Source organism: Tenrec ecaudatus, chromosome 5, assembly GCF_050624435.1.
Source record: "Tenrec ecaudatus isolate mTenEca1 chromosome 5, mTenEca1.hap1, whole genome shotgun sequence".
Lineage (NCBI taxonomy): Eukaryota > Metazoa > Chordata > Mammalia > Afrosoricida > Tenrecidae > Tenrec > Tenrec ecaudatus.
This window is the reverse complement of record NC_134534.1, coordinates 173,817,968-174,106,325: the sequence shown is the minus strand read 5'-3', so window position 1 is coordinate 174,106,325 and position 288,358 is coordinate 173,817,968. Positions and strand designations below refer to the sequence as shown.

Here is a 288,358-nt window from a genome sequence, read left to right as displayed (position 1 = left end):
TGCCCGATTCATAATGGTAGCAAAATGACAGTGATAAAGTAGCAACGAAAATAATGTTATGGTTGGGGGAGGGGGGTCACCAAAACATGAGGAACTGTAAAAAGGGTAGTAGCAGTGGGAAGGTTGATAGTCACTGCTTTAAGGCTTATAAACTCTGTATATAAGACATTTTTCTTTCTCTTTTTTTAAGACATTTTTCTTTCACTCTCTTTCCCTTTTTTTGGTAGAAATTTTGTCTGAAAATGAGGGCATTCTATTATGAAGTGAGGTCGTGCTGTGGCCCATAATGCCTGGATTCCACTAGCTATTGGCCAATTAAAGGTACTTAGCCACTTGTTGTTAGGAACTGTCAAGCTGGCCACCTTATGTACAACAGATCGAATCACTGCCTGGTCCTACCCCACACTCACAATTGTTCTTAGGTTTCGTTCCATTGTGGCAGCCACTGGATCAATCCATCTTAGGGAGAACCATCCTCAGATGCTCGCATTTTGGTGGCAGAAGAGAAATAACACACACACAGGAAAGTGATATGGATGATTGAATGATATCAAACATTGGGGAGTGAAAGCAAGCAGGGAGGAGGATGTGGAACGTGTGTGATGATGAAGGGGCAGGCTGCAATTGCAAAGAGATCCTCATGGAATTCCTCACTAACAGGACAACATTTGAACCAAGACTGGAACCAATCGCCAAACCCAACCGGTTTCCATCACGTCGGCTCTGAGTCGGATGACCCATGTCTGAGCAGAGCGGTACCCCATAAGCCTTTTCTTTAAAACAAAAACAAAAAACTTTTTACTGTGCATAAAGGGTGTACAGAGCAGATCAGTTTTTCATTCAACAACTCATACACATTTTGTTGCATGTCATTGCTTGTAATCCCCACACTATCACAACACTCCCCTGCTTCCTCTCACTGATTCCTACAACTGACTGTTCCTTCTTTACTAATCCTTCTGCACTTTGTCCTTGCTTTTTAAATCTGAAATGGTTGGTTATTCTGGGTATGTGTACCTTCTTAATATTCTTGTTTCCTTTATAGGGCTGACTATTGTTCCTCTTATAGACCTGTTTTCTGCTAATGGCTAATGGTAATGAGGAACACCATGATGAACATAACGATGTCCATGAATTGGACACACGAAGAATGCTGAAAAGGCGAATGTTTTGTCACCTATCCATTTACCCTACAGGCTTTGTTACTTATATATTTGCCATATATATTCACCGTACATCCATATGTATTTAGTCCTGGTCGCACAGTGGGTTATGTTTTGGGCTGCTAACCACAAAGTCAGCTGTTTGAAGCCACCAATCACTCGTTAAGAGAAAAATCAAGTTTTCTATTCCTGAAAAGATTTGTAGGCTTGGAAACCCAAAGGGCAGTTCTGCTCTGTCCTATAGGATTACTGTCAGTCAGAATCCACTTGATGGCAGCAAGTTGACTTGAGTTATGTTTACTAACATTAAAACAAAGAAATCCAAGGACTAAGAATGTACTGTCATATGTAGCCCCATAAAGACCTTGACGTACTGGAGACTTTGACATACACAATGTCCATGGGGTAAAAGCCTGGCTGGAGAAGGCACTAGACTAGATGTGGTAGTTACAAAATCTGTTGTCAATTTGAGATTTAAGAGTCGCAGAGTGGAGTCTGGCCTGTCAATCAGGTCAGAGCTTGATGACCTTATTTGGGGGTGCTAAGGAGATAAATAGCTCGCTGGAAGTGGGGCACAGGCTCACTCCCTGTGAGACATTACTGACAAAGAGCCTGATGGAGTTGTGCTGATGCAGCCAGAGCCTGGAGCTGGAGAAGCCACGTGGAGACCCACGCCAGCACTGAGATGCTTCTACTGCCACTGGACCCACAAGACTTTCCACTCACTCGCCTGTGATCTTCCTGCATTCAGCGTCATTGCATGTGTTTCATGAGTCTGAAAAGGACTAGACTGGTATCAGACATATGGGCTAATATTGGACTTAAATTCTTGATCTGGACTGGGCTGTTTTCTCAATATGTAATTGCTCATGTCTAGAAAGCTCTTTCTCACACACCTGTGAGCGTGTCTATGGATTTGCTTCTCTAGTCGCACACTAGGGAAAACAGTAGGAAGCACCTTAGAGGTAGAATCCAAGCAACTCGCTCGCAGAGTTTTGCTGCAAAGTGAAGAAGGGTGATTGGCAAGCTCACTGAATGGACTGAGTGTCAAAGGAGGGATTGCTTTTACGGGGGAAAGCATATCATGTTTGTCTATTGAGAATGAACGAAAGATGTGAAGATGGAAACGTGCCATTAATGAATTCTTCTTTCATTAGCTGGTGATCTCTGTTCTGCTGTGATCCATAGCACTCTTGTGGGCTGATTTTCTATTGGAGATCATCAGGCCTTTCCTCCTAGTCTGTCTCTGTCTGGAAACTGCGCTGCAGCTATGCACCACGGGGACCATGGTGGTATATGAAATACCAGTGGTATATCATCTAGCATCACATAAGCCACCACAGGACACTGCCTGTTGGTGACCTTGTAGGACAGGGTAGAGCTGCCCTGTGGGCTTCTGAGACTATAACTCGATGGGAGTCGAAAACTCCATCTTTCTCCCAAAGGGGTGGTTTCAAACTGCAGACTTTGTGGTTAACAGCCCCCTTGAATAACCACTACGCAACCAGCACGCCTCACAAGACGGACAAATGGACTCAAACATATCAGTGACCATAATGGTGCACAGGATCAGGCAATGTTTCATTGTGTTATGCTTGAGGTCGCCGTGAGTCGACGGGTGCTAACTACCCAAGCTGGTTACTTCCTGGATGCTCCCTTCTCCGTTTAAAGCCAGAAGCTGCTAACACCTTTCATCTTCAGCACCCAGGCTGGTCCAGAAACTTCAGTTCTCCCTTCCCTGCTTAACTTCTGCTGCACAAGAGTTTACCTCCACGGAGCACTACCTGCCAGACACACCTCTGAGCTCTCTGCACCTCCTACTAATTTAATCCTCCTAACAGCCCTCTGTGATAGGTAACATTGTTATCCTTAAATTACAGGTGCAGAACAGGAGACTAGAGAATCTAGGTCATTGGCTACAGGTGCACAAGTGGAGCTGCGTTTCAGCCCAAACGAGCGTTCCTGAAGCTCGCGATCTTAACCTTCACAGTCTCTGCAGAAGAAACAGCCTTTCCTTTTGGGGACCTTTCCCCAAATCACTCTTGGCTTCTCACCCGTCTCTTCCAGTCCCTCCACAATGTCATGGAATCGGGGTGTCTATCTCGCTGTCCCCCACAGTCTCCCAACACCGTGGCATGTGCCTTTATGACAGACCGATTCCCATTCCCCAGGAGCCTTGTTGGGGATTTTTTTTTTTTTTTGAGAAAGAGGCCAGAAGCTTGTTCCATTTTACTCTCTTCACTGGATTGTCAGTCAATGAATAAAAATGAATCCAAGCTTTCCCTGCTAATAACAATGCTATCTTGCTTCTGATACAAAACTTGCAGTGAATGCCAAGAATGAGGTTGGGGTGGGGGGCTCTGGAGGGTGGGGAAGGTGGTTGAGTCTTTCTTTGGGGGCAAGCACTTCAGGCACCCACTTAAAGAGAGGTTTCCATGCCACCGACTACAGAGGAGCTGAGCGCCAGACCCCAGCCCTAACCCGAAGGCAGGCCCTGTGCTTGTCCCCCAGGACGCCCTTCCCTTTGCCACCCGGAACCCTTGCTCCCGAGCCATCACCAAAGGCTGCAATTGCAGATGCCATCAGTCATCACAGAGGAAAACGGGATTTGGGGAGAAGACGGGGCTCGAGTGGAAATGCAACCCATCATTTTCGTGTCTTTGCCTTGATGCCTTTCCCTTGGCTGTGACTCCCGCCCTTTGTTCTCTGTGGTTTGCAACGCTGTTCTCATCCTCTCGGGACTCCCAGCTGACAGCGTCATGGACAGCCTTTTGGCGTGCATTCAGACATCGTTCAGCCCTCGCCAGAGAGCGAGGGTTCCTCGAGAGCCCCTGCTTCCCTGGCCTGTCTCCTGCCAGAACCCGGACTGTAGCGGCATGGAGGAGGGTGGGACGCACCAGCTCTCCAGAGTGATGTGATGTGAAGACGACCTAGCTCAGAAAAGTCCAGAGAGTCCCGATGCCAACCCTGGGGCTCAAGGATCAGAACAGAAAGAGAGAAGGGCTGGAATTTAAATTCTAGCAAGCCCCCTCGCTGATTCGGATGGATACACGCAGATGATTGAGGACCAGGCATCCAAAGTGTGCCCCGGGAGAGGTAAGAGACAGTCTGCCTCATCCAGGACTTGCCTCTCTTCAGGAACAGCAGAAAGAAACATGAGGGCAGTTTAGAAGGTAAGAAGGACAATGGACAGGAGGACTCTGTTCCGTCAGAGTCACACACCCACCTTCCCACTCCTGAGGTTGGCAGATTCCAAGGGGGTCAGAAGCAGAAGTGTGCACATGTTTACATGTCTGTCGAGTATGTCTAAGAACACATCACCTTAGAGCAGTGGTTCCCAACCTTCCCAATGCTGCAACCCTTTAATACCAATCCTCATGTTGTGGTGACCCCCAACCATAAAATTATTTTCGTTGCTACTTCATAATGGCAAATTTGCTACTATTATAAATCAGGCAACCCCTGTGAAAGGTCATGACCCACAGGTTGAGAACTGCTGTCTTAGAGCCTAGAAGGGGGGTAGATGTCATCTGACCCATCTAACCATCTCAAATATTTCCTGGAATGAAGTTCGGTAGTGGTAGACTGCTCACCTTCCACGTAGCAGACACGAGTTCAATTCCAGGCCAATCCACCTCATGGGTAACTTCCACCAAGCTTCCAGATTAACATGAAGCAGGCAGAAAAACCTGGCGATGCACATCTAGAAATCAGTTAGTGGTGATGATTATACAATTCTCCTTGAGATGACTGAACTATTGATTTGTATGATATGTAAATTATGTGCCAATAAAACGGTTGCAAAAATAGATAAGTAGAAGTAAAACTCCGTGGTCTGATCAACAGCCCGTCAAGGGGAAGGTGTTGGATTGGACTGCTTCCTTTCCTGGTGCGCGGGGTAGCCGTGAGCGGGGAGGTAGGGCCACGGCTATGAACAGCAGTATCTCAGTAAACAGGAAAGTCTACTCTGGCCCCATTCTCCAGATCACTGAACAGAGGAGGGCTCGAGGACCAAGGACATGGAATTAACCGGCTCGATGGAACCACGCCAGCTGGTGGAAGGTCCAGAGCTCCACCCAGGGCCCTCGCCTTTACAGCTCCGTCTGCTGCCCTCGCCTCCCTGAAATAAGCATCACAGGAAGCTGGTGAACGGATTCCTGAGGGGCTCGGGGGTTGGTATGCATGGCTGGTTCACAGCTGAGACAGGGTAGCGTGCACTCCCAGTTCACCAAGAGGGGACGCCTGAGCCATATGTGAAGAGCACCATTTTGGGGGGTATCTGCCATGCTACATTAGGAGCCTTGGTGGCATTGGGCTATGATCCATAAGGTCACTAGTTCAAAACCACCAGCTTCTCTGATGGAGAAAGACGGAGCTTTCTACTCTTGTGAAGCGTTACCGTCTGTAAGTCTACACGGAAGAAGCACACCAGCCTGCGTGATCCAAAGGTCACAATAATATCGTCCAAATATGACTCCGGGGAAAGTATCAGAGCTTAAATTGTGAACACCCAATTTGAAGATGGCTGTGGGAGACAGTGGGAGCCCCAAACCCATCTGCAGAGGATCCAGTCAGATGAGGCCTCTGGCAGATCCCCTCGAGCCACAGTCCAGGGACTCAAACAGCGTCACTCTCAGACAGAGATGACTGTAAACTTGATTGTGGCGGATCAAACATGGCATAATTGGACACTTGGTCAGCGGACTGTCATCTTGACCCAATCTGTGATCTAGGCTCAGGTATTTCTTGCTTGTTCTGCAACAAAAATTTCTTCGCCGACTTTTTAAATATTGATGGTGGTCTTTTCTTTCTTACTCTTTATTTTTATATTATTATTGTAATTTTATTCTTGCCATTTTATCTTGTTTTTAGTGTCATTGCTATTTTTTCCTGTTTGTGAAACACAAAAGGAGTAGATGCATAGAGATCATAACTGATGCAATCATTTATCTGGGATGTGGTGGGGAGGGGAATAGGAAGGGTGAGGGGATTTGGGGATCAAACAAGGAATTCGGGAGGGAGGAGCGATCACTGGGGCATATTGTGATTATGTACATACAACTCATTTTAAAAGTGATTTAACCATGGAGGTGTGTGATTTGTGAATACCATATCAAGAAAACACTCAAAAAGTTGATATAATATGAAAAATGTAGCCAAGATTATTGAACAATGTGTACAGAAATTGTTTGATAGGATCCTAATTTGCTATGTAAATTCTCACCAAAACACAATAAAATATTTTTAAAAGAATTACAGTCTAGGAAACCCACAGAGGCAGTGCTAACCTGGTCTGCAGGGACACTGAGGTTCAGTCCACATTGGCTGCCTGGCAGTGGGGTTGGAGTTTTTTACCATGTTACATCATCTCCACTGATTTCCCTCCATTATTTCTGTTTAAACCCCAGGCTGCAAAGTTTTATTTCCGTTTTACCCATGAAAGAGTGGAAATCAATAATAATAATAATTTATAAATTATCAAGGGGGGGTTGGGGAGGGAGGGTGGAAAATGAGGAGCTGATACCAAGGGCTCAAGTAGAAAGAAAATGTTTTGAGAATGATGATGGCAACAAATGTACAAATGTGCTAAGAGTTGTACGAATCCCCAATAAAAAAAAATTTTTTTAAAGAAAGGCCCACATCAAAGAAGCATACCAGCCTGTGTGATCACGAGGTGTCAAAGGGATCAGATATAAGGCATCATCAAAAAAAAATCTTACCATAATGAATGAAGGGGGAAGTGCAGAATAGAAACCCAAAGCCCATTTATCGGCCACAGGAGATCCCCTTGCAGAGGGGTCTAGGGGAGGAGATGAGTCAGTCAGGGTGCGATATAGCACCGATAAAGAATACAGCTTTCCTCCAGTTCCTAAATGCTTCCTCCGCCTCCCCCCACCCCACCCCCACTATCATGATCAGAATTCTACCTTGCAAGTCTGGATAGAGCAGAGGATGTACACTGGGGCAGATAGGAGCTGGAGGCACAGGGAATCCACGGTGGATGATACCTTCAGGACCAGGGGTATGAGTGGCGATACTGGGAGGATACAGGGAGAGTGAGTTGGAAAGAGGGAACCGATTACAAGGATCTACAAGTGACCTCCTCCCTGGGGGACAGATAAGTGAAAAGGGGGTGAAGGGAGACGTCAGACAGGGCAAGATATGACAAAATAATAATTTATAAATTATCAAGGGCTCATGAAGGAGGAGGGAGCGGGTAGGGAGGGGGAAAAAAAGAGGACCTGATGCAAAGGGCTTAAGTGGCGAGCAAATGCTTGAAAATGATAAGGGCAAAGGATGTAGAGATGTGCTTCACACAATTGATGTATGTATGGATTGTGATAAGAGTTGTATGAGCCCCTAATAAAATGTAAAAAAAGAAAATGATTAGGGCAAAGAATATACAGATGTGCTTTATACAATTGATGTATGTATATGTATGGACTGTGATAAGAGTTGTATGAGCCCCTAATAAGTTGTTTTTAAAAAAAACCATCTCAAATAAAAAAGAAAGGAAGGAAGAATGCAAACTCAGAAATTAAGTATTCAAGGCAAAATGACACACCAGTGAGTAAGGAAACTAGGGCGGGAAGCTGAGTTTCCCTGAGTCCATGCGCGTGTGTGGTTCTCTACCCAATAAACCAGCTGCCTCACGTGGATGCCACGTGTGTCAGAGCAGAACCGCTCCATAGGGCTGATTTTCCAGAAGATGACCAGGTCTTTCTTTTGAGGGGCCTTCTGTAGATTCGAACGCTCAACCTCTCAGCTAGCAGCTGAGCACATTAACCATTTCCACCACGCAGGGACTCCCTAGACCCTATACTGATTCACTCAGTCCCTCAACTCAGTCATGGAGACTGAGTACAGGTGTTGTTGTTGTTGTTGTTGTTAGGTGGCATCAAGTCAGTGCCAACCCATAGCGACTCTACACAAAACAGAAGGAAACACTGCCTGGTCCTGCACCGTCCCCACAATTGTCTCTGGCCTTGAGCCCCTCCTTGCAGCCACTGCATCAACCCGTCTTGCTGAGGGCCCTCCTCTTTTCCCTGGCCCTCTACTTTCCCAAACATGATGTCCTTCCCCTGCGACTGGTCTCTGCTGAAAACATGTCCGAGACAAGGCTCGCCATCCTTGCCTCTCAGGGGCACTCTGGCTGTACGTCTTCCCAGACGGACTTGTTCTCTCCATCTTCCTCTCCAGCGCCACGATCCCAATGCATTGGGAAGGACGCCGCTTCCCACTTCAGGGCAGGAGCCAGCAGCTGGAAACTGTACACGGGCACTGCCAACTGCTAATTTATTCCTTTTCCAAGGGAGACACGCCTAACGAGGTGACTTGTTGTGACCAATCCCCCGGTGAGAAAAGTTACTTGGGAACTCGATCTAAGATAAGAAAGCTACTTGGTGACACTAGAGACAGAACAAAGGAAATCCAATACTCCTGAGGACATTTCTATCAGGGAGCTAGCCAGGGGAACCGGCGGTCTGCAGGGTGGGCAGGCTGTTCCCCTTGCTGGCAGGCTGAGGAGAGGCCTCGGACCCAGCTCAGGGGGTTCACACGACAGTCTGTTCCGGGCTGACTGCTCCTACAACAACCCACGGTCATGGTCCGGCTTCGACCTCCCTCCCCATTACTCGTCAACATGTCATAACGCACATCTGACGTGGCCTGCTTCCTCGTTGGATTTAGGGAGTGTTCTTGCTATTCATCAGAATCAACTGCGATGGATGTGAGTTTGTCTTGTATTTTGAAATTTTGTCCTGATGGGAAACTCCGACCTAGAGACCCCCGTGGGTGTGGTAGTGGGGAGAGGCTAGGGAAGGTAGACTGGGGTAAGCGGGGAAGGTTGTCTTTTTTACATTTCACTTACAGAAAATGCCTTCAAAGTCCATTTTGGACCTTTATTGGCTCACTTAGGGAGCCCTGGAGGCAGACTGGGTACGTGTTCGGCCGCAGTCCACAAGGTCAGCAGTTGACAGCACCAGCCACTCTGCAGGAGAAAGGAGCTTTCCGCTCCCCTAGGGACTTACCATGTCACAAACCCTCAGGGGCAGTTCTGCCGTCCTCCAGCTCTCTCTGAGTCAGCTGGGGCTCGATGACAGTGAGTTTTGGGGGGAGGGGTGTTTGTTGGTTGGTTGGCCTCTGGAAATCCTATTTCCTTCTGTGGTGACAACCAACGTTTATGATTTACCTGTAACTTTTGGTAGTGTTAGATGTGAACTAGTTAAAACAATCATATTAAAAGCACAGGAGGGTATGTGTAGATACTTGTAAAGATATTACTAATAAAAACCACAGTCCTTGAGTCAATGCCAACTCCCAGTGACCCTCTAAGACAGAGTAGGCCTGCTGCTGTAGGTTTCTGAGACTGGAACTCTTTACAGGAGTAGAAAGCCTTGTCTTTTTTTGAGGAGAGGTGGGTGGTTTTGAACTGTTAACATTGCTGTCAGCAGCCCAGTTGGTAGCCAAACCACTACCAGGGAGGGCTCCTTTGGACATACCAGTCACTAGGGAGCAGCAGAGCAGGGGCTGGTTTTGAACTGCTGACTTTTCAGATCTCAGCCCAATAGGTAACCACTACACCACTAGGTCTTCCAGTAATAATAAAAGACAATAATAATGAAAACTTTTTGAAAAGAGGAGTCTGGCTTAATGCGAGACCACTTACCATACGCAGTCATCAGGGGGAAAACAGGGGAAATGGATCTATTGTAAATAGAAAAATCCCATGCCCCACCCCTCCCCAATTTTCATGATCTTTACTAATCCAACAGTGTTTTGAACAGTGAATTGTACCATGAACCATCTGCCCGTGAGCATCTGAGGATGAAAGGACCATCACGTTATGGGAGGCAACACTGAACACAGAAACATGACAACGAGGGATGCGCAGAGAGGACCACCACCGCAGAGCACAGCAGCCGCAAGTGCAGTTCATCACAGCTCGAAGACTTGACCTGGGACTGGTTGTACGTATGTACCTATAAATGTACATGTGTATACATGAAGATCCACCATTGGTCTGCTAACCAAATGCCCTCCTGTTCAAACCCAGCTGCCTCTGGGAGAAAGACGAGGTTGTCTGCTCCTCAAAAGATTGACAGTTCTAGAAAACCAATACAGGCTCACCATTATCAGAATCAGCTCAATGGCAGTATGTTTGGTGTGGAGTGTGTGTGTGTGTGTGTGTGTGTGTGTGTGTGTGTGTACTTCAAGAAGCTCACGGGTTTTTGATGGCTGATTTTTCAGAAGGAGAGCACCGGCCTTTCTTTTGAGGAGGTGCTGGGTAGATTTGAACTTTCAACCTTTGTTGTGCTGGTTAGCTCCCATTGTGTAGGTTCTAACCCACAGTGACCCTGTGCACAATGTTGCCTGATGTTGCACCACACTCACAGTTGTTCCTATGCCTGAGCCACAGTGTCAACCCAGCTCATTGAGGATCCTCCTCTTCTTGCTGCCTCTTCACTTCACCAGGCACGATGACTTTCCCCGGGGACTGTTCTCGCCCGGAGATATGTCCAAAGAAGATAAGACAAAGTCTACCCATCCTTGCCTCTGTGGAGCACTCGGGCGTACTTCTTCCAAGATAAATGGGTTGGTTCTTTTAGCAGTCCATGATATTTTTAATATTCTTCTCCAGCACTACAATTCAAACCCTAGGCTCCCCCGTAATGACATTTAGTGAAAAGAAACTCTCCTTTCAACTTCTAGTAAGATCCTCAGTTCACACTTCCCCCCGGCAGCCAATCTTGTCCACCCTTTGTGCACCCTTCCATTTCATTCTTTAAGCTGAAAGCGTTACTGTTCAAAAAGTGATCATGTGTGCTTGCCTTAGCATGACCACTTAGGGAGCACTACCTCCACCTCTTCCAGCCTTCGCTTCTGCCTCTATCAGCCAGCCCTCGGCCTTGACACTGTCATCAGCACCTCTGTTGGCAGAAACTTTAGGGGAGAGGTCAAGCTAAGATCCATTTACCTTCCTGACAGAAATTTAGGTTAATTTTAAAAATCATTTTATTAGGGGCACATACAACTAATTTAGGTTAATTGAGTTAATGCACAAAATATGATTTGGATTAAGTTAAGTTCGGGTATTGGGTTCTAGAGCCAGCTCTGTTGCCTAACACAAAAGCCTCTACCACGTGTGCTATTTATATGGAAAGTCATCAAGTTAAACCAAAAATTCAACTCCTCAGATACATCAGTCTCATTTTCAAGTTCTCGTTTGCCATATGTGGCTAGTGATTACTATCTTGGGCAGAGAAATTCAGACCTTTCCACTGCTACAGAAAGTTCTAGAAGATAAAACTGTTCTCAAAGGGCTGGCTTCCTCTTCATGAGGAGCTGCCATGTGGATGGCTCAGGAGCTTCTCTGAACTCCCTCCAGGCTTCTAGTTCCCTATAACTTGCTTCTCCTCCAGATACAGAGCATACTTTTCCTCTGTCTGGAACATTCCGTCACACTCACACCCCATTCTCTCTACCTAACTACAGCATTTCCCCACAAATAACTTTCCCATAGCAAGGAGTTTGGGCTTGTTTTGTTTTTCTTTTGTAGGGTACAGCATGCTTTTAAAAAGATAGATAGGGACATTTGCACAGTAAGCAAGACAAACAAACAAACGCATAATGTGCACGTTATTTACATGAAAGTACTGTAACTCTAGTGAGACCCCAACTTAGAAGTTATTTCTTGCAAGAAGTCAGCCCTGGATTCCAAACAGCTAGATTATAGCAGCCTGTTTGGATGTCCCCATCTCATCCTTTCTCATTACTTTATTCCCCATCACAACATCCTATTAATATGTACTATAAATATCTATGTATTTGTCTCTCTCACTTATTGTTTGGATGTCCCCATCTCATCCTTTGTCATTACTTGTTTCCCCATCACAACATCCTATTAGCATATACTATAAATATCTATTTATTTGTCTTGATCTCTCACTTATCTATTCCTTCACTGAGCACTTAGTATGACTTATTGTGTCAGCAAGCAGAGCCTGGAAGAATTGCTCTCATCCTGAGACAGAGTGTCATTTTTAAAACTACAGGTTAACAAAGAAACACACACTACATAGTGCCTCACTTGGCCAGGGAACACCCTGACCCACAGCAGTACCCTTAGGAAAATCACCTAATACTGGATAATCAACTACTTCTGGGTCAATTCTGACTCATAGAGAACCCATGTTTCTGAGGCTGCAAATCTTTACAGAAAAAAAAAAACTCATTTTCTCCTGAGGAACAACTGGTGCGTTTGAACTTGTGACCTTGCAGTTAGTAGTCCAAAGTTTACCTGAATGCTACCTTGAATGCTAAAACCCATCCACCACCACCAAGTTGATTCCAACTCATAGTGACCCTGTAAGACAGAGTAGAAACCCTGTGGGTTTCTGAGTCTGGAATTCTTTATGAGAGTAGTGAGCCTTATCTTTCTCCTTCAGAGCCATCAGTGGTTTTGAACTGCTGACCTTGCAGTTAGCAGCCCAACACACAACCCACTACATTACCAGCACTCCTACGTACCGTTAATGTTATATAGAACATTGGATCTGATGACAAACAGTAGCTCCTAGTCAACCCACCCTTGCCTCGTCCTGAAGCATTAAACCAGACAACTCTTCCAGAAGCAAGACCTGGCGATCTGTTTCCAAAAGTTCATGGCCATGAAAGCACTATGGCACATAGAGCGAACTGAGAAAACATGGAGGTCACCATTCTTCTGAAAAAATTCAACAGAAAGCCGTTAGTCCGGCTCACCCTAGATGACGCAGCCTTTGACTTGATCGGGCAAGTTGGAACTGGGAAGAGGAACTTTCACCCTCCTGAGAAGTAAGGCAGCAGAAACCTGATGGTGAGCGAACAGACGGCCTGGTCTCTGGCCCTTCCAGTGTCAGGCTGAGGCCACAAATGGCTTCTCCATTGACTTTAGAGAATGTACTATTAGACATTGAATTGCAGACGGCTTCTGCATGTGACATTGGTAAGATAGTGGCTTGGGTTTAATGAAGATTCGGGTGAAATCAGGGATATCCAGACCCCTAAATCAATGAAAGAGAAGCCACAAGAAGAGTTTGTCAGGTTAAAGCTGAAGAAAATCAAAACAAGCCCATGAGAGCCAAAACACGACCTGGAGTCTATCTCATCTGAATTTCAAGAACAGAGATGATGTGTTGAGCACTAGCGACAGAAGACTTGATGAGCTGTGGTTGGACATCAAGAACATCATTCATGAAGAAAGCAAAAGGCCATTTAAAAATAAAAACACGGGAAAAAGAAAAGATTGGGTGGGTATCAGAAGAGATTCTGAAACTTGCTCTTATTCTTTTAAAAGAGAATTCACAATGCTGAACAAACTCGCACTTGAAAAAGAGCTGCTATATGGAGCCCAGCATAGCACTTACCCTCTCTCACAGTACACACACTTGTCTCTCATGTCAGCGGAGAAAGGGTTATGCTCTGTGTACTGACACCCCCAAAGCCCGCCTCTCCGTAGCTAGGGAGAAATGTTCTCCACACACCGCTGCTTCTGAAACCCCATGGCCACACCCACGCGCGTTGGAGCCCAACTCTATTTGTTCCTGGTTTTCATAGAGTTAAGTGCATGTGTCACCCACGAGAGTGCCAAGTCAGCGATGGCCTTGAGGGAAGGATTAAAGGATGAAGGATGCCATTGATGACCAGATAGCGTCTTGATGATCCCTTCAGAAAGGAGGAGGGGAAATCCTGCAAACAAACACTTTCTTGTGCTCACCTTTTATTTATCAATCCATGGTGTATATGGGTGTTCCTGTTTAGTTGTTTGGTTCTTCAGGGCACATTCCAAGTAGAGAGATTGCAGGACCTACAGTGTTTGTATTTGCATTTGTTTAAGGAAGCTCCATACTTTCCCACAGGGAATGTACAATTCTGCAACCCCACGAGCAATGCATGAGTGTTCCAGTCTCTCCACATCATCTCCAACATGTATTATTTTCTTTTTTTTTTTAATTTTTTTATTTTATTTTAAAAATTTATTGGGGCTGATACAATTCTTTTCACAGTTCATACATATACATACATCAATTGTATAAAGCACATCTGTACAGTCTTTGCCCTAATCATTTTTTTCTCTTTTCTTCTTTTACATTTTATTAGGGACTCAAACAACTCTTACCACAATCCATACATATACATACATCAATTGTATAAAGCACATCCATACATTCCCTGCCCCAATCATTCTCAAGGCGTTTGCTCTCCACTTAAGCCCCTTGCATTAGGTCCTCTTTTTCCCCCCCGCCCAACATGTATTATTTTCTGTTTGTTCATTTGCTTTCCTTGAGAGTGCTGACGTGAGGTGCTATCTCATTGTGGGTTTAATTTGTATTTCCCTTATAGCTAATGAGCATGAGCATGTCTTCATATGATTTCTGGCTACCCAGATGTCCTCTATAATAAATTGTCTATTCATGTCTTGTGCCCATTTCTGAGATTGGGTTATTTGTATTTTTCTTTTAAGGTGCTGTGATTGTCTATAGATTTTTTTAATTAACCCTTTATCTGATATATCATTGCCAAATATTTTTTCCCAATCTGTGGGTTCCCCTTTGGCTCTGTCAATGAAATCTTTTTGTATATATAAATGTCATAGTTTTAGAAGATCTTAGTCCTGTATTTTGTCATCTGTAGTAGGGGTGTTTTTAATTATGTTTGCTTGTGTATTAATGTCTTATTTTAGGGCTCTTAAGTTTGTCCCTATTTTATCATTGATGAACTTTATTATTCTAGGGTTTATATTTAAGTCTTTAATCCATTTTGAGTTCTTTTTGTACATGGTGTGAGGTATAGATCTTGTTTTGCAGGTTGAGATCCAAATTTTCCAGCACCATTTATGGAAAAGGTTCTCTCTTCTCCCATTTAATGTGTTTTAGTCTTTATCAAAAATTATGTCACTTCATGAGGGAGGGAGAGAATATTGGGGAGGGAGGGGGCAATGAGAAGCAGATACCAAGGGCTCAAGTAGAAAGAAAACATTTTCAAAATGATGATGGCAACAAATGTACAAATGTGCTTGACACAATGGATGGATGGATGGATGGATGGATTGCAATAAGAGTTGTATGAGCCCCCAATAAAATGATTTAAATAAGTAAACATAAATAAAGCATGTGTCTCTAGGTGCTTGGTTATACTTCTGGGGCCTCTGTTCTACTCCATTGGTCTGCATATCATTGTACTAATACGAAGCTGTTTTTATTACTATGACTGTATGATAGGTTGTGAAATCAGGAAGTGAAGAGTCTTCTGTTTTGTTTTTCTTTTTCAATGTTTTGTTTATCCTAAATTTTTTTCCTTTCCATATAAAGCAGGTGATTAGTTTTCCATTTCTTTGAAGAACTATGTTAGGACTTGGACAGGAATTGTGTGGAATTTATAGGATGTGTTCAGTAATGTCGGCATTTTCACTAGGTCATGTCTTCTTATCCATGAGGATGGGGCTCACATACCAGAGGGAACAGACCTCAGAGGTTCCCAAGGGAGGGAGGGTAAAAGTGGGGAGATGAAGCAATGCACCAGAAGGTTGACAGGTAGTACATTGGGTGAGAGGGAGGATGGAGGTCCATAAGAGAGGGATGAGATATCAGGGGAGGGGGATTATGGATAAAATATGGTTGATGAGGGTGGGATGGATGAATGAATTGAACCGCTGAATGCAGAATTAATGGTCTGATATGTATATGCACACACCCCCCACCTATTTCCATAATTAAAAAGTCATCAAATGCAAACAAACAAAAATAATCTCACTGTCAATAAATAAAGTAATACTCTGAGCTGCTGGATGGGAAATAGACAGAAAGAAGTCCAGGGAAGAAATAGATCCAGACAGACACAGGGAGATCCATTGGGAACCCCTTAAACAAATCTGAGTCTGGCAAATACTGGCAGCGGTAGTAGAAGTAGTGAGCAGTGGTACAATTCTGGATATAGTCCCAAACCCACTGACATCAAGTTGATTCCAATTCATAGAGACTCCGTAGGTCAGAATGAAGCTGCTCCACAGGGTTCCCGAGGCTGTAAATCTTCGTGGGAGCAAACAGCCTCATCTTCCTCTCCTGATCGAAGCCAGAGTTTCTGCCAGAAGGACCCTCCCAATGGAGTTGCATATCATGTGTGAAATAAAGAGTCTGAAAGAATTCCCAAATTTTTTACCTAAGCTGCTATCAATATAAGTTAATTCTCATGTCAAAAATAAGCCATGTGACAGGGTCCATATGTTTTCATCACAAAAGATGGCAGGCTTCTAAAGACACTATGCAGCCTGGATTTGCCTGAGTCATCAGAGAATCATCTATGCCTTAGGAGACGTAACCACATGCACGCAGCGAACTGCTAGGACTGAAAGAAAAAACTGGAACCTGAAGATCATCCCAGACTCTTGAAAGTTTAGCCAAAGAATTTGTGGTCCGTGATTTTTTTTATTACTGTGGTAATATAGATATGTAACCTATATTTTTATATAAAGCAAAGCATTTACTAGTTCTTTATTTTTGTATGCATGCACAACTCAGTGTGTGACATTCATGACAGTCATTGTGTTGAATTCTTGATGAAGTAATTTTTGAAAATGTGCCTTCCACCCACACCCGAGGATGGAAGACAAGAAAGAAGCAAACACAAAATATTCTATTAAGTGCAATTCCGCATGTTAGGGGTCACCCGTGAACAATGGTGATGGCTGCACATCTCTAAACTAATTTTTAAATGCACCTAGCTCCCCAATCAACTGCAGAAAATAAAATAGACTCGGAAGTCCAGAGTTTCTCTTTGTAATTGTGTCAGGAGGAGGGCAAAGTGGCCTAGGTTTCTAGGATGTGTAAAGTACCCTGGGGGGTGATAGCTCTTTTCATCCAGATCTAACCACACTTGGAAACAAAACTGAAATAAATCCAAACGAGGCAGCCAGCCATGGCCGATTTAAAATAAATAAAGCTTGTTTTTTTTCTGTTGTTGTGTTCTAGAATGTGTTTTTGTATCACAAAGACATGGTGCTTGTATTTTTCAGAGTAAAATGTGAATGATAAAGCCACTAACTAGTCCCTGCGTTGAAACGGCGAATTTTGATGCATTCCATGCAGTTTGCAGCTATAATTCCCCCGAATACCAATAAACCAGGCCAAATTCTAGGAGCATTTAGTGGGTTTGTATGTCGGTTATCTGCAACTGACCGGACCATCAAAATCACTGCCTGCATAATTATTGTCACCTATAGATGGGGAAAAGAGCTGTGGGTTAGGTCTGTGGTTCAAACACACCAGTGGCTCCACGGGAGAAAGATGAGGCTGTCTGGTCCCATAAAGATGTACAGCCTCAGAAACCCTACACGGGGTGGCTATAAGTTGGAATGGACCCGAGGGCAGTGAATGGGTATGCAGATTAGAAAAGTGTGTTTAGCACAACGGTGCTAAGTACATGACAATGGGGTCCTATGCACAATAATATAACATGCACTTTTATATTTCCGCATTTTTGCCTTTCTGTCAACACTCAATATGCTCTTTGAACTAGATTTCTGGAGACATAAACACCCAAAGCCTGGTAAATCATATCCTTTGCTAAATTTTCCCAGTGGGACTTATCAATTGTTTGAGCAATTCCTCTGTCTTGGCCATTTATTTGCTGCCTTAATTGCTGTTTTCATGGCAAGGGATGTGGAGGGCATTCTGTCAAAGCCATAAGTAGAACACCCTACTTTTGCCCTGAGGTGCTTACTTCTTAAGGACAAACAAGGTGGGCCCAGGTGCTGAGCAGGGTGGAGCCAGAGACAAGAGTAATCCTTACATTTTTAAATGTCAAACTCCCCACCATCTAGCCCATTCTAACCCACGGTGACCTTGTAGGGTAGAGCAGAACTGCCCCAGGGAGTTCCCAAGGCTGTCATCTTTTTTTATTTAATCATTTTATTGAAGGCTCATACAACTCTTATCACAATCCATACATCCATCCATTGTGTCCAGCACATTTGTACATTTGTTGCCATCATCATTTTAAAATAATTTGCTTTCTACTTGAGCCCTTGGTATCAGCTCCTTTTTTCCCCTCCCTTCCTACTCCCCACTCCCTCATGAACCCTTGATAATTCATAAATTATTATTTTGTCATATCTTATACTTTCTGACTCCATTCACCCACTATTCTGTTGTTTGTCCCCCAGGGAGGAGATTGTATGTAGATCCTTGCAATCGGTTTCCCCTTTTTAACCCCACTTTCCTTCCACCCTCCTGGTATCGCCACTCTCACCACTGGTCCTGAAGGATTCATCTGTCCTGGATTCCCTGTGTTTCCAGTTCCCCTCTATACCAGCGTGCATCCTCTGTTCTAGCTGGATTTGTAAGGTAGAATTGGGATCATGATAGTAGGGGGATGGGAGAAGGAAGCATTTAAGAGCGAGAGAAAAGTTGTGTGTTTCATTGTTGCTACACTACACCTTGACTGGCTCATCTCCTCTCCGCGACCCTTCGGTAAAGGATGTCCAGTTGCCTACAGATGGGCTTTGGGTCCCCACTCTGAACTCTCCCTCATTCACAATGATATGATTTTTTTGTTCTTTGATGCTTTATACCTGATCCTGTTAGGTAGCTTAGCCTAGGTAATTGGGAAGTCCATTTACGCATGCCCAGGAGAGCCAGCAAAGGACAAAGCTGGATTTTCCTGCCAGTGGGTGGAGATGGGCGTTACACCTGGAGCAGCCCACCTGGGCCAGGTTACTGCAATTCAGCCAATGGGATCGACCTGGGGTTGTTCACCACGCCTCCCCCAGGAACCCTTAAGAAGGCAGGAACCGAGAGGGAAAGGGTCTTGCTTGGGTGGTCTGGTCGTCTTCGTCTTCGTGGGAGGGGAGAGATCCTTGTGTGTCCTGGAGCAGTCTCTGCCAGGCCGCATGGTCAAAGGAATCCTATGGGTGCCGCGTAAAACCTGAAACTTCTTTTAACTCTCATTAATTTCACTTGGATCATGAGCCTGGCTTCGGCATGAAATCTTTCTCGCGCGGAGCCAAGGACCAAGGCTGAAATCTAGTTCCGGAGAGAGAGACCTTACAATCCCATCAACACCACGTGATCACACAGGCTGGTGTGCTTTTTCCATGTGGGCTTTGTTGCTTCTCAGCTAGGTGGCCCTTTGTTTATCTTCAAGTCTTTAAGATCGCAGATGCTATGCCTTTTGATAGCCAGGCACCATCAGCTTTCTTCACCACATTTGATTATGTACCGCTTTGTCTTCAGGGATCATGTTGGGAAGGTGAGCATCATGGAATGCCAATTTAATGAACAAAGTGTTCTTGCATTGAGGGAGTACTTGAGTGGAGGCTCAATGTCCATCTGCCACCTTAATACTAAACCAAAAATATATGTACATAGATCTATTTCCCCATCATATATAGATATTTATTTACATATGTACATGCCTGTATTTAGACCCCTATAAATGTCCTTTGCTTCCTAGTTCTTTCTTCTATTTCCTTTTACTTTCCTCTTGTCCCACTATCATGCTAAGCCTTCATTTGGGTTTCAGTAATTCCTCTCAGCTACATTGCCCTTGATCAAGCCCTACCAGGCCTCTCACACCCTCCTTGCCACTGATTTTGAATCACTTGTTGTCCCCCTATCCCTGAGGTTGTTAATACCACTTCCTTTCCCCCACCTCCCTCTCTCTATGTCCCCCTGGAGCCATGGATCCCACTTTGTTTTCTTCTCCAGATTGTTTATCCAGCCTACCTTATCTAGATAGACCTGCAGTGATAATAATATGCACACAAAAACAAGAGAGAACAAAATGAAGCAACAAAAAAAAAAAAGTAACAAAAAAGAAAAGCCTGTGAATAGTTCAAGGTCTGATTGTTGACCTTTAGGAGTGTTTTCCAGTCAAGTCTGATTGGGTGCCACACCACACCTTGGCCCCAAAGTCTATTTTTGGTTCTCCCTTGCTCTGCTCCCCTGCTGTTCTGTTGCACGCCCTTAGGGTTTTGTCTCAGTGTGGTGGGTCAGATCAGGCGCAATCCAAGGCTGTAATCTTATGGAAGTAGATGGCCTCCTCTTTCCCCATGAAGCAGCTGCAGTGTCTCAGTTAGCTGCTAAGTGCTTAACCCTTGAGCCACAAAGACTACTTCAGGCAAAAGAATAGCTTTGTCCCCTCAAGCAAAAACAGAACTTCCCAGCCTCTCCCAACTTTGTTGACAGTATAAATAATTTTCTCTCAGCTTTTGTCGTGTGTTTATTTTCTTTAAAATCGAATGTGCTGGCTGTTCTCTGATTTTCATGGTCTTGCTTCAAAATGCAATATCAACCTATTATAGACTCAAGCACACCCTTGTTTCTCTGCATATGATTATTTTTTATATAAATCATTTTATTAGGGCTCATACAACTCTTATCACAATCCATACATACATCAATTGAGTAAAGCACCCTTATACATTCATTGCCCTCATCATTCTCAAAATTCGGCTTCTACTTGGGTTCCTGGAATCAGCTCATTTTCCTTTTTTCCCTCCCCCTTCTTCCCCACTGCCCCCTCCCTCACAAACCTTTAATAATTTATAAATTATTATTTTATCTTTTTTAATATTTTATCTTATCTTACACTGCCCAGCATCTCCCTTCACCCACTTTCCTGTTCTCCATCCCCCAGAGAGGAGGTTATATGTAGATCCCCGAGATCGGTTCCCCCTTTCTACCCCCACTTCCCTTCCAGCATCGCCACTCTCACCACTGGTCCTGAGGGGTTCATCTGTCCTAGATTGGGCCTCTACTCAAACACTCCCTCAATGCATGAATACTTTCTTTTATTAAATTGGCACGCTATGATGCTCACTCTCCCAACACAACGGCTGGAGCCAAAGTGGGTGAACAAGTAAATGTGGTGAAGAAAGCTGATGGTGCCCGGCTATCAAAAGAGATAGTGACTGGGGTCTTAAAGGCTTGAAGATAAACAAGCAGCCATCTAGCTCAGAAGCAACAAAGTCCACATGGAAGAACACACCAGCCTGTGTGATCGAGTGGTCCCGAAGGAATCAGTTATCAGGCATCAAAGAACAAAAAAATCATATCATTGACTGCACACCTCCATGATAGAATCGCTGAAGACAAATGGGTGCATAAGCAAATGTGGTGAAGAAAGCTGATGGTGCCCGGCTATCAAAAGAGATAGTGTCTGGGGTCTTAAAGGCTTGAAGGTGAACAAGCGGCCATCTAGCTCAGAAGCAAAAAAGCCCACATGGAAGAAGCACACCGGCCAGTGCGATCATGAGGTGCCAAAGGGACCAAGTATAAAGGCATCATGCAAAAAATATATATATGTGTGTGTATATGTATATATATGTATATGTATATATATATACCATATTGAATGAAGGGGGAAGTGCAGAGTGGAGACCCAAGGCCCAAGTGTCGGCCAATGGAGATCCCCTCACAGAGGGGTTCAGGAGAGGAGATGGGTCAATGAGGGTGCGAGGTAGTACCGATGAAGAACACAGCTTTCCCCCAGATCCTGGATGCTTCCTCCCCCCAACTACCATGATCCGAATTCTACCTTGCAGGGCTGAATAGGGCAGAGGTTGTACACTGGTACATATGAGGACTGGAGGCACAGGGAATCCAGGGTGGATGATACCTTCAGGACCAAGGGTGTGAGGGGCGATGCTGGGAGAGTGGAGGGTGAGTGGGTTGGAAGGGGGGAACTGATTACAAGGATCCACATGTGACCTCCTCACTGGGAGAGGGACGGTAGAGAAGGCGGGAGAGGGAGACTCCGGATAGGGCAAGATATGACAAAATAACGATGTATAAATTACCAAGGGCACATTAGGGAAGGGGGGGCGGGGAGGGAGGGGAAAAAAAAAGAGGACCTGATGCAAAGGGCTTAAGTGGAGAGCAAATGCTTTGAGAATGATTGGGGCAGGGAATGTATGGATGTGATTTATACAATTGATGTATGTATATGTATGGATTGTGATAAGAGTTGTATGAGTCCCTAATAAAAGGTTTTAAAGAGAAAAGATTGTCAACTATTTATTTCTAATGACAAATAAATGAAATGTTGTCTTGAAACATGGTGTAGCGTGGGTAACAGTCTTCACTCCAGGTGCTTGTATGTGGGCGGACCCGCCTGGAGACAGATAGAGGAACTGTGTCTCAGTTCCTAAGACCATCGGAAATATGTTTCCAGATGGTCTTAGGCAACCCCTATGAAAGGGTCGTTTGACCCCCTCAATGGGGTTGAGACCCACAAGTTGAGAACCGCTAGACAAGGGGGAGAGGCCTGGCAATCAACTTCCAAAGAGCAGCCAGCACACACACTTCAAGTCATAGCAGTGTGACGGTGGGGCTGGCGCAGAGCTGGGCAGCATTGTGCGCCATCGTGCACGGGGTTGCTGTGAGCCAGGGCCGGCTCACAGGCAGCAGGCAGAGACCAAAAAAGCACTTTGTAGACTGCACAACACCATACAAAAGTGCTATCAGCACTTCAGGCCGCCTTGGGGGAAGCCCTGTCACTGGCAGGGTTTAGAAACCCTAATTCGCTCTCCCCATCCATAAGTGGGCCTTCTCCTTGTTACCTGGTGTCCTGGAGACTCCAGCCTCCAGAAGCTGCCGCACCTGTGAATTCAGCTCTGGGCACCTCAAAGGAAAGAGCCGACAGCAACTTCCCAAAACAAGCTGTCCTCCCCTGCAGGCCCCCAGGGCGCTGCTGTCACAAGCCTCCCACCCCCACTGAGGGCCCTTGCCTGTTGGTGCCTCTGGCTTCGCTGGGTGGCTCAGCAAGCTCTCAGGCTCCCATGCCCACACTCTGACTTAAATCCCACCCACCTGCCCCTGGGGACTTGGGGCAGAGCCCCAGCCACACACCTCGGAGGACAGACCCCACCCAGCAAAGACCAGGGAACACCGCGCTGGCAGCCACTGACAGGGAACTGCACGGGGCTTGAAACAAGAGCGGGCACTGTCCAACGGGAAGCTGGCAGGGAGGGCAAACCGGCGCGTGCGGCGGGCCAGCTCCGTCTCTAGGGACCAGGTAACTGTCCTCCGCTGCTGGTCACTTCACAAAGAGCTCGGCTCTGGGGAAAGGCCGTGTGCAGATCCCTTCTCGTCCTTCCCTCTCGTCCTTCCTCTTTGATGGTGGCCAGGTGGCCCCCTCCCAGCCACCCCCCCCCCCGCCACGTCTGAACCCTCTCTACCTCACCCAAACAATGCCACCTCTGTCCAGAACTTTGTGTCAACCCGCCTCCCAGCTGCGGCAGAAACTGCCATCTCCCAGAGGAGTCGCGACAGTGTGAGCTTGGTGCCCACGGCGGCGAGGCCCAGTTGCTTCTTCATCTCCAGTGCCACGCCGTCGCTGCCACGGGCGTGTTTGGTATTCATTTTAAATTTTAGGCACTGGCCCAGCAATCCGCACGTGCGGTTAAATCGCGAAGGGTTCCCCGAATATGAAGTGGTGTTTTGATTGCCACCCCACTCTGTGGGGATTGGACCAACCAGTTTACGCCTGGGATTTCCCAATCCCACCCCACCCCCCCCCCCCCACTGCTGAAAATGCATGCTCTCCCAGGATGCAAGATGTGTGCTTACTATAAGGTGGGGAGGGGGGCTGTGGGAAAGGAAATCATTTTACTTTGGGATTTTGCAACAATGGGTGGGGGGGTGCTATCTGAAGACACCCCGGGGTGTCAGGGTGGGGGATCACGGATTCAAACATTCGGAAAATACCACCAGCAGAGCTCAGAATCCAGCAGCACTTGAAAAGCTAGTTTGGTTTCCACCCCCCACACCCCTCATCGCAGCTGTGAAGCTTTGTCACCTTTCTGTTTTTAATTCTGGGGATCAGGACAAAGAGTGGGAAGAAGTCAATGGGTAGGGCGGGGAGGTAACAGGAGATTTGAGGTACATGATTCTCCCTTTTCGTGGTGGTCTCAGAAGAACACCCTTTTTACAGGGCTTGGTCAGCTCAGGGAGGGAGACCCCACTAGTCCTTTTTCCTTTTAGACACCTGAAAGGAAAGTACCCCAACACCCTCCCCCCCAAAAAAATCCCTCACTGCCATCAAGTTGATGCTGACTCACAGCAACGCTATCGGAGGGTGTAAAACTACTAACTATGAGTCTCCGACACAGTCACTCCTTATGGACGTAGACACCCCCACCTTTCTCTCTTGGAGCACCTAGTGGTTTTGAACTGCTACGTTCACCATTAACAGCCCGACCCATAATCATTACGTCACCCAGGCCCCCACGTACCCGAGGTGCAGTGCTGTAGTTGTTGCTGTTGTTTTTCCAGCCTCAGACTGGGCTCGCCCATTCAGTGTGTGACGTCCTTCCCCAGGCACCAGTCGTTCAGGACAACATGTCCCAAGTAGCTGACCCTTTACAAAACTCCCCAACCCGACCACCATGAGGAACCAATTCAGGGTATGTAAAGGGACCCAGGGGAAGCGAAACACATCCGGTTATAACCTGTTCTCCTCTTAGTGAGTTGATATTTCTCTTCCCTTTCTCTCTTTTGAGAACAAAACAATCGCTCTTTTAATTTCAAGTATGGATCCTCCTGACCTCAGCTCCGCACCGCACCCTGTCCTTCTTCCCAGGCTGGCCCAGTCTGCTGCCCAGCTCTGTTGCCAGGGGCAGAGCACGGGCGTCCCCAGTGTTGGCCTCCATCTCTAGAAGCCTCCTGCCCCCAGATGATGAGTGACAGTGGCCATTAACCGGGGCTGATGACTTTCCAAGCTGTCGAGCCAAATTTTCTCTGGCTGCGCACGTGCAGTGAAGCCAGGCCTGACGAAGGGAACAACCCGGGCCTATAGTTGCCGGTCTGGTGCTGGGTCCGGGGCCCAGCTAGTACCACCCGCTCCGCTCTGGGGCAAAGCAGCAGAGTAGAGGCGCAGCCCTGCGTTTCTCCCTCTCTTAAAAATGAATAAAAAATTAAATTAAGTGGCTTTCCTAATTTGCAGCCCTGCGTTTCCTTAGAGAATTGGTGTTCTCCAGAGTTCCAGCTGTTCCCAGAAGTGCATTTCAACAGATAAAACACAATGTACGATCAGTGGCAAACTGGCCAAGGATTCTATTTGTGAGTAACTGGGGCGAGCCAAGCCCAGTGTTTAGGAGAGAAGGGTAACCAGGGAGTCAAACATGAGGCTGGATAGTCCATCAAGCAAGAGGGGAAAAAATTATATATATAAATCATTTACTACATGAGATACGGCATGGTCATGGAATCGATACAATCCAATGGCCCCCGTTCATCAGTGTTCTTTATACTCTTTTTATTTTTTAATGTTGTGACTTTCAGACTTAATTTAATGTGAAGTTGCTTTGAAGAGACCTTCCTTGCCCTGCAGCTGTCATTAAAAAGCATTCCTAAGGCCCCCTCCGGGAATCCCCTCTGTGGCCCGAAGCCTGGCATCTAACGGGCATGGCAGACAGATGTGGATGCAGAGGCTCCAGGCTGCCCAGAGCCTGGCCATCTCAAGCATGTCCCTGGGTAACAAAGAGTGCCCGGCAGCCATGCCATCTCAGAGGGCTCTCTGTGCTAAAGGAAGGCCTTTTATGAAGACAGGACTTTCTTCCTGCCCCTCATCTGGTCCTGTCCGTCCCTGGCTCATTCATTCCACAGGTTTGCACAGCAAGCACAAAGCTTCCCAGCGAGGGTGGCTGTGCTTTTGTGTAACCCTAGCTACTATAAATACACCACTCTGGAGCCCTGTGGTGCAGGTTTTGGAGTTTAAATCAGGAACACCTGATTTGCAGAAAGCTATCGATGACAGATGGAGCCCTGGTGGTGTCGCAGTTAAGTGTTGTGCTGTGAACCTCATTGTTGGCAGTTCAAAGCCACCAGCTGCTCCACCAGAGAAAAACAAGGCTTTCTACTCTAGTCAAGAGTTACAGTCTCAGACGCCCACAGGGACAGTTGGACCCTGTCCTAAAAAGTTCACTATGAGTCAACCTTAGCTCGATGGCCATGAATTTGGGGGGTATTTTTCGGTTTAAGGGAGTACACATCCTCCTGCTGTCTCTTTCTTTGGTCTTCAACCTCCTCCTTCTTGTGAGCGCCTCTCCCTTGGAGGGAGTTCAGTCAGCTATCTCACCAAGCACCCAATGAAATTTCGGGCGGCTGCTTTTACTTTGTACACATCTGGATCTTAAGGGGGTTGTGATAGAAAGAAGGAAGGTCTGGAGTATGAGTTTATGATAAGACCCCGAGGTAGATGAACTTGATTGTCCACATCAGGGTGGACAATTTATCCTAAATAAAGACAGAGCTCATTGCCTGCCCTCTGTTTAACTCTGACAAGTGAGAGCGCTCCTCTCAATCCCTGAAAACAGAGGTGGGAAACATTGGACCACTGGACAGAGAGGATCAGCAAATTCATCCATACCAGCTAACATCACACGCCTCACCGAGGAAAAGCGGTGCCAGCCACCACATCAGGGCTGAGTTAATGAAATGTTTGATCATCAAGCCCTGAGAATATATGATAACTATCCAAACGGCCCTTGGCAGCTAAAATGCTTCCACACAGCTACCTTGAAATGAAGGTCTAAGCTAACCGTCAACCAACCCACATGAAAATGGCAACTCACAGCACCAAACAACACTTGCCATGGCTGGAAGTTGGGGCTATTTCAGACCCCACCCAGTAGAATCACAGTGAGTCAGAATTGATTTAGTGGCAAGAGGTTTGATTTTCCACGTCCTTTTACCTTTTGGTTAAAACATTACATTATTTTGACCAATTCTGTATGATATGAAGGATCCTTTATAAATAAATAAAACACTGCCATAGAGTTAATTCTGATTCATAGCAACCCTATAGGACAGGGTAGAGCTGCCCCCATGGATTTCCAAGAATGTAACTCATCCCCACCCCTACCCCCAATAGTTTTGTTGAGATATAATTCATGTACCATTCACTTCCATAGTTTGGTTATATTTTAAAAGTCATCTGTGTGTGTAGATAGTAGATAGATAGATAGATAGATAGATAGATAGATAGATAGATAGATAGATAGATAGATAGATGGACCACAATCAGTTCTAGTACACTCTAATTCATCTTCCCTTCCTGTATCCCCAATAAGCTAGTATATCAATTATTATGTCTATACAGTTGTCCCTTCATAAACTGGGAAACATACCCAAACAAAAGAAGGAAAACAATATACATGTGTATGCATATACATTAGAGTGTGTCTGTATATGTACATGTATGTGTGTGTATGTGTATGTATCAAACGCACTGCCATGGAGTTGTTGCTGACTCCTAGCGACCCCCACACTGTAACTGTTCCCAGAAGTAGAGATCCAAGTAGAGATGGTTTCAAACTGCTGCCCATGTGACTCACAGCCCAACTTGTAACCACCACACCACCAGGGATCCAGATATGTGTGTGTGTGTGTGTGTGTGTGTGTGCGTGCGTGCGTGCGTGTGTGAGGGGGAGAGAGAGAGAGAGAGAGAGAAAGAGAGAGAGAGAAAGAGAGAGAGAGAGCCTTTTTAAGAGAACAGCGTGTGACTGTGAAATTCTGCTTCCTGCTCTGGAAAAGTGCCGCAGAAACTGTTGCGATGTTGAACACAGCTTACAAGGACAGCGCTACCGGGAAAACCCAAGTGTTTGATTGGTTTTCTCATTTCAAAAAGGTAAGATGTTGATTGATGACAAACCTCATTCTGGACGTCCATCAACTTCCTGAAGGGGCGAAAATGTCAACGCAACGGGTAGTGCATTTGGAATTCGTTCCACCAGGTCAAACTATTTATCAAGCTTTCTAGATAGAGGTTCAAAAATTGTGTGACAGTGTGTGACAAAAAGGCCTGATCTGTGGCAGACTGGGGACTGGTTTTGCCACCACAACAATACACCTGCTCACACAGCCATTTCAATGTGCCAGTTTGGGGCAAAAAACAGCATGCCTCTCTTGCCCTAGGTAAAGGTACAGTTTCAGAAACCCACAGGAACAGTTCTTCCCCATTCTTTAAGGTTGACAGGAGTCAGAATCAACTTGATGGCAGTTAAGATCATTTTGCGGGGGGCTCTTACAGCTCTTGAAACAGTCCACATATCATTTATATCAAGCACACTTGTATAAATGTTGCCATCACTCTTTTCTAAACATGGATTTTCTATTTGATCACTTGGTAAAAGCTCCTTTTTTTAACCCTCCCTTCCCCCTCCCGCTCTCATGTTCCCTAGATAAATTATAAATTATTGCTAATTTCATATCTTACACCAACTGCTGTCTCCCTTTCCCCTGAGGTTTCTTCCCCCCTTCTCTCCCCACCTTCCCCGTACCCTCCTGGTATCACCATTCCCATTTCTGTTCCTGTTTATCTAATTTGGATTCCATCTGTACCTGTGTACATGCTCCGGCCTAGCCCGCAGCAAAAGGATTGGGGTCATGATAGTGGGGTGAAGAAGCCTCAAAGAACCAGAGGAATATTGTGTGTGTCATCAGTGCTACACTGTGTCCTGGTTGACTCATCCCTTCCTTGTGACCCTTCTGTGAGGGGATGTCTCATTGTCTACAGATGGGTTTGGGGTCTCTGCTCCAACCCCCCTCGTTCTCAACAATGTGTTTGTTTGTTTGTCTGTCTGCTTTGGGTTTTCTGATGCTGGTTACCCGATCCCAGCAGTAGTAGACGGCCTCATCTTTCTCGTAGGGACCCACTGGTGGGGTCAAACAACTAACCTTAGGGCTCAAAACTCAGTACTTAGCCCACTACATCATCAGGGTTCCTGAAGGGTCCCTGAGGCGCAGGCGCAAATGGTTAAGTGCTCAAGTACCAGCCATAATGCTGTTGGTTTGAGCCCAGCTAAGCAGAAGCCCAAAGCCCATCCACTTCCTCGATGTCTTGCCATATAAATATAGGTACATAGGCCAATACCTCTATTTTTTTAATTAATATATTTACATAAGTGCACACATGTTTATACCTCTATCCATAATTTTACTTCCTAGATCTTTCCTCTGTTTCCTTTTACCTTCCTCCTTTCCCACCATCATGCTGACCCTTCTTCGGCCTCTTAGTAATTCCTCTCACATTGCTGTTGCACCAACACACCCAGGATCTCTGTCCTCCCATTGTTGATTTTAATTCCCTAGTTGTTCCCCTGTCTATGGCATTGTTGGCTCACCCCGCCCTTCCCCCATCTCCTCCTCCCCCTAAGTCCCTCCAGAACTGTCGGTCCCATTGCTTTCTCCTTGGGCTTGCTTCCCAGGCCTACTTTAAAAAGGTAGGCAAACCAACAAGAGTGTACAAAGTATAAGAAGAAAACAAAAGATTGAATAAAAAGAGGGGAAAAAGAAAAAAATATATATAATAATAACTAGCAAAAGAAAAAGCGTAGGGAATTCCAGGTCTGTCTGCTGATCTTTATATCGTCCCACTAGTCCTGTGGGGTTCCGGGAACTGCCCCTCCTAGCCTGAAGTCTATTTTGGAAGCTCCTCTGGGGCTTTGTGGCTTGGCTTTGCTCCTGTTGCTGATCTGTTATGTCCCTTTGGTTCACCCCACTGTGGGGGGTTCAGACTGAACTTGCTCAATGGCAGTGAGTTTGAAAAGGTCTACCAGCCTGCGTCCAAAAGGTCACGGGAAGACAACTTTGATGTCATAACATACCACCACCTTCCTAATGAAATGCAGACACAGTAGTTGGATTCTGCCCATCAATCATCTTTGTTTCTGACTTGGAATCAAGCAATTGGAGAAAGAGGCAAGGTGCAGGGCCTCCACTTTGCTGGTGTGAGTGGTGGCCAGCAATGTTGAGTCTATGGCTGACAGCTCTGGCCGTGGGCATCTTGGAGTGGTGTCTTCCTGATCATAGTACGAGGGTTGCTTCCTTGGTGGGCCGTGTCTGCTGTGGACTTCTGGAAGCCACTTGTGGAAGTTCACCTAGAGTCTCTCGTCAGACCTCCCCCTGATTTTATATATACATATATATAAATATATATTCATATTAAGCTCCTTTCTTCTTTAGGAAAAAAATAGCTTGAATTCCATCGTCTCAACTAGAAACTCAGCCTAAAAAAAGACTTTAAGGTTATAATGAATAACAGCAGTTCCCTGCCTCACCCTAAACCCCACCCACCAGCAACACCACTTTTAGCTATTTCAGTCAGTAATCCTGGTATATTTTATTGATATTTTTAAAATATACTGGTATATAACTCACATGTCATAGAACTCAATAGTTCAATCACATACATCAATTTTAGATGCAATACTTTGACTTCTTGACAGGATTTTGTTAATTGAGCACAACTCCCTTTCCTGCCTCATTTCACCCTGTCAATATATCTATGCATTAATGGTCCCTTTATTCAATTGTATTGTGGTGGTATATATAGCAGTATCTATATATGCATGTATGCATACATGTAGGTATATGCATAAAACAAAATGTTCAACCAACATTTCAAATGCACAGTCGAGTAACATCATTACATTTACCGTGCTGCACAACCATTTCCACTATTTCTACTTTATACAAACTACGCAAACATGGCAGGAGTTCTGATAGTGCAGGCAGTAAGCACTTGACTGTTGACCCACAAGTCTTATGCTTGAACCCAACAACGAAAAGGGAAGAAAGATGAGGCAGTCTGCCCCCGTATGCTGTGGAATCCCAATGGGCCGTCCTACTGCTCTATAGCATTGCTACAAATCCCAATGAACTGAGCACACCGGGTTGATGTAAGTAGCTACTGTTGACTCCAGCACTATACTGTGGGTTTCCCTTCTTGTGTACCTTTTCTTTCTTAGTTAATTAAGTTATCAGTGCCATTTTGCTTGTCCCAAATAGGGAAAAAAATGACATGGCTCTTATTACCGAATGTTCCAACAAATTCGACAATGACTAACACGGATGAGACTACCTAAGCTGTGGGCACAAGATGCTACAGGTGGTGAATAAGAAGCAGAGGTAATGAGAGCCCAGGTGTGACGTTGTCATGGGCTCGCCAATTTGGTTTATGTCCAAACCCAGAACTGGACTTTGTGGGAAGACGATAGCGGCAGGGACATTCCTACCACAGTCTCCTGACATGATCCATCTGCATGGGCATTTTGGACTATTTTCAAAAAATGATAAAAGTCAAGGGGGTCCCAGACTCACAGCTATTTTACTGAACCCCAGTTTCATTTCTTTTAAACTTCAAAGAGGTGTCTTACTGGTAGGTTGTGTTCATTTTAACATGGTTGCTTCTTTAGAATTGCCAAGGTAATATAGTGGCCCTGTATCAAAATTAAATGATACACAAACAAATTTAAAAGGATGTCTCCTTAGTGCCCTTTCCCATCGGCCTCTTCCCCAGGAAGAGGAAACTGAAACGGGTGGGTTTCCTCCGAGATTTTCAGTGATGTTCATGGCAGGTAGTCAGTCACCTGGCCTGGAAACCAGGGAACAGTTGTCTTACCTGGCTTGAATGGTGAAAACCTTGTCAGTTGGTTCCCGCCCCCCCCCCCCCCGATACACATTGGGCCTCATCTGGTTTTCAACATTCTCTTTCTGGTTTTGTTTTGGTTTGTTTTTTAAATAAATCATTTTATTTGGGGCTCTTACAGCTAAATGTATAAGAAAGTTTTATATAAAGGTTAAGTGCACATCAAGAAAAGTTGTATATCAAACTCTCTATACCACTTCCCTTTGTCCTTCTTCCCTATCCCTGCCTGTCTTCTGAGCTTGATCCCCGAGCAAAGGCTGTCTTTTTCAACTTACATGGTTGATGTTTCTAAAGACTTCATATCTCCTTGGAGTTACTCTTTACTTCATAAACCTGTCCATTGCCTGAAAGTAGTGTCTTGGGGGTGAATTCCGTCCCAAGCTTGAAGGATATCTAAAGGTCGTAGACTCAGATGTTCTGCCGGTCTCCATCAGTCCAGCAGGTTGTTTTTTGTTGTATTTTAATGACATTGAGTCTTGCTATGATCCTTTTCAGAACAGTTGGCCATGGTAGCCAAGCACCTGAAGGTCAAGGAGACTGGACTAATTTTTTCCATGTGTTTTTTACATTTCCTTCTCTGTTCTTTTCTCTGGAGAGGGAGAGATCGATAGTTGCACCCCAGATGACTGCTCACAAGGTTTGAGGACTTCAGTCATTGCTTACCAAGTTAGGTCCTAGAGCATTGTTTTGGGGGGACTATATTCTACCAATTGACCTTGACGTCCCCAGAGACGATGGTCCTGAGCCCCCAGACCTAGCAGCACCTTCCGTCAAAGTGTTTGGTTATGTCTAAGAACTCTTGGCAACTTTGCCCCCTCTAGGCTGAACATCCTGTATCCAAACCTGGCAAGCTTCACCCTGACCAAAAAAGAAAGTACCTGATTTGGCATAATGCTTCTCATCAACACTCAATAAATATTCACATCAAGGAGAGAGGGCAGTGGGGGAAAACCCACAAGGCTTCTGAGAAAAGCAGAGTTCTCCCAACGGGCAGAAACATGGTCCATTAAGGTCTTCTTCCTGTCGCTAACAATTTGAAGGTTTCGGTGATGACAGCCCAAAGAAACTCGACCCAAACAGTCCCGCTGTGCTCCAGATCAAACTCTGGTTAAGTTGCAGGGGACTTCAGCTTCTTCTATATAATTATGGCCTAAAGACACCATCTTGAATGTCGCTTACACGGCCAGGATCGTGGTTTGGGACGAAGCCCAACATCGTTTTTCCCAGAGCTATTATAGAGAAGTAGTCAAGAACCAAAATGAATCTGCTATGGTTGAAAACTGTTGTGCTGACCCAAAGTATGTCTAATGTGTAGAACTGGCTGGCAGGCTGCAGGCCTGAGAAAACAGAAAGAGCTGGCTGCCTGCTTTGAAATGCCCAGACCCCAGAAGCGTGGCTTTCCCTTCCTGCTGGGAGCTGCGTTCCAACAGGCAGAGAGCCAACTGGGGCAATTCCAGGGTGGGGGTGGCCTGCTGGCGGCCACAGGCTTTGGCCTTGACAGCTTCATCTGGAGGACTAGACGGGGCGAGTGGGAGGGGGGTTTGGCAGGACTGGAAGGCCAGAAGGCTCTTCCTACCTTTATCAGGGCCTCCTGGTTGAGTCAAGAACATTCTCCTGTATTGTTTACAGGTAACGACCGCCCTGTGACGTCTGTACTATTGTCTCCACTCTTTGAAAATGGGGACTGTGAGGCTTCGAGGGCCGGCTACCTAAAACCTACACCTGTTGAGGCAATTCGGACTCCCGGGGCTCTCTCTCTCTCAGAACGCACGTTCCACTCGCCTGTTACACTTTATTGACTTTTCTACTAGGTCACGCATTCACACCGTCCACAATCCAAACTTCCGGATTAGAATGAAAAGTCTCCCTTCCCTGCCGCCTCGTTATTCTCCATGGATTGACGCTGTTCATTTCGGATCTATCCTTGCAGGGACACTGGACAAATAAATGTATCCTTTTCTGATTTACATCCACCCTCCCCCTCATCCCTGTCCCTCCTACAACTGTAGTGTACGATACCGACCCTTGGCTTTTCTGCACTGTGACCTGACTGCTCCAAGTCTTGATCTAGTGTGCTTTGTCTTACTAAATAAAAAAGAGAAGAAAAAAGATAAAACATAGAAAGTTTGATCGATACAGAAAAAATGGAAAGAAAAAGTCACTTATAAATAAATAAACAGATAGATAGATAGATGCCGCTCAAAATAAATAAATAAATAAAAGTCCTGCTCCGCAAAGACTGTCATCGGTTGGAGTTTTACTCCGACTTTTTATGGCGCTATTGTTTTTAAACAAGTGTTTTTTTGTGTCCTCTTTCTAGTCTCCCACGAAGGACCAGCCGCTCGTTCTGCTGACCAATAGGAGCAGCCTCAGGCAGAATCAGGGTCAGGAAGACACAGGAGGAGGAGGAGAACACCGGCACTCTGTGCATGCCACACTGGCCCGCCCAGGGGTGGGCGTCCTGCTGGTCAACTGACGTCGCTGACCAAGAGAAAAGTCATCCTTTACTCATCCTTTGGGGCACATCTAGTTGAGCTCCAAGTACTGACTCTGTGGGAGCACAGATGCTAAATTAAGACAGAAAAAGGGGAAACAAATCATTTGATGACCACTTAGCCCAAACCAAAAGCAAACTCACTGCCACCAAGTCAATTCCAACTCACAGTGACTCTATACAGAAGAGTAGAACTGCCCCTATGAGTTTCCAAGACAGGAGCAGAAAGCCTCCGGAGTGGCTGGTGGTTTTGAACTGCTGACCTTGTGGTTAGCAACCCAATGAGTAACCACTACACCAGCAGGGATCCTCCTCCAACACTGCATGTTGCATCCTATAGGAAAGAACAGGAAGGACAAGGTGCTGAAGAGGCAGGAGGCTGGGAGGGGATCCGAGCTGATGTCCTGTGGAGTGTGGCTCCAGAATTGAACCTCCACTGAGTAGATGAGTGATAGTTTCCAGAACGGAAGGGAGGTTAGTATTGTCAGCAGGAATGGTAAGCGACAGGGAGAAAGGGATAGATGTATAATCTTAAAGAAGCTTTGCCTTTATCTCCAGGGTAATATGAGGGTCTTGAAAGTTTCAGTGCAGGAGAAGAACACAATTGGATTTTCACTTTTAGAAAGCCCAGTCGAGGCTCTTTTTGTCTCTCACTCACTTGTGCAGAATAGACTGTACTCCACAGAATTTTCAAAGCTGGGACCTTTTGAAAGCAGATCATCAAACCTTCTGATATACTTCTGCCAAACTTGATGCTAATAGCCAAGCACCACCCCCCCCCCCCCCCCGCCGCCGGAGGGCTGCTCCTACTCTGACGACTGTGGGGCTGAGGGCATATTAAAAGTAGACAACGTGACAGGGGACTTGAAGACTACTGAATAAATCTGGGAGAGAAAATAAAGGCTGTCGGTGACCCTAGAGATGGAGAGACTCGGATGGACTCTAAAGAGGTTACAGGGACTATCATGATCAGAATAGCTCCCCGGTTGAGGTTTGGAAATTCCTTGACTAAAAATTCTTCACTTGCTCCCAATTATCTAATTGCAGAAATGAAGGACCAACGGAAAGAAAATAGAAGCTTCTAGATGTTTTCTCTAAGACACAAAAAGAGCTGTGACTTGGGTACCTCATTCTGGTTTGTTTTTTTAAATTCTGTCCTTGCTTTCTTTTTTTATTTTTTAAAATCATTTTACTGGGGGCTCATACAACTCTTTTTTTTTTTGCTCATACAACTCTTATCACAATCCATCAATCCATCCATTGTGTCCAGCACATGTGTACATTTGTGGCCATCATCATTCTCAAATAATTTGCTTTCTACTTGAGCCCTTGGTATCAGCTCCTCTTCCTACTCCCCAGTCCCTCATGAACCCTTGATAATTTATAAATTATTATTTTGTCATATCTTACACTGTCCAATGTCTCCCCTCACCCACTTTTCTATTGTCCATTCCCCAGGAAGGAAGTTATATATAGATCCTTGTAATTGGTTCCCCCTTTCAACACTACCCTCCTGTTATTTCCACTCTCACCTCTGATCCTGAAGGGATCATCTGTCCTGGATTCCCTGTGTTTCTAGCTCCTATCTGTACCAGTACACATCCTCTGGTCTAGCCAGATTTGTAAAGTAGAATTGGGATCATGATAGTGTGTGGGATAGGGGGTGAGAGGGAGAAAGCATTTCCAAACTAGAGGAAAGTTGTATGTTTCATCATGCTACACTGCACTCTAACTGGCCCGTCTCCTCCCCAAGATCCCTCTGTAAGGGGATGTCCAGTTGCCTACAGATGGGTCTTGGGCCCCCAATCTGCACTCCCCCTTATTCACAATTATTTGATCTTTTGTTCTTTGATGCCTGCTACCTGATCCCTTCTTTGACAACGTGTGGTCACACAGGCTGTTGTGTTTTTTCCATGTGGGCTTTGTTGCTTCTCAACTAGATGGCTGCTTGTTTACCTTCACCTCTTTAAGACCCTAGACGCTATATCTTTTGATAGTCAAACTCCATTAGATTTCTTCACCACATTTACTTATGCACCTGCTATATTTTCAGCTATTGTGTCGGGAAGGTGAGCATCATGGAATGCCATTTTAATAGAACAAAGTATTCTCGCACTGAGGGAGTACTTGAGTGGAGGACCACTGTCCATCTGCTACCTTAATACTAAACCTATAAATATATGCACATAGATCTATTTCCCCATCTTCATATATAAATATATTTACATATGTATTTTCCTTTATTTAGACCTCTATAAATGCCCTTTGCCTCCCAGTTTTTTCCTCAATTTTCTTTTATTTTCCTTTTGTCCCATTATCATGTTCAGCCTTCATTTGGGTTTCAGTAATTCCTCTCAGTTACATCACCCTGGATCAAGCCCTACTAGGCCTCCTACACCCTGCTCACCACCGATATTGTATCATTTGCTGACCCCTTGTCCCTGGGTTTGTTAACACCACTTCCTTTCTCCCATCTCCCCCTCTACTATGCCCCCCAGGAATCATCGGCCCCATTGTTTTCTCCTCCAGATTGTTTATCCAGCTTATCTTATCTAGATAGACCTGCAGAAATAACAACATGCATAAGACAGAGCAAAACAAAGCAACAAAAAACACCCAATGACAAAAAAAAAAAAAGAAAAGCCTATAAATAGCTCAAGGACTGTTTGTTGGCCTTTAGGAGTGTCTTCCAGTCAAGTTCAATAGGGTGCCACACCCTGGTCCAAAAGTCTATCCTTGATACTCCCTCAGGACTTCCTTGCTCTGCTCCCCTTGCTGTTCTGTTGCATGCTCTTAGTGTTTTGCCTCAATGTGGTGGGGTCAGATTGGGTGCAATTCCCACACTGTGTAGGGAACCTCATTCTTAAGAATAAATACATTCTTTTTTTCCCAATCATTTTATTGGGGCTCGTACAACTCTTATCACAATCCATACATGCATCCATGTGTCAAGCACATTTGTACATTTGCTGCATCATCATTCTCAAAACATTTGCTTTCTATTTGAGCCCTTGGTATCACTCCTCATTTCCCCCCTCCCTCCCAACTCCCCCTCCCTCATGTACCCTTGATAATTTGTAAATGATTATTATTTTGTCATATCTTACACTGCCCATCATCTCTCTTCACCCACTTTTCAGTTGTCAGTCCCCCAGGGAGGAAGCTATATGTAGATCCTTGTAACAGTTCCCCCTTTCAAGGATGAACACATTCTAAATTAACAAGGCTGAAAAGAGGTGCTGACACCTTTAAACATCGCAGCGACAACACTGGTTGGCGCGTTCTGCCTGACTACTCCAGAGTGACCGTGGCCAGAGTGCCTCGCTTTACCTGCGGCGCTTTGGGCTTTGAGAAGGAAGAAGGGAATGATTGAGAGAGAAGTTAGGACAAAAAATCAAAGGGCAGCAAGTGATGTTTGCTCGGCAATGGAGGAGGGAGAGGAAGCCCACAGAAGGTAGATACCTGCTCAGTCACCGAAGTCTCAAGTCAGGTTACTGAGTGGGCAATGACAGTGACAACGTCCAGGAAGGGGTTACGATCAAATTCCCGGCACTTTGAGAGTGAGTCAATAAGGACTGCTGCGGGATCTCAGTCCAGACAGACAACGGCCTCCTGCAGGGACCTTCAGAGAAATGTCCAGTCAAAGCGGTGGCTTCTGAGGGAATCCACGCAGAGAAGTTGGCTCTGAACGCATTGGGCAACTGCCCTTTGGACCCTCCGACAGCACAGTCTTGGGAGAGGGTCTCAGAAGACCCAGGGGGACTGGGGGTGGCTAATGGAAACCAAGAAGCTGTCCGAACATTGAAGACTGGTGGTGAGAAAAAGGCCAGGAAATCGTGCTGAGGAAGTTGCGTTCACAACAAGGCACCTGCTCATTCTGCAAGCGCATCCGAGGATGTCCTACAAGGACCTCACTGGGTAAGCTGACCCCCGCCACCACACGGCCCTGCCAATCGTCCTTATTTCTTCCCAAACCTCAAGAAACGTTCCAAAGGAACATGGTAGGTGTCCCTGCAGGATGTGAAATGGCCTGTGTCTTTTCCATGGTTGACGTCGAAGAGCGCAGATTAAAGTGGAATTATGCACACCGCCGTCTGAACAGCACGGACCTGTTTGTTGAGAAGTGATCGCTACGCCCTTGAATGTTTTGGAATCAAGGTTTCTATGGGTCTGTCGGAGCCCTGGAAGCATCATGGTTCTGAGTCGGACTGCGGGTCTCAAGGTCTGCAGTTGGAAACCAGCAGGTGCTCCACGGGGGAAAGACAGCGCTTGGTTCTCCCGTGAGGAGTTACAGGCTCAAAGCAGGTGCAAAGCAAGTGTGGTGAAGAAAGCTGATGGTAGCCGGCTATCAAAAGATACAGCATCTGGGATCTTAAAGGCTTGAAGACAAACAAGCGGCCATCTAGCAGAGAAAGCAACAAAGCCCGCATGGAAGAAGAACACCAGCCCACGTGATCATGAGGTGTTGATAGGATTAGGTATCAGGCTGTATAAGGCCCCAATAAAATGATTTTTAAAAAGAAAGAAAGACCGAGAACAAAAATCGTGTCAATATGAATGAGAGGGAGTGTGGAGTGGAGACGCAAAGCTCATCTATAGACAATTAGACATCCCTTTACAGAAGGGTCACAAGGAAGAGACAAGCTAGTCAGGGTGCACTATAGTACCAATGAAGCATAGAACTTTCCTCTAGTTCTTTAATGATTCTTCTCTTCCTTCCCCTGCCCCCCACCACTATCATGATCCCAATTTTACCTTACAAATCCAGCTAGGCCAGAGCATGGACATAGGTACAGATAAGAGCTGGAAATGCAGGAAATCTAGAACCAACAATGAGAGTAATAATAACTGGAGGGGAAGGGGAAGGTGGGGGGAGAAAGAGGGAACTGATCACAATCATCTACATATAACCTCCTCCCTGGGGGGTGGACAAGAGAAAATGGGTGAAGGGAGACATCAGTCAGTGTAAGACATGAAAAAATTTAAAAATAATAAATTTTTAAAAGACATGAAAAAATATTAACAATTTATAAATTATCAAAGATTCATGATAGGGGTAAGGAGGGGAAATATATAAGGGCTCAAGTAGAAAGAAAATGGTTTGAAAATGATGGCAACAAATGTACTTGACACTATGTATGTATGTATTGTGATAAGAACTGTATAAGCCCCCAATAAAGTTAGTTTTAAAAAGAAAGAGTTACAGTCTCAGAAAGTCATGGGACTTCTACCCTGTCCTATAAGGTCCCTATGAGTCAGCATTGACTCTATGACAGTGAGTCAGTGAGTGAGTGAGAGAGTAAGTTGAGTGAGTGAGTGAGTGAACTTTGTAACAATATCTCTTTTTTACTAACCCATTCATAAAACTAGGGAAAAGGCATTACCAGCTTTGCAAAAGAGTTTCAATTCAAGTTGAAAAGGTCTGGGAAGATGGTGCTTTTCAGCATTGGAAAATGAGTGGGTGCCTTCAAGAAGAGATCACTGAAGGTACGGGGGGTGCTTCAGCAAAGTGCGGTGAAGAAAGCAGATGGTGCCCGGCTATCAATTGGAATAGCGTCTGGGGTTTTAAACCTGTAGTCAAGCAAGCAGTCATCTAAGAGAGGCATCAACTAAGTCCACACGGAAGAAGCACACCAGCCTGCACGAGCCAAAGATGACAAATAACAAAATCCAAATCTGATGAAGGGAAAGGTATCAGAGCTTAAATTGTGAACACCTAGTACACAGAAGGCAATAGAAAACAGTGGGCATCCAAAACCCATCTGCAGGTATGTGGATGGAGCCTCTGGCAGAGTCCTCTAGCCACAAGTGAGGGGCTCGAGCAGCTTTACTGTCAGGCAGAGATTATTGAAAATTTGATTATGGTGGAAGAAACTACAGTATAATATGATATTTGGTCAGTTGACTTTCTCGACCCATCCTGAAGTTGCTCTAGGTGTAAAAATTTCTCACTTGTTCCAAGACAGAAATTTTCTCTCAGGCTTATTTTAATATAGTCGGTGGTCTTTCATTTCCTCCTTTTTCCCCCTCCCTGTTTTGTCTTATTTGTGTTTTTTATTGTTTCTGTTATACAGTCCCCAGTATGAAGCACAGAAAGCAGATGCATAGAGGCAATAGCTTATCAGGGAATTGGGGAGAGACTGAATACCAGCAGGGGGCGCTGCGCTAAAACTGATTGCAATGCTGTATAGACAACTCTTGAAGAATGACTTAATCATGTGAACTTGATATCAATAAAACTATGGGAGTCGGGGAGAATGAGTAGGAATGTTCTATGATGAGGCTGTGAGAATGATATTAAGGGATTAGAAGGCAGGAAGAATATAAACAAAAGTTTATAAAGAAATCCAAATTTAAAGGAAGTAAGAAGAGTAAAAACACAACCTCTTCTCAATCAATTAATCCAAATAAGACACAAGACAGGTGTTGCCCAAGTTCGAACTTAAGGAGCTAGCTTGAACAAGTATGGCCTGAAGTAGAAAGGCCCTTAGGGCAGCAGAGAGGACCAGGAAGAGGATTTTGCAGTGGCCAGTACACAGGCTCTAACACACCCATGTGTCGAGAGTTGGAGACGTGGGGGTTGGGCAACATGTCCTCTGGACCTTTGAGGAGAGGAAAGGTTGGCTTTGCCTCAAAAACCAGACCACGCGCTGTCATCTGACGCTCCACTCATATCCAACTTGGAGAACAGGAAATGCCGAAGGCAGAATTCACACCTGAATTCCCAGGCCTGTGAATCCTGCCCCTGAGCACATCAAGGTATGATCACATTTGCCTAATGTACAAATTAAGCTGAAACTCAACCAGAAGCTAAAGCTTCATCAAGTTTAAATTACCTGCTTAGGGACTTACAGCCTGCTGGACCCGTAAAAACTCAAAACCAAACACTGCCATCAAGTCGATTCAGTCTCGTGGGTCAGAGTAGAACTGCCCCTGTGAGTCTCGGAGACTATAAATCCAGATGGGCGTCAAAAGCCCCACCGTTCTGTCCCAGCTAGCAGCCCTAACCCACTCCTGTCAGCCTGTAGGGAGCAGAGGTCAATGTCAAGCCCCAAGGCTGGTCCCCAAGGCCGATTCTTTCCCTATGCCCTGTGCCTTCTCACCAGATGGCACGCAGAGGGTCGGCTTTCAGCTCTGGTGACCGTATGCAGCTTCTCCAGACCCCAGATCCAACTGTGCAGCCATCCCCTCAACCCCCTATCTGCCCCCCATGGGAGCAAAGCTGGGGAGCAGAGCATTTCCAGTAAGCTTCAGTACCCCAGAGGGTGGTCTCTGACAACTTCCAAGAATTGTATTTTTAGTGAGATCTACCAGTTCAGAATCACAGTGATGTTTCTGCCAGCCCTGTCCTCCTCACAGAACCAATCTCAAGCCTGGGGTGAGGGAGGACTCCTCTGTGAGTCTCTTTTTTGAACCTTGAGGTTAGCGACTGTTCCTTGTGCCTTCTACGTCTCTATCACTGAGTACTCCAATTAACCCTCATTACTCTCATACCCTTACAGTGGTTAGTCCTTGATAGCAAACTTTCCCTAATCAAACTATTATGAAGCTTCTGTCTCCTGTTTGCACTCAAACCCCAAACCAAATCTACTTCCTTAGAGTCCATTCCATCTCATCACAACCCTCCAGGACAGAGACCTGCCCCATAGGACCGCCCAGGCGATTATCTTGACGGAAACACACTACCTCATCTTCCTCCTGGGGAGGGGCTGCTGGATTCAAACTGCAGACCTTTGGGTTAGCAGTCAAGAATATAACCCTGAAGCCACCAAGGTTTCAATTATATAATGTTATAGTTTTCTCTCTCTCTCTCTCTCTCTCTCTCTCTCTCTCTCTCTCTCTCTCTCTCTCTCTCTCTCTCTGTCTCTCTCTTTGGGGGAGTAGGGAGGGGTATGTTACAACCATTTTCTTTAAGATGCCCTGACCCATGCAGAAGAGCCCATGAATGGCAAGGAAGTGGCCAGTGTCATGCTCAAAGAACACCACATCCAGGTTCCACAGCCACGGGGCCCCTCACCACGTAGGCACTACCACGGCCACTCCTAATGTGGTCACTTCCAGAGCCAGGCACCATCTAGTTCTTTTTTTTTATTTTTAATTTTAACAATTTATTAGGGGCTCATACAATTCTTATCACAGTTCATACATATACATACATCAATTGTATAAAGCACATCTGTACAGTCTTTGCCCTAATCATTTTTTTCTCCTCTTTCCTTTTTTTACATTTATTAGGGACTCATACAACTCTTATCACCATCCATACATATACATACATCAATTGTATAAAGCACATCCATACATTCCCCACCCCAATCATTCTCAAGGCATTTGCTCTCCACTTAAGCCCTTTGCATCAGGTCCTCTTTTTTTTCCCCTCCCTCCCCTTTCCCCCCTCCCTCATGTGCCCTTGGTAATTTATACCTCGTTATTTTGTCATATCTTGCCCTATCCAGAGTCTCCCTTCCCCCCTTCTCTGCTGTCCCTCTCCCAGGGAAGAGGTCACATGTGGATCCTTGTAATCAGTTCCCCCTTTCCAACCCACTCACCCTCCACTCTCCCAGCATCGTCCCTCACACCCTTGGTCCTGAAGGTATCATCCACCCTGGATTCCCTGTACCTCCAGCCCTCATATGTACCAGTGTACAGCCTCTGTCCTATCCAGGCCTGCAAGGTAGAATTCGGATCATGGTAGTTGGGGGGAGGAAGCATCCAGGATCTGGGGGAAAGCTGTGTTCTTCATCGGTACTACCTCGCACCCTAATTAACCCATCTCCTCTCCTAAACCCCTCTATGAGGGGATCTCCATTGGCCGACACTTGGGCCTTGGGTCTCCACTCTGCACTTCCCCCTTCATTTAATATGGTATATATATATATACATACCATATTATATATATACCATGTATATATATACATATACATATACACATACATACACACTCTTATATCGTTGTTGTTGTTTTTTTTGCATGATGCCTTATACCTGGTACCTTGGCACCTCGTGATCGCACTGGCCGGTGTGCTTCTTCCATGTGGGCTTTTTTGCTTCTGAGCTAGATGGCCGCTTGTTCACCTTCAAGTCTTTAAGACCCCAGACACTATCTCTTTTGATAGCCGGGCACCATCAGCTTTCTTCACCACATTTGCTTATGCACCCATTTGTCTTCAGCGATCCTATCATGGAGGTGTGCAGTCAATGATATGATTTTTTGTTCTTTGATGCCTGGTAACTGATCCCTTTCGGACCACTCGATCACACAGGCTGGTGTGTTCTTCCATGTGGACTTTGTTGCTTCTGAGCTAGATGGCCACTTGTTTATCTTCAAGCCTTTAAGACCCCAGTCACTATCTCTTTTGATAGCCAGGCACCATCAGCTTTCTTCACCACATTTACTTGTTCACCCACTTTGGCTCCAGCCGTTGTGTCGGGAGAGTGAGCATCATAGAGTTCCAATTTAATAAAAGAAGGTATTCATGCATTGAGGGAGTGTTTGAGTAGAGGCCCAAGGTCCTTCTGCCACCTTAATACTTGACCTATAAATATAGACACATAGATCTATTTCCCCATCCTCCTATATATATTTGCATGTACATGTCTTTGTCTAGACCTCCATGAATGCCCTTTGCACCATCTAGTTCTTCAGGGTCATTAGAGACTGTGGTCTATGAGGTTCATTCATTCACTAGACCCATTGTTTCCATGTGCTTTCCATTTCCAATACTCTTCTTTCCTCCAAACAGAGAGAGGCGCATCGTTGTACCTTAAACGACTGCCCACTCCCCAAAATAGGATGTAGAATATTGTCCTTGTGAACTAGTCCAGACCAATAGGCCTTGGTGTCCCTGAGACAATGATCTGAAGGCCCTAGGCCTAGTGACTCCTTCCTCCAAGGTGTTTGGCAATGTCTAAGAAGTTTTCATAATGCTGTTCCCCGTGGGCTCTGCCACCTTCACAGAGTCTTCTTGCACTAAAGGTATGATCCAAACCTACCTATGCTCACCGCCAAGCGCCCACTCTCCCTCCCATGCCCACTCAGCCGTGTGTCTGTCTGCATCTTGACTCGGAGATCTCCACTCCTGCAGGATCGCCCAGGCAAGGGTATTGACCTCGGTGGCCTTGAACGCTCACACGCTTCCCTCCGTCTTCCCATCTCCCTGCTTTGCTGACCTCTTTATCACAGTTTCAGTTCCTTGGCAGCATTTTTAGATATGGCTTTAATCTCTGTAAACATAATTAATATAGCTGTTTTATGGCTCATGTCTCTGAATCGCCTTATGATGCAGGATCTTTGTCATTGACTTCTGGGGATGTCAGGGTTTAGAAAAGGAAAATATATGACCAGAAGATGGCAGTGTTGCACATTAGGCTTTCTCCTGGGGCCAACATATTGACTCAGAGAAAAAGACTCTCTTATCAGACCTTCCCAGGTACATGGCATGGGGACAGCAGAGAAGGACAAGAGGGCCTCCGAAGGGGAAGGTGGCAAGGGAACCCCTGGAGCCCCTTAGCAGCAAGGTGGGGGATCTCTGGGTCAGAGGGTGCTATCGTGGGGTCCATTGAGGCAGTTCCAATTCACAGCAATTCTGCAGGTTGCAGAGTGTAGACCAGTGCCTACAGGTTTCCAAGCGTGTCATCTTTCAGAAGCAGATGGCCAGACCTTTCTTCCAAGGTACCTGTGTGGGTTCAAGCACTTAATGGATTGAGCCACCCAGGCGACACCCTCCTCCTTCTAGGGCTTCTCTCCTCTGCAGCTCGCTGACGCGGCTCACTGTTTCCTGGGGTCTGCTCAGCGGTGGTGCAGTGGTTATACAGCGGGCTGCTCCACAGGCCAAACCCCCAGCCCCTCCAAGGGAGAAAGCTAAGGCGTTGGCCTCCTGTGAAGAATGAGTCTGGGAAACCCACAGGGCAGTTCTACCCTGTCCTATAGCCTTGCTCTGCGCTGCCCGTGAGTTCGGTTTGAGTTTTACAAAGCAGGCAGGCTCTAAATAGCCCTTGAAACTCTATTGATTTGTGTTTGCTTCAAAGCAGTTGGGTGTATAAAAGTTTGAGTTTGACACCAGCAGCTTTGGGCTAAGGGGCCCCAGGCTGCTGTGACGAAACAGCTCAGGGTCATTTATATAAAAGGTGTTAGACAATCCCTGTTGGCTGCTATTCATACTGAGTCTGCATTTTTTTGGAGGGGGGGCTTACACCTGTTCCCCTACCTCCCCCACCCAGCCCCCCAACTCACACCATGGATTGGATTTGATTTTGTGTTTATCATTACAGTTTGACAATGTCTTGTTTGTTTTTTAATTGAGGTCAAGCATGATGTTATTTTCCCCTAGAGATGATTTTTCTTATGTGTCTAGCACAGTCGCAGGGGTACCGACAACCCAGTGTTTCCTCAGCACAGCTATTCATGCTTGAGATTCTCGGGACAGCGCCATGCCTGACACCAGGCTGCAGGTCACGTGACAGCCACCGCAGGCTTTTCTTCACCCCTGGGAGGTCCCAGTCCTACAGCCCTCATCTTGACCCACTCTGGAGTCCCCTTCTGGTTCTGTTTCCCCCAAGAGGCTGTTCCACCTGCTGCTCACCCCCTCTGCTACATCCTTCACATCTAAGCACCCCCTCCCCGAACCAGGCTGATGCCAGCTGGTGCCCTCTCGAACTCTCCACGATCTGTCAAGTTCTTACATGCATTCAAGAAGAGCTCTCTCTCTCTCTCTCTCTCTCTCTCTCTCTCTCTCTCTCTTACTCAGCTGGCTAGCTTGTATTTCTCTTGGCTTCAGCAAGATTAGGGTAATAGTTTTGCTCAGACTCCCTTCTTTTAAAATTTCAAGTTTTATGGATGTATCATCTACATATCCTACCATTCAGTGACTGAAATACATTAAAAGGGGGTTGTGCAATCATCACCACAATAGACTTTAGAGCATTTTCTTCATCCTTGTATTCAGTGTATTAGCTCCCCACTTTCCCCAGTGTCCCCGCCACACCTCTAAGCAACCATGAATCCAGTTACCATCTCTATAGATTCACCTATCACGGATTTCATATCAAGAACATCATGCCAACAAACCAAACAAAAACAAAACCCCACCACCCTAACAAAATAAAACCAAAATAACTTAATTGAAAGGAAAGCAGAAAATAAAAGCTAGAACAAATGTAAAATGGGTCAAAGGGTGAACAAAGATAAGACGCCCCACTTTAACCTAACCCCACCATGGTCCACGCACGTCCCCCTGCCCTCTATCTGAGAGATAACAAGGCCAGTCACATCCCGGCTCTGGCCTCCTCGTAAAATCAGAAGTCACCACTTATCCTTCTCTGTTTTAAAGACCAGGTGGGAGCTGCCCCTGTGACCTTCCAACACTCTACTTTATGGGAGTAGAAAGCCTCATCTCGCTCTCTCATGGAGAGGCGAATGGTTTTGAACTCCTGACCTTGTGGACCACTAGGCTACCAGGGCTCCTCCATCACGTATTTACTGAAAAAGGAATCTCGATGGTGTGAGACTTGTTTTGAGGGACCATCCATTGCTACAGGAGGAGTCCAGGTGGCACAGGGGTTTCCAGCTGAGCTGCAAAGCACAAGGTCAGCAGTGAGGATCTACCAGCAACTTCCCAGGAGACAGGTCAGGCTTCCCACTCCCAGTCTCAGAAACTCACGGGGACAGTCCTACCCTGTCCTCTAGGGTCACCATGAGTCAGCGTCGACTGGATGACAGTGAGGCGGGTTTGGGTTTTCTCCAGGAAGCTGACCTTGGCCTCCAACACCCACAACACCCCTACACGAGTACTTCATGATTCCTACCCAGAGTGAAGGACGTGAACCCTTATTTTTTTCATTCGTCTCTGCCAAAGGTGACAGGGCCTTGCTCCATCATTGCCACATGAGTAAAGAATGATCGATAAAGCTTCGTTCTGGTTTCTCAGGGGGGTTGACATTTCCTCCCATGGATCTTATTGCTCAGAGCAAGAGTTCAATGTGCTCTCCAACGACTGCATCTGAAGGTGGACCTAAGAGACCTGCCCAGGCCTGTGTGGCAGGGCTGCCTGGCTTCCCCTTTCTCACAGGCTAATCCCTGCTTGGCTGAGGGCTGAGGGCGCGCCTCCCAGCATTCGTGCTCCAGCAAGTCGGGAGGGAGGTGACAAGACGTCGCATGTCACAAAGAAGTCAGCCTGGATTGGTTTTTAAACATCCACATACAGAGAAATAAGGAACTTTAAAGAACTGGAATTGTCTTGAAAGGGCTCCGGCCTGGACGCTATGATGTAAATGCATCGTGTGTGTGTGTGTGTGTGTGTGTGTGTGTGTGTGTGTGTGTGTGTGTGTGTAAGCTACACTGAAGGGGAAGTCAGCAGGTCCAAAGTACATGGATGGGATCGCAGGAAGACGAGTCCCTGGAGAAAGACAGCGTGCTTGCTACAGCAGAGGGGCATCGGAAAAGAGGAAGACCCTCGAGGAGATGGGTTGACACAGTGGCCGCAAGAATGGGCCCCACGAGAAGAACAATTGTGAGGATGGGCAGACGGGGCCATCTGTCCTTATGCTATGCCTAGGGTCGCTGTGAGGTGGAACCCACTCAAGGGCACCCAGGACAACAACAAGGAGAACCCAGGGTCTTAAATCAGGAACTCTTTCCCCTGTTCTGGGCCTGCCATCAGGAGACCGACACCAAGGGCACTGGCACCAAGTCGATGCTGACTCATTGTGAGTGACCCTAAACGACAGGGTAGAACTGTCCCATTTGAGTTCCTGGGATGGTAACTATTCATGAGAAAAGAAAGCCTCATCTTTCTCTGGAGGAGCAGCTGATGGTTTCGAACCGCTGATTGTATGGATCAAAGCTCCCTTTGTAATCACTACACCACCAAAGTTCCCTCGGCAGAGACCAGTTCCTGGAAGAGGGCATCATGCTTGTTAGAATGGAGGGGCAGCAAAGAAATAAAAAAAGACTCTGGATGAGATGGATTGAGACAGCGGCTACAACAACGGGCTCAAACTTGACAACAATCGTGAGAAAGGCACAGGACCAGGGGGTGTTGTGTCCTGTTGTGCCCAGGGTCACTGTGAGTCCGAATCGACTCGACAGCACCTACCAACAGCGGCAACTCGTCAAGAGGGACCAGTTAACATCTGCCTGAAGGGCCACATAGCAGAGTCAGCTACTACCAAGTAATATCTTGATCAAGAAGGAGACTTTGCTAGTTAGGAAAATAGGTTTTCATTTGTAAAATTAGTAGTCTACATAACAGTATAACAGATGTGAGAAATTGGCTCTTTCCTTGCAAAGAAAACACCACATGCAGTCACTTTCAGAGGCCTGGCTACTTAATTAGGAAATAGATTCTAATTTAATCTGAGCTTTCCTATGACTGCCCAACTCGTTTCATGAGGCCAGTTTGACTTTGCTTTTTAAAACCAGCAAAAATAGTATGTTTTAAAGTGAGGGAAAAGACAAAGATTCCCCACTCTCATAATTTCTAATTAGCACAATAAGGTAAGAAAAAGAAATTCCAGTCCTTGTGATTCATTGACAGAAAACGAAGCCATTATTATTGTATTATACTACTGCCTTCATAGTACCCTGAAGAAAATAGAAAATTTATTAGATATAATGAGTCAAGTTTACATACTGATGTAACGCCAAAATGCAAGACTCCATTGTACTCTAGTCACTAGGAACACTCAACAAGAACATTTCTTTTGAAATCATTTTGGGGGGGGCTCGTACAACTCTCATCACAATCCATACATCTGCCCACCGTGTCAAGCACACCTGTACTTTTGCCGCCATCATTCTCAAAACATTTGCTTTCTACTTGACACCATTTACTAGTAACAAACTTGTCTACGAACCTAGATATGAATCCAACAAAAGATATGCTAATGCTATCCTTTTAAGGAGGAGCCCTGATAGGGTAGTGGTTACACGTTGGGTGAATAACCACAAGGTCAGCAGTTCAAATCCCCTGGCCACTCCACCGGAGAAAGGGGAGACTGAAAGATTTCCAGTCTCGGAATCCCACAGAGGCAGTTCTACTCTGTCCCACAGGGTCTCTATGAGTTGGATTCAACTCAATGAATTTATCCCTATAAAATCACATAACTTTGTTGAAATACATAAAAGATGACTTAAAAAATAATAAAATAAAATTTTTTAAAAGATGACTTAAATAAACACAGTGATGTTGTACGTTTATGAGCAGGAAGGCTTACACTTCATACATGCAGGTTCCGCGTCAATCAGAATCCACAAAAGCGCTGTCTTTGTAAAACATGACAAATCAGTTCTACAATGTATTAGACAGAGCAAAGAATATCAAACATGGTTCTGAAGGCAAGACTGAAAGAGACTTGTTCAGATGTAAGGACTTATTAAAAAGCTACAGTAATTAAGGTAAGTGTAGTATTGGCAGTGGGACAATGAAACGCAGAGCCCAGAAATAGAAGCATAGCAAGAATGACTTTGGAGAGGTGCCTGATCTCCTCTAATTTCACAAGGGGGACACAGTCACCCTCAGCCCGAGGCTGACTTCCTGAGGCAGAGGTCAGACCGACTTTCACTCTCCAACTTTGTCAACCTTTCAACCACAGCACGCTCTACTCCTCTGCTGAGCCCAGTGATTCATTTCAAGGGGCACACAAAACTCAAACAATATTCCCAGCGTGGGATCTATTGGGGAAGCAACAGGTTGTAAGATGAATATTCAGAAGTCAATACCAGCAAATTCAGTGAGCACGTGTCACTATTGTTTGACTGTTGGGGTTTTTTTCACTGTTATTTACTAAATCCTAAATCTTAAGGAGCCCTGGTGGCCTAGTTGTTACGAGTTAGACTGCTATCCACAAGGTTTGAAGTTCAAAACCACCAGCCGCTCCTCCCCGAGAGAAAGGTGAGGCTTTGTACTACTGTAAAGGGTGAATCCTGGAAACCCACTGGGCAGTTCTACCCTGCCCTATAGAGGCAATGACTTGATGGTAGTGAGGGGTTTGTTGTTGTCGTTTAACTTTTATCTAGTCTTAAATATGGCAAAGACAACACAGACAAAACATGCAATGAGTGAGACCATCAACATGAGATCATAATGGTGTCCCAATATTTCACTACAAATTTTCATTTGTAAAATGAGTGGCTTAAAATTTGTAACATTTTAAAAGCACCATTTAATTCAAGATCAGGATGGACTCGGGAGTAGCAGGAACAATAAATACAAGCACCGTTCATCAGTCAAGTCTAATCACAATGGTGGTCTTGAGGGAATCTGATGGGCAAGTTCAATTCAGGGCATGGTCAGCTCAGAAAGGTTAAAGCAACTTTTGTTGTTGTTTATCCCAAAGGGATCATTATAATAGATTTTTCTCAAAGGACACAGGACAATCACAGGGGCTTATCATGAAGAAATTTTAAGAAAATTGGAAACTAGACTTAATGGGAGGTGTCAAGAAACAGTCACTGCCCATCTTGACATTTTGATTTAACAAAGGTTTCTATGATTTTTTAGCAAGACTTTTGCCCTTACCCATGTATATGTGAGGGACTTGAATATATAACAGAAGTGCCATGACAAATCATTGGTGAAAAGAACGTGTTCAGGGATCAATAAGAAAATAGCCGTAAAATTAAAGACAAAACCTGTTTTACATTAAAAGAAGAAAAACAGAAAAAAGAAAATAGCCGTTTAAATGGGATAAAAATGAACGTAAAATGTCAGGCAACATACTATATCCTAAATCACTCAAGTACACTGGTAATTTGAATGTCAAAAGAAAAACATTAACTTTTAAAAGAAACTGTAAGTGATTTCTTTCTAATTGCAGTGTAAAGATTTTAAAAATAAAACATCATTTGATCAAGCCCACGCCCACAGCCCTTGAGAAGATGCCCACTCATAACAACCCACCAGGACAGAGAGGAATCGCTTCATGAAACACCGAAGGAAGCAGACTAATATCTTTCTCCTACAGAAACCCCGGGAAATCTTCCTGACCTTAGGACTGACAAAGGATTCTTAAACATGCCAACAATAGGACAAGCAACAAAAGAGACAACAGATAAATTAGACTTGATCAAAATTTTACAATTTTGAGCGTCAAAGGATACCACGAGGAAATTGAAAAAAAAAACCAGCTCACAAATATGACAGAAAACCTTGCAAGTCACATATCTGATAAGGGACTAATATCTAGAATATATGATGAATTCTTACAATTCAATACTAAAAAGACAAGTAACCAAAATGTTAACTAGATAAAGGATATAAATAGACATTTCTTGGTAAAAAATATGTGAGCAATAAACACATGAAAAGATGGTCAACATCATTAGTCACCGGAAAATGCAAATATCACAACCATAAACATGGAAACAGTTTTCTGTGAGTCACGTCTGACCCGTGATGACCCCATGCAGCAGATGAGAACTTCATTCCATGGGGCTTTCAAGGGCCGGTTTTTGAGAAATAGATCAGCAGGCCTCTCATCACCCTAACTAAAATGACTACTATAGGAAGGTCAGGTCATAACAATTACAGGTGAGGCTGTGGAGAAATTAGGATCTCATCTCCTACTATTGGGAATGGCAAATGGCTGTCACTTAGGGAAACAATCGAGCAATTCTCCCAACAAGGAGACACAGAGTTAGCATGGGACACAACAGTCCCACTGCCAGGTGTTTGCCATCCACTGCCCACAAAGAAAGCCCATGTTCACCCAAGAGGAGGAGCACGAGTGTTATCACAGCATTTTTCATAACGGCTAAGAGGCAGAAACAACCCAATGTTCATCAACTGGTGAATAAACAAGCAAAATGTAGCCCATCCACACAATGGACAATCTTCCAACTCTGGGAAGGATTGAAATACTGGGACATGCTACACCACTTATGCGAAGTGAACAACATCACACTTAGCAATGAACATGGTGCTACACCACATTGTTCCATAATCAATAGACGGAAGAGTAGCTTACTGGTTGCTAAGGACTGAAACAGGGAGGCAGGGGAGTGGAAAACAGACAGAAAGATATGGGATTGACAGCTGAAGATATGGGTTTTCTTCTTTCTGTTTGTTTGGGGGGGCGTTTTTGAAGGCAGTAAAAATATTCTAAAATTTATTGTGGCATAGTTGTTCACATATTAAATATAGTAATATATTACATTTTATATATGTTATGTTTATAATATTTATATACACGATTATATAAAAATATATCAATATACCGTATAGTAATATAAAATATAGAAAGTATATTAAAGCCAACAAAATTTTAAAACCACTGAGTTATATAGCATATGAATTATATCTCAATAAAGTCATTTCAGAAAGCTAGTGAGAGAAAACCAAAGTCAGATAGGGGTATATCTTTGCAACATTCTGTATGTCTAGAATTATTACAAGCAAAAAAATTAAGAATATTTATGAATATGTATGTACTTATGTTTTAAAATACAGATATTTTATAATCTTATTATTTTTTAACTCAGTACCTTTGAATCAATGCCAACACAGAGAGTCTAAAGGACAGGAGGAGCTACCTTCGGAGGTTTCTGAGACTGAGACTGTTTATGGGCGTAGAAAGCCTTGTCTTTTTCCCAAGGTAGGTTTGAACTGCTGACCTTACAGTTAGCAGTCTAACGCATAACCACTACGCCCCCAGGGCTCCTGTAATACGAATATCTGATAAGCACTTTACCAAAATGCAATTTTACATACATTTATGTGATTTAGATAAATATGAATATGAATAAGTACCCTAGGAGCCCTAATGATAAAACAAAATGTTGATAAACTTCACTGTGAATTAATAATTTTTCCCATCAAAAATACTTTAGATCACATGTTCAAAATTGTTACAAACTAGTGGTAGCTACAAGAGGATTTGTTACTGTGTGTGTGTGTGCGTGTGTGTGTGTGTGTGTGTCTCCCCTGGCAGTCATGGAGGCCATTGTGACTCGCGACAACCCTGTGTGCAGACTAGAACTGAGGTCAGAAGGTTTCCAAGACTGACTTTAGACAAAGATATTCTCTACTTTTGTAGATGTTTGAGATTTCCCATAATAGACACCAAACCCCAAACCACACTCACTGCCATCTAGTTGATACCAGCTCGCAGCGACCTCTAGGACAGAGTAAGACTTCCCCCGTGAGTTTCTGGGACTGCAACTTTTTTTTAAATAATAAATCATTTTGTTGGGGGCTCTTACGGCTCTTATCACTATCCATACATCAAGTGTATCAAATACATTTGTATATATGTTCCCGTCATCATTTTCTTTCTTTCTTTTTTTTTTTTTGCCATCAACATTTTCAAAACATTTTCTTTCTACTTGAGCCCTTGGTATCAGCTCCTCTTTTTTCTCACCCTCCCACTCTTGGGATAAATTATATATTATTATTTTCAAATCTTACACCATCCGCTGTGTCCCTTTGCCCATGTTTCTGTTGTTCATCCCCCTGGGGGGGGAGTTAAACATCAATCAACCATTGTAGTGAGCTCCCCATTTCTCCCCCTTCTCCCTCCACTTTCCCTCTACCCTCATGGTATTGCTACTCCCATTGCTGTTCCCGAGAGGTTTATCCGTCCTGGATTCCACGTGCAGAGAGCTATCAGAGTACATGCTACCAGTGGACATGCACCAGTCGAGCTGGATTTGTAAGTTAGAACTGGGGTCATGATAGTGGGGGGAGAAAGCATTAAAGAACCAGAGGAATATTGTGTTCCATCAGTGCTATGCTGCACCCTGGCTGATTCACTCCTTCCTGTGACCCTACTGTGAGGAATGGGACCGTAGCTTTCTACGGAAGTAGAGAGCCCTGTCTTTGCCCCGCAGAACAGCTGGTGGTTTTGAACTGCCAACCTTGCAGAGAGCACAGCCCAGTGATTATCCATTATACCACCAGGGCTCACAGACAATTGAAAAACAAACCAAAGTGACAATATGGAGAAAGGGAAAAGAAAAATCACAACCTGGAAGGAGATATTTCCAATACAAACCACTGACTAAAGTTGACTCCTGAGTATGTATAAAGTTCTCCTTTAAAAAACCTATTTAAAAGAAGAAAATAGGTAAAGGATATGAACAGGCATTTCGCAGGAAGAGAAATACTATAATCAATCATTTACTGAGGAAAGACCATTCTTGGGAGAAAGTGACATTCGTGGGAAAGGAGTTTCTAAGTCCTCAGGCTCCAACTTTTCCAACAAGTCCATGAACTGAAGACATCATCTAGATGTGAAATGGAAGGGTCGAGGGGAGCCTTTGGAGGGAGAGCTCCCAGGGACAGGCCTGGGGGAGTCAGATGGCATTCAGTTTCTGCATCCTGTGGTCTAAGGTGGATCAAACTGACTGCAGGAGTCCTCTAGCTCACAGTTGGGGCCCCTGGGATCTCTAGATGCATGTTTAAGTGCAACATGGTCAACTGGTGGCTGGCAGGCCACTATAAGCAGATTTATTTTCTCAAATTAAATCAAAGTCATACAAGTTGACTCTGAACGGTTTCTAGATCTGTTAACTCAGAGATCTTTCTACTTACTTGGGTCTGACAGTCACTCAACGTGGGCACATCAGACTCTGCCCTGCCCTGCCCTTTGCTTTCCCTTGGCTCTTTTCTGATGATACCTACAAATAATTTGAAGGATTGGGGGCGGGGGTGGGGAGCCAGATCATCTTGCATATCTACAGATGAGCGAGAGCAGTTGAGAAACTTATTAAGAGATAGGTAGGTAGATAGGTAGATAGATAGGTAGATAGATAGATAATAGGAATATGTATGTCAGAAATGTTCCCTGACCAAACTGGGGACATTTTGAGCATCAAAAGAAATAATGTGGGCAATGGATTATAATAGGGTATCACACATCCATATTAATATAAATACATAAAAATTTCAAAACACGTCTCCCCAAAATACCTTTAAATTAGAAAGGGAAAAAGAGCAACATTTTCAGAGCAGGATGTACAGCCTTAGAAGCACTATACAGGGTCACTATGAGCTAGAATCAAGTTGGGAGTGGGTCCGTCTTGGGGTCAGCGGGAGAGGGCACAGCACTTCAGCTTGTCCAGAGCCGGAAGAAGAAATGGGTTTCCCGGGCTGATTGCTGGCCTGGCAGCTGCTCCCCTCCCAACTGTCCAAAAGAATGGTTTTCTTGCTTGTTCCAGCAATCACATCTAGCACAAGTGTGTTCATTAGTGTTAATTATGGTCCCTATTCACTGATGATCAGGAGCGCACGCGCGGAGCACAGAGTGGCCAGCTGAGAGAGCCTCGCCGTCTCCCACTGTGAGCAGCAGCTGCCTTTCCAAACAAAGCCAAGAGTGACAGTCGCCCACACCTTGCCCAGCTAGGCACTCTGACAGGAAGAGGTTTCCTCTGCTCCAGGCCTGCCTCGTGCTGATCACCCACCACAGGAAACTGTCCTCCGACACCTCCCTTGCTCAGCTTGCAGCGCTGGCTAGTTTCCAGGTCCCAGCCTCTCTAGGAACTTTACTTGGGCAGTGCACCTTGTGTACTCTGCTGGCTACTCGCCGTAAAGGGAAGCAGAATAGGGAGGAGAGTTGTTTCTAAGAACTCCAGGCATCAAAACAATCAATCATACCGACGCTAACAAGGGGGTCGGAGTGGAGATCCAAAGCCCATCTGGAAACGATTGGACATCCCCTCACAGAAGGGTCACAAGGAAGGGACGAAACAGCCAGGGCCCAGGATACAGTACAGCACCGACGAAACACACAACATTCCTCTAGTTCTTCAATGCTTCCTCCCACCCCCCTCCACTATCATGACCCCAATTCTACCTTACAAATCTGGCTACATTAGAGCATGTACACCGGTATAGATAAGGGCTCTTGACACACGGAATCCAGGACAGACAAACCCCTCAGGAACAATAATGGGTAGGGGGAAGGTGGGGAGAGAAGGGGGAGAAAGAAGCGATCATAATAATTGATATATAACCACCCACCCCCAGAGGGATGAATAACAGAAATGTGGGTAAAGGGAGAGAGCAGATGGTGTAAGATATGAAAATAATAATAACTTACAACTTACCAAGGGGTCATGAGGGTGGGAAGGTGGGGGAAAAGAGGAGTTGATACCAAAGGCTCAAGTAGAAAGAAAATGTTTTGAAAATGATGATGGCAACAAATACACAAAATGTGTTTGATACAATTGATGTATGGATCGTTATAAAAGCTGTGAGCACCCCCAATAAAATGATTTAATTTTTTTTTTAAATCCTAACTCCAGTCATATTGGATGGGACCTTGGTGGTGTAGGGGTAACACTTTGGGCTGCAAATCACAAGGGTAGCTGTTTGGAGCCAGCAGCCGCTCCCAGGGAGATGGAAGAGGTTTTGTGTTCCTTCCAAGTGTTAGTCTCAGAAAGCTCTGTGGGCAGTTCTGGTCTATCTTACAGGGCTTATAAGAGAATAGACTAGATAGCAGTACAGTTTGAGGTGAACTCACATTCGATCCAATCCAGCCACTGCATGGGACCTCATGTTAATTACATCTGTAAAGACGTTTTTCCAAACAAGGTCACAGTTCTGGCTACCCAGGGCTAGGATTTCAGCACAGAGTTTAGAGGGCACAATATAACCCATAAATAGTGTCATCTTCACTGAAATTTACTGCATCTACTGGTACTGCTGGACCTAAGCCAGTGGTCCTCTTTAGAAGCTCAACCTTATAGCTGTACCAAAATCCTAAGATTTAATCCGTTGATGAGAGTTAAAGCTGGAAAAAATTGAGCAGACGTGCTATGTATCAGGCTTAAGTCGGAATTTCTCATCTGCATCCAGTTACCAGTAGAAGAATCAGCTCCAACTGCCAGCTGCAGCGAGCAACATGTGTGGGGAGGAGTCGCTGTCTCTGATCTCCTCTGGCTTCCCTGTTCCCGAGGGACATGGGGATCAGGTATGCCTCCATATTCCACCCTTCCCGACCTACTGGGACACCAACCATTTCCCCCACAACCACCTGTGACTGTGCAGAGTGCCAGCATCCATGGCCGTGGCCACTCAGGGCTCACAGACAATCCTCACACTGATGGCAGTTTATCAGGGAAGGTCACGGGGGACCACAAGCCAGCATCAGCCAACAGTCAGGACACAGTCATTGGGCCACAACAGTGACTCTCCTCAGCCGAATCTCTCTTCGGTCTCAGTGCTAAGCCTTGGCCTTTGCCTCTGCGGACCAGGAGACCCAGACTGCCAACTCTGCCTTACAAACCCCTAGCCCTGGCACTGTTCCTCTTGCTCTGTGCCTTCATCTCCATGCCAGTCTCTGGTACCTTGGATCTCAGCCTCCACTACTTCAGACAAGAGATCACAGACACAGGAGTTGGCTCCATGGGTCTCCCACGGGCCCACAGAGCCCAGCCCTGTGTTGACTTGTGTTCTAGGCTGCTTCTCACCCTTTCTTGAAGTTCTTTCATATCTGATTCTGTGACCCAGCTATGGTGACACCAGGGTGTGAGTCTCATAGGTGCTGTCTCACAGACACACAACGACGGTGACATCCCTGGGCAGTGGATCCAGAATGATTCCCTTGGTACAGGTAGAGACTCGGGAGGTCGTGAGGCACAATGACTTGTACAAGGTTGTACCCTGGTTAAGAGAGGCAAGCTGACTCTCCTCTACCCAGTGCTGGCTTCTCAAAGCTTTCGTCTTGGGTGCACCCCAGCTTTTCCCGGGGTCTGTGGGGAGGGCTATGGTGTCAAACGACATACAGTGACAGAGATGCCGTGGGGAGAAATGGACTTTCAGGATCCTCTGCAGTGGCAGCATGCCTACCGGCAGCAGCAGACATCTCTTCTGCTACAAAGCTTACTCCGTCCATCTTCCTGCCCAATTAAGTGAGGTCAGCTCGCCAAAGCTCGTGCCCAGCCTAGTGGAGTTATCAACACCAACCAGAAAGATGCATGGGAACCCTCCTGTCTAAAAGAGTTATAGACGGTCTTTCTAAATAAGACAGGCTAGATGAACTATCTGGAGGAAAAACAATGGGACCGACAGTTCCGGGGGTACTTGGGATAGGGGGAGGTAAGGGAGGGGTAAGGAAGTGGTGTTAACAAACCCAGGAACAAGGGAACAACATGGGATCCAAATTGGTGGTGAGGGGGGAGTGGCAGGCCTGGTAGGAAATGATCAAGGGTAAGGTTACGTAAAGAAGAGGTATAGCTGTAACCCAGGTGGGGACGGAGCATAATAGTGGGGCAGGAGGAAGGTCAAGGGAAATAGAGGAAAGAGCTAGGAGGCAAAGGGCATTTATAGAGGTCTAGACAAAGGCATGTACATGCAAATATATATATATATATATATATATATATATATATATATATATATGGATGGGGAAATAGATCCAGGTGTCTATATTTATAAGTTTAGTATTAAGGTGGCGGAAGGACCTTGGGCCTCTACTCAAGCACTCCCTCAATGCATGAATACTTTCTGCTATTAAATTAGCATTCTATGATGCTCACCCTCCCGACACAACTGCTGAAGCCAAAGCAGGTGAATAAGTAAATGTGGTGAAGAAAGTTGATGGTGCCCGGCTATCAAAAGAGATAGTGTCTGGGGTCTTAAAGGCTGGAAGATAAACAAGCGGCCATCTAGCTCAGAAAGCAACAAAGCCCACATGGAAGACCACACCAGCCTGTGTGATCACGTGGTCCCAAAGGGACCAGTTATCAGGCATCAAAGAACAAAAAATCATATCATTGGCTGCACACCTCCATGATATGATCGTCGAAGACAAACGGGTGCATAAGCAAATGTGGCGAAGAAAGCTGATGGTGCCTGGCTAACAAAAGAGATAGTGTCTGGGGTCTTAAAGGCTGGAAGGTGAACAAGCGGCCATCTAGCTTAGAAGCAACAAAGCCCACATGGAAGAAGCACACCAGCCAGTGCAATCACGAGGTGCCAAAGGGATCAGGTATAAGGCATCATCAAAAAAAAAAATCTTACCATAGTGAATGAAGGGGGAAGTGCAGAGTGGAGACCCAAAGCCCATTTGTCAGCCACTGGAGATCCCCTCACAGAGGGGTCTAGGGGAGGAAATGAGTCAGTCAAGGTGCGACGTAGCACCAATGAAGAATACAGCTTTCTCCCAGATCCTGGATGCTTACTCCCCCCCAACTACCATGATCCGAATTCTACCTTGCAAGTCTGGATAGAGCAGAGGTTGTACACTGGTGCATATAGGAGCTGGAGGCACAGGGAATCCAGGGTGGATGATACCTTCAGGACCATGGGTGTGAGGGGCGATACTGGGAGAGTAGAGGGTGAGTGGGTTGGAAAGAGGGAACCGATTACAAGGATCTACATGTGACCTCCTCCCTGGGGGACGGACAACAGAGAAGGGGGTGAAGGGAGACACCGGAGAGGGCAAGATATGACAAAATAATAATCTATAAATTATCAAGGGCTTACGAGGGAGGAGGGAGCAGGGAGGAAGGGGAAAAAAGAGGACCTGATGCAAAGGGCTTAAGTGGAGAGCAAATGCTTTGAAAATGATGAGGGCAAAGAATGTACAGATGTGCTTTATACAATTGATGTATGTATATGTATGGATTGTGATAAGAGTTGTATGAGCCCCTAATAAAATGTTTGAAAAAGCTAAACTGATCTAAATAATAAAATCTAACAAAAGTTGCTATCTTAACAGAATTAAAAAAATGAATTAAAGAAAAAGTTATAGACATCGAAAAACTGAAATACTCCAAATCCGCCTTTGTTCTTGATCTTGCTGCTCTGTTATTTAGTTTGCTCTCTTGCTGTCCTTGCCTCTCGCCCTGCTCATACCTGAACCCCCGGGCTCTCCCTCCCACTATTTCTGCCCTTCCTGTCTCTGCGGTCCCACCGCACCAACAGCGGCTAGGACACTAGCCCTGGCTTGAACTCTTTCCTCGCTGAACTCTGTGGTAGTTTGCTAGTGGTTCTGCATGCATCCTGACAATAGCAGCTCTTCGGTGGTCTTTATACCTTTAAGTTAACTAATTCTTGGGCTTTAGGCAATGGGCCAGCTCTACCCTTTCTTTATCTGGCTATTCTAAAGTCCTTTCACTTCATTTCCTTTGATTTCCTGCTCCCTACAAACTTCCACCTCCCTCAATAATTCTAGTCATTCAAGGCTTCACTCTGTCTCTTGTCTCTGAAAGACCTAACAGATCCCACCTGGGACTTCTAGATCTCATTGCAGGGCTTACCCTTGACAACAAAGCACAAAGAATTTAGAACATTGGCTGGCAGGCACCCATAGCCTAAGGCCAGCCCCTCACCAGCTCACTTAAGTGGAAACCTTCAAGCTAGAAACAGGTGCTAAAGCAGTGGTTCTCGACCTTCCTCTAGCGGTGACCGTTTCACACAGCTCCTCATGGTGTGGTGACCCCCAACCATAACATTATTTTCGTTGCCACTTCATAACTGCAATTTTGCTGCTGTTATAAATCGTCATGTAAACATCTGATAGGCAGGATGTATTTTCATGGTAACAAATTGAACGTAATTAAAACATAGTGATTCACCACAAAAACAATATGTAATTATATATTATAAACTATTTCTGGTGACAAATGAAATGTCTTGAAGCATGGTGTAGCTTGGGTAACAGTCTTCACACTGGGTACTCGTATGTGGGTGTATCTGCATGTGGACGGACCCGCCTGGAGACGGATAGAGGAGCGGTGTCTCCATTCCTAAGACCATCGGCGACCCCTGTGAAAGAGTCGTTCAACAACCCCCCATCCCCCAACACCCCCCCAAAGGGGTCGAGACCCACAGGTTGAGAACCGCTGTGCTAGCGGCACTAGGCACAACTGCCCACCCAGCGCCATTTCTCACCGCTGTGTTGCTGGAGTCCACATTGCAGCCTCGGTGCCATTCAACTACCCTCTCTGGTACCAAGTTTGAAGTCCTTTTCCGTGGTCTGGAGCCTCCTGATAAAATGCCCAGAGTGTTTGGGGCAGAGTCTCGCCATCCTCGCATTAAAGGAGCAGCCTGGTTGTAAGGCCGATTGGTTTGCTCTTCAAGCAGTCCATCGTATTTTCAATATCCACTGCCTCATTCCCCTGACAACACACGTCATTGTACTGATGGTAGGTGAGCAGGACATAGGGAGTGGCAGGGAGGGAACGCCCACAAGAAGGGGCTCCTCTGGGAGGAAGCGGAATGGAAAGGTTCTATGAGTGCCCAGGTATGGCCCAGGACAGGTTTGAGGCAGGACTTTGAACTGGTTCATTTGGGGGGTTTAGCTTCCTGCTAAACTGTCTGCATTTCCACTCCAGATATAGAATCCAAATATAGATGCTCAGGTGATTCTTAGATTATGCGTAGGAAAGAATCACCTAGGGATGAAGTTGGTTGAGGTCCTAAGTATCAAGAGTGGGCAATAGATGGCTCGGCAGAGGTAGCGGTACATACCGTATAGGAAGGAAGCTGTGAGTGGGCAAGTGGACTTTCCTGTGTGAACATAGAGGCTGCGGACGGGCGGTGCTATAGGCCAGGTGCACAGATTAAGGAGCTAGGAGATGCAGGTGGATATCAACATGTAGAGTGGGAGGAGATGTGTGGGGTCAAAAGAGGACACAGGTAAAGGCAATGAGGGAAAGGAAGGGTCCTAGAAAACCAGGTGAGGAGAATCAGTATGCAGAGGGTCATGACACTGTCAAACCATGGTCGCTTAGACATGCCCAAGATGGGAAAATATGGAGTCAAGGTAATGGAAATGATTTCATTTACAGAATAAATGAATAAACAAGTAAAAGCATAAAATACTGAGGGAGCGGGGAGTGGGGAGAGAGGAGAGAAAACGAGGAGCTGATATTAATGGCTCAAGTAGAATGCAATGTTTTGAGAATGATGAAGGCAACAAATGTACAAAGGTGCTTGACACAATGGATGGATGTATGGATTGTGATAAGAATTGAATGAGCCCCCAATAAAATGATTAAAAATATATATATAAAGGACAAAAAAGAATAAAATACCTGGGAATAAGTTTAATTAGAAATGTGAAAGACTTATACAATAAAAATAAACTACTTCTGAAAGAGATGAATATTTTCTTAAATAAAGGAAAATACAACCTATGTTCAAGACTTGGTAGATTTTATAGTGTTAAAAATGTCAGTACTACTCGAAGTGATTTATAGATCTAATGCAATCCTGATCAAAATTCTAACAGGCATTTATACAGAAATGGAAAAATCAATCCTCAACTTTATGTGGAATGACAAGAGACCCCCAAACCTAATGCAATGTTGAGAGAGAAGAACAAAAATAAAAGGACGCATACGTTCTGATAGTAAAACATTTTATTTATTCAGCCTGGTAATCAAAGCAGCTTGATACTGGTATGACAATAGAAAACACAGACTGATAAAATGCATACACATTGAATACCACCCTGCTTAAAAGAAGGGCCAACCAAAATCAGCTCCTTACCTTAATATCTTTAAAAAGTGCAAGAGCAATAAAATAAATCTTCAGCTACCAGAAGAAATAATAAAAGCTAGAGCAGACATAAGTGAATCAGAAAACAAGACAAGGAAGTTACTTCTTTGAAAAACTTCACATTAAGAACACAGCTTTCCCCCAGATCCTGGATGCTTCCTCCCCACAACTACCATGATCCGAATTCTACCTTGCAGGACTGGATAGGGCAGAGGGTGTACACTGGTGCATATGGGAGCTGGAGACACAGGGAATTCAGGGTGGATAATCCCTTCAGGACCAGGGCTGTGAGGGGCGATGCTGGGAGAGTGGAGGGTGAGTAGGTTGGAAAGCGGGAACTGATTACAAGGATCCACATGTGACCTCCTCCCTGGGAAATGGACGGCAGAGAAGAGGGGGAAGGGAGACTCCGGATAGGGCAAGATATGAAAAAATAACAATCTGGATTATCAAGGGCTCATGAGGGAGTGGGGAGCGGGGAGGGAGGGGGAAAAAAAAGAGGACCTGATGCAAAGGGCTTAAGTGGAGAGCAAATGCTTTGAGAATGATTGGGGCAGGGAATGTATGGATGTGCTTTATACAACTGATGTATGTATATGTATGGATTGTGATAAGAGTTGTATGAGTCCCTAATAAAATGTAAAAAAAGAAAAGGAACAAAAAAAGAAAAGAAAATGATTAGGGCAAAGAATGTACAGATGTGCTTTATACAATTGATGTATGTATATGTATGGATTGTGATAAGAGTTGTATGAGCCCCTAATAAAACGTTTAAAAAAGAAAAAAAAAACTTCACAAAATCGACAAACCACTGGCAAAATTAACAATATATAAAAAATAAAGGAGAAGATAGAAATATCAAGAATAAGATTTGAAAAGGGCAACATCACAATAGAACCAACGGGAAAAAATGGCACAACCCTATGAAGGACTGTACACTAACCAAGAGGAAAACATGAATGAAATGGACAGATATCTAGAAACGCACTACTTATCTATATTAACACAGACTGATGATTTAAGCCTCAATACATGTATAACAAAAGAATACATAGATCAAGTCAATAAACTTCCAACCAAAAAACTCCAGATAGCTTCACCAGAGAATTCTATTAAGTATTCAAAGAAGAGTTGACACCAATTGCATAGAAATTATTCCAGAATATAGAAAAGGTGGGGGAAGAAGGGAGAACCGATCACAATGATCTACATATAACCACCTCCCAGAGGGACAGACAACAGAAAAATGGGGAAGGGAGTCATCGGTCAGTGTAAGACATGGGAAAATAATAATTTATAAATTATCAAGGGTTCATGAGGGAGGGAGGGGAACAAACAAGCAGCCAATACCAAGGGCTCAAGTAGAAAAAAATGTTTTGAAACTGATGATGGCAAGAAATGTAAAAATGTACTTGACAAAACAGATGTATGTATGGATTTTGATAAGAGCTGTATGAGCCCCCAATAAACTGATTTTAAAAAAAAGTTGTCAAACTCTCAGAGTCATTTCATGAAGTCAGGATAACTCTGAGAATAAAACCAGGCAAAGACACCAGAACAGTACAGATGAATATCCCTATGAACGAAGATGCAACAATTCTCAACAAAATCCTAGCCAATAGAACCCAACCAAAATATTGGATATTTTAATTAAAATATTTTAAAATTAAAATAAATATAAAAATGCATCATGATCAAGTTGGATTCATACCTGATATTCAAGGAAAGAACTATCAATTAGTGCAGAAAATGTATTTGACAAAACCCCACACTAATTTCGATTAAAAACAATCAACAGAACAGGAATAGAAGGGAAATTCCTCAACATAATAAAGGCTACCTATGCAAAACCACGGGCCAGAATTGCTCTCAAAGGGGAAAAACTAATAAGCATTCGCCTTGTGAATGGGAATGAATCAGACAAGGATGACCTTTATCAACATATAGGACTCAATACTGAGGTGGAATTCTTAGCCAGAGTTATTAGACAACAAAAACAAATCTAATCTGTGAAAGAAGGAAAACGCTCTCTATTTGTATGTGATATGATTATCAATATGGAAAGCACAGAAGACACAAGAAAACGGTTGGAAATAATTGAAAGATTTAGCAGCATCACGGAACCCCAAACAAAAATCTATCAGATTCCTCTATACCAGAGGTTTTCAACCTGGGGGTCACGACCCCATTGGGGGTTGCTAGATTCACAACAATAGCAAATTGAGAGGGAGGTGGGGGAAGAGGTAGTGGTGTTAACAAACACAGGGACAAAGGAACAAGTGATCTAAATTGGTGTTGAGGAGGGTGTAGGAGGCCTGGGAGGACGTGATCAAGGGCAATGTAACCAAGAGGAATTACAGAAACCCAAATGAAGACTGAGCATGAGAGTGGGACAAGAGGAAAGTCAAAGGAAATAGAGGAAAGAGCTAGGAGGCAAAGGACATTTATAGAGGTCTAAATAAAGGGATGTACATATGTAAATATAGTTATATATGAGGATGGAGAAATAGATCTGTATGCATATATTTATAGGTTTAGTATTAAGGTAGCACAAGGACCTTGGGCCTTCACTCAAGTGCTCCCTCAATGCAAGAACACTTTCTTCTGTTAAATTGGCTTTCTTTGACTCTCATTTTCCCGATCCAACCACTGAAGACAAAGCGGGTGAATAAGCAAATGTGGTGAAGAAAGCAGATGGTGCCTGGCTATCAAAAGATATAGCGTCTGAGTCTTAAAGGCTTGAAGGTAAACAAGTGGTCATCTAGCTCAGAAGGAACAAAGCCCACATGGAAGAAGCCCACCAGCCTTTGTGATCACAAGATGCTGAAGGGATCAGTTATCAGGCATCAAAGAAAACAAAAAAATCACATTATTTTTTTGCTCACCTCCCTGATATGATCACTGAAGACAAATGGGTGCATAAGCAAATGTGGCGAAGAAGGCTGATGGTGCCCGGCTGTGGAAAGATTTAGTGTCTGGGGTCTTAAAGGCTTGAAGGTAAACAAGCAGCCATCTAGCTCAGAAGCAACAAAGCCCACATGGAAAAAGCACACCAGCCTGTGCAATCACAAGGTGTTAAAGGGATCAGGTATCAGGCATCATCAGAACAAAAAATCATATAGTGAATGAAGGGGGGAAGTGCGGAGTGGAGACCCAAAGCCCATTTGTAGGCCACTGGATAGCCCCTTAAAGAAGGGTCTCAGGGAGGAGACGAGCCAGTCAAGGTACGATGTAGCAATGATGAAACATACAACTTTCCTCTAGTTCCTAAATGCTTCCTCCTCCCCCATTACCAAAATCCCAATACTACCTTACAAATCTGGCTGCCTGAGGATGTATACTGGTACAGTGTACACAGGGAATCCAGAGCAGATGATTCCTTCAGGACCAGTGGTGTGAGTGGCAATACTGGGAGGGTGGAGGAAGGTGGGTTGGAAAGGGAGAACCAATTACAAGGATCTACATGTGACCTCCTCCCTGGGAGACAGACAACAGAAAAGTGGGTGAAGGGAGACATTGGACAGGGCAAGACAAAATAATAATTTATAAATTATCAAGGATTCATGATGGGGGTGGAGCAGAGAGGGAGGGGGGAAATGAGGAGCTGATGCGAAGGGCTAAGGTGGAGAGCAAATATTTTAAGAATGATGAGGGCAAAGAATGTACAAATGTGCTTTACATAATTGATGTATGTATGGATTGTGATAAGAGTTGTATGAGCCCCTAATAAAATGATTTTTAAAATACCAATAGCAAAATACAGTCATGAAGTAGCAATGAAAATAATTTTATGTTTGGGGATCACCACAACATGAGGAACTGTATGAAAAAGTCGAGGCATTAGGAAGGTTGAGAACCACTGCTCTAAACCAACAGAGAGCTCTGAAAAGGAAATCAAGAAAACACCACTGTTTATCATAAATCACTTCCATAGAGTCCATTCTGGCTCCTGGTGACCCTTTGGGGAAGGGGAGAAATGGGTCCTAAGCATTTCCGAGACTGTAACTCTTTACAGGAGTGGAAAGTCTCATTTCTCTCCCGTGAAGTGGCTGGTGGTTTCAAACTGCTGTCCTCAGTTAAAAGCCAATGTGTATTCACTATGCCATCAGTGCTCCTCTATTTACATCAGCCACACAAACAATAGAAATTCTTATGAATAAATCTAACCAGAAAAATAAAAGGCTTGCATAAAGAAAACTATAAACCATTGCTATAAGAAACCAAAAGAGGGGGTCTGCGACGTTCCGCCCGCGGCCGGCGCTCCGGTGCTCTCCACTCTGCGGCACCTGCGGGAAAGTGCGGCTCGGCCCGCGGGGAGCAGCGCCCATGGCTTCCGTGCTGTCCTACGAGAGTCTGGTCCACGCCGTTGCCGGAGCCGTGAAATAAAACCTGAAATGTAAGTGCTCGTGTACTCTTAAGGAACCCAGCTATTGACCTGTGTGGCTGTGCCTAACAGAGAGGGAACCCCAAGCCCCCAGTAAGACGGCTGAAGAGGAGTCACAGAGCTGATGACGCTCAGAGAAAAGCAAAGAATATAGCAAATGAAGACGCCAATTAAGAAGCAATACAGAAGCAAACAAACAAATACACAATAAGAAGCAATACGGAAATATCTTAAGTAACAGTTTAACTTTTTGGTCAGGTATTTAATATTTTAAAACTTTCTTGTGACATTATCTAGTTTTGTGTGAGTCATTTATTCTTATTTAAGTGTGAGCTATATAAAATAAAAAATTACTTCTCTGAATATAAAAAACACCAAAAGAGACTATATAAATGGAACGATGTAACATGCTCAGATAGGGAAACTTAACCTTGTACAAAATGTCAACACTACACAAAGCAACCTATAAATACAATGTAATTCTGAGACAGAATCCCAGAATCATTGTGTTACTCTGGATACTTTAGGGGAACAAATCCACAGAAACTCATATGTATAAGAGAGAGTTTTATATGTAGGGTAAATGCACATCAAGAAAACATCCCAACCAAGTGCTCCCCAAGCCCACAAGTCCAACATTAACCCATATGTCCAACACTAATCCACAGAGTCCTCCTCCATCTCACAGAACACATACCATGACGCCGACTGCAGGAGGAAAGCCGAGTCAGTGAATGTGTAAGCATCTCAGCGCTGGCAGGGGTCTCCACACAGCTGCTCCAGCACCCAGGGCTGCATCGGGATAGGTCCATGCAGCTTCTCCTTGAGTATGTCTTGCAGGAAGTGTGTCTTGCTAGCTGAAGCAGGGAACGGGCTAAGGCAATTGCACCCTGGTCCGACTATCACAAAGCAAGAGACCTGAGAGCTAGAAAGGCGAGCTCACTGAGCCATTTATATTTCTCTGCCCTTCAATTAACCCCCTATGTGTTTATCAGTCAGGTTGGAACAATAAACTTTAACTAACTCAATCATTCCTTCAAAAACTGGGGGGAAATGAGTCACTAACTTTATATGGAAAGGAAAGACCCAAGATAAGCCAAGCACTACAAAGAACAAAGTAGATCTTTCACTTACCAGCCCCCAAACCCACCACACAGCCACAGTAAGCAAAACAGCTTGATTATCTATGAAATCATGGAACAGGATAGAGAATTCAGAAATAAATCCATCCACCTACAAACAACTGCGTTTCCATAAGGAGCCAACATACATTAAGTGGGGAAGAGATCATCTTCAACAAGAGTGCTAGCAAAATAGAATTTCTATTTACATAAGCATGAAACCAGACAACAACAAACTCAAGGTGGATGAAAGAACTAAATGCAAACTCTAGAACTAATAAAGATCAATGAAAAAATACATGATATTAACACACTACCAAATATAATGAAAAACACATATAGCAGCAGACAAAATATATGACTGAGATTCTGAAAACAAGGCACTTATGTACATCAAAAGACTTCAGTTTAAGAGTAAAAAGAGAAACCCCAGACTGGGAAAGAAAAATTGCCAATGATATATGGGGAAAGGAGCTACCGCATATACTCAAGTATAAGCCGACCCGAATATCAGCCGAGGCACCTAATTTTACCACAAAAACTGCATGAAAAATGTGCTGGGAAAGTTGGCTTATGCACGAGTATATACGGTAATCTCTAAAATACAGGTAACTTCAACATTTCAAGTAGGAAAAGACTCATAGTGCAATTTAAAAATGAGTGGAGAGAGGCCTCGGGTCCCTCCTCCAAGAGGGAGGAGATGGGGGAAGACCACCCCCTTGAGGATGTAAAACATCGAGACAAGGCTGGGGCAAATCTACAGGCCCCTCCTGGGAAGGAGTGACTCTGGTCTTACAGCAGCGGTTCTCAACCTTTGTGGTGCCATGACCCTTTCATACAGTTCGTCATGCTGTGGTGACCCCCCAACCATAACATTATTTTCGTTGCTACTTTTGCTAGTTATAATCATAATGTAAATATGTGATATGCAGGATGTATTAGGCGAACTCTGTGAAAGGGTCATTCAAGCCCCAGAGGGGCCGCGAGCCACAAGCTGAGAACCGCTGTCTTAAAGGCTTGCAGTCAAACAAGCAGCGGTCTAAGTGAGGAGCCAACTAAGTCCACGCGGAAAAAGCACAACAACAAAATTCAAATATGACAGAGGGAAAAGTATCGGAGCCCAAATTGTGAACCCCCAATTTGTGGAGGGCTGTGGAGGACAGTGGGTGCCCCAAACCTACCTACAGAGGATCTGTTCCGATTGGGCCTCTGGCAGATCCCCTCTGGCTGCAGGCAAGGGTCTCACACAGCTTCGCCATCAGATAGCGAACACTGTCATCATGATTATGCTGGATCCAGCTGGGCACTTGGCCAGTTGTCTCCCTCTTGACCCAATCTGAAATTGTACTCCATGCAAGTATTTCTTGCTGGCTCCATGACAAAACTTTCCTTCCTGGTCTTTTAAGTGGTCTTTCTCACTCGTTATTTGTATTTTTATCTCTATTATTACTATTATTTTATCCTAACCACTTTATTATTGTTTCTGCTGGGTTTTCCAGATTGTGAAGCACAGGAGTGGATGCACAGAAAGAACAAGTGTTGCGAGGGTTTATAAGGCAGGTTAAGGGATTGGGGGAGGGGGTTGGGGGGCAACCAATGTATGTGGGAGGGGGGAGGGAGCACTGGAACGGATGGTGATTACACAAGTCATTTTAAAAGTGATTTAATGGTGGGTGGGGGGTAAGATTCTAAAGTTGATTGTGGTGTAGATTTTACAAACCTTCTTGATATGATTGAAATATTGAACTGTGTGATTTTTGGATTGTCAAATAAAACTGTTTCTTAAAAAATGAGCAGAGGCCATGAACAGACAGTTCTCCAAAGAAGACATCCCAGGCAGCCAACACGCATATGACGAAACGCTCAGTAACCATTCGAAAAATGCAAAGCAAAACAATGAGGAAACACAAGCTCATCCGCACATTGAAAATGATAATAGTAAATGCCGGGGGAGCTGCAGAGACTTGAACCCTCCCACTCCGCTGGTGGACTGTAAAGCTGTTTAGCCACGGGTGACAGCAGTAGGTGCCCTGGAAACAACTGAGAACAGAAACACTCTACAGAAAGCCAGTTTTCCCCTGTGGAGCGGCTAGTGGCTTCAGGATGCTACTTTTCAATCATTCACTTTGCACCTCCCAAGGCTCCTCCCAAGAGGGTGACTTATACCAAAATGTAACCTCCTAATCGAAACATAAAACATATAAAAAGATAATAACCATAGATGTAAACAAGTTAAAATTATTTATAAGTGAAACTGAAGGGCAAACTATGATCAATCTGTAACTCGAGTCAGAATATCGGGAGATGGCCATGAACACGAACATGCACACCCAAAGCACAGCCTGCCAGCACACAGAAGGGCTTACCCTCCTTCTGAGTTCACCTGGCAATCCATCACCTTTCCAGGTGGATTTTCAAAAGCCGCAGCACTCTGAGAGCTGTATTCAGCTGTGTCCTTTGAGAGTCCTCACTGGCCAGATACTTGTCCTTTTGTTATCACCGGCAAAGGGCTAGCAAGAAATAGAGCAGGTTGTCTTCTATCTAGGTGCTTCTCAAAGACTCAGGTTGGTTGCTTCACTACCATATCTTCCCAGACCTGCTCAGACAACAGGTGTAGGATTGGACTTAAACTACTGAGCCCACCCTGACTTTTCTAGACCTCAGGCAGACAGCCCAAGACAGCCTCCTCAGAAATGCCAACTGGCTCTATTCATTTAGATGTGGCAGCAAATGCCAGAGGGTAAAAAGAACAGAAAAGCTGAAGTCATGGGTGATGAACACTTCTTGGAATGGCATCCCTCCCTGCTTTATGAAGGGAGCCGGTGGCCTCCACCTGGATGGAACACAAGCCTTCCTGACTTCTTACGCCACAAGCTTGCACAGATTCACGGAGCTCTTTTACCACGGGGTGGGAAGCTCACTCCTTTCTTGGCTGTCCCATTCTAAATCCTAGGACAGAGCTGGCCAACTGGGTTTCTGAGGGTACGAATCTTTACAGGAGTGAAAAGCCTCATCTTTCTCCAGTGGAGCAGCTGGGGGATTTGATCCATTGACCTTGCGGTTATCTGCCCAACACAAAATTCATGACATCACCAGGGTTCCAAACTATTACTAGGGCATGTCAGTTGGATAGCTACTGCCATAGTCACTGTTGCTCATTTATCCTGGAACGAAGTAGTGGTGATTAACTGGCAAAAATCTTGCATTCCGTTCAGGAAACTTGAGTTCGATCCCCAATGAATGTACCTCCTGTGTAGCCACCACGTCTGTCAGTGGAGGATTGCAGGTTGCTATGATGCTAACTAGGTTTGGGTGGAGTTTATAGACTATGAAGGACTAGGAAGAAAGGCTTTTACCTGAGTTGCGAATGGGGATGGGAAAAGAATTTCCCAGACAGTATAATGACTACATCGCAAAAGGATTTCTCCACATCAACCAAGCCTACCTTTAATGAATTCCGACTTATGGGCTGGTACATCTCCTATCAAGATTGCCTAGGTTCATGGCTTCAGCCTCAGATAAGCCTTCTTAACCTAGGAATACTCGACCAGTGGTCTCGTTATACTCATTCCACTCATTAACTAAGGCCCATGTGCCTTCGGTCTTTAGGATTCGTGTTTTAAAATCCACATCTTTACTTTGCACTTGTTCAACCAAGACTTCAGAACTCAGAAACCAGAAATTAAGAGCTGAATAAATTTCCCTTGACAGCTAAAAGCTCAAAGTCTCTTTAAATAACAGGCTTGTGGAAGAACCACGCTGTGAAATGTTTTATGGCTGTACGTGCTTATAAATGTGACATCCACCAACATGCTTTTCCACGAATAAGCTGAGAGCCACATCCCTTAACCATGTACAGTTATAATATTCCTTATACCTTAAAGGAACCATGAAATGAAGTGTTTGTCATGAATGATTTCATTAGACACAGTTTCATTCTGCTAAGTCGGAGGAAGTGCCCCTCACATACGAAGTCACTTCCACCTTCCTTCGCACCCACTATATTCATGAGGCCCTCCATTCTGACTGGCATTGAAACTGAAATTCAGGTTCTGCAATTTGTAGCAATGACGCCAGCTTCTTCGTCTATGGAGAGGAGTATTAGTTTACCCACCAGGATTAGAGGGACATTAAACAGAACTCATGACGACATACCTGTCGGACTGCTTGCACTCCATGGGAGTTTAAAGCATGTAACAAAGTTGACACCATCTCAGCACATGCGGTTGTAACATCATTAGTCAGATATAAATAAAATACAAGCCCCAAATGTCAGTTGTTGTTTAAAGCAAGTTTCCACATTCAACTAAAAGCCTTAGTATACATTCCCACACCTACAGTATCAATGAGATGTTGGTTTAAAAGGGAGAGGGCACGTGTTCAAAGGGGAGTGTGTGTAAGCTACAGCACCCACTTACACATTAAGTACCTGTCGATCACTATGTAAAAATTTGAGGTTTGGGCACGTATTGTGTTTTCAAAGACAGTACAGGGAACCCTTCCTGCTCCACTTGTCTTCCTTTTCCTGCTCTGAATCGTTTTGCCTGTGCACCTGGGGTTGTGTGCCAGGGCCGGAGTCTAGTACAATTTCCAGGGCCTGCTCGGTTTCTGACTGCATTCGCCTCCAATGTCTGCTAAAACCAGTGCTAAACGCTAGTCCTTTAGGGCCAGGGCTTCATCCCATGTATCTGATCTCTTTAACTTCCTCCATCGCAAGTTTGCCTCGTTTCCTTTCTAGAAAAAGAGGGAAAGATGTGCAGATGTTTGATTAGTCATTCTGTCTATTTGGAACTACATTTCCTTGACAACTAGAAATCGGCGCAGGGCGGAATCTAACCCTTTTGTAACCCGTGAGACATACCTAGGGGCTTCAAAAAGTTTGTGAACTTTTAATTCCATCTTCCCATGAACTTGTCAAAGCTCCTCCTTAAAGTGCGCACCTATTGGTTTCCGTGGGAGACTTCCCTTTTAGTGCGCGCTGCCACCTGGTGGGGACCTGTGTTAACTGCATGCATGTGAAGGAACGGGTCTCTTCACATCAACCCCAGCACCACAGTCCTCTGGCCTTGAGCCTGTCAAAACCCACACTTGCTGGAGGGAAAAAAGGTTTCATTAAAAATGCCTCCCGCAACTGAAAGTGCACGATCTAAACAAAAAAAGTCAAAGCAGAAAATAATTAGGTCTTGAAAGGGATGTTTATAAATTTTGAAAAATTCAAAAACTTTTATCAACAAGTTAGCAAAACACGGGTTTGATTTCTGACAGTGAATGTATAACACTCTATTATTATGCAGTTTGCCATTACTTGTATTAAGGACGGTAACATGAGATGTGCAATGTCAAAGTCATAACCTCAATGGATTTTTAAACATGTACGTGACACCAGTTAGGAAAAGCGCACTTTAATAAATCACACTATCAATGTCACTTTTATAATAAGCATATTTTAAATCCAGGCTATGTATTAAATACCATGTCATTATTTATTTGTTGGATAATGAGATAAACACCGTACCTTGTGGGCAGACATCTGGCTCTTTCTGGGGTTTTGATAATGTCACTGGGTTTGGGTTTCCTGGTTTTTTGAAGACCTTAATTGCTAGAAATACAAACTTTTAAGTATTAGAAGAAAATATGGAATAATATAAAAGTTGGGGGGGGTTTCATTTGCATTTGCAGGATGGGTAAATAATAAAAATGACAACAGATCAATGTATCTTAATACTGCTGCCAAATGATAGAAATTAATACAATGGCATTTCATGACTCTGAGTCCCATAAAGTAAAGCTGTATTACATGTCCGCATTGCAAACCTGCCTGTGACGGTCAGCCTCTGAGTGTTACAGGAAGGGCACGGCAGAAGCCTCAGCCGGCAGCAAGTGGGAGCACCGCATCTCACGGATCTCCCACGAGGCAAGATGACAGAGCTGGGCTGCTAAGCTACACCCAGGAGCCTCAGAAAGCTCAGGACGAGGTCTGTTTTCATTCCATCTTTTCACTTTCACTAATTTCATCTTTCACTTCTTTGAATCTCTTTTGAGAAGAACTGATATATTATGAAAACAGAAATGGTGTTTGCTTCGGCAACACATGTGCTAAAATTGGAACGATACAGAGAAGATTAGCATGGCCCCTGCGCAAGGATGACACGCAAATTCGTGAAGCGTTCCATATTTTAAAAAAAAGAAAGAAAAAAGAAAACAGAAATGAAATGGCTTTTGATAAAAAAGCTCATTCCATGCCAAATGCGCGGCAACCACATAGGCGTCCCATACTTCATGTGTACCACACACCACCAGAAACTCCCGATGAAATCGAACATTCTTGATGTTGACATTCTTTAAGAACAAAAATCTATACAGTTTTCACGGAGGACTGAAGTAAGAAGGAGTACAAGCGAACGCAAGAATCCGGATCAAAAGGCAATCACCACTGCATTTCCTGCTTGGAGGCTTCGTTAACATTAAAATACAGAATTTGACAGGTCATCCACATAAAAAAAAAGCATTCTATTTCTTTATTTTTTTTATTTGACAAGCAGCAATATCATGTTTGTCATTTTAATGTAGATACAATTATTAGGTTATCTGTCATATTACAATATTTAGGTTTTTAAATTTTATGTCCTTTAAGATACATTTAAAAAAAAACACATCAACTGCAAACGTGAAAGGGAGAGAAAGCATGGTACCCAACCAAATTCCCACATTTCAGCAACACTTCACTCGTTCATTTCATAGTCTTAAGAATGTCACAATGGCATGAGCTTGAAATATCGATAGGCGTTTTCCTTGACGCTCGTGACGTGGCACTGGTGATGTTGTAAACAGCAGAAAAACAGGGGCTGCCGAATGACCAAATTATGGAGGCACGGGCCTGCTTTTTCCCACAGGAACACCAAGGTGATGGCAATGATCTTCTCACACCCACACGTGGAGGCGCGCAAGGTCACGCCACATAACTGTATTCATCCGCTGATGCTTGGCTTCGTTCGATGTACTGTTTGTCTATTAGAACTTCAATACACTTCTTAATCATGCTGATACTTGGATTAAACCTAGCTCTTGACTGGCTAATCACCTGTGTAAGAAAGAATCGGATGTCAAACTACTGCTCATTAAGGGACCACCATCAATCGGTTATTAAAGAACCTTGTATTTATTCAGCCTTCTGAGATCTACATCTGTATAGGAAAGACAGTTAAAATAACAAAATGAGATAAAGCCAATAAAATCATGGTGCGTACACTACGCATGATATTAATATTCTAACAACTGAGTAGGGGTAGCCGGAGGAGTGAGGTTAATTTTGAAATGTCTAAAAACAATCTATGCAAAGTAACTTTTATACTATGAGGGAACAGATGTGGAATATAGATATAGGAAATTTTAATAATATTCATATCATTAAATGAAGCTATATTATAACAATAACAACAATCTAAGTACTTACATGCCCCAACCTCTGAAACGTTCACATCATCTCTACTTAACTGCCAGTTCTGAACAGAGATTACAGTTTCTCAAAAATCTTTCAAGAACACGTCCTAAGTCAGGTCTTCTCCAAGTTACCGGAGTACTGATTACGTTTACGTATGAGAGTGCACATTTCTCCGTGAGCAGGAGCCGGCCTATGTGTGCTGCTCTGCGTCAGGTCTATTCCCAATGAGCGGTCTCGTCACCTGTGCCAGAACCCATGTCTGCAATGAACAAATCTCTGAGGTGGCCCATTTTCTTCAAGAACTCGACAGAAGTTACAATAAATTGGTGAGATTTAGACTTTTAAACTTAAGCCACAGTAAATCTGAAAAGGTCACTAACATGTTCGGTTTTCATTATCTCTCTATGGTGGGACTGTGGGCTAGGTGTTGGGCTGTTGAGCAGAAGGTCGGCAGTTCAAACCAACCAGCGGCTCCTGGGGCCAGAGAAGATGCCGCGTGCTCCTGTGAAGATACCGACGCTGAGAAGCCCTGTCGAGGGTCTCCCTGCACCGGAATCAATGCAGTGGCGGTGAGTGTGCTTTTGGTACATGGAGAGCGTATGATTCCCTATCAACGGTACGTCGTGGGGAGATACTTCACCTCTTGAATAAGGGCGTTATGTCGAAGCACTTTTCGCGCCTTCATGATGCGAACTATAGCGGCTTGAAGATACATTTTCCGGTCTTCATCGACAGCACTTCTGGTCTGCTCCATTTCCTGTTTTACAGGAGGGACAATGAGAAGATGGGACATTAAAGTCACCGCGCTTGTTTTAACTCATTCTATCAATGAGTTCACATAAAAATCTCCCATTAGTACCTAGCATCGAATTATCCAGTTATGACGTGCTTAATATCACCATGTGCCCATATTGGTCTATATATCACAAGTTAACGGTATTGTTAACATAATGAGGTAATAATAAGCCTGGAATGACACAGCCATCATTTCAAAGACCATTGTACTACCCGTGATGCCAGACTCGTCACCACGGCGCAGCCTGGACCAGGCGTCAAAGGGAAATGCTGGGAAGGGCAGTATTGGTTCAAGGCGCGAAGCTAGGAAGGATGGGTCACAAAAGTTTAACTCTGGGAAGCTCAAAGAAACACTAGGAGACCACGTGATGACAGTTTTTAAACAGTAAAATATAATTCTGATGTTACTAGTTATTACTCATTAGCCTGGTAAAAAAGTAAGACTGTGCCTAGTTTAGGGAAGAACTGAATGCAATTCGTGTTTGTCTCCCCAGTGGGGCGGTCAAGTTCTGAGAGAAGGTCTAACTTATCATATACCTTCGCATCTTGCACCAAGCTCAAGGACAAGATAAAACAACACAAGCAATCAAAACCTACGCTGTACGAACAGCTTTTCTTTCCCAGGCAAGTCAATAATAACCGCTGCCTGAGAGGCTCAGCGGTAGCATGTGTTTGTTACTGGATGTAAAACTGGCTTGCCTGGGAGTTTGTTTGAAGTGTGGAGTGTTGGCCTCACTCTAGACCCATTAGACCAGAATCGGCAATTAATACGACCCTTCGGTGGAAAAGCCTTTCTCCACGCACCTACCTTTCTACGATGTAAATCAATCTGAGTGTCAAAATGTGCTCAACTATTAGTCGAAATCAGAAGTTCTCAACCTTCCTAATGCTGCGACCCTTTAATACAGTTCCTCATGTTGTGGTGACCCCCTCCCCACCCCCACCCTCCGCAAAACCATAGAATTATTTTCATTGCTACTTCATAACAGTCAGTTTGCTACTGTTATGAATAGGGCGACCCCTGTGAAAGGGTCGCTTGACCCCCAAAGGGGTCAAGACCCACAGGTTGAGAACCGCTGGTCGAAATGGTTGAATGACCCAAAAGCACCTGGGAAGACAGGCCTGGCGTCTCCCCTGAAAGCCCCATGGAGTACTGTACCTTGCACGCCTGCATGAGCCGCATCGGCTCAACAGTGGCTAGAGTAAACTTGGAGGGGGGGCGGGGGCGACTGTGGTCACTTTATTACTTCTCAAGGGAAGGCTTTTAGAGAAATAATGCAAATCAAAGCTACATCTTTATTCTCCCTCTGTGCTCATTGCTACCTTAAAGTCTGACTGACTTTTTTTTAAGGTTTATAGGACAGTAAATGCAAAGAACCATCCATATTATTAACTTTGGAGGGCAATGTTTTATATTCGTTCAATATTACCACTTGAACTGAGATGACATTTAAAAGCACTTGCCTGAGGCGTATCTTTCTGCATCGATGTAGTAATTTTAAATTTTGTCCTTTTACTGCTGAAGTTCATATTTAATGAAAATGATGATTCTATATCGACTTCCTCCTATATTTAAAAAATATTTCACAGCTTTGTAAAAGAGGAAACTATGAAATAAAGAACTTGCTGATAACAACATACAGAAGAATTAAACGGCCAAGTAAAAAACCTACTCTCATAATGCTCACATTATAAGGATCATTTTTTTAAACATTTTATTAGAGGCTCACACAACTCTTATCACAATCCATACATATACATACATCAATTGTATAAAGTTCATCCGTACCTTCTTTGCCCTAATCATTCTCAAAGCATTTGCTCTCCACTTAAGCCCTTTGCATCAAGTCCCTTTTTTTACCCCCTCCCTCCCCGCTCCCCCCTCCCTCATGAGCCTTTGATAATTTATACATCGTTATTTTGTCATATCTTGCCCTATCCGGTGTCTCCCTTCCCCCCCTTCTCTGCCGTCCATCTCCCAGGGAGGAGGTCACATGTGGATCCTTGTAATCAGTTCCCCCTTTTCAACCCACTCACCCTCCACTCTTCCAGCATCGCCCCTCACACCCTTGGTTCTGAAGGTATCATCCACCCTGGATTCCCTGTACCTCCAGCCCTCATATGTACCAGTGCACAACCTCTGCCCTATCCAGTCCCGCGATTCGGATCATGGTAGTTGGGAGGAGGAAGCATCCAGGATCTGGGGGAAAGCTGTGTTCTTCATCGGTACTACATCGCACCCTGACTGACCCATCTCCTCTCCTAAACCCCTCTATGAGGGGATCTCCATTGGCCGACAAATGGGCTTTGGGTCTCCACTCTGCACTTCCCCCTTCGTTCAATATGGTATGTATGTATGTATGTGTGTGTGTGTGTGTGTGTGTGTGTGTGTGTGTATATATTGCATGATCCCTATAAGGATTATTTTAAGAGAAAAGTAAAACCAGAAAATAAGCGGGGAAAAAATTTTTCCTCAGGTTACATTTGCCAGAATTTCCCATCAGTCTGGGCTTTAGGGTAAGCTATTTTCTGGTCCAATTACCACATGCACCACCGTTGAGGAAAAAACAGCAAGGTTAGCCCAGTGAACTGAACAAGCAGAACTGAACATCTGCATCTTGAAAATGCACCAAGGCTCGTCGTTTGCCACCACCTCCCACTTTGGGAAAACAAGCATCGCATTTCTAAAACTTATGCGATGAAATATCTACAGATCAGTAAAAGGAACGCTGACATGAGGGAAGACCGTACCTTAGAACAATCTCCCACGTGAGATCAGTAAGGGCAGTTTCTGCCCAGGACAAAATTCAGACGGGTTAGGAAAGAAAGAGGAATTCACATGAAACAGGACGAAAAAAGAGCAAGTGAGGGTTCACTGGGTGGATGCACTGTGGGGACACTGGGTGGATGCACTGTGAGAGATGCACTGTGGGGACACTGGGTGGATGCACTGTGAGGACACTGGGTGGATGCACTGTGAGAGATGCACTGTGGGGACGCTGGGTGGATGCACTGTGGGGACGCTGGGTGGATGCACTGTGAGGACACTGGGTGGATGCACTGTGGGGACACTGGTGGATGCACAGTGGGGACACTGGGTGGATGCACTGTGAGGACACTGGGTGGATGCATTGTGGGGACACTGGGTGGATGCACTGTGAGAGATGCACTGTGGGGACGCTGGGTGGATGCACTGTGGGGACGCTGGGTGGACGCACAGTGAGGACACTGGGTGGACGCACTGTGGGGACGCTGGGTGGATGCACTGTGGGGGACGCTGGGTGGATACACTGTGAGGGCACTGGGTGGATGCACTGTGGGGACACTGGGTGGATGCACTGTGGGGACACTGGGTGGATGCACTGTGTGGGACACTGGGTGGATGCATTGTGGGGACTCTGGGTGGATGCACATGGGGACGCTGGGTGGAGGCACTGTGGGGACACTGGGTGGATGCACTGTGTGGGACACTGGGTGGACACACTGTGGGGACTCTGGGTGGACGCACTGTGGGGACACTGGGTGGACGCACTGTGGGGGCGCTGGGTGGATGCACTGTGGGGGCGCTGGGTGGATGCACTGTGGGGACGCTGGGTGGAAGCACTGTGAGGACACTGGGTGGATTCACTGTGGGGACACTGGGTAGACGCACTGTGGGGGATGTACTGTGGGGACACTGTGTGGGACACTGGGTGGATGCACTGTGGGGACTCTGCGTGGATGCACATGGGGATGCTGGGTGGAGGCACTGTGTGGGACACTGGGTGGACACACTGTGGGGACTCTGGGTGGATGCACTGTGGGGGCGCTGGGTGGATGCACTGTGGGGACGCTGGGTGGATGCACTGTGGGGGACATTGGAGGCAGAAAATGAAACAAAATGTGTGCCAAGTGAGTGGAAAGCGACTACAGGATCAAGAGTCATACTTAATGTGCAAACAAGCTACCTGTGTTTAATTTGTAAATTTCTGGGCAGCAAAAATAAGATGCTTTATGAAAAACAAAATAAAACCCAAGTAAGGACACTAAAGAATTTAACATCATGTTAAGATTCTGAAATCAGAAACATTAAGAATCATTTGAGGCATGGTTATAGAACATTATAGAATATCTGCTATTTATAGCTCCTCAATAATAGCCTAGCTATCATCTTAAAGATCTCATGAACTCATGAAGAAAGCTGTACAGTCATTTCCAAAATAAAAAATCAAACACTTATCTACAAGAATTTTCTTTTAGGAACAATTTTGGAAGCTATTGTTTTCTTCACCATGTAAATATCAGGATATGCTGGTTTTTAAAAAAAACAAAGACTTTATCTGATTTTAAGACCCCAATTAATCAGAATTTTTTACTTTTTAATTACAAATTAACTCTTCTAGTAAAATTTTACAGTACATATATAGGCAGCATCAAGCGACACAAGGCAGTGGACGCATATATGCACATGTCTGCACACAGGCACAAAGTTGCATACTAGTCTCTGATTTCTCAAATTCAGAGCTATACTTGCGGTGCCTTAAGGTAGCTGATGTCTGTGGTTTCTAAAGCACAAGCACGAACAGATATCACCCCACTCTTCAAACTGTGGCTACTCCAAGGAAGTCTTGTTTACAATGTGTAATTTCTTGAAATATTCTGACAAACCTTTTCTGAATCGTGGTTAATCATTTTCACGTCAAGCAACGATTTGATGGTCTTCGTCAGCTCCTTGTCGTGCATCTGGGTGCTGTCTTGAAGTTCTTTGTAGCTGACCACCTCGCTGTTGTTAAAAGCAAGAAGAACTGCCATTTGGTAAGTGGTGACCATGGCTACATATGGTTTGCCCAAATAATTCATTTTAACTTCACCTACAATTAAAACAAAATTATAACAGTAAACTGACCATTCAAAGAAACATTGACATTTACCTCAGTAATAAACAATAAATAATTTTCTCTTCAGAGGGGAATAGAGATGAAGCTACAAATCCTTTCTTTCTTGGCCCACTTCCCCCTCCTGCCTTAGGGTGAAGAGGATTCGCAGTTTTGAGCTAGTTGAACCTGTGCATAACCATTACTTAAAACCAAATTCAATACCACTGAGTCAGTTATGACTTCTCATGACACTAAGGACCGGCTGGAACTTCCCCTGGGGGGTTCAAAGGAGCAGACAGCCTGCTTTTCCTCCCATGAAGCAGCGTGGTGGGTTTGAGCCACTCACCGCTCTGCAGTTAGCAGTCTCATTACACTACCAAACTCCCTAAGCTGTTCCAGCAAATACACAGCCTGGGTTTTTTGTTGTTGTTGTTGATTTTTGTTGTTTTTACTTTTCAATTACAATTTGAACCAGCATGAGATTTGATTTTCAGATGCAACATCTGAAATCAATCAAGCTTCATTCCACATGCACTTACTCCAGAGGCTGTGTGTGTCCTGTGGTGATAATTAAGAACTCAGATCAGAATTTGATGTGTTTGTTTAGAGCAGTGGTTCTCGACCTTCCTACTGCCGCAAGCCTTCAGTACAGTTCATGATGTGGTGACCCTCCCCACAACCATAAATTTATTTTCATTGCTACTTCATAATTGTAATTTTGCTACAGCTATGAATTGGGCGACCCATGTGAAAGGGTAGGTCAACCCCAAAAGGGGTCACGACCCACAGGTTGAGAACCACTGGTTTAGAGTATGCAATTAAAAATTCTAAAAAAAAAAACAATTTCCCATATGAGAATCATATCCTCAGGCCCTAGTCACTTATTATTATCATTATCAATTATGAGTGGCTAATTCTGGTCAAACAACAATCCAAACAAACTTTTCAAAATGATTCCTATAGGAAAAAATTTCTAACCTCTGTATTTTCATGAAATGAGAATTTATATATGAGTTAGAATATCTGATTAACATAAATGATTTTTTAAATCATTACTAGCAGTTAGTAAAATGAATCCTTTAAAGGCTGTTGAACTAATTCAAGTTAAGTTTGGAAATGTAAAGAACAAAATAGCATAAAAATTGTATTCAGCTGTGCAATGATTGCTCAGTTATGTGCCATAAACAAATAAAGCAACGCATCAAGCACCAAGGTAAATTGACGATGACGAGGAACTACTTCATTGAACTAGAAAACTTTGATCCCATGATATTATCGCCGACTGTTTTCTCTCTAGTGCTTACTATCCACAGAAATGCCACAGATGGGTGACTCTGACCAACAGAAATGTGTTCTCTCGCAGTTTAGGAGACTCGGGGTGCTGAGTGCGGGACATGCTTTTTCTGTGAGCGAGGAAGATACCTGTCTTTGGGTCTGAGTCTGAAGGGGCAAGTTCAGGACTGAAGCACGGCCTCCCAAGAAAAGCCTCAGAGGGCAGGCCTTGCTATCCTCAAAGGATGAGCAGGGCACGATGGAAAAAAGTCTTCAGTGGAACATTCCTGGCCCCATTCTCAACAATGTGGGTTTCAATTTTCTTCACACTTCATAACACCCCTTGATTGCCCCATGTCCTTAGTCTTTAAGAGCAGTCTATCAAGTTTGGTCCTTTGGAATGGCAAAAACCAGTTGCCCTCTCTGCTTTGAATTTAACTGGCCCAGGTGATTCCCTCAAAAAGCACTGTTTTGAGTGGACTCTTTTTCTGATGGGACCCTATGGAGACTAAGAAAAGCATATTAGTGAGAGGGCAAGCCTACAGCCATCGCTATTCTTATCTTTAAATGTTTTAATTGGGAAACAATGCTTTCAACTTACCATTGTATGTGAGTGGACAGAAAATATTAGTAAAGGTTACCGTACAGTTTCTAAGAGATATTAACATGTACACTCTTTCATGCTTACACAAAAGGAAAGCTCATTCAGTGCCCATTTCCAAGCAAAGCTTTTAGCAAAGGTGAGGAAATTTAAGCATTCCACTGACACCTCCAGGTAACTAACAACAACTGCATAATCCAGAATTATTCGTGTACTAACTGTACTGTTAACTCAACAGTTAGGCAGCTATATGCCACTGTTGCCAAGAAGTCATGTAAAAAAGTAAAGGACACACAAAAGTTCTGATTAAATTTAATTTTCTGAACTGGAAATTAATTGAGACTTTCCGGGGAAAGAATCGACTATTGTAGTTCATGCAAGTGCCACCAATAAAGTCACGATGCTATTCAAAGGACTCCCAAGCACATGTGACATCCTTAGAAAAGGTTCACATAGCCTGAGTTTCTTAGCATATACAAATTTTATATAGAACGTAATGCACAATGATGAAACTTAGAAAAGTTCATATCAAACACTAATGCAGCACATGAAGCAGTCCTGTAAATATTTCCATTTGTTGCTTTAATAGCAACCAGAAAGAAATTGGATTGGAAATGGTTAAAAACTATAAATGGGCTGTAAGAAAAAAAATCAAATTATTGAACAATCATATCAAATAAATTTCATTAAATCAAATAGAGATGAATGTATTTTACCTGTACAGAGATAATGTAACCATGTAAGTTTCCGCCCACTGAAATGTTGACTATAAAATAATTCAAACTGTAAAAAAATAGATAAAATTATTTTCAGCTATTATAACTTATTGGACTATCATTATGCTACAAACATTTTTTTTTTAAAGTTCATGTTAGAAGGAGGGGAAGGGAAAAGAGGAGCTGATATCAAGGACTCAAAAGATAGAAATGTTTTGGAAATGTTGGTGGCAACATATGTACACATGTGCTTAATACAACTGAATGATGGATTGTCATTAAGATTTGTAAGAGCCCTCAATAAAAGGATTACTAAAGAAATTAAGAGAAAATTCTGAAGTTCAAGTTAGCGCACAGACGAAAGACCACCTCCACGCAGTCACTGGTCAATTTGACATAAATAGTAACTCACATTCATCTTTTTTTATTTTTTTGTAACTAACTTTTTCACGGACAATTTTACTCAGAATTTTTTCCAGTAAATCATAGCACTGCAGATTTGGGTTTTCAATACAAATTCAGAAATCACATAGTAATGCATTATTGTTTTTAGATAATATTAAACTCAATAAATGAGTTACTGACCAAAACCAACACTGTGTAAATTTCCACATGAAAGTATAAAATATGCTTTTCATTATTAATCTATTTGCCAACATCACAGTGCCAGTTAGGAAGAAACTGAAGAATCCTACCAGTTTCTTTCCCTGAAATTGATTAAACTTGCATCAAGACACACTGATAATTATTGGAATTTTGAAAGTTGGAAACAAAGACGAAAGCTCAGTAGTTGGGGGAAAACGTGGCTTTGGTGATGAAAATGAAGCTGGAGATTGCATTACCGAATTCTGCAAGACTGATGACTTCACTGCAAATAACTTTCCATGATAATTTAAACAATGACAACGTCTAAGAGAGGATGGAAGATCTTAATATCATCTACCTAAAGCAAGCCCATGGCCAACTGTGGAAAAGATCATCAGTGCTTACATGCAAGTTCAGGCTGAAGAAGAAAATTAGATGTGCATGAGAGCCAAAACATAACCTTGAGTACACCCCGCCTGAATTTAGACAAGGCACACCCCCCTCAAAAAATGGAATTTATTTCCTAAAGCTATGTATTTAATTTTTTTTTTTACAAAAAGACCTTATCACCTTCAAAGTACTCTCCATGACATTTAATACAATTGTCAAATCTGTGATTCCATTCTTGGAAACATTTTTCAAACTCATCTGTTTGGATACCTGTCAGCACCTGCCTTTTTTCCCTTCACCTCTTCTAGTCAAATCGCTGTCTTTTCATGTCCCTCTTCATTTGTGGAAACAAAAAGGTCTCACGGAGTGAGGTCAGATGAGTCAAATGAGGTCAGATGCATGGGGCTAGAGAGGCATGCAGGGTTTTTTTTTTTGCCAAAAACTGACTTGCTGAGATGGCTGCGTGAGCAGGTGAATTGTCATGGGGACAGTCCCCTGTCTGCCAAAACTCAAGCCTTTTTTGTCGCACACACACGGCAATGCCATCGTTTCAGGACCTCTAAATAAAAAGCTTGATTAACAGTCGATCCTACTGGAACAAGCTCCAAATGCATGATGAATTGACATTTCATCCAGGAAGTTGACTGATGTCTAGAACAAGGTTTGTCCATCATCGACATTCCACCTCTTTCTTTTTAAAAAAAACATTTTTTAAAAACATACAACTCTTATCACAATCCACACATATACATACATCAATTGTACAAAGCACATCTGTACATTCTTTGCCCTAATCATTTTCTTTCTTTTTTTTTTATATGGACTGCTTCACGAACTTGCGTGTCATTCTTGCGCAGGGGCCATGCTAATCTTCTCTGTATCGTTCCAATTTTAGTATATGTGCTGCCGAAGCGAGCACTGCTTTCTTTTTTTCCCCCAACATTTTATTAGGGGCTCATACAACTCTTATCACAATCCATACATATACATTACATCAATTGCATAAAGCACATCTGTACATTCTTTGCCCTCATCATTTTCAAAGCATTTGCTTTCCCCTTAAGCCCTTTGCATCAGGTCCTCTTTTTCTCCTCCCTCCCTGCTCCCCCCTTCCTCATGAGCCCTTGATAATTTATAAATTATTATTTTGTCATATCTTGCCCTCTCCGGCGTCTCCCTTCACCACCTTTTCTGTTGTCCGTCCCCCAGGGAGGAGGTCACATGTAGATCCTTGTAATCAGTTCCCCCTTTCTAACCCACTTACCCTCTGCCTCTCAGTATGGCCCCTCACACCCCTGGTCCTGAAGGTATCATCCACCCTGGATTCCCTGTGCCTCCAGCTCCTATGTGCACCAGTGTACAACCTCTGCTCTATCCATACTTGCAAGGTAGAATTCGGATCATGGTAGTTGGGGGGGGGGGAGGAAGCATCCAGGATCTGGGAGAAAGCTGTATTCTTCATTGGTGCTACATCGCACCCTGACTGACTCATCTTCTCCCCTAGACCCCTCTGTGAGGGGATCTCCAGTGGCTGACAAATGGGCTTTGGGTCTCCACTCTGCACTTTCCCCTTCATTCACTATGGTAAGATTTTTTTTTTGATGATGCCTTCTATCTGATCCCTTTGACACCTCGTGATCGCACAGGCTGGTGTGCTTCTTCCATGTGGGCTTTGTTGTTTCTAAGCTAGATGGCTGCTTGTTCACCTTCAAGCCTTTAAGACTCCAGACACTATCTCTTTTGATAGCCGGACACCATCAGCTTTCTTCCCCACATTTGCTTATGCACCCGTTTGTCCTCAGTGATCGTACCATGGAGGTGTGCGGCCAATGATATGACTTTTTGTTCTTTGATGCCTGATAACTGATCCCTCGAACCACGTGATCACACAGGCTAAAAAACTTTAGAAACCTTTATATAAAATATCAGAATATGAAGCTCTTATTTTTCAATATCTCTTTTATTTAGATCTGAAGGTTGTGTGTCCATCTTTTTAACACTTCCCTGAAGAATTCTGTGCTCTTTAATTTTCACCATGTCAAAACAGCGGTTTGGGGACCCTCAAGGGACTCAAATCATGCTCCTTTGAACTATTGCTTTGAGTTTGAGGATCCAAAATAAATCTACAGGGCCAAGACCAAAGCTGTCGCACAATTGAGTTAAACATCTTATACAGATGTGCTTTATACAATTGATGTATGTATATATATGAACTGTGAAAAGAATTGTATGAGCCCCAATAAATTGTTAAAAATTAAAAAAAAAAAAAAAAGATCACCTCTCTCTGGAGTTCCCCAAGTAGTCATCATGGCCTTCTGAGCTGACCTCTGTGCCTTAAACTTAACTGGCCCACTTGTGTTAGTGGCTTCTTCCACCTCTTTTAAAACGAGAAAACTACTCATACGCTTGAGTTTTTTGTTAGCTGTGTTCAACATCACAACAGTTTCTGCAGCATTTTTTCCCAAGCAGGAAACAAAATTTCTAAGCCGTACACCGTTCTCTTAAATCAGCCATCATAAAAAAACAAGGTTTGAGCAAAACGGCTTTTACGAAAAAAAAAAAAAAAATCACTGTGCCTAGAGAGAACCTTCCCAGGAGATGCCACTGTGTGCTCTAACTCCGACCGAGTTTCTTGATGCTCACCTAGTGAGAAAATGCATACAACCCAAGCTCTGCTCCGCCCAGTACAATTCTGGTTTGGGGGGATACTCCCTCATATGTAATCTAACATCATCATACGTGAAGTAACAAAAGGTCACCAAAAAGACAGGAAAGCAAAGACCAAAGTGGATGTCAGAAGAGCTCAGCAACTTGCTGCAGCCCTTGTTTCTACAGCTCTCCACACGTCTAGGCATAAACCAAGGAGATTCTCAGCTCAAGGACCCGGTCTTTGGTACTCCCTTTCTCTCCTTGCTTGTCTTGTAAAACACAAAGTTATACAGACCACACCCCCAGCTACTTCCCCTTATATGTGGTAATCTTGAACATAAAAGAATTATCATGAATGGAAGATATCAATGTGTGAAAGAGTTGAATAGAAAATTTCAAAGTGTGGCCTGCCTGAAAATGGCAATTAGGAACCCAGAATGCAAGAACATGCTCAGCATTTCCCAAGCTGAAAAAAAAAACAAAAAACCAAGCAATGAGTTGCAATATTCAAGGATTCTATGAGTAAACTACCAAAAGATAAAGAAACCATGAAACCATTAAAAGAACACAGAAGGAATTTACAATGTACCAAAGAGAATTGGTTGGCCTTCAACCTATTGAAAATACCCTTATGCTATTGATGTTCAATGTCCCTGAACCTGTATTCTACATGTAAAGTTCTTTACTATCTCCATTAGGATTGCCACTTCAAGATGAACAAATTCAACAAATTAGGTTATCGTGCTGTTGTACATAGTACTTGATAATGAAAAAAGAATCCAGACAAAGAGAAAAATAATCGTTGACCCATATAACTTTAGAGTTACAGGAAACTCCCACACGTATTTGTAAATGGGAGGGTCTTGCATGTGGGTTATAAAATTACTCCTGGAACATAATTGTTTCGAAGAAACTTGATTTCAGATGACCCCTAGTTTTCCCCTTGACTCTGGTTCTGGATACGTGTTTGAAGAGTCAAGAGGAGTTCTACTCTGAAAGTCTATCTTATGTCTAATCACATGGTTCGTGTTTCTAGCATGGCCAGCCCCCCAACCTGAGTTAGCTCCTTAATATTGAGAGCTGGATCTTTGAAATATGAGCCTGACCTTCCAGGACGGAAGGAGGCTAGAGACCGAGTCCGACCCCTTTGCCAACGATTCAAACAACTGTTCCAACAAAACACAAAGCCTCAGTAAAGACCGTGGATGATGTAGCTTGGGTGAGTGTCCCTGGTCCCTCAGATCTAGAGTGCAATTCATCCCTTCACCCTTGGGACCCTCCCAGATCTGATTTGTATCCTTCTGACATAATCAAGCTGAAGGGATCAAACTGCACTTTCCCAAACCCTTTTGAGTCATTCCAGTGAAACAAACCTAAGAGTGACTGACTGTGAAAATACCTGAGTTAGGGCAAGTGGTGAAAATAAGTGAGAATAATCCTGCAATTTTTATATAATACCTTATGCTGTTAGGCCAATGTATAATATTTATATAGCCCCTAGAAACTTTAAAAAACATATGTACAAACATGCATGATACGGATTGCTTGATGTACAGATTGTTAAAAGAGCTTTAAGAACCCCCAATAAAATGATCTTTAAAAAAAAACATTGAAAGGTATACAATATGAAGACAATTGGGATTCCTTAAGTCTCCTCACACATTTTCTGCAAACTTACCATCTGTACACTTTTTTCCAATTCTTGGGGAATTGCAAATGTAGATGAGGGGGCCTGAGTCAGGGGCCATGCACCAGCCTACACACAGCAAAAAAGCATAAATTAGATCAATATGATCTAACTTGAAAGCAAGTATTTTAAACCTAATATATAAGAACTAAAACATTTTTCTCACTCAAAACTTTTATAAAACCTATCAACATTTACGAAAGAATGTCTGACTCCAGCGTAACTTTGGAAGAGACACAACTGACTGAATGGAAGTCCAACCAGGAATCTATTTATTATCAGAGTAATTGCAAAAATTAGTATGAACCCCCACGCAAACCCATAGTCATACCTGTAAAACATATATTTGAAAACTAATTCCCAAATCTATGACCGTGTCTTGGTTTTTGATGAAGTTGCTGAACTTGTTGTTGAGGTCAGCACTGACACTCATGTCTGTATACATCCGGTGCAGCTTGCTGGTAAACTCATAACCACAGGCTTGCTATTGACACAATAAAAACAAGTGTGCCTCGTTAACCTTTAATACATGATTCACAAACAAAATAATAATCGTGGATTAAAAAGAACTAGATACTACTGTAGCAGTATTATGATTATTTTGTAGGTTATTAATATAATGCTGTACATCTTTTTGTATTTATATAAAAATCTGTTGCCTTTTCAATAGTCTATACATCCTACTGTTCGTATGAATGCACTGTTCTATGAGGGTAGGTCTACCTACTAAGGCTCAAATTCATACATGCACTGGTTGATTCCAAACAAATAGTGAACTTCTCTGGGTTCAATGGATGATTTAAGTCCTCTCAGTTATTCACGTGTCTTAGTCCCTGTACAGAAAACCTTCTTTAAAAGGTCCTATCAGAATGGTGGCTTCTAAGAAGCCGCTAACACAAGTGGGCCAGTTAAGTTTAAGGCAGAGAGGTCAACTCAGAAGGCCATGATGACTACTTGGGGAACTCCAGAGGTAATCTTGATAAGATGTTTAACTCAATTGTGCGACAGCTTTGGTCTTGGCCCTGTAGATTTATTTTGGATCCTCAAACTCAAAGCAATAGTTCAAAGGAACATGATTTGAGTCCCTTGAGGGTCCCCAAACCGCTGTTTTGACATGGTGAAATTTAAAGAGCACAGAATTCTTCAAGGAAGTGTTAGAAAGATGGACACACAACCTTCAGATCTAACTAGGAGAGATATTGAAAAATAAGAGCTTCATATTCTGACATTTTATATAAAGGTTTCTAAAGTTTTAATAGCAATGCTTTTTGACGAACCCTCATACAATTTAACTAATCCTGTTGATTAATTATTTCCTATTATTACAAACAATGCTATAATTAAGAAAAGAAAGAAGCCTCCAAAGTAAGCACAGCATTATGTCGAGAACAAAACAGGAGGCCTCACAGCCCCGATCCTAAACCTACTCTACAGCCCCAGGAGCAACAACAGCCTGGCAGTAGTGCAGGACATTTACATTAACAAATTAATCAGGATTAAGAAACCAAAAGTAAACCCATTCACCTATGGACAACTGATTTTTGGCAAAAGCCAAGGACCATTAAAAACTCTTCATATTAGTATTGGCAAAATTGGATAGTCAAATTGGTAAGGCTACAATTAATATCTTGATGGAAAAATTTCTAGAAGGAACAATTCTGAAGCAAAGGCTTATATTACCTTTACACCTTACATTACCTTTAATTTATTAATCATGGCTTCTTCTGAATCCATAGACATAGACAAACCATGAATTAAACGTTTCGCCAACATTCTTGCGTAGAACTACATAAAAAAAAAATTCTGATGATTTGAAATTCCAAAGTAAATCAAAGCTAATAAATAACAAAGGACTTTTGTGTTCATAGTTTACCTTTTGAAAAACATCCTTATCATCAATATATTTGAAAACGGTGATAAAGCTTGTGAGTTTGTCTTCTACTTCATTCTCAGTCATTCCTTTTGCTGATTTCTTTAGTAAGTTGTCACAGTACTTGGCAAGCTTAAAAAGAAATTGAAACTAATCTTATAAAGAGCTCTTATGTACATCCCATGTTTCAAAGGAAGCATATTATCAACAATATAAAACAAGCTCAATTTATAGGGGCTTTATTGTTCTAAAACTTGTTCTTAAAAGAAAATGATCAGGGGAGGGAGGAATAGAGACCCAAAGCCCATCTGCAGACAACTGGACATCCCCTCTCAGAAGGGTCACAAGGAAGAGACGAACCAGTCAGGGTGCAGTGTAACACCGACAAACATACAACTTTCCTCTAGTTTTTTAATGCGTCCTAATCCCCACTATTATAACCCTAATTCTACCTTACAAATCAGCTAGACCAGGGCATGTACACTGATGCAGATAAAAACTGGAAGCATAGGGAATCCAGGACAGATAAACCCCTCAGGACCAATAATGAGAGTAGCCATACCAGGAGGGGAAGGGGAAGGTATGGGGAGAAAGGATGAACCAATCACAATGATTGACACATAACTCCCACCCCCAGGGGGACAAACAGCAGAAAAGTGGGTGAAGGGAAACAGTAGACAATATAAGATATGAAAATAATAGTAATTTATAATTTTTCAAGGGTTCATGAGGGAAGGAGGGGAGCGAAGTAATTTATAATTTATCAAGGGTTCATGAGGGAAGGAGGGAGGGGAGATGGGGGGGGGGGAGAAAGGAGCTGATACCAAGAGTTCAAGTAGAAAAAAAAAATGTTTTGGAAATGATGATGGCAACATATATACAAATGTGCTTGATACAACTGATGTGTGGACTGTTGTAAGAGCCCCCAATAAAATGAATTATTAAATTTGAAAAAAAAAAGACACCATCAAACTTACCAGTTCAGGTGCTTTGCAAACAGACTTGGGTTCTCTATAATTTACTACTGATGTAAGGGCCTAAACAGAAAAGAGGCCAGTAATTAACTAATAGCAATAGAGTGAAAGTACAAGATATAGCTGTGTGACCCAGCACATCGCAGGGCAGGTCCGTGCTGTACCAAAGCCCGCTTAAACAGATGAGTGACAGTACAAAGCTGAGCATCAAAACATTTTTAATAACTCATTACCTAACTATGAACACAGATAAAATAACCACTTTTCTCTTACAATTTTTAAAGCAAACTTCCTTGAAATATCAAAATTCCATTTCTACATATGCAGCAAGTAAACCCTTAGAAAGTCGGGTGTGAGGTGGAAAACTCCAAACATTTTCCACTAATAGCAAGACAGTGGTTAAGACTGAACTTGTCATTGGAGGAAAAACTAGCAATCTCGTTTGAATTTTACTATAATATCTATTTTTGTTTAATGTTATCCAATATATCCAACACTGCAAGAGAAAATCCTCGACTAAAGAATAGTAAAATTAAAAACAGAGCAATGTTCTGAGAACGAGGAGGGCAATGAATGTACAGATGTGCTTTACACAATGGATGCATGGATGGATTGTGATAAGAGTAGTTTGAGCCCCTAATAAAATGATTTTAAAAATAAATAATATATTTATTATCTTGAAAAAATTAAAAACAAAAATAAATAGAAAATTTAAAAGAATACTAAAATTATGCACATGTTTTAAGTGCTATTAGTTTATTAGTAACAATTCCTCTTAGCAAAATAACAAAATCATGACAATGCCAATAATATTCATCTAATCATTTAGTCATTTAAAAGTTGTAAAATATTTCTGCATTAACTTATTGCCTACAAAAAGTAAAGACTAAAGGATGATGATGAAACAAAGAATTTTATAAATAAATATAAAATCTGAACATTACCTTATCCAGTGCACTCATAAAGTGCTGATCACCATTCAAAACAGTATTGATAAGTTGGACAAATTTACCGTGTACTTCCAAAACAGACTCCACAAATAGTGTTGGCATCTAAGAATATGAAATATGAAACTATAAAACCACATTTTAAGAAGTTCAAGGATAAAATCATGCTTACTAAACAAATCAAAACCAACTTACTGCTATCCATTCCATTCTGACTCAAAGGGACCCTATATAAGTTTCCCAAGGATACAAATCTTTATGGGAAAAAAACAGTGGACTGGCTGGTAGGTTTGCACAGACCACTTGGTGTGTATGCACACACACACACACACACACACACAGCCCAAAGCTTACTTACAGCTTGTTTGATTCCATCATTTCCATATACATACATATATACATATATATACATATATATACATATATATATATATCCCAAAGGTTACTTACAGCTTAATTCCATTTTCCCTAAGAAAATTGTGTTTTATATACAAACACACTAAGAAAATTTTTTAGCGAAGATGGTCTTAAATTTCTTTAATGCTGACACTAAAATGCGCTTGTCATCAAATATCAAAAGCACAAGACTGTCGATAGAGCCTTCCAGTAACTCACTTCTTGCTGAAGTTGGAATCCCCTAACTTAAGGATAAAGGACAGAGCCTTCCTGCCAATGGAATCAATTCTAACTCAGCAACCTTATAACAGGATAGGATTTCCCCTGTAGGTTTCCAAGACTAACACTTTACGGAGGTAGAAAGCCTTGTCTTGTCCTAGCAGTTTGCAGCCCAACATGTAAATCAGTGTGCAATGACAGACGGGCTCCCAACTCAGAGGTAACAAGTTACAATCTCGGACTCTACTATGCCTATCACTTGAACAAAGCCAACCCAGCTAAGTCTAACAAACTCAAGCTTGAATATTCTTTTAACACACACCTGATATGTTAGTGGTTAGAACTATGGGTTTTTTCGTTCATCTTTTAAAAGTCCAAAGAAAAATGTCACCCTAAATATGATAAGGAGGAAAAAAATTCCAGTTCTTTATACAACTTACATTTTCCTGAGTAAGATTACTGGTTGCTCGAAGGCCCTCGTCGTGGATATGATTTTGCAGCTCCTGAATCATATGAGGTAAACCAGCGGCCACAGCACGAAGTAACACGTACATATTTGCCATGTCTGAGGGTGAGAAAATGGATAAGTAACTTCCAAAAAAAAATGTCTTTGAAATAAAAAGAGAAAAAAATGTCCTTAAATTTACTTTACTAAGTAATACGCTCAATGTGCAAAAGTTCTAAACCCGTCTGTAACGTACGCTCACATCCTTCTGGTCTCCCAGGCACCCGGGTCTACTTCCCAAGAGGAAAGCAATTGCTTTACAATTCTTCTTCACTATATATGGCTTGTACATTGGTAAAACTTTATTTCAAATTCCTTCTACTGTCAGTGAGAATGAGCATCTTTTCATATATTTAGGATCTATTTGCATTTCCTTTTCATATCTGTTGTCCTTTATCCTACTATCCTATTGACATCAAATTGATTCCAATGCATAGTGACCCTAGATAGGGTTTATGAGATGACAGATCTTTACAACACACAACCGCATCTTTATCCCAAGGAGCAGTTTAGGGGTTTGAACCATGAACCCTGTGATTAACTGTCCAACATTTATTCCATAGCACTACCAGTGCTCCTTCCCTACTATTAGGAATTCTTAATTTATTAAGAAAACCCTGTGTATTCCTTAACTCCTTAGCCCTCAAACCTAAACAGTGGTCTGAGTGGGAAAAGAAAGAAGGAGGAAAGTGAAACTGAAACAGACCTGGAGTCTTGCGACAAACAAGTTCACTTCAAACTACAACACACACACACACACAAAGAAAAACATTTTTAAAATTACACTAATTTTGACTAACCCAGCTAAATAAAAATATTTTCTTATAGCAAAAAAATGAATAAATTAGCTCTTACGATAGAAAAGTATGTATACTTGTCCTGTTTTTCTTTTGACCTTAAAATAAACTTTTACAAACACTATTACTAATCTGTAAAGTGCATATTGAATATCTTAATACTGATTTTAATATCCCTAAGGTAGATTTTAAATCTAAGATGGCTAGGAGATGGCCTAACGGTGGGAATATGAATGATTTTATGTCTAGTATCACTTACCATTTTTTTTCTCTTGTCGGATGATATTATGGCATTCTGCATGTAAGAACTGTAAGTGGTCTGCTACCATTCGTTGCTGACATTCATGAATCACTTTAGTATATGAACTTGGATTTAAGTATTTTCGACATCGAATTTCTTCATCTTTTAACCTGCCTAGAACCTACAGAAATATAATCTTATAGTTATGAACTAATACGTATAATTATGATGAAAAATTTGCAACATCAATAAGTAGCTACGTGGCCATATTATAATAGGTCAATTAAACACAGTACGGGTAAGCAACAAGACTAATGGAGTCTATTTACACCCATATCCAAAAAACATTCAAAATATTTATTTAAGTTACTTATCTACATGTCAGCAGTATCTTATGAACAAAAAACAAAAAAGCAATTTAAAAAGTAGATGCACATTATGAAAAACCAGAACAGTTGACTACTACAGGTAAGCCCCGGGTTATGACATATCCAAGTTCTAACAAACTAAAGTCATAACTACTCGGTTTTCAAGTGCTTGTTCATTTTATCATAAGTAACTTTAATCAGCTTCCTTGATTATCCAAATGCAACAGGCAAAGGAGATGAGGCAAGATGGAAGAAATAAACAATGTTAACACTTAGGCAGGCAAGGAGAGGATGTCCCAGAACAGAACTTGAAACCACTGGTATTTAGAAGATGAACAAAGTAGAGAAAAATAACAACCAGGGGGACGAACAACAGAAAAGTGGGTGAAGGGTGACAGTGGTCAGTGTAAGACTTGAAAAAAAGAATAATTTACAAATTATCAAGGACTGCTGAGGAGGGAGGGAGGGTTAGGTGTGGTGAAAAATGAGCTGATACCAAGGACTCACATAGAAAAAAAGTTTTGAAAATGATGAGGGCAACACATGTACAAATGTGCTCGACACAATGAATGTATGGATGGATTGTGATCAGAGCTGTACGAGGCCCCAATAAAATGATTTTTAAAAGAAAAAGAATGGCAAGAAGAATAGGAAGACTACATTAGTGTCTGTTAGCTAGGATTTTAGCACTTGGATCAATTAAAGTTTACGGAGACTTCCTGAATTGCTCCAATTTTAGAAACATTTTTCCCAAACACAATTTCCAACTACCTCGATTTCAAAGCCAGCTATGTTATTGTTCTTGTGTGTTGTCAAATCAACTCTGAGTATGTGCCAGAGTAGAGCTGCCCACAGGAACTCTAGACTGTATTTTTATAGTCACACAATGCCAAGTCCTTGTTCCTGTGGGGTGGCTGGTAGGTTCAAGATGCCGATCTTTTGGATAGGTGTCAAGCACTTTAATCAGTGTGACACCAGGATCCTGAAAGCTAGGCTAACTGGGCTGTAGAGTAGCACCCTGCATTCAAAACTGAATGTAAAGCAGCTCTTAAGGAGTCTAAGAAGCACCAAAGCTAAGAACCGATTTAATAATCACAGATAAGCCAGCCCCAAAGAAAAACTTATCAAAGCATCAACTATAGTGAAAATTGGGATAGTACTTTTTATTTTTAAAATGCTATAGTACGAATAATAACATCCAATAGGTGCTACACATTCACTCAGAAAAAAACAAAAGACTCATTGTCATCCAGTCACCTCTGACTCAGAGTGACCGGATACGACAGAGTGCAGCTGTCCCATGGGATTTCCTAGGTCATGATTCTACACAGGTGATGACCATGTCTTTCTCCAGCGGAAGGATGGAGGGTTCAAACTGCTGACCTGTCAGCTAGCAGCAACGTGCCGTGACCACTCTGTCCCCAGGCCTCGCTGTAATTTGTAGTGATGAAAAAAGACAGAACATTTCCCACCTCCCAGCCAAAAATTTACCTAGGGGAAATAATGTCACGTAAAGCCATGCCTGATATATAACGGGGGCAGTTAACAGAATACAGGATAACTTCCAAGAGTCCATAGAAAAGCGGAATTAAAAGACTACGCAATCCTTCCATGAACTTCTTGAGACCCCTCATATGTCTTAGTTCTTACCTTTTCCATATACTGTGAACAGTTTGATTCTTGTAATAAATTTGAAGCTTCTTGTTTGTAATACTCTCCTGTTTCAGTCAGAAAGGGAGACTCAAAGATTTCCTGATAAAACTAATGTAATAAATCAATTAAGAGTATATTAGGGAAAAAACTACATGAAGTAAATTTACAAAATTCAAGTCTGATTATACTTTAAAGGAATTTTTTTTTTACCTTTAAGGGATATTTTTTCTTATACTGTTCAACATGAACAAAGGAGTTAATAACCCCGTGGATTACTTTCTGATTTGGGTCCTCTCCACCACGATCACTGAAACAGAGCACAAAACAAAGTATTCTTTTGTGTGTGTGTGTGGTTTGAACAACAGAAATTTATCTTCTCCGTTTAGATGGCTCACTCAGTACCACTGAGTCCATTCCGGCTCAGAAGGCCTACTGTCAAAGTAGAACTGCCCATTCGGGTTTCTGAGGCTGCAGGGTTTTTTTTGTTGTTGTTTTTAATTAGTGATACTCCCACATTCCATCACATCACCTTTCTTTCTCTCTCTTTTTTTATCATTTTATTGGGGGCTCATACAACTCTTATCACAATCCATACATACATCCATTGTATATCAAGCACATTTGTACATTTGTTGCCCTCATCATTCTCAAAACATCTGCTTTCTACAAGCCCTTGGTATCAACTCATTTTTTCGCCTCCCTCCCAGAAAAGTATTCTTTAGAATACTAGCATCTATTGAAAGTCACCAAATTAATATGACAAAACATGGTGCTGATTTCTTGATCAAATAAATTACAAAGCATTTCAAAGGTCAACGTGTGTATGATGCATTAGAAACAACTTTTCCATAGTATGAAACTACTTAAGCACATTAAGTATCATTTCAATTTAAGAAAGTTTTCACTGTTAAATTAATAATACAACCAATGCAATATCAAGACGTTACTTTGTTAATTTTAACAAAGTATGATCTCATCAAACTGTCAAGACTGAAGGAACGCTGAATTTCAGTCGCCACAAGTTCTATGATTAGAGGATTTGGTGTGAAAGTGGTCTGCACCGTTACAGGCATGTCTTCTGGTTTGATGGTACCCATTCCTCAAAGCTACATCGCACAGACCGTGTCACTCAGGACACGGCTGGTCGCTGCAGTTCATCTGTCTCACAGATCTGCTAGGATAGCTGGCTGCTTTCTATTGGGGTACAAAGTTATTCCTCCACTCAGAAATTTGGTGAGCTTGGTTTTACTATTTCTAGATGTCTTTTGCAATGGTTTTTACAAGGATGTCAATAAGCCACAGAACATGTGTGAAGTTCCCACTCGGAGATGCCAGTGATTTGCTGATCTGAACACTCATAATAAAAAATGTGGGACCATTAGCTTTTTCAAGTTATGGAAATAGGAAAATGAAGGAGAAAAACACAGATTACGGAAAGCCACAACAAACAGGCTGGTCATAGGTTGGGAGTTCAAAGTTCTACTACAAAAATGCTCAGATTAATCCATTCTGAGGTTCAAGGTTCAAGGTCGGGAAGCGAGTGGCAGGAGAAAGGTGAATGGCCTCCGACAGTGCAAGCTGGAAGGCGCACGATGAGCACCAAAGTGAGGGGAAGCCAAAAAGGAGGAGCAGTCCCCGGGGGGCAGGCAGTCACGCCTGTGTGCCTGAGGGCCACGGCGGGTCCTGAGTGGAGGGGGCACCCGGGAGGAACACGAAACATTGGCACTCCCAAGACCTTTAAAGATCTGCGGAATGCGGGTTCTTCTGCATCATGCTAACCCCCTCTAGTGGTGGACCTGAGGTTAATTCCATTATTATTATTACTATGCCTGGGGATTGGCCAACGCTTAACCACAGTGGCACCAGGGAGGTCCTCCGTATTTAAAAGAAACAAAACAAAAAACCAAGTGCCACCGAGTCGATTCTGACGAATAGCAGCCCTCTAGAGGGCTTCACAGGCTATGGCTGCGCGAGCAGGCGGCCTCGCTTTCCTCCTTGTGCTCCGCGGTCCAACACTTGGCCAGCGGCACCCCCAGGACTAGGTCCAGATCTGAAACAGCGCCATCACCATCAGACTACGGTACTACTGTCTTATCACCACCGAGGCCTCCCTCGCACTACCCCTGCAGAGTCTCTCACCAACCACAATCTGGTTTCTGTTTAGACCTTTAAAAAAGATATCCATTTAAAAGTTGTGTGATTAAAACACTCCAACAGCAGCTCTGCAGACTAGAAGGGAACATTCTTTAGTGTAGACCAGTACCTCAGACACGCTGGTGCGGACACAGAGTCATCTGAGAAGCCTTGTCAAAAGAGGTGCGGACTCGCCCGAGCATGTGAATCAATGGAGAAGAAAAGGCCCAGATATCTGCTTTTACAACACCCTCCCCCAAATGCATGTGTGAATACGTGGGTGTGCTGAGCACAAGATTGCCCTTTGTAACTGTGTCTCACATTTGTCCAAGTTGGACAGGGTGCAGTTTACCACTTTTTTTAACCACTTCTTTTGGATGAAAATTTTAAATTTTTCCTTCTTAAGTATTTTGTAATTGTTTGCATGCTTTATTGTATGTGTGTATATATATGCACAAGCATACAACTGTGTTTAGCTTTTTGTACCAATAAACAGAATTTCTATTAGAAAGCACTTCCAGCCTTCACCTGTGGTTGCTTCTAAGGAACAAAGGCATTGGGAGGAAAAAATATATAGATATACATATACATGTCTATATATTTTTTGTCTTTGATCTTTTTCTTTTTTATAATCTAAATATATTCCTTTCGTAAGTTTTTGTAGAAAGAGAATACTTTTAAAAGTTCTCTGAGTAGTGGTGCTTTTCAGTGGCTGGATTTGGAAAAGCCACGAGTACAGAGTAATATTCTTTAGAGACTTGTGGGGAATATCGGGAAATCAGAGACGAAGATAGAAAAGGTCGCCAAACTCGAAACAGGCTCTGCTCGTCCTGAAATGATTGGATACTCTGTACCATGGCGCGATTTCTACAAAGCAATTATAGACATGAATTCTAAAAGACCTGTGTAGGAATGACAATGACATGCAAATTGAGCAGACTATTTCTAAAAATATACACCCACCCCTCACTGTCCATAGCCATAAAATACAGGTCAGATTTCCCATGGAGTCTAAAGCTTTGCAGAAGCTGGGAGGGGCGCATAACAATTGCCCTTGCTGAGCCACTGAAGAGCTCCACTTCAGTGGCAGTCACATCAATGCAACCCTACCTTCTTCCATCAATTTCTGGCCTTCAGTTATAGCTTATTCATTTGCCATGATTCACAGGCTTCCCAACCTTCCTTCAAAATGCTCAGTCCTTCTAAAGGGTGTTGTTTTGTGTGGGCTAGCATTGGCATAAATGTGTTGCCAAGTTTCAGTGATTTGGATAGTTGCCCATTTATTTTGTTAAAAATGTGATATGCGTCCTGACCTCGAGAGCATTTTCCCCACAAAAAGCGTCCTTTGTTCTGAAGGCACGGGAACCTGGCTAAGGCATGTGTAAAATGTTTAGACGTGGTTTTCTTAGAATCAACCCGTGGATGTGTGAGCTGGACCCCGTCACTGTACTTCCGTAGTTTATCCTCGGCGATCCTTTTAGGGGTTCCTTTCATTAATCGCAATTCCACACAGAAACAAAGATGCCACAAAGAAGTTGTTCCATTCAACAACCTTTATGCCCAATCTCACTTGTTACCTGCAAACAGTGGAACCCTTAAAATAATGATGTTTTTATTAAAAACAAGTTACTATTTGTTACCGTAAGGCTTCTAGTTTAGATTAATATTAAAAATAAACCCTTTCGTTCTCTTGTTACTTTTTCTTAACCCCAATATGTTTTTTACTGGGAACTTTATAAGGCAAAACAAAATATTCCTCACTTTAAAAATTCCAATCATATAAATCACATAGCAAAATATAACTGGCTCAGTAAAATAAATGTCCAAATACTTACTTCTTGATTTCTCGGAGCAACATTCGGATAAGAATGGTCTGAAGTGGTTCAACCATCAGTTTCCTCCACATATCCAATGCTAGCTGCCAGGAAGAACAAAATTCAACAAGGCTGAGTTACTTACTGTTGGTTTTCAAACCTTAATTCAAGTTTTTCTTTAAGCCATCAAAAGAAATGGTTAAAATTAGTTTTTTAAAACATTAATGAAAATTGAATGTAAGGGGATGAATTGCTAATATGAAACAATGACCAGTACAACACACTTAAACAAAGAATTAGGTTTTATTACTAATTAAAAACATCTTACAGAAATAACTGACCTTATAAAACTTTAATTACGACTGCTAAGTGTTTGGCATTATGGAAAGGTTACAGATGCATAAAACAGGTGTTACCCACGATGGCCACAACCGAGGAGAATGAGTCATGTTCAATAAAACATGATATGATTATAGGGTAATTTTGTTACATTAGGAAATGTCACACAATCGTAAGGTAGGTCAGTTTAGTGAATAAAAAGACGCCCATGCATTCACCATGCACTGAGAAGCAGAACAATCGCTTTTCCGAGTGTTCCCCTTTCCTCTCATGTCCTAATTTTGTTTTCATATCACCTCCTTACTTTTATCAACTTAAACTTTTACTTATGCTGTTATCAGCTGTGTTTGAATTCCATGTTTGATGTTCTCTACTTCTGGTCAAGATAATGAAATCTCACTGTCCTCATTCTTCTAATGACTTCCCAAATTCACCTGTTACTGAAGTCCATCCAAGTTCAGACATACTACTGTATGAATAACTCAGAGATCATTTGTCCTTGCTATCGCTGATGGCCATATTACTTGTGATTCTAGCGACTAAGAACAATGCTGCCATTCTTGTGCGTATCTTCTAGTGCAAAGCCTCTCAGCGCGTGGGCCGCAGCCCATGTGGAACTGCACCGCATAGTTAGTCTGAAATCAAATGCGTAATGAATCTCAGTTGCTTCTGGCGCTTTTGCCCATGTTTCAAATTTCTCCAGTGAAAAGGGAGAATATAAAAAATGTAAGTACTAATTTGGTGCACATAGCAAGAGATTACCTGATCCGTGTATCTAAGAATGGAGAAGCTGGGCTATAAAACTGGGGAAATGAACAGCTTTATTTTTTATTTAAAAAGCTAAATGGGTGAGAGGGGAGGGAGGGGAAACAAATGAGGAGCTGATACCAAGGGTTCAAGTAGAAAGCAAATGTTTTGACAATGATGATGGCAACAAATATACAGACGTGCTTGACACAATGGATGGATGGATGGGTGGATTGTGATAACAGTGGTACAAGCCCCCAGTAAAATGATTTTTAAGAATTTAAAAACCTAAATGGGTTTTTTAAAGTGATTTCACCCATTTACACTTCCACAAACACTTGGTGAAGTCCCATTAGTCGTTAACAAGGATGATCATTAAAAGACTTTAGCAACACTTTGCTCCTCAAGTGAATGCAAATGGCATCTCCTGTGATTTTAACTGGCTGAGACCATTTTATGTTGACTGTTCACAGAGTTTCCACCCCGCCCCCCACCCCCACACCCCTAGAGTTCCAATTCTTCTCTTTTGCCCATTTTTTCTTTAAGGTTTGTCATGTTCTGAATGATGGGCTCTGACACTTGCGGTGGGAGATCAAACTAGCCACTCCCTGATGAAAGGAAAGCTCGCAGGATTTACCAGAACTTAAATGTGCTTGCTTACCTTTGACCCAGAAACCCCACTTCCAGTTACCACTCTATGCAAAGTTCTACTCATGTACAAATGGATATACACATACATGTAACTGTGAACATAAGTCTCTTGTCTAATTTGTTCACTGTTGTATTCCCAGCATAGAGACAAGTGCCTAGACATAGAGGCTCAAGAAATATTTGAAGAATGAACAATGGTGTTCACTGCGCTGCTGTGTGTAACAATAATAGTAATAGCAGTGAAGGGCAATGTTGTAATAAACTGTCCTGTAACCCTATTACAGAGTACTAACTAAACAAGCACTCTGTACAAAAAGAAAATAAGTACATTATTTTAAAAGTAGAAAAACATAAGCTGCAGCACTATGTGTATTGTATAACACCATAAACAGTTTTACAATAAAACCTTAACTATTATGAAGCTAGGTATAAACATTTGTATGCAATTGCACCAAGTTCAGATAAGATGCAAAACAAACTGATGTCGCTGCTTTCCTCTAGGAAGAGAGGTGGCCTTGGTGATGTTGTCGAGGATAAAGAATTTTTTTTAAGTTTATTGGAAACTCTTACAGATAGCATAACATTCCACCATTCAGTTACATCAAGCAATATTACACAATTGCTACCACAATCAAGTTTCAAAACACTTTCTTTCTTCTTGAACTCCTTGATATCAACTCCCCTATGTCTCCTCCCTCCCCCACCGTACCCCCCCCCCCATGGAACCCTTCTTTTTTTCTTTCTGTAATAGCTTGAGGTTTTTGCCATAGTCTACACAGTCCTGTCTATCCATTCACATAAATTCTGTTCTTCGATCCCACAGGGTGGGGTTATGCAGTCATCAATGCTATTGGCTCCCTACTCTCCCCTCACGCACATCTCCCCTCCCCATATCCCCAGGGAACCATTACTCCAGATACTATTTCTGAAGGGTTATCTATCTTGACTTTCACGTATCTAACAAACTTAAATATACAGATGAACACAAGGAAATCTAACACTAATGAGGTAAAATAGTAAGGGGAGGAAATATTAGAGAACTATAGGATAGTTATGTGACTCATCAGTGCCAAACCACAACCTGAATTTATCATCCCTTCCATGTGGCCCTTCTGTGAGGAACTGTCCAATTATCTTATAGGTGGGTTTTGGGTCTCTACTACATCCACCCCAATTCGCACCCAATTGGTTGCTTGTTTTTAAACTTCTGATACCTCTTCCCATCAACACCTCATGATCGCACAGGTTAGTGTGCTTCTACCATGAGCATGTTGTTGCTTCCCAGCTAGGTGGCTGCGTGTGTAACTCCAAGCCTTTAAGCCCCCGGATGCTTATCTTTGAATAGCCAGGGACCATCAGCTTTCTTCAGTACATTTGGTTATGTACCCATTTTGTCCTCAGCAATCATGTCAGGGAGGTGAGAATCGTACAGTGTCATATCAGTAGAACAAACAAAACGGTTCTTGTCCTGAGGTAAGATTTAAGTAGAGGGCTGAAGTCCAGAGGATCAAATATTTTAAGTAAAATGTTTAAAGCAACTACTGCTAAGATTTTGGGGAATTCCCTCTAATTTTGTTTTCCTTTTCCCTACATCCATTTTACTTCCCACATTTCCATTCCAAGTAAGTCACCTTGCGCAGCAGGTGTTTCTGTCTCACATCAGAATGGCAGCTTGAGTTCTGAGAACAAAGACATGTCTGACGGGATAAGACTGGGCTGCAGAGTGGATGGAGTAGAGATTCACAAGGACAGTCCCTCTGAACTAGTTTTAATATTTTCCATAAGTACAATTATTAAAATTATCAACCTTCTGTTCCTTTAATTTATTTGAAAATCCTTAGCAATCATAAGAGTATTTTGGGTACCTAATATTTTAGTCCCATGTACTTGAAAACTTTAAAATACTTTCTTAGCTCAGTGTCCTTAAAAATAAAAATACCCTAATTAACATGCTCATGTTTATCAGCCTTTTACAAAAGTACCTACCTCTCCTATTTCCATAAGTGGTTCATTCATATCTACACCACCGTACCCATATTGAAGGTCTGCTTCTGTCAATTTATTCTTTTTAATAAACTGGGTGTTGAGATACCTGAAAAACAAATATAATACCATTTATACTTAAATCAAAATCACCAGAAAACAAATTCCTTTTAACTGTCAGATTAACAAGTTTAGAGATCTAAATCAACACAGTAAATAGTCCACTACCCAACCCCAAATAAATAAAAATACCTAGAATAAAGGCTATATTAACAAAAGGTAAAAATCATCAGTTCATTCTTAACAAGACCCAAAGAGACCTCCAGATGAAAGCACATAGAAAAGTTCTTGTCTAAAAGCTCCCCAATATCCTAACAGTCTAATAGCTCTCACCCAAGAGTCATACCTTCTAGACTCTACTTTGCTAGTTTCCAGATTCTTCTTCATAAACCAAGAAAGTCTATTTTATATAAAGAAAAAAATATTTACATGTACATAACGAAACAATGAATTCTTAAAATTCAAGAGTTAAGAAAACAAAACAATCCAATTTAAAGTTGACAAAAAGATAGCAACAGTCACCTCATCAAAGAAGATAAATGAAAAATGCTCAACATCTTATCTCACTCACTACTGAGTCACAGGGACCCTACAGGACAAGGCAGAACTTCCCCTACTGACTCAGAGCCCCCTGCACAAGCATTACACCACCAGGGCTCTGGGGAACGCGAACCAACTCAGTGACTAAGCAACATTGGTGGTGTTCTCAAGTCAACCTGGACTCCCTGCAAGTGCATGTAACACAGTAGAATGGAACATGGCGTCTTCTTCACTGTGTCTTAATGGGAGCAGATCACCGTATCTTTCTCCCACAGAGCTACTGGATTTAAATGCCAATCTCTCCGTTAATAAGTACCACATGCCTAGTACTGGGCTAAGAAGCCCTGGTGGCATAGTGGGCTTACGCACTGGACGGCTAACAGCAAAGTCAGCATCTCTCCCACTCTGTGAGAGAAGGTTGAGGCTTTCTAGTCTGTGAAGATTTTTAGCTATGGAAACCCACAGGGGCAGTTCTACCTTGTTCTAGTAGGTTCACTGTGAGTCAGAATCAACTAGATGGCAGGGATTTGGTTTGGGTTTTTGATTATAAGGAATGAATTCCAAAACACTGATAACACCAAACGTTAGCCAGGGTGAAGAGCAACAGAAACGCTTCTTCATTGCTGGTGGGGGTGCAAACTGGGACAAAAACTTTGGAATACAGTCTGGCTGTTTCTTACAAAGCAAAACAGTTTCACTTTCTGATAAATCCATCAAATGTAACCACCTAAGTACAGATGTTTTTAATATTCTTCTTTCCAAAGCTGCTCCAAATTGAAAACAACCAAGTGAATGTATAAACAAGCTCTAGTGTATTCACACAACAAAATATAATTCAATGATGTAGTGATATGAACTAGACATGAAGGAACCTTAATGCAAGGTGCGCGAGCAAAGTACCCAGTCTGAAAAGCGCATATGGTTAATACCAATTGCATTTTACTCTGGCCAAGGCAAAACTGGAGACTGCAATTAAACTATGAGTGCTAGCTGCTAATGTATCAATATTGTGTTGTCCATTGTAATCGACGTACCATACTCCTGCAAGCAACAGGAGTAAGGAGGGAAAAGAGAAATATGAAAACTCTGTACGGTCTAATTAAAAAAAGACTAAAGTTAACATAGCTTTTCAGCAAAAAAAAGTAATCTCCCAGTATTAAATAGAATCAGGAGGTAAGAAAATGGTATAGATTCTGGCCAACAATAAGTAGTAAGTTACAGGCAAAGCTGAAAATTTTTAAATCCTTTTTTTATCTACCTGAGGAGAATTGCTGATTAAAAAAATGATTTCAATACTGTGACTCACTCTACCTAAGAATAATTAAGATAAACCTAAAGTTCTATAATAAAAATTCTTAATACGCTGAATGAATGCTGGGGGGAAGAGTGTACAATGGTGTCCAGGTCGTGAATATTCAACTTATAAGTACGTAGCTGTAGCTTGAAACCAAGCCCTGTAAAGTCATTTAGATTAAACAAAAAACTCTGGAACCGATCTCGGGGATCTATGTGCAACCTCCTCTCTGGGGGATGGGCAACAGGAAACTGGGTGAGAGGAGACGTCGGGCAGTGTAAGATAGGATAGAGTAATAATTTACAAGTTATTAAGGGTTCGTGAGGGAAGAGGGAGGGAACAGCAGAGAGGGAGGGAGAGGGAAAAAAAGGAAAATGAGCTGATTCCAGGAACCCAAGTGGAAGGCGAATTTTGAGAATGAGGGCAACGAATGTATAAGGGTGCTTTACTCAATTGATGTATGTATGGATTGTGATAAGAGTTATATGAGCCCCTAATAAAATGATTTATTAAAAGAAAAAAAAAAACTCTGTAAACTGCATCCCAAGAGCAATCAGCTGAAAGTCTTTGCTACAGACCACAGAAAGCTACTAAATGATTTTTAGACAATGATCAAATTAGCACTTTGGAAAAGATAACACACAAGTTTATTGACTAGAGTATACTGAAAAAATTCACAGACTAGGACTTTTATTATTACTAGTTAGGAGAGAAATGCTAAGTTTTGAAATATAATAGCAGTTTAAAAAGAAGATGAATTTGAGAGATGCCTGGAGGATTGGATTACTAGGGGATCAGATAGAGAGATCCCCAAGTTTAGGAGATGAGATTTCTGGTTTACATGTCTTGATATGCAGTACTATCATTAGCTAAATTTGGTAATACCTGGGGCAAGTGTTTAAGAAGTTTTAAAGTTCAGCTTTGAATATCCTTCTAGGAGAAAGAGACACTTCCATGGCTGCAGTTAAAGCAAACATCACTGAGACATCCCAAGAGAGGACATGCAGTCTGAGAAACAGGATGAGGCTAGAATCTATGTGACTAAAACAGTGTGTCTGGAATGAGACTACGATTGAATGATAAGCTTTGACATCATCTGGGATAAAGTTCTGCCTTTGTCTTTGTGATTTATTAGTTGAGTGACCCTGAACAGCCATTTAATCTTTCCAAGACTTGGCTTCCTGATCTGTAAAAATAGTGATACCACCTATCTCATACAGGTTTGTGGGCTCGTGTATGTATGTGCCTAATTGCAGATTTTTTGGTGGGGGGGAGGGTTACACAGAGAAAAGTAACATCAATATTCACCCCAAACTGTCTCAGCTAAAAATGGTCTCAAACTCTCTCACCACTTGTCTACTCAAAGGCCCACTTGTCCCGATAAGGTCAAAGCACGCATGCATGCGCTCTCACTCGTATCCTTAGAAACACCCTACAATTTAGCTAGGAGATTTTTTAAAAACTTCTATTTATGATTATCTCACCTGGGTGGATAAGGGAGAAATAGACCAAACTGAGTTGGGCTACTATTAACTACAAGTTCAGCGGTTCGAAACCGCCAGCTCTCTGAGGGAGAAAGATGGGGATTTCTACTACTGTAAAATATCTCGGAAACACGGGCCAGTTCTACACTGTCCTATAAGTCAGCTCTGAGTCAGAGTCCTCATGACTGCTGTTGAGTTTGATTTTGGAAATGTAAAGGCCTTTTAGAATGATTGGTTTACTCTTGCTATACACAGTATACCTGGGCACTCAATATTTGGAGACTAAACTTCTCCACAATGAGAAACTAAGGCTGGACCTATTTGTGAACTAAAGTATTATGCACCAGGCAAAACTACTACTTCTACCATAGGTCAAAACATATTTTTCAAAAAGGAACCAAGAGGACAAGGTGGTGTTTAATCCCAGTATTCCAAAATGAGGGACTATACATACTCGAGTAGTAGCTGACTCGAATATATAAGCCAAGGCACCTAATTTTACCACAAAAAAACTGGGAAAACTTACTGACTCGAATGTAAGCCTAGGGTGGGAAATGCAGCAGCTACTGGTAAATTTTGAAATAAAAATAGATACTAATAAAACTACATTAATTGAAGCATCAGTAGGTTAAATGTTTTTGAATATTTATTTCAGAGAAATAAAACCGTAAACTAGCTCTGTAAGTGGAAAAGAGGGTCAACAAAAACAATATGGTATCAACAATAAGTATACATGTGCTGCACTACTAGAGGCTACCTTACCACACATGTATGGGAAGTGCTAGCACAACACATGCAGTGACACAATGCAGCGTGAGTACTATAAGCCCGAACACAGGCTGCTCTGCGTCAGCATAGTCACCACTAGGTTCAGATAGGGTTAAAAGGAAAATAATAAAACATGGAGATTAAATACTGTAAATAAATGCCCTGTATATCCAGAGATATACCGGTACTTGTATTCAGCAATGCTCGGGCGGAGCTAACACTGTAAAGGCTCCGTCCATCGTTGGTCACAGCCTTGAGAAGAGAGGGAGGAGACAGGAGAAGAGAGGCGGCATGTTGGCATCTGACAAGGATGCGGTGCGCCCCAGGTACCAACACACAGAAGCGGGCAGGTTCTTGCCCAGTAAGGCGCAGACAACGCAGAGGCTGCCGGTGTGTAGGAAAGGAGAAGAGCAGTGATATTGCAGTCACCGCACCTCCCACAGAGGCTGCAGGCACTGCAGATGAGGGGAGACTGTACAACACCCAAATGCACCGGAGAACAGGTAAGTGGGACCCTCACTCAAGTCTAAGCCGAGGGGGGCTTTTTCAACATAAAAAAAAGTGCTTAAAAACTCAGCTTATGATGAGCACAGGCGGTACTTATTTCCATTAATGAAAAAGAACACTGCAGTGGCAGACTGGGTGGACAGGGTAAAGGCTGAGAAGCACTGGTGAATGAGGCAGAAACCAGTCCTTCCGAGAAAGGAAGACAGCTTACCAGACATTGGGTAGCTTGAATGAAGGCACTGGATAGCAGGAGCTAAGACCATGGGCATTATGAAACTGTTAGTAATTAAACAGGCCTAGAGGATGAGTTAAGGAAGTGTGTAAATCTTATTAATTTCCCAAGAGGAAAATTACTGACCTATGTATTTTTAAATTACTGAAAAGGAACATAAATACTGAAACTTATCAATTAAGAACATCTTGTATGAGATATGAGCTTAGATTTACTCACTATATGTATTAAGATCTAATCTTTTAACATCTAACATGCATGAAGAGACATCAATAAGTCCACGGAAAATTGAATTAAAAGGTAATAAGCTTTCTCCAGAAACTTTTGAGATATTTTCATCTTTAGTTATCAAACAATTTGAAAAACATAGAGCCATACCATTAAATACAGCTTTCCTTTTCACATAAAGGCTTTCCACATACTTACTACCCAGCTCCCATGTAAACAACGTGGCCTGACTATAGACCTTGCCCCAAAGTCCACAGAGAAGGGAATGTTTCAGTTCTATACATTTCAATGGTAAAAATAATGAATTATTCCTCTAGCTGTTGACTCCAAGCAATTATCATTTAAAATACCAAACACTGGAAGACATACTTACCTATATAAGCAGTCCATATAGTCTGCACCTTTGCTATATTCTTCCCAATACCTATGATACATAACAAGTACTTGTTCTTCAGACTCCAGAACCCTCTATATAAAGGGGGGAAATATTTTCACTTAGAAATCGCTAATTATTTTCATTTTTAAGCTATAAAATTTATCAAAACTTATGCTCTAAAATAATTTCAATAACAAGCACTATACATTATATTAACAATTTATATTCTAATTTAATTTCCTTCAATAACAAGGAAAGAGGTGAAGGAAAAAAATGAGTCTTTGAAATGAAAGTGAATAATCATCATAAAAAGCAGACATTCCCCATTCTGAGATTAGAAGATGAGACGTTAAGGTCCTATCCATGCAGTAGAATATTTTATCATGATCCGTTTAAAGTACAAGAATATTTCATTTTATTGCCTTGTACGAGTGCTTCCTCAAATTCATTTTTTTCTACAGTTGGCTACTTATATAATACTATATAATATATATGATTATATATAGATATCACTCTAACTTATGGAAATTAATACCTTTTCCACCTCCGACAAAATCAGTGGTATACAAATTGTGAGAATCAAGAACAAGAGAAAGCATGGTTCTACCGAACACAATCTAGGACACAGAGCCCCATTTTAAAGCAGAACAAACTTTGATTTGAATCACTGATACTTCTTTATTTACTACTTATGTACCAGTAGCAAAGGGTTTTACCACAGAGAACAACAGAATGTGGCTAACACACCTTCAATACATGTAATTTTTAAGAAGCAGTTTAAGGTACAGAGCAGTAAGTTGAGCTTGTTAAATTCAACATAAAAATAGTCAGTCAGGCAAATACCTATGCAACCACCAACATATTTACCACATCATTCCTTACCTTATGCAAATGACGTACGTGATTTTCCAAAAAAAATTTCGTTTCTGTATAAAGTCTTTCTCCAAGGGGTTCAGGGTAAGCCACACATAGCGCATAGATATCTCTAGTTATCTTGTTAAGGTCTTCACGTCATTGTGAATGTCCTAAAACCTGAGAAATGACTCAACCTCACTATTAGAAACTGTATTTCCTTTCACGTGTGTGCAGTTTAAGATATGGAATACTAGACCATGCTCACTTTTAAAGTGCACTCAGTTCAAATATTTATTGAGAATCTACAGTTTTACGATATGGTGAAGGCCATGTCAGAGGGGTTAAAACTTGTGGGGGAGCGGGGGTTCTAGGAAATCAATGTATCCAGCAATCTACACAATCAGATTTAGTTTAATAGACAAATGGACATAACCATGAGACTACAAAAGAGCATATAACATGAGAAGATGCAGCTATGTCTGAGCAGCTCTGAGACACAAAGCTTACTCACTTGGCATGTTGTCCTTTATTATCATTGGATTCAGGACATCCTAATCTACATGTCATTGTCCTTCAGCACTTATTCTACTAGATGAAACCATGTGAATAATAATAGTGGCATTAATCAAGTTTTGAGCACCAGGTAAGTCCTCATCAGGCAACACCAGTGGCTGATATGCTGTAGCAGAAAGGAGTCAACTAGGTGTCAGAGGAATGGCAGGAGGATTGGGTCAAAGCCGTTACTAGCCAATAATTTGGACTCATCTGGACTGGCCTCTCCTTGTCTAGATACAGACATGGAGCCCTGGTGGTGTACTAACTGCAAGGTCCCCAGTTTGAAACACTACCAGTGCTTTTTGGGAGAAAGACGGCTTTCTATTCCCATAAAGAGTTACCATCTCAAGGCCAAGGGAACAAGTGATCCAAAATCAGGGGCGAGGAGAGTGTAAGAGGCCTGGTAGGGCTTGATCAAGGGCAACGTAACAGAGAGAAATTACTGAAACCCAAATGAAGACTGAGCATGATAGTGGGATAAGAGGAAAGTAAAAGGACACAGAGGAAAGAACTAGGAGGCAAAGGACATTTATAAAGGTCTAAATAAGTGGCAAGGTCCCCAGGGAATGCTGAAAGTGGACTTTGGGGCCAGGGCGTGGTGCCCCAACAGACTGGACTGGAAAACGCTCCTAAGGGCCAGCAAACGATCCCTGAACTAACTACAAGCTTTTCTCTTGTGAAAAAAATTAAAATAAATAAAGGTCTAAATAAAGGTAGGTACATACGTACATATATTTATATATAATGATGGGGAAATAGATCAATGTGTATATATTTATAGGTTTAGTATTAAGGTTGCAGATGGACATTGGGCCTTCACTCAAGTATTCCCTCAATGCAAGAACACTTTGTTCTATTAAACTGGCATTTCTTTTTTTTTTTAAACTGGCATTTCAAAAAAATAAATAAATAGGCATTCCATGATGCTCACCTTCCCCACACAATCGCTGAAGACAAATGTGTGCATAAGCAAATGTGGTGAAGAAAGCTGATAGAGCCCAGCTATCAAAAGATAAAGCATCTGGGATCTTACAGGCTTGAAGGTAAACAAGCGGCCATCTAGCTCAGAAGCAACAAAGCCCACATGGAATCACACCAGTCTGTGTGATCACAAGGTGTCTAAGGGATCAGTTATAAAGCATCAAAGAACAAAAATTCACATCATTGTGAATGAGGGGGAGTACAGAGTAGGGACCCAAAACCCATCTGTAGGCAACTGGACATCCCCTTACAGAAGGGTTGTGGGGAGGAGATGAGCAAGTCAAGGTGCAGTGTAGCAATGATGAAACATACAACTTTCCTCTAGTTCTTAAATACTTCCTCCTCCCCCCCGACCCCCACTATCATGATCCCAATTCTACCTTACAAATCCAGGTAGACCAGAGGATGTACACTGATACAGATAGGAACTGGAAATACAGGGAATCCAGGACAGATGAACCCTTTGGGACCAGTGGTGAGAGTGCCAATACCAGGAGGGTGGGGGAGGATGGGGTAAAAGGGGGGGAACTGATTACAAGGATCTACATATAACCCCTCCCTAGGAGACGGATAACAGAAAAGTGGGTAAAGGGAGCCATCAGACAGTGTAAGACATGACAAAATAATAATTTATAAATTTTCAAGGGTTCATGGGGGGAGGCAGAGAAGAGGGGAATAAATGAGGAGTTGATACCAAGGGCTCAAGTAGAAAGCAAATGTTTTGAAAATGATGAAGGCAACAAACGGACAAATGTGCTTGACACAAAGGATGGATATATGGATTGTGATGAGTTATATGAGCCCCCAATAAAATAATTTTTTTAAAGAGTTATAATCTCAGTAACTCAGCAGGGTCAGTTCTAATCTGTCCTACATGGTCACTATGAGTCAGAATTCACTCAATGACAGCAAGTTTTGTTTCTGGTTTAAGATAACAAATCCTCTCCTGATATCTCTAGAGTCTTTAAGACCTAAAAAAAACTTCATAAGCACTTTGTAACTATAAGTCTCTAATCAAATGGATAAAGTACACTAAAAGTAATAAGTCTAGCCTAGCTAGAGATGAGGATGTACCCTAAAAATATGGTTATGTAATCCAAGCACCAGGAGCACTCAATTAGAAAATGCCATAAAACATATGCTTAAAATGTATGGCATAAAACACATGCAGAAAATGCTTAAAATATAAAAAGATGTAGGTTCTGCCTCCATTTTACTCCCCCGACAGTGTATATATTCTTTTTTTTTAAGTGTATATATTCTATAGGCCTTATTTGTACACAACGGCCAGAGACAATGGTTTTGTATTATCTCAGAAAGAACAAAGGGTCTATATTGGAAAGAGGAAAACTAAGAGAAAGATTATGAACATAAGTATTTTTCATATGAAATTAGCTTTTAAGGGCTAAAAAAATATCATGTGGGCAAACCTGTGAGTATACCTAATGATGATAACTTTCTAAATTTACCAGGGCTCTCAAATGTCTATGATGAGGTTAGGAAAGCATTGCACAATTTTCACTCACAGTGAATAAAATTCTCTTACCAGTTTGTTCCCTTTATAGTTAGTGTAAAATCCAAAGCGCTAACCCGAAGAGCCCCTATGACCTGGCTTCTGGCTACCTTTCTGGCCTCATTTGTGACCACCTCCTTGGTTCACTGCACATCATCCATACTGGCTTACTTGTCATTCCTCAGATCTGCCAAGCACAGTGTCATCCGTGCTTGGCATAGATGTATGCCTTCCTCCTTCACCCGATCCCAGGCTCTGCTGCAGGATCACCTTCCTCAGCAAAACAGGACTTGCTTGCTTGCCCTCTCTACAGGTGGCGCACACATGCACACACACACCCAAACATTCTCCATGCCCCTACCTCAATCATTTTTCTCTACAGTATTCATCAACAGCTAATGATCCTATTCAATTAGACGTGCTGACAGCAAATACATACAGGGTTTTTTTAAATCCACTTATTGGCTTTTTCCTTCACTAAAAGGAAGGGAAGTGTTTGTTTACATTTGCATTCCCAATGCCTAAAATGGTGCATAGACTAAGTGCTCAAAAAAAAAAAAAGGTCATAAAAGTTTGCTGATTTCCAAAACCTTACAAATGTGAACATTACATTTGAAAATAATTACACTAGAAATTTCTTCTGTTTATATAACCGTAACTTGATGTCACTTTGCAACAAGTTTATAAATTCCAGAACATTTGTGGTAATTCATTTAAAGGATACGAGAAGCGATCATTCCACGTTGCTCTTTCGACATATTCCAACATGACAACAGCTTTGATTGTCGTTAAAAGTTTGTTCCATGTTTCATCAAAATCTACAACTCTTGGCTTCAAAGACATTGTGCAAGTTTAGTGTTGAAATCTGTTAATTAAAAACAAATAATGTTAGCATGTATTCTACAAGATTAGATTTTTTTAAAGCACCACATAATTAATAGCAGATCTGTGAAAAAGGATTGAACCTAATAAACACCTTTATATGACTCTCCAGACAAGAAATTCTGTACAATATGTACATTCACTAGAAACTTCTGCGAAATGAAAAGCTCTTAATACAAACTATTTAGGTTCACACATGTTGTTCTAAAGAGTTCCGTCTAAGAGCAGGAAGGTGAAATACAGGTAACCATAAAGCCAACTCATATCAGGAGAAATATGAGCTATCCAATAAGGCTCTGAGCCCCCAAACCTTGTATTTAACACTTTTTAATCTGGGTCATGGACTGGGAGTGGCGGAAGGCAGTAGGAAGCAACCACCACTCGCTATAAGAAGATTCAAGAATAGGAAAGCGCTTCTTGGAGTACTGGTTTGGAAAATGATTAAGAAGGAAAAGTTACACTTGTATTCTAACAAGCAGGGATGAAAGCAAAAATCACATAATCGTAGACTAGAAAGAAGGGCTAAAAGATCTCACAGGGCTAGAACAGATGTCTTTGAACGTCTCACGGTTATCCAGTCCCACAATTCCCTTACTAACAGCATCGTTCCAGCCGGGAGCCCTGTCTCAGGTGAGTTCACAGGTGAGCCACCAAGGCTCCTTTTGCCTAATAGGCAAACTGCTTTCTTGGTAGCTGTTTCTGACACAAAATGGCTTCAGGGCTAGAAACTTGGCTCAAAGTAGATTCTAAATCCTTCTCAAATCACACCAGAGCAGAGTTACAAGAGAAAGTTTTAAGTTAAACTGCACAACGGAACAGGGATTCTGACATATATTTTAATATCTTCCCCAAAGTCTTCCCTTAGTACTAGAACTTTGAAACATCAAACAAGAATACAGAATATGCTAACAAAGATGAAACATCCTTCCTCCTGTCACTCACCTTGGGGGAGAAGGTTGGAAGAAAGGGACAGAAGATGTAGGACAAAGAGAGAAGGAAGCAGGAAAGAGCCGAGTAACCGGGCCCTAGTTACCATCGGCTGGAGAAAGGTCTGGGCCTTTTCTCTTTCCATCCCAAGAAATCAAGAACAGATTCCAAAGAATGAAAAGAAAAGTCAAACACACACCTAGAAGAGGGTTGGCCCCTGTAGTACAGTGAGTGAAGTATTTAACATGCCCTTTTAGCGAGATTCTTTGTAACTCCCACCACATGACTACATGAGACCGTGCAGATAAAGAATACAGATATCTAATGAAAGGATTGGTGAGTTTAAAACAAACCCTATCCAAAGCAGAAAAAAAGGGAACTACGCAATTGTACAACACTGCTTGATGTGATTAAACTATGGCATGCTATATGTAAGCCTCATCTTTCTCCCATGGAGCGGCTAGTGGATTTGAACTGCTAACCTATGGCAGCAACCCAACACTAACCCAAACCACCACCAGAGTTCCTTAATCCAGGAGACTCACTCATTCACAACCATCAAGTCAACCGCTGGCCTTGCAGTTGGTCGCCCACTAAGTCACTAGCCTCCTCCATGCAGGAGATGGAAGGCTGTCAATCAGAGACTGGGTGGAGAGAAGGCAGCAGCAGAGACAAACAACAGTATCTACCAAGAGGCTGGATGTTACAGCTTTCCCTTTCGGCAGAGCCCCACTTGTGGAGTGGGGAACACTTCAGAAACTTATCAGGAGAGTTTAGAGGATGGCAAGGGCGCATCTGGGCGAGAGGCTGAAAACCAAAGAGACAGGTATGTAGGCACATCCGAGAATAGGTGTTCTTTATCAGAAGAACTGTATCTTGAGCATTTCTGATCTCTAATTGTAATCTGTAACTTCCCTGTTGTGTTAGGGACCCTCGAAAACACTGCCTGGTCCTGCACCATCTTCACAATTGTTCCTCTGCCTGAGCCCATTGTGGTAGCCACTGTGTCAGTCCGTCTTGTCAAGAGTCTTACTCTTTCTTGTTTTCCCGCTGCTTTTCCAAGAATGATATCCTTTCGCCAGAGACTGGTCGCTCCAGGCATGCCTAACGTAAGTGAGGTGAGATCTTACTACTTGTGACTCTAAGGCGCGTTATGGCTGTACTTTTTCCAGGACAAATGTCCTTCTTTGGGCAGTCTGTGGTACTTGCAATACTGCTGGCTAGCACCATAATCCACACACGCACATTCTTCTTCAGTCTTCCTGTCTCAGAGTCCCCAACAAACCCTATCATTGTCACTGTAGTCTGGGAGTTCTGGGTACCCACTGCGATAAAATTTCAAACCCAGAAGCAGAGTGACTTGGGAGGGGGGCAGGGAGGGGAGAAGTTGGAAGCAGAATTGGTTAAGATAGAAGGGTGGAGATATGTCTGACCTCAGACAAATAGGAATCAACCTGGGGCCTCTGTTGAGTTGAATTCTAATTCCCCTTGTACAGCGGGAGGTGGCCAGCCATGTCACTCAATGCACTTTTGTAGTCCTACTGAAGCAATGCTTTCGTTTTTCTCAGTACATCAAGGGTCTATGTACTGTAAAGAGAAGCCACCAGCTTCTCGATCTCTAAATCTAAAGTTAACAGCTTTGAGGAAGCAGTGATCAGACGGGTGGCATTTTTAGTCAAAGACCACCGGCAAAAACTGGAAACAGGAAGGAAGCGGATTAAGTGGTGGTAGATTTGAGTACTACACTTGCTCTAAGCCAAAAGGCCGAGAAGCGATTAGGTAGATTTGAGTACTGCTCAGTAAACCGTCACCTAATTCACAATAAAGCAGTTTAGTGACTGCATGTATGTATGTATAAGGATTTGAAAATAAAAAAGTTGACATGTCAGTCTTGTACTGAGCGCTGTTTGCTGTTTCCCACAATAGACAGCATCGGGTGGAGGCTCGTTGGTACCATGGCGCACAGAGCTGCCATCACCTTACCTAGACCTGCGTTCGTCTCCAGTTCCCTCTCCCCATGGGCTCCTTGCTCTGGCATTAAAGTAAGTTCTCTTTGCTCAAAGTTCGTGGGCATACTAGACTGCTCCACATAGCCTGCCTTGTCCTTAATTATTTTCTCTAATTAAAATGTTTCTCTTTTCATTACTTCAGTTCTACTCCCCATTTACCAAACTACCCAACTATAAACCTTCATCTGGGAATATATGCTTTTTATGCAAACTGAGTAATATTCCCTAACCCAAGCATAACTGAGAATTTGACAATTCTACTAAAGTAGTGGTTCTCAACCTTCCTAATGCCGCGACCCTTTCAGACAGTTCCTCGTGTTGTTGTGACCCCAACCATAAAATTAATTTCGTTGCTACTTCATAACTTTAATTTTGCTACTGTTATGAATTGGGTGACCCCTGTGAAAGGGCCATTCCAAACCCCCAAAGAGGTCAAGACCCACAGGTTGAGAACTGCTGTACGAGAGCATTTAGCTACCCTAAATTATAATTATCTGGATATCTCTTAAAGGAAGGGCTTCACTTTTTTTCTTAACAGTATTCAAAAATTTGACAACTTTCCCTTTCCATTACTTTTTTCCCTATAATAAAAGCAGGCCTATATTATACACCAAAACTAAAACCACTGTCATCAAGTCAAATCTGTCTCTTGACAACCGTACAGGACAGGGAAGAGCTGCCCCTGGGGGTTTCAGAGACTGTAACCTTCTACAGGAGCAGGAAGCCTCACCTTTCTCCTGGGGTGCAGTTGCAGGCTTTGACGCACTCCCTATATTATAGACGACGCTTACAAATTCTCTACTGGATGCTCAGACTGGCCTTTAGCGGGTTCAGTTTGGACAGGCTCAGCAGTCACAGGTATCTAGAACGGAATCGCTGTCTACGATAGAGTAGATATTTGCACAGTTGGGACAGACGCTCAGAAGGGTGAAAAATCAGGCAGAAAAATAATTGTGACAGAAAGTATGCTGATAAATCTATTAAACTCCCTGCTTGCCCAACTGAAAATTTAATACAGCTGGTAAATTTAAGTCCCTTCATTTCACTGAAGCTGCATAAAAAATATATTAGTCAATTTAAGGATAAATTGACAACAAGATCTAAAGGAAATAGGGCAAAAACACAGTGCAGAGAGATAAATGCAGAATCAAATTAAGAGACTTAAAAATGCAGTCATCAAACATCAGGTATAGACTTGATCTGCACCCAGATTAGAACAAATTATTTTAAATAATACTCAGGACCCTACTTGAAATTGAATAATGATGGGATATGATGTCCTTAGGAAATTACTAATTTTTATAATATTAATTATAAAATCAAAGTATTGCATTTATTAAGGGAGCATCAAAAGTAAGGGAGCAAAAATAATTAAAATAAATAAAAATTTAAATTTAAAAAAGAGAGCTTCAAAAATTTCATTAAAAAATTTAAAAATATGATAGAGGAGAGTGGGGAGGGAGGGGGAAAAAAAAAGAGGACCTGATGCAAAAGGCTTAAGTGGAGAGCAAATGCTTTGAAAATGATGAGGGCAAAGAATGTACAGATGTGCTTTATACAATTGATGTATATATGTGTATGGATTGTGATAAGAGTTGTATGAGCCCCTAATAAAATGATTAAAAAAATTTTTTTTTAATTTTATTCTCAAGTAAAAAAAAAAGAAGAAAAGAAAATGATTAGGACAAAGAATGTACAGATGTGCTTTATACAATTGATGTATGTACATGTATGGATTGTGATAAGAGTTGTATGAGTACATAATAAAAGGTTAAAATAAATAAGTAAATATAAAAACATTAAAAAATAAAAACATTTAAGGCCCTTTGCATTATATATTTTTTAATTCCCAAAATATTTACAACTGAAATAATCTTCAAAATTAAATTAAATCAAATCAAAATTAAAGAGCTTCTACTTGGTCTATATCCTAGAGAAATAAGAGGTGAGACATGAATATATATATACACACAATTTGGAAACAACATAAATGCCCATCAATGGAAGAATGGAGAAACATTAAATGGTATATTTAATGATACTATGCAACATTAAAGAATAATAATGTGTCAGGAGAGAGAGCAGGTACTATTGTCTTGTTCCCAACTTCAAGAGGAAAAGCCCTCAAACTTTCTCCATTAAGTATAATACTGATGAATGGCTTTTCATATAAGATCTTGATCATATGAAGTAATTTCTCTTTTATTCCTATTTGTGTGAGTGCTTTCATCAGAAAAGGGTGTTGGATTTTATAAAATGCTCTTTTGGTGTCCGCAGCAATGGTCATGTGGTATTTTTCCTTTGTTTAATTGCTGTGGGGTATTATACTGATTGTTTTTCTAACGTTGAGGCCCTGTATTCCCATAATCACTCTCCCTCGGTCATAGTATATGACTTGTAATATGCCAGTGGATTCTGATTGTTGGTGCTTTGCATCTAACCTTATAAGGGATGTTGACCTGCAGTGTAGGTTTTTTTTGCTGGGTCTTTGGTTTTGGCTCTTTTAATTTCATTTTTATTTGGAGATTCTTTTTTTTTTTGTTTTGTTTTTTTTTTTTTTTTTGGAGATTCTTAAAAATATAAATCTTAAACTACCTTTATATGTATGTGTATTAATATGTGCAACTAACTGTATAGATGACCAAATTAACTAATTACATTTAATGAATCTTATCAGTATTTTAATTAAAAGACATTGAATTTGCCATCTTAATAAACTGGCTGCTCTCTTTTTAAAAAAACTAAAGCGCTTGCTCACGAATTGATAACTGCTGAGGCCGTATGACAAGTACATAGGTAGAGGGCTATCATATTCTTTTATTATGTAATTTTCCAGATTGAGAATTGTAAAAAGAAATAAATCATTAACATTGATATTTTCAGATAGCAAGGAAAATAAAGTACATAAGAGAAACCAGAAAGGGAAACCCTTTTTACAAGAAAATATTAATCCAAGCTATAGCATTAAATTAATAAGAATCTTATAAAATAAAAATAATCCTAGAAGTGAAAAACATGGGTTTTCAGATTCAAAGGACCTACTGAAGACCAAGCATACTGGATTATTAAAAGTCAGTACCAAGGCACTTTTTAAATGACAGTTAGAACAATGGAAATAAGAGGCCCCCAAACTTGCAGAAAATACAAACAGGGCACACCACACTCCATGAACCCTTTTATCCTATAAGTACTAGAAGTTGGAAGATAATACAAAGCAATGCTTCCAAATTTCTCAGTAAGACTAACCACCTAGAATTGTGTCAAGGGAAATTATCAATGATGTATGAGACCAGAATGCAGTAAGCGCAAATAACTTACTTCTTTTGCATCCTTTTTTCAAAGAACTCTACTGTAAGATAGTTAGATAGATAGATAGATAGATAGATAGATAGATAGATAGATAGATAGATAGATAGATAGGTATGAAGTGGTTTATTGTGCCAACCTGGCTGACAAACACATGCGGGGTTAATTGAAGGACTGAGAGATAAATGGATTGGTGAGCCTCGCCTTTCTAGCTCTCGGGTTTCTTGCTTTGTGATGGTTAGACCAGGGTGCAGCTGCCTCTAACCAGTTCTCTGCTTCAGCTGGCAAGGCTCACTTCCTGCAAGACATACCCAAGGTGAAGCCGCATGGACCTACCAGATGCAGCCCTGGGTGCTGGAGCAGCTATGTGGATACAGATGCTTACACACACACTGATTTCGCTTTCCTCCTGCAGTCGGTGTCATAGTGTGTGTTTTGAGAGATGGAGGAGGGCTTTGTGGATTGGTGTCCGACATATGGGTTAATGTTGGACTTGTGGGCTTGAGCAGCACTGGGTTGGGATGTTTTCTTGATGTACACTTAAACTTTATATAAAACTCTCTCTTATACATGAGTTTCTGTGGATTTGTTTCTCTAAAGTACTTAAACTAACACATTATGGTACTGAGAGTGGGAATAGATAGATGAAACCCCTCAATTACCATTAATTCTGATTCATGGTTGAGGTTACAGGGCAGGACAGAACCACCACTGAGGGTTTCCAAGACCATGTAAACTCTTTATGGGAGTAGAAAACCTTGTCCTTCTCTGGGGGCACAGAGGGTGGTTGTGAACTGTAACTCTGAGTTAGCAGCCCGAGGTGTGGCCACTACACTACCAGGGAGGGAATGAAATCAACCAAGAAAGTCTACGAATCCAGCAAACGGGGTACAGGAGAGCAGGAAGTTATTCTTAAGACAGCAGCTATATATACAGATTATAACACAACCTGTTCAGACAGACACAGTAGAGCAAAGAGCACCATGAGTGATTTCCCAAAGAAAGGGGTGGAGTAAGGAGAGACTAATTGCCCAAGACAGCAGTTCTCAACCTGTGGGTCGCAACCCTTTGGGAGTCGAACAACCCTTTCACAGGGGTCGCCCAATTCATAATAGTAGCCAAATTACAGTTATGAAGTAGCAACAAAAATAATTTTAAGGCTGGGGGTCATCACACATGAGGAACTGTATTAAAGGTTGCACATTAGGAAGGCTGAGAACCTCTGGACTAAGAGATTAGCAAATAAAAGAACTGTAAACATTTGAGGCTTTGGAGGGCTATTTAGTCTCTGTTTCAACTATTCATCTCAACCACTGTTAGCACAAAAGCAGCTATTCACAATATGTTTTAAAAAATAGCCTGGTTAGATTACAATAAACTTTTATTTTCAAAAATAGGCAAAAGACAGGGTTTGGCCAGTTAGGCTAGTCCTCACAGGGATACTAACTTCCCGGTCAGCAGCTCAAACCACCAGCCACTCAAGGAGAGAAAAATGAGGCTTTCTACAATCCCATAAAGTGTTAGAGTCTCTGGAACTCACAAGAGCAGTCTACCCTGTCCTATAGGGTGCCTGTGAGTCAGGGTCAACTTCATAACAGTCATCTTGCTTTTCATCTTTGGTATGCTAGACCAAAGAGAGGAGCCCTGGCAGTGCATAGTCAGCAGTTCAAAACCACCGGCAGATCTGAGGCAGATCTGAGAGAGAACGGCTGGGCTTTCTACTCCGGTAAACAGTTACAGTCTGGGGAACCCACAGGGCTCAATGAGTCAGCACTGACTCCATGGCAGTGGGTCCTAAAGAGATCCAATGGTACTGTCCTATGGTGCCAAGGTCAACGTTTCAAACCCACCAGCCACTCTGTAGAAGAAAGACTTACAGCCTCGGATCTCCTTGATAACTATTCAGTGGTCTAAGTTAAGTTACATCCTAAATACACAAAGCAAGGAAATATTTAAGACTCAGCTGTAATACCTACTTTCCATTTCCAAAGGCAGACCCAAAAACTAATCGGCTATTTCATATCTAACTAGCTCAATGACTGCTCTGTCATTGGTGCACACTAAAATGCGACCATCCTTTCAGAGTAAAACAAACTATAAGAATGGACCTAAACACTTAAATCATGCTCTAAGTGGATATCTTTGTTATCTGGAGGTTCCAGTTTTAATGGTTGTTATTGCAATAAGATCTGAACTACAGATCTTAGCCATGAACCAAATCCTTGAAGGAATAAGTCACCAGATCTAGTAGTTCAAGATTACAGATTAAAGAGACACTAAAGTCAACTGTCTTAACAAGAGTCTACAAAGACAATGTTTTACATTCTACTTTGGTGAATAGCAACCTTGGTCTGAAAAGATAGAGGACCATCCAAGATTCATCTATCACTCTTCCCATCTGGAGCAACAAAGAGTGAAGAAAACCAAAGACCCAAGAAAGCAATTAGTCAAAGGGATTAAAAGATCACATGAACTTCACCCTCCATGACCCAGAGATCAGAACAAGATGGTACCCTGCTACCTTAGTTGACCACTCAGAAAGGGATCATAATAGGATATCTTGGATAGTGTGGGTGTAAAACATGGAACATAAACAAGAAACATAAAAAAGACCAGATATACTGGTGTGGTGGCTACATAATTTCATATCAACTTGATAAACAGAATGAAGAGTGGAGTCTAGCCTGGCAGTCAGGTCACAGCCTCTCTTCCTCCCTTGAGGCAGGACACACACTCTCTCTGCTTCTTCTTTGTCGACAAGTCACATGGAGCCAAAGCCCTGGAGATGCTTCTAGATCCACTAAACTTTCCACACACTGGCCTGTGATCTTCCTATATTCGGCATCATTGCATGTGTTGCGTAAGTCTGAAGAGGAAGTTATAGACTAGTATCGAACCTATGAGCCAATATCAGACTTATGGACTTGATCTGGACTGGGCTGGGATGGTTTCTTCATGTACAATTACTCTTGGGTTATAAAGCTCTTTCTTATACATACATGCGTGTCTCTGGATTTGTTTCTCCTGTCAACTCAGCCTAACACAACTGGTCTTTTAAAAAAGTTGGTAATATGGAAATTATTGAACAAAATCATTAATGTTGCACGCACACAAAAAAAGAAATGTAGAATTGAGGCTATGGTCCTTGACACCAATCAATTCTGGAAGTGAACTCACCCTGTCATCACAGAGGTTACACACTTGGCCGTTAACCGCTGTCAGCAGTTCAAAACCACAAGCTGCGCCTTGGGAGCAAGACAGGGCTTTCTATTCCTGTAATGCGTTACAGTCTCAGATCCTCAAAGGGTCAGCTCTACCTAGTCCGAAAGAGTTACAAATCGGGGTCAACTCAATGACAGGGAGTAAAGGATGGTTCAACTTTGGGCCAAAGAAAGTTACCATCAACAACAAAGAGGTACAAACTCATTAGAGCAATCAAGCATCAGCTATCAAAATGGCAGCATGTGCCCAAGGTTGAAGCTCAGCAAAGACAGAAAGGACAAAGAAAAGCGGTAAACACAGAGAAGTGAGTGGGAAGACTGTTGTTACATTGTGGCGAGAGATTTCAATCCATACCACAAAACTAACTGTGCATGAATTGTTTCAATGTTTATTTGCTCTATAAACGTTCACTCAAATCACAAGCAGAAGAATTAAATTTTTAAAGTATTCCACAAATAAGACACTCAGAATAAGTGAAGCACTACTTAAAAAGAAGAAAAAAGTAGGAAGCCTCTCATTTCCGGACCTCAAAGTCCACTAGAAAGTCCAACAGCCTTGCACCAGCACAAGGATGGATAGAGACCAAAAGAACAAACCAGCAAACCCAAAAAGAAATCCATTTACTTAGAGACAACTGATTTTTGACAAAGGGTCAAAATACACTAAAATCGGTATTGGCAAAATTGGATTTCCATTTGGAGAAGAATAAAATAGGACCCATACCTCACTCCATATACAGAGGGCATGGTCAGACAGTTCCCCAAAGACATCCAGGCAGGCAGCCAACAAACTTAAGAAGAAATGCCATCTGGGAGATGCAAATCAAAGCAGTGAGATAACGCCTCACCCCAGCATTGATAGCAAAGTTTTATTTTTAAAAAAAGGAACATTGAAGAGGGTAGGGAGAGATCAGAACCCTCATACACTGCTGGTGGGACTTAAAACTATGTAACTACCATGCAAGTGGTATAGCACTTCCTCAAACAATTGTTAGGTTCCATGCAATCGGTTCCAACCCATAGCGACCCAATGCACAACAGAGTACAGTACCACCCGGTCCTGAAGCATCCCACAATTGTTCCTATGCTTGAGCCCACTATTGCAGCCGCTCTGTCAATCCATCTCCTTAAGGGCCTTCCTCTTTCGCTGTCCCTCTATTTTACCAAGCAAGGACTGGTCTCTACCGATAGCATGACCAAAGTATGCAAGATAAAGTCTTGCCATACTTGCCTTTAAGGAGCACTCTGGCCGTACTTCTTCCAAAACAGATCGGTTTGTCCTTTTAGCAGTCCATGGTACTTTCAATATTCTTCTCCAGCACAATTCAAATGGTTTATTCTTCTTTGGTCTTCCTTATTCAGTGTCCAACTTTCACAAGCATAAGAGGCAACTGACAATACCATAGCTTGGGTCAGAGGCATGTTAGTCCTCAAAGTAACATCTTTACTTTTCAATACTCTAAAGCGGTCGTGTACAGATTTACCCAATACAACTCATCTTTTAAACTCTTGACAACTTGGGAATAGAAATACCACAAGCCCCAGCAATCCATTAACTCGGTGTATATATATGTATGTACATACATATATACCCCTAAAGAATTAATAACTAGCATGAATAAATGCATAGTCACAGTCATCACAGCAGTGGTCACAATAGGAGAAAGCTGGAAACAACCTGAGGGAAGAATGGACACATAAACTTGCCACACACATAACAGAATAGTACTTGACTCAAGAACCAGCATGGCCCAGTGGGTCACATGTTCGGCAGCTAACTGTAGGTTAGCAGTTTGAAGCCATCAGGCACTCAGCTGCTGAGACTTTCTACTTCTGTTAACTGTTACAGTCTCGGATTCCCAGATGGGAAGTTCTGCTCTGCCCTATAGGGCCCTAGAATGAGTTGGAATTGACTCAATGGCAGAGTTTTTAAAGAACAATAATGAAACTGTGAAGCACAGCATGATATGACTGAACCTGCTGAGTAAAGTTAATCAATCACAAAAGGACAAATATTATATGAGACCACTGCTATAAAAGAAAAAGGAAAAACAAGATAAAGGTTTCCATGCCGAGAGGCTTTGACGTTACCAGGGGTGAGGTGAAAAGGGAAGACAGAGGAAGCAGTATGCTAGAGGGTAAACAGGTGCGAATATGAATAAATGGGAAATCATGTTCTTCACATGGAAGATGAAGGAAAAAGTAGGGGAAGCTATTAGGGGGTGTATTTATGTTATTTAAATTGCTAAATTAAAATAATGATGAGCTGAAATGTAAACCCCCATCTAAATCTCAACAAAAGATAAAATTTTTAAAGTATTCCACAAATGTCATTTCCATCAATTTTCTACAACTTTCAAGTTTACGATATACTTTTTTTTTTAAGGAAGAAATTTGAGGGGGGGTTGATTAGAACTATAAATCTATAATCCTAATTGCCAAAAATACAGTGGAAAGGGGCAAAACAAAGCCTCAAAACAAAGCCTGGCATGAGAGGTGAAAACTTTGAACAGGGCACTAATGGAAAAAAACCAGTGGAACACAAGTAATGTCTACAGTTTAATTATGGGATACCAATGTTCATTTCCTTGGTTTTTGTCACTGTATTCTGGTCATGTCCCTATCATTATTAGGAAAATTAGGGCTCTGTATTATTTTTACAACTTTCCTATGAGTCTAAAATAATTACAAAGCAAATACATGTCTTAAAGTCCCCTGTATTTTCTTTCCATCTGAATTAAAATGAAGTTGATAAACTTAAGAAACAATCCCTACATTTCTCTTTGAACGCAAACCTACAATAGAACAATATTTAAATTTTCCAGTTAACAGATACTTACAACCCTATCTAGGGTCACTATAGCGGAAGCGGAGTCAAAGCAGTGGGTTCAGGGGTGACGACTATTATCGTCTAGTGGAAGCGTTTACTCCAGACCAGACACTAGAGGTTGCCTTCAAGAAGCTCATAGTCTGACGAGAGTAGCAAAAAATAAAACCTCAATTGGATTTATTAAAAATTCAAATACACAAATAAATCAGGCTACAATTCAAAGACAAAATTTTTAAAGTATCAATTCAGAATGTTACATTATTTAAGAAAAATTGCTTTTGATAACTAATCTTCAAGTAGGGCATTCCTGCCAATACATTTATCGGGCTTAAAAAAACAACACACTTACTACAGCTATCTCACAGTATAATCTTATGCATAATAATTATGCCCAATGCTCCAAAAAGTGCCACTAAAGATTTTCTGTCAAAGACTATAGAAGCTAGTTGCTCACTTAAGTCTCAGGTAAAAAAAATTAAAAAGAGCAAGCAATAACAAAACAACAAGAAAAACCAAACAATTCTTAAATCAAGAACAATCTCGGGGAAAAGGGCAGACCAATTTACACAGAAAGTATATAACCAAGGAGAGCTCACTGTATGGATTGTGGTAAGAGCTGTAAGAGCCCCCAACAAAATAATTTTTTTAATCATTAAAAAAAGAAAATCAAATGCCAACACTATCCAAAGTGTTACAAATTTGTAAAGCTCTTTCCCCCAAGTGACTTAATTAATGGGCTTCATCTTTATCCCCCAAAGTTGCTGCTGACGCTAACATGATCTTAACACTACTCATTGTCTCATGGTGTGAAAGATCAAGGAACTGCCGGCCCAACATCTCCAACAGACCTTTCCAATGAAAATGTGAATACAAAGTAGTAACATAAGGATGACTGTATCTAAAATAAAACCTACAAAAGCCGGAACCTGTATAAGGAGGAAACTGTTCACTAAAATGAGCTATAAACAAGAGGTGGTAAAAATCAAATGAAAAGCGCACTACCATTTCATCAATTCCGACTCAAAGGCCCTGATGGCACAGTGGGTGACATGTTCAGCCATAAACCACAGGTGAGCAGGGCAAACCCACAAGCTGCTCCAAGGAGCAAGATGAGGCTTTCTGCTCCTGTAAATACTGACAGCCTTGAAAACCTGTGCACTTCTACTCTGCCCTGTAGGGTGGCTATGAGTCCCAACCATCAAAGATGGAAAACAAGGCAGTAACATCATGTTCCGGCTCTCACAGGCTTCACTGTATTCTTAAAGATAGTTAACACAAGGATTATGCAATGTATAGAGACATCACAGTTAAGATTAAAACCCATGGGGGAGGGCTAGGGAGGGAGAGGAGCTTATACCAAGGGATCAAGTAGAAAATGTTTTAGAAATGATGATGGCAACATATGTACAAATTTACTTGATACAGCTGATGTATGGAATGTTGTAAGAGCTGTATGAGCCCCCAATAAAACCCAGAAAAAAAGCCAGATGACTCTGAATATTCTGATTGACTGATTACTGAGAGAACTCTTAAATAATAATGTGTGATAAATCTTGGGATAACAGTTCTCTTGTTTTTCCAAAAATTAAGATTATCCAGACATGCCTGCCTAATATTAAAGATTAAAAGTGGATCCAATCATCAATTCACTTGAATTTAACTACTATGTCTTTGAAAGGATGCATAAAAATGGCTGCTATTTGTTTGGGAGCAATGGAAAATTAAATGACAGGGGGCAAGAAGTCGAGGTACACTTAATGGAATGAATACCTTACTCTTTTGGACACTAAGTTCTGAAAAAGGTGAAAAAAAGCATCTCTTCAAAACATAATCCATGTAAATAAAGAGATAAATGCTGGTTAACTCCCATTCCAGTCTTTTTTTCTATAGGAGAATTTATGTTCCATAAAAGGGTAGATTTTTAACCTTTTTCACTGCCTGGCACACAGCTGGTACTTAAAAAAATATTGGTTGAGTGAATGAATGACCTCTCCACTTAAGGGTATATACCCACTTAAGTGTATATAGTTCCGCTACGTCAATCCAACTGACCGATGCTCATCTCCACTTGAATCTCTAATAGGTCCATGTAACAAGACCCATCCACCTACACCCCCGTGTAAGTTGGTCCCCTCCCCCACCTCCTGTACATCTCCGAACAGGGATGAACCAAACTTGCTGCCATTGAGTCAATTCTGACTCATGGGACCCCATCGGACAGGGTAGAGCTGCCCTTACGGGTTTTCAAGACTACATCTTTACAGGAGTAGGAAAGCCTTCTCTTCCTCCCTCGGAGTGACTGGTGGCTTCGAGAGGATCTTTGGTGAGTAGCCCCGCTTATAACCCACTAAGCCACCTGGGCTCCCCAATTGCTAGTTAATAAAAGTCAAAGCCTAGAAGTTACGTCCTCCAACCAAGCGTACTTACCCAAACTAGGGCAAATTGAATACTGTCTCTCCCCCAAGTCCAAGCTCCAGCTCAAAATCTTTAGCAGTCTTCACGCACCACTCTGCTAAATCTGCCACAGCCTCCTTTACCTGGTCTCCCAATTTTTCTGGTACTCTTTTCTAACCTTCCCCCACAGAAGGATCTTTACATAAAACCAGACCGCTCCCAGCTTAAAACATACAAACAAAACACAATAAGGAACAAAAACAAACAATTCCATTAGCTCTCAATCAAAACACAAAGCTCCCAGCCATAGAATGGAGGCTGACTCACAACAACCTAAAGGGGCTGGAACGCTCTAAGACCTCAGGCAGGAGGGTGGGGTGGAAAGGGGGAACCCATTACAAAGGTCTACATATTACCTCCGCCCTGGGGGAAGGCAACAGAAAAGTGGGTGAAGGAAGAAGTTGGGCAGTGCAAGATATAACAAAATAATAATTTATATATTAAGGGTTCATGAGGGAGGGAGCAGCGGGGAGGGAGAAGGGGCGGAAATGAGGACCTGGTGCCAGGCGCTTAAGTGGAGAGCAAATGTTTTGAGAATGATGACGGCAACGAATGTGCAAAGGTACTTGACACAATGGATGGATGGATAGTGGTAAGAGTTGTATGAGTCCCTAATGATTTAAAAAAAAAAGAAAGAAAAAAGATCTGGGGGGGGGGGTGGTCTGGCCCCTGACCATTATCTAAACCTCAGAAGACTTAACTAAGCCCCACCTTGACGGAGCTTCTTTCAACTCCAGAAGGTCAAGCTCTATCACGTCAAGACTCACGTTGAGTTCTCTGCTCAGGCAAGACACTCAAACCTTTCCAACCTGGACCCTCTCACAGTTCAAGGACGAAGTCCTGATCCCTCCGCCGACAGGCACTTCCAGTTCCTTCCCGGCGCTCCTCAGCCTGGGAAACAACTCCATCCTGACTCTTCCTCCCTTCCCACCAGCAGGAAAAGAGCTCCAAGATGACATGCCATGTGCCCTGCTGACTTTTCCCCTAATCCTTGCAGCAGTGCTTGGCACGCCCGCTTTAACAAAATAGTCTGTTGGTTGGTGGGTGAGAGAAACCCGGCCTTTCTGAAGGTTCTGGGCCACATTCAATTTGGTGAGAAGCTAGCGCGCCCCGAATGGGAGTGACTGGTGGGTATACAGGACACGGTCAATCGGACCGAATGGGTGGCGCATTAAGAAGATCGCAGGAAAGATATTCGTCCCACATGTGTGCCTGTCCACCATGAAAGTGTCCCCCATGCCGCCCCCTCCCCATCCCCCATGAACTTTATCCCGGAGCAGAACACGGCGAACATCCGCTATTTCCTGAGCGACGGGCCTTCCGAACACCGTCGGCGGACAAAGAGGGGGAGCCCTCCGCATGTCCCCGGGTTCGCGGGGCGGCATGTGTGAGGTGCCAGGGGCAGGGTGACTCATTTGGGCGTTTGAAAAACTGTCTAGGAGGGAGTCAGTCGCCGGTGTGGAAAATCAAAGTGATTGTTTTCCAAATTCTGCTGCCAGAGCCGTCCAGGGGTGGGTCACGTTCAAAGGCTTCTTCTAAACCTGAACCTCAGAGGGTCCCTGGCAAACGGTCGTCCTTTCTGCCTCCTTCTCTTCACGCTGTAAACTTCCGGGGCGCCCGAGCCTTCCCCTCTTCAGGGAAAGGGGCGGATTTCGTGACAAGTTTGCAGCTCCCCGTTGTCGCCCGGTCGGCGTGCAACGCTCATGTGGGATTGGGGGGGGGGGGGACAACGATCGGACTCCCTGGCGCGGACGCGGGCGCTGAGAAGAGGAGCGCGAGCCCCCAAGGGCGGAGCCGGCAGAGGAAGTCTAGCCTGAGCGGGTACCCCCTCCCCAAAGCCATCGATCCCGGCTATCCACGACACAAAAGTGATGGACGTTCCGCCTCTCACGCCCGCTAGCCGGCGCCGTGTAACCCGGCGAGAGCGCCCAGCAGCCGGCGGGGGGACCCGCACGGCCCCTTCCCCCAGTCAGGAGAAGACGCGGCCGAGAGGGGCGGCCAAGGCCGGGCTGCCCGCGGAGGCCGGGCTGCCCGCGGAGGCCCGGCTCCCGATCTGGGCCCGGCTCCGCGTCGGGGGTCAGCGCCCCGCGGGGCCCGATCGCCTGACCCGGCCGCCGCTTCCCGCGCCAGCCCCCGCCTTCCAGCCCTCGCCCCGCGCCTCGCCCCCAACCCCTCCCCGCCGCCCGGCCCGGCCGCCCGGGCACTGGGAAGGCAAGTTTCCCGGCGGGCGCCTGCAGCCCGGTCCCCCGGCAGCCCCGGCGGCGTTACCTTCCTTCCGCAGGAGCAGGACCGGGGACCCGCGGGGCGGGCGGCGGCCCGAAGGAGCGGGCGGTGCTGCCCCGCACGAGGGAGGTGGGCGGCCGCGGCGGAGTCGGCGGCGGCTGTCAGCTCGCGTCTGCCCCGCTCACAGCGCTGCCATTACTGTGCGGCTGAGGCCGCCTCCCCTGTCGCCGCAGCCACGGGCCCACCAGACGCGGGGGAGACCAGGGAAGGGAAGCCCGGGGAACCCGCGAGCCGGCCACTCACCTGCCACCTGCGCGGAAACACCACACGGCCCCGAGATCGCCGCCGTCGCCGGCCCGAAACGCGGGGTCGGGGGCACGGTGGGGAGCGGCGCGAGGCAGGGCAGGCGACGGGATCTTTAAAACCTGCGGCCGCGGCCTCCGCCCGCTCGGCCCCGCGCACGCCACCCCTTCCGCCGCCGGCGGCCTCCCCTCGGGAGGCGATGGTAGCGTCCGCGCTACGGCAAGCCCCGAGTGCCTGCTTTAGCGCCGAAGCGAAGGCCACGGAAATGCACAGCGGCGACTTCTAGCGGAGCTGCTAGACTTGCGCCGGGGAGGCCGGCCGCCCGCCTCGGCCGCTGGACACCCGACAGCCAATGAGACTGCCGATAGCAATCCGTCCCTACCGCGCTTCTCCCACCCAGGTGGTTTCCTTCCTCTCTCTGTCTGTCTGTCTGTCTGTCTGTCTGTGTCTCTCTCTCTCTTACACATATACAACTCATATATGTATATCTATATCTCATATATGTATATATCTCATATATATGTTATATATATATGTAACTCGGTCTCCTTAACCCCCTCATTTGGGCTTTTCAAATGATCCGTGCCTCCTGGCAGAACTTCTTTTCCCACGGACGTACCCCTTTTCTAGTAGGTTTCAGTCTGGGGGCGCATCGTGGGACATCAATGTGTATTCGATGAAGGGAACTTCTTTTCGCAGCCTGGAACGCCACCTCTTTGCTTTCCGCCATATCCATTTGCTCAGTTCCCAGGTTTTACACGGTAATAGGTTTATTGATCACCTCCTCAAATGGTACCCCAGAGAACAGAAGCCAGGTTTTGATTCCTTACTTACCTTTTCTAGAGACAAGGTGTCAGACACTTTCTTCCAAACTACTACTCCTTAGAGGACTTTTTAAATTTTTGCTTTTGTTTTTGATTTTTTATTGTGGATGGAGTGATTGACAGAGATAATTGTTGCTTGTACAGTCAACAATTCCTACACGTGTTGTGCCTGTCGCTGAAAGCCCCTCCATGTGGCAACACTGTCCCACTTTCTACTAAGGACCATTGTCTTGGAAACCTGATCTTTCTTGATTTTGAGTTTTGTTCCACATTTTCCCTCTCTCTCTGCAGGTCCTTCTAATACGATCCCTTTCATGGCATTGGTAGTGGTGACCATGAGCTACCTAGTCCTGGTCATTGCTACTGCAGTTCATGAGGCCCATTGATCCACGCTAGTTCACTGTTGCCACGTGTCTTCCACTTTCATCTCTCTTCTTTCCTCTGAACATGCTACGTGAAGACATGGCAAATACCCATGTACTTGCGGTGATGACCTTTAAGAGCGAATTTGTGACTGGAGCCAGCTGAACTCGCTGCATGTCTCCAAGAAGACACCATTTTGTGGAGCCCTAGTGGCACAGGGGGGAAACCCTTGGCTGCTAACTGGAAGGCTGGCAGTTTGAATCCACAGGTTACTTCATGGGTGAATGATATGGCAATACACTTCTGTAAAGATTTGTTGTTATTGAGTGCCATCGAGTCACTTTGCACTCATAGGCCAAACATTGGAGACCCAATGGGAATAGTTTTAGTCAGTCCCAGAAGTCACTATGAGTCAAAAATCAATTTTATCAACAAATGAACGGTCTATATATAGAGCAAATTAGTATTTTTCAAATGACCCATATATGATATTCCAAAATAACACATGAATAAAAGATCCATCTGAAGTTAAAGATCAATAAATTCTGCTTGGAGATGTAAACATATACGTAGAGTGCAAAACATGACAGTCTATGCCATCCTTGTATTTCTAAACCCAAAGGCCTTCCACCGTTGGGGTGATGGGGTCCCCACACTTGAACGGGTCCTTGGGAGGGATTTTGCTATTGTGGGCGATATTAAAGACAGACAGCAGGGCCCAGGGGCTCCTTGTTCCATGTCAGGGCAGAGAGAGAATGTGTTTTCCAATGGGTATATGTAATGGGGTTTACAGATCTTTCTTAAGTCATGCACGTCATACAGATAACATATAATCAATAGGTAATATAATACGCCAGCAATGAGGTGAGTCATTGTCTTGACTTAATGTTCCTTGACCTCAAACCCCCCTGAGTCCTCCCCAGGGGTAGCTATCTCTGATCAGTATCAACAAGAGATGCCAAGATAGAGATTTTGGGGGTATAGGAGCAACAGCAATCTAGCTGCAATGAATTACTAAGAGGCAGAAGAAGGGACAGAGTGATGGTGGGACAGGAAAAAAAAATCAAAACAAGAGATGCCAAAACAGAGTTTGCTACATTTCATGATAGGTTCCTGTAGAACCTGGTTGCTTTTATCTACAGAAAGCCTCTAGGCCTTGGAAAGTAGCCAGAGAGAAGATTCATCTTATATGGTAACTCCTTTATGATAGTTCCTCTATTGGGGGTTATTGGAGGGACTGTGTCCAGTCAAGAGGATGTATATTAAGATTTATTTATATCTCATAACTGTGAGAGTCTTCTCCCATGGGAGTCAACTTTCCAGACTGGTCATTATGAGCATGGATGTGTTACATTCTCATGCATCCCTCAGTTTACCACAATCACCTTCTGGTCCCGCATAAGATCTAAGATAGTGTTGTCAATTTCATGATGCAATCTGCTGTAAGCAACAATTGCAAGGAGTTTACTAAGGGATGTGGACAGTTCCCAAGATAAGCGGACACTGGAGGGGACACTCCTTTCTTTTTGCTGTCCCTTGATCCTGCATTGCGTTCATCATCTCACCTACAGTTTTTTGGACTTAACCTAACAACCTTGGACATCAGCAGCAGATTGATCTTATCTCCTGAGATGGATTCATTCACCTTTATCTTCTGACATTGAACTCTGCCTGTACAGTCAAAAGGCTGACTTCTGACCTGCCAATCTGGAGTTAATCAGCCCCTCCAGCTATTCATTGAACCAGTGAACGCCCATCCAGCAAGGCAGTGTTTTACCTCTGACCCACTTGGAATTTGCCTCCCTCTAAGCCTGGGGGGTGGGAGTGTGGTGTCTGCTGGCATGGTGGGTTGCCTTATGAGGCTGCTAACTGTGAGATCAGCATTTCTCATTCACAGCTGCTGTGAGGGAGAAATATATATTTGGATAGAACCACTTTGTACTTCATCCTTATACATTGGATGATAGGAAGCTTATAAGAGCTAAGACCCAAGGTTACCCACGAAAAGTACCCAACACGAACAAGCAAACATGTGCCCACTTGGGCTCATTGCAGCACTATTCACAGCAGCAGCAGCAGTGTGGAAACAACGGAAAGGCCCATCAACAGAGAAGCGGAGAAGTAAAATGTGGCACCCACACATTGCAATACTGCTCAATCCGAATGAGTAATGAAGTTCTTTTGATACCTGCCCTCAAAGATACAATGCTGAAAGATATAAGGCAATCACAAAAGAATAAAATGTGGGCAGAGGAGGAGAGGAATGGGGAGCCAATAACAATGATGTACACATAACTGCCCCTCACCCACCCCCAGAGGACAAACAACAGAAACTGTGGGGGAAGGGAGACAGGGGTGGGTATAAGATATGAAAATAATAATTTATAATTTATCAAGGGGCTACGAGGTTAGGGGTGGAGGGGGTGGGGGAGAGAAGCTGACACCAAGAGCTCAATAGAAAATAAATGTCTAGAAAATAATGATGGCAACAGACATACAAAGGTGCTTGATTCAGCTGATGTATGGATTGTTACAAGAGTTGTAAGCGAGCCCCCAATAAAGTGATTTTTTAAAAGGAATATCTACAATATATCCTCAGTTTTGTGAAAAGCAAAGAGCCTTTTGGCACCAGTTGCTCTTAGTGGTAGCCTTGGGAAGAAGTCAAGGAGAGAGGTGATCCTTCTTCATGGAGCAGAGGATTTAAGTTTATGGTGATGGAACAAATTAGCATCACTTAAGGGTAATGATTACACACCTTGATAAGCATATTGGACACAATTAAATTGCATATGAGAGAAGAGAAAAATGGCAACTCTGTTTTATACATCATTTTTTAACATTTTATTAGGGGCTCATACAACTCATCACAATCCATACATATACATACATCAATTGTATAAAGCACATCTGTACATTCTTTGCCCTCATCATTTTCAAAGCATATGCTTTCCACTTAAGCCCTTTGCATCAGGTCCTCTTTTTTCCCCTCCCTTCCCGCTCCCCCCTCCCTCATGAGCCCTTGATACTTTATAAATTATTATTTTGTCATATCTTGCCCTATCCAGCATCTCCCTTCACCCCCTTTTCTGTTGTCCGTCCCTCAGGGAGGAGGTCACATGTAGATCCTTGTAATCGGTTCCCCCTTTCCAACCCACTCACCCTTATACATAATTTTACAATAACAAAAAACCCCTGCTTCCCATATCCCAAACATCATGGATTAGTTCTAGGTCATGGAAGTTTCTCGTCAATTGGCCTAATACTGCCCTTAGAGTTTCTGTTTTGCTCCCGGAAGTTGTGCTGATGCCATCAATTAAGTCCTGCGCTGCCAGCCACAGGATCCTTGGAAGCTTAGTGGTTTGGGCTGCTACTACCTTCAAGGTCAGCTCTACTCCCCTAAAGTTACAGTCTCAGAGACACAGACCCTATAGAGTCTCTGTAAGTGAATGTCCACTTGATGGCAGTGAGTTTTTTTTTAGTTCATTGCTAACCACAAGGTTAGTGGTTCAAACCAATTAGCCATGCCTCAGATAAATATGAGCTATCAGCATCTGCAAGGATTTACAAACATGGAAATTCTAAGTCACTGGATACATTTATGATCAATTAAAACACCTTATGGAGGGGGAGGGGAAAAAACACTGTATATCTCCAGGGGGCGATTAACAATAATGTTCCTTTTTGTTTCTTTGTGTTTCTGCCTTTTGTTTGTTTTACTTTGGAGTTTTGTTGTTGTTGTTGTTGTTCTTGTCGGGTTTTGTTTTTCTCCTAATATGGCTGCCGAAGTAAACGAGAGCCATTCATAACCGATAGACAAGCAGATGGATTTGGGTTCCCACTTAAATTCTAACCCTCATCCAAGGACACTTAGTTCTTACATCATGGCCCTATGGGATACTCGCCTTCATGAAGAGACCGCTGAAGATAAGGGTGCTGCAGCAAAGAGTGGTGAAGAGAGCAGATGGTGGCTGGCTATCACGTGAAATAGTGTCTGGGGTCTTAAAGCTTGTCATCAGACAAGCAGCCATCTAAGGGAGGGGTCAACTAAGTCCACCCAGAAGAAACCCAGAAGATGACAATAACAAAATCCAAATATGGTGAAGGGAAAAGTAAATTTGAATATGCAATTTGTAGAAGGTGATTGAGGACAGTGGGAACCCCAAATCCATCTGCAGAGGATCTAGTCAGATTAAGCCTCCAGTAGGTCCCCGCTATCCATGGGCGAGGGACTCGAACAGCTTTGCTATCATAAAGAGATGATTGTAAATTTGATTATGGGGTATTGAGCCTTGAAGTAATATGATACTTGGTCAGTTGACTTCCCTCTTGACCCATCCTGAATTTACTCTAGGCTCAAATATTTTTCAGTGGTTCCATGACAGAAGTTTCTCCTTTGGCTTTCTAAATCTTGAAGGTGGTCTTTTCTTTCATACTAATTTTTATCTTTATATTATTATTTTCTTCTTGCCATTTTTGTTGTTGTTTTTATTGTTTCTGTTGAGTTTCCCAGTTTGTAAAGCACAAGAGTGGATGCATAGAGACCATAACTGAGGCAATCACTTATGGGGGATGTGAGAGGGGTTAGGAAATGGGGAGGGGCGGTTTGGGAAGCAAACAATGAATGTGGGAGGGGAGGGAACGTTAGAACTGCTTGTGATGCTGCATATATAACTGTTTTTCAAAGCAAGTTAACTATTGAAGCATATGACATGTGTATATTATATCAAGAAAACTACTAAGAAAATTTCGGGCAGGAGACCAAACTTGACCAATGGCTATCATGGGTGAGGGAGGAAGAACCTTTGCTTAGGGAACATCGATTTTATGTTAATGGTGGTGGAATAATTTGGTAAAGAATATCAATAGTGGTTGTACAACACTAAGAGTTTAATCAATGGCCCTGAATTATACAAGTAAAGTTGTTGAACTGGAGGATCTTTTGTTGTATATATTTTTGCCCCAAATTAAAAAACTAATAATTTGACAAATAACAATGAGTACAAGGAAGAAGGAAATGTCCTAAAATTTATTGTGGTCATGATTGTATAATTCTTTTTTTTTTCCAAACCCTGGCCCCCTCCCCCCCGCCATCGATTGTATAATTCTTAATATGATTGAAGTATTAATTTTATGACATGTGAAGTGCCAATAAAACAGTTTAAAAAATAATAACAATAATAATATTATTTTTCCTTCCTTGGGCATATACTGAAACACTAAAATTATACCTCCATATAAGAATAATCCACTGCCTCCCTAATCCAGAAATTCCAGAAGAGATTTGTTTTCAGTAATCTAATGCTAACCGTCCAAACACAAACATCAATAGTGCTTTGTTTTAGATATTGTAACTGTGGAGAAAAATGTCTAAGCAGAACTTTTACAATTCTTCCTTTGAGATTATTGTAGGATATTTTTTGTAGGATATTTTTTAAATTCAAGGACTTCTCTATGCTTTTCAGAAATTCCAAGATACAGTGAACTGCCAGAAGGTAACCAGTTTCCAACATGCCTATCCTCTGATCAACCCTGAAATCTTACTAGTCCTTTAAGATAAAAAATGTAGAGCTGTGATATTCCTTCCAGTAGTGTTTCGATGGGGTAGTGATTAAGACTATAGCTGCTAATCCAGAGGTTAATGGTTCAAAACTACAAGCCGCTGTTTAGGAGAAAGAGGAGGTTTTCTACCCCCATATGGAGTTACAACCTCCATTACAAAAATTTCTCCCCTGGCTTTTTTAATGTTATTGGGAGTCTCTTCCTTCTTATGCATTATTGGTATTTTTGTCTGTATACTATTATATAGTTAACCTGCCACCTTAGCTCAGTTTGGTGTTATTATTTTCTGTTGGGTCTTCCAGAAATGAAGCACAAGAGGAGCAGTTGCATAATGATAACTGATACAGGGGTGCAGGGGGATGAGAGGGAGGGGAGGGGGATTTTGGAAGTAACTAATGAAGACAGGAGGGGGGAAGGAGCATTAGAATGGAGTGTGATTGCATAACTCATTTTAACCATGGGTGTGTTGGGGAGGGGGTCTAAAACTGATGTCATGATTATACAAGTCTCCAGGATATGATTGAACAGTTGAACTATTGAATTATGCACTAATAAAACTGCTGGGGGGGGAATGGAAATGATTCTTTAGAAGAAAAAAAAGACAGATTCAGAAGTCCCTATACACAACCAGGATTAGAAAACAATACTACATACAGAGTGTGATGGCTCCATGAAGGGTGGCAGGGCTTGCCCGTCATAATCTAATATAGAACTGTTATGGGTTATTTAAGGGGAAAACGAAGTATCCACAGGATGGCACTATAATCTACAAAATACAAAGTGGTCAATTTGTGAAGTCTAAGAACTTGGTGTGCGTTCTAGTTAGAATAAGTATTATTGAAGGAGGGAGGGGGGAAGAGGAGCTGATACCAAGGGCTCAAGTAGAAAATGTTTTGGAAATGATGATGGCAACATATGTACAAATATACTTGATACAATTGATGTATAGAGTCTTATGAGAGTTGAAAAAGCCCCCGATAAAATGCTTTTTAAAAGAAGTACTGATAAAAGCTGTGTGTTAAGTTAGGTTCTGTAGAAAAGCAAAGTCAGTGGCTTTGGTGTGTGCACATATAAAGAAAGAGAATCAGATTGAAAATGGCTCACATGGTTATAGAAGTGGGCAGGTCCAGTCGGTTCAAGTTCCTGGGTCAGATATAAACTGAAGGCTTTTCCTGACCAGTGTAGCTGCAGGGGCTGATGACCAGGAAGTTCGGAGAGGAAGCCAGGAAAACCACCAGCTGGTGGATACAGAGCTGAATGACTCTGACATGGGCGGAAGGAGTCCAAGCTTGGGAGTTGTTGAAGGCCCCTGGGATCAGCAGGCAATAGAAAAGGAAGTTGATGGCAGGGGTAGTTACATCACCTGGTGTCAATTTGGGACTTGAGAAGATTAAGAGTTAAGGGGTGGAGTCTAGCCTGTCATTCCAGTCACTGTCAATGAGACGTCCGTGTGGGCATGGCCTTCTCCTGAGGATTCTGGGAACTCCTGTATTTCCTCTTCAGAGGCAGAAGACACTTTTCTCTCTCTGCTCACTCCCTGAGAGACATTCCTGAGGAGAAGCCACATGGACCTACCCTGATGAAGCCAGAACCATGGATCTGGAGAATCCATGTGGAGACCCCTGCAATGCTGAGATGCTTCCACCACCACTGGATCTATAAGACATCCCACCCATTGGCCTGTGATCTTCCTTCATTTGGCATCATTGCATGTGTTTTGTGAGTCTGTAGAGGACTTTATAGATAGGTATCAGACATATGGGCTAATATCAGACTTATGGAGTTGATCTGGACTGGGCTGGGAAGTTTTCTCAATATTCAATCGTTCTTCTATATAAACCTCTTATGCATATGATTGTCCATGAATTTGTTTCTCTAGTCTAGCTATGTTAGCCAGATTAACATAATGGCCCACATGCAGGATCCAGATCCCACAGCAGAGGTTAGCTAGCTTTCACACACAGTCAATGTATAGTAAGTCGTACCCTGAATGAAACCTACCTCAATTGTATCAAGGGTGTGACCAAATTCTCCCCACATGATCCCTGGTGGTGTAGTGGTTACATATTGGGCTGCAATCTGCATGGTTAGCAGTACGAAATCACCAGCAGCTCCGTGGTAGTTAAAATGAGACTTTTTTTTTTTACTCCCATCAACAGTTACAGTCTTGATGTTGGTATAAGTCAGCATTGACTCAATGGCAGTAAATTTGATTTGGTTTGGTTTGGTTTGGTATTGTCCCCACAAAGCGGTTACACATTGGGCTGCTAACCATAAGGTCTGTAGTTCGAAACTACCAGTGAGCTCTGCAAGATAAAGATGGGGCTTTCCTGATGGTACCTGGCTATCAAAAGATATAGCATCTTGGGTCTTAAAGACTTGATGATAAAGAAGCAGCCATCTAGCTGAGAAGCAGCAAAGCCCATATGGAAGAAGCACACCAGCCTGGATGATCACAAGGTGTCAAAGGGATCAGGGATCGGGCATCGAAGAACAATAAATCTAATCACTGTGAATGATGGGGAGTGCAGATTGGGGACCCAAAGCCCACCTGTAGGCAACTGGAAATCCCTTTACAGAAGGGTCACAGGGAGGAGACGAGCCAGTCAGGGTGCAGGGTAGCAACGATGAAACATGAAACTTTCCTCTAGTCCTGAAGTGCTTCCTGCCCCCCACTATCATAATCCCAATTCTACCTTACAAATCAGACTAGACCAGAGGATGTGCACTGGTAGAGATAGGAACTGGAAACAGGGAATCCAGGACAGATTATCCCTTTAGGACCAGTGCCGAGAGTGGCGATACTGGGAGAGTGGAGAGAAGGTGAGGTAGAAAGGGGGAACTGATAACAAGAATCTACATATAACCTCCTCCCTCAGAGACAAGACAAAAGTGGGTGAAGAGAGACAACAGACAGGATAATGTAGGACAAAATCATAACAATTTATAAATTATCAAGGGTTCATGAGGAAGGAGAAGGGAAGGAAGGGGAAAATGAGGAGCTGATACCAAGGGCTCAAGTAGAAAGTAAATATTTTGAGAATGATGATGGTAACAAATGTACAAATGTGCTTGACACAATGGATGTATGTTTGGATTGTGATGAGCTATATGAGCCCCAAATAAAATTAAAAAAAAAGAAAAAGATGGGCTTTCCACTCCAGTAAAGAGTGACAGTCTCAGAAATGCACAGGGGCAGTTCTACTTTGTCCTATAGGATCGCTGTGAGCCAGAATTGACTTGATGGTGGTTAGTTTGAAGTTGGATTCTCCCCACCACTGCTTGGCTGCTTCACCGAAAACCCCATCATGAAGTTAGCCACATTACGTTAAAACATAACATGGGGGAATCCTGGCCCACCCAAGTTCACATACACTTAGTAAGCTTTTTTAAAAAAATAATTATTTTATTAGGGGCTCTTACAGCTCTTAAAACAATCCATACATCAATTGTATCAAGCACATTTGTAAACATGCTGCCATCATCCTTTTCAAAACATTTTATTTCTACTTGAACCCTTGGTATCAGCTCATTTTCCCCTCCATCCCCCAGTCTCCCAACCTCATGAACCCTTGATAAAGTATAAACGATTATTTATTTTCATATCTTATACCGTCCGCTGTCTCCCTTCACTCATGTTTCTGTTGTTCATCACTGGGGGAGTGGGGAGGTGCAGTGTTTATATGTCCATCACTGCGATCGGTTCTCCCTTTCTCCCCCCACCTAACCCCTACCCTCATGGTATCACTACTCTCATCACTGTTTCTGAGGGGGTAAGGCATTTTATAACAGTAAAAAATATACAATTTCCTTACATTTTACAGAGCCGTACCAGATACATCAATTTTCTTTTCAAGTATATTTTTCATATTGTTCAATGCATTGCTGTCATTTTCTTAATATGGCCTCTCTAGCTATAGGAGTTAGAAACTACCAGCTGCTCCACAGGAGAAAGACAAGGCTTTCTACTCCCACAAAGAGTTACAGTCTTGGAAACTTACAGGGGCAGGTCTACCCTGTCCTATAGAGTCACTGTAAGTTGGCATCAACTCAATGGCAGTGAGAGAGGTATAGACTTTGTACTTCTCACCAAATGATAGGATAGGACTATGCGAATGTGAGGGCTTATCAAGGCCATTTGAAATTGGATAACTTGCTAATATGTATGAAAGGTATGTAGCACCATACACTTGGTTGTAGTTAAAACCAAAATACAAACTCAATGCCACTGAGTGAACTTCAACGCCTAGTGACACTATAGGATCAGGGTAGAAATACCTATGTGGGATTCCAACATTGTAATTTTCTCCAAAGTAGAAATCCTGGTCTTTCTCCCAAGGAGCAGCTAGTGGTTTTGAACTGCTGACCTTGAGGTTAACAGCCCAGCTTATAACCACTGTGCCACCCAGGCTCTGTTGTTGCATGGAACACCAGTGTGGAGATCAGTTTTTCTAGAGCATGTTCCTAGATTTAAAAGGAGCCATCTGGAGGCAAAAAGGGGTATTAATACCATCACAAAAGAAACGGCAGGAGTAGAATGCTTCCTTTGGAACCGAGGTCATTCAACTGAGTCTCTTCAACCTGGGAGCCAGAGAGCTGCGACACCAGAGATGGCAGAAGACAGTGAAAAGCAGTGGCAGAGAAATCGCAGGCACAGAGGTAGCAGAATTTGCATGAGACCCAGCAGTGGGCTTCTCAGTCCTTGAAGCCAGAAAACTGAACTCCTTCGGGCAAAAGGGTTGTAGATGAGTGGGGTCCCTCTGAGCACTTACTGGACGAGCTAAAAGAAATTTCAAACACAGAGCAGAGTGAGGTGGGTTTTGGAGGCAGGCCAAGAGACCAAGGATGGAAAAGAGGTGAGTGTCTGAGCATAGTTGAGAGGAGGCTGTCATGATTGAAAAGTTGTGTCCTGCACATTTCTGGTCTTGAATTTTAACTTGTTACTTTCTTTTTCTTTTTAACGTGCTACTTTTCAAATGAACTCCATGGCTACAGGAATTGCCTCTGAGCTCTGTGAGGTCTTTGCAATGAATTGTTGAACCCACTTGAGAAGCAGAGAGAACCCTGGGAAAGATGATTGGTGTCAGAATTGGGTGGGGGGAAAGGTGGAAGCTGGAAGCATGTACAGCCTCCTTTGTCTCTGTAATCAGCTTTGGGATGATGGTAATGGTGACTCTGGTGTGGTAGTGGGTTAACTTGGGCTGCTAATCACAAGGGCAGCAGTTCAAAACCACCAGCCCCTCTTTGGGAGAAAGATGAGATTTTTTTCTCCCATAAAGAGTAATAGTTAAGTGTTACAGCTCTTTTAGAATTTGTCTAGCAGGTTTTCCGTTTTTTTTTTTCTGGAATATCCCCCTCCCCAAAATATAGAGAGTAATAGTTAGGGGAGTAGTGATACCAGGAAGATAAGGGAAAGGTAGGAATGGGGGGGGGGAGGGGGAACCAATCACAATGATCAACACATTACCACACACACACTCCCGGAGGAACAAATAACAGAAACAGTGGGGGAAGGAAGACAGTGTAAGATATGAAAATAATAATAATTTATAGTATATCAAGGGGTCACGAGGGTGAGAGGGGAGAGAGAGAGAAAAAAAGAGGAGCTGATACCAAGGGCTCAAATAGAAAGTAAATGTTTAGAAAATTAATGATGGCAACATCTGTACAAATAAGCTTGATCTGATTGATGTATGGATTGTTATAAGAGCTATAAGAACCCCCAATAATATGATCTTTTAATAAAAAGAGAGAGAGAGCGTGTAACAGTTTCAGAAAACCAGAGCTGTGGTTCTATTCTGTCCTATAGGGTTGCTATGAGTTGAAATAAACTCTGTGGCAGTGAGGTTTATGAAGTTAGAGGAGGTCACATGACGATGCTCTATGCCATTATTTTTTTCAACGGTTTTATTGGCAAGTGTGTCGGTCTGGGTAGACTAGAGAAACAAATCCATAGACACACATGTGTGTATAAGGGAGAGGTTTATATACAAGGGCAAATGAACATTGAGAAAACATCCCAGTCCAGTCCAGATCAAGTCAGTAAGTCCGACATTATCCCATATGTTCAACAGCAATCTATAAAGTCCTCTTCAGACTCATAAAACACATGCAATGATGCTGAATGCAGCACAATCACAGGCCAGTGGTCAGAAAGTCTTTGGATACAGTGGCGTTGTAAGCATCTCAGCGCTGGCAGGGATCTCTGTGTGGCTTCTCTGGCTTCAGCGATCTTGTAAGCTGACGTGTCTCCTATGGAGTAGCAGAGAAAGATAGGTGTCTTCCGCCTCCAAGGAGGAAGTACCAGATTTCCCTGAATTCTCAGGAGAAGACCATGTCCACACAGAAGTCTCACAGGCTATCTCCAGATTGACAGCCTAGACTCCACCCCTACACTAGTAATCCTTAAAATTGACACCAGATTAGGTGACTACCACAGCAAGTAACTTACATATCATATAATTCAATAGTTCAACCAAACAGTCATATCAAGGAGAATTAGGCAATCATCCCCACATCAATTTTAGAGCACCCCCCACCACCATAATTGTTAAATCAACTTTAAAATGATTTATACAACCACAATCCATTCTAGCGCTTCCTCCTGTCTTCATTAGTTACTCCCGAAATCCCCTTTCCCTCCTGTGGTAGTTACATAATCTGGTGTCAATTTAGGACTTGAGAGGATTAAGAGTGAAGGGGTGGAGTATAGTCTGTCAATAGGATTATAGCCTCTGTGTGGGTGTGGCCTTCCCCTGAGGATTCTGGGAAAACTCTGTTATTTCTTACTTGGAGGTGGGAGAGACTCTCACTACTTCACTTCCTTGGAGACTCTACTGACAAAGCTGACTCCCTGTGAGACATCCCTTATAATCCAGGCATACAATTCATCTAGTTAGAAGCGTTGTGCAGCTCCGTGTCGTTCTCACACTCACGACAGTGTCTTGGTTTTCATCTTTCTGGAAAGCAGGTATGACCCATCTACTTTCACCAGGCACTGAACTTGATAAGGGAAGTCAAAGCAAACAAACGGTATTTAAGAACTATGATGAGAACTCCTTAGTGGAATCCCCCATGATGGCATGTGTATGGATTATTCTCACAGGCGTTTCTAAGAGAGGATTCAAGAGCTATTAGAGAAACAGTGTTGTGTGAGACAGATACCCTCATGGAGTTTAGACTCTGGCCGTGGAGATAGGCTTTAAACACAGGCTGCATAAGACCTTGATGACAATGAGGGTAAGTGCTACACGAGAAGCCGCCATGAAAGCCCAATGTGCAGTTCACTGGCCACCAGTTGCCATCAAGCTGATTCCATCGTGCCTCGGTGTAGACACGCTTCTCCAACCTTGCAGTTAGCAGCTGAGAGCATTAGACATTTGCATCTTCTGGGGACTCCATATAAATAAGGAAAGGTGGATTAGTCCTGGGGAGCTTCACTGAGGAAAAGGCAATCAGCCAAGCTTGTCAGGCTGCCTGGACACTCAATAGGCAAGAGGAAGGAAAAGCATTGTAATCAGAAGGCATGGCATATGCAAAGGGCCTGGGATCAATGTGGGTTTGTCCAATAAACCAGCTAAAGGTGGGCTTCCTTGGGTATATTGACTAATCTAGTGAACAGTTTCACATTTTTGTTGTTTTTATTTTTTGAATTTATTAAATCATTTTATTGGGGGATCATACAATTCTTATCACAATCCACACATTCATCCATTGTGTCAAGCACTCCTGTACATTGGTTTCCCTCATCATTTTCAAAACATTTGCTTTCCACTTAAGCCCCTGGTATCCACCTCCTCATTTTCCCCTTCCCTCCCCCATGAACCCTTGATAATTTATAAATTATGATTATTTTATCATATCATATACCATTCGACATTCTACTTCACCCACTTCTCCGCTGTCCGTCCCCTAGGAATGAAGTTATATGTACAGTTTCACATTTTTCTTCATCACAGATTCTGCTTTTAGGTGTGTCTGGCATCTATCTCTCTCCCAAATCCTACAACATTTTCATATAATAGTCACTGGATATGTTTCTGGGATCATTTTCAAGTTTTTTAATAATTAAACTGATTAAAGTACTTAAGCTGTTCATATGCTCTATGAGTTATTTAACTGAAGTCTTTACCGTGCTGGAGTTCCTTTTTTATTAGGAGCAATCAGAATTTTAATAAACAGAACCTATTCCAATGCCATGACTATGACAGTTGTATTTGCACCAAAACAGCACAGAAAACTGGGGGCAGGGAGGGGGGGCTCAAAGCAGGGTGGAGGCGGCCCAGAGGTGGGAAGGTCATTTTTTTAAAAACAATTTTATTGGTACTTCATCCACATGTCATACAATTCAATAATTCAAGCATATCAGGAAGAGTTGTACAATTATCACCACAATCAGTTCCAGAATATTTTCTTCTTCCTTGTACTCGGTGTTATTCTTGTAATTATTTTTCTAATGGTGGCAAAAATATACACAACAAAGCATTCAGCAGATCAACAACTTCTAGATGTATATAAATTCAGGGCCATTGATTGAACGCTTCCTGTTGTACAACCACTACGGACAGCCTTTCCCAAATGATCCCACCACCATGAATGTAAAGTCAATGCCCCTAAGCAACGACTCTTGCTCCTTCATCCATGATAATCATTGCTCATGTCTGGCTTTTTCTTTTTAGTACTTTTCTTGACATAGTACTCACATGTAATACAGTTACATAGTTAAATCTCACTTTTTAAAAGAGTTGTGTATACATCATAACAATCTGTTCTAGTGTTTCCTCTCTACTTCAGCATTCATTGTTTGCTCCCCAAGTTCCTCAACCCCCAGCACCCCCACGTCCTGATAAATCATTGCATCAGTTACTGTCTCTATGTATACACTCCTGTGATTCACCAACTGGGAAACCCAACAGAAACAAACAAAAAAAATGGTAGAAGAAATAATAAAAGATTTAAATAAAATAGAGTACTAAAGAAAAGACCACCATCAATATTTAAAAAGCCAGAGAAAAAATTTCTGTTGTGGAACAAGTGAGAAATATTTGAACTTAGAACAAATTCAGGTGGGGTCAAGAGAGAGGTCAACCTGCCAAGTATTATACCATAGTTTGATCCACCATAATCAAGTTTAATCTCTGATAGCAAAGCTGACTGAATGTGGCCAGAGGAAATCTACCAGAGGTGCAATGGGGCCACCTAGATACTCTGCAGATAGATTTAGGGATCCTGCCGTCCTACACGGCTTTCCACAAAGTGGTTGTTCACAGTGTAAGCTCTGCTCTTTTTCCCTTCATTATATTTGGATTTTGTTACTGTCATCTTTGGATCACACTGGCTGGTGTGCTTCTTCTGTGTGGACTTAGTAGACATCTCTCTTAGATGGCTGCTTGTTTGAATACAAGCCTTTAAGGCCCCAGACACTATTTCAATTGATAGGCAGGCCCCATCTGCTGTCTTCATCACACTTTGCTGTAGAAGCCTTATCTTCAGGGATCTTTTCATGAAGGTGAATATGGAGCAGGGCCATGTTCTAAGACCTAAGTGTTCTTGGATTGGGGCTAGAATTATGTTGGAGTCCAGAATGCATCTGCTTGTCTATGGTTGATGAACACCCTGGTTTACTTTGCCTGTCTTATTATGACAAAAACCCAAACCAACAAGAACAACAACAAAGTAAAAACAAACGAAAGGCAGAAAAACCAAAGAAACAAAAAGGAAAAACATTGTCAACATTAGTTTATCCAATGACAGAATTTAAGGTACTGTTGATAGGAGTTTATTTGAGTCTAGACCAAGGGTGAGCGGCAATCCACCAGTTGTTACTTTGTACACATTGATTTCTTAATTGATTTTTGTTTACACTGAGCTTTGGGGTTGGTTCTCAGGGAAAATTTCTTGTATCATTTCCTACAAGGGCAGAGCCTTGCCTATTAGAATATAACCTGTCATGTTAATACAAGGGGAGCAGTGAGGTGCTAAATATATGGTGGTTCTGGGAGTCCCCTTTCATTGGACACTCATGATGTCAGGGGTCTCACTTAAAGTCTAATGACCGCTATTTCTAGTCTTGGGGTGGCCATACTTTCCTTCCTCTCCAACAAGGAATTTCAGTCCTAAGTCCAAGGGTACAAGTAGTTTGAGGTAGAGGCCGGTTTGTTCTTTCTGGCTTCCACATAGAGTCCTTCTGGTGTGGCCCTTGGGGGATGCCATGTGTCATGTAAGGCCAGCTTCTAAGGTCATCCTTGTTCTTAGACTATTGTGAAGTTCACTGAGGTGTGGGTAGAAACTATTCAAACGGTCAACCGAGGAACAGAAAACCTAAGGGAACCCTTTAGGTTCCATAGGGTAATGTTCAGCATCCCTTACCAATGTGGGGTGGCTCCTCCCCATCTACCCACCAAGAGAAAGATCAAGGCCTCCTCTTAAACGTAGAGGCTCCCCTCCCATGCTGTAACTTGATTTTCCAAAAAGGTTGTTTCATTTCTGTAGCTGGCCTTTTGAGTGGTCACAGCCTTATCTCAATGTCTTATATCAAAAAGCGGATTGGCATACCCCTTTTCTCCTACTTTAAGGAATGACCCTGGCCAATATGAGGTTCCCTCTTTATGAAGTGCACATAGGGGTGTGGGAGGGGAGTGAGATGAATGGTTCACGACCAGGAGGCAGACTTTCTACACCTTTGCTTGGGATTTGGTCCCTAAGATTTATTTACTTGGGGTTTCTCCTTGTAGTAGCGGACTCATACAAATTTGTCCTTTTGTGATTGACTAACTTCACTCAGCATAATGGTTTCCAGGTTTTTCCACATCATGCGGTGTTTCATGTTTTCATGACTGCTTTTCAGGGATGCATAGTATTCTATCGTGTGTACGTACCATAGTTTCTTTATCCACTCTTCCACTGTTGACCATTTGGATTTCTTGCAGTTGCAAACTGTGCTGCAATGGACATGGGAGAGCATACACCTACTCGCATTGTGTCTCTTCTCTCCTTGGGGTATACGTCTAATGGTGGTATTGCTGGATCGACGGGAATTTCAGTTCCCAGTTGCTTTAAGTATCGTCATATTGTTTTCCATAGTGGGTGCGTGTATTTACAAGTCCACCAACAATGGATACGCGTTCCAATCTTTCTGCGTCCTCTCCAGCATTTGTTGTTTCCTCTTTTGGGTTTTTAACATTTGGGCTAGCTTTGTGGGTATAAAATGACACTTGTACTTAACGTTTTCCCAGCTACTCTTGGAAATAATTTAACTTAAAAATTTTTTTTCAAATTTAACTTTTACTGCATCATTTCTTCCTTTGCTTTAACCACTGTGTTAATGTACAAATGTGCTTGACACAGTGCATGTATGTATGGATCGTGATAAGAGTTGTACGAGCCCCCAATAAAATGTTTGTTAAAAAAGAATAAATTTCACAGTCCTTTCTTAACATCCATTTTGTTGTTTATCTCATTTTTAAAATAAATGTTTTGAGGGCTCTTACAGCTCTTGTAATAATCCATGCATCAATTGTATCAAGCATATTTGTACATATGTTGCCATCATCATTTTCTAGACATTTGCTTTCTTTTGAGCCCTTGGTGTCACCTCCTTCCTGCCCCCCCTTGCCCTTACTCCCTGATCTTTATTTCTTATGTTAGCAGTGCACCGTGGGTAGAAGTATGGGAAACTTAAAAAAATAGTTATTAGTATTTCTAATCAAATGCTTGAATGATTGGCAAGGGATGAGCTTGAGACATGGATGGTTTGTCTTTAGGGGCTCAAGTTCTTTTGGGACCCTTTACTGTGGGTAGGCAGAATAATCCCACCAGCCCCATGGTCATGAAGTCCACTGGCGACCATAGGTAGTCTGAAGCTGCACAATCTTTGCAGTAGCAGATAGCCTCATCTCCCCCAGGGAGTGGCTGATAGGTATGCCCAGATTGCACTTGGAACCGGGCACTATGTTGGGTAACGGGGCAGATGGAATTAAGTTTGCCTCAATAAATCCAATAGTGGGGTCACCATAAGGGAGGGGGGCTCCATGTCATTATAAAGGTCCCTAAAGATGAGTGAGGGGGCCCTTGTGGCATTGTGGGCTAGGCACATGTAGAACCCACCAGCTGCAGAAAGGTAAGGCTGAAGGCCCCCTTAGAGATTTACCTTCTCAGCCACCCTAGGAAGCAGTTCTGCTATGTCCTGTAGCGTTGCTGGTGTCGGAACCAACTCCACAGCGGTAGGGTTTAGTTCACAGATGGAAGAGACAGAAAGCAGGTACCCAGAGTGATGGCAGCCCGAGATGGCTTTCCTAGCTGCTGCTGGCTTTGAAAAAAGGCCTCAAGCCACGGAATGTGGGGCTGCCTCTAGATGCTGTAAAAGACAAACCAAAACCAAGACCAAACGCACTGCCATTCACCAAATGCCAACTCACAGTGACCCTACTGGACAGGGTAGAACTGTCCCTGTGTGTTCCCAAGACTGTACTCTTTATAGGAGTAGAAAGTCTCCACTTTCTCCTGAAGAGTGGATGGTGGTATTGAACTGCTGATCTTGCAGTTCAGTCGAATGCATAACCACTACGTCACCATGTACAGGCACCGATTTTCCTCTAGAGTAGTTTTGCCCCCCATGGGTGGTACCACGCACTGAGGGATGCGGTAACAGTGTGGGGCAGGCTGCAAATACAGATACGTACAGCCTGGATTAGGGGCTATAATACAAACTTTTTAATTGCCAAGTGGGAGATGAGTAATTCTGTTTTAGAAAAGGCCAAATAAGTTTGGGAACCTATGGTCATATGGATGCAAAACAACTAAGTTGATCACTTACTAGAACTATGTTCTGTCACCTGGACAAGAAGTCCCAAGTTGCCTCCACTCAAGTACTCCCTCAACGCAAGACTACTTTCTTCTATTAAATTGGCCCTCTATGATGCTCACCTTCCCGACACAACCGCTGAAGACAAAGCGGGTGAATAAGCACATGTGGTGAAAAAAGCTGATGGTGTCCGGCTATCAAAAGAGATAGCATCTGGGGTCTTAAAGGCTTAAAGGTAAACAAGCGGTCATCTAGCTCAGAAGCAACAAAGCCCACACAGAAGAAGCACACCAGCCTGTGTGATCAGGAGGTGCTGAAGGGATCAGTTATCAGGCATCAAAGAACAAAAAAATCATATCATTGTGTGCTCACCTCCCTGATACGATTGCTGAAGACAAATGGGGGCATAAACAAATTTGGCGAAGAAAGCTGATGGTGCCCGGCTGTCAAAACATATAGCATCTGGGGTCTTAAAGGCTTGAAGGCAAACCAGCGGCCATCTAGGTCAGAAGCAACAAAGCTCACAAGGAAGAAGCACACCAGCCTGTGCGATCATAAGGTGTTGAAGGGATCAGGTATCAGGCATCATCAGAACAAAATAATCTTACCATAGTGAATGGGGGCGGGGGGTGGGGAGTGCAGAGCAGAGACACAAAGCCCATTTGTCAGTCACTGGAGATCCCCTTGCAGAGGGGTCTCGGGGAGGAGATGAACCAGACAGGGTGCGATGTAGCAACAATGAAAAATACAACTTTCCTCTAGTTCCTAAATGCTTCCTCCCCCTTCCCCCACTATCATGATCCCAATTCTACCTTGCAAGTTTGGCTAGATCGGAGGATGTACACTGGTACAGATAGGAACTGGAAACACAGGGAATCCAGGGTGGATGATCCCTTCAGGACCAGTGGTGTAAGTAGCAATACTGGGAGGGTGGGTTGGAAAGGGGGGCCCAATTACAAGGATCTACATGTGACCTCCTCCCTGGGGGACAGACAACAGAAAAGTGGGCGAAGGGAGATGTTGGACAGGGCAAGATATGACAAAATAACAATTTATAAATTATCAAGGGTTCATGAGGGAAGGGCGAGCAGGGAAGGAGGGGGGAAAATGAGGAGCTGATGCCAGGGGCTTAAGTGGAGAGCAAATGTTTTGAGAATGAAGAGGGCAATGAATATACAAATGTGCTTTACACAATTGATATATGTATGGATTGTGATAAGAGTTGTATGAGCCCCTAATAAAATGAATTAAAAAGAAGTCCCAAGTGTGGCACAGGTCAATGGTTATGAGGTTTCTAGGGATAGTTAGAATGGAACCATGCTGTGAGGTGATTTAACTTTTTCATTTTTTAATATGTGGAATTGTTTTGTGCCTGGATACAAATTATGTAGAAATAACATTTGATTCATACATGGATACACTGTTTAGAGAAATCTTATGTTAGATTTACTCACACAAATGTTTGTTACAAGGTGGGACATGTGTTATACACTGTATTCAAGATGGTGCTCAGGAAGAACAGAGATACACAACTATTTCATCACCCATCAGCTCACCAAACCCATGGTCTAATGGACGTGCTTGGCAGGAGCCTGCATTTCAGACGTGGGCTGTTGAAGTTGGACTTAGAGAATGTCTTTTTTTTTTCTAAACATTTTATTAGGGGCTCATACAACTCTTAGCACAATCCATACATATACATACATCAATTGTATAAAGCACATCCGCCCATTCCCTGCCCCAATCATTCTCCAAGCATTTGCTCTCCACTTAAGCCCTTTGCAGCAGGTCCTCTTTTTTTCCCCCTCCCCCCTTCCTCATGTGTCCTTGGTAGTTTATACATTGTTATTTTGTCATATCTTGCCCTATCTGGAGTCTCCCTTCCTCCCCTTCTCAGCTGTCCGTCTCCAAGGGAGGAGGTCACATGTGGATCCTTGTAATCAGTTCCCCATTTCCAACCCACTCACCCTCCACTCTCCCAGCATGGCCCCTCACACCCTTGGTCCTGAAGGTATCATCCACCCTGGATTCCCTGTGCCTCCAGCCCCCATTTAGAGCATGTCTTAATGAAGCGATGACAGTACTAGTATTCAGGGGCCTAAAGTTTGAAAGATAGTGTCTTTATGTACCTAGATCTCAGTTTATATATTAAATCCAACATGCTTTGTTCTTACTGTAGTTTGTTTTAGTTATTTTTGCTTTAGAAAGTGCACTTTTAATTTGGTATCCCTTTAAAGGAGGAATGTATCACTTTATTAAAGACTGTTAGGAATGAACAGAGGCAGAAAAATGTTTTGGGAAAGGAAAGGATCACAATTTCCTTTCAATTACTTGTACACATCTTTCCATTCAGCCAATGCTTGGTCATTTTTGACTATAATTAATTGCGTGATTTCTCAGGGTTTAATAATCCCATCTTTCATTGTCCTTCTACCGAACCCCTCTTTTTCCTTTTCTGGGCTAAAATGACCGTTATTGATTACTTAAAGGAAGTTTTCTGTGCCAGTCACACAAGCCACACACACACACAAACACCACACCACACATACCATCCCTACCATATACACACCACACTGTATACACAGAGAGGATTTGATTAACTTATTAATGTTCTTCATTAAGATATTAAACTTTAAAAAGTGAATGTTTTGTTGTTGAGAATATACACAATAAACATAAGAACAGTTTAGTGTGGAAGTCAACGTTTAAGAGGTGTGAACAGACATCTATGACCACACTGGATGGAGACCCTTTAAAATTATGTAGACGCAGAGGGGTAAGTGCTGGTTTGCATTACACCTATAGTAGTGCAGGCTGTCCAAAGCCTAGCCCTGAGTTCAGGATTTTCTCAAATTCCATGTCAACTCTAAAATATTACAAAACTGCTCTTTCTTGCCCCACCCACCCCCATTCATTTTCCTGTCAATGACTACAAGTCGTCCCTGACAGAACATTCCTGAGGATCCTTGGTGGGGCTTGAAATCCTTGTTAGGAATTTTGTTTTTCTGGAATGTAAACAATATTACTCTAGCTAGCCCAAGAGCCCTGCCCTTTCTAGGACGTACACCGGCATTAAGCTGGCTCCTTATTTTTAAGTTGAGGGTAAATTAAAAAGTATAGTTACTGGTGTTCCAGTTCATACGTGCACAGCTTTACTTCAAAGAAAATACTTTTCACAGTTAGCTGTGTCTGTGATCCCTGAGTGGTTGCCTGCAGACATGGTCCCTCTCCCTGTGAGATACACTTGTGTTAGGTCTCATTTTTGAAAATAAAATATCAACTGCCATGTAGCTGACTCTGACTTACAGTGATCCTACAAGACACGGTAGAACTGTCCCCATGAGTTTCTAAGGCTGTCTGAGTAGAAAATCTCTGCTGTCTGGTTTCGAACTGCTGACCCTACAGTTAACAGCCCAACAGTAACCACTACAGCACCAGGGCTCCCTTAAGTTACACTAGGGTGTTTTAAAAACAAACAAAAACCGAGGTAAATTTGAGTTCAGAGGTAATAAAAAAATTTTAACACAACTGAACTGCATATAGTCCCAAATCATTGACACTCTGTAAAAAAAAAAAGCTTTTAGGATTTCTGCCCCACATAAAACAACAGTTTGGTTGTTTTTTTTTGATGAATCATGTGTTCAGGGAAAGTTGGGGAAAACCTCAAAGATGAACCGCAAGAGAGAAGAGTGTCAACCTTGACAAATGAAGAAACTGTGGTTGAAGTGCAGAAACAGGTATGAGGTGATCATAGAGTGACCATTGATCTGATAGCTCCGGAAGCTGGGACTTCAGTTTGGCACTTTTCATGTTGAGTGAACATCTTGACTTTAGCAGGCTTTTGGCTTAATGGGTGCTTCAAAGCACTGTACACACCAGCAAGCTCGAGGAGCTGATCTTCCATCAACTTTTAAAGCACGATTGAAGCTATGATTTTATAGCACTACTTTCTGACGCACCCTCCCACTTATACTTGGTATCTACTTTGAATCGGAACAAAACTATAAAACGCACTGCCACCAAGCCAATTTTGGGTTATAGTGACAGGGTAGAACTGGCCCTTAGGGTTTCTGATACTTTCAAATCTTTCTGGAGTAGAAAGCCTCACCTGTCTCCAACAGCGGGTGGGTTTGAACCGCCAACCATATAGTTCACTACGTACCCCACTATGTTACCAGGGCTCCTCCGAAAACTGAACGGGCAGACTGTTTTACACTAGAAGTTCTTCTTTTACAGACCTTAACAGGAAACTCAAGATTTCCAGTAGATGAACTCTACTCTCCCTTGTAGGCATGCGTTTTCACTAGTCGGGCAAACACGTCATTCTTCTCTGGAGAAGTTAAATTTGTGCCAAGGTCACGGGGCAGCAGCAGCAGGTTCCGAACAAGGGCGTCCACTGAGAGCTCGTGGAGGGGCCTGTGTCTCGCAGGGGACCCCGCAGACATAAGGGGTTTCTTGGCATGCCCGACCGGGCCGAGGCGGTGGCGACCGCAACTGAAGTCCGCCCTGGTCAGGGCCCGCAGGATGTGCCTCCGGGCCAATGCAGAACCGTGTCGCCGGCGGACCTGCGCTTGGGGAGCTCACTGCAAAAGGGAGCCCACAGGGAAAGACCCGGACGGACGGAAGCCGTTAGCCTAGCCTGTAGTTCATTGGCACTCCGGAAGTACACGCGGCCGGGGACGTTTCCGGCTTCCAGCCCCGCCCCTTAGACCCCGCCCCCAGGCCGGGCTTCCCCCACCGCCCCGCCCCCGAGGAGCCCCGCCCCCTTGCCCGCACACCCATTCCATTTCATTGTTGGATTGTCAGCGGCGCCATCCCGCTGGCGGCCGGCAGGGGGCGGAGTCAGAGCGTGGCGTTTTCGGGCGGGCGTTCCCCGGCCGGGGCGTCGCGCAGTGGGGGAGGGGTTGGCTGGGCGCGAGGACGCGGTTCCGTCGCCTGGCGCGCTGCACTTCGTCCCTGCTCGGCGGAGAGGCCGCGGCTGCCGCATCAGAGCTGACGTGGGGCCTACGTGGGGCCGGCGCCGGCGCCGCTCCTGAGCGGCGGGTCCGGCTCGGCGTCTCCACCTCCTCGCGTCCGTAATCAGTGACGAGGTCCGCTACGTAAACCTCATCGCGGCGGGTAAGTTGCGCGTCTGCCCCCGGACCTAGCGACCTGGGAGCCGGCGACTCCGGACGAGGAGGCGGAGGAAGGAGGCGGAGCGGAGCCGGAGGCGGCCGGCCCGGAGGGGGTCGGGGCTTCTGCGGGCGGGAGGGGCGAGCGACCCCGGCGGGAGCGGGCCGTGGGGCTTCCCGGGCGGCGGCCGGTGGGCCGACTCCGGAGCGGACGCGGGACCGGCTTCGGGGACCTCGGGCTGGCGCTCCGGCGGGCCGCCGACCGCGGGTGCCGGGCCTGCAGGACGACCGGCGAGAGCGCCGCGGCCTCCGGACGTGCCTCGTCTCCAGCTCGGCGCCGGCGGCCCTCGGGGCTCCCCGCTCCGACCGCGGGGCTCCCCGCTCCGACCGCGGCGCCCCGGGCTCAGGAAGCGGAGCCCCTCGCCCTCCCCGGGGCCCACCTTGCCCGCTTCCGCGGCCTCTTTCGGAAACGCCCGGCGCGCCGGACCTTGTCGCTCGCGTCCGCCTAACCTTGACGCGCTGGCTAGCTGGTTTTGCCTTCATTTCCATCAAGGAACTGTGTTAAGCGTGAGAAGGGGCCTGCCTGTTTTCTCAAAGCCTCTGGAACTTGGTAGAAGTTGTAAAAATCCTCCATGGAAAAGCTTGGATGAAATGGGGTCCTCACTCTCTAAAGAGACAAGGAAGGACGTTGGTTGTACTCACCACAACCGGCGATTTGCAGCACCGTTGTCCCCGTGTTATGTTCCCGGTTTAAACATAAATTAACGCCGCGCGTCTCTTCTCGGAAACCTGAGGAGCGGGGACATGGCGGGTTGTGTTATTTTAGTGCCGGGACGCCGCAGATAGATGAGATAACCCTTTTAGAATAGTTTCTGGAGAAGGAACAAATCCAGGGCAGCGAATCGAAACCACGGTTGATTTTAGCCCTCAGCTGTGATATTTTGCTATTTTACTGCCACGCAGCAAGGGTGCCTCAAACCTGCTTTGTGAGGAATCAACTTATTGCACGTAGTTCTTCATTTTAGGATTCCACGCATTTCGGGTCCCTACGTTTGAAGTCACTGATAAAGTGGCTATCAGTTAGCAACTCAATCTTCAGAAGTTTTAACTTAATTTGACAATTAGCGTTATTCGCGGTGACTTTACAGTTTTTCCCTTTTCTGCTTAATTTGTTGGGCCGACAGAGTTCATTCAACCACCGTCCTTTATATATAAAATGCTAGATGCAAGGTTATAAGAGGTCAGGTGTGAAAATTGTGTTAGCATGCATTAATAATTCATGTTCCTGTCTTGCAGTTATTGAAGGCCAACACATGCAGAAATCCTGAAATATTCGCATAATTTAAAACAAATTCAGATGCTTATTTCTAATGATGAACTTTATTTTTTTAATTATTACTTTGGCTGTTGACCTTAATGTATTTGCTAATGTTTGATAGTGCTAAATTGGGTGTCTATAGTAAGTTGAGTGAATAACTTTAGGTAGTAATTGAGTGTTGGTTTATTTCCTGAAGTCACTATTGTTTTGTTCTTGGTACAACAATTTTCCCCTAGATGCTCTCGCTGACAGGCTTTTCCTCTTTAAGTTGTAGTCTTTAAATCTTTGAATTTAAAGTGACATGAAGGCGTAGTTTTCCGAAAAGCTAGCCAATTGAAAGCAATATGCTTGACCAGTAAATGCTTAATGTTTTAAAAAACCGATGTTTAAGGAACTACCTCTTGCTTCAGGCACCACATGAAGAAGACATTTTAGATGGTTTTGATCCTGGATTAGTAAACACAGAAAGCACTGTCATATTAAGTGTTGATAACTACACAAATACTTTTGGTGAATCTGTAAATAGATTGGTGTCAATGCTTTCCTAGTGACTTAGAATTTGGCATGGAATCATTTTTGTGAGTGAAGTTGTAACTACACTGATATTTTGTCTTCATATTTTTTGTAAGAGTATATGAATAAATTTTTATTTACTGTATAAACACAGAGAAGCTTTTTAGTCTTTTTTGGTTTTGCCTGGTGCTTCTAGTACATTAACCAAGTACAGGCTCCATAGGTACTAGCCTGCACCCTCGTGCCCCACTGAGGTGAGTCATTGCATATAACATGTGAAAGCTAGCACCTCCCACTAGCCTCTTATGGTCATTTCAAGAAATATAGGGGACAATATTAGATTATTAATATACATAAACATCTTGATGAAATATTTACCAGTATAAACATTACTGATTTTAACCGTGGCCTACTTTTTACACTCTACATGTAAATATTGGGCCAGAATTGAGCCAGTGTGAAGTGAATGAACAATTTGAAAGCTCTCAACTACCCTGCGCCATTTAGATAGATGTCTTAAAATAAAAATGAACAATGCAAACACAGCAGTTGAACCATTGGTATTTTGATAGGCCGTCAACACGTGTTGCTATAAGGAAATAAGCCTGAAATGTATTTGAATTTTTATAAGTTTCTGATTCTTAGAATTAGAAGTTCATGTATAAGTCAACTTGGAAAAGAAGACTTAACCACACATAGAATGCAGTTTAGATATTACCAGTACAGGAACTTTAAAGTTGCGGCTTCATCATGGAAAATGTAGGTCATGGCTTACATGTAGGCAGACCGTATACATTTTAAGTAATTAAGTTAATAATTTAAGAAACTAGAAAATCCATTTGAAATGCTTTTTTACTTGTGGGAGGGATACCATAAAATAGCCTCAGACCGGCTGTTCCTAAAAACAAAGACTTCCACCCACAGGTTTTCATTTGCTTTTATGTGCTTCTCTGTCCAGAAGAGTGAAAACAGATAGTTGAAGAGGAAGAGTGAGGATAACATTGAGGGACATTTATCGTGACATCACTTATGCAGACCTCATAAGGCTTCTTGGTGTTCAGTTAGAACAAAATTTAAAAACTGAAAACTATTTTACACATCTCATGGCTGACCTCAGCAGTGTTCGGAAATTTCTGGTTTGGTATTTGTGAAACAAATCATCTAAATAGAGGAAAAGTATAGAGCAGGCAGTTACTATGTGGGAATTTTGCTTAAAAGACTACTTAAAGACCCTCCTATTTATGAGGAAGAATGAATGGCCAAGCTTACTAGCAACTCTCACTCACATGCAGGCTCTTTGCAGAGAGGCTCCGCAGGCGGCACTGTTGATGGTGAGCTGCTAAGCCAGGGGCTCAAACCTAAGGAGTGAATCTGCAGAAGACAGGCTGGTGAACTTTCTGTAAACATCACAGAGGAGAAAATCCTGGGGAGCAGTTGTACTCTAGAACAAGGGAGTCAGGGCCCAGCTCCAGGGCAAATGGCGCTGGTCAAAGTTTTCCACTACTGGGAAGCAGCAGCTTACCAGCTTTCTAAACTAGTACAACCAAGCAAATGAAATGTCAAAAGTAAATCCTCTGAACTTTCAGAGAAGCTTTTAAGACCCAGAAACGATTATACTCTTGAGAGTTTAGAAAAATAAAAAGTATTTTAAATTATTTAAGTGAATTTTTACCTTAACTCAAAGTCTCGTTCAATTTTATTCATACTCTTTAAAAACCAAACTCACTGCCACCCAGTCAATTTCGACTCAGTGCCCCTGTAGGGCAGGGTAGAGCTGCCCTGTGGGTTTCTAAGACTGTACTTCTGGGGAGTAGAAAGCCTCATTCTTTCTCCCTTGGAGTGGCTGGTGGTTTTGAACTACTGACCTCGGTGGTTAGCTATCCAATACATAACCGCTGTGCTACCAACACTAATGAAGGGCCTCAATATTTTTTTGTTTACTTACAAGTTTCTACACTTAGATACCATTTTTGTTCAAATATACCCTGATAGAACAAATATAACCAATCCACTGCCATCGAGTCAATTCAGATGCATAGCAACCTTATAAAGGAAGAATAGCGCTGCTCTTGGGGTTTCTGAGACTAAATCATGGAAGTTGCCTCTTAGCCCCATGGAAGTGGTTGGCTGTGGTGGGTGTGAACCCAAAGCTTACCCCATCGAGCCAGTCTAGGTAAGTATAATTGCGTTCATTTGTTTCTCTGAACTTGAGCTAATTCTAGTGTCTTACCTACCCTTTCTTGGATTTACTAAAAATCAAGTACACTTGTACTTTGCATGTGGATGAAATGTTTTGAAATGTATTTAAAGAGCAGTCAGGAAGCATGCTCTTGTAAAGAAAAACATTTTAAACAAGTAAATCCCTCAAATGATTGCAAAATTTGTTTTCCTTCATCAGTTTAGGGGGTGATGTTTGGAGGGGTGAATACAGGCTGTGATACTTAAATTTCATTTCATCTTTAGCAACTAGTTCTATTCATTGACAAAAATAGTCAAAGGGAGGCTAGCAGGTGGCAAAATACTTGAAAAAGGGATTTTTGAATAGTTACCATATATACTCAAGTAGAAACCAACCCAAATATCAGCCGCTGCACCTAATTTTACCACAAAAAGTGCTTTAAAAATGTGCTGAAAAACTCAGCTTATATTCAAGTGTGTAGGTAATCATTTAGTGGGTTAGTGACTCTTACCTATATCAGGGACCCCAGATGATTCCATTGGAGTAGTAACCTTAAACCTTATATGTCTTATTTGAATTAAAAACATTTTCAAAATGTGTGAAACATTTATTTACAAGGACTGTGGATATGCAACAATATGAAGATTGTTCTTTGAAAGTTTCACAAAGTCTACAAAGGATTTAAAAGTGGTTTGTTTGTTGTCTTGCTACCACTATTACTTTTGTTTCTCCTGAACTCTTTCACATAAAATGCATGATGACAGTTAGGCTTATTCTGCCAATTGCAAGGATATGGGCATTTCACTAGTTCTCCCTCTCCACAACTAATGGAAAATAACCAGTTTGATAGTCTTTCTTGGTCTTTCACACATTACTTGTTCCTGCCACTTAAATTAGGGTGGACCTATGAAGATTTCCCATTTTCCTAGCGAATTACATTCTTGCTTCATCTCAGAATGGAACCAAATCAACCAGTTCTCTTCTGCCTTCACTTTTCTTCCTGCATCTCCATAAAGATTGAAACTGCCGACTAGTCTGCATTCTGTATCTGCAGCCATTTATGTAGTAACTGACACAGGGAGAGCTTTAGGTTGCTTCAAATCCCGTTTTTGTTGGTTTCGCTAGTTAATATCTGTTGGGCTTACTCTCACTGGTGGAATGAAAGGGGAGAAAAAAACAAGTATTTGAAAATACCTTGTGAAATATGGTTCCTTTTTACAAGTTTCTGATTTCACCAAAGGCACAGCACATCAGTGCTTTTTTCATTGTGCGTGTGGTTGTTGTCAAGCGCCACTGAGACAGTCCAACAAAAGGAAACACTTCTCCGCCCTGTGCCATCCTGACCGCTGTGGTGAGATTCAAGCCCATTGTTAGAGCCACTGGGCCAGTCCATCTCATTTGGGTGTCTTCCACTGACACTCTATCAACCAGATGTTGTTTTATGTGAGAGGAAGTCTCGTCATCCTCTTTTAAGAAACATTCTTCCCGTACTTTTAAGACATTTGTTGGTGTGTGAACAGTTACTCTGTGTATCCCATCTTTTTTCTTTTAAAGCCATTTGATTTATGATTCAGAAAAGCATCATTTGTTTTTGACTCTCTGCTTGTGCCTACAACATTTAAAAAATAATTTTCTGCTTCTCATTGCTGAAAGTGGAGCCCTGGTTGCATAGTGGTTACACATCAGGCTGCTAACTGCAAGATCAGTGGTTCAAAACCACCAGCTGCTCTGTAGGAGAAAGATGAGACTTGCTACTCCCATAAAGAGTTACAATCCCAGAAGCCCATTGGGGCAGTTCTACCCTGTTCTATAGGGTCACTGTGTGTCAGCATTGACTCAGCGGCAATGAGTTTAATAAGGAAACCATGCGTGATCCCGCTCTGGATGCATGTAGCACACATGGAACTACCATAGGCTCTGCTGACATTTTTGTCCTGAGCAATCCAGAGAACTTTAGGTCTCAGGCATGGGCCCCTGGGCACACACTACATGGTGCTTTACCAACTTTCTTCATATAAAGGTAAACAATTCTAGTACTGGGGGTTTGGAATAGCCTAGTTTTGTTAGCGGCTGTATTAAAGCATAACTTATGACAGTGGGTCAGATGCTGAACCACTTTGAAAGGTTCTGCACTGTCCCAGGAAGAAGGTGCTTAGCAGTTCAGAGGTCAAGTCCTTTCTATCTTCATTTGATTCTTGTTCAATATTTTGCTCATCAAATCTTCCAATAGTACAACCTGAGGTGTGAATTTTCTTTCATCTTGAGAAGTGATGAGTGCATTTACCTTCCTTTTTGCCTTTCCAGCTCCAGGTTTCATTGTACTACTTTGTCTTCTTAGACTGCCCTGTGAAGTTGGCTATTCAGCTTTCGTCATTTCCCCCATTCACTTTAATGACTCCACGTGCAAGAGCAAGCTTGAGTCTCTTCTGAGAACTGCGTTGGTTTTTCTTGCCAGTCTTTTTTTGTATGACATTTTGCTTTCTTCTGGGATGATGTTCATGATGTCATCCCACTAATCATCTGGTCTTGAGTGGTCGATGTGTCAAATCAGTTCTTGAGGTGGTCTCTAAATTCAGGTGGGATGCACGCAAGGTCATGAACTTGTTTTAATTTTCTTCAGTTTCAACTTGAACTTACGTATGAACAATTGATGATCTTTTCCAGTCACCCCTGGCCCTATTTTATTTGAACTTCTAGATCTTCGCTTCCCTCTGTTGTATTCCATTAGATTGCTGTGTACTCCATCTGGTAAAGTCCCTGTCATGTATAGTCCATATGTATAGTTGCCGTTTATGTTGTTGAAAACAGATATTTGAGCTGAAGAAGTCACTGGCCTTGTGAAATTTACCACCTGACCTCATTTCTTGGCTATCACCGAGACCATATCTTCCATCTATTGTTTCTTCCTTTGCATTTCCAAATTTCCAATCTCAGTAATTATCAATACATTGTGATTGCATGATTGATTAAATTCATGCTAAAGAAGTTGGTCAAAACCCCCTCAAACACTCTGCCATTGTGCTAAATTTGACTCTTAGTTACGCTGTAGGACAGGGTACAACTGCCCTTATGGATTTCTGAGACTTTTGACTCTTTCTAGGTAAGTCTTTAACTTTCTCCTTAGGAGTCACTGGGTGGTTTCAAACTACTGTTCTTGCAGTTAGCAGACCAACGTGTAACCTCTATGCCACCAGGGTTCCTGTGAAGAAGTTGGCATAATCCTTATATTTCTTCATCATTGGCTTAAGTTTGTGGTATATAACAAGTTCTTATGTGTGTATAGATATTATCCTATGACAGACAAGATGGTAATTCAAAATCTGGACATGTATTCTTTTTTGATGATGAAGTGTCAGGTGAAGCCAACCCCTAACACATCATTACGGGTTTGGTAGGCGCAATTGCACAGCAGTAATAAGTAAAGATCATAGTAAGGTTATAGAGAGCATGAGAGATCGAAGAGAAGTACTGAAATAAATGGAGTCACACACAATTCATGGTAGCATGCTCACCTCAGCCCCGCTTGGTGGTCCACGTGGAGGGAGAGAATCTTTAATGCTAGCCCAGGCTTTTATATTTTCTGGGAACATGCAAGCCCCCTAATTAGAGGTGAGGACATGCATCACAGGAAGGAGCTGTGCTATAGGTAATACAGTAAAGAGAGGGGTGGTCTAGGGAAATACACGCAATAGAAAGAGGAGGGATTGGGAGTATACATATGACAAGATGGGCGGATCCTAGAATTAGGATGGCAGCCTAACCTTGGTCATCCTTGGATGGATGACAAGATGGGCGGATCCTAGAATTAGGATGGCAGCCTAACCTTGGTCATCCTTGGATGGATTTGACCTCTCTGGTGTCTCCTACAAGGAAACAGACAACTGCTATCCTTATCAGAAGGGAGTGGACACTACTTTTCGTGGGATAAACAGTGGTGTCTGCTTGCTCTAGAAGGCTGATAGCTCTTAGGGAGAATGACCCCTGATCTACTCCTGATGACCTCCAAGTGTATAGTCATTCGCAAGCAGCTAAGTTTGGCATCTATTTGGGGGAGACAGCTTGGGAGAAATCCTTCTGTTTCCCACAATGAAGCAGTGCCATTCTTCTTCAATTTGTCATTTCCTGAATAGTATTCCATGTAGTAGTGTGACTGAAAATGCCCAGTACCAGTTCATTTTAGTTCTCGAATACCCAGGAGATCGATCTTTATATATTCCATTTAATTTTTGACGACTTCTAATTTTCCTAGACACATATTTTGTTCATGTGTTCCACATTCGATTATTTTTTTCAAATTTGATTATTAGTGGATACTTGCACAAAATAAGAATATTTTTATTTGGGCCCTGTAGGTGGGCCCTGTCTGCAGAAAAAGTCCCTGAAATCTTCGCTCCTTCCACATCATTAAAGTTCACTCTCCTTTGAGGTGGCAGCTCTTTCCTCCTTGTATTTTGAGGGCCTTCCAACCGGAGAGGCTCATCTTCCACCACTGGAGCTGACAAAGTCTGTGGCCACTTAAACTTTTCAGTGACTGATTCAGAAGTGGACAGCCTGGTCTTTCTTTGTAGTCTCTTACTCTGTAAGCTCTCATCAAACCTGTTTACCTTGGGTAACCCTGCTGGTCCTTGAAATCTTGGGGGTGTGACTTCCAGCTTCAAGCAGCACACTAACCACTACAGCGGGACAAATTGACAGGCAAGTGGTGGCTTCATTGTGTATTGCTAGACAGTTTTGTTTAGTTGTTCAAAAGTGGTAAGACTTCATTTACACTGAATGAATAGCTTGCACTTCATCCAGATGTACATTACTTGTTAACCCGGTTGACGTGCTTAAGCCCCGGTTAGCTCTGGGACTCTAATGTGGCTGTTAGTCTGCCTTCTTCTTTCCCCCACCGCTTGTTGTTGGTTTTTTGTTTTGTTTTGCATTCTTCCTCCTAATTTCTCAAATATTTTTGTGATTTTTATTCGTGAATCTCAAACGCATTATAAAAATTAAGCCAATGGAGAACGAGAGCAGCCTTGTTATCTACTTGTCCTTAAATCTTACATGTTCTGTACCTATCCTTCATTTCCTTTAGCTTTGTTCGTCTTTATTAATGAGGAAAACAATCTCTAGGTTAATAAAAAGAATATTTGTATCTTCTTTGTCTGGATGTCAGTGCTATGACTGAAAGAAGGACAAGGGAAGTGTATGGTTAGTGTGCCTCTTGTTTTATGGCTTCTGATTTGACTGCGAACAGGGACGAGGGAGCGGAGCTGTTCGTGCTCAGTGTTAACTGCATCTCTTCTCCTGATTTTATCTAATCACATCCAGGGTAGATGGAAGGTGTGTGTTTTAGTGTCCATATTCAAGGTTAGATGGAGGGTTTTGGTTTTTTTTCAAGGTTAGGTTGAGAAGAGTTTATTTTAAGAACCTATTTCTCATGATGAAGCTTCTTAACCCCTTTATGTGCTGTGGACCCCTTTGGATGTCTGGTGAAGTCCTTAGGCCCTTCTTCAGCAAAATGTTTTCAGAATGCTCCAGAGTATAAATACATTTGCCCAAGAAGCCAACTGTGTTGATGCTTATTGCTGTGTTGGCTTTTGTGTTTGTGTGTGAGTGTGTGTGTGTGTGTGTGTGTATGCGTGTGTATGCCTGTTATATTCTCTTGTGAAAACCATCTCTGTAATGGGTTGAAATGTTCAGTTCTGAAAGTGGAACCAAGAACCTCGATTGTTTCACAAGTTGCCTTCTCAAGAACTTTACAGTTTTGTAATACTTCCTTAGTCTTGAACAGTTATTTCCAACAGTAATACCGTAATATCCGGTCCAATTACAAGCTATGTTTTAGGCAAACTAATGCTGTTTTTCAAAACTCTTTCCAAAATATTCAAGTAGCTCTTCCTAGGAAGAGCTCTCTTTACAAAAGCATGCCTCTTGTCAACATGCTCTCTCTAACAACATTCCCCAATGGCCACAGAGGGATGGCTGACCTAGTGGGTATGGTGATCACTGTAAACTAACTTACAGCCAGAGAAGCAAGCTGGCAGGAGCAGAGCGCTCGGCCTCGCTAAAGTGGAACTGCTCTGGGCAGTAGCTACACTGTTTTACTGAGGAATCGAGAACACTAGCCAACACAGCAACTGATTGGTTAGGCTAGCGTTTTATTTCTGGTAAAATTGCCCAAGAAGTTTATTTTTTAAGTCTTTCTAATTTTTGCCAGAGAGTTATATTAAAGTATTAATGTAATGAATTAGTGCAGACTTGATGCTCAGTTTTCTAAGTGTAAACAATCTTTCTCTAATTAGTGTATTTTAATTTAAAACTTGCTTAGAGGGCCATATATTATGGAATACTTAAAACCAATTAAATTAATTGAAGTTTTTATGTCACAGGGTGAACAGACCAACACTGGGTTAGTGTCAGTTGTATGCCAGTGTTATTTCTCTAATCAAATCAAAAATAAAAAGTTTTCATATGATGTTAAGTGGCTTTTCAAGTACATGACATAATAGTTGTTGGACTCGTTTGTCTCTCTCAGTGTGTATGCCCCGGCGGTGCGGTGGGTACTAGCTGCGCTGCGGTCAGCACTTGGAAACCACCAGCCACTCGGAGGGAGAAAGGTGGTACTTTCTTCTCCTGTAGAGAATCGGAAAATCCCACGAGGGCAGTTCTCCCGTGTCCTCTAGGGTTGCCATATGTGGGAATCGATGCAGTGGCATTGAGCTTGATTATTTGCTGTCATGAACAGAATCGATGGGGTTTTAAAGTGGCTACTGTAGAGCAGCGGGAGTGCACGGGACATTATTTAGTGATCCTTGTAGTTTCAGGCCCATGGAAACGAGCCTAAAAATGACCACCTCAGACTACACAGTAAATCAGGATAACTCAGGAGTATGTTTTTTTGCAAAATGGAAGCATTTTATATGGCATTAGACCCAGTATACAAACCTAATCAGGACATTTGAACTCTTAACCATTGAAGTGTTTGGGAAAGGGTAGAAGGATTGTGATGGTGGTAGATTCTACCCTCATTTACCAAGTTAAAATGTGTTTTGAGAAGTGAAAACCAGATTTGAGATCCACTCAATAGTATAGCAAGCAGTGGGCTTTTCAGCATATGCATAGTTTATAATGAACAGGGGCTTCCTGCTTTACAAATCCATACAAGGTCATGTTAGACCTGGACATTTTATAGAATAGGAAGGAGACACATACCTTAAAATTATAATGCTTTTATTTTGGGGGGGGGGGGAATCTGTTACCAAGTACCTGATTTACTGTACAGAGCCTTGGATATTTTTTCCTGAAGACAAGACAAATCTTTGTTGCTAGGTGCTATTGAGTGAGTTCTGACCCATAGCAACTCTGTACAAGAGAATGAAACACTGCCTGGTCCTGCACTCTCCTCAAAATTGTCCCTGTGCTTGAGCCATTGCTGCCGCCGCAGTGTCCGTCTTTCTCTTTGAGGGCCTTCCTCTCTTTCACCGCCCCTCCACCTTACTGAGCATGATGTCTTCTCCAGGGGCAGGTCTCTCCTGACAACATGTTCAAAATACGTAAGATGATGTCTCTCCATCCTCGCCTCTAGCTGTACATCTTCTAAGACAGATTGGTTTTACTTTTAGCATTCCATGGTCCTCTCAATATTCTTCTCCAGCACCTCCATTCAAGTCCATCACTTCTTCTTTGGTCTTACCCAGTGTCTTAACTTTCACATTTATATGAGGCAGTTAAACGTACCATAGCTTGCGTCAAGAGCACTTAGTCCTCAGACTAGCATCCTTGTTTTTCAATACTCGAGAGTTTTTGTGCAGCAGATTTGTCTAATGTAGCACGTCCTTGATCTCTCAAGGGCTGCTTCTGTGAGCACTGATTATGGATTCCGGCAAGACAACAGTCTGTGACTACTTCCATATCTTCTCCATTTACCCCAATGTCTCTATTGGGCCAGCTGTGAGCACTTTAGTCTTCTTGATTGTGACTTGGAACCCGACCGAAGCTGCATCCTCCATCTCTCTCAGCAAGCGCCTCAAGCCCCCAGTTTAGCAAGCACAGTCATCTGGGTATCTTAGGAATCATTGGCGAACTTTAACTAAGGAAATTGCATGTTTGTATTTTCATTTTCTGTAGAGTTTTTTGACCTAGTTGCCTTGAGGGCTGACATGAGCTTTGAGTGAGGTGAAGAAATAATCCTGAGAGACCAAATGAGAAGCTTTTATGGGTTTAATCATGTCAGGAAATGATCAAGGTCTGAAGTGAAACAGCGACAGTGAAGATGGAGGGAATGCAGCCAATTCAGGAGATACGTGGGCAGAATTAATAGTCTGAGTTAGCATGCACCTTGCTTCTGTGCAAAGCACAATTAGACATTTCGTGTTCATGGCTTCATTTTCTTCATGTAAGATTGGTGGTACACTTCCGTTGGACAATCAGGAAAGGATACTTAGAGAAATTATGGTCCAAGCTTACACCAAGAAGTGATAGTCCTCAAATTTACACCAGGTCAACCTCTAGAGCCAGAGTTCATTATATTGCACCACGAGGCCACATGGTCACTTCAGGAATTGGGACAGTGGAAGTGTGCAGTGATCAGAAAGGACTCTCAGATCATGTGCCCATCTCAGTGGTGGTGTCAATCACTGAGATACATGCAAGGGAAGAAGAGAGTTGCAGAGTAAGAGAGCTGAGTTATGTTTTAAGCATTTGGAGTTTGAGGATCTATAAGCCAAACATTAAAGAGACATGTAATAATAGGTACTGGCAATGTTATTTGTGACTTGTCGAATAAGCATGAACTAGCCAAGGGAGAACATGTGGAGGACAAGTTTTGATAGTAGAAGCCTGTGGAAAATACACTAACTTTTAAAAGTGGCCTCAAGAAACTGAGAATGAGGGACCAGATCATTTGAAGCATAAAAAGTTCAAGGAGAAATGAACTTTAGAGAAAACTGAGAAATGCTGTAGAAATGTTAGGGACAATGAAAAAACTTAAACTCAACTGCCATTGTGTGAATTCTGACTCAGCAGCCCTGTGGAATAGAGTAGACGTGCCCCTGTGGGCTTGTTTCCCAGACTGCTCAAGGGAGGAAAAAGCCACATCTTTCCCCCACAGAGCAGCTGGTGTTTTTGAACTGCTGACTTTGTGGTTGAAGCTCAACATGTAACCTACTACTACTGCCAACAGGGCTCTTGACACGCATCCTTTGAATTTGGCAAGTAGGTCGTCACTGGCGAGTACAGAGACGGTAGTTGGAATGAAATCTCTGAAAATCCAGAATCAAGGTCATATTTATCTTTCTGGTAAGAAGCTAATCTTCATTCTCTTTTGACCAATGTAGATTCCTGTGACTGGTGGCCAGAAGCTGGTGTTTTCTTCAGTGCTGACTGCCTCTGGGAAAAGGAAATGGGTGGTGGCCCTGGATTTCACTGACTGCTATTTTCTGTCTTTTGAATTTTGAGCCATGAGAATGTATGACTTGATAATAACAACACAAACTAACTAAAGAGAAACTCTTTCGAAAGGAAATATCAAACTTAGCAGGTCATTCTTGGTTCTTCCATGGTGTGTGATGATCATTATTATTCACGTAATGTCATTATTGGTCGGCATGTGTGCCTTCCTCATTAGGTTGCAAACTCCTGGTGTGGCAGGGACATTTTTTTAATCTGTGTCCTCAGTACCTTATATCAGGGCCTGACATAACAGCTGATGATTATGGTCTAATAAATGAATTATCTCCTGGCTTTAAAGGAAGGTGCCCCTGTAAAACGCTAGCATAGTACAAAACAGAACAAGTCTAAATCAAATGAATGGCATCCTCCTTGCCTTTTGTTTGCGTGTCCCCCTAAAACCCAAACAACTGTCGTTGAATCAATTTCAACCCACAGTACCTTATAGGATGGGGTAAAACAGCCCTAGTTGGTTTCCAAGACTACCTCTTTACAGGAGTAGAAAGCCTCATCTTTTTCCCAAGGAGGGGGTTGTACTTTCAAACCTCTGATTATATACCGTATATACTGGAGTATAAGCTGACCCGAATATCAGCCGAGGGACCTCAAAAACCTGCATTAAAAATGTGCTGAAACACCAGCCTATGTGACAAAAAGATGTAGAAGGGACCAGGTATCATCCATGAAAGAACGAAAAATCATATCAGTGAGTGCCCACCTTCCCGATATGATCACTGGAAGACAAATGTATGCATAAGCAAATGTGGTGAAGAAAGCTGATGGTGCCCAGCTATCAAAAGATAGCATCTGGGGTCTTAAAGGCTTGAAGGTAAACAAGCAGCCATCTAGCTCAGAAGCAACAAAGCCCACATGGAAGAAGCACATCAGCCTGTGTGACTACAAGCTGTCGAAGGGATCAGGTATCAGGTATCAAAGACAAAGAGATCATATCATTGTAAATGAGGGTGAGTGCAGAGTGGAGACACAAAGCCCATCTGTAGGCAACTGGACACCCCCTTACTTAAGGGTTGTGGGGAGGAGATGAACCAGGCAGGGTGCAGGGTAGCAATGATGAAACATACAACTTTCTTCTTGTTCTTAAATGCTTCCTGCCCCCAACTCTCATGATCCCAATTCTACGTTACAAATCCACGTAAACCAGAGGATGTACACTGGTACGGAAAGGAACTGGAAACACAGGGAATCCAGTACAGATTACCTCTTCAGGACGAGTGGTGAGAGTGGCCATACCTGGAGGGTGGAAGGAAGGTGAGGTAGAAAGGGGAAACCGATTACAAGGATCTACATATAACCTCCTTCCTCCCTGGGAGATGGACAACAGAAAAGTGGGTGAAGGGTGACGTTGGATAGTGTAAGATATGACAAAATAATAATTTATAAATTATCAAGGGTTCATGAGGGAGAAGGGAGAAAGGAGGGAGAGGAGGAAATGGGGAGCTGATGCCAGGGGCTTAGGTGGAGAGCAGATGTTTTGAGAGTGATGAGGGCAATGAATGTACACATATGCCTGACACAATGGATGTATATATATATATGGATTGTGATAAGAATTGTAAGAGCCCCCAATAAAATAATTTTTTAATGGAAAAACTCAGCTTATACTCAAGTATATACTGTAGTTAGCAGCTCAAGGAATAATCTTATGCCCCCAGGACTCCTCTTTGTTTGAATAGGCTGGTTCAGATGCCACATATCTGTTGTCCTTAGGCATCAGGCCAAGGTGTGGCAGCAATAACCATTACTTCAGTGCTTTCACCATGCTGCCAAACCTGTCGGTGTTGTGCACTTCAGTTCAGAATTGGCATGACATTTAGAGAGCAACCACCCCTTAGAGGGGAGCCCAGAAAGCCACACCCCAAACCAAACACCTACCGCCATTGAGTTGATTCTCTCATTGCATCACTCTGTATTGTTAATATACTTATCCATCCATATATACATATAAGTATGCATGTATGCTTATATCTCATACATATCATTTTTTCAACTATCATTTTAATTAAGCTAAGTAAAACTTTCAAAACAGAAAAACATATATCAACCTACCTTAGGTGTGTCTTAATATATTCGTGCCACAGCTACCCTGTCCGATGTCTCCCTTCACCCATTTTTCTGTTGTTCGTCCCTCAGGGAGGAGGTTACATATAGATCCTTGTAATCGGTTCCCCCTTTCCAATCCACCCTCGAAGAAATTATTCTTGCATTGAGGGAGTACTTGAGTGGAGGCCCAGTGTCCTTCTGCTGACTTAATACTAAACCTATAAATACATGCACATAGATCTATTTCCCCATCCTCATACACATTTTCATATGGACATGTCTTTATTTAGACCTCTGTAAATGTCCTTTGCCTCCTAGCTCTTTCCTCTATTTCCTTTGACTTTCCTCTTGTCCCACTCTCATGCTCAGTCTTCATTTGAGTTTCAGTAATTCCTCTTGCTTACATTACCTTTGATCATGCCCTACCAGGCCTCCTCTTCCCTCCTCACCACCCATTTGGATCACTTGTTGTTCCCTTGTCCCTGGGTTTGTTAACACCACTTCCTGTCCCCCCCCCCCCCCCCCCGCCGGAACTGTCAGTCCCATTGTTTTCTCTTCCAGATTGTTCATCTAGCCTATCTTATTTAGACAGACCTGCAGAGATAATAACATACACAAAAACAAGACAGAGCAAAACCAAGCAACAATATACAACAAACCAATGACAAAAAAACCCAAAACAAAACACAAGAAACAGAGCCTTGCTGGTGCAGTGGTTCTGCATTGGACTGCGATCCAAAACACAAGAAAGAAAAGCTTGTAGTTATTTCAAGGACTGTTTGTTGCTCATTAGGAGTGTTTTCCAGTCCAGTCTGTTGGGGCACCATGCCCTAGCCCCAAAGTCCACCTTCAGCATTTCCTAGGGACCTCGCCACTTGCTGTTCTGTTGCACCTCCTTAATGTTTTGCCTCAGTGTGGCAGGATCAGATCGGGCACAATTCCCACACTGCATCTCCGGTGGTGTCCCCTGTAGGGCTATGGGTCAGTGAGGGACGTCATGTCTCATAGGCCGGCCATGTGGACCTCTCTGTGGACTGGCTACTCTAATCAGGACCATCGTCCTCAAGGCCTGGTGGGCCAGGATGTGCTCCACTGTCTCCTCCTCCCCCTTCATCTGTTCCCGCGTGCTCTGATTAGATATGTCCCTCTCCCAGAGCTGCAGATTCAATGCCGTCCTTTGAAATAAATTCTTCTGGGGGAAGGGGCAGGTGTCCACATAGGAGTTGGGATTGTCCCCTCATTTTTTAACCCTAAAATAAGGACCCTTATACATATTTTTGTCCTTTTGAGGAGACTGGCTTTATTTTATTCAGCATGCAAAATGTGTACTTATTTTAAGATAATCAATTTAAGAAAACAGTTTAAGAATCCAGACATACTGAGCCTGTTGAAATGGGAGAAATCCCCATATCTTACACTCTGGGAATCTTCAAAACTATAAACTGAAATTATCTCCTGAAGTCATATTTAAACTAAACAACTGTTTAGCTGAATTAGGGGGAAAATGCTTACTGTGAGCATTGTTCTTTCAAAGCATTACCAAATTGTCAGTTATTACTGACATCTAGTAACAGCGCCTATGATTACTCCTCATCCATGTGAAAGTTAGATGAGGTGTTTGGGGCTAGGTAGTCTCTGTCAGTGGTCATGAAACTAATGGGTGGAGCTGGGGAGAATGGTGACACGTGAGCAGTGGAACCAGGGACGCTCAGTTGCACACACAGAAACTGAAAGAGTGTTCTCTATTTTTTCACCAAAATTAAAGTGGAAAGAAAAATAGAGTTGAGTAGAGCAGCATTTTTAGTGGACCGTGACTGCTGTCACAGAACGTGTTCAATGAACTTCAGTGCTTTTTGTTTGGAGCTAATATTCTTGGACGAAACTCAAGGGAAAGGGAAATGCAAATCAGTTGAAATTTTTGTTGAAATGTAAGGAAATGACAAATTTGCTTTGTTTCTTGTGGGATTGAGACTGTTTTAAGATTGAGCCAATACCAATAGCGGCACTGAGTGATGGTTTCGCAAACATTCTTTTTGTCAGTGAAATACAATCTGAAATCAATCATTATTTACTTTTTGGAATAAAGTTGGTAAAGAAATAATATAAAGACTTAATCTCAGTGGGTCCCCACCCCCTCTTTTTCTTTTTAGTTGTATAGAAATTAGAGTATACTTCCTGGCATAGTTTTGAGAGGTTTTATTTTTTTTAAAAGAGTAATAGAGTGTATGATCTCCCAATTCAACATTATAATTTCACTACAGGATAAATTAAGAAGAAAACGAGGAGGAGGAAAGCATTGATTACAAATGTCTTAATAATGAGCAAATGTGGCAGGAAAAAATATATTAAGACACACCTAAGGTAGGTGGATATATGTTTTTCTATTTTGAAATTTCTACTTAGCTTAAAGTTAAAAAGATAGTTGAAATAATGGTGTGTGTATGTATATATGGATACATGCATACTTACACATATATGTGCTTAAATGTGTATGTGTAAATATAATACTACTAATATACACCAAGTGACTCAAATTTGGTTAACAACCATCTTCTACCATGGTAGGCGCCATAGATACAATGAGTGACATGCTAAGGGAGCAGGTGATATGCATATATAAACGCCCAAACCCACTGCTCTCCAGTCAATTCTGACTCAGCCACTTGATAATGCATTTCCAGGGCTGTAGATCTTTATGGGCGCAAACAGCCTAACCTTTCTGCCAAGGAGCAGCTGGTGGGTTTGAGCGACTATTGAGGTTAACAACCTAAAGCCTAACCCATAAAAGCATATGAAAAGGAAAAAGAGAGCATACGGACAATTCTGTAGAATATTAGAGTTAGAGAAGTGCCCAGAGCGTCAGTCCTCTTCCTTTGTCACTAAGCTATACTGGAGCTTCTTTGTAAAACAGTAATCTTTTGCAGAATTATCCAAGTAGATTTTTTTTACTTTTCCCTTTGTTCTTTTCCGAGACATTTTGTTTCATTGATTGAATTGAGTTTTAAGAAAACAATTTTTTTCTCTGGTATTATAAAGCAACATTAAAGCACACTAGACACACATTTTTCCTTTTATGTTGGGTACCAGTTTTAGAGGGAGTGAAAAAATTTTGTAGAGGCAGTACATTTAGTCAGTACTGTAGTTTTATCTTTGCAAATTGTACACAAATAAGATTTGAGGATTTTATTTGATAGTTAATTGACTTTTCATTTTTTGCTTTTTTTAGCAAAATTTCTTATACCCTTTTTCCTAATATTGTATCCTTTAAAAACACTTTCCTGAGAGCACGTGATAGAATTCCTTTAAGACGTTTCTTTTTCCTCTTGTTTTCCCTTCTGGTTCTATACCTACCTCTTCCTAATACATATAACCACATATCTGTGATTAATCTGTGGTTAATTGTCTCATTATTATACTGATTAATAGTCTCAGTATTACTATAATTATCAATATAATTTTAATGACTACTCTATATTTGCATTTGTTTCTTAAAATATGTTACGGTAATATACTTTGTTTCATTCTTGTACTGTACCCGAATAGCACAAACCTCTTTTTCTTGACTAAGTTGTCCACTTTTTTGTACTGCACTGTACAAACAAATACTGTAATGTTAATTATTTGAAAGAGTTACTGTTGAAGGATGTATGTGTTCCACTATAATCCTAGAAAATAACCGTATAAGTAAACACATACACATTTGTTTGAATTCCTGCAAGGAAATTCATCCTAGTAATTATTATAAATCATGTTACTGGAGAGAGCCTAAATTTTTTAAAACTATGGTTATATTAGCATGTTACTTAATTGAATCCCAATTAGTCAGACTTATCTTGAATAACATTTGCTTTTGTAACAAAAGGAAAAAATGTATTAAGTAATATGTAGAAACTTTGAGAAGACATATGTAAACATTATACAAAAAGAATGTGGCCACTAATGGTTGTTTATGCATTTTAATACGCTTATCTTAGCAAATTCTTACATTTGTTAATATATTCTTTAGGCTTGTGGAACCAAATGTTTCTCAATATTTTGTCAGTTCTTATTGATAATGGACTTTTGTATGTGTGTGTATTCTAAATAATTTTTTATATAAAAATTGTTTGTCTTTATCTTTAAATATTCTGTAATTTATCATTGCCAATTAGTCCTTATCCTTCTGATATAAATTGTTTTAAGATTCAAATGCTCCATGATTAATTTGGAAATTAATTTTATTATTTTGATGTGTCTGTGTTGATATTTGGCCAATATACAAAATGAGGTTTTATGAGAAGAATTTTATGATACATATCTTCAATCTTAATAGGATTAGCTATAAGATATATAGGAAACAATGCATGATTGAAATACATATTTTCTGTATATTTTATAAATAAAATCTGTAGTATTTGTAGCATTTAAGATAGTGGTATTTAGTAGGAGGTTCAGCTTTATTTAAAACTAGGTAAGAATTCCATATTTTCACTATAATGAAGATAATTTTTAAATTCAAGGGTTTACTTCGTAAGTCTAAGGCAATCATGATTTTTCAGTTGTTTGAAAGCTCCTTCCCACATGACACATTGCCGTCACATTGATTCCAGGTCACGAGGCCTGTGGACAGTAGAATGCCCTTCTTGGCTTCCAAGCTATAACTTGTCACACCGTGGGTGGTCTCACTGTTCTCCCAGTGAGCCGAGTAGGCCTGAACTGGGTTGGATCTCCAGCCATGCAATTAGCAGCCCAGCACGGATTCCACTCTGCTTTCTCTCGTGCCGCCCTGTGCAGTGTGCTGGTCAGCTCCCCGATGTCATTATTTCCTCCTTTGCCTTAGCTCCTGTATGATTAATAACAAGTTTGAGTCTCTTCTAATAGCCACTTTGACCTTTGCTTTCCTGTGTTTTTTTAGATAGTTTTATTTACATAATATTCAAGTATCGTACATTGGTTCGAATATTATTAAAAAGATTCAGCACCACAATAAGTCATGATTTGGCCATCTAATGCTCTTGCTGTCCTCCCGCAGCTCATCAGGTCGACTGTCATTAGTGTTCAGTGCAGCACGTTTGTTCTTGAAAGGTTCTCAAAATTTAGGTGGGTCATATTTTGGCTCTAATGGACTTGTGTGAATTTTGTTCTTCAGCCTGAATTTACATATGAGCAATTAATGATCTGTTCCACAGTGGACCCCTGCCTGCCCTTGTGTTCGCCACTGATACTGAGCTTCTTATTGTCTCTTCCCAAAGATGCAATCACTTTTTACTGCTATCCATAAGATCTTCAGTGGCATATCCCTTAGAAGTGGACAGCCTGTTCTTTCTTCATAGTCTTTTCTTAGTCCGAAAGCTGCTGAATCTGTTCTTTTTGGGCGACCTTTCAGGCATTTAAGTACCATTGACCATAGCTTCCAGCATTACAGCAACATGCAAGTCACCACAGTGTGACAAATTAAATGGCCGCTTTCCACCAGAGGTGCTCTCTGGTTCTCTCACCCGGGCCACTATCTTCGAGGCCAGGTTGAGAGAGTAATGTCAGTTAGGCTTCTGTGTCTGAATCCCGAAGTGATTTGATTTACTTGTGTTGGTGTTGCATGAGCATTTTCAGTTGACTTCTCAGTCTTATGTCTCCTGCTGAGATAACAGTGGAAAGTTCCCAGTATAATGCTGAAGTCAAGGCCTCAAGTTTTAGTTGAATCTTTTGCCCGAGTCCTGCCTTGGGGGTTGAGGTTGCTGTCAGTGGACCTCATGGGGTTATGCTGCAGAGCAGTTGGAGCTAGACAAGCATAATAAACTTGTGTGCAGATGTTGAGGCATATTATTTTATACCGATTGTGTTGTACATTTTTTAACCTGCAAATAAACTGATTTTATAGTACAGTACAGACTGATATGTACTGAGTACAAGATAATGCAATCTAGAAGAACATTAATGTAGAAATTAATTATAATTCCTACACACCAGTGGGAAAGAAAATATATCTCAGTGAAGATTAAAGCACATCTGTCAACTCCATTGGTGGTGATTAGATTTTGAGTCAAACATTCTTTTTTTTTTTTTAAACATTTTATTAGGGGCTCATACAACTCTTGTCACAATCCATACATAGACATATATCAATTGTATAAAGCACCTCTGTACATTCTTTGCCCTAATCATTTTCAAAGCATTTGCTCTCCATTTACCCTTTGCATCAGGTCCTCTTTTATTTTCCCCTCCCTCCCCGCTCCCCCCTCCCTCATGAGCCCTTGATAATTTATAGATTATTATTTTGTCATATCTTGCCGAGTCAAACATCCTTAAAGGATAGAGGAAGACTACCTCATTGGGTCTAACAAACCATCATGTTTCCTGGAGCTGACTGCCACATCTTTTCAGGAACAACATCTGTGTTCGAACTGCCAATCTTTAGATCAGCAGCTGTGTGCTTAACAACTGAGCCATCCGGGCTTCTTTAGAACACATCATTTGTTTAATGTCATGTCCAAACTGGAATCTCCAGGGTACTGGCTGTGGTAGGAGCAGTGGGGTCATCAAAAATCTTGTTTAGCCCTTGCCATGCTACCTAGTATGTGCTCTTTAGAAAGTGACTTAATCTCTCAAACCTCTTTTTTTTTAACCATTATGGGAGCATCCAACAATTGCACCATTTTACAGACTAGTTGGTATATTTAATATGGTAGGTTCTGTCCTAAGCACCGAGGGCTACATAGAAATCTAAGATGTGATTCTAGACTTTGAGTTGTTGACAATACTATCCCCCCCCCTTTTTTTTTGATGAATGAATGTGTTGTATGCTTTGCATGGACAAGAGAGAGGCAGGGGGAAATGGTGAGGGTAGACGTACGTGGGTTTGTTGATTTGAGAGAGTTCTCATCTGAAATAGCAAAGTGTTTATTGAGTTAAGCAGTAAGTGAGTTCAGGGATTTGTGGAGAGGAAGACACTGGAGCAGGTGTAGAGAATAAGAGATCAAGCTGATTAAGGAACAACTAGGTCGCTGCCCGGTTTGAAGGGTTCGGTTGAGGTAGAGAACCATGAACAGTTTTAGTAGAGTTCTGTTTTGGAACTTCATTCAGTGTCGTTGACCAGTCGGGATACAGAGCAGCAATGCATTGGTTTTATTCCAAACTTGTATTTACTAAGCAGCCGCTCCCAAAGGGAAGCAGACCAGAGCATTTAGGAATAGTAGTTGAATTACTGGACCACGGATTCAAGGCGGAATAGGGTAGGGAGCAGAGGAGGCTGATGGAAAAAGTAAGAGACTTGATTGGTCTGGAAATCTCCAGCATGGAGGAAGAACAGGTGTGTAGCGAGCAATCTCGGGAAGGGCGCAAGCTAGGAGGATAGGCTGTTGGAGGTAGAGTGAGATGCTAGACTTGATTTTTTTTCCCCAGAGGTGAAGAAATAAGTTTTAGACACTCACCAAATGGCCTGGTGTGTGGCTGCCTACTCAAGGAAAGAAAGTTACCCAACTGAGGAATCAGAGTGAAAGATGGGTGGACCTTTATTCAAACTTTGAAAAGACACAATGATAAAACCAGAGCAGGTGTCAGCGTGTTCATTACAGGATGCTAACAACAACTGACTTGGGCTTCAATGTAACAACATAATGTCTTTGAGCTAATTCAAGAGTTACTTTCTGGTTTAGGAGCTCTTTCTGGCGGTATAGTGGTTTGCTAACCACAAGATCAGCGTTTTGAATCTACAAGCTGCTCTTCAGGAGAAAGATGAGGCTGAAAGATTTATGGGCTTGGAAACCCCAAATGAGGCAGTTCTAACCAGCCAGTACAGGGAGGAGTGAGTTGGAATTGATAGCAATGAGTTTATGGTTAATTGTTTTCATTTCTGACTACCTGATAAGCTAAATGGTTCTCAATTTGTGTTGTACATCAAAATCACCTGGACACACTTATTAAATCATATAATTTCTCTTTTGAGTGATTCAGTAGGCTTAGGGCTGAGCCTGGGAATCTGCACTTAGACAGGTACTTTCATTAATTCTGATGCAAGCTGTCCCAAGATTTATACTTTTAAAAATTTTAAGTAATTAATTCCATCATGGCAAGTGCCTGGTATAACTCTGGTATTTTCAGAGTTTGTCTTAGAGGTGGTTTTAAATGAATGCTTCAACAATGAGAGAATTTATTGGGGGAAGATTTTTTTTGCCTTGTACCTTTTGAGTTGAGACACATGTTCTTGGTAGAACGTAAATAGCATTTTAATAAAGCTGCAAGAAATACCACCAGACAAGTGCTTCTAAAACTCGGGTGCTAGGACATGCTTTGTGGAAAAGGGTTTGGTTGTCAGATACGTTTTTAAAATGGTGCATATTAAATCTGCACTCTTACCTTTTCTAGGCCCAGTAGCATATTCAAATTTCTGAATAGTTCTGTAACAACAACAACAAAAAACTTTTAAATTCAGAATATTGAAAACCAGCTTTTCCCAAATACTGCCGTTGAATAGCTTGCAGAACTAATCTTCTGAGGTATTCCCTTTGGAAACTGTTCATATAGGCATAAGCAGAGAGGTAGGAACCAGCCAACTATGCAAGATATAATGGCCCGAATTTACTGACTTTGAATTGTGGAAACCAGGGTCTGGGAACTAATAAATAAGAAAGAGATACAAATGGGGGGGGGGAGTATTAAGGGAAGGGCATTTTATCCTTGTAGGCTAGACATTTAATTTTGGTATAATTACCTTAAGTCGTCGTCATTAAGAAGTGTGAACATGACTTTGAAAAGTGAGAAGGACTGGCTAGGTGTGTGGCAGATGACTGCAGGCAGCTGTGAGAATGGAAACCGTGGATCCAGGTGATAGCTATTGAATTGCCAAAGAAAGAAGTTAAAAGTAATCAATCAGGATCCACAAGACCTGCTAACAGAATCAGGAAAAAAGGTGTGGGCATTTAGCTCCAAAATTCCAAATGGCCCCCATAGTTTTTGGATGTATCTTTAGACCACTGAAGAGCTCCTGGGCAGTGCAGGAGGCTAATGTTCTGTTGTGTTGATGGAAAGATCGGTGCATGCATCCATCTCAGAAGAAAGGCCTATTGATTTACTTCTGGAATGTCAGCAACACGTGGACTCACTTTGAGGCAGAGATGACTCTGTGGCCACTGTTTTGGTTTGTGTTTTTTTAATAAATAAAGTCAACTTTTATAATCGGTGATTGATATATAAATTTCCACATGTACATTTATTTGGTTTTTATATTTTCTCCCAGTAGGGTATAAACTGATCAACCTTTTGCCTTCTTTCTAGGAGGACTTGGCTTAGAACTGGCTATTGTAAACAGGGAAAATTACAATCAGTGTCAGATAGTTTTTCCTGGAAAAATTAGATTCACCTCTATAAGTAGTTAGGGAGCTCCAAAGAAGCCGTCAACTTGTAGTGATTCAGTTTGTTTGGGCAGCTCCTGCGTCAGGAACTGCTTGGTGCTCCCACAGAAAGGCACATAGGAGGGGCTTCAAAAAGTTCATGGAAAATGTCTACTATCTTTAAAAAAATTCCATTTTCATACCAACTCCTTGAAGCTCCTTTGTATTTATATCATAGTGTATTTAATTTATAGATGGAGAAATTCTTTCATACTACATATTTTATAAAATATGTGTGTATAGTATCTATGAGTTATATGTATATATGAGTTATACAATAATTACACTTTAACATAAAATAGAAAACCAAGTTTGTAAGCCCTAACCTCTCTGTCTGTGGTTATGAGCCCTTTCCAGAATGGATTGTTTTGTTTTGTTAATGAGACAGAATTGTTGTAGCTTGGGTCTCCTGAGTGTATGTTGAGTCTCTTTTGAGCTGTAAAAGAGATGGCACAAGCAAGGAGAGAAGGCCTGAGATAGATGCACTCCACCTAGCAGACTCCAAGGACCCAAGAAGCAGGAGCCCAGCAGTTCTCAACCCGTGGGTCCTGACCTCTGTGGGGGTCAAACCCTTTCACAGGGGTCTCCCAATTCGTGGTGGTAGCAAAATGACAGTTATGAAGTAGCAAAGAAAAATAATGTTATGGTTGGGGAGTCACTATAACATGAGGAACTGTATGAAAGGGTCATGGCCTGAGGAAAGTTGAGAACCACTGCAGTAGCCAAAGAGACAAGAACCCCCCCCCCCCCTTTCCACTGACACAGAGAAACTCCCCCAAGAGTGGACTTCCTGAACTCAGAGCATAAATTTGTTCGTCGAAGCCATCTTCTTGGGGTATTTTTATTTTAGCAGCGCTAGATAATTAAGAAAAGAGAGCTTGAAAGAATTATCCATGAGACATGGAAGATTTCTAAGAGTTGTTTTAAAATAAGCTAGGGCCTCCTTGGAATGTTCCTATCCAGAGAGCAGAAGGTTCCTGGAGTTTGGAAACCTAGAACTTTGCTCCTGGAAACCATTTCCTGAGAAAAAAAGATGTTACAATTGGCTGTCAGGAATAAATATCAGAAAGCTAAATAAACACAGGGAAATATTTCAGATAGGGCCTTAATACTTCTTCCTTTTTATTGTCTTTTCAGACAAATGACCATGGAAACAATTGAATCCCAGCAGGATGGAAGTGTAACAGATTCTGTGGCAGAGAGTGAATCTGCTCTTATGCAGACTCAGACTGGTCAAAATTCAATTCCTACTTTAGCTCAGGTAACTTCAATTTAGGCAATAGGCAGGCTCGGATAAAAGTTAAAATATATGGAAACGAGAGTTCTGTGCAGATATGCTGTTCTTACAGTTGATCTCTGAGTTTTCCATCTTCTCAGGTTTTCAAGTACTCACGCTAATGGACTGACTCTGCAGAGGAGGTACAATTTATCATTGCTTTTGTGTTTGGGCAGAGACTCCCCCACCCCCACTTACCACCAACCATTGTAGGAAGGAAAAGGCACCCCCTCCTAACATATTACCTTTACATTCCTAGTTCAGATGGTCATCACAAATTGTTACAGGTTTTATGCTCTTAGCTACAAAGAATTTTTATTATTATTTTTAATCATTTTATTAGGGGCACACACAACTCTTATTACAATCCATACATACATCAGTTGTGTAAAGCACATTTATACATTCATTGCCCTCATCATTCTCAAAACATTTGCTCTCCACATAAGGTCCTGGCATCAGCTCCTCATTGTTACCCTCTCCCTCCCCCACCCCCTCCCTCACGAACCCTTGGTAATTTACAAATTATTATTTTGTCATATCTTACACTGTCCGATGTCTCCCTTCACTCACTTTTCTGTTGTCTGTCCCCCCCAGGGAGGAGGTTATATGTAGCTCCTTGTAATTGGTTTCCCCTCTGACCCCACCCTCCCTCCACCCTTCCGGTATTGCCACTCTCACCACTGGTCCTGAAGGGATTATCTGCCCTGGATTCCCTGTGTTTCCAGTTCCTATGTGTGCTAGTGTACATCCCCTGGTCTAGCCAGCTTTGTAAGGTAGTATTAGGATCATGATAGTGGGGGAAGGAAGCATTCAGGAACTAGAGGAAAGTTGTATGTTACATCGTTGCTACATCACACCCTGATTGGCTCATTTTCTCCCCAAGACCCTTCCATAAGGGGATGTCCAATTGCTTACAGATGGACTTTGGGTCTCCACTGCACTCACCCCCTCATTCACAATTATATGATTTTTTTTGTTCTGATGATGCCTGATACCTGATCCCTTCCACACTTCGTGATCACACAGGCTGGAGCTACAAAGGATTTTTACCACTTGCTTAGTATCTATTTGCCATTATATTTGCTTGTTTTTCCTAGTTCGGTGTTAAATTTTCAGTTGACATCATTCAGAGATCACCAGTGCGTGTCATTCACTGGTTTTGAGCTCCTAAAATTGATTACTGATTTATCTGTAAAATTACATAATTAAAAAACATCTTGCCTCATATTAATTGCCATTGAATTATATATAGTTACCTCAACTAGCTTATGGTTTTTTTAGCTTATGGTTTTAATGGGGGTAGCTAAGTATCTAACAGTAAGCCCAGCAGTAGAGCAAATATTCTACAAGTTACATACAAAATGACCAAGATATTGGCCAAACAATCGGAAGGCTGAAAGAAGCTTTGGGTATTGAGATTTGAATTTTGGATTTTAGTAGGTTGGAGAATAAATGGAGGAGAGAACAATAGCAACAAAAAATTCTATTGCCACCACATCACTTCTGACTCACAATGACCCTATAGGACGGAGCAGAACTTCTTCCTGGCATTTCTTAGGCTGTTAACCTTTACAAGAGCAGAAAGCCTCATCCTCATTCCTTGGAGTTGCTGGTGGATTTGAACCACTGGCATTTTGGTTAGCAAGCCAATGAGTAGCCAGCTATGCTACTAGGACTCCTTAAATAGAAGAGACAAAGTAGAAATTGGAAGTGTAGATTCTTCAAGAACTTTATTGATGAAAAATTTCCTGAGTTGAGAGAAGCCTATAATGCTTGGAATAAAGGGAGAGGTAAGAGTTGGGAGAAGGCTACATCAGAGACTTTAAAAAACCTATGGTTTATAATGTTTCTTAAAAATTTTTAAATATGCAAAAGTCTGTACTTATCCGTCATGGATGCTGAGCTCATGAATTTAGTATATTCTCTTCTGTATGTTGGAAACATTTAATAAAAAAAATAAGCTAGTTTTTACTTCCCCTATGCTAGGAATGTTATGAAATAAGGAAGTTATTTGCATTCTGATGTATGGATTCCTTTGGTTAGCTAAAGGAGTCCTGGTGTTGCTGAGTGGGGCTAAGTATTGGGCTGCAAATTGCAAGGTTGGCAGTTCAAACCCCCCAACTGCTCAGAGGGAAGACGATGAGGCTGTCTACTCCCCTAAAGATTTACAGCTCTGAAACCCTAGAGAGCATGATATGACTCAGAGGTGATTTGGTGACACTGAGTTTGTGTTTCATTAGGAATTATCTTCTATTCCACGCATAGATCATGACTTGAAAGAAATAAGTGTCATGTAAAACATAGTCCAGACTTGTAGGGAGGAGTGTTATTCAGAAGGAAAAAGGGGACCTTCTGACGGTAAAACCTAGTAGTACCTTCATGAATGAGGGTAAAGGCGCTTTTATTTTATAGAGGCTTGGAAAAAAACAGCACAGGTGCAGGAGATGGGATGGGAGTTGCTTTGTTGGATGGCAAATCAGACTTTTTATGTTGGAGCCAGCTTGTTCTCTGGGAGGGACTCTTAGAGAGGGTACTTATGGTGGTTCAGGCTGCGTGAGAAGGCACCAGTATTCATTGACTTGGGGAAAGGAGAAAAGCTTAGTCACCATTCCGTTAGCAATCACTTTGCTTCTGACTACAGTGGGATAAGTAATTGAGTCATTCATTGACAAGGCAAGAAATGAGCATTTGGGAGTTGTGTCTGGCCTTGTCATAGCTAAACAAAGCTGTATCCACAAGTCTCCTTGAAGTCTCATGGGCAGGGGGGTGGTCTGCCACTTTTCCTCAACACAGAGGGGGAAGGGGTTTCTTTACCAGTTGCTGCTTTCCAGGATCATAGGGTACAGATAGAATTCCATATTGGGTTTGGACATAGTTCTCAGCACAGAATTTTCCTAATGTCATTATTCAAGTAGGTTGTTTAATGCCTGAAACTATTTAGTTATTACGATTTATTATGATTATTATATGTAATATATATATGAATTAGAACATCACACTCAGTCATATGATAATTATGAGGGTAAGTGAAAAGATTGCCACGAGGGCGCCACTTCATGCAGGTGATCTCAAAGCAAATGTGTTCAAAGAAGGCCTCTTCAGTCAATGGATGACTGCAGACAAAGCCCTCTCAGGGATGCACTTGGCTTAGACTCATTAAGGGGCCTTCAAAAAAACATCGTCTAATCAAAACAGTGCCTTCCAAGGGATTTGCTGGGCCAGTTCAACTTAAGATGGCCAGCTCAGAAGGTTACGGCCACTCTTCATTGTTTTTTTTTAATAAGCTTTTGATAGAGCAATCCCATGGGCTTACATTAGGAAGAAGTGCTAAGATATCTAAATGTGCACGAGTGAGGAAAAAGCTAACACAACTGTGTTTTCAATCACAGCAGCACACCTGCTCAGTAAGTGAGGGACACAAGGGCTGTCCTCTGAGGATTACAACTCGTAGGGTCTGTCTTGGATGGAGTAGGTGGACCTGCTCCATAGAGTTCCCAAGACTGTACTCTGTAGAACCAGACTGCCCCATCCACTCTGAAGGGACTGGTGGGTTAGAACACTGACCTTTCTGTTTTCAACCCATCCCTTAATCACTGTTCCACCAAATTTCTTTCTCCTTCAAACTAAATTAAAAAAAATTTTTTTTTCACTGCTCTTGAGACTCAATGCCACTGAGACTATATCTCTATGGGAACAGACAGATAACCTTTTTTTCTTTTTTTTTTGATAACCTTTTTTTCTATGGCGGGGCTGATAGATGTGAACTGTCGACTTTCTGGTTAGCAGTCTTAACACCTAACTCATAGTGTCCATTAGACGAAATCAAACCAAACCCATCACTATCTGGTTGATCCTGACTCATAGAGAACCTACTAGGACAGTGGTTTTCAATCCTCCTAATGCCGTGGCCCTTTCCTACAGCTCCTCATGTGGTGGTGACCCCCCCCCCCCAACCATAACATTATTTTCGTTGCTACTTCATAACTAATTTTGCTATGTGATGAATCTGGCGACCCCTGTGCAAGGGTTGTTTGACTCCCAAGGGCGTTGTGACCCACAGGTTGAGAACCACTGTATGGGGGTACCCGCCCCCCCCCAAAACTGGGATTTTTTCCAAAGCTATGTGTTTAATTTTTTTTTTTTTAACAAATCAACCTTATCACCTTCACAGTATTCTCCCTTATACATTACATTTGTCAAATCTGCGATTTGCTTCCATTCTTGGAAACATTTTTCAAACTCATATGTATGGATGGCTGTCAGCACCTTCCTCATTTTTTTCTTCACCTCTTTTATGTTGTCAAATCACTACCCTTTGATGTCCCTCTTCATTGGCAGAAACAAAAATAAGTCGCATGGAATGAGATCAGGTGAGCCAGGTGCCCGGTGCAAGAAAGGCATGCTGTTTTTGCCAAAAACTGGCACACCAAGATGGCTGCTTGAGCAGGTGCATTTTTGTGGTGGCAAAATCAGTCCCGTCTGCCACAAATCTGGCCTATGTTGCCGCCCCCTTGTTACACAATCTTTTCAGAACCTCCATGAGGAAAGCTTGATTAACCGTTGGACTTGGCGGAACAAACTCCAAATGTACTACAAGTTGACATTTTCGTACATTCGGGAAGTTGACGGATGTCCAGAATGGGGTTTGTCATCAATCAACATTTCACCTTTTTTGAAACAAGAAAACCACTCATACACTTGAGTTTTTCCCAAAACGCTGTCCTTTTAAGCTGTGTTCAACATCACAACAGTTTCTGTGGCAGTATTCGCAAGCAGGAAGTAACCTTTCATAGCCGGACGCTGTCTTCTTAAATCGGCCATCACAAAAAACAAGGTCTGAGCGAAACAGCGTTTACGAAAAAATTCACTGTGACCGGAGAGAACTTTCCCACGCAACACCACTGGGTCCCCTCAGGAAAACTGCGTACTGTGAAAGCTCCGCTCTGCCCAGCACAATTCCTGGGGTGGTTTTTGGGAACCCGCTCGTACATAGTGTTCGGGAGGCTTTGCAAACCTTTCCAGGAGCAGATAACCCCAACTTTCTTCCATGGAGAGGCTGGTTGGTTAGCAGTTCAGTGCTTAGGGACAGCATGAGCTTCTTGGGGTTCAATCCATAGGGCTGTACATTCCCAGGGATTTTAGATTTAAATCAGTTTTATTTAAAGATGAATATAGAACATGGTCCTTGTTTACATGGTCACATTGTCATTAAACTAAGAACAAAAGCTGTGACCAAGAGTCAGGCAGCTTGACCTTCAGCCTCTGATGATGTTTTGCTAATGGTTTGCTCTTAGTAGTTTTGATGTTATAGTTTGAATCATTGATTCCCAGAAAACTAAAAATTACTGTGTTTTCTCAATCTGCAGGCCTCAGTTCTGCTGATTGATTGAGGGAGAACTGGGTTTTTTGGGTAATGATAATTTATAAGCCAGCAAGATTTTTAGGTTACATTAGCAAACATTTCTTTCTAAAGTTCTTTTTATTTATTTTGTAATCATTTTATTAGGGGCTCATACAACTCTTATCACAATTCATATACATCAATTGTGTAAAGCACATTTGTACCTCATTGCCCTCATTCTCAAAACATTTGCTTTCCACCTAAGTTCCTGGCATCAGCTCCTCATTTTCCCCTTCCTCTGTGTTCCCCCCTCCCTCATGAACCCTTGATAATTTATAAATTATTATTATTTTGTCATATCATGCCCTCTCCGACGTCTCCCGTCCCCCACTTTTCTGTTGTCTGTTCCCCAGGGAGGAGGTCACATGTAGGTCCTTGTAATCAGTTCCTGAGAACTGAGTTTTAAGCTGTGAGTTCTTTTCTAGTTTATAACCTCCTGGATTGGAATGGATAATAGCCCCTTTTCCTTCTTCTTACAGCAGAAAGAAAAGAGAGGTCTTAATGCTACTAAGGTCAAGAGGGAAAAGCAGGAGTTGCCATTTATAAGCTGGGGAGTGGCAAATAACGGACTATTGTGGCATTGCTTCCTTCTTGCTTGAGGTATATAAGAATGAAATGGGTAGGTTTTTTCCCTTTGAGGAGGAGGATAGAAAAGACATTTTATTTACTATTATGCAATCTCTATCAATATTTATAATTAATTTTTGTCATGGAAGCTGGCATGTTGTTTGTGTTGAACTATGACACCACCATCTACCCCCATCCTCCCATTTGCTCAGCCCAGATTAGAGTTTATGGAGAAACGCTGGAGCATCTGTTGTAAATAACCAGTCCTGGAGATAAAACTTTCCCTAAAATCTAGCTGTGGGAAGCAAAAAACATACATGTAGTTTTATAATAGTTAGCCTTAAAAAAAAAGTTCCACTTGTGTTTTCTAAATATAATACAATGGGTAATGGGGCATTTGCCTTAGAAGTATTATTTTTATCATGAAAATTTTCACAAAGATAAAAGGCTACTGTAATGCGTGACTTTAGTGATGATGCATGTATATCAACACAACAGTTTGGAAGGCGGTCTAGCACTTGCTTCCTCTGGCCTCCTTTCCCCTCTTCTCCTTTCTCCATAGTTTCAGCAGCTTTGCAGATCCCAGACATCTCATCACTTTACTCCTCCTTCCTTCTGGGGAACAGCATTTTGAAAGTGAGAGGCAAGTCAGGCTCTTACACAGCTACATGCCATTGTTTGACCCAATCAAATCAGCAACATGCCCTTGGTGTAGGGCGTGTCCCCATCGGTCTCCTAAACGTGTGATGCACTCACTCTTCAAGCCCAGTTGTGCTACCCTGAGCTTTTCTGGTGCCAGGTCTCCGGCAGTTGATAACCTTGCCACCAAGGCCCGTGTGGGTGAGGTAACCCAGGTAGAGACACTGGCAGGGAGGTGCTTTACCATTGGCTTTCTGAAGTGCAGTTCCTTAATGTTGCTGCTGAAGTCTGTGGACCCTGAACACGGCCCCTCAGCCACGGAAGCCAAGTCACTACTTGTAAGCAACCATTTCCCAAAGATTCCCATCAGGACAGGAGGGAAGACAAGAGGAGCAGGAATCCCGGAAGGAGCCCAGGAGTTCATCGATATCAACGTGCTGCCTTGGAAGGATTGGCTCTCCCATCAAACTTCACCTTCAGAAGCCGCTGTATTTTTGCAAAGAATGAGACTAGGGAGGCCCAGAAAGCCACTAGGGAATGTTGCTCAGAGAGGATGATTCCGTCTTTATCCTCCTCTTTCCAAATGTGTACAGACCTGGCAGACAATGAGGGACTGAAGTAGGAATGATTTAACAAGGGGTGCTTGGAAACAGATATTAATCTGTGAGTTGTAAAATTTCTATTTCAGTCCAGTGGAAAAATTAGAATGGCATTTCTCATTGTTTTTGGCCAACTGTACCAAAATCTGTTTTCTTGGTAATAGGGCCAGGAAGGATGTAGATAGCTATCGGGGGAAAAAGAAAAAACAAAACTCAAGCTACATGTGCTGTTGACAGCGGGTCAGTAACATTAAACTTGTATGTTAAAGATGGGCAACATCATGTTAGCATCTTAATATTGTATATTTTCTTTCAACTAAGGAGATCTAGTTTAAAACCAAGGCTTGAGTCTGGTGTTTAAAGTATCAATATGATAATTTTTTCTGGTTGAGGGACTCATTGAAATTTTAAAAATTCCTCTTGACATTTTGAGAGAAAAATTTCCATTTAATGTTGCTTTCCCCTTATTATTCTTTTACTTATTCCTCTCCTGCATAATTTTTCCTTACATCTATTCTGTTCTTCTGAACATATTGTTTGTATTAGAATTATCTCTAAAAATCCACAACAAAGGAATGTGAATTTTTTTATGTAAATGCTAACTGCATTATATGCTATTCCTTAATCATTTAAAGAAAATCTATTGTGTTTTACACTGATTTCTTCATGAGTGTAATGAGACTAAAAGGCTGTAAGTAAATGAAAGGACGTAATTTGTGAATTAGTGACTGGTAACATTAACAATCATTTTGTTCACCTTGGACAAGGATTTGTAATGTGTTTTATTTAAATTTTGACCATTTTTAATGTAATATCTAAAAGCATTCTTGAAAGATTAGTTTTTGGCTATAGAGCGAATATTCATGTTTGTATTTCAGTCAGTTTATTAAAGGTGATATTACTTTGCTCTGAATCACTTTTGATGTTTATGAGGTAACTTTGACAGGTGCAGTCAATGACAAATTTTAGAAAAATATTTTTATTTTGATATTTGTATTCTTAGAACAAAAAATGAGTGTCTTTCAATGCATGTATCCATAGATTACTTATCACAAGACCGCACATATACTGTATTTACCTCTATTGCCTTTAAATCCTTCACATCTCCCAGGGGCTTCTCCTGCCTTCTTTGTTTTTTTGGCTGACCTTTCTCTTAATGCACCTTGCCGTCCCCTTCGCCCAAGTTACTATGTATCTGCTCTCCACTTCGTAATCGGCCTTCCTGTTCCCAGTCATCATCCAAGACAGTTTTCTTGACCATTTTTGTTAGTGGTCTCATAGCCTGTTTGTTCTTTTTGTCATGTAATTGGCTTATCGGAAATTATTTTCTTTGCCTTATTTTATTTTTTGTTATTCAGATGTTTGTAAATCCCCAACTTTTAAAGGAAGTACATTTGGAAAACTCAGAGGCTTTGGGAAATTTCCCATTGTGGTGACAGCAAATTTATGGTGTTGCTCTGAATAGAGCATAGTATGACAGGAAGGCATGAGAGAAAGCCTGGTTATAGGATTGATGTATCAGAAGAAACGTCAGATGTGGAAGACACAAGTAGAAACAAGTCCAGGAAAGCACTTATCTTAAATGTCTGCTCTGTTGGAAGGCCTCTGTATTTTGTCACACAGTGAATACCTTCTTAAAAGATAATAGGCATATATTCAATGTCCAGTTGAACATTTACCCATTCTTTTCATAGGACTGCTGCTATGAGTCAGAACCAACTTGGTGGCGGTTTCAAGTGTTCAGTAACAGGTAGTTGACATACCATGTTTGGTACTGCTCAAGCCAATTGGTCTCCCAAGTCTTTTGACCAGTTTAACCTTGTCTAAAGACTTCAAGAAGGGACTGTGGTAGGGCAAGCACTGGACTTCTAACCCCAGTGTCAGCAGTTCAAACCCATTAGCCATGCTGAGAGAAAGATGAGGCTCTCTGGTCTTATAAAGATTTATAGTCTTGGAAACCCTATTGAGGGCAGCTGTGAATTGGAATTGACTTGATGGCAGTGGGTTTTACAAGGATTTTACTGGTTTGTACTTGGTATAAGAAAAATATCCCTAACTTATATATGGCCACTCAAAATGAAATTTATGGTTTTACAATAGGATTGTACAATACTAATTTTTAAAATCATTTTATTGGGTCTCATACAATTCTTAGATCAATCCATACATACATCAGTTGTGTAAAGCACACTTATGCACTCATTGCCCTCATCATTCTCAAAACTCACCTTCTGCTTGGGTTCCTGGAATCAGCTCATTTGCCTTTTTTCCCTCCCCACTCGCCCCACTAATTTTAATACTAATGACAAATTTATTTCCTTAGCTTTTGTATACAGTTTTAACATTTTTATTAATTTGGATTTAAAAATGTGACGTATCTTTCCATGTTTCATTCACGCCAAGTAGAACTGTACAGTTGCTACTGCAACTGGTTTCCAGCCCGTCTTTTTCGACAGGGACTCCTTGACATCGCCCCTGTGAACCCCCTCCCTCCACCACCACAGAACCCTCCCCGTTACTCTACTCGCTGTCCTGATAGCGTCATCAATCCTGGGCAACGGAAAAGCATGTAACACAGCTTCAAGAGGGTGCCCTCCACCCACCTAACACCTTTGAGACACACTTTACTATGAACAAAGAAAAACCAAACGAAACAATACAAACCAAAAATACAGGAAAGTTTGAAAACCAGAGCAGGTCCAGCCTGCATCCTAGAGAGGGATCTACTGACAAAGGTTTAAGTGTTCAGATCAGATTCATGCCTTTGATCTTCTACTCTCCTCTCTGCCACGCACTCTGTTTAGTGACCACTGTCCTCCCATCCCTCAACATTAGACAGGGGAGGTCTCTGGGGCTTACGGTGTTCCAAAACTGAAAGTCGGGTTCCCCCTGTCGTCCTTTGCCTTCCGCACACCAGGTTCTCAATTTAGGCTCTGAGACTGATCCCTCCTTCGACTTGGGATTATATGGATTCCAGTCCTTTGGATCACAGTTTTAACTTTTTTTTTTTAACATTTTTAACATACAACTCATAGTCTTAACTTTTAAGGGTGAAGTTTTATTCTTTTCAATTTAGCTAAAAAAGTACTAACTTTATGGATTAAATGAGATTACTCTGAAGTATAAGCACTGCTGGTCACAATAAATGTTTATTTTTCATCATTATAATAACTTGTCTCATCTTAAAATGGCTTATCCCAGGTTTAAAAATACCTTTATACTTAAGAATTCTTCCTAAGGTAACATGAATCTACTTACTGCTTCATTGCCCTCGAAGGATATAACCTAACCAGACCCATTGCCCCTGAGTCTTTTCTGATTTTAGCAGCCCTACTTAGGGCTTCGGACACTGTAAAAAAAAAAAAATTTTTTTTTTCACAAGAGAAAAGCTTGTAGTTAGTTCAGGGATCGTTTGCTGGCCCTTAGGAGCGTTTTCCAGTCCAGTCTGTTGGGGCACCACGCCCTGGCCCTAAAGTCCACTTTCAGCATTCCCTAGGGACCTTGCTACTCCATTCCCTTGCTGTTCCGCTCACTGTAAAAATTTAAGGGAGCAGACAACCTCACCTTTCTCCCACTGAGTGGCTGATGGGTTTGAACTGCCAACCTTGTGATTAGCCCAACGCCAAACACAAAGTGCCACCAAGGCTTATGACTGTTCTACTAGCAAAATTATCCCAGTAGGAGGTCACGAACAAATCCTGTGTTTTATGCTCCTAAATTTTGGTACTTTGGATTTCCTGTCGGTGTTTTTGAAAACTTCAAAAGTTTCTTCATGATATTTTGGTCCAGAAAACCTAAAATACAACTTATTACTAGATTTTATAATTTATATTAAGATTAAATTTCATTGTAATATTTTTCAGAAGCTAAACTAAGGTTTTCCTGTTTATGAACTGGAAAAACAATTTTAAACAATCGTTTTATTAGGGGCTCACACAACTCATCACAATTCATACATACATCAATTGTGTAAAGCACATTTGTACATTCATGCCCTCATCATTCTCAATACATTTGCTCTCCACTTAAGCCCCTGGCATCGGGTCCTCATTTTTTCCCCTTCCTCCCCGCTCCCCCCAGCTGCATAAACAGCGAAGCCCCCTGGTGTTTCTATTGCCTCCACCACTTCAGGCAGGGATAGCACAGGGCGCCGCCCTTGCTGGCTGTGATGTCTTGATATTCAAAGATTCTCTCTACTTCAGAGATGACTCACTCTGACTTACCCTGTGGAATGGCAAAATCTACCAATTCCCTCCAGTTAATGTTTAACACACCCTATTTGCATGGCCCCACCCAGTCATTTGGTGGGCGTTGCGTGATACTGCTAGAAGAGCCAGTCCGTGCAGTTTCACTTCCCCACAGGGTCACACCACCAGTAAAAGGCACAACCAAAATTGATTGGAACCGAGGAATTGAGGTTTCTGTTTCATTAACCGTTCGACCACTTCTTGTAAAACACAGGTGCTCATTGTTGACCTAAGACAATTTCTAGGCAAATCCATAGTGAGCAAATAGTAAAAAGAAATATATGCTCTGTGTGTGTAGCTATTGTATAGAATGCATGTATGAATAGGGTTCAATTTGTAGAAAAGTGGAATTAAAAGATAATGGAATTTTCCCTTCCTTGTATGTAATGTTTTTGTATATTATTTATATAAACTACCATATACTTCCATATTGATGTATGTACTTATATACATATGTAGATAGATATAAATCTATGATGTATTACTTCATCATAATGAGGTATTGGCAGAAAAGAGAGTCACAGTTAGACCTTGCTCTACGTCCCACAACATTCTCTACTTTTCTGCTGGATTTGACAGTTCATGGCACAGACCATGATTCCCGGGTTTATTTGGGAAGTCCAGAGAAATCTTCTGGATACAGTTGGTCAGTCAGGACAGTTTCCTTGCTGTGCCTGCAGACAGACCTCCCTCTAGCTCCCAGCATCTTGGCCTGGCCTCTGTCCTGCTCTGTCAGTGTCCTCAAGCTCTTTGTAAGCCTCAACTGAAGGCACTCAGCGCCAGCCTTGTGGGTCCATTAGCCAGTCTTCTGTCTAAAAAGGGCTACTTTTACTTGCTCTCTGGGCAGGAACGTCCACTAGCCACTAGTTTACCTCATGCTCAGGCTCCTGGTTCAGCTGCTGCTGCTCCTCTGCCACTTCTCTGTGTTACAGCTGCTACCTGTATCCATTGGCGACACTCCACGCGGCTCTGAGGCTACCACTGAGATTCCCCCTACCTGCTTCTGAGATGATTGATTTCATGCTTGATTGGGTGGCATTCGCAATGAACTGTTAGCAATCACAAACAGCTGAATCACACAATTCAGTGGGTCTCATCCTCCACCTTCTTACTCAGACCCCACAGGAAAACGAAGGTCGTTTGGTGAGAGTAACAAAGGCTATGGCTGGAGAGTCATATTTAATAACTCACTGCACTACAGTCCTCAATTCATTTCTGACCTTGGATGTGTTAAGACCATATACAATTTAAGTGTTGATGGTTTTGATGCATTAGTAAATGTTTTCATATAATTCTTGGCATGAACATCCATTCCTTGAGTGTAACTGGTTTGTGACCAGGAATATAAGAATGCCCCCAGTTGTGGAATTGTGACTTATAAGAGGATTAGGAAAGTAGTCTTGTCATTTAATAAAATCAATTTTGTTGTATTTTCCTGGGGAGAAGCCAATTCATTATGCACCAAATTTGGGGCCATGTTTTTTTTTTTTTTTTTAAAGTTTTTAAAAATAAAGGTTTGAATATTTAAATGAGTTAATTTGATGGCTTGTCTAAATTTCTACAAAGGGTGATTCGGGTCAGAAACAAATACTAACAAGTAGTTTGGGATAGTCAGTCATTTTTTAAGGCCTTCCCTCAGGGCTTCTGGATTTTGCCATCTTCATCCTTGGAAGTGATCTGTTCATAACCCACTGTGCTTGCCCCTAGAAGATGTCTGCCTTTTCTAGTTCAGGGCCTGGCTGCAGTTTCGTAGTTGTTTTCCTATTTGAAAAACATTCCTTTAGGAATCACTTTCAGTCAAATACAAGATTAATTTTTTAAAGTTCTGGAAGCCCAAATACTTTTGACTTCTGAAAAGACCATGTTATTATTTGAAAACAAAAACAACTGTTGTTTGCTACTGTTGAATAGGTTCCAACTCACACTGATCATACCACAGCATAGCAGAACACTGACCCTACCACAGCATAGCACACTGACCTTACCACAGCATAGCACACTGACCCTACCACAGCATAGCAGAACACTGACCCTACCATAGCATAGCACACTGACCCTACCCCAGCATAGCACAACACTGACCCTACCACAGCATAGCACAACACTGACCCTACCACAGCATAGCACAACACTGACCCTACCACAGCATAGCACACTGACCCTACCACAGCATAGCACAACACTGACCCTACCACAGCATAGCACACTGACCCTACCACAGCATAGCACAACACTGACCCTACCACAGCATAGCACAACACTGACCCTACCACAGCATAGCACAACACTGACCCTACCACAGCATAGCACAACACTGACCCTACCACAGCATAGCACAACACTGACCCTACCACAGCATAGCACACTGACCCTACCACAGCATAGCACAACACTGACCCTACCAGAACATAGCACAACACTGACCCTACCACAACATAGTACAACACTGACCCTACCCCAGCATAGCACAACACTGACCCTACCACAGCATAGCACAACACTGACCCTACCACAGCATAGCACAACACTGACCCTACCACAGCATAGCACAACACTGACCCTACCCCAGCATAGCACAACACTGACCCTACCACAGCATAGCACAACACTGACCCTACCACAGCATAGAACAACACTGACCCTACCCCAGCATAGCACAACACTGACCCTACCACAGCATAGCACAACACTGACCCTACCACAGTGTAGCACACTGACCCTACCACAACGTAGCACAACACTGACCCTACCACAACAGAGCACAACACTGACCCTACCCCAGCATAGCACAACACTGACCCTACCACAACAGAGCACAACACTGACCCTACCCCAGCATAGCACAACACTGACCCTACCACAGCGTAGCACACTGACCCTACCACAACGTAGCACAACACTGACCCTACCACAACAGAGCACAACACTGACCCTACCCCAGCATAGCACAACACTGACCCTACCACAGCATAGCACAACACTGACCCTACCACAGCATAGCACACTGACCTTACCCCAGCATAGCACACTGACCCTACCACAACATAGCACAACACTGCGGAGTCTTTCATGGTCCTCACAGTGGTTGCTAAATGTGAGCCCATTGTTGCAGCAACTGTGTGAATCCCTTTAGTTGTAGGTCTTCATTTTTGCTGACCGTCTACCAGGCATGATGTCCTTTGTTCCCTTGTCACAGCATGTACATAGGACATGAGGTCTTGTCAACTCTGCTTCTAAGTACTTAAAAATTTTTTTTAATTAAAAGATCATTTTATTGGGGACTCTTATAGCTCTTATAACAATCCATACATCAATTGTACCAAGCATATATGTACACAAGTTGCCATCGTTATTTTCTAAATACTTACTTTCTTTTGAACTCTTGGTATCAGCTCCTCTTTTTTCCTTCCTCCCCACCTTCGTGACCCCTTGATAAATTATAAATTATTATTATTTTCGTATCTTATACTGACCCTGTCTCCCCCCATGTTTCTGTGGTTCATCCCTCTGGGGTGGGGAGTGGTTATGTATGGATCACTGCTATTTGTTCCCCCTTCTTTCCCTCCTCTTCCCACTTTCCCCCTATCTTCCTGGTATCGCGATTCCCATTTCTGTTCCAGAGGGGTTTATCTACCTGCATTCCGTATGTTGTGAGCTCCTATCTGTACCAGTGTACATGTTACGTAAGGTCCAGCCTGAAGTGAAAGGCAGGACTGGGATTATGATAGTATGATAGTGAGGGAGAGGGAGAGGAAACCTCAAGGAACCAGAGGAATATTGTGTATTTCATCAGTGCTATTATTGCACCCTGGTTGACTCATCCCTTTTTTTGACCCTTCTGTGAGAGGATATCCCATTGTCTACAGATGGGTTTGGGATCTCTGCTCTGGGCCCCTTTATTCTCAGCAATATGTTTTTTGTTTGTTTTGAGTGTTTTGATGCCTGTTACCTGATCCTCAGGCTGGTATGCTTCTTCCATGTGGACTTTTTGCTTCTCTGCTAGACGGCTGCTTATTTAATTTCAAGCCTTTAAGACATCAGACGCTATATCTTTTGATAGCTGAGCACCACCAGCTTTCTTCACCACATTTGCTTATGCACCTGCTTTGTCTTCAGGTGCAGAGGCTGAGCATCATAGAATGCCAGATTATCAGAACAAAGTGTTCTTGTGTTGAGGAAGGGCTTGATCAGAGGCCCCAAATTCATACACTACCTCAATGTATTACCATATAAATATATGTACATAAGCCAATACTGCTACTTTTAAGAATTAAAATGTTTACACATGTACGCACTATGTTCATACCTCTATCCTTAGTTTTGCTTCCTAGATCTTTCCTTTGGTTCCTTTTCCCTTCCTTCTGTCCTTCAAGCTCACCCTTCTTCGGCCTCAGTAATTCCTCTCAGCTAGATTGCTGTTGCTCCAACACTCCCAGGATCTCTATGTTCTCCTCGTTGTTGATTTTAATTTCCTAGTTGTTCCCCTGTCTATGGCACTGTTTGCTCCCTGCTCCCTTCCCCCGCCTCCCTCCCAACGAGTCCCTCGGAAACAGTCCGTCTGTTGCTCTCTCCTCGGGCTTGCTTCGCATACCTGTCTCATATAGGTAGGCAAACCAACAATAGCAGAGACAAAAAAAGAAAACAAAAGATTGAATAGAAAGAAAAAAACCCTCACACTAGCATCCAGCAACCAAAGGTCCAGTAGTGCAATTGTATGGCACTAATATATAAAGATTAAAGTAAAAACAGAGGAGCTGAGAGAGTGAAAATAAAGGAGTCAGACACATTTTATGGTAGCATGCTCGCCAGAGGTCCTCTTGATGAACCACGTGGAACTGGGAGAAGTGAGAGTGATCCTTTACTATCTTGGGACGTTTATAGGTAGTCATAGACATGCATGTTCAGTAGTTAAATGCGTCACAAGGTGGATGGTATCTATATTAAGGTTCCTGAGTTGTATGGAGGAATAACAATACCAGTGCCGGGGACAGGTAAAGGGAGAGTGGCTGTCCTCAGAGCCTAGAGAGCAGTAGCACTTGTCTGCTACTATGGATACAACTGCTGGCTGCACCGCAGTCGTTCGTGTGTGTGTGTGTGTGTGTGTGTGTGTGTGTGTGTGTGTAAGAGGTAACTTTAAGGCAGCACTATTAGGGGAGGATATCTGAAACAATGTTAATGATGAGAATGTGATTGGGACACCTCCAACTCACAAGGTTGAAGGCCTCCCTCCAGCCCAGAAACCCAGCCTGCCACGGTCCTTAATATATGAGACTAAAGAATTAATCCGTATGTACTCTCTTTCTGTTCACTGCTCCCCACAAACTAGCAAAACAAGCAAACAAAAAGGCATATATAATTCCAGGGCTGTCCACTGACCTTTATGACTATCTCCCCACTGGTCGTGGGGGGTTCCGGGAACTGCCCCTCCTAGCCTAAAGTCTGTTTTGGGGGCTCCTCAGGGGCTTGTGGCTTTGCCTTGCTCTTGTTGCTGATCTGTTATGTTCCCTTGTTTTGCCCCCACTTGTGTGTGTGGGGGTGGGGTGGGGTGGGCGATGTCAGACTGGACTCACTCCCCGCGTGCGTCCCCAGTATTGTCCTGTCGCAGAATGCTCCAGTGAGGGGACATCATGTCTGGAGCTGTTGTCGGCCCGACAGTCCTCTCAGTGCCTTAGCAGCTCTGCATGGACGTCGTCATCAGGGCTTGGTGTGCCGATATGGGATCTAGACCCTCACTCTCTCTTCTTCCTTCTTGGTTTGCTCCCCTGTGGGCGTGGCAGGCCAGCCCCTCTCCCCAACCTGTAGGGTTAGTGTTGTCCTCTGGAGCACATACTTCTAGGGCGGGGGTCAGTTTGGCTCTGATTGGGGCTGGCCCTGTAGCCCACTCTATTCATGATTTGTGTCATGTGGGTACATTGCCATGGAGGTTTGGCGTATCATGGTGGGGTCTGCAGGCACACCCCCGTTTCTGTGGAGACAAAGATAATACCCTCCCCTTGGGTGCCCTGCTCCTCCAATGCCATCATTGCCCTCTTTCGCCCTGCCTTTCTCCCTCCTGCATACCCCCCCCCCCACCTTCTTTGTGTTGGAATGACATGCCCATCCTTGGGTTTGACCTGTCTCCTGCCCAACTGCCTGTACTTCACCCCATATAGTGTGACATAAGTGGCCTTTCTGTACCTACTCTGCTGATTATACTTACCGCAGTGGACTCATGTTGTACTTGCCCTTTTGTGGTTGGCTAACTTTGCTTAGCATAATCTCCTCCAACTCTTCCTATGAGATGATATGTTTCCGTGCTTTTTAGTGATACGTAGTACTCCATTGTGTGTATGTGCCAGAGTTTTTAATCCACTTGTCTATCAATGTAAATTTAGGTTGTTTCCAATTCTTTGCGACAGTGAACTGCATTGCAGTAAGCATTGGAGCTTAGACAACTAGTCTTGGTCGATTTCTTACCTCTTCTGGGTGTATGTCCAGTAGAGGGATTGCTGGAGGTAACTCAATTTCCATTTGTTTTAAATATCACTAGATGGCTTTCCACAGTGGCTGTACCTATCTACAGGACCACTAGCAGTGGAGAGAGCTCTTAGCTCACCACCTCCCCTCCAAAATTTGTTACTTTCTGATTTTCTGATTTGGGCTATCCTCAAGGGTGTTAGGTGGTATCTCAGAATTGTTTTAATTTGTATTTCTTTGGTGGGTAATGATTTATATGTTTATTGGCCATTCAGGTCTCCTATCTGTTCAGGTCTTTTGCCCCCTTCCTTAGGGACAGTGGTTCTCAACCTGTGGGTCGCAATCTCTTGGGGGTGGAAGGGGGTCAAACAACCCTTTCACTGTAGCGAAATGATGGTGATGAAGTAGCAATGAAAATAATATTTTGGTTGGGGGGTCATCACATGAGAAACTGTGTTATAAAGAAAGGTTCGTGGCATTAGGAAGGGTGAGAATCTGTTAACTGTTTTCTTCTTTTTGCAGGCCAGGAGAGTATTGCAGATTTTAGTAATAAGCTCTTTGTCTGCTGTGTCATTGCTAAGAGTCCTCTCCCAGGCTGGGGTCCTCTTGTCACTCCTGGGGAAGTCTTCCACAGGCCAGCGCCGTATTCTCTGTCACAATGGTATTGGAGCCACGTTTGAGGATTGTCATTGTCTTTATATCGATGTGTTCTCCATTCTGAAGGTTCTGGTCTTTGATCTTCAACAGGAAATGCTTCAAGTCCTCTTTGCTTTCAGCGTCTGGAGTGTGTCATCTGCATGCCAGGTTATTAATGCGTGTTCTGACCCTGAAGTAGCTTACTTCATCTATTCTGGTTTGTCAGATTATTTGCTCAGCATACAGATTGAGTTAAGTATGGTGAACGTGTCCACCCTTGAAGCATCTCTTTCTGCATTTTAAACCACACAAGGTCTCTTGCTCTGTTGGACCAGTTGCCTCTTGGTCTGTGTATAGGTTTCACGTAAGCACAACGAAGTGTTCTGGAATTCTCAGTCTTTGCAAAGCCATTCACACACTTGGTGAGGTCTGCAAAGTCGAATCCACATGACATCAACAATAAAATGGCGTCCTTTTCTGTTCTGGCAGTGCCTGGTCAATTACTACCACAATCCTTTTTAAAATTAGCTTCAATGGAATTTTACTGACAGATGATATTAATGATGGTCTTCTCTAACTTCTGCATTCTATAAGATCACTGCCATAGTACTTTTAAAATATATTCATAAATAAAATACATTCGTATTGGTTAGAATATAAAACCCTGCTCTGAATAGTAACAAAAACTCAAAGTCAAGATACTATAGTAAAAACCATGAAATGAACTGGTAGAAGGTAGAAACCTGTCAGAAGGAAAGTTCAAATAGTTTCCATTAGAGCAGTGGTTCTCAAGCTTCCTTACGCCATGACCCTTTAATTCAGTTCCTCATGTTGTGGTGACCCCAACCATAACATTATTTCCGTTGCTACTTCATCACTGTAATTTTGCTACGTGATGAATCAGGCGACCCCTGTGAAAGGGTCGTTTGACCCCCAAAAGGGTCGCAACCCACAGGTTGAGAACCACGGCATTAAAAGGAATGAAAGAAAAGGCTTAACGAGGCACCCTGTCAAGAGGCAGACAACTCCAGAGACGTGGAAATGAAGCCGTCCTGTCAAGTTCTTACTGAGTGGGTCTCACTGTGCCAAAGCTGGGATACTGTCCTTCAAAAGGTAAGGCCAACGCCCATGCCGTGGAGTCGATTCTGCCTCACAGCGACCCTGCAGGACCGACAAGAATGTCCCCATACGATGTCCAAGGCTGTCCAGCGGTGTGGAAGCAGATTGCCATGTATTTATTTTTCTGGTTGTGCAGCTGGTGGGCTTGGGCCACCGCCCTTTCTAGGAGCCAAGTCTTTAGCTCTTACGCCAACCTAGGCTTCCGATCTTCACTGCTTACTGGAAATATTAAAATAGATTTCTAAAGAATGGCTGCAATCTGATATTGGCTTTCATGAGGTGGATTTTTCTTACGCGGAATGAATTTATATAATACTAGAAACAGGCCTCCTTCCTTGTTCTTGTTTTATTCTGATGACTGAAAAACCACTTCCTGGTCCGGGGTGGAGGGGCGTGGGGAGGGGGAAATGGAGTGGGGGGGCAGTGCGCTGGAAGGAACCAGGAGGACTGCACAAGTAGATACCCACACTTTATCCTGGTGACGGGTGTATTACGGCAGTTTTTAATTGCCAGGGGAGTGGCGAGTCAGTTGTTTCCTGAAACGGAGTCTGGTCGGGCAGATGAGGTCAGCACCCTAGGCATTCAAACAGGATTTGAGGTGGTGCCATCCTGTGTGCCGTTGTAGAATCATACCAGCTCCAGGCCAAGCTCACCGCTGTCCAGCTAGCTGATGCCCACTTCTAGTGAACTGTGTAGGACAGGGTGGAACCACCCCAGCAGGTTTCAGAAACAGTAACTTTCTGGGATTAGAAATGTCCCTTTCTCCCGTAGTACAACTGGGGGTTTCAAACTGCTGACTTTGAGGCTCACAGTTGAATGTGTATGTCAACATGCCACCAGGACATTGAGGATCGTAATACATAGATTAAAAAACCAGTTAGGGGAGCTGATACCAAGGGCTCAAGTAGAAAGCAGGTGTTTTAAGAATGATGGCAACATATGTACGAATGAGGGACACAAATGATGTATGTACGGATTGTGAAAAAAGAGTTGTATCAGCCCCTAATGAAATGATTATAAAAAATACAGATTAAAAAAAACAAAGTTAAAAAAAAAAACAAAGACAAAGTTAAACCCACTGTCATCGGGTTGATGTCACCTCCAAGTGACCCCACCACAGGGTAGACCTGCTCCTGTGAGTTTCTGAAACTATCCAGGAGTACAAAGCCCTCTTTTCCCACAAAGGCAGCTGGTGGTTTCGAAACACTGACCTTGCAGTTAGCAACACAGCTCGTAAGCACCATGCATGCCACCAGAAACCCCAACCGATAGCAGATGTAAACATATTAGTCCCACTTGACTAATACTATGACAAACAAATGTGTTTCAATTGATATTCACAAGGTAACATTTTAACCCCATTGATTTTACAATATGTTAACTACAGTTTTTATGAAAGGACCCAGTGGGAAAGGAAGGCATATAAGACTAGCTACAACGAGCACCAGTGCTACCGTTTTCTGTGGGTATATGATTGTTCTCCCTTAGAACGACTCCGGGAGTGTTTCCAAACCTCCGAACCACCTGGTTCACGTTTGCAATACTCTTAGCTATGTCCCATTCCCCACCCCACCCCCGCCCCACCCCCTCCCCCGGGCTTCCCTTAGGAAAAAGACTCCTGAGGTTTGGTCATTTAATACATAGAAATCAGGATAGGCTTCCAATGTCTTGTGTAAGGCCTGGTGGGTCTTCATTCTGGCCCATGACCTTAAAGTTGGTATCAGAGCACGGATTTCTCAAGTGGGAGAATCAATCTGCTATATTGTGAATTCGCCACAACCTTCTCCCCTTTCCCCTCCTTTATTCACTGTCTTGAACACAGTCCCAGTAGCTCTGTGACATGACTGTCTGCACTGTGACATCATAAACCTCCCCTTAGGGAGCCTAGCTACAGACTGCAGCTCCTGTACCAGGGGCTAATCAAAGGCTGTGTGACAACATTAGGAGGTTGGCCCAGATTTCAGTGGGATCTTTAGGAGTTTCGTTTGTTGTTGTTTTGCCGTTTTAATTGCGAGGCCCAGGAGGGCAGTTGATTACATCATCAGACCCCCTGCTGTGCCGAGCGGCCTTGTCGGTGGATGTGGTGGCATCAGCATACTCTATGTTTGAAACACCCCGCAGAAGAGGACTGTTCTTCAGGGGACTTGGACACAGAGGTAAACGAGGTCTAGCAGCGGTTCATGCCACACGCTTAGGGAGACGCAGTCGAAATAGAGATCGACAAATAAATACAAAATTCATCCCTTTAACATCTGAAGTCCTGGTCTCAGCCTCTCTGATGAGTTGGGAATGAAGATGACAGAGTTGAAGCCTTTCCATGACTTTTCCCCCTCTTCATTTAGGGTCTTTAAAAAGCCTCAAACATCTCTTCTCTGTGAAGCTTTTACATAAGAATATCTTTAAAAAAAAAAAAATCTTAAACAGCCCTTATGCACATACCTGCGGGGGGAGGAGGCCTCTTCCCCTCCCTCCCATCATTTTCTAATCCTTTATACTGATTGACTTTTCTTACTAGACTTTGGCCCCACTTGAAATGATATGTTCATTTTCCTCATCTGTTTCACATCTCGGTCTGAAGGAGGAAGGCAGAGACTTTTCTGTTCACAGCTGTCTTCCCCCTTGTCTAGATTGGTCCTGAGGGTAGGCTCCCAATGATGGCTGTTGAGCGAATAGAAGAGAGCTGACTTGTTTCTCTCCGATTTTGCTGATGAAGACGTTTTGGACTGAAGACATACGATTCCACTTTTTTGCCTGTAGTGTACACATTTTCATTCAAGTGAGCTTAAGTTTGTCTTGCTCTAAGAGTGCCGGGTTTTGAGCCCTATTTGTACCTTACGAAAAGGAGACTTATAAATATTCTTATAGATTGATCTTTGTAGATATTTCTCACATCTTTAAGCCCTAATGAGCTCTACCCTGAGCTTGAGTGCCCCCCCCCAATTATCCCTGTTTATTAAACATTTCCACTTCGTTGCCCTGTAATTACTTACTTAATACTGAATTTATCACCTTACAGAAAGTAAAAAGATATTTCTTACCCTGTTTTGACTTTTGGGCCATTGTGCATGCTCTTGAATCATTGTTTTCGTTCCTTAGGCCGTCGGGACCATACCTTACCTCAAGGGTGGTCTTATTGTCCAGATCTATGTTGGAGGATACATAATTTTTTAAAAATGAATGATGTTTAACCTGTTAACGCTACTAATGTAGTTAAAGATCTAATGCCAGGCAGTTCATCAGTTTTGACAAAACTGATGAGCAGATAGACTGTCTTGGTCTTTTACCAGTTCTAAGGGGTCTGGTTAATAGATCATCTCTGAATTCTGACTCAGAAGAACAAAAACTAAACCCACTTCCATCCATTCCGTCCCCAACTCCTCGCAGCCCCAGGGCCACATAGAATCGCTCCATAGAGTTTCTGAGGCTGCAAGTCTTTATGGAAGCAGGCTACTCCATTTCCTGAGGAGCAGCTGTGGGCTCCATCTGCTGCCCTGGCAGTTGGCGTTCCAGTGCTTGAACAAGGCTCCTTGTATTTCTTCCCATGTGGTGTGTGTGTCCTTTGGCCTGCTTCCTGGCCTGTTATTAGAAAGGAGCCATCTCAGGGACTTTTTCATTGCCCATTGTGGACACACGTTTCATTGTTGATCTCAAGCTTGTATATTCATTTCCAGGATCCTGGGAAGACTCAGTGGGTTGAGCTCCCTTTTCACTTTAGTCATTCATTTCTTAAATTAATGAACAGGTTTTATTTATCTTGTTTATACCATCACCTTTTAGCCATTCTTGACACAGCCATTTGGACAAGGCTGTTGTGTGAACATGTGAAATCCTGAGCACTGTGTTTGAGAAAAAGTTAAAGCAAATGAAAGCATGATTCACAACGATCAAGAAGCACATGATATTTTGTTTTCAGTGTTTCAGAATACTTGATTCCTTTTGAACCGGTGAACATTTCCCTACTGGAAGCGAATGAGCCCTGCCTGCCATTTCAGTCTCCGGTTTTATCCCGCAGGGATTTCTGTAGCAGTCTTGCATTGGTGTTTGATCATTTCAAGTTTACGGTCTTCAGAGCTCCTGATCTATAGAAAGTAGAAGACTGGAATCACTGGGTAGCTGACACAGTGTTGTTGTTACTGCATGTTGTTGAGTCGACGCTGACTCATAGCAAGCCCCGGTGACTGAGGAGAGCTGCTACTAATCTTTATGGGAGTGCACTGCCTCGTCTTTGTCCCACGGAGAGGCTTGTGGGTTTGAACCACTGATGTTTTTATTAGCAGCCCGGTTCTCCAGTATTAAGCAACCAGGTCTCCTTTCTGTGCTTGCATGTGTTGTTAAGATGCCATTGAGTTGGTTCTGACGCACAGGGACCCCAACAGAACAAACCACTGCCCAGTCCTGCACCAGGCTGACAGTTGTTCGATCTCTTGCCCATGGTGGAGGCGAAATCACAGCCTTCCTCGGCACGCTGCTCCGGGAGAGGGCAGAGCCCATGCTAGTGCGCAGCAACCATTTCCAACGGATGGTCTGGGGACCCTGAGAGTCAGGCTTGTGAGGATGGAGCGACTCTTGTCCTAAGGCTAAGAGCTGGTTTTCTTTTTTTTCACTGTATTGACATCTGCACCGACGGACCCAAGCACATGAGGTGAAACTGCTGGCGTCCCAGCACAAACCCAAGTCGTATTTTTTACAGCCATGCACTTGCAGTAAAAAAAAAAGAGATTTTCCCTTAAGGCGTAGCCTTGATGATGGAATAAAACTTGACCCGTCTGTTACGTCTCAACCACTGTCGTCACTTTTAATGACGGGTGTAATGAAATGGGAGGGGCATAGAAAGCAGTTCTGAACACACTGAAGTTTGATGACGTTCTTGAGGAGAGGCAATTGATATTTTTTACTTGAGTGGCGAGATGCACGAACTGGACTCTCCTCCCATTGTCTTGTCTCAAAAGAATAACAAATGGAACAGATGAACCCCTCAGGACCAGTGGTGAGAGTGGTGACACCGGGAGGGAAGGGGGTGTAGAAAGGGAGAACCGATCTTGGGGATCTATGTGTAACCTCCTCTCTGGGGGATGGGCAATGGGAAGGTGGGTGAAGGGAGACGCCTGGCAGTGTAAGATAAGATAAAATAATAATTTATAAACTATTAAGAGTTAAAGGGGGACCGGGGAGGGGGAGGGAAAAAAAGAAAAACAAGTAGATTCCAGGAACCCAAGTGGAAGGCGAATTTTGAGAATGACGAGGGCAACGAATGTATAAGGGTGCTTTACTCAAATGATGTATGTATGGATTTTGATAAGAGTTGTATGAGCCCCAATAAAAAGATTTATTAAATTAAAAAAAGACAACTAAAACAAAAGAATAACAAATGGCTGTATTGTGATTAAACTTTAGTATCTGGAAGATATTTTCTTAAGAATGAATAAGTGAGCCTTTTGTTTCAAGGAAAATAGCTGACAGTATGATTTTCAGGTTTCCTTAAAATTCGAGATTTTAAACAAACATTTTTCATCTTGGAAATTTTGTTTCTTCCACTTGTCAGCATCCCAGAGGTGACTGACATGGTGGTAATTGGTGCGATTTTTCTGGTAGTGCATCTTGAAATATGCCAACATTGGAAAATCTACTTAATTCAGTGGGCCATTATTTCCCTGTGATGATTGCACAATATTATGAAATCTTACTTGACTCAATATTTCAGTCAAAGTTCAAAAAAGACCAACGATTTATCAGGTATTAGAATGCAAACCTGAGGTTTCAAATTCTACACAATGAGTGTCGTTGTGAGGTGCCTCCAATTCAGAGTGACTTTGTATCACAGAATGTCACCCTCACAAGTGTCCCTATGTCTGAGTGACTTTGGGCATACTACTAAAGTAGACTATGTCGGTTTTTTTCTGGAAAAGTTATTGAAATACATGTCCCTTTTCCAACGATAAATATGGATAAGGACCAGGTTTTCTTTAGGTACGTCACCTAAAGCAACATATTGCAGAGACCATGCCGAGTAGACATGAAGATCTAGCCGTCTTTATTTAAGCCATACTTTTTTTTTAATTCATTGTATTGGGAGCTCTTCCATACAACAATTGCATCAAGCATATTTGTACATATGTTGCCATCATCATTTCAAAAATATTCTCTACTGGAGCCCTTGGTATCAGCTCCTCTTTTTCCCTTCCCTCCCCTTACTCTCCCACCCTCGTGAGTCCTTGATCAATTAAGTATTATTATTATTATTTCATATCTTACACTGTCTATTGTCTCCCTCCACCCACATTTCTGCTATTCGTCTCCTTCGGGGTAGGGGGGCTATATATCCAACCTTGTGATGGGTTCCCCCTTTCTGCCCCTTCCCCCTCCCAGACCATTCCCCTCCCCTCATGATATTGCTACTCCCACTACTGTTCCTGAGGAGTTTATCGGTCCTGAATTCCATGTGTCAAGAGCTCTTATCTGTACCCATGTGGGCTCTGTGGTCTAGCCAGCTTTGTAAGGTAAGGTAGAACTAGGTCATGGGAGTTAGGGGGATGAAACAATCAAGAACCAGAGGAGTGATGTGTGATTAGGCGGCACTATACTACACCTTGGTTTAATATCATCTCTTCCTTATAACCCTTTTGTGGAGGGGGGTATCCAATGGTCTACAAATTGTCTCCACTCTAACCCCCCTCATTCGCATGGATATCGTTTGTTTTGGATCTTCTGATACTTGATTCCTGATCCCATTGACACCTTATGATCACACAGACTGGTATGCTTCCATGTGGGCTTATTTGCCCACATGGGCAAATAAGAAAAAAAAATGGCAACCCCTGCAACTTTTGTGTTACCACCTTTAATGTGGGATAAAGTATAGGTATCTGCTTTTGAGACGAGGCTGGTTCTAGCACTGATGGGGGGAGAAGGGAGACGTAGGCATTGCCTCCCTCTGGGAAAGCCTGTTACAGAATTAGTGGTATGCAAAAGAGGAATGCTTCTTGGTGATTGGACAACACAGTGGGATGGCCTTTTTGTAATTCACACCCATAGAGTCTTTTTAAACTTGTAATTGTTAATTCAACTGATTTTGTTATAGAATAAGCATTTTCTGTTCTTGTGAAAATGGAAGTTGGGCAGTGTGTACTGCAGGGGCAGATGGACTGCGTGTAGCCCTGCAGTTGCAGATGGGGTGTCTCCTGTCCTAGTTTCTCACGTTCTTTTCAACCCTTAGCTAGGCTCCTTTCCAAGGCCAGCTCAGGTTCTGGCTTCCAGTCCAAGCCTCGTGAACGGTTCCGGCCCACACTGGTTTTTCTGTTCTGTGCCACTGTGACATTGATGACCAGCACAATGGAGTCACTAGGCCTCTATTGTTCAGCGTGTTGTTGTTTCTTGGCTGTTTCATCCTACCTTCAACACATGTGGAATCTGGCATGGATGGTTTACTTTCAGGTTGCCAAGGGAACAGTGTTGTAAATAAGTATTAAAATGATTAGTTATAAGCCTAGTGTGGGGGAATTCTGATGTATTAGCATAAAAGATGGAAACGGCTGGGTGTTCCTTAAAGTGAGGTCACACAGAGGCCTCCTTCAGAGACCCTGTGGTTCTACTGTGACGCGGGACAGAAACCTGGTGGTTCATTTCATTTCCGGAGTCCCGGACAGCTTTGAATAAGTCATAGGAAAATGAAGGGTGAGTCTTTAAGAAAAGTTAATAAGATTACACTTCCCTAGAGGACAGAGTTGTTTGCAAATGAAGGAACTTGGAGGGAGATTGCTGCATTCTTGCCGGAAGGGCTCCCACTTGAAAGCCCTCAACGTAGCAGCTTCGAGCTGGCTGTACTTGCCTCTGCCATCCACACTGAGAGATGGTTCTCAGCTTCTCTCGCCGGGGAGAGTAAAAGTGGGGGAGGCGACACCAGCGCCCAGGGGTTAGCTCAGAGACACTAACGGGCATCAGAGGTCCTGCTAAAAATAACAATTTCTTTGATCTGACCTGTGCTTGCTCTTGTAATTATAGGGGCACAAAAGTGACTGATTTTCATCATCTGAGAGGAAAGGTATCAGCTTTCATCTAGCAATAAAACATCATATGCCCAACTGTTTCAGCTGTTAAAAAATAACTCAGTATGTTTAGGTTCTGTCTTCCATTGCTCTCAGTACACTTGGAGTTTGAAGAGTGAGAGAGGGCACTTTATAGTTGGGCCTGAAAAGGTGTCACTGTTAGTAGTCGTGAGCTCGTAGTGAGGTAGTTTAACTGCCTGAGAACTCCCTGCTGGGAACATTCTTAGCCACCGAAGCATGGGAACTGAAATGAGGAGCATGGGTTCTTTAACATTTATCACATCAGAGAATGACTGTTCTAGGACAGTGACTACCTCCTAATGGTAAGTACCACCGCTGGGTTGCCATTTCTTAGAAGCAGGGAACAGGAAAGAAAGACTGATCAGTCAGAATAGTGAACGAGATTTATCAAAACCAACCAGCCAACAAGAACACAAGAACCACCCAGCAAGGCTCAGCCATAACCCTCAATGATGGTCGTTTTTGCAGGTTTCTGTAGCTGGATCAGGCACCGGAAGAGGCTCCCCAGCTGTAACGCTAGTGCAGTTACCTTCGGGCCAAACTGTCCAAGTCCCGGGAGTCCTTCCAACAGCACAGTCATCGGTTATCCAGTCACCACCAATACAGACTGTTCAGGTTAGCGTCCATCCTGGGTGACTTGGCTTTGGCTTTCTCTCGAGCCTCATTTCCCCTCATCAGTTTTGTCATTTACTGTATGATTCTTCGTGAAACTTGTAAGTGCAAAATAATGCCATTAGACATTTGGGAGATTTCTTTTTTGAATGTGTGTAGCACATCCCGCCCTGCCTGACACATATACCAAGCCTCACTTAAGGGTTTGCAGTCTTGTCAGTGCCGAATTTGCACAATGAGCCCTTTTCCGATGCCAATTTACTTTGTACTCGGATGTTGCTCTGGGCTCAAGCTAGTGTTTATTTAGCGAAGCTGCCCTTCGATGCTTAAAGATATTTGGAAGGTTCTCTGGAGAAGTTGTCTGATAAGCAGAGTAATAGAAAAGTTGCATTTCCTATGCTGCTTTTATGAACACTCGGGGTAGTGAGAGGTAGAAATTTACTTATGATGAGAGACTACATCAGTGCTGGCTCATGATGTATTGGTGGCACCATAGCATAAGGCTGTACATCACACATTCCTCTCAGATTAAATGGTGGCTTTAGTAGACATTATAATTGTGGTGTTCTTCCAGAGATTTATTTTATTATTTACTACCATCATGGTTGGTCATAGTTTTTCAAATTCCTTGCCGCTACAACTTTTGTGTGGGTGTATGCATAAGTACGTGTTAATGACTACATCGGTAGTTTTTATGGGTGCATTTTTGAAGCATAGTCTTCTTGTTAATGGAATTTATTTCTATTGCTCTTGTAGGTCAGTGTGTTGTCATTATTTAAATGTGTCATTTGAACCTGATTAATTGATGAAGAAAAAAATCTGTGAGGAAAACAGAAGATGAGCATTATTTATCAGTCCTGTCCTTCTCTTGCCTCTGAGTATTGTTTATTCTGGAGTAAGAGTAAGGGCTACAACACGATATTGAAAATGGGAGATTTACAGCCATCAAAGCATGCTCCCTTTGTCACAGGCTGTTGGTGTGTTGCCCATTGGGTTTCCTCGATGGCCTGACCTTCCAGGTGTCTGACTTGTTCTAACCCATGTTGTGTGCTAAGGAAGTCTTTCTGCCATCCTCTTTGTGTTCTGACTTTTACCGGGGTAAACTATCTATTGAGGTCTAGTTTTAACCGGATTGGCATAGGAGGAAAGCGTCATCTTGTGTTCAGTAGGCTCTTGTTGAAGGAAAGTTAGAGAGATAGGTGCTGCTCAGGAGGGTCTTAGCATGCCTCCCTGTTGGCCAATGGGCAAGCTGCTTGGTCGCTTCTGTTTTCTCTGAAATGGGTAAATGAGAAACAAGGGGTGTTGTGATGATTACATGAAAGTTGTGTAGAAACCTCAGTGTACCATAAAAAAAATTACTTGGTGTTGATATAAGGTTATCTCAGTGCAGCAGTGGTTTTTCCAGTAAGTCTTCATTACCATTGTGGGAGTGTTGGGTGTCTAGGACTACATGGTCATACACGTATCCATGTGGGCTGGGAGTTCCATCTTTCTGGTTCTCTACATTGCTGCATTGTTGATATTTTAACACACTCTTTTGGGTTTGTCCAGGTCCAATTCCCATGTAATTCAAATACTTGATTGGTTTAAGTTCGGAATGGCCTTAAGCTCTCAGAATTAAATGGCTGAATATATTAAATGAGTACAATAATGTTGGAGAATTCACTGGTTTTTAGGTTTCCAACTTTTTTAGTAATCATGTTATTGTTATTGCATAAAATACTACTTGATATGAAAAATGAAATCGTGTTTAAATCTCTGCTCTTTTTTTAAGGGAAAATGTATTTTCTTGACCATTACTACCATCACATTCCCATCTTATAATAGAAATCCTAATTTTAACCAAGCTTCTTTATTTATTTTTTTCCTGCACCAGTCTTCTTTCTCTTTTGTGTATATCTAATCCCTAATTTGAAGCAACTCTAGTGCTGTAGTGAGTTACAGGTTGGACTGCTAATGAAAGGTCAGCAGTTCAAATGTACCAGCTGCTCAGCAGGAGCCAAACAAGGCTTTTTACTCTCAGCAGTTCGAATCCACCAGCTGCTCGGCAGGAGCCAAACAAGGCTTTCTGCTCCGGTAAAGACTTACAGTCTCAGAAACCCACAGGGGCAGTGCTACCCTGTTCTTTCAGGTCTCTATGAGTCATAGTTGGCTCAATGGCAGTGCATCTTAATCCCTAATTTGAAGACCCAACTCAACGCCACCAGTGTAATCCTGACGCTGGCATGTAACTAGGAAACCCAGGTGCTTTGCTCGGTTTCTGTCAGTCACTTTCTCACTCCTTGTTGGAACTCTAAGGGCACTTTCAGCTTATGATCTTAGAGGTGATGCGCAGTCTCCTGCGCGTCCTCACCCGCATCTCCCCATTGCCTTTCTGTAGACTTTCATTAGCCTGTACCAGTCACCTCCACGTTCCCTTATTCACCGGCTGGTTCTACACGGTCAGGGTTGCTGTCTCTCCTGGCCTGGCTCGGCGAGTTTCCATGTTGAGGGTTCCCCACGTTCTGTAGCCTGGTCCCCACCGTAGCGCCTGGCTTGTAGTTTGCACACCTACACTCTTGCATTGCTGGTTGAGTGAGGGAGAGAAGCTCGTCTCTTTTATGATGCATTTCAGAAACTCTTGTATTATAGGTAGCAACAATTGCAGAGACAGATGAATCTGCAGAATCAGAAGGTGTAATTGATTCTCATAAACGTAGAGAAATCCTTTCACGAAGACCCTCTTATAGGTAAGTTAATGATGTTTCCTACTTTGCTGGTACTTTGTCGAAAGAGAATGATTTATACATCAAGCCTGTTGTTGTAGTTTTGCTGTTTCGAACCCCTTCTCCCACCCCTTACCTTTAATTATGGATATTGTAATATTTTTATTTTAGAAAAATACTGAATGAACTTTCCTCTGATGTGCCTGGTGTTCCCAAGATTGAAGAAGAAAAACCAGAGGAAGAGGGACCGCCACCTAACATTGCCACCATGGCAGTGCCCACCAGCATATATCAGACCAGCACGGGGCAATACAGTACGTATGCTACAATGTGGTACAACGTAGGTCTAGCTTTAACGCCTCGGTGACAGTGAAGTACCCACCCCAAGCTGTGGCACGAAACCAGGCCACTCAGCCCACCGTAAACTGCGCGTTGTTGAGTGAAAAGTCTGCATTACATACACAGTGAGGGATTTGGATTAGCACCTGTGCTACACCGCTTACAAGTACACATTTCTTTTCTTTTTTTGTTGTAAAGATCATTTTATTTGGGGCTCTTCGACCAAAAAGTACACACCTCTTATTACTGGATGTAGACAAAAGTTGCGGGGTGAAAGTCAGGCGAGGGGCAGTTCTTCCTCTGTGGATGTGTGTTTCCATCTTTAAGGGAAATGAAGGACTGCGTGTTTGTGATCTAAATGGGGCATATGAACACTGTCAGATTAAAAGGTCTGTGTTGCATTCTCCTCGGCTCTTGTTCCCAACAACTGCACACGGTGCTTTCTAATCTCAAGGTGATCTGTTTGTGTTTGGAAATTATGTTTTAAATGCGATCTTGTTTTCATTACCCTCTGCTGTATTAATTTGTGCTGTGGTTTTTCTTGAAAGAGAATGAAAGAAATGGTGTATCTTTTTTAAAAATTTAGCCATTGAATGGATCATTTTAGTTGAAATCAATATTAGGAGAAGAAAAACTCCCAAGCTGGACCTTGAGAGTCCTCTGGTCTGTTTGCCCAAGTGGGATTGTTCGACGGGGTGTCAGGCCTCTGCACTGCCGCCAGCAGGTGCCGGTATGCGGAGCACTTGCCTCCCTTGGCCTCAGACAGGCAGCTCACATGGGATCCTCCTTGCTGGTCAGCTCTGACCTTGAACAGCTCTACACGTGCTATTATTGTTTGTTATTTGTGACACGGCAGAGGCAAGGTGGGAAATGACAGCTGGAATGCTACAAAGACATCTTCAAGTTCCATCTCCAGGGCACCATCCTATATTTTCCCTGGCACATCTGAATACTGCCCAGTTATTCTGATAAGGACCAAGAGCGCCCTGTACATGGTACTCTGCAAGGAGGAGAGTGCTGGTTAATTTGCCTGGGGTCTTAGCTGGACACGGAAACCCTGAAAGCATGGTGGGGTGAAAGAACGTGGGAGCGGGGCACCAGGGAGGGCAGGAGCCTTGTGCCTGGGGGCCCAGAGACTTGGCTTCTGGTTTTAGTCTCTGAGACCTCGAATGTCAGGGCAAGAAGCTTTCTTTCTTTCTTTTTTTTTTCTGTTTTTTTTTTAAAACATTTTATTAGGGGTTCATACAACTCTTATCACAATCCATACATATACATATAAAGCACATTTGTTACATAAAGCACATTTGTACATTCTTTGCCCTAATCATTTTCAAAGCATTTGCTCTCCACTTTCTTTCTTTCGTTCTTCCTCTCTTTATCATTTTATTGGGGCTCATACAACTCTTAATCACTGTCCATCCATCCATCCATTGTGTCAAGCACATTTGTACATTTGTTGCCATCATCATTCTCAAACATTTTCTTCCTACTTGAGCCCAAAGCTTTAGTTTTTACATCTCAGGGCGGGTTTTTTGTTTTGTTTTTTTGTCTTTGAAGTGGGAATAATACCAAGCTGCCCAAACTTTGGTGTTAGTGTGGGGTCACAAGGAGGAAACAGATCCGTGGGGAGGGAAGAGAACGTCCTACTACTCCACCAGCCAGCGGTCAGTAAGCCGTTGTCCCCAGCCAGGTGGGGCTTCATTCCCTGTGCGGTGCTCTCACTGACTGGCCCCTTTAACCTTCCCTTGGGGGTGGAGGTGGGAGGAGGGTTGGTGGAAGGAGGTAGAGTCAGAAGTCCGGGTTAGGAGCTAAAAAAAGCAAATGTTTAGAAGTTAGATCATTGTTTCTTGGCCCCAGAAGAGGTCATGGACTCGCACTTGTTTAGATTTCTTAATTCGGATCAATACAGTATGATCCTGGCCATTGTTTTTAAAGAGGAAGAGGTGGTGGTGGTTCGCAGTGCAGGCCATGTATTGGTTCATGTTCAAGGGTTTCAGAGATGTCTGTTGCCTTTGTTGGAAAATACATTCCTAGGCCCTTAAGCAACCTTCAGAGGCCAGGTGGTGAGATGGTGCAGCTGCTAAGTGAAAGTGGTAGTGGGCGCCCAGCCGCAGCTCTGCAGCAGAAAGAAATGGCCGACTGCTGCCTTTAGGACTACAGCCTTCAACTCCCTGCAGGGCTGTCTCTTAGTTCTCCTCCAGGGTTATTAGGAGTAGAACTCAGCCGGACAAGAGTGGCTCTCGTTTGGTCTTGCTTTAGCCGCATTTGTTTATATGCACTTTTTCTTTTTCATTTGAGACAGCAATACTCAAAGCAGTGACTTAATTGAAGGTAAATGTATACTATACCAGATCCATTTGTCTGGATCATGGCTCATCATTTCGTGTTACGCCTAAATATTTAGGAATGAAAACAAGCACGGGATCCTTTGCTTCTTAAAGTAGCAATGTTGATTTTGCTAGACTGTCTGTCTGTCAATTGATAGGTACCTATTTTTGAGACCCTTCGTGGTCTTCTGTTGCAAAAAAGCTTTTTAGATTTTAGTCTTTGCTCAATTTTAATCCACAAATGTAACTTACCCCTTATTTTGTTTTCTTTAAAAATATATACATAATAATATATAATTATATATATAAATATATAAAACAAAATATAAAATAGAGTTCCTGACACGTGTGTGTGTGATGAACTCTATTTTTATTTCGGTATAGTTGAAATTAAAAACAAAAAGAAAAAAAAAAAACAAAAAGAACCAAGTCTGTGCCACAGTTGAAATAAAATACTGATAAACAGACTGGTTTTCTCATTTATAGACAGTTTTTTTAGACTTTGGAATGATAAAAGGTATTTGAAAGAAGTTTCTTTATTATTTCAACTTTTTTTTAATGGAAAAAACTATGACATGAAAGTTGGACTAGGTGTTCTCTGGGGTTGAGAAAAATAACTTAAAGTAGGCAGGCATTCATGATTGTAACATTAAGTAAGTGAGCTTCCTTAGGGAAATCTTCAGTGAAAGTTACTGGTCTCCATGATGGTTGTGTTGCATGATAATTAAGTAATATTGACTCAAAGAAAGTCTAGTCTGGTGGAGATTATTTACGAATGCATCAGTATGGTGGTCCAGATAATTCTAGAATTAGCAAAACATGTGACTTGCTTCATAAGACCTTTACAATATGCATCAAATGAGGGTGAATCCCAAAACAGCATGGCAGTGGCTACTACAGAGATTGAAAGGTTTGGGTGGAAGTGTCTTTAGACACTCTGTTTTCTCTAAAGACAAGCCTTTTTTTCCCCTGTCCTTCACCTCCTATATCCTACCTACTCCCTTTCCATTTAAGCGCTACCTGTCACCCAAGACGTCAAATTATTGTGTACATATCCTTTAACTCTCTGCCTGTTTCTACTTTGTTTTACTATGAACCTTAGTAGAATGAGCCTAATTACTAGCATTCTTAATACACTAGCAGTCAGTTGGGAAATCTAAAACCCACCATTAAAAAAAGACACCCGGGAGCCTTTGTCGAGTTGTAAGAATTCTTAAGTCTTACATTGGACCAAGACATGACAACTACAGAGCCCTGTCATTTGGATGAGGGAGATATTAGCCTGAGCTCGCCGTTATTTTCCATGAACGTTTTGAAGCCCCTCATATGTGAATACACATTCCTAGTGGGCATGGAGTCTGATGTCACAGAAAGTGTGTTTAAATAGGCAGTGTCCGGTGTGAGCATCATTTCAGCAAAAGGTCTCACACACAGCAGGCACCAATAAATGTCTTGAAAGGATAGCTACACTTCCTCACTAATTTAAGCTGGGAATCCAGTAGGGGTTAAATGAAGTCTGGGATCAGATGCCAATGGTAGACTTTAGTTTTTCGAGTCTAATAAGATGGAAGGCTTTGGGATTCGTAAATCTGAGGGGAGAGCAGCTGCTTTCAAGGATAAAAACCACAAGCTAAGTACATAAAACACAATCTGTCCTTTCTCTTTTCAGTTAACCTCGTCCCATCATCCAACCAAAACGCTCTCTTCTTTTCCTGTCAAGCGCTGACATAGCAACACTCCGTTTTCTTGTACCATTTATCCTCTGGCCACTCCATCGTGTGGGAGACGAAAGCTGAAGGCATCTCACACACTCAGACTCGGGGCGGAAAATGTTCCACCAACGAGTCTCATACTTTAGCCGAGCTTTGATTTTGCCATTACCCAATAACAGAGGACCTTCCTGTTCAAATTGTTATCTCATTGACAATAAATCAGATTTCCTAATAGTCCAGGATATTAAGAATAGGCATGTGTATGTGTGTGTGTTTAAAAAAAAGTTGACAAGAAACTTTTCAGATTGCAAAATAGAGAACATAATATGCTTTCAGTAAACATGATTTAATCAGTAGGGGGAGGGAGATAAACTTAACTAAATGAGATTAATCTGACATATTTTGCTTTAGCTAATTAGTTATTAAATATGGAAAAAATTTTAATATGGAAATTCTGGCAAATATAAATGGAGAGGATTTTGATTTTTTTCTGCCCACTCACTTTCAAACCTCTCCTTATACCCCAGGAGTATTTACAAACAAATCCCAGCTATCACATCTGACTTAGCATTTTTAAATTAAAAACTGGCCTTTATTGAGACCACTACTAATTTTACTTAGGGGCCTCACCTTTGATAATGCTTTTCTGGGTTGGCATATGGTACAAAGTAACAAAGGCCATATACATTCCTGTTGGTAGAGGAGTCAAAATTGGTAGATGTATTGATTAGAACTCAGGCAGAATACGTATTATTTCTTTACCCAGCTGCTATATATAACATAACTTCAGTTTCCATTAGTAATGGATTCAAGTCTGTTAATATGCCATCTCCTGGATCGAGTTGGCTAGTCTAGACAAAAATTTCTTTAAAAGCTCATGGGGCACAAAATTCTGCTACTTCCACTGTAAAGTGACCATTGAGTACTTCTTACGAAGAACTATTAACAGGATTAACACTATTTCAAATTAATATCAGAGAGAAATCCAGCTCTTTGACAAAAAGGATTTTTTTTTTCGTTGAAAATGGTGTCTCCTAAAGTGGGTGCTACTGGGGATGCTGGAACAATGCAGGGTGTGACTGGACTCTGGGTTACAGTGCAAATGGTTTTTAGTTGCCTGGAGGCTGCTGAGTGATCTTATATTTCTGTAAAGACGGTGGTAGACCAAGTAAGTGTGAGAGCCCGTGATGTCAATGGTGGCGTTTCACAGTTCTTCTACAAAGGAAGAAGAAAAGGAGGAGTGCGGGAAGGATTGAAGGCTTTGACAAAGCTGATGACAGATGAAGGGTAGAATATTAATCAATGAAGCTTTGTCTGAGGTCTCCTTTAATTTGATGCTGGCCTCTTAACTATAAACCTGCATATAAGTCTGGAAATGTTTTATTCATATTTAAAGTCACCCTCAAGCCAATTGCAATGAAAAGACTCGCAAACAAAACCTTGCTCGGTCAACTTTACCAAGAGAAAGCTGGCCCTTTTCCCAAAGAATGTCCACACTTAAATGTTCAAGATGAGCACAAGGGAGAGCCTCTGAGTCAGGGTCTGAGCTTTAAATTAAAAGAAAAAAGAAGTAGTAAGCAATTGACCGAAGAATAAAAGAAAATGAAATGATCCATGATTTTTTTAAAAAGGATAATGGAGGTGTTTGTTTTTTTGGGGGGGGGGGCGGGGAACCTCATGCATGACAACATAGGAACTGCATTCATGACCAGCCATGCAGATTCAAGAAAGCTCGTCTTTCTTCATCTTCCCTTTTAAGAAAATAGACACTGATAGATCTTTCCTCAACCGTTTTATTGCACAGGGTGAATCTTGAGACCCATGAAATTTTTGGAGCGTCCTTGTTGAATCTCTTTTGAAGAATTTGTACAGAATGTGATGGTGTAGGTGGGCCAGGGAAATAATCACACACACACACACACACACACACACACACACTCCCAGGATTCCTCATCCGTGTCACTCTTCAGTTTCTCTCGCATGTAGTCTCATCTGCATCTCAGTGAATGAGACTGAGGTCCTTTTACGAATGTGTATCGTTTCTGTGAGACAGGGAAGTTTCGATCAAGACTTCTTTGAAGGGTTCCATGTTGCTGCTGTTCCTTTTTCCATAGTTCTTGACAGGTTTACCCTATTGGGCCCACACTTCAGTCTTTTGTTTGGATGTTATTTAAGCCTTTGGAGATACATTGGAGATATTCAGAGTGCATGTTAGACACTACTTTAACATTTTTACAAAGCATTAAAATTGAGTTGTGTTCTAGTGATGGGTCTTTTGTTTGTTTCTTTCTTTCATTATAAAATCTAGTTAGGTACTTGATTCTGAGTCTCCTGTGCTCAAACCTGAATATGTAATCCTTATATTAAAATCCCCTCAGATAATTTGTACAGTACTTGTCTACTGGAGTGTAATTTTAAAACATTTGCTCAACTATTCTTTGGGTTAATGTTACTTTTAAGCATGGCTGGCAATTCTCAGTATTTAGAGAAATTCTACCTCTTATATTTGTTGCTATGGGCTGCGGTTATTCAAGACTCTTCATAGAGATAAATATTGTAGCACAAATTCTTCCAGTCCTTTGACCTTTTAATTTTAAGGTGATTTCCAACTTCACATTTTATATCCCAGTATTTTCTGACATAGACAAAGTGGTGAAGGTCACAGCTTTCTAACATTGAACTTCAACACCCAGACACGTTCTATTTATTCCTGTAAAAGTGACTTCATTTGTGAAGAATGGAGGCACCCTGTGCCTTCACTGTGATTATGGTGCTCGAGTAAGAAAGCTCATGGACCATTTCTCGAACATTGTTTATAACCCAAAATATCTGAGCAAATGGAGAAAATCAAGCAGCTGGGCTCTTCCCCTTACTGCTCTCTTCACCCTTCGTCTGAAACGATTAAGTTGGCCGGGTGCCCGGCAGGAGGAACTTCGGTAGTCTATGAACTCCAAACTACTACTCTTGAGTATATACGTAGCCGTGTGTGCATAAACATAACCTCGCTGAGTGTTGCCCCATCAGGAAACGGGTGATCCTGAGTCTTCACAGAGAAACAAGGGCAACTTGAACATGAGAAGCAATGGTAATCAGTAGGCCCAGCGTACTCTCCCCAGTAGGGGATTATTCACGGTCAATCCTGAAACTCGCTAACGCTTCTTTTCTTTTTCTGTTAAGTTGCTATAGCGCAAGGTGGAGCAATCCAGATTTCTAACCCAGGATCTGATGGTGTTCAGGGACTGCAGGCATTAACCATGACAAATTCAGGAGCTCCTCCACCAGGTGCTACAATTGTACAGTACGCAGCCCAAGCAGCCGATGGCACACAGCAGTTCTTTGTCCCAGGCAGCCAGGTGGTTGTTCAAGGTATAGTTTATTCATCTAATACATTTAGATTACCCATGGATTACCATTGTCGCACCATTCAGTGGCGGTTTTAGAGCTTTCTGAAATACACAGCAGGTAGACTGCTGCAGGGGGTGGTCGGGGCTGGGTGGGGAGGGGGCAGGGAGGCACTAACAAGGCTTGATTAGTGCAGTCATTTAATTTAGGACCCTACGTTAGTACATTGCATAACAAGGTCAAGAAATTGAGTGACTTTTACGTTTTAACATCATATGGTTCTAAAGAAAGGTTCATTTCGTATAGGATGATGGGAAAGGGGAGTTGCAAACATGAATGAATATTTTAATGAAGTAACTATCCCAAATGTATGAGGATCCGTATTACTATAAAAATCATAGACCCCTTTTAGTAAACAAAAATACCAACGTGGGAAGCTACTGCTTTTGAACCGGTGACCCACCTCGGTTTATCCGCTTCTGAGGATGGTGTTTCCATTTCTCTGCCCTTCCCCCAAAGAAGCCGGCGCTCGCTTTGACGTATACTAGGTCAATCAAAGAACTCAATTCCTCTACGCTAAGTGTGGAGAACAGAAAGAAGTCTGTCGGAAGGGGCATGAGCGGAGCTGTGGGGTGGACGGGGTAAGGTTTGCCAACAAAGCTCTTGTAGGACAGTGCTCGCCACCCTTGAAGGGTGAGCCGATACATGGTCTTGATGAGAAAAAAATGCCCTCTGCAATTTTACTGGCATTTTTCTCACCAGCAGAATGCCCATTTTTCCTAAAACGTCTCCATAAGTCCCCGTGATTGTCCTGTGTCTGTCCTTCCAGGGAGCCTATTCATATGACCTCATTGGAAGGAACTGTTTTGATTGGACTTTGCTCTCTGAATCCTATTAGTAGATCCAAGCTTCGGTTCCAGTTCCAGTTGGTCCTATGAAAGTGTCTCTGTTAGCGTTGATCTTGCTAAAAAGGAGGAGGAAAGATCACCTCTTAGAACTTTTTGGCAAGAGCTAAGCTGTTTGTTTAAAACTGGAGATGCCCAACCAGGTGAGCTCCCCACTTCAGTGACGACTGCCACTGAACTCTGCAAGATTCTCAGGTGCCCTTCTCCCAGTCTGAGAACTTCAGTCTATTGGTCGTGGTTGATAGTCTGTTCTCTTTACTCATCTTTATGGTCTCCCTAGCCTTCCATAAAATGGTTGATCCATCTAAAAATTGTTTCCCAAAATAAATAAATAGAAATATAGGGCTGTCAGGAATGACTGAAACCCAAGTGAAGGCTGAGCATGATAATAGTGGGACAAGAGGAAAGTCAAAGGAAATAGAGGAAAGAGCTAGGAGGCAAAGGGCATTTATAGAGGTCTAGATAGAGGCATGTCCATATGTACATATATATGAGGATGGGGAAATAGATCTATGTGCATGTATTTATAGGTTTAATATTAAGGTAGCAGATGGACATTGGGCCTCCACTCAAGTACTCCCTCAATGCAAGAACACTTTGTTCTATTAAATTGGCATTCTATGATGCTCACCTTCCCAACACAATCGCTGAAGATAAAGCAGGTGCATAAGCAAATGTGAAGAAAGCTGATCAAAAGATATAGCGTCTGGGGTCTTGCTTGAAGGTGAACAAGCGGCCACCTAGCTGGGAAGCTATAAAGCCCACATGGAAGAAGCACACCAGCCTGTGTGATGACGAGGTGCCTAAGGGATCAGTTATCAGGCATCAAATAACAAAAAAATCCTGTTCATTATGAATGAGGGTGAGTGTGGAATGGGGACCCAAAGCCCATGTGTAGGCAACTGGACATCCCCTTATGGAAGGGTCGCGGGAGGGGACGAGCCAGTCAGGGTGCAGTGTAGCAACGATGAAACATACAACTTTCCTCTAGTTCCTAAATGCTTCCTTCCCCCCTCTCCCTCTATCATGATCCCAATTCTACCTAAAAAATCTGGCTAGACCAGAGGATGTACACTGGTACAAATAGGAACTAGAAACGGAATCTAGGATGGGTGATCCCTTCAGGACCAGTGGTGAGCAAGTGGCGATACTGGGAGGGTGGAGGGAAGGTAGGGTAGAAAGGGGGAACCAATTACAGGGATCTACATATAACCTCCTCGGGGGACGAGCAACAGAAAAGTGGGTGAATGGAGACTTCAGACAGTGTAAGATATGACAAAATAGTAATTTATAAATTATCAAGGGTTCGTGAGGGAGGGGGAGTAGGGAGGGAGGGGAAAAAGTAAGAAGCTGATGCCAGGGGCTTACATGGAAAGCAAATGCTTTGAGAATAATGAGGGTAACGAATGTACAAATGTACTTTACATAGTGGATGTGTGTATGGATTGTGATAAGAGTTGTATGAGCCCCCAATAAAATGATTTTGAAAAAGAAGAAGAAATATGGGGCCGTGTTCATGTAAATTTGCTGCAGAGCTTCAGTGGCTTGAGTGCCTGTGCACTGTGTTTGGTTAAAAACTCGATCTTAGTCCAAGTAGCTTTTCCCCGGTCTGGAAGGCACTCTAATGAGATGAAAACAAGTGCAGTACTGAGAGAGCTTGTCTGTAGTCATCCGCTGATCAGAGACATGTTTACACTTGTTCTGTGTGGAATAAACCTGCTATGTATGAACCAGAATCCTGTAGTAGCAGTACTGACTTACCCTTGGGTTTCCAAATACATTGCTAACATTATCTAATCTGTGAAGACGCACAGAGTCCACAGTGTCTCACGTGTGTTTTGTGTTGTTTCCACCCTGCTTAAATATAATTTCCAGACAACTCCTCTTTAAGAAGAACAAAACATTCTTAGATATTCCAATTCTGAGGTACCCACCCATTCTAGCCCTTCTCGAAGCTAACAATAGTGACATGAAACAGTTGCGGTATATCCCCAGGGACGGTCTCACGACTACCAGGGTTCCAGAGAGGATAGTGGTGAAGCACTGCCTGCGAAGCTAAAGCTTGAAACCCCAGCTACTCCTGGGAGAAAGATGTGCACCTGCTTCTGTGACGCCCGCAGCAGCTCTCCTCTGTCCTGTAGGGTTGCTGGGAGTCAGACTATGGCAATGTGTTAAGATTTCAATTGAGGTTGAGTTACACATGCTTTTCATTTCGTTCACTTGTGTTTATGGTCACTATCATGAAATAGAAAAATAAGCCCCTAGGGCCATGTAGAACCGCCCGCTAGGATGTCCAAGGATGCTCGTCATGAAAACAGACGTTCAATTTTGTTTTCCCCATTAGGGGCTCCTGTATTCGATCCACTGACACAGCTTTATCAGCTGAATGCATTTAAGCATTTCCAACAGGGCTTCTTCCAGTAATACTAATAGTTGTGTTTAATACAACCTTTGAAAATCCTGTGTTTTAATTTAATTCTCAACCTTCTTGATAGACTTAGGATATATTACTAATTTTTAGAGTAGTAATACTGTTTTGTGGGGTTTTTTTTTTTTCAGTTTGAAAATCTTGCATGTGTGGAGAGAAGTAGAATTATAATTGGTGAATCGTGTAGTAATTTAATCCTAGGTCTTTGAGAGGTTATGCAGCAGATGGTAAAAATATCTGAAAAATGGAAGAAAGTGACCCGGCACGGGGAAGATCACATACTTACCTAGTACTTTTCTCTCAAATGTTTTTTGTTATTCTTGTCTTCTAAGTCAACTGTTACAGCTCACAGTTCTTTTATATTTAAGGGCATAATCGGTAAATCATTTCTTAACATTTTGCCCCTTTTCATGGGAAATATGTAAGCAAAGCGGATTCATTCGTTAGCAACAAAGATAATTTTTTGTCGTTGTTCTGTTTTGCATAGATAATACTCACTGGGCTCAGGGAGTTACTTAAGAAGGCTTTTTCACCTAAAAGTCACGCAGATATTCTTCGACATTCTCTTCTACGAGCTGTGCAGGCTTCCCTCTCACCGTGAGAGGTTTAATGCAGTTGAGCCCTCCGGCCCTTTGTGGACACTGTTTCTTCTGGAGCCCATTCCCCTTCCAGTGGCTTGTCCATTCCCATCGGCTTATGGAATCGTCTTAATGTGTGTAGGGTCGCATCTGTTCTGGGTTCTGCATGGGAACGCTTCCTTTGTACCATCGGTCACTTTTCTTATGTCGGCACTGTCCTGTTTTACTGTTTCCTGGGACAAGCTGCTCTTTGACTTCTTTTTTTTTTCAGAGCTCATTTCAGTATTTGTGAACTGTCATTCTTTCAGAGGCATTTTGGAACAAGGCCCAGTGCCTAAAAACCTTTCAATACATAAAACCAAAAGGGAACTTGCGTTTCGTTGATAGGTTCATTTCTGGAGATTCAAAGTCTTTAGAATGTGAAGTTGACCTATGCAAAAAACAGAATGCCCCCCTGTGCATTCAGGCCTTACTTTCCCCACTTCACAGTTTGGTCTTTTCCCCCATAGAAGTCTCACATATTCTTGGTGTAATTAGTTCCTAAATGCTTAATGCTTTTTATTGTGATTATGAGTGACACCATATTTTTGTATTACGTTTTCTAGTTAGTTATTGCTGGAGTAAAAAAATGTTTTCTTTAAACTGACGTTTCATATACCAACCGAGCTACACTTAAGCGTAGTGGTTACTCATTGGGCTGTTAAAAACTAATTCAAAACCAGCAGCCACTTCTTGGGAGAAAAAAAGGGCTTTCGACTCCTGTAAAAACTTACTGCGAGCCGATATTAGGGGCTCAAGTAGAAGGCAAATGTCTTGAGAATGGTAATGGCAACAAATGTACATATGTGCTGACACGATGTATGTATGTATGGATGGATTGTGATAAGAATGGTACGAGCCCCCAATAAAATGATTTTTAAAAAAACTTAGTGTGCCGGAAACCCCCAGGGGCAGTTCGACCCTGTCCTCCAGGGTCACTATGAGTCAGCATTGACTCGATGGCAGACAGTAAGTACACTTATTGAATATTCCGTTGGTTATGAATCAATGTCTGTGCATTATACACAAGAAGTACTATTTGGTTTCTTGCCTTTTTATCTTTAGGCCTCTCTCTCTTTTGCAAACCCCTTGGTCACCCCCAGCTCCAATTCTGTGCTGGGCAGTGAGCATTCTTGTCACGCCTTATGGAACTTAAGGGGACTGCTTACTTCCTATTCACTTTCCACCCTAACCTCATGCCGAAAGGTCACATCCATCCCTTTCATTGGTGAGTACCCAAATCCTAAACAACTCAGTCGATCCTTCAAAATATTGTTTGGCATTGTTGCTGGCTGCTCTCTACCTCACCCCACCCCCACCCTCCATCCCCTGGTACTGTGGTTTCCCCGGCCCCCACTATCTCTCTGTCTCCTTTTAGGTCTTGGTTTCCTAGATATCAGTGATGTTATTCAGCATTGCATCCTGGGCACTGCTTCTCCGCTTCTTAGATAAACTCTCCCTTGATAACCTCACTTCCCCTCCCCTCCCCCCCCCCATGGGTTCAGTGAAAGTGATGATGCTGACCCTGACGCTGACTGGTAACTTGGATGTCCCATAGCTGACTCTTTCCATCATTTCCCCAGATATTACCACTTTCGGTTTTGTTGCTTCAAACCAGAAACCTGTGTGTCCCCCTTTACCATCCCTATCCCTTTCCATCCAAACCGGCTTGGTGGATTCTTCCCCCTGGGTCCAAAATCATTATCTAGACCAGATCACCTTGTGCCGCCTGTTAGCTGGCTGCCTGTAGTCAGGAAACAGCTTCCTGATGTCCCTAATCATTGCCAGAAAGCAGCCCCCTTCTCAGCCCAGTTCCTTGGGAATTATTTCTGGAAGCTCCACTAGAGTTTCTTTCTTCATCCATCTCAGTGTCCTGGGAACTGCTAATCTTTCATAAAGACAAGAGTGTGTGCCTCTAGCCCTGCCCTTTCTGTTAACACTCTGTGCTTCAGTTCAGCCATGTGTGTAAAACGGGCAGCTCTTCTATCAGCGTCGGACCTCTCTTGCTGCTAGAGAGTTCACCATCCTGAACAGGGACCACGTGGTCTAGTTTAGGCAGCTCTGTGCAGCCCTGGTGGTGGTGTGGTTGCACATTGGGTTGCTAACCGCAAGGTCAGCAGTTAGAAATCACCAGCTGCTCCACAGGAGAAAGAGGAGGCTTTCTGTTCCCAGAAAGAGTTACAGTCTTGGCAACCCACAGGGGCAGTCCTTACCCTGTCTGTGGGGCGGCCATGAGTCAGCATTGACGTGATGGCAGCGCGTTTGGTTTTGGTGTGTGGCTGGATTTCTTCTATTGCGGCTGCTCCTGCCCTTGCTCCATCTCTAGGGCCTTCACACACAGCTGTTTGCTCTGACAGAAGCATTTCCCCGAGTTTATGCATCACTCCCGTTTCATCTCCCTTAGCACTTCCTCCTGGAAGCCTTCCCTGACCACCCCCTATGTGGTTGGACCTTCATAGGGAGCCTCAGGCACTCTACTGTGACTCTGGCCAGCTACCATGTCAGCGGTTCTCAACCTGTGGGTCACGACCCCTTTGGGAGTCGAGCAGCCCTTTCACAGGGGTTCCCCGATTCATAACAGTAGCAAAATGACGGTGATGAAGTAGCAACGAAAATAATCTTATGGTTGGGGGGGGGTCAGCACCACATGAGGAACTGTATGAAAGGGTCACGGTGTCAGGAAGGTTGAGAACCATAGTCTTAAGTGGTAGGTTGGACAAGAAGAGCAGTATTTCAGGTACCTTTGCTTCCCTGCTACCTAGCACAGTTCCTAACAGAAGATACATGTTCCATAAACATTTACTGAAAGAAAGTGAAATACTTTTCCTCTGCAATCATGTGGCCAGTTATCCTTGAAGTGGTTAACTAAGCTTAACTGATCCTGGGAGTCTATTCACAGCAGAAATCACTAAGCAACCAGCCTCTCCCTTTCCTTTCCTCCTCCCAGCCTGGTTTACCCTAATGCAGGGGGTGGGGTGGGGCCTTCAAAAGGTTCATGGGCAACTGGGCTGAAAAGATAATCTGATTGTTTAAAGCCATCCCTCCAATTCACAAAATTCATTTATAAATTTACTTTTATTTATAAATTTTTAATGAAAAAATAAATCATGAAATTTTCCCCAAGAACTTTTTTGAAGCCTCTTCCTGTTTATTGAGCACTCGGATACCAATTTTGAGAAAATGATGGATAAAAATCTCTTTGAACATTTTGAACTTTGAAATAAATTGGTGAATGACTATTGCAATTTATTTGTATATATACATTTTGCTTTAAAAAATTATTTTATTGGGGGCTCTTAGAGCTTATATCATTTTTATTCTTTCTTTTTTGCATAAGACTCCTGTGCATTTCAAGTACTGGGTTATTTCTATATTTTTGAAAAAGTCACAAAACTTTTCAAGGGGTTTTCATCCAATAAAATAATGTATTAGGTTTGAACCACACAAAATTACTGTCTCATGGGCCCAAAAAGACTAAATACTTATTTTAATTAACTTAATGTGGTTCCACAGAATATTGAAGGACAGATGCTATAAAATATCATGGTTCTTTGACAAAGTGATTCTCCTCCCCTTCCCTCCATATTTCATTATCATAAATGATCAACTCCTGTACAGTGGAGGCCGAGCTGGGTTTCATAGTGTTGCCTAATGGCTCAGCAAAGAAAACTGTGGCATGGACAAAGGTGGCTGAGGAGTTTTTCCATTGATAAATACAGACACGTGTATGAAATACTAATGTCTTTTGGGGGCGACTGTCGATTGTTTTTAATCCCTCAAATTTAAATGCCTTCTTCCTTTGAGTTCTGAGCAACGTGCCCAGTTTTTTTTTTCCTTCCCTGTTTACCTAGCTATAGACACGGGAATAATAAAATCACCCCATTGGAAAAAGCCCCGCCACCCTACAGGCTAGTGAAACTTTTTTTTTGCCGGAGTCCCGCTGCACAGATTTCCATGTGGAAGTGACAAACGAGAGCATTCCGAGGGTTTATTGGGAGAAGAGTGTTTTCAGGGCTTTGGTTTCAGTGAGCTCTTCTGTGACCAAGCACATTGATGGCAGTGATAGGCTAGTGATGTCATTGTGATGTCAGCCCGGCTACTTAGTGTGCACATGCCTTCTGGTTTGGAACATTTTATGGTGAACCGCGATAAGCGAAACAAGGCACTCCTGCATGCAGAAGCCCATCATGGCTGTGACTGGGGATGAAACAGGTGAGACTCCGAGAGGGGCTCTTCAGCGGCCCCCGCAGCGTTTGCCGTGCTTGGTCCAGTTTCAGGGAGGGTGCACTGTGATCGGCTGGTGTTTGTGAAAGAGTTGCATTTCTAGTGGTAGTGAGAAGTTTCTGTCCATTTCTCCCTCTTCTCCGGGGTGTTGGGTTCTTCGCCCCAGTCTCTCTCGCGTTCGCTCTCTGGACCTCCTGCCCCCGCACCCCACCCCACCCAACCCCACCCCCAGTCTCCCAAAATAAGCTGTTACTTCGTCTGCAACCTGTTGCAAATTCAGCTGGGTTCCGAGTTAGACATACGCACTCTAGGGGTTCTCCGAGACTCCGCCGGGATTGCCGGCTCCGCAGGTGGCTCCGAACCGAGCCGGGGTCCGGGCCGGCCCGCGGGGTCTGGGCGGCCTGCGCGCCCGCCCGATTCGCCCCTCCCGGATTCCGAATGGTCTGTTCCTCCGCTAATTGAGCGCAAGCGCCGACGTCATCACAGTTCCTGGAATCGGGTGTCAGCGGGGAAGTGGACAAGTTAAACTCGGAGGGAGCCGCACGTTGACGTCAGCCCCGAGTCACGCTGCGATGTGGTCAGTCCCTTCTGGTGGCTCCCGCGCGCTGACAGCTCGGCGGGAGGCCGCTCCTCGCCCCGGGCCGCTTTCTCCTGTCAGCCTCGCTCGGCTGACGTCCCGCTGGCGGTGAGTCCATGCGTGGTGGGGGGCTCGCTCCTGAGCCTGCAAAGCCTGAGTGGGGCGGAGGGTCAAGGGCGAGGGGGCTGGGGCTGACCCTCCGGACGAGGCGGTGGTCCCCGCGCGTGCCCGGGCTGGAAGGCTTCTGCCTGCACTCGGACTTCTGCCGCCTGAGAACTCGCCGGTCCGGCGCCCTCTGGTGCTCAGTCGGGGAACTGCTGCCCGTCCATCGTTCCCTCCGCCCGTGGGATTGAATTTGTGAGCAGTGAACCTGGTTTACGTAGTGATTTTTTTACCCCCTGGGAGGGGTTTTGAAAGACTTGTTGCTAAATGTGCTTTATGTGACCACAACATTTAATCTGCAGTAGTGTCTTTTTAAGCCACAACTGAATTTACAGGAGAGTTCAAGAATGCATCGTTATGAATAGCTTAAGCACAATTCAGGCGCTTTAGTTAGTGGGTGGATGGAAGTCTTCTAACTAACTTCACAGTGAACGTTGATGGGTCCAAGTCTTCTTCCTTGGTAGTGAAAGTTGAGTATTCCAATGGGACGTTTTACAAAGTTTGAATGGAATTGGCTTTGTTTTGTTGTTTTTTTGGGGGGGTGGGGAGGATTAGTGTCTTTAGGACCCACTGTTTTTGTTCTCACCAAAGAAATTTTGTGACGCTCCTGAGATGGTTTAGATTGCAGCAGCTCTCAACTTAAAAATTGATGATAAGCTTAATCTAAACTACTACGAGTCATGCGATTCTTAGAGCCACAAGGCATTTCTGTTCACATACTTATTCCAATTAGTACTAGATGTCTACTTGTACCTTTGACTTGTCTAAGCTCGAGGGACAATCATTAACAAAAAGTGAAATAATTGGAAAAACGCACTTAGAAGGTTTACAGACACAGCAGTGAGGTAAAAATGTGCATTTTAGAAGCACCACCACTGCTTGTAAATAAATGGAGGCCTTAATCCATTGTATGCTTATGGCCTGAACAGATCATCAATTAGGAGATCACCCCACCCCAACAATCTATAAAAATGCATACATATGATTTGCCCCTTCTAATTAAAAAATTTCAAAAATGTTGAAATAAACTTTAAGTCTACTCACTTATTAGAAACAATGCTATTTGAAAACAAAAGGCACATTTTATTTTCGTGTGTGTGTGTGTGTGTGTGTGTGTGTGTGTACCAAAAGAGTACAGGGTAAAGGGGGCTTTCCTCAAGGTGTCATGGTCCCTGGTCTTGGAATCTCAGTGTGGGACCAGTGAACATGTGCTAGATCTAGGTTATTGGCTTGCAATGGTGGATGTGTGTGTGTATAAGAGCTACAATTCTGAGCAATATGTTTGCAGAAGACTGGCTTACAGAAGGAACCCTACTCTCCACACAGATCCAGACGTGAACAGTTTGGCCCTCTGGTTGAGTGTGTTTGCTGTGACTCCCCTGGCCAGGAAGAGGTAGTGTACTCCTCAGGAACTTACCTGGGTTTGACTGTGATGGAAATTGGGGTACCAGGGTCATGTGCCTGGCTAGGATGTCTCAGAACTACCTCTGTAAGTCTCAGAACCCAGTGAGTTTCATAACTAACTCTATAAACTTTTCTAGTCTGTAATCGTGTTTGTGTCCCAAACATGGTCCCTTTCTGTCCCGTGTAGTCCTGCCTGTGACTGTTTTGCATTGATTGGCTGCCAACCATGTGTCTGTGCCAGGCCCTTTGGATCCATGTCCTCTCTAAGTAGCTGCGCGACCTCCATTCTGACCTTCAGACGGATGGGCTTCCTTATCCAGATGGTTCCTTTTGTCTCTGTCCTATTTAAGGGATAATATAAGTATCTCTATAAAATGTAGATTTCCATTTTGGGGTGTTTTTCCTCCTAGACAGAAGTCCTGGTGGCGTCATGGGTTAGGCAATGGACTGTGAACCCCAGTGGTTCACTGGGTCAGAGGTTCAAAGTCATTAGCCGCTCCACCAGAGATGGATGAGACTTCCATCCATTTCCGGTACAGAGTTATGTCTCAGAAACTCACCAGGACACTTCTACCTTGTCCGACAGGGGTGCTAGGAGTCAGAATCGACTCCCTGCCACTAAGTTTTCTTAGCCTCCCACCACAAACAGCATGTCTCTAATATTTAATATATGAAACAAACAAGTTTCAAAAACAATGCACATCCTTACAATATACACTATGTTCATGCTTTCTTTGTAGATTAAAACTAAGCTTTAACAAAAACAATACATTAACCTACCACGGACTCATGGAGCACAACATAACATGAAGAGTGAACATGGATAGTTTGTAGAAGAATGTTTTGAGTTCTATTGAGTATAGTGTCAGCTTTTACTAAAAATAGTTCCTGGCTTTAGTCATAGGTTGGTTATACTAAGAGTGTAGCTATATATCTTAGATTCTGAGTCTTAATAAGTTTCATTTAGCCCAGATTTCTGAAAAACAAACATCCCAACTCATTCATGTTGGGAGCCCAGGACCTTATGGACTATTTTAGTACACAGTAGCAAGGATCTACGTCACCTTTATGAAAAGAAGTTGCTGGAAATTATTTTTTAATCATTGGGGCTCGTACAACTCTTATCACAATCCATACATGCATCCATTGTTTTAAGTGCATTTGTACATTTGTTGCCATCATTTTCTCTTTTTTTTAATCGTTTTATTAGGGGCTCATATAACTCTTTATCACAATCCATACACACATCAGTTGTATAAAGCACATTTGTACATTCATTGCCATCATCATTCTTAAAATATTTGCCCTCCACCTAAGCCCCTGGCATCAGCTCCTCATTTTCCCCCTCCCTCGCTGCTCTCCCCCCCCCAACCCTTGATAATTTAGAAATTATTATTTTGTAATACCTTGCCCTGTCCGACAACTCCCTTCACCCACTTTTCTGTTGTCTGTCCCCCAGGGAGGGGGTCACATGTAGATGCTTGTAATCGGTTCCCTCTTTCCAACCCACCCTCCCTCTACCCTCTCAGTATCGCCACTCACACCCCTGGTCCTGAAGGGATCATCCGCCCTGGATAGCCTGCACTTACAGCTCCTATCTGTACCAGTGTACATCCTCTGGTCTAGCCAGACTTGCAAGGTAGAATTGGGATCATGATAATGGGGGGTGGGGGGGAAGGAAGCAGTTAAGAACTAGAGGAAAGTTGTATTTTTCATCATTGCTACATTGCATCCTGAGTGACTCGTCTCCTCCCTGAGACCCCTCTGTAAGGGGATGTCCAGTGGCTTACAAATGGGCTTTGGGTCTCTACTCTGCACTCCCCCCACCCCGCATTCACGATGATACGATTTTTTAGTTCTGGTGATGCCTGATACCTGATCCCTTCGACACCTCATGATCGCACAGGCTGGTGTGCTTCTTCCATGTGGGCTTTGTTGCTTCTGAGCTAGATGGCCGCTTGTTTACCCTCAAGCCTTTAATACCCCAGACGCTATATCTTTTGATAGCCGGGCACCATCTAGAAATTATTTTTGCTCAGAAATTTCTACTAAGAATGCTTCAGATCAGGTTATAATTGCTTCTTGAAATTACTGGCAAAGCTTGTTATAATCATGTTGGAAATTAAAAGCTCTCAGAATATGTCAGAATAACTCTATGTCCTATGGGAAGTGGACTGAGATTGCTACTGTGCTATTCTCCCATCAATTTTGAAAACATTTCAAAAGAAATGTAATTTCAGATTAACGTTTCACTTGACCTGGTTTTATTGGTTTCTGTTGATGTATTACCCTGCAAAACCATGGTAATATTTTGCATTTATGTAAACTTTAAAAAATGTTCAAATAAGCATGAATATAAATGTGATATCAAAGAATCTAACCACGACGAGGAGACAATAAGACATCCATAGAAAGGCAGGCAATATAAAGGGTCACTTATCTGGGGAGGCCCAAGGAAACCATATTTAACTATTTTTTTTAAGTGACAAACCTTAAATATATTCTCATTGGTACGCTGAGAGCAAACATTACAGAGCTCATTTTACTTAGAACTCCACACCCGTCATTGTGGTAGAAAGATAGCGACTGGGGGCCACTCTGAATCTTCAGAGTCCTTGTCTCATTCTGTTCACACCATATCAGAATACTTCTCAAAGTTCACGTGGTATCGATAAGTTAAAGCTAATGTCTCATGAGTTACAGTAGCATGTTAATACCCTGTTGATACAAGACATAAAGTTAGTGTCACTTTAGTCAAAATGGATTGTTTTTCCTAGAAAAAAAATTCTGCACTCCCTGGGTATAATAGTGCATCTGACTATTCACTGAACAATCGATTGATGAATTGAATTTCAGTATTCCTAACTCCTCGTATCTTAGATATAACTTTTGGCTACAATGTCCACTTAAGTCAAGCAGGTTGTCACTTTGAAATATTCAACCAATTAATTATATGCAGTCTATTTGATACAGTAGTTGTAATAACTTTGGAAAACACCAGTGCTTACAGGCATGCTTAAATAGTTATTTTTATATAGGATTTCATCTCCCTGTAGGAAATGGAGAAAGGTACCTGTTGGCACTAAGGAACACCTGGCAGGGACATGTCTGTCTGGGGTCTTAGGGCATCAGGATAGTAGGAGGAAGGGAGGGAGAGCCCAAAGCAAACATGGAACCCCAGTACCTTTTATTCCTGGGCCTCGGTAGAGCAGTCCTTGCCTATCAGTAGGACTTGTGGGAGCCCTAGTGCTTAGCCAACCCTAGGTGCACTTAGGGTGATGGCACATTGGGGGTGTCATGAGAGAAGAAGCTCCCTCTGTGAAAAGGTTTCTATTCGATGCTCACAGAGCTCTCAGAAAATCACCAGAGAAGCAGATGACCTCCCCAGAGGGTGCTAAGTTGCTTCCCTTTGGAGATGATGAAGCTAGAGTTCTGGCTTGGTTTCCTGTTTCTGCATTTGCATTCTCCTTGTTGACTTATGGGGGATTTTTTATTTTTGTTTTTCTGTTTTCTTATTACCAACCCGACAAGAATGTATTCCTTGGTCACTTGTGATTCCCCATCTTCAGGATTCTGTTTTAAATTATTATATGCATGGAAAAGGATATTTTATCTTTTTTAATAAATAACACTCTAAGGGGATTTAACAATGTAGAGAGGAGTATAAACTTAAAACATTTCTTCATAGGCATATTTTGAACAGAATAATTAGTAAGAGCCCTCCCTGTATTTCAATCATTGTAGTTCCCATGTTTGTTAAAAGGGAAACTCCTGAGGAAATATATATATTTAAGGATGTTATAAGCCTTTTAACTAATATACAAAATAAGCATAATGTGGAACGTTGTCTTTCAGAACTTAAGGAAGGGAAGAGGAAGGGAACTAACATGTGCTGAATGCCTACCATGTGCCAGGCACTGTGCTAGACACTTTGACATACATTGCAGGGTTTATTGTGAGTATTCAATGAGATAATGTATCCCCATTTTACAGATGAGGAAACTGAACTTGCCCCAAGTCACATGGCTGGTAAGTGACAGAGCTGGACTAGAACCCAAACTCCAAATCCCATGCCTTTTCTGCTGTGCCGTGTTTAAAGCTGGGCAAAGAGAGGTATGAAGTAATGACCCGGATCAAGAGTTCCAGGAATTTTCTTTTCCCACAAAGTATTGGAAGCTAAATCTAAGATATGTATGTATGTATATTTTAATATTAGGACTTAAGAGTTTAAAACATTATCATTAGAATTCCACTGCTTCTCTAGTGCCAGATTAGATAGCTACAATCCAAAGGGAGATTTCTCAAGATAGGTCCATTTGAATAAACATATAATATCTTGGAGGACTTACCACGTTTCAATGACGTTAAGTCGTCGTAGCGATGATGATGTGTCTATAAGGAGTGCTTAGTTTGCTCATCTCGGCATTCCCAATGACCGTGGATTTAAGCATACCTCTAACAGTTCCACAATGCACCTGGCGGTGTACGCACGAGCTCATCAAGTGCCCATTGCGTGCGAAGTGCATACAATGCAGGTGCTACAGGATACCAAGGTCAAAAACACCAAAGATTCCCTTACCTGAGTGTACACATGTATTTTCCCTTACTCTCTTGCTTCAGTCAGCATTGTTAAGCCCCCTTCACAGTGAGAGTCCAGACAACAAAATGAGACACGGACACTTTCATTGGTTAGCTAGACATAGAGTTGGCCTTCATGAGAATACAGGCAAAAACAAGGCTATCAAAGAATGCAAGGTGATTATTCAACTGAGATCCATAGACATCTCATCTACTTTATATTGCCACTCCATTTATAATACCAGAGACGCATTAACTCAGAGCCTTTTATAATTTATTTTTTGAAAACAAAACCGTTTGCCATTTGGATTTCTTCAAAACAAAAGATTCTCTTTACCCATATATTTATAGATTTTAATGAACCTTATTACTACATATGAATAAATGGACTTTATTACATAGATGGAATTTATCGATTGATATTTATTAAATGCCCTACATTTTATGTCATGTAGATTTTAAGGCTGTTACAGAAATTTATATCCATACTATGAGAAGTATACATCATAGATTTTGAGGGTATCTCAGAAATTTACATTAAAAATTTACATTCATATTTTGACTTGAGCTAATGAATGATAATCTGATTTTGGTTGAAGGAAATTGAATATATGCTGTATGTGAAAATAGTACTATCGCTCAATTTTTTAGCTCAGAACCTTCAAATGTATCACCCCCTTCCAAGTTATCACTTTTAAGTGATTTTTTTTTCTGAGCCATTGCTGAAAATAGTTTGAGAATGTTTATTTCAGAATGGTCGTGGCACATTCTTTTCTTACATTTTTAATTAAAATTTTTATATTAATTACATTAAAATAATTTTTAATGTGTTGTGAATTAGGTGAAGGCTTGCACGTTCTTTTTATTATCGTCCACGGCACCAGAGTTGGTCCTTGAGGGTGGTTTTGTTTTTTGGGAAGCAGGGAAAAGACTCTCAGAACCACTGCTAATGACCATAGACCAGTGAGCGAACTTCTCTTCTGGGAAGTATTCTCACAGCCCCTTCACCTTGCCCCCCCCACCCCCCCCCCCCCAGTGCATATGCAGTCATCCCACTCTAACTTCACACCACAGAAAAGAGCAAAAGGAGGGAGAAGACTCCTGCCTCCCTGTTAATTTTAGGGCATGTCTCTAAGGCGTACTTTGAAGGGAACGAACAGGCGAGACCAAGGCCTGCATCTGTACTGCTGGCAAATGTCAACACATGTGACAGGTCCCATTCTCGTGTGTGACTGTTCCAATTTTAGAAAGCCACGGAGCTTCCAGCTGCTCGGTTGTTTCAGCCTTTCCCACCAGTAGCCTCCTTTCGTGGGTGTGGTGCGGGCAAGAAGCAGGGAACCCCAGGGCACTGTGCGCCCCTCAATTTCCAGCAGCAGGATGGCAGTGGTGGAGAGATTTGAAACAGACCGTTGATTGGCCAACGGTTTCTCACTGGGTTTCCAGTGGGCTTCAGGCCTCCAGACTGTGGATGCGAATGAGACATCTGGGTAGCCAGCATTTGTAGTTGGCATCAAAATCAGCCTTGGATGCTGTCCAGGTTTGTCAGCAGAGGTTTTGCTGGTGACCACTCTCTCTGCCACAGTTGAGGCGGACCCCGTTTTCAAACAATCACGGAACGAAGCGAGAGGAGGCGTCACCTGTGCGGGCCCAGCTTGAGATGGTCTTTTTATTGACTTGGGTCTTCTTCCGCTTTTGAGCATATACCCAAAAGCTTCTGGATCATTTCATTTTTGCTTTACTTAAGGGGGGGCGGGGGGAAAGCATTTGGCTGTTTTTAGTGATGGAGGTGAAAATTTGGCTCCCGTTTTGGTAAAACATTTCAGTGAAGTGGAGCAATGCTGTGATTCCTATTTGGATTGGCGTTTGGTTCGGACCAAATTTAATACTACTGAGTTGCCTCTGTTTATATAAACCAGCCCTTTCCTTGCCTTTAGAGCCCTGGTGGCATCGTGGTTACAGGTTGGGCTGTGGTCTGCAAGGTCGGCCGTTTGAAACCACCGGCTTCTCCGAGGGAGGAAGATGAGGCTTTCTAGCCCTGTAAACAGTTAGAGTCTTGGAAATTCTACTGTAGGCTTGATAGGAGTCGGCATCGACTCCGTGCCAGTGAGGTTTGTTTTGTTTTGTTTTTTTCTCTTTGGTTTCCTTGCGTTTATCTTTGGGAAAGCATGCATTTGTAGCTCCCTCACCAGAGTGCCAAATTCACGCTGGACCATACGTTCTCAACGCTGAAGCGTTGGCGGTAGAAACATGCTTCATTACTCATGTCCATCTGTCTTGTCCATGGAAGCTATGTTTTTGTAGTAGGTTGACAAATTTTGATTATAAATTTGGGAAATCTGAAGGACTTACACTTAGTATTCAACCTGAATCCTAAGTAAGTATTCAGTGTCCCTTAGCTGTATGCAAAATTAGAATGTTTTTTAAAAGTGAACACTTAGAAATGTATTAATAACTCAAGAAACCTAAGGAAAACGGAATTGATCTTTTCCTTAGAGAAAGCAGCTTTAAGTGGAACGTTGGTGTTTAATTTTTGTTTTGTACTGAAAATCTAGTGAGCTGGATTCCCTTCCAGTGCCTGGGCCATTCTCTGGTGATGGGTTTGCACTTGAGCAGCTCCAGCTGACTGTCTTGCAGGTCTGATTGAGGCGACAGGAAAACCTCTAACTGGGATATTCCGGGAATGGCATTGTTCTGCTTCCTCACACATTCTTCTGTGGTGGGTTATAGCCAGCTCCCACCGACTTGCCTGTAGTTAAGCTGTCGATCTCTGTGAGTTGTTTGTTAAAGCAGCCATTATGAAATAGGTCTTTTAAAACAAGTGACATTAAAAACCCAGTTACTAAATACACAGAATCCATCCGGTCCCATGATGTCAAATGTGCTCTCCGGGTTCTTCACATGTGCTGTCTGCGCAGCTCCGGTTGCCTGCACATTTCTTCCCACCTCCACAGTAAGCGGCACCATGCGAGCAGCTTGCCATTGGCCATGGAAAAGTGGCAAACATGACCCCTCATGGTCTTTTCTTCCCCGACACATTCATCAGCACGCCACTGATTTTATACTCCGTGAGCTTTGAATGGAAAGCTGTCGCTCTGCCTTAGCCACCACGCAGTAGGACACGTCTTCTTTAAATGGCGAGAGAAGTATGTGATCGCCAAGTCAACCTGACTTTAAATGCCACCTTGTGAATTACTGACATAAGCTGGTGATATTTTACTTCATTACAGCTGCTACCGGTGACATGCCAACTTACCAGATCCGAGCTCCGACTACCACTTTGCCACAGGGAGTCGTGATGGCTGCCTCGCCGGGGAGTTTGCACAGCCCCCAGCAGCTAGCAGAAGAAGCGACACGCAAACGAGAGCTGAGGCTGATGAAAAACAGGTGAGCTTTCCACCAGCACCAGGCAGCCGTGTATGGGACACGTACTTCACTGCTGCGGCTCCACCACTACTGGGCTTTTCCCAAGCTATTTCTGTTAAGGCAAGTGCTGTGTGACTTCTTACGTGGCTGTGTGTTCCGCATGTGATGGTAACTAGTTTGGTTTCTACGTAAAGTTCTGACACGGAAGGCCTTCTTTCATCAGAAGTGCATTCCCATCGTGCTACAGGGGGTAATGTCCAATAGCTACACGGATTTTTAAAAAATGATGATGAAAGGACTTTATTACAAATAAAGATTTACTTTGTATTTGATACTTATTTTATGGTATGTATCAAATACATGATATAGGTGGTATATGATAGAGGTGATAAATAGCATTTTTAATTCTTTGTGTACAAAATAAATTTGCATGTGAGGTAAATACTTCTAACTCTTGAACTCTCGATCTATTTTGTAACTTTTCCCCCCTCTGTTGTACTGAACTGTATATTCTTAAAGCATATTAGTAAAAATGCAAATATGAACAAATTAAATGATTCATAGCCCAGGCTCTCCCCTCGAGATAACTACTAATAACTGTATATGTATATGTGTGTATATTACATATATCCGGTCTGTTCTCTCTCCTTTGCTCTCACTCTTCTGTGTTCTCTATTGCATTATTTTATTTTTAAAGCAGCATATTTTTCAAAATTCTTATTTTTGTTTTTATTTCTTAACAGTTTTATTGGCATATAATTCGCATGTTACACAATTTGGTGGTTCAGTCATCACCACAGTTAATTTTAGGACATTTTCTTCTTTCTTGTACTCAGTGTCATTAGCTCCACATCTCCCCCTGCCTCCCTGCCACACTCCCTTGACTAGTTACAGTCTTATCGATGTGTCAAAATTCTGTTTTGGAAAAATATCTAACTTGCATATTATTTGGGGGTTTAATTTTTATTAGGGGGAATAGTGCAAATTAATCTTATTTTCAAGATGCACAGAATTGATCTGAGTTTTTTCAGCAGTCTTGCCACACTTATATCCAAAGATTAAATAATTTCACCCAGTGGCAGCTATTTGCTAGCTGTTAGTTAGCAACCTAGTGAATCTAGAAATATGACGGCTTCTGAGCCCCCAACATTCAGAAATGAATGTCTGCTTCGTCACTGTCTTCTGTAACTTGAATGTGAACCAGAAGTACCGTATACACTCAAGTTTAAGCCGACCCGAATATCAGCCGAGACACCTAATTTTAACCACAAAAACTGCATTAAAAATGTGCTGGAAAACTCAGCTTATACACAAGTGTATACAGTAGCTATATTCAATTTACCAGTTAGTTTTCAAAAGTCAAAATGTAGTAAGGGGAAATCTTAAGTTGACTCTGGCACCCAGACCTATCAGATCACAGATCACTTGGGCTTTCACACACTGGAGAACTCAGCAAACAAGCAGAAGTAGGATCATGAAGACTACATGTTTTTATCAGCAGTTGTTCTGTGTTTATCAAGTCCTGCTGGAGTTAGACTTTTTTTTCTTTTTTTACATTTTATTAGGGACTCATACAACTCATTTGGATATTTCAGTTTTTCGATGTCTATAACTTTTTCTTTAATTCATTTTTTAAATTCTGTTAAGATAGCAACTTTTGTTAGACTTTATTATTTAGATCAGTTTAGCTTTTTCAAACATTTTATTAGGGGCTCATACAACTCTTATCACAATCCATACATATACATAAATCAATTGTATAAAGCACATCCATACATTCCCTGCCCCAATCATTCTCAAGGCATTTGCTCTCCACTTAAGCCCCTTGCATCAGGTCCTCTTTTTTTTTTCCCCTCCCTTCCCGGAGTTAGACTTTTTGATCTCTGTGGTGTGCTCAGAAATCCTGAAGGGCTGAATGAGAAAGAGGGGTGGGACTCACGCTGCATCCTAGTTGTTTTCTGCATATCTTGATATGCTTTTCATGAGCTCACACTGTGGCTCTACTCGCCCCTGGTTGTTGAACTGTACATGCCAGGTTGGGAAGCATGAACTCTGACAGTAATGCAAGCTGTGACATTGTGTACTGAAGGCTGCTTTTCCAAAAGAAAATAGGGAAAAACTTTAGCCGCCTTATTCCTTTCTGTGACTGTTCTCTACTTTTGTTTTTAGATATCAAAATTCTGTCATTTCATTTTGTTACTTCATTTGTCAAAATGAAATAGATTAACTCTCAGGCAATGGGTGCCTGTAAACTTGCCACCCAGCCACCAAACCCAAAAACTGACTGTCATCAAGTCAGTTCCGATTCATAGCACCCCGATAGGACAGGGTAGAGGGGCCGCTGTGGGATTCCAAGACTGTAGCTCTTTACCGGGGTAGAGAGCCTCCTCTTTCGCCTCACCACACAGCTGCCCACACGTGTGTGTGCGGGACCATCGTGAGAGAGGAAATCTATGGTAAAAGATTAAGGTTTTCAAAAAGTAATGACGAACCCAGAGCTTTATGAATAGTAATTTTGTTTGCACTACAAAGAACCAGAAACCTGGAAAGTACAGGCGTACCCTTGTAAGCAGTTTTTGTTTGTTTGTTTGGCTCATAGTAGATCAGCTCAGAGTCAGTAGTGCCAGGAAGGCATCAGGCTCCACCTTCCTGCTCTGTCCTCGAGCACTGTGCCATTCATTTCTATCATCACCGCCCGGTGGCCATCTCTCCAGACAGTGCATCGGGCAGGAAGAAAGGACTCCATCTAAAAGTCTGTCCCCTCACACACCCTTTCCACGAGGATCCGCCCAGCGTGTTTCTCTGACATTTCATTGGCTAGAACTAGGCCCTTAGTCCTTGGATCCTGGAGAGGGTTTGGTCTTTACCGTCCCACTACATTTTTCAGAGCGAGACAAGAGAAAAGGAGGTTGTAGGTGGGTATCAGTTGAGCCATTGCCGCGTCTTAGGAGTTTCTTTATTTCTACTGTTCTTTAGCCCTCACCAGGCCTCGTTAGTAGTCGCACGTTGCACACGGAGGAACCAGGATTAGAGAGTTTAAGGAATAAGTTGCTTAACAGAGCCCACACTGGACAGAGATAGATGCCACCAATCCGTCTTTGTTCCAGAACCTACTGCTTGACCCTGACCGTAAGGCCACGTCAGAGCAGGCCTCCGAGGCAGCTGCAGATGCCCAGGAGTTTTACTTAGGAATGCAGGGAGCCCATAGGCATTTCCTCCTCATTGTCTCTCCTTTACAGGAGATAACTGATTGACTTCCTACCAATCCAGTCTTTCTCTCTCACAGCCCTCTCAACGTTTCCTCTCTGCTGGGAGCTTGCTCTCCAGGCCGAGGCTCTATCCAGACAAACGCTAGGCCTGGAACCCGAGCTAGCTATTCTTAGAAGCAGCAGCTGTTGTCCACAGCTGAACAGTATTTAGGAATGTACCATCAGGTGGCATTTTCATTTCAGTCTTTGTCCTGACAACATTTTGACCCCAGTAACACATGTGTGCACACACCAATATTTAAAATAAGAACTACCGTTATTTACAACTAACAGCTGGGTTAATACAGCTTAAAAAAATGTAACATCACCACCGCCACCACAGTGTCATTCGATACTTAAAATTTCATTTCATGGTAACTTGCTTTGTGGGATGACTACCTTCTGGATCTACATGTTACTTTAATGGTTAATAATGAATACCTTGATATTCACAAGTGAATTTGCGTCCCTTTGTAGAAAATGTATTTTCTTCCCAAACTGGAAAATTATCAATGGGATGCATGTGTAACTTTTCTCCCTGTGCATATGTAGATTAGTCAGTATTTTTATTAGATTCAGGGAGTCAAGTTCACATTTCCGCCTCTCCCCCCCCCCCACACTGCTAATCGGCTAACTTGTAGATACTCAGTACTATCTCTGTGAAAATGTAACCTTGAATTATAAGCTGTTTCCCTGTAGGCTTTTGGGGATGGATTTCATCAGGCAACAGTACCAGTGCACTCTCACACACAGAAGGGGATTCTCAAATTGAATACTTCAAAAGAAAGCTGTTGGCAGAAGATTATTCTGTAGAGGTGTTCAATGAGGTATTGCCACCTCACCTCACCACCAACAGCAAGAGGAAATGTTGGCTATAGTCATTGTTTTGGGAGTGGGTTATGCTAGAAAGTTACTAACTCCACTCATCCCTTTGTTTGTGTTGGGTTGCTGGCTGCTGGTCTGTTCTTCATTCTGGGAAGGCCTCCAGGGCTCTAACCACCGTGTGTTGGATATTAAAGGCATGTGATTAGAGAACAAACTTGAAATAACACTTTTGAGTTATTCACTAACTTCCTTTTTAGCATTCCACTTGTGGTGCTCACACATTCCTGGGTTCAAATTGCCTGCTGCCTGCAATGTTGTGTTGTGTTGAGTGTGTTGCTCAGCCCAGCCACCTTTTCCCTTCTTCATTTCCAAACCAACGACCATTTCATGTTGTCTTGTGAAAATGTGCGTTGTCATTGCTGGTTATACTCACACCTGTTGTGTGTTCTAGCTAGTAAGTAAACTTGTTTCTGGTAGTCATGGTTGATCCTACTTGTGCTGAGATTTTGTCTGAAAAGCACAGAGCCCCATATTGGCATGTAATTGTCTTTTCAGCAAAGAGCCGTGAACTCGCTGTAATGGGATAAGTGGTGTCTGGTAGGCAAGTTGGGGGGATCTACACGTGTTTTTGTAGCCATTCCACTGGGGGGACGTGGCTGTACGGTTTTGGATCACGGAAAACAACCCCCTGATCTGGCCTTTGCTGGGAGCAGGTATCCTAAGCCAACACCCTCCACGATGCATGCTGAGCACGCTGATGGTGCTCCTACTCCATTGCTGTGTAGGACAAGAAGGCACGTGCCCGGTTCCGTTTGCTGGCCGGCGGTGCACGAGCCTCACGGACGACACATCAGCTGTTGCGTGTGGTGGGGGCCGATGTGCACTGAGCCGCTCCGAGTTTTGCAAGCAGCCCTTCCTGTAGTCATTTGCCTTGTGTTGGTTCCAGGGAAGCTGCCCGGGAGTGTCGCAGGAAGAAGAAGGAATATGTCAAATGTCTTGAAAACCGTGTGGCGGTGCTTGAAAACCAAAACAAGACTCTGATAGAGGAACTCAAGGCCCTCAAAGATCTCTATTGCCATAAAGCAGAGTAACTGCCCTGGGCTTGAACCTTGTTGACTCTGAACTCTAATCAAGGCAGGAGATGCAGTGATTCTACTAATTGCCGTGTGGACTTGTGGAAGGGACACTTGTGACCCCTGAGAATCCAATTTGGCTTAGTGTTTGAATTGAATGGAATTGGGAGTGTTGTTCCAACCTTTGGAATGCCACCGTGATCACCCTTACTGCCCGTACGCCGGTCTGTCTGTCCAGAGCATGCACAACATGTTTTGTTTGCCCTTTTTGCTTCTACTTTTTTTCAGGGAAGCTGCAAAAGAGTGTCGACGTCGAAAGAAAGAATATGTAAAATGTCTGGAGAGTCGAGTTGCAGTGCTGGAAGTTCAGAACAAGAAGCTTATAGAGGAGCTTGAAACCTTGAAAGACATTTGCTCTCCCAAAACAGATTAGTAGAAATATTTAACTATGAACTGATTACACCCTGTACAGTTGCTTTTGAAGGCAATACATTATATAGCCGGCAAGAATGATGGCTTCTTTTTCCTTTGTACCATTCATCTTCTCTAATCTCTCTAACATTCCTACAAGTGCTTCACTGTACTTAGTTCACGCTTAGCTGTAACTTCAAAACACATTTTTTTAAAAAGAGACAAACTGTAAAAAAAAACAAAAAAGAAAATGAAAAAAAAAAACCCAGTATGTAACAAATTCTTCAGATGCACTGTTTATAAGACTTGTTCCATTGTCACAGGCTTGCACTTTCCGATCTCTGAGTCATGAATAGCGTCCTATGCAATAAAATATTCCGCAGGTCTTTAGAAATCATTTTAGGGAAGGATGATCAAAGATAACGTATCCAGCAGTACAGTGAAAGTAAACCATAAGAAAGAAATAAAATATCTCAGGAAAGAGTTTGAAGAAAATATATCTAATGAGATGCCTCTGTGAGAATGCTAGATGAACCATGAATTGATGGCATTTGCAATTTTGATAGCGCTTTCTTTGTAAAAAAAAATACTGTATTTTGCTGCCTTTGAATGCCATAGTTGCAGATAATTTTTAATAGAACCATGTTGGTTACACGTTGTAGTGTTTGGTGCTCATTTAACTATCAGAACATTGCCTACGGTTTTTACTCTACTGTGTAATATAAAAGGTCTTGTAGAAGTTCTTAGTGTCGCATTGATATTGCCTAATGACGGTTACGCTCACTTTGTAGTGTCTGCAGCGAGTCCAGCGCTCCAGGGGCAGCTCCCACCCTGGTCACCATCTGGGCTGGTGCCCTTGGTGCCAGCTCTTCAGGCTCGGGCCCCCGGCGGAGCGTGTCGATTGGAAGAGAAGCACCAGGATCCGGGTTGCAGCTACCTGCTAAGGGCTAGCAGGCCTTCCTGCAGACGGTCGGGAGCACCCCTGTTGTGAGTTTCTGCTAACAACGGCAGGAGCCTCAACGTGAAAAGACAAAGCTCCCACGGTTTCACTTTTCATTTCCACACAGCTGCACGTGCACACGCGAGGGGAAACGTCTTGTGTCAGCACCGCCAGGGAGCCTTCCTGCCGGCATCCACACTTCATCCTGTTTGGGATGTAATGAAACAATGTCTGGATAGAAGCACGAAGCCCTAGCCGTAGGGTGCTAGGTTACTGAAGGCTGCCGGGGAAGCTTTTTCCTGCCATGGGGCAATTTGGCTATTTATATAACATCATTTCAGGGCCATATTGGTCAAACATTTAATTACCTCACCCCCAATGTGACGGCTAGAACTGCCTCTCTTTGGTGAGGCTTGTGAGGTTAGCTGGTATTGAGAATTTCGTGGTCTTTATACAGCCCAAGGACCAGACGTTCCTCACCCCTGTGCGCCAAAAACCACCTGCCATTGAGTTGACCCTACTCATATCGACCCTATAGGACAGGATCGAACTGCCCCTCTGGGTTTCCAAGACTAACCCTTTAAGAAGAGCAAAATCCTTCCTCTTTCTCCCTCGGAGTAGATGGTGGATTCGAACTGCAAACCTTGTGGCTAACTTGCCAACACATAACCCACTTTGCCACGAGGGTGCCTTACTCTGTTACACTGCTGTATTTTCTGCTGTAGCCAGTGATTTCTTGAGGAAGGAACCCTCAGCCTACCAGTCCCAATAGTGTGGTGAATATCTTCTAACCCTCAGCGGCGGGCCACTTCCAACTCATCGGGACCCCATAAGTCGGAGGAGTAGAGGTGCCCCGAGTGCTCCAGGGTCGTCATTCTGCAGAGAGGCTGTGGATTCAAACCTTGTGCTAGCAGCCAGGTGCATGCCCACTGTGGCACCGGGCCCCTGAACCATGTTAACAGAAATCAAACCAGCTCACTGCTGTAGACTAGATCTCTGCTCCGAGCCACCGTCAGACTGCCCAAAGGAGCTCCATGGCCCGCAGTCTTCGCCGGAGCAGACAGCCACTTTCTCCCACAGAGGTGCTCTTGAGTTGCAGCGTTTTTGGATAAGGCCAAGTGCTTCCTCATGGGCCACGGGGCTCCTTGGCGAGTTAACAGGGAGCGTGCTAATGACTAGAGGTCCTTTGCATTGCGCACAATGGCTGGTCCCCTATATAACCTTGGGTCTTTCCCGCCGCTGCAGCTCCCAGAGGTAGGGCCAGCCACTTCGGCCTCCTTCAGCTTGTGAGCACCCCAGGTTTCTTTTTCTCTCAGTTTCTGGCCTTTCATCAACAGGGAAGAAAGACAAAGGAAAACAGTTCTTGGCACACATCCACTCAGTGCCTGTCCATGAAATGCCTGCTTTGGGGGTGTTCCCCACAAAGACAACGGGGGTCAGCAAGAGCGCCGGCCGAGAGGGGGGCAGTGCCCACTGACAAATGGAGTGGGGAAACAAGGCGGATAGGAATTAATGGGTGAACGTAAGAAAGTGAACTCATAGGCCGTGGATTTGGCCCTGGGGCTGGAAGTGACCGACCGACTCGGGAGGATGGCATCGCAGAGGGAGATTCCCACACAGGTGTCAAGGCGCAGGGATCTGTGGGGAGGTAGCTCTTGTGCTCCGACCAGAGTTGGTTTGAGTTTTAAAAATCGGTTTGGTTATTTTGGTGTAAGGAGATGGCATCGGGTTACTTGGAACGGAGCCACTGAACTTCCAGCCTGAAGAGGTTTAACAGGAAGACAACTTTGTTATCTTACAAAACAAGTGGGAGGCAGGGGAGAGCCCCGGGTCGCTTAGTTGAGCAATTTAACAAGACATCATGCTCAAGTTCTTCCTATGCAATCAGCCCTCATTCAGACTCACCCCGCCCCCCCCCCCCCCCGCTCCCCAATCCCAGTGTTTGTGCCATAGTTGCAGATCCAGAGATGCCCTGTTTGCATGGCAAGTGAGGCCTGACTGGAAGGGCACCACTTGGAAACCACCCAGGCGCTCCGCAAGAACAGCAGTCGTAGAAACCCACAGTGGGCAGTTCTGCTGTGTCCTCTAGAGTTGGCCTGTTGTGGGCGTTGTAACCTTTAACCACATGATCCTCAAAGTCAGTGATAGCCCCATCCTGGCAGGGGCACTGGGATGATCAAGGGAGGCTGCAGAGCAGATCTCAACCCCCACACCATCCCGGATTATTTACTAGCATAGAAATGTGTCCATGGCCGGGGCTGTGCTGAATAATGTGTGCTTCGGACACGGGCGCAGTGGGCCACAGAAGCGTGGGACTCAGGCCTTAACCAATGACTGGCAAGCAGAATGCATTGAAGTGTGGGGTCAGTAACGACTCAGTTCCAGCGCCCCGGGAGCTTGTCTGAAGCTCATGGCCGCTCCGTGATGAATAAAGTGGCCCTGTCAGCAGGGAAGCCGGTTGTGGAGAGAGGCGCATGTCTGCCATGAGGATATGGAACACACGCCTCTACAGCAAGGTAGGGACTGCGTGTGGAAGGGCCAGTCGAGGCGACTCCGCATGTGTCCGAGTAAACAGCTGTCCCCTTGGGCTTTCCAGTGGCTGGAGTTTTCCGAAGCCTTTCTTCTGAGGTGCCTCTCCCCCCTCCCCCCCCCCCATGAACTCTAGCCACGAACCTCCCTCAGCAGCTGAGCACAGCACCCTGGGGCTCACAGAGATGCGCACGCACGGCACTTTTGTCGATCTGATCGGTGCTGGGACCCTGGGGGCTTTTGCTAGCTGAATAGCATAATTCTATAATGTTCTATTCTTTCTTTCAGCACATACTACCTGCAAACGCTTATTAAACAGGAAAGAACTAAGCTGGAAGCTTCGCAAGGACGGTGTACTTCCTCTGCATCCCTGCTGCATAGGACCCAGAGCTATGACTGTGTGTGCACGCGTGTGTGCGTGCGCACGTGCATGTGTGCTCAGTGCTAAACGTTTCTGATCTGAACTGTTGGATCGAGAAATTACCATTCCGAGATCATGGGGCCAGCCTGCTCTGTCAATTTCCGTAGGTTAGCTTCATGATGCTAAGTCACAGAGATGAGAGAATGAAGGAAATGAACTTGTGCCCTGGATTTAAATACACCCGAGCCCAGGGCTTGGCCGCCACTGAGGAGGACAGTTCGCATTGGCCTCGTGTTCTGGGTGCCCAGCTGATGCCTCTTTCTTGGCTCGGCCATGGGTCTCACTTTTCTTCGTGTACTCCTCTCTGTCCCATACATGTTTCCTATACACCAACAGTACACCCTCAGAAAGTACAGCGTTGCTGTTAGGTGTCCTTGAGATGGTTTCTACTCACAGTGGCCCCCATCCTCACAGTGATTTAGAGTTGAGCCCACTGTTGCAGCCACGTGTCAAATACAACAATGACTTGCTACACTAGCACAGCCTCCAGCTCAAAAGCAGGAGGTGTTTTGAATCTGTGTGAAGTAAGCAGAGCTGTAGCCAGCTAACCGTTATTGATACCTTATAAATTGGTTTAGCCAGGACATTGCCCTGGTGGCAGTTCCACCCTCCCAGCTGCTCCTTGGGAAGGTGATAGGGCTTTCTGCTCCCGTAAAGATGGACAGCCTTGGAAATCCACAGGAGCGCTTCTGCTCTGTCCGGCAGGGTCCCTACGAGTCGTGTTCAAATCAGTGTTATGAGTGACCGTGTCTTCAGAAACTTATATAAATATGAGGACCCTTCAGAAAGTTCATAGAGAAATTCCATTATGTTTTCATTCCATTATCTCATGAATTTTCTGAAAACTCCCAGACATTTAATCTCTGTGGCCCTGCTTCAGCGCTGACCTGATTCTCAACTGCTCATGCATGGTCTGTTTGCATTTTTATAACTCTTTCCTATATGTCATCCGTTTTCTTATCGGTAACACTTCATATTTATGTAGCTTTGAATCTTGAAGCATGACTAACACATTTGGACATTTATTCTTTGTTCCTCCTTATTTCGTTCTTTCACAGAGCCGCTGTATCGTGTGTTTCTGTAATGTGGTTTATTATAAGGGGATTTAAAGTAATTCTTTCCAGGACAGTTGTCTTTATACCCAGCATTCACACCGAACTCCACAAGGGTTGGAAAATAGTGAGAGGAGGGAACCAAGCACATGCTTTTTGCTAAGACTAAATAGCACTTGCCCAATTTAAAGGCAGCCCTTCCTATTTCGAAGGTCATACTCCTTTTTAAAAGGGGGCTGTCCTGGTGGGGTTGTTATTTTTAAATTTAAAATGATTTTTTAAAGCCAATGAAAGTTTGAAACAGCATTGGTTACTGAAATACCCATGTCCACCACACATACACACATAAGTGTAAACATACATGCATAAAAGGTTTGTGTTCTGTACTTTCCGTGAAACATGTCTTCGCCTTCTGTGGGCAGTAATTTACTGGGCAGATTTGGAATCAGAGTTAGATGAAACCCTGCTCCTAATCTATACAACTTCCTTTGGGTTCTTTGTGCAGAAACCAGTCACCACATAAATGATCTGTGACGTGATGTTCTCTTTCTCCCATCCTGCCCTCCCATGGCTTCTACCAATGACCTTCCGCTGTGAAACTAAGTGAAACTACCCACGCAGGACACAGAGACGCTGTAAAGTCACGCAGCCCTCGCTGACAGGAAGCCCTTCAGCTCTCTAGCACTCCAAGAAGACATAACTTAAGACAAAAACACCCATTTGTAAAAAATAGCATCCTTTTTACTGAAATTAAATCCTTTAAAGTTCTGTTCTGGACAGGTTAGGAGAGACCAGTCCCTGGAGAAGGACATCATGCTTGGTAATGTGGAGGGGCAGCGACAACGAGGAAGGCTCTCGGCTCGATGGCTGTAATCGTGGGCTCACACATAAGAAATCTCGGGAGGAGGATGCAGGACCAGGTCAGGACCGACTGGAGGACCCCCAGCACCCCCACCACAAAGCTATTTGATCCAAGTAAGACACCAGTCCTCTCTGACTCCATGCCCCCCCAGGTCCCCGTCACTGTTAGCACCGTGAGATGAGCCAGGCGGGGCCTCTGGACAGAGACGTGGCATCAGCATACGCATCCGTGCCCTCCGGTCAGAGAGAGACTGTTAGCAAAGTTGTAGAAAGGTTCGATTTCATCAGTAAGTGCCGTCAGGGACGATTTTCAGAGCTGGGTGCTGAGGTATGTGAAAGATGTCCAGTCCACTCACAGCAGCCCTAGAGGACAGAAGAGGACAGCTCTGGCGGGTTCCCGTCACTGTAACTAAAGGAGTCCAACCCCTTATCTTGCCCGATTAGTAACCCACTCAGGCCACCAGGGCCCCTTATGAGCAGACAGGGATACGTCACAGAATACATATTGCTCCTAGAGTTTTGGCTCCTGCATACCTTTGTGAGTTTTTTTTTTGTTTTTGTTAAGTGCAAAACTGTGACTGCCGACACATTTTTCCAATAATAAACTTGTCATCTCTTTAGAGTGTCTTCTGAAGAAATGAGCTGGGCCAGCTAAAGTCAAGACCGATGTTCAAGGTCATAGGGACTGTTTGGGGGGGGACACCAAAGTGGTAATCTCAGCTTGTCTGCAGGGAAATAGGGCGATCTTAAAAGCTTATTAAGAAGAAGTTGCATGAAAATCGAAAGCTGCCTGATTGAGGGAAAAGGTAAAGAAAGTTGCAGTAGGAATTTTTCCCACCACCACAAGGTTCATCCTTCCAAGATAGGAAGGGACTGCTCTACAAGGGTTTCCTTGGGAAACCTGACCTCGTCCACCCTCATTCCTGACCTTGCCCTATCAGCCTTACTCTTGATTCCCAAAGGAGCGTGATTTGAGTCCCTTGAGGATGCTAAAACGGCCGTTCTGACGTGCTGTAAGTCAGAGAGTACGGACTCCTTTGGGAAAGGGTGAACGAGATGGAAGCAGCCTTCACAAGTAAGTGTATGAAACCTAGATGGGAGGGCGGCGGATGGAGCGAGGAAACAAACCAATAACGGCATGTTGCAATATTTTTACTAAAATTGTCTAAGATTTTATAGTTTTTTTTAACTTACTGCTAGGGGAAGCCAACCCCTAGCACATCATCATGGGTCCGGTAGGTGCAATTAATTGTACAGCGATAATAAAGAGTATAATAAAGTCATAGCATGAGAGATAAAAGAGAGAACTATTGAAATAATGGAGCCAGACACATTTCATGGTAGCATGCTCACCTCAGCCCTGCTTGGTGGGGTCCACGCGGGGAGAGAGAGAGGGGGAGAGGGAGAAACTTTAATGCTAACCAAGGCTTTTATATTCACTGGGGACATGCAAGCCCCCTAAGTACAAGTGAAGACATACGTCACAGGAAGGGGCTGTGCTATAGGTAATACAGTAATGGGACAGGGTGATCTAGGGGTATCCACACAGTAGGAAGAGGAGGGATTGGGGGTATACATGTGGCAAGATGGACGGATCCTAGATACAGGATGGCAGCCTAACCGGGATGTCACAGAGCCAATTGGTTTGACCTGTTCCCTGCCTCAACTGATAGACCATGATCAGTAGGGTGTGAACTCCACCTACAGAAACCAAATCCATGAATGTGGGCCTGTCCGTGGTCCTTAACAGCAGGGGGGGACTGCAGTCTGGCAACTGATCGCCCTCAGGGAGGATGCCTGCAAGTGTCTGACCTCCCCCAACAACTTACCTGCATAGAGTGATGGTTGGAAAAAAAAATAGCTGCCACTTTCTAAGCCTTTCCTCTGGTGCCAGGACCATGGGATGGATCATTAGGAGCTTTCCCCACTTATAGTTCTGTCTGTACCTGAGGCCATCCAGCCGTTGGAGCTCAGAGCTCAGAGGTGACCTGGCTCCTGGCCGCTCTCCACCCTGGAGCAAAGGCAGTTGACTACAGGCATGGCCTTAGGAGGGGGTGGCTGCTGACAACCCCAGGGTGCCACTTGGCTAGATTTAAGAATAACCACACCTTCCCTGCTGTGAGGCCCTCCAAAAGGATGCCTTGTTTTCTCTCTGGTTTTGAACACACCTGACAGTGACACAGGTGGATGTCTTCCATTCAAGGACTGGCTATGCAGATATCTCAGCCATCACTCTATGCATTGAGAGAGGCTGTCACAGTCCCAGCAGCTCTGCTGGGCACCACTGACCCTTTCCTTTTGTGGACAGGGAAAGACAAGTTCAGGACTTTCCAACAACAACAAAATTGCAGTTGTTGGCAGTGGAGAGTTTTGAAAACATGGATCTCTTAAGTAGCAGAGTAATAGTACAGTAATTCTTGTGTAATTGATGGCCTCTCTCAACCAAGTCTGTCCCTGTGGTCTGGAGAGATGGGAACTCTGGGCGGGAAAATGCTGCCACCCACCCACTCTACGAAACCCCAGCCAGTGTCCCTAAGACAATTGAAGGCCTTCGGAACGCAGCCAGGTTGACCTTGGCCTCGGTGCTTTGTTGGGAGTCTTTGACATGGCAGAGTGATTTTCTAATAAAACCGTAGCTTTTAACAAGGTGCTTAGGAAAATTCTAAGTGAGGACAAAGCTGTCCTCCCACTAGTGGGTGGAAGAAATGACCAGGAATGATAGGGGTGGTCCCAGAGTGGTAGGCTAGACAGAGAGAAAGATTACTCCCAGAAGAGAAAGAGGGAAATAGAAGGCAGGTTATATAGGGAGATGAAACTGCAGCCAAGGGTTGGTAACCCCCACCCCACCCCCGGCATGCTCGTGTCCAAGATGAGTGGGGGAGAGTGAGGGTCTGGTTCGGGCTGCTCTTGGATATCTTGGGAATGCACAAGTCCTTGACCATAAGCCCAGCACATCCTTGGGTATGTGCAGGAGTTACCAAGGCCCTGATAAGTCTTCCTTTTCATGTGAGTTGAGCTCAGCACTTTGATGGTGATCTGAGAAGCATTTGCTTATGGTAGACCAGTCAAGCTTGACCTCAATGGAGTATTGATGTCTTCCCTTTTTAAAAAACAATCACTATTGATAAACTTTTGAGGAGGTAAACAGCCTGAATAAGGAAGACTTTGACTGAAAGGGTTGTTTGTTTTCAGGTAGAGGATAATAGGAGTGTGTCCGTATGTTTATTCTGCTTGATGTTCCAAATATGTAAGATTTTTATTCAGCAGGTCTGGATATGCCCATCGGTAATAAGTTGCATACTTGCAGGAGTTGGGCCTTTACCCAGTTTTCACCTAAGTCTAGCTCTTGAATGACTAGACCTAGCCAACATGTATTATACACAGATGAGCCAGAGGCTCTTTATAATATATGTACTATTTCTATAACACCTTGTTTTCATTGAAACATTTTCAGTCCATGAAAACTTCAAATATGATTGGTTAGTCTTACAGATTTCTCTCTCTCTGTCACTGAGTCTAAGCCAACTCATAAAGACCTGATATGACAGTATGGAACTGCCCCAAGAGTAGAAATCGCTGTCTTTCTCCCTGTCAGTGGTTGGTGGCTTCGAACTGCTGACCTTGTGATTTGCAGCCCAACACATAACCACTAGATCACTCGGATGGGACTGTGTGTGGCATCCTCATAATTTGTGTTGTAGATCCTAACCTCTGTGCTTGTATTACTGTAATGAGACACAAGGCTAGTATAGGGCGAGTCGAGTCAATATCTTTTGAGATATAAAAGACATTAAACAAGCAAGTGAGATGAGGGAAGAGAGATGACCAGACACATGGAAATCTTCAAACAACCAAAAAGAAGCTAGAGACAAGTATTTTCCTCTAGATACTAGACCGAGAGAGAAACGCTTTCCCCTAGTGCCAACCCTCTACATTCAGACTTCTAGACCACGAGAAAATTAACTTATGTTTAATGAAGACATTCACTTGTATTCCCAGCAAGACTGTGAACTAGGCAGACAAGCCGCACCGTGAAGCTGGTCAGCAGTTCAAATCCATCAGCTACTTCGAGGGAGAAAGACGGTGATTTCAATTCCTGTAACAAACACTGCAGCAGCGACCTACAGAAACAGACACATGATAATCCTGAAACCCTGCGCCTTAACAAAGTGCATCAGCTGCTGACTGGGAGCACTGGTTGGGGGGTGGCTTATACCTTGGCCGGATAACCACAAGGGAAGGCTCTCTGCTTCGGTGAAGAGTCGCAGTCTCAGAAACCCTCTGTAGGGTCCACAGGAGTCAGAATTTGGTTTTTCCACTTCCATCAGGTCACAAAACCAAATTTCATTCATTTCTCCAACCTGAATGGGGACACGAGGGAAGCTATACTATGAAGGCCTCAGAGCCCGACTGCCTTGAGCACTGAGCGAGCATCGCCCTGGCAGGGAGTGGGTATTTTCTGGTAAGTAGCTCTGTAAGCCTAATTTTGAACATTGCCGTCAGCTTTCCATCGCCCTCGTGATTTCTCACCTCGGAGGACCACTGCCCACTCCATCTGCTAAATTGGGAGAAAAAAATAGATTGATACACCATTATTTTCCTATTTTACAAATAAACGGTGACAGAATTCATTTGCAAAAACAATTCATCTGTATGCATACACTGGAGGGTACCTCAAAAATTTGAATGTTATTGTTAGGTTCCAATGAATCTGTTCCAGCCCATAGTGGCCTCATGCACAACAAAACGCAACCCTGCCCATCCTGCGCCCCCGCACAGTGGTTCCCATGTTGGAGGCCACCCATCTCCTTGAGAGTCTTCCTCTTGTGCACTGCCCCTCCACTTCACCAAGCATGATGCCCTCCTCCTTGGAACAGGATTCTCTTGACAACGGGTCCCAATTATGTAAGGAAGTCTCACCATCATTGCCTCGAAGGAGGACCCAAGCAGTACTTGTTCCAAGATAGATTGGTTTGTACTTTAGCAGGTCACAGTACACAATTCAGATGAATCGATTCTTTTTTTTCTTTCATTTTATGGCGGTGCATTTTCTTTTTAAAAATCATTTTATTGGGGGCTCTTACAGCTCCTATAATAATCTATACATCAGTTGTATCAAGCACATTTGTACATATGTTGCCATCCTTTTCAAAACATTTTCTTTTTTCTTGAGCCCTTGGTATTAGCTCCTTATTATTTTCTTCCCTTTCCCACCCTCTTCCTCTCATCAACCCAAGATAAATTATAAATTATTTTCATATCTGACACCACCTGCTGTCTCCCTTCACCCATGTTTTCTGATGTTCATCACCCCAAATCAATTCTTTAGTCTTCCTTATTCACTGTCCAATTTTCACATGCTTAAGAGGCAACTGAAAATACCATGACTTGCGTCAGGCACACCTTAGTCCTCAAAGTAACATCCTTGCTTTCCAGTATTCTAAAGAGATTTTGTGCAGCAGGTCTACCTAATGTAACTTGTCTTTTAGTTTCTTGACTGCTGCTTCCATGAGCATTGATTGTGGATCCAAGCAAGACAAAATCCTTGATGACTCCAACCTTTTCTTCCTTTAGCATGATGTCACCTACTGGTCTATTGAGGATTTGGGTCTTGACATTGAGCTGTCATCCATTCTGAAGGCTGCAATCCTTGATCTCCATCAGCAAGCGCTTCAGGCCCTCACTTTCAGCCAGCAAGGTTGTATCATCTGCATGTTGTTCGTTTGCAGAGCCCAACTTTAGTAGTGGTTACCAAGGTGGGAGGGAACGGCGTCAAAGGGGGGTTCATGGTGATGAAAATACCACATTGATTGTGGAGTTGCCCAGCCAGTTATTGTAATTGCTGTCATGAAGTTGTAAACTTCTAAAAAGTTGGATTGGCAAAAATGTAATAGTTACATTTACAAAAATCAATACACACAAAGCAGTAATTGTTGAAGCTACTGATATATAACAAAAACCTCATGGGGTTTGGTTTTCTGAGTTGGGAGTTGAGAGTCGTTATTCATGGGACATCCCAGTTAACTGGGCTACTGATATGTAACTGCTTTTGTCCTACCTCTAGTTCACTGTTGTATCTAGGGTCTTACAAGCTTGTAAAGGGCTAGCCCAGGCACAAAAATTGATGTCTCTTCACCTGGAACAACAAAGGAAGAAAGCATCAGTAACAGGAGGAGGAAATGGAATGAATGGCTAATTACCTCTATGAACTTTCATGTTCCGGGAGATTAGAAGAACTAGATGATGTCTGACTACCATTACTGAGCATCTGCACTGTGTTAGGCAGGGTTCGCTAGAGACGCAAAACCAGGACACTTATGATTACATATATATATAGGTTTATACAGCACGAAGGAATATAACAGCTAGTTAGTCCAGACAGCAGTACAGAGGGCTCAGTTGAACTCACTTCTGGGAAACAGTCAATATACTGGAAGTCCTTCAACTCGTGGGCTGCTGGGTCCAAGGTCAAGGAAGCAGACAGCTGAGTCATCCCTTGGGTAAGGCAGGCAGAGTCTGCCAACAGGCAGCAAACAAGAGTGGGTCAGCAACAATCAGTAGCTCAGGAGCTTAGCTAAGCAGGCTCTGATGGGGTACAGAGCGCAAGCAATGCAAAGTGACAGGATCCACCAGCCTCAAGATCATGCGATGTATGCACCAGCTGCGTAGCGAAGCAGGTCTCAAAGGAGCCTCAAGCTCTAGTGACAATATCCATGTGTTGGCTTGTCCCACAGGTAGTGTAGTTCACAAGTTGAAGCAGAGAACTAGCTAAAGCAGCCACATGCTGGTCTGATCATCAGAGAGCAAGAGTGAGGGGATGGGCCTTGCAGACTCATTTATATTTCTGTCCTCCAATCAAACTGCAACCTGGTTAATCTCACATGTCCCTATTGGCCAGATTGGCACAATAAAACATAAGTCACCAAAGAGTCTGTAAAAGAATCTTGATTAAAAAAGGGGACAATCCTGAACAGATTATTTTAAAGATTCTAGACTTCCTGGGGCTATGATGGTGAGCTGAATCCCAGAAACTCGCCCGGACTTAATGCTTAACCTTTAAACCCAAAATATCTCCTTCAGTCTTCATAAAACTAAACATTAGTTTTTGCTTACAAAGTAACATTTTATTTGGTGAGTTAAAAATGACACCACCTTAAACTAAGTGGTTTAAAGCAAATTTGTCTCCTGTTCCCCTAATTTTATGATATTTATTTTCTTTGAAACCATTTTATTAGGGCCTAATCCAGACACCATATCATTCCGTACTTCATATCAAGCAGTGTTGTACAATCACTACCACAATCAGTTTCGAGGCATTTTCTACCTCCTTGTACTCCTTGCTATCAGCTCTCCATCAACCCCCCCTTCCCCTACCATGCACCACCCCAAGCCCTCACCCAGGAACCCTTATTCTAGTTATTGTCTATAGAGACGTCCATTCTGGATCTCACACACTGGAAAAGATAAACAAAAACCATAACACTAAAGAAGACTACCAACAATGACAAAATGCATCGGAGCTAAACTCCAATATGGTAAAACCCCACCCACGAAACATACAACTTTCCTCTTGTTAATGCTTCCTTCCCCTCCCCACCCCACTATCATGACCCCAATTTTACCTTACAGGTCCGGTTAGACCAGAGCATGTACACTGGTACAGATAAAGCTCGCAACACAGGGAATCCAGGACAGATAAACCCCTCAGGACCAATAATGAGAGTAGTGATACCAGGAGGTTGATGGGAAAGTGTGGGGAGATGGGGGACTAATAACAATGATCTACATATACTCCCCACCCTGGGGGTGGACAACAAAAAAATGGGTGAAAAGAGACAGTGGTCGGTGTAAGACATGAAAAATATTTTTATATATTACCAAGGGTTCATGAAAGAGTGAGGGTGAGGAAAGGGGGAAATGAGCTGATCCCAAGGGCTCAAATAGAAAATGTTTTGAAAATTACGATGGCAACATATGTACAAATGTGCTTGACACAATGTATGTATGTATTGATTATGATAAGAGCTGTAAGAGCCCGAGGTACTTAGTTTATTGTGCCAACCTGGCTGATAAACACATGGGTTAATTGAAGGGTGGAGGAATAAATGGCAGTGAGCCTTGTCTTTCTAGTTCTCGGGTCTTTTGTTTTCTGTTGGTCAGACCAGGGTCCAGCTGCCTTAGCCAGTTCCCTGCTTTAGCTGGAAAGCCTCACTTCCTGCAAGGCACCCTGAGGAGAAGCCACATGGACCTACCCCGATGCATCCCTGGGTGCTGGAGCACCCGTGTGGAGACCCCTGCCAGCGCTGAGATGTTTACACATTTACTGACTCGGCTTTCCTCCTGCATTCAGCGTCATTGTGTCTGTTTTGTGAGATGGAGGAGGACTTTGTGGATTGGTGTCGGACATAGGGTTTAATGTTGGACTTGTGGGCTTGGGCAGCACTGGGTTAGGATGTTTTCTTGATGCACACTTAACCTTTATATAAAACTCTCATACATGAGCTTCTGCGGATTTGTTTCTTTAAAGTACCCAGACTAACACAAGCCCCCAATAAAAATGTTTTTTAAAAAGAAAAATACAGAAAGTATTAAAAACCAGATCAAGCACAAAGTATCAAAAGGGAGATCAGATGACAAGATTTTAACCATTTAAGTCAGATTTATCGTTTTAATGACTACTATAGTCACCTCTCCAGCACTCTGTTGTATCATCAGCTTATTCCCATCCCTCAATGATAGAAAGAAATCACCAGAGGCTTATTCCATGTGTAGACCCTGCCAATGTATTTTGGGCTTCCACTGTCATCCATAATCTTCTGCACACCAAAATCTCACAAGTTCAGCTCTGATACTATTCCCACATTCAGATTTGGATTCTATAATTTACAATCCTTCGATCACTGATTTGGTGTGCTTTTCCACGTGGGCTTAGGTGACACCTCACTTAGATGACTGCTCCTTTGCAGCAAGCCTTTAAGACCCCAGACACTATTCTTTCTGATAGCTGGGCACCATCTAATTTATTTGTCACACTTTGTTCTGTTTCCTTCCCGAGGGCGAGTACTGAGCAGGGCCATGTCATAATTGTTCTTAGATTGGAGCTAGGTTTAGATGCGAGCACAAAATACGGTCCTTAAGCTATGTCTTCTACCTGCCTCTCATTCACTTTAGAGACATCTGTATTATTTTATTGCATATTAATAAAAGTCTTGTTCCATGTCCTCTTCTCAGTCTGGTCTGAACCTCTAGCAGCTCCCCATCAAGGTACTGCTGCAAATGTTGGATGAGCTTCAGCAAAATTCTACTTTCATGTGATATCAATGATATTGTATAATTGAAGCATTCTGTTGAATCACTTTTCTTTGGAATGAGTACAAATACGGATCTCTTACAGTGAGTTGGTCAAGTAGCTGTCTTCTAAATTTCCTGTGCTTCCAGTGTTTCATTAGCTTATTGAGACATTTCCTGGGTATTCCATCAATTCTGGAGCCTTGTTTTGAGCTAGTGCTTTCAATACAGTTTGAACTTCCTCCTTCTGCACTATGGGTTCTTGCTTATATGCTACCTCTTGATATAGTGGAATGTAGACTAGTTCTGTTTGATTCAGTGACTATTATTTTCATTGGTTCCATTCTTTTGATGCTTTCTGCATCATTCAGTATTTTTCCACAGAATCTTTCAATATTGAATCTCGATGCTTGAATTTTTCCTTGAATTCCATTCGATTTAAGATATGCTGAGTTGTGGGGTATCAGCCCCCACAAATGTATGGCCAGATGAATGCCAGTCCGGCTTCTAGCAGCAAGTGACCTTGAATCTTCTCCAACAGTGCGGAGCTGACCAGAGCTGGCTGACACAACTAGCAGCAAGTGGCCTTGAATCTCCCACACACACCTGCGGAGCTGACCAGAGCTGGCTATGTAACCTGTCAGCCAGCAGTTGTTCAGGTTTTTTTCTTTCTTTACTTACAGCCTGTTTTGTTCACAGCCCATTTGGCTCAGTGCCCGCTTTGTTCTTGGCCACTCTGCACCTGGCATGAATACACCCGGAACCAGGAAAACACCTTACATTCCAGAAACCTGGACATACCTGTATCTCCCAATCCCTGACTACCTTATATGGACCCAAAACAGACCAGTCACATTTTCTCTGGCCATATAAGCACCACCCTTTTAGCCTGGGGCGTGACTCCTCTGGCCCAGACACTGGACCATGGGACTTCACCCAGGCTGGGTTTTTCTCCCCAATAAAGCCTGTTTGCTCTAATTCAACTGATTTAGTCTCTGGCGCCTCTCGACTACCTTACAACAATTGAACAGGTCCAAGGGGTGGTTGGGTAATTGAGAGGTAAAATTAAAGACACATCAGACAAAATAGGGTATGCAATTGCTTACCTCCGGGACAGCCATCATCTCAGCAGCCATGTCCATGCAGTGAGGGAATATATTTCCAAACAAAGCTTATAGATGGGGTGTGAAAGTCCCCTAAATTACAGGTAACCACATCATAACGGGAAGGGGTTGTACCACAGGCACACACCAATAGTTGGGGGACTCGCTAGGATTGTACATGCCATAGAAAGGGGAGGCATTAGAGATGGACATGTGACAAGATGGGCAGACCCTAGATTCAGGATGGCAGCCTTGGCCATCCTTGAGTTGGCTTGACCTTGTCTTTGGACTCTCCTTCAGGGGAACAATCCACTATCCTTAGCAAGGAGTGGGCCCCACCAAGGTTGGGACAGACAATGGGGTCTGATTGTTCTAGATGGCTCATACATCAGGGAGATAACCTCTGAGCAGTTGACCTCCAAGCGTACTGTCATTTGCCATGTGTTAGCAAGCAGCCTCTTAGGTTTGGCATATGCGGGATAACCTGTCTGTATCCCACAATGAGTATGCTTTTTGGTTTTGGTTTCCTAATTCCAGGTTTTTGCATTATCATATTTCATTATAATATTTGGCTTTGTCTTGAGCTTCCCTTGGAAATTTTCTATTCGGCTTTTTAATTTCACCCTTTCTTCTATTTGCTTTAGCTACTCCACATTTAAGAACAAGTTTCAGAGTCTCTTCTGACCTTCATGCTGGTCTTTTCTTATCTTTTAATCAACTTCTGCTTTCTTTATAAATGATGTTCTTGATGACCTCAGACAGCTTGTCAGGTCTTCTGCCATTAGTGTTCAATGTGATGTCCTTGCAATTCAGGTGGGATAGACTCAAGGTCGTTTTTTGGATCTAGTGCACATATTTTAAAATTGTTTATATTTATTACGAACTTACATATGAGCAATTGATTATCTGTTCAATGGTCAGAGCCTGGCCTGGTTTTAGCTGCTGATATGGAGCTTCTCCAGAGGTTCTTCCAACAGATGCAGTCAATTTGACTTCCATGTACTCCACCGGGAGAAGCCTTTTGTGTTGCTGAAAATGGATATTTGCTATGAATAAGTTGCTGGTCTTGCAAAATTCTATCATGTTATCTCCAGCTTCGTTTCTATCACCAAGACCATATTTTCCAACTATTGTTCTTTTCTTTGTTTCCAACAACCACTAATTATGAATGCATCTTGATTGCATGGTTGATCAATTTCTGACAAGTCATTGGAAGAATCCTTCAATTTCTTCATCACTAGCTTTTGTGGTTGGTGCATAATCTGAATACTATTTCTATTGATTGAATTTTCTTGAAGGCAGAGATAATCCTATCATAGGCAGCACTGTATATTGATTTTGCAATGCTCTTTGACAATAAGTGCCACACCATTCCCCTCGATTGTGTAATTCCCAGCATAATAAATCATGCTTTTCCTGACTCACGTCACCATGGTTGCCTCCTCTTCAAGAAATCAGCTTCTGTCAGTCACATTTTGAGTGCCCTCTGACCCCCGGGGCTGGCTCACCCTCCTGCCAGAACTCCAACACTGTTCTGCTTCTACTCATTAGGACTTCAGGATCGGACATGGTTTTGAAGCTTCACACACAGTGTTCAGTGGCTCCTCCTTCGGCCTGAAGTGGGGAGCCAAGTCCCCCTTTGCTGCCTGTTCTTAGGCTGGAGGCTCTGTTAAGTAGCAAGATAGAGAGTTGTCCCTCTCCATGCCTAGGGGCCCCCTGCAGCAAGTTGGAAGCCAATAAAGGCTAAAGGGCATGCACAAATTCAGGCCCTGGTGCCAGGAAGGCGGTACACCTGGATTGACCCAATCTAAGCCAGGTAGGCTTAATTCAGCCAATGGGGTCAACCAGTACCATTGACCACTCCTCTCCCCTCCCCTCTTGCTCAGGGGAGCCAAGTGTGGGTGTGCAGTACCTTGAAGGTGCCCATGTTCATGACTGTAAAACCTGAAACTTGTTCTATCCTCTACTCACCTGGATCACAGACTTGACTTCGGTTTGCATACTTCCTTGTGCGAAGCCAAGGACAGAGGCATTTCCCACCCAAGGAATCTAACAGCTCCACTGAAACCTGTTCGCTTTGGGTGACCTACCAATGACATAGCTTCAGCATCACAGCAACACACAAGCCACCACAGTACAACAGACTGATAGGCAACTTTCTGGGAGGAGAAAACCTCATCTTTCTCCTGAGGTGCAGCTGGGGGTTTTGAATTACTGACCTTGCAGTCAGCAGCCCCATGCAATCCCACTCTACCACCTGGGCTCCTTATATGCTTATGAGCAACTTAAAAAAAATGTGAGCACTAAGAAAATAGAATGTAACAAATGCCAAATCTTTGAGCTTTAGACCATTTCAAAATTAATTTACAAATAGCCTGCGCTGTGCTGCCAATACCCCAGTGGAGAAGCTGAGGTCAACATCGAATTTGAAATATTTAAAGTGGATACAAAACTCTTTCAGCAAGGCAGACGAGAGTGTGTTGTTGTAGGTGATGGGACCATTGGTAAAACACGGCTCTGATATCCTACACCACAAACACGTTTCCATCCGAGTCTGGACAGGCTGGTTTTGTCAACGCTGCAGTCACGGTGCATGGAGAGCCATAGACTCTCACACTTCTCTTATTACATCACTGTGCTGGGGGCTCTTCCAGCTCTTAGAACAATCCATACCTCAGTTGTATCAAACTCATTTGTATATATGCTGCCATCATCATTTTCAAAACATTTCCTTTCTGACGAGCCCTTGGTCTTAGCTCCTCTTTTTTCCCTCCCTCCCCCACTCTTGCACTTTTTTGGTACTGCAGGGCAAGAGGAGGGTGACAGATGACGGCCGCTGAGTGATCCAACGCCTGATGTACTTCTAGTCTGTTGTCCAGTGGTCTGTCCATCCTCATTTGAAACTGAAAGAAAGGAGGGTGCCTGAGGTGACACACCACTGTCCACAGACTCCTTGCTTGTTAGAATCAGATTGATCTCAGAGACTTGCCAAGAACAAACTAATCCCCACCCCCACCACCCAGAGACTGCTGAAAAGCTGGCCGGTGACCTGAAGACTGTCAGAAAGCCCGAAAAAATGTGTGGTGAAGAAAGTGGATGGTGTCCGGCTATCAAAAGATATACCATCTGGAGAAATAAAGGCTTGAAAGTAAACAAGCGGCCATCTACCACAGAAGCATCAAAGCTCATGTGGAAGAAGCACACCAGCCTGTGCGATCACAAGGTGTCAAAGGGATCAGATATCAAGCATCAAGGAACAAAAATCACATCATTGTGAATGAGGGAGAGAGCAGAGTGGTGACCCAAAGGCTGTTTGTGGGCAACCGGACATGCCCTTATGGAAGGTTTGCAGGGAGGAGAGGAGCTGGTCAGGGTGCAGTGTAGCAATGATGAAACATACAACTTTCCTCTAGTTCCTAAATGCTTCCTTGGCACCCCACCCCCCCACCCCCGCCACTATAATGATCACAATTCTACCTTACAAATCTGGCTAGACCAGAGAATGTATGTACACTGGTACAGATGGGAACTGGAAACACAGGCAATACAGGACAGATGAATCCTTCCAGTCCAGTGGTGAGACTGGTGATACTGGGAGAATGAAGGGAGAGTGGGGTAGAAAGGGGGGACTGATTACAAGGATCTAATGTAACCTCCTCTCTGGAGGTCAGTCAACAGAAAAGTGTAAGAGGAGCTGATGCTAGGGGCTCAAGTGGAAAGCAACTATTTTCAGAACGATGATGGCAACAAATGTGCTTGACATAATGGATGTATGTATGGATCGTGATAAGCATTGTACGAGCTCCCAATAAAATGATTCAAAAAGAATGTCTTTGACGAAGCAATCCTGGAGCCCGAGCCCCAAAGAAGAGCTGCACGTGTGTGCTGTGGGGACATCGCTCCAGAGCCTTTAAGCACAGCTGGTCCCAGCTCATACTAAATGCAGTGTTTAAATCGAACAAAAGATGAAAAACGAAAATTCATTTTTGCAATAATACAAATGTCCGGCACCTCTGCATATGCACTTGTGTGAGACAAGACCCACAGGTTTGAGCCCCTAACCCCCTCCTAGTACGAGCTAATATTGAGTAATTGTACTACTTTTGTTGTTTCAAGGAGAAGAATATATGTATGGTATTTACGCAAGGCGTGCTTGTTTATGACTCTGTAATGGACCAGCTCAAATGGTTGAGCTGCTCCTTGATCCCAGGACGAGGGAGAGTAAACTGAGGCACAGGGAGAGGACAAAGAGTTGATAGGACAAAGGGAAAGTAGAAACAAATAGCTTTGTTCGGGGAGAGCTCCCAGGTGAAGCCCCTTGGTCTAGCAAGTAGTCTGGAATTGGGCCCTGTTTGGGCGGCCAGGTTTGAAAGGGCAGCGGGGAGGGGGAGGTGCGTGCTGCAGGGAAAGATTGTTGGCCCAGGACGCAGTTTCTCAGTTCTGGCACCAGGCTGACCGGTTTGCAAGGAGTCAAGCATTCCAGGCATGGTTCTCTGGTCTCCTCATTTCAGGGCAGGGGCAGCTGCTGACCTCCGGGGACGTGCAGGGAAGCAGGCCCCGGCCTGCTTTAGCTTAGCCCATGCAGACACCCTAGTATTTTCTGCGTTTCCCTTTTTTGGTGTGGTGGTGGTGATTCTTTTTGTTAGTCTTACTTTTATTTTTTTAACACATAGCCCTGGGGGGAAGAGGTCGATTGAGGCCACCTTCTGCTTCTAGATGCAGTTTAGAGAACCCGTTCCCCACCTGGTGCTCTTCGGAAGGAGTATGGTCAATACTCAGTCCACAACATGCAGTAGAACCTCGGTCCTTAATATGATCGCATTTCGACACAAAATGCCGAGAACACTTTGCATCGGAGCTCAAACAAAACATTGGAATCTGACTCAACGCACGTGATTTTTGTAAACAAAAGCAGTTCCTGTTTCTCTCCCTTGGCGTCAGTTGGCGCGTTGTTAGTGCGTGTGTTTAAACCTTTTGCAGCTGTGTTCCAAGTGTTTTGCTATCATTTTCTTAGTTTTGTAGCGTTAAAAAAACATGGGTCCTAAGAATGTGTTTTTTTTTAAAAGAATCATCATGATAAGGAACTGGTTAATCATGTTATCGGTATTATTAATGATAATTTAGTAAACCCTTTTAGAAAACAGTTAAGGAAATGCCAACAGCTGACCCCATTAGACATTTAAAAATTTTTTTATTTTAGAGAAAGCTAGCCAGGTCTTAGTGAAAAAAGGCAAAGAAGGGGAAAACAATCCTGCAAAGCAGCTATCAGTATATTTTATGGAAGGGGATTGCCCTTCCAAACAATGACTCTCTCTCTCCCTCCTCTCCACGTCCGTGTCCACAGAACCAGATCCTCATCAGTCTCAAGGTATGCGCCATACTGTCGTTTTCAAAACTTTTTAAATGTTGTGTTTATTATTTAAATTATATTATTTAACTCTGAACTTGTTTACTTTGAAATTTCTGTGTAATGTTTTGTATAAAAAGGCAAGGTTAGGGTAAAAACTTGGTGGTGAGAACGGATTAATGCATTTTTGGTTATTTCTTATTGGAAAAATTGATTCAGAACTCGACCGCATTGCATCTCGACGCTGCTTCTAGAAGCAATTACGTAGTACTCCTTTATGAAAGTTGCCTTTCCCTCCACCCTGGCTGAGGGCTGGTATTTGCTAAACCCAGGGTGTGGGTAGAGCCTGTCTTGCCCCCCCTCTTTTTCTAGGCTGATTTTCAAGGACATTTGTTTGCCGTTAGCTGATTTTCTGGAAGTTAAATTTGACCTTCTTTTACTGATAAATGAAGAAAAGTATTTCACCTGTTGAAATGCACTAAATGAATTGAGTTCACAATTAAAATTTCCCTGTCAGTCAGTGTCTCATATGCTTAGCTTAGATGAGCAGCTTATCAGGGTAGATCCGATGTTCCTGGAACACAGTCGCAGGCCTGACAGACAGACGGAGGAAGCATGGGGGTGGGGGGTGGGGCTAGCAGACATGTCTGTGGAATGATTCACATCCTCCTTGAAGGCACGGGGGTGGAGGCCTGCTTCATTAATGAGCTGGGGGTGGGGCCGGGAAGGGAAGATCCTTTAACAACGTGGGGGGCAGTCAGCGGAATCCCTTGTTTCTGTTTTACGTGTGAGTTAGCAGAATGAACCCATCACTGCTCCTGGGACCCGTAGGCCATGAAACAGGCAGTTGAAGAACCAGAGGCAAGAGCCTGCTCTGGCAGAAGGCGAACCTTGAAGGGTCCACAAGAAACTGTCTCTTATGCAAAAGGCCACACCCCCAAGGCGGTGTCCTCCTGCCACCACTTGATTGAGAGATTGGATTCCACCCCTTAGCCAGGAGCGCCTAGTTGATGTGATTTCGACCCATCACACTGAGTCATATTAATGCTCCGTGTTTACCATCGTGAGCGCCTGTCCGGCAGCTCTCCACAGCAGCTGCACCATTGTAAGTTCGCACCAGCAATGGATGAGGGCTCCGGTGCCTCTCCCCCATTTATTACCCACCCCGCCCCCTTTTCTGATCACAGCCATTTAATGGGTATGATGCAGTATCTGATGATGGTTTTGATTTACATTTGGCCGCTGGACCTCTGGTGGCCTCGTGGTGACTTGCGCATGGGGCTGCTAACCTCTGTCAGCCGTTGAAAACCAGCAGCTGGCTCCTCTGTAGAAAGACCAGGCTTCTCTCTCAGTGTAGAGTCCCAGTCTCGTGGGGGAGGGAGGAGACAAAGGGAGCTGATATCTAAGAGTTCAAGAAGAAAGGAAATGTTTTGAAACGGATGGTGGCAGCGATTGTACACTTATGCTTGATCTAATTGAATTGTGGATTGTTTTAGTATCTATAAGAGCTGCCAATAAAATGATTTTACAAAAGAGCTCCAGTCTTGGAAACTCCCAGGAGTTCTACCCTGTACTACGGGATCGGTGTGACTCGGAATTGCCTCCAAGGCAGTGAGTTTATGATGAACGGCTAAAAATGTTGAGGATCTGGTCCGCCAGAATTTTTACCATCTACAATTTCCCTTACTTAACCCCAAACCAAACTCAGTGCCGTCAAGTTCATGCTCATAGCAATCCCCCGTGATTTTCTGAGACAGTATCTGTTTGGGGTAGGCTTTCAATCAGCTGGCTATATGTATTGCAGCCCAGCGTGTCAATATTAATGAAGAACCGCAACAAAACCCCAGGTGATGCCACATTGTCTCCATCTTGTAGGTGCTGGGATTTTGTTGACATTTAGCCCTGGAAGGGTAGGACATCGGCTTATTTTATCAAGGGGGTGTTAGACTGGGTTGACTAGAGAAACAAATCCAGGGACACGTGTGTAAGAAAGAACTTTATGTCGGGAAGTCATTATATATCAAAACATCCCAGCCTAGTCCGTAAGTCTGGTATTAGTCCATAAGTCCCTCTTCAGACTCACACAGCCACATGCAGTGATGCCGAAGGCAGGAAGATCACAGGTCAGTGCGTGCAAAATCGTGTGAACCTAATGGTGGTGGTTCTGACAGGTCTCAGAGTGGCCTGACAGCAACATGGTGAAGGCAGAGGCAGCGGGGGGTGAGGGGTGGGGGGTGAAGTTCTCAGGACCCTCTTTATGAGAAGGCCATGCCCACAAGGAGTCACCATCGGGCTGTGCAGGTTAAACTCCACCCCTACACTTTTATATATCTTTAAGTTGACATGCAATTATGTAACTACCACAAAGGGGACAGAAAATACCCAGCCCATTATTCTCTCTAGTGAAAAACATGATTTAAGTAATTAGATGCCAGGTTACCTTTGCTCCAGAGATACCAATGTAGAGTCACAGCAACCCAGGAGGGACGAGAGGGTAGGGAAAGGGAATGGAAGGCCGACATTCCGAAGTGTGGACGTAAGAGAAGGAAGATGGGTTTGCTATAGCGCCTCAGTGGCCTTGTTGGGTAAGCATTCAACTGCTAGCCTCAAAGTCTGTGCTCCAACCGCCCCCCACGCCCTGTCCCGCCCACTGCTCCTCAAGAGAAAGATGAGGCTGTCTGCTCCCATAAAGATTGACTCAGAAACACGATAGAGCTGCTGTCAGGCAGAATCAACTTGATGGCAGCGGGTTTTGGTTTATTGAGAAAATCTAGGGGGACACTGCAGATGGCACAGATTCATTTCACCACAGCTGCGTGAGGATCGTGCAGTGGTGAGCCATGTTGGGGTTTTCACTATAGCTAAGTACTTGAACTATTTTTCTCGAGAATTTAGTATCTCAAAATCACTGCCATGTGACTTAGATTTTTAAACCTTTTGAGTCTGGCCATGTCATTTAAAAAAATCCAGCTGAGTTCTTTTTATCAAAGCACTTAAGAAACAAAACAACAAAAATCAACCCTACAGACAATTAGAATAGAATAAATACTTTCTTTTTTCCATTGAGGACTCGTGTCTGAGTCCCAAGTTCTTGTCCGAGGTCTTCTGTTAATTTTGTCCATCTTTCTGGCCAGGTTATTTAACCTGACTGAACTTTTGCTCCCTTAACGACAACATGTGGCAATTGGTTTTTTTGACCTTGTCATTTAATGGTTCTTTGATGAAATTGTTTACTCTTAAATTTTAGGGAAGAATTCATATAAAGAACATTTTGGGAGCGGGGAACAGGGAGGGAGGGGGAAATGAGGAGCTGATACCAAGGGCTCAAGTAGAAAGCAAATATTTTGAGAATGGTGATGGCAACAAATGTACAAATGTGCTTGACACAATGGATGGATGGATGGACTGTGGTAAGAGTTGTATGAGTCCCCAATAAAATGATTAAAAAATAAACAAATAAAACATATCCAACAGTTTAAGAGAAATTAAAAATAAATTTAAAAATAAAATGTTATACCTCCCAAGTGGAAAAAAAAGAACATTTCATCAGACCACCTGACCCCTCCCTTTCCTTTTTAAAATTCTTATCCCTGTAAGCATTGAAAGATTGCAGTGGGTTAACCCTTGAGTTAATAACCACAGATCAGTGGTTTGAAACCACCAGTAGCCATGCAGGATAAAGGTGAGGCCGGCTGCTCTCCTAAAGACTGAGAGGCTCACGCACTGAAGGCCCAGGGCTACTCTCCTATAGCGTCGCCGTGAGTTGGAACCACCTCAATGGCAGTAAGTTTTGGGTTGTCTCTAGATTCTCAGTTTTCAGGGCATTAATCCAAGAAATTGTCTTTCAGGATGCCTTCAACGCCCATGCCTTTTGAGAAATCAATTCTGAGAATTGCCTTTAATGTTAATTAAAGTATACTGGCCTGAGATTGAAACTTAGACTGAAACTGGCCTCAGGCTGACTACAGGGGTGTCTCTGTTTTTTCTTTTTCATATTCTTTGCCTTTGGTGTAAATTAGGCTAAGATGAAAACACATGAAGCCATCAGTTTGGTAAAAATGATTCCACACAGTTATTTACAAATACACTAAATATCTGACTGACTGAAAAACTTCTTTAGCCTTCTCTGTCATAACATGGCTCTTAGTGAATACAAGAAAGGATCACTAGCTGATAAATGATTGTGGTTTTTAATATGTATGCATTAATTTTCCTCTAGTTCTTGAATGCTTCCTCCCCCCCACTATCATGATCCCAATTCTACCTTACAAATCTGGCTGGACTGGAGGATGTACACTGGTACAGATAGGAACTGGAAACACAGGGAATCCAGGACAGATGACCCGTCAGTACCAGTGATGAGACTAGTGATACTGGGAAGGTGGAGGGAGAGGGGGGTGGAAATTGGGAACCGATAACCATGATCTACATATAACTTACTCCCCGGGAGGACGGACAGTGGAGAAGTGGGTGAAGGGAGACATTGGATGGTGTAAGATATGACAAAATAATAATAATTTATAAATTATCAAGGGTTCATGGGGGAGGGGTGAGCAGGAAGGGAGAGGGAAAATGAGCTGATACCAAGGGCTCAAGTAGAAAGCAAATGTTTTGAGATGATGGAAACATATACAAAAGCCCTTCACACAATGGATGTATCCGTGGATTGTGATAAGAGTTGTATAATCCCTCAATAAAATGATTTAATTATTAAAATATATTTACCTTCCAATAACCTAATTTATTATTGTAATGCTCTTAAACAGGAGAAATACATGTGCATGAAAAAGAAAGAGGTACTATACACTTTTGGAAACATTTCCTAATGTTGACTGGTTATTTGAAAGGTTTTATTGATGGCTTCTTGTATTAGGCTGTGTTGTCTAGGGAAACAAGTCCGGGGACACTCATTTATATATAAGAAAGAGCTTTATACCAAGAGGCAAGTATGTATCAAGAAGGCATCCCAACCCAGTCCAACTCAAGTCCCTGAGTCAGATGCTAGTAGGTAAGTTCCCCTTCAGATTCACATAGCTGCTGGTAAAACCTAAAAGTGAATCAGGAAAGTCACAGGCCAGTCATAGCTGTCTGGTGGATCCAAGATCAGTGGAAGTAGCTCTCTGACAGCCCTCAGGTCAGGCAGCCCACATGGGCCATGGAGGTCAGCAGAGTTCCAGCAGGCAAGAAGGCAGAATAGCAGAGAGAGAGAGATTGTCTCTGTTCATCTTGACTTTTATATAAAAGGCTTATAACATCAAGGTGGTGTCATCAGGCTGTGACTTGATTGACAGGTGTGACTCCACTCCTAGCCAGGAATGTCTAGTTGACATATTCACAATCTACCACACTTGGGGGGGAAATTAAAATGGAATTAGATTCGGGAAAAAATAAAATTAGACATAAAAATAACAGTCTCCTAGAAATCAAAGTGTATATATAACATGTTTATTAGAATGTACTGCTACTCAATGACATGCTATGGAGAGGAACAGTATTAGGATACATACCTACTCAGTCTAGGACTACATTTAATACTTGATAATATGTTCCACAAAAATGAAATTTCTAATTTATTGAAAATTGCTCTTTCTTTATTGCATTTATAATCAATAACCTGTTTGATAGGTTTGGTCACTGTAGGTTGGCACAGACCACTATTTGAACATATTTCCTTGATCCCCGACTCCAATGTTTGATAATGTCAAGTACCTGAGACTGCACAGAAAAGGCAGCTACATCTAGTGGTTGGTTGCAGCCGTGCTGGAAAACTGGGTTTATGGGAAAGTCTTCCATGGCTGTCTCTGCTGACCTTCTGTGGTCGTATGAAGCATTACAGCTAATGTGGAGTGTGTGTGTAACCTGGAAGTTATTATTTACACACTGTAAAATTCATCCTTTGAAGAAGGTTGAGGCTTTCTACTCCTGTAAAGAGTTAGTCACACAAACCCACAGGGACAGTCCTACCCCATCCGAGGGTGTCACTATGAGTCAGAGTGGACGCGGCGGTCATTTAGTTTGGGATTTTAGAGTCCACCTGCTTTATGGGTACAACTCAGTGCTCTTTAGCAAATTTTCTGAATTGTGCAGGCATCACCACAATCCATATTTAGGACACTCCCATCACCCCAGCAACACCCTTTGTGCCCCAAGACAATTGATTTAGTTTCCTCTGAATTATTCACATGTTCAGCTGAGACTCAGGATCGCTGTCATACTATGAGTGGAAAGATCTATCAGCCTTTGCAGTATGCAGGAATTTCAAATTGACTAGTAAAGGATTCTGTCTGAGAATTTTGGTTTGTTTTCTTTGAAAGGCATCTAGGTTCGATCAAAAAGTCAGATTTATTCAGCACATTCGACACAATCAGGTCCTTGGCAATGAAAACTATGTTCAGAAATGAAAAGATCCACAATTGAAAAAAACAACACCTTATTGTGAATTTGGCGAAGGTTTAAAGAGAAGATCATCAGCTTTACATTCAGTACCCCCTGCACATTGTCTTTCATCTCATGCATGGCAATTCCCTCAAGAGACCCTCACTTACCCCACGGAATTCTTCCCGATGCTTCTCGTTTCCCCCTTCCTTTCCTACTGTTTTGAGCTTTGTCTGTGGGTCAACGCTGCCCTTTTGATCTGAGATGGTTGATGGTCTAACACGGGGGTGAGTTCAGTTCCAGGCCTGAAGGACAATTAGGACTATGTTCTTGGGGTCTCCCACCCCTCTCTATCTGACCAGTCAGCCTAGAAAGGAGAAGAACCGTCACTATCACACTTACGTGGGAATCAAAAATGAATAATTTTAAAAAGCATTATGAACCTGCTCTGACCCTATTCATCACTCAAGGATTTGCTGGTAAGTGAAGACTTATCCAAAGGAAGACTCTTAAGCCTTGCCAAGGGGCAGTGAAATTCTTTCTTTTCCCACAGAAGGCCCGAGTTCTTGACATAGTGGTCGGATTGGTGCCAGGTGAACTTCTTGGTCCTCTTTTTTACAATTTTAGGCTTCACCAAGGGTCTGAGGGCAGCCATGATGCTGGTGGGAGGTGGCTGCCTCCTCCTATTTTATAGGGTTGCTATGAATTGGAATTGACTTGATGATAGCAGTGAGAATTCTGATGCTTTATATATATGTATATATATTTTTTGTGATATAATTTGGAGTACTAGAGCATATAAGGTGGAGTTTCATGATCCACATTAGAATTGCTCATAGGGCCGACCAAACTCTCCATCCTGGTCTACATATTCCATCGTATATTAGAAATAATGTGTGAGAGTATGTTTTAGGAGAAAAAAACCCCAAATTGAAGCATTTTTTGAAGCACACTTTATAGAGTCTTGTAAATTAAGCCTTAAATAGGACAAAGACAATCATCCAGCTAAGGGAAATCATCAGCATGAAGGGACCTATTAACAGGACTCTAAAGTAGAGTCTAGTAATTCACAGTCATGGGCTAATGCTATGTGATGGAAAACAAATATAATTGCAAAATCATGACTGGTGGTCAGTCCAATCCATTGCTTTTACAGATGGGACTACCGAAGCAGGGAAAAACAAAACAAAAAAACAGCCATGATTGTGAGATGTACACAACTGCAGATTTTATGAGGTTTGAAATTTTAAAAAATCATTTTATTAGGGGCTCATACAATTCTTATCACAATCCATACATACCTCAATTGAGTAAAGCACATTTGTACATTCATTTCCCTCATATTTCTCAAGCAGATTTTATGTTTACAGGATTGGTTTTGGTTTGGGGGCTTCAATCACCTGATGACTTGGTGGTTGAATCATAGCCCCTGAGATGCCAAGAGTTAGGCAACATGCAGCTATTTTCTGTAAATCATTAAGGATGTACTCAGCCTACCTCCCCAGTTCTTTGTGGAAGCCCTAGAGCAACCTCCCTGGGTTCACTTGGGGAGTCTAATATATTTTCAATTATACTCTCCCTCGATCTGCCCTTGATTTGTTTAAGTATCGCGTATTGCTGGTCTAATAGAAAGAAACTTACGCCAAGACTCAAAATAGTTAGGGCGCCCACTGTGGAACACAGACTCCCACCACCCAACTGCCCTTCCACTGAAGTTTAACAACTCCCTTCTCTTGTCATGGATTTTATTCTGAATCCCTGACAACCTTTGGTTGGTGTGTTTTCTTCTGCACAGTCTGGTAAAGGGCTCCTTCAGAAGACTACTTGTTTTAGACAAGTTTTTAAGACCTGAGACACTATCCTTTTTAGTAGCTGGGCACTATCTAATCCCTTCACTAAACGTTACTAAAGCACCCAATCCAGCAATTGTCTCATTGCTGAAGGAGCAGGGGTATGTATTAGTCCATAAATCTTAGTGAGAGTTCAAGTCCATCCAAGGAGTATATCTTGAATATATATCTGTTTCTATCATAACAATGCGCCAGCTCATTCTTTGAGGTAAGAAAGAGCTGTCCTAAAGAATATTGCTGAGAAACCTTATCCCATCTATCCTACAGCCCTGATCTTACCTCTCCAGCCTTTTGTTGTTTCTAAAACTCAAAAAAACATTTCAAGGCACATGATCTGAGCCCGTCCGGATGCTACTATTTTGATGTGGTATAAATCCAACCGCACAGGATTCTTTGGGAGATGGAAACCCGCCTTTCAGAAGTATAGAGGACTGGATAGAGGATGCACCAATAAATGATAGCATCACATTTTGGGATTTTTGGTTAATAAAGAGTCCTATGACTTTGTAGCAATGTCTGTTGACTCCCTCTTGAGGCACCCTGAAAGAAAGACCTGGAGATCTATTTCTGAAAAGCCAGCCATTGTTTTGCTCTGATACACATGGGTAGAATTGATTCACTGACAGCTGGTAAATATGATTTAACAATACAGTTTTTAAAATATATACATCAACTAAGTGGTGTGTATATCAGGAATACAGACATGATTCAATATTAAGATATTTATGTATGTATGGATTGTGATAGAGTTGTATGAGCCCCCTAATAAAATGATTAAAAATATTTATTAATATCACTCTCATATTAATTGGTTAAAGAAGAAAACCACCCCTCATAGTGGCCAAAGCTTTGACTACTTTCACCATTCATATATGCATTGGAAAACTCTGAGGGAAGAGTGAATTCTGTTTTTAAAATATGATTTCCAGGATTCATAGTTCAAGCTCTTTGGTGAACAGTGCCACTCTGAGAAAGACGGAGTTGCTACAGGTTGGCGTCAACGCTACGGCAGTCGATTGAAGGAGTGCTGGTAGCACAGTGGTTATGTCCTCAGCTACCAACCAAAAGGTTGGCGGTTTGAACCCACCAGCCCCTCAAAGGGAGAAAAATGTAACAATCTTGGTCCATAAAGATTGTAGTCTTAGAAACTCTCTGGGGTCATTCTGCTCTGTCCTATAGGGCCACTCTCAGGAGGAATGCACTTGAGGTCACCCAACAACAAATATCATTTTCAATGTGTAAACCTCAAACCCGATAACAAAATCATGTTTGATGCGTTCAATTGGAGATCAGTGAAGGAAAAGCAACCAACAAACATGAGACCAGGTTCTTGCTCTGAGTTTTCCTTTGATGCCTTCTTCCCTCGTTGTTTTCACTTTCTTCCTCCCCCTGCCCCTCCCCCCACCTCCCCTCTCATCCTTACTGACTGCTGCCATGACCCTGGCTGGCCATAGTCTCTCTGCCTTTATCCCCCAGCATTCATCTCAGCCCGAAGCAAGCAAGATGGTGAGCCCATTGGAATGCAGACTCTCCATTCCTAAGTAGAGTTTCTTGAGAATTACCAATATAAATGCCTGACCTTCCATTTTCTTGCTGGGAATACTAAGGTGATTTTTTTTCCTGTTTGCAAATCTTTTTTCTTTTTTTTCTTTTTTTACATTTTATTAGGGACTCATACAACTCTTATCACAATCCATACATATACATACATCAATTGTATAAAGCACATCCATACATTCCCTGCCCCAATCATTCTCAAAGCATTTGCTCTCCACTTAAGCCCCTTGCATCAGGTCCTCTTCCCCCCCCCCCCCCATGTGCCCTTGGTAATTTATACGGGCTGCTCGCTGAAGTTTCCGGGCCACTGAGATGATCAGACCCTCCGAGAAGATGCGCACATCATGCGGAAATCAAATGTGTAGACTTTCTCAGAGGAGCAGACCAGGGAGTAGTAATTCTACTTAAAGAAAAAGGTACAGACAAGGGTCGCGGGCAGGAGACGAGCCAGTCAGGATGCAGTGTAGCAATGATGAAACATACAACTTTTCTCTAGTTCCTAAATGCTTCCTCCCCCACTATCATGATCCCAATTCTACCTTATAAATCTGGCTAGACCAGAGGATGTACACTGGTACAGATAGGAACTGGAAACACAGGGAATCCAGGTTGGATGATCCCTTCAGGACCAGTGGTGAGAGTGGCGATACCAGGAGGGTGAAAAGAGGTGGGGTAGAGAAGGGGAACCTATGACAAGGATCTACATATAACCTCCTCCCTGGGGGACGGACAATGGAAAAGTGGGTGAAGGGAGACATTGGACGTTGTAAGACATGACAAAATAACAATAATTTATAAATTATCAAGGGTTAATGAGGGAGGGGGGAGGGGAAAATGAGGAACTGATACCAAGGGCTCTGTGATAGGAGTTGTATGAGCCCCCAATAAAATGATTAATGAAAAAAAATGAAATTTGATCGTGAGGATGAGCGTGATGAAAACGGTGGTGCAGCCGAACCAGTGAAAACCCAAGAGAAAGAGCAGCCAAGGAGGCTGAACGCAAACTCCAGAAACAGAAAATGGTGCAGGACACCAGTAGTTGAATCAACCACTTTAACATCCATTTTATTTACATTTATATCTATTTGTCGAAGATAAAAAAAAGAAAAACCAAATTTGGTCCACTTGTAAAACAAGGAAAATGTTTCGTTGTTTTGTCTTTTTGTTATCAGATGAGGGTTTTTTTTTTAATGTAAGCTCTCTGTTAACCACATGATTCAAAAGGAAGGCTCTTCCACTAAAGTGCCTTTTTAATATGACAATATTATTAGTATGAAATTTAATAAAATAAGTGCTCTATGAAAAGAGCAAAATGAAATAGAGATGATATCAAGAGGACAATCTCTTTAACCTTTTGTCACCGCAATTCCATTCTTCTGTTGCCCTCTCCCCTACTCCACCCCACCACCCATTTTTTGTTTTACTTTTGTTATTGCTAATTTCGGGGAAAGAGATAATTTCTTTTTCCATTTTGCCCCAGGTGCCTAGAATAGGCAGATGGTTTTAAGAATACAAGTTGGCAACCTTCATGGGAGCACAGAATCCATGGCTCATATTTGGGTTCCTGAACTTCATATTGGAGAAGGAGATAGATCCTAGCCCTTGGGACCTTCTGTGAGACTGGCTATTAGGCAGGGGGCAGGGTGGGTCAGGGCCGGAACTGGCCCCTTCTACGAAGGACAGCCAGGTTCAGTCCCTGGGCAGCACAGCTGAAGCACCGTGTGTCGGTTGCTGGGATGGTCCAGGCTGACAAGCCAGCTGCAAATCATGTTCAATGGTAACAATGGTTGTGAGGGTGTAGGACTGGGCAGTGATTCCTGCGCGTGGACGCTGGGCCACTCAGAGTCAAAGTGACTTCATGGCACTGAACTACAGTGACGAAGAACCGGTTCCCGTGGGCCTTCCAGACTCAGACCAGGAAGAAAGGCCTAGGGATCTACTTGGAAGGAGTCAGCCAATGAGAAGCCGGGAACCACAATGGCAGGATCCCATTGTGCCTGGCGGGGGCTGTGAGTTGTGATCCAAATGTGACCGGAGCTCCTCGTTGGAGGTCCAGTGTGCCAATGCTGGGAACGCAGGGCGGGCCCTGGGGAGGGGCTTATTCGCCATCGCTGAAAGTTGCTGGGAAACTTTGTAGTCATGAGAGGTCACCGACAGAAAAGCAAAAGGGTTTCAGGGGGAAATTCTATATATTGTAACCTTAAGACTGTTGAGGGATTTAGAGCTGTCACCAAGCTGCTCCTCGTGGCAGAATGCCTGAAGACAAGACATTCAAATGGCATTTGATGGTGAAGCGGGTTGTCAGGAATCATCTGTCAGGATTTTAAACACACACTAGCAGAAACCAGGAGAGGCCCCTGCGTAGGTGCTGAACGAGAGCGACGTGTGCCCCAGGCCTCTGCTGCGTCCCTGGAAGCTGTCTATGAAACAAGGCTCTCTTGGAGCACGTTACCATGGAAGCAAGCGCTACTGGAGAAAACCTCCAAAGGCCGCAGATTCTAGCTGCTGCCAGTTGCCAGCAAGTTGCTTCCAAGTCATGGTGACCCCGCGTGGACCGGAGTAGAACTGCAGCCTGTACGGTTGTCCTTTTCTCTTCCCGTAGGGCAGGAGTGCTCGCGCTTTTTAGCATGTGAGCTCCTTATAAAACCATCAAGTCCAAATGATCTACGAACTACAAGAATGCAAAACATAGTTATTACATTTAGTCATAAATGCATTGAGAATTCTTTATATGCACAGTGTATGTTTATGTACTTGCATAACTGCAAGAGTTCATATTGCATAACACAACACAATTAATTATGTACATTTTTTGTCATTCCCTGAGTTTACTCTGATGGCTTACACTGCATGGAATGAGCCAGGGATGCATCGTCCGGAAAGTAGCTGCTGACAGCCAGCCTCAAGCACACTTCCAAATGAGCGTCAGTCATGGTGGAACGGGACTTGGACTTAATGATCTTTATGTAGGAAAAGGCTGACTCCTAAATAGAGTCGAAGAATTCAGTCAAGGAGGTAGCTCATTTTCCCATGTTTGGGTACTTTCCCTCTGCGAGTAAGTTCCAGAACTGTTCATGTGCTCTGGACTTCAGCTGAGTGTCGGCTTGTAGTGTCAAAATCTCCCGTTCCATATGAAAGCGGTGTATTTTTGTCTTCTTACTTGGTCCAGCTCCCCCACTCGTTTTAATACCCTTTCTTACGCTTAAGAGAAAAAAAAAACCAAGATCTAAAAATTATTGATAACTTAGCTGGTCAGTTGTGCTGCACTGAGCGCAGTTGTTTGCACAGTGTTTGACACCTAAGATCGCATCTGATTGGCTGCGCTGTATATCAGTTAAGTGATGGGATTGATGATAGGCTTACCTCTATTTTTTTAATGCCATGCGATCTACCCATGCTACATTTACGATCAACTAGTAGATCGCGATCACGTATTGAGCACCCTGCCATGGGGCATGCTAATTTAATCCTTGCTCTGTAGTAACTGCCAGATGGTTCTCTCTACAGGGTTGTCGATGGCTGCTTTTTCAGCGGTCGATTGCCTGGCATCTAATGCTGACCATTTGGAAGTAGACTGCCTCTCTTCTAAGGCGCCTCTGGGTGTATGCAAACCTCCAACCTTACCTTCCAAGTCCAGACCATGAGGTGTTTGCACCAACCATTGAGGTGCTAGTGAAGCTAGAGTCAAGAGCGGGCAGGGGAGGAGCCACCAACGAAAGACTTCTGAGAATAAGACCGGATCACAGAGTGGGTCAGACTTGGGGAACTGGGCTTGAAGCCGGTGTGGTGCAGTCCACAGAGGCTAAATTCTTAGGTCCCAGGAGTGAGGACAAACTCCTCACCTCTAGAAACAGAATAGCAAGCCCAAGGCCCTGGTGGTCACGGTAAGGATGGCTATGACCAACAGGCACTAGTAGGTGGCCGTCCTCGGAGCAATGTTGACGTCCACGGCAGGGGTGTGGGCAGAGTGAGGGAATCGTTCTATTTGAAATGTACATCTCTGATCTGGCTGCAAAGATGATGAGCTTTGTGTACGATAGTGCCCTTATGGTAGATCCCTGAGTGGCACAACAATTGCTCCGCAATTTTTAAGCCCTTAAGAGGTTGGCATTGTTTGGCAAGGGAGCCTACCTTGAGGCATGTCTGCCTGCTTCCAAAAGGTTCCAGCCCTGAAAAGCTACAGAGCACAGTTCTACTGGGTAACACACTGGGAGTTGGGATGGATCCCATGGCAACTGCTTTGAGGTTTTAAGGTCCTTGTGGCAAACTGTTTTAGTGACCGCGACACAAATTCAGGAAAGGAGATTTTGCAAAACAGGCTTTCCTGCCACCTTCATTCTTCCTTCCTCCCTGCTCACCTGTTTTTTTTGCCCTTCTCTCTTATCGAAGCGGCAGTCATGGACCAAGTAGCTGAAAACAGGCTAAGCCAAATGACTGAAAGATGGATTGATTAGTGATGCCTGCAAGTTGACAGGGTGCTGGAGTAGAGATGTACTTGGTAGATTCTCTGTTGGTCTAAATAAGTGGTTCTCAACCTTCCTCATGCCTCGAGCCTTTAATACAGATCCTCATGTTGTGGTGACCCGCCCCCCCAACCATAACTTTATTTTCGTTGCTACTTCATCACTATCATTTTGCTACTGTTATGAATCGGGCAACCCTGTGAAAGGGTCGTTTGACCCCCAAAGGGGTCGCGACCCCCAGGTTGAGAACCCCTAGTCTAATTGCTGGACTCCACACATGGCTGTGCCCTGGTCCCCAGCACCTGTGAATGCATTACCTTTCATGATGTTACGAATGGAGTTGTGTCCCCTTAAAATACATCCTAGCCCTAACCCCTAGTACCCATGCACTTATTTGGAAATTGGATCGTGGCACTTGTCATCCATGTGGGGTCACACTCAAGTCGGGTGGGCCCTACGCCCAAGAGAAGGGCACAGCGATCGAGATAGGAGAAGCGCTGCTGCGTGAGTGACCGTGGAGACAGCTGAGGCCAAGGAGCGCCTGGAAATGCTGGAAGCTCCCAGGCAAGAATGACAGAATAGCTTCTCTCTCAGAGAAGCCAGTACCCTGGGGTGGCTTTCTGGCATGCAGAACCGTCTCCGTTTGCTGAAGCTGCCCACTTGATGGCATTTTGCTGTGACAGCCCTAGGACACTAAGATGCCCAAAAGGATTTGCAACAGTGGTGACATGAAGGATCTTGAAAGGTGGACGTTTTCCTGGCTTATCAAGTGCGGGACATAGACCGGCTATCCCGCACCAAGCTGCATCTGAAATGAGGCCTGCAGATGAAAGGAAAAAAAGAGACATGTACAACGTATGGGATTGGGAGGGCACAGTCTGCTGGACTGAAGCACGGAGCATATTCAAAGCTTGGCTTATACTCTATTCATAGAAGGGAATGGTTACAAAACAAAGATCAAAGCACTTGATTCAAAAAACATTCTGAACATTTTATCAATGCAAACATATTTCTTAACTAGGCACACTGTCCAAACACTTGAATAATAAGAACACTACATCCTAAGATAAGTACAAGGACATGCAAGGTTCAATAGAATCTCAAGGAACTGAGTTATCACTCAATGTATTTGGCTGCAAGGTCAGCAGAGGTACAGGGGACTGATTAGTCACACACTAAGAAACACCTGGACCAGCCAAAGCCTCCTACAATCAAGGTCGGCCTATTAGAAGGACAGGGTTCCCAGATTGTCAGGCTTCGGGGAAAGAGTCTGCCACGTCTTTCTTGTGCAGAACGAGAGATGGGTTGGCATTAGAGGAAGGAAGTAGTGGTACAGATAGGGGTGGCATTGCGTGAGCGTGTAACCACTGAGCCACCGTGGCTCCTTAATGGAAGTTCCGGGGTCCTTATATGAGGTACACTGGAGATTCAGGGAATCTGGGAGATGCTGTATCGCTGGATTTGAAGATGAAGAAAGGAGTCAAGAGCCAAGGCATGCAGGTGGCCTCTCACCCAGTTCGCCTGCCAAGTAGAATTGTATGGTGGCTGCCAGCCCAGCACACAACCTGCTAGCCCCTCCAAGCTCCTCAACTGGCCTCTCTCTCACTCACTGACGTCCAGCCAACACTGATTTGCACCCAGTCTTTCTCCCAGGGAGCTGCTGTTGGCTTTGAGCCTCTGACCATGCTGTTCGCAGCCCAACGCGTAACCACTACACCACCAGGGCTCTGCACGTAGAAAAGGCAAGCAACCAGATGGTTCAGAGGGATTGTGACCCTGTCAATACTTTTTGGGCTTTCTGACCTGCAAAACTGCAGAAGAATAAGCTTGTGTTGGTTTAAGTCACTAAGCTTGTGATACTAATGCAGGCTCCTAGTTAGTCCTGGAGTAGACATGGGGTACTTATCATGGGGCCCCACTCAGGCCTACAAAAAGAAATGCCACAGAAACAGTGTTTTTAGAAAGCTCTATAGGTCATTCTAGGAGCCCAGTGGCACGATTGAGTAAGTGGTGGACTGCTTAACTTCAAGGTCCACAGTTCAAACCCACTGGTCACTCTGAGGGAGAAAGATGAGACTATCTGGTCCCCTAAAGATTTAGAACCTTTGAAACCATCTAGTCTATTGGGCCACTGAGTCAGAATCAACTCCATAGCCATGGGTATAGTCGTGGTGTGGGGTTGTCTTTTGTTTTTGATCTTAGAGGTAATTACTTCTAACACTGAGACAGGGTTGAAAACTGCAGATGCTTCAGAAGTTCTTCGTCTTTTCACTTGCCATCACTGGGGACTCAGAAGGGGTCTCGAAGGGTTTTACTGCTGTGGTGATGGAGCCCTGGAGGCATAGTGAGTTACTCATTGGGTTAACTGTGAGGTCAGCAGTTTGAACCCACCATTCCCTCCACAGGGCAACAGTGAAGCTTTCTGCTCCCAGCAAGATTGACAGCCTTGGAATATACCCAGTGGCTGTAGGTTTGGGTTTTTGGTGATGGATTTAGGTTGATCCAGGGACGCAGTCTCTGTTGTGAAGCCCAGCACACGAGTCCAAGACACTTAACATCTTAACAAAAGAAGCTTAAGCCTCGGGCTGCTAACCTTGAGGTCAGCGGTTCAAATTCAAACAACTGCTCCGAGGGAGGGAGACAGACACATGAGGCTCTCTGCTCCTATAAAGATTTATGTCCTCAGAAACCCCAGTGGGTTTGGTGGGTTGGTTGTCCTCAGAAACCCCAGTGGGTTTGGTGGGTTGGTAAAAGCTTAACCAAGAAGCCTTGGTTAAATGGCCCTCCACAGCTGCCTCCTGAAAGGTCAATGATTTGAACCTACCAGCCAGCCCCTCTCTCTGCCCTGCAGGACAAAACTGTAGTAACTTCTCTTTAGAGATTATAGCCTGAAAACCTGATGGGGCAGCGTCTGAATTGACTCCATGTCAGCAAGTTGTGGTTTGGTAATATTTTAACCAACAAGCCCTAGTGGCATAACGGTTCAGTGCTTGGCAACTAGCCCAAAGGTTGGCACTTCAACCCCACACAATGATTCTGAGGGAGAAAGATGTGGCAATCTGCTCTTGTAAAGATAACAACCAACAAAACCCTATTGGGAAATTTTGACCTAATAGAGGGAAGAAGTAGGAGGCAAAGGGCATTTATAGAGGTCTAAATACAGGCATGTACATATGTAAATATATTGATATATGATAATGGGGAAATAGATCTATATGCATATATTTTTAGGTTTAGTATTAAGGTGGCAGATGGACATTGGGCCTTTACTCAAGTACTCCCTCAAGGCAAGAACACTTGGCTCTATTAAACTGCCATTCCATGATGCTCACCTTCCTGACACGATCACTGAAGACAAAGCTGGTGCATAAGGAAATGTGGTAAAGAAAGCTGATGGTGCCCAGCTTTCAAAAGGTATAATGTTTGGGGTCTTAAAGGCTTGAAGATAAACAAGCCACCATCCAGTTGAGAAGCAACAAGGTGATCACAAGGTGTCAATAGGATCAGGCATCAGGCATCAAAGAACAAACTAATCATATCATTGTGAATGAGGGGAAGTGTGGAGGGGAGACCCAAAGCTCATCTGTAGGCAACTGGACATCACCTTACAGAAGTATCATGGGGAGGAGACCAGCCAGTCAGGGTGCAGTATAGCACCAATGAAACATACACCTTTCCTTTAGTTCTTTAATGCTTCCTACCCCCGACTATGATGATCCCAATTCTACCTTACAAATCTGGCTAGATCAGAGGATGTAGACTGGTACAGATAACAGCTGGAAACATAGGGAATCCAGGAAAGATAAACCCCTCAGGACTAATAAAGAGAGTAACAAATACCAGGAGGGTAAGAGGAAGGTGAGGGAGAAGGGGGAACAGATCACAATGATCTACATAACCCCCCTCCCTGGGGGACAACCAATAGAAAAGTGAGTGACGGGAAACATTGGACAGTGTAAGACATGAAATAATAATTTATAAATTATCAAGCATTCTGGAGGGAGGGAGAGTAGAAGAGGGAGGGGAAAAATGAGAAGCTGATATCAAGGGCTCAAGTAGAAAGAAAATGTTTTGAGAATGATGATGGTAAACAAATGTACAAATGTGCTTGACACAATGGATGTACGTATGGATTGTGATAAGAGTTGTACAGCCCCCAATAAAATGATTTTAAAAAATTCTGCCCTGTCACGTGGAGTCACTCTGAGTCAACAACAATACCTTAACCAGGTCCCTAGTTGGTCCAAACAGTGTGAGTTCTATTGGTGACCGAAAACTACCCAATGGGACCTATGTAAAGATTACAGCCAAGGAAACTCTATAGCCCGGCTCCACTCCGCCTTGAATTGACTTGATGGTGACAAGCTTGGGCCTGAAAATAACTTAACTATTTCCTATAAGCCAGTATGGTTCACCTCATTAAAAATCATTTTATTGGGGGCTCATATGACTCTTATCACAATCCATAATACATCAATTGTGTAAAGCACATTTGTACATTCGTTGCCCTCATCATTCTCAAAACATTTGCTCTCCACCCAAGGCCCTGGCATCAGCTCCTCATTTTTCCCCTTCTGTCACTGCTACGCCCCCACGAACCCTTGATGATTTATAAATTATTTTGTCATATTTAGGCTGTCTGATGTCTCTCTTCACCTCATTCTTTTGAAAGTGAGAACATGATAAATGTAATATAATTTAAATTTTCATTAATTTCAGATTTACCTTTTCTTTTGGATGCAATGACTTTTGCTTAGGGTTTAAATTTTATTTTTTGGAGGAAAACATTCCTGTTTGAAAAGAAAAGATGTAGCCTGCCAATATGCTACATATTAAAGAAACCCTCATCCACCACGGCCGCCTCCTTCTTCTGCCACTCCTGGAGCTGCCTGTGTGTTCCTTTGGTGCGGACCTGGTACCTCTTTTGTGACGCGGCAGCTGAGGAGACTTCGGCACTCGCCATAGCCGACGAGAAACCCAAGGAAGGAGTCAAGACTGAGAACAACGATCATATGAACTTGAAGACTAGGAAAGCGCTGAATGGATGATCAGGTTTAAGAACAGCTTTTCTAAAATAAAGCACTAGTCTATGCTACATCATAGATATACTATAATAATGTCAATTCATTTTTAAAAATCAGCCAGTTGCTTAAGTGATGGCCCTATATCGCACCAGGGAACAATCGAACATGAGATGATTAATCACAGTGCCTGACATATGAATGTATCTACTACCCAGAGCTTGTAGAAATGCCCCACAAGAGGCGAACCATGAGGAGAAAGGAGACCAGTGACTTTATTTACCAAAAGGGAAAATGCCACCAGGGGTCAAGAAGAGTTTTTACACCTTAAAATGGTTGAAAGAAAGGAAAAAAATAATATGTCATCATACTAGGAAATTCAAATTCCACAGTCTCTTTGTTTCTGTGTCTCCTGTGGCTGCATTGGAATTACGGGGGCAACATGTGTAGACTTCTTGGCCAGCCAAGCCTAGCTAGTTCCCCTCTGGCACTTTATGGGCAAAGTTTGTGCTGCCTTGCCTCATTCTAGAGCAGTGGTTCTCAACGTTGAAATCATCTGAGAAACTTATCAACAGTGGATTGAGTTGATCTGGGTGAACTTGGGCATTGGTCTTGTTAGAGTCCTCCCGCCAGGCAGCGGGGGCTGAGAACCACTGCTCTGGGACACAGCTGCAGATTGAGGGGACCTGAGAGCTATGTTTCTCATCTGTCCCCCCTTAGCATCATCTGGAGACTGCTCGTTGAGACGTTTCTGACTCCTGATGGCCCCGTTTTGTGTCTAAGTAGAACTGTGCTCTGCAGGGTTTGTAATGGCTGGTTTTTCAGAAACGGAGAGCCAGCCCTTTCTTCAGCGTTTTTGGATTAACTCAGACCCCTACACTGTGGGCAGCAGCTGAGCACACTAACAATTGGCTGTCCAGAGACTAGAACCACTTTGAGTCCTTTAACAAAACTAATCATCACGTTGGACTCCATTTCCTAGGTTTGGGTGGCTGAGGCAAGTGGGAGGTGGAGTGTCTTTTGCAAACTTTCTGCGTGATTCTCACGGGCTGTCGGGATGGGAACCCTGTGTGCGGGCTTCCGAAGCCCTCCTAGGAAAAATGATTCTACTGTGTAGTTAAGTGGAGTCCCAAATGTGTAATTCAAACCTCCAACAATCTGAAAACCGGCCTCTAGAGGGAGCCAGATTGATAAAGAAACCAAAATAACACCCTATATATAGCCTGAGCAGTCTTAATTCAAAATGAATTAAGTCTGGATTCAAAATGAACCATCGAGGACAATGAATCGCTCTCCTGGAAAACACTATTTAAAGGTTTTCCTTAAAGCAACATTAAACATATTCGGTGTCTGAAAAAGTAATAAGTAATATGTTGCTATAAAAGGATTTCAACAGAGATATGACAAAATAACAATGTATAAATTACCAAGGGCACATGAAGGAGTGGGGAGCGGGGAGGGAGGGGGAAAAAAAAAAGAGGACCTGATGCAAAGGGCTTTAGTGGAGAGCAAATGCTTTGAGAATGATTGGGGCAGGGAATGTGCGGATGTGCTTTATACAATTGATGTATGTATATGTATGGATTGTGATAAGAGTTGTATGAGCCCCTAATAAAATGTTTAAAAAAAAAGGATTTCAACAGGACCCTTTTTCTTCAAGTTTTTCCAGTTGCCAATGGTTGGAAACGAGGGTGCGACAGGGGTGGGGACTGGGGAGTAGACTCAGGAAATAATCGAATAACCTAATTTCAAGCATGAATTGGGTAGCTGTGGAAGCTGGAATAAAAGATGGAGTCACGTCCGCCCCTCCAGAAGACCATTGCTGCTGCATGGTTTCATGGGGCAAGTTAAGGTAAAAAGAAAACTAATTTAGGGATATCATAATTAGCTTGCTTTTATAGATTTATACACATT

The 288,358-nt window shown here is 43.1% G+C and overlaps 2 protein-coding genes, 2 non-coding genes and 1 pseudogene across 22 annotated transcripts; 3 read left to right on the top strand and 2 right to left on the bottom strand.

The window, feature by feature from the left end:
• Window positions 1-73,397: 73,397 nt before the first annotated feature.
• Window positions 73,398-132,432, bottom strand: CUL2 (cullin 2). Of its 8 annotated transcripts, none has more exons than XM_075550290.1 (23): window positions 132,253-132,432; window positions 125,674-125,833; window positions 114,822-114,962; window positions 111,076-111,178; window positions 110,191-110,285; window positions 105,111-105,164; window positions 104,708-104,813; window positions 101,006-101,088; window positions 97,248-97,344; window positions 97,035-97,145; window positions 95,035-95,197; window positions 93,914-94,038; window positions 92,856-92,963; window positions 91,915-91,974; window positions 90,941-91,069; window positions 90,766-90,852; window positions 89,399-89,551; window positions 89,059-89,136; window positions 83,757-83,823; window positions 80,959-81,161; window positions 77,776-77,877; window positions 76,157-76,273; window positions 73,399-75,156 (listed from the first exon to the last, which is right to left on the bottom strand). In XM_075550290.1, exons 3-23 carry the CDS (start codon window positions 114,938-114,940, stop codon window positions 75,025-75,027), a joined length of 2,292 nt encoding a protein of 763 aa, XP_075406405.1. In that variant the 5' UTR covers window positions 114,941-114,962; window positions 125,674-125,833; window positions 132,253-132,432; the 3' UTR covers window positions 73,399-75,024. The 8 variants fall into 8 exon arrangements, with proteins under 8 accessions (XP_075406410.1, XP_075406409.1, XP_075406412.1 ...); XM_075550291.1 differs by lacking the exon at window positions 132,253-132,432 and adding an exon at window positions 131,995-132,159; XM_075550295.1 differs by lacking the exons at window positions 125,674-125,833; window positions 132,253-132,432 and adding an exon at window positions 125,167-125,185 and having other exon boundaries at window positions 73,398-75,156.
• On the top strand, window positions 74,148-74,254 carry LOC142449460 (U6 spliceosomal RNA). The gene has a single exon (XR_012784621.1). It is a non-coding gene; the product is annotated as a U6 spliceosomal RNA (small nuclear RNA).
• On the bottom strand, window positions 85,544-85,650 carry LOC142449479 (U6 spliceosomal RNA). Its single transcript, XR_012784639.1, has one exon. It is a non-coding gene; the product is annotated as a U6 spliceosomal RNA (small nuclear RNA).
• Window positions 132,433-144,287: 11,855 nt separating the features above from the next.
• On the top strand, window positions 144,288-144,353 carry LOC142449561 (U7 small nuclear RNA; annotated as a pseudogene).
• A 12,372-nt stretch (window positions 144,354-156,725) lies between these two features.
• Window positions 156,726-246,289, top strand: CREM (cAMP responsive element modulator). Of its 12 annotated transcripts, none has more exons than XM_075550276.1 (9): window positions 156,726-156,918; window positions 174,676-174,775; window positions 182,917-183,040; window positions 211,254-211,400; window positions 214,029-214,126; window positions 214,274-214,416; window positions 221,658-221,846; window positions 239,945-240,101; window positions 245,100-245,654. In XM_075550276.1, the coding sequence occupies exons 2-9, from the start codon at window positions 174,732-174,734 to the stop codon at window positions 245,242-245,244; spliced, it is 1,047 nt and encodes a 348-aa protein (XP_075406391.1). In that variant the 5' UTR covers window positions 156,726-156,918; window positions 174,676-174,731; the 3' UTR covers window positions 245,245-245,654. The 12 variants fall into 12 exon arrangements, with proteins under 12 accessions (XP_075406391.1, XP_075406392.1, XP_075406394.1 ...); XM_075550277.1 differs by having other exon boundaries at window positions 156,731-156,918; window positions 245,515-246,289; XM_075550279.1 differs by lacking the exon at window positions 221,658-221,846 and having other exon boundaries at window positions 156,734-156,918.
• The last annotated feature ends 42,069 nt before the right edge of the window (window positions 246,290-288,358 follow it).

Coding starts and splice junctions, on each gene's coding strand:
- CUL2 (XM_075550290.1), bottom strand. CDS start 114,940: ATGTCTTTGAAGCCAAGAGTTGTAGATTTTGATGAAACATGGAACAAA. Junction 104,814..105,110: donor AGCAAAGTAGAGTCTAGAAG/GTATGACTCTTG, acceptor TTTGTTTTTCAG/GTATCTCAACACCCAGTTTA. Junction 101,089..104,707: donor CACTTATGGAAATAGGAGAG/GTAGGTACTTTT, acceptor TCTTCCTGGCAG/CTAGCATTGGATATGTGGAG.
- CREM (XM_075550277.1), top strand. CDS start 174,732: ATGAGCAAATGTGGCAGGAAAAAATATATTAAGACACACCTAAG. Junction 174,776..182,916: donor TATATTAAGACACACCTAAG/GTAGGTGGATAT, acceptor TTGTCTTTTCAG/ACAAATGACCATGGAAACAA. Junction 221,847..239,944: donor CAGCCAGGTGGTTGTTCAAG/GTATAGTTTATT, acceptor ACTTCATTACAG/CTGCTACCGGTGACATGCCA.